The 288,358-nt window shown below is 44.2% G+C and overlaps 3 long non-coding RNA genes across 4 annotated transcripts; 2 read left to right on the top strand and 1 right to left on the bottom strand.

The window, feature by feature from the left end:
- Positions 1-110,021: 110,021 nt before the first annotated feature.
- On the bottom strand, positions 110,022-124,220 carry LOC128341113 (uncharacterized). The gene is made up of 3 exons (XR_008314213.1): positions 124,142-124,220; positions 115,966-116,088; positions 110,022-110,112 (listed from the first exon to the last, which is right to left on the bottom strand). It is a non-coding gene; the product is annotated as an uncharacterized LOC128341113 (long non-coding RNA).
- A 40,972-nt stretch (positions 124,221-165,192) lies between these two features.
- Positions 165,193-170,673, top strand: LOC128341114 (uncharacterized). Its single transcript, XR_008314215.1, has 2 exons — positions 165,193-165,315; positions 168,505-170,673. It is a non-coding gene; the product is annotated as an uncharacterized LOC128341114 (long non-coding RNA).
- An 18,312-nt stretch (positions 170,674-188,985) lies between these two features.
- Positions 188,986-280,956, top strand: LOC128341111 (uncharacterized). 2 transcript variants are annotated; one of them, XR_008314210.1, is made up of 4 exons: positions 188,986-189,136; positions 257,046-257,183; positions 257,597-257,691; positions 280,763-280,956. It is a non-coding gene; the product is annotated as an uncharacterized LOC128341111 (long non-coding RNA). The 2 variants fall into 2 exon arrangements; XR_008314211.1 differs by lacking the exon at positions 280,763-280,956 and adding an exon at positions 260,641-260,740.
- Positions 280,957-288,358: the final 7,402 nt, after the last annotated feature.

Raw genomic sequence — 288,358 nt, 5'->3', positions numbered from 1 at the left:
CCCCACTCTGAGCCAGTAGTGGAACTGAGTTAGTTCAGCTTTTCAGAAGCATCAGTTCTTTTCACATTTTACTGGTGTCTTTGTTAGTTAGTATGTCAGCCATTGTCCCCCCCCCCCCGCGCTTTCCTTCTAGTGCACTGCAGACAATGTACTTAACAAACAGTGAGCTACCAAACTTAGTTTGGTGCCCCTTTCAGATAGGTACCTCAGGCAATTGCCTGGCTCACCTATCCCTAAGGCCAGCCTTGTTCAAGCTCAATCTGGAGACTCCTGAACAGGCAAAAGGCCCAAGGAATTCCAAGGGAAGTAAAATGTATCTCAGTAAGATCAGAAGAAATGATCAAGGGTTTTTCACACATTCCTAGGTTGGTCAGCTCACACATGCATAACATATCCAGCTTGACTGGCACCTGTGAATAAATAATCACAGATCAAACACAAACACAGAAACCTAAGATGAAGTTCCCCCCTCCCCAAGTTTTTACCTGTTAAGTATAGTGGGGGAGGGCGGTGTCAACTTAGATTCCGTCTTCTTTCATTCGGGTAAATACGGGTATAACTTGTATTTAACCTATATATTAATGCTATCATCTTACATTCAGAGTTGCCTTCTATTCATCTGAGAAAGGACAGACTGAATCAGGATGAAGCAAGTAATTCAGACTGTATATTTTGAGGTGTAAAGATAAAGCATGCTGTTGAGTTGGTGTCAACTCCTGGCGACCACAGAGTCCTGTGGTTCTCTTTGGTATTATTATTATTATTATTATTATTATTATTATTATTATTATTAATTTGATTTCTATACCGCCCTTCCAAATATGGCTCAGGGTGGTTACACAGAGAAATAATAAATAAATAAGATGGACTCCTGTCCCCAAAGGGCTCACAATCTAAAAGAACACAAGATAGACACCAGCAACAGTCACTGGAGGTACTGTACTGGGGGTGCATAGGGCCAGTTACTCTCCCCCTGCTAAATAAAGAGAATCACCACATTAAAAGGTGCCTCTTTGCCAGGTTAGCAGGGGTTGCCCATTTAGCAGGGGTCGAATTCAGTTAGAATTCAGGAGGAGTTTTCATTGCCCTGTCCCACACAGTATGTGGCAGAATGAATTTAAGGAGAGGCAACTTTTGGACAGTTGCCTGAAATTTCCTCCTCTCCCTGCCTGCAGCATACACTGATCTCTTTCCCTAGGGATGGAGCAGAAGGCGGTGATGGGGATTATGGGAATTGTAGGCCTGCTGATCCTAGGCCCACCCAATCTGTTTTTGAACTACAACTCCCATAATCCCCAGCCACAGTGGCCAACAGTCAGGGGTTAAGGGAATTGTAGGCCAACATCTGCAGGAGGGCCGAAATTGAGCAGCCCTGCATTACTAGATTATGCCATATAGACATACTGCTACCCTTAGACTCATGAGCCTGTGCATATAGCACCATTGTGGAGACAGCATTATCGCAGCTCAACTGTGGAAGACCAGGTCAGTAACTGCTACAGAAGTGAAGCAAGGGCACCACAGCAACCAACCATTCCACATCTACAACAGACTCCCTTGCTTAATTGGTCCTTGAGGTGGCATTGACATTTTTCAAAATTAAAATGTCAAAGGCAGGATGCCTCAAGGCAGGATGCCTCTGAGTACCAGTTGCAGGGGACTAGCAGCAGAAGAGAGGGCATACCCTCAACTCCTGCCTGTAGGCTTCCAGCAGCATCTGGTGGGCCACTGTGTGAAACAGGATGCTGGACTAGATGGGCGTTCTTATGTTCTTGTGTTTTAATGTAATTGATAACATTAACAGGCGCCACCAGGGCTAGAACCCTGGTTCAAAGCATTGGTACAACTATGATAATCACCAATTTAAAAAACTGGCCAAGGGACATAGTGGACTGGGTTTTTTGCACTAGCCTGGGAACAGGGGTTCTGATAAGAGCATTGAATTCCTCTTTTCACTCTTATATTCCAGTATGGATGGTGGAGCAGTTGGACTGCTGCCTACCAAGCCAATATATAATACCTGGGAGACATTGCCTATGAGTGCGTCCTTGCCCATCGGTGAAGTGGCTGGATCTTTTGCATTAGTTATTCAAGAAAAGAAGACTATCCAATGGCCTCATATATGTATTAGTTTGGCCCACCTAAAAAACAACAACCAAAATCTGTATGTGGATTATCGAGAGAGCTATTGTCCTGACTTATGATACTTTGGCTTTAGGTGATGAAGAATGTTGAATTAACAGTCAACCTCCGGTTTCAACTGAAGTCAAATGCTAACGATACAGTTAGCTGGATTTCTGGGGATCACCCTTATCTACGTTCGTCTAATGTTGCAATCCTGCACACATTCATTTGGCAGTGGGTTCCTTTGAACTCAGTAGGAATGACTTTTAAGTAAACATACATTGGTTCAAGCTGAAACTCATAGTAGGGAGATTTTGCAGCAAGGATTTTGAACCAAAACCGATCATATCAGTATGCCCAAATATTTTCATTTCAATATTAAAGTGACAGTGCTTTTTCTTTTTTCAGTTTGGGCATAATGATTTGAACTCTTCGGGGATTTTTTTTTTTAAATGATATTATTTTTCACAGAAAAATAAACACAATGAGATGTGCTGCAGTGCTTTTCAACATAATTAGAATTTTGTTCCTCAGCCAGCAGATTCCATGCTGAAAGTTGCCTTCCTCATCCTGCCAGGCTACAACACTGAATACAATGCATGTTGGAAATAATTGCAGTTGAGTGTTGTGGAGCATGAAGATGTTCAAAGCACAGCCGTTGAGAAGTCAAACTGCCATTTTACACTAGGACTTGTCCGAACAGTGAATTCTTTAATGAGAGCAGAATATTCACACATCTATGAGGGGGAAAGACCCCACAAAAACTGAGGGGCTTGCATAAGTTACTGTAACCAAGCTGTAACGTTTGGTGCATACATTACTGAACATATGACTTTGTTCAAGTAATTACACTGCCATTCAATAAAAATGAATAATTACCTTGGCAATAAATGTCATTTATATGCTTTTTCGTGTAGCACATCGAAATAAATTGGATTCATAAATTTGATTCCTTCTAATAACTTTTTCCCCCTCTCCAGTTTTTAAGACAACAATTTTTAGAAGCTAATATAGTAAACCAGCTGACACCATGAGGGGATAAATTTTACATCATGTTCTTCACAACTGCCAGAAGTAAAGGCCTGACATTGTAAATGGAGTTATATAAATTAAAAAAACAATGAGTTCTGAACAATTTTGTGACTTGAATCTAAGTATTTGGGGTTGTCTAATGCATATAGTTGTGTTGCAAACATACAACTATATAATAATATTCATGAGATTCAGTATAGTTTTCCGTTTTTATTAAAATTACTATAAAGCTTTTTATAGGATTAAGAAGAAAGCAGAGGTTTTAAAATGTTGGCCTTCTTCCACATTCACATGTTGATCCTTTAGTGAGGAGGGGATTTTTCAACCACCCACTGTGTGTAAGTTTTGGTTGATGGAAACGGAAATTGCTCTTCATAGTTTTAACAAAAAGATCATGAAGTTCTCCTGTGCTTCCTCTCCTACTGGGAATCCACCAAATATGTCTACGATATAAAGCCTGACTTGGTATTTTAATGCTTCGGGTAAGATACTGATTTCCCAGTATCTGTAAACATGCAGAGAGCAAGTGAACATTCAGAACATAAGAAGAACCCTGAGTATTGATCAGGCTGAAGGATCATCTAGTCCAACATCTGTCTTCCACAGTAGCCAAGAGCTAATGCAGGCTTTACACTTTATAGGGATATATGAGCAGATCTGGTAACTGAAGTGGTTCATTGTCACAGGTTTGTCATTATTAAACACACATCTTTGATGTGGGATAAGTTTGGTTAAGGAAAACATTGTTGAGCTCATTGTCACAACTGGAGAAAGGGCCTGGATAGGGCAAGGGGAGGAAGCAGCAAAAAGCTTACTTCCCCAGCAGACAATGCTGTCCACGTTGCTGGGTGGCCAGATCGGCCACTCAGATGATTGCTGGCTTTTGCTGGTAGCAGGGAGGGAACAGGGAGGTTTGGGGGCTGGGAGGCCACCAGAGCATCCATAATACACCGAGTGAGGGAAGCTACTTGTGTGTAGGTGCTGTGCACAGAGGTGCACCTAGGTAATTTTGGAACCTGGACCTAAAGGCCTTTTGGGGGGCACCTACTGCTCCTGCTGCTGCCAATAGATAAGCTGCAATGCATTATTTTTTACACCAGAACATGCTCTGGGGAAGCTGAAAACTCTTTTTATTTTTATTTTTTAGAAGATATTCTGAATAAGATACTTCCCACTGACTTGCAGAGAAATACCACATTTTGCATGGACAACCCTGCCACTGAAATCAGTGGACTGCTCAGCATTAGTATTCCCCTGCTCAATATGCAGGGGACTGGACCTCCATCCGGAAGTCCAGTCCAAAGAGCACCATTGGCTGTGCAAAGCCGTGCGGCACTGACACATGAGCTTTTAGGCTGCTTTTTGGGTGCCCTTGTGCCCCAAACCCGGGCTACGCATCGGGCTCCCTAAGCAGGCTTGCCGCCATGCTGCTGAGCCGCACAGCTCCTGTGGGTACACAAGCTCACTGAAAACCAGGCTCAGCTTCCTTAGCCTGGTTTTCAGTGAGTGTGTGAATAGTTTCTGTGTATTCTGTCCTAAGAGTTTCCCCCACTTTTGAAGGTTTGGCTGGCACTCATATCTGTGGTATGATAAAAGCAAAGTGCATAAAGACTTTCTTAATCACTATGTAAGGAGGAGTCTGATGGGAGTGTGGGCAAAATATAAAAAATGGTTGGAGTGTAAAACACCATTATGGGTATCCCCGATTGAGGCTTTGGCACGTAAAGAGACAAATATGCAACCTGAATGGGATACCTATAGGGATTTGTTGTGTTTTCAAGAGAAGGGCTGTAAATTAAAAAAATTAAATAAAGTACAAAATTTGGTTAGTAATTGGTTTCAGTATCATCAGCTAAATGAAATTTATAAAAAGGATCTTAAAGTTGGATTCGTGGATCAAATGTCGAGATTCGAGAAGGAGTTGTGTGAAAATGATGAAAGATTAGTCTCTAAGATGTATAAGTTGTTGCTTTTGGAGGAGACAAGAGATGAAGTGGTTAAAACAACTATGATAAAATGGGCTCAAGATGTGGGTCATAATATAGATATGGCTGCTTGGGAAAAATTATGAAAAACTGATTTAAAGTTTACTGCATCTTATACTTTAAAAGAAAATTATTATAAGATGATTATAGGTGGTATCTGACACCAAAAAAAATTAGCATTAATGTATAAAAATGTTTCAAACAAATGTTGGAAATGTGGACAATGTGAAGGAACTTTTTTCCATATGTGGTGGGCATGCGGGAAGGCAAAGGCTTTTTGGGATATGATATATAATGAGTTGAAGAAAATTTTAAAAATGATGTTTCCTAAGAGGCCAGAATCCTTCCCGCTGGGAATGACCCAAGAAGAGTTTTCCAGAATAAATTTAACATTTTTCTATGTATGCAACCACGGCGTCTAGGATAGTAAATGCGCAGAAATGGAAAGACACTAAAATGCCCTCAAAAGAAGACTGGTTGATAAAAATTTTGGAATATGCTGAGATGGCAAAGCTTACAGCACTTATAAGGGATGAACATTTGGAATCTTTCAAAGAAGATTGGGAACCATTTTTACTTTACTTAAAGAACTATTTTTCTAATATGGGCTTTTCAGCAGGGTTTGAAATATAGTAATAACAGCAGGTTGGGTTGAGTAAAATCGAGTAGTAATGTGGAGTATCTATGTTTTGAATTATTATAGCAATGGTTTATATGTATATTTAATGTGAACCGCGCAGATAGGTTAGTCAATATTTACTTAACTGTAAGCTATTGTAAAAGCCAATAAAAATTAAAAGGAAAAAAGAGTTTCCCCCACTTTTTCTCAGATATCCAATGATGAATCGATGGTTTAGGAGGAAGTACTCTGCCCTCGGAGAAGTTGCTCTCAAGCAGACAAAGAATGTCCATACTTTAAGAGATTATCATAGTGTCTTAAGCCTAGATGGTCTCATCAAGTTTAGCCACTCTTGCAGTTGACCAAACATATGGAATTCATGACATGAAAGCAGGTGACTGAACATGCCTTCAGTACATGGCATGCCTTACAAACACAAACATTGTGTGAAAAAGCAACCTGTCCTCACAAGGTAAGTATAACATCTGCATTAGCTCTTAGCTAGTGGCCATCATCATATCTTGAGCCAATTAATTCCATACAAGTTGTGTGAAGATGTATGTTCTTTTGTCACTTCTGAATCTACTGCCAGTCAATTTTACTGGATAATTCTGAATTCTAGTAGAGAGGAAACCTTCTTTCCTTGTCGAGGAGGTCTCCAACAACCTAAATCATTTTCATGGGCCTTTCCTGCACCTTTTCAAGCTGTACAACACCAGTTGTGGTGACTAGAACTTTACAGAATAGTTTAAGTCACACACACACTCTCTCTCTCTCTCTACAAGGACCAAGCTGAACTCTCTCCCTCACCCCTGCTGGGGTGCTGTGCAGGGTGTGTATTGTGTAACCCATTGCAGCCAGGCACTTGAGTTGAGACTTGGCTAGGTGTTTTACAGGATGCTTCTCATGGCCTATGAACTGACTGCCCAGCTCTTTCTGCTCTTGAAAGCAGCCAATATGCAAGGAGGAGGGAGGGGGACAGGGAGCCATCTTATTTATTTATTATTTATCTGTGCAAACCACCCTGAGCCACTTTTGGAAGGGTGGTATAGAAATCTAAATACATACATACATACTCGGCATGCAGAAGGTCCCAGGTTCAATTCCTGGCTTCTCCAGGTAAGGTTGGGAAAGACTCCTGCCTGAAACCTTTGAGAGCTGCTGCCGGTTGATGCAGACAGTTCTGAACTAGATAGACCAATTGTGTGACTCAGTACAAGGCAGCTTCCTGTTAGGGATGTGCACAAAACTAGTTTGCCCAGTTCGGTTCGAATTTGAACCAGGTTCGAACCAGGAGGGGGGGTTCGGTTTTGGTTTTGCTCAAACCTCCCCCTGGTTCGGTTCGAATTTGAACCGTTTCAAACCGATTCAAACCGGTTCAAACCATGGAGGTGTTTGGCACCCTCACTCTGGGCCACCGCAGCACCCCCCAAGTGCAGTTATGAGGCTGCTGAAACCTCCATTCTTCCCTATGGAGAAAAACCTTAAAGCCACTTGTGGGGTCCTGGGGTGGCCCAGAGTGAGTGGTAGTCTAGTGCAAAGAGGGTGCCAACCACCCCCATGGGTTGCTAACCCATAGGGTACTGGGTTTTGTTGTTTCTGAAGTGTTCTGAGTGTAGATTCTTGGGTAGCATATAAGGTTTTCAATGACAAACTATGAATCCACTCTCATTGCTAACCTTAAAGAAACATAAACTTCAAAAATCACTTAAAAATCAGCCCTTTGCCCAGTTCCTTTCAAATAATTCTGATAGCTTCCTAGTGCCCCTTGGGCACTACCATCCACCACACTCTGCTCTAGGCCACCCCTTTGCCCCCGATGTAAAGCTATACATTTGCTGACACCTCCATGCTTCTTTATGGAGAAAAACCTTAAAGATGCGTAAACCTCAAAAATCACTTTAAAATCAGCCCTTTGCCCAATTCCTTTCAAATAATTCTGATAGCTTCCTTGCTCACCCTAGGAACTACCACCCACCACACTCCGCTCTACAACACCCCTTCCCCCCCGACATGAAGCTATACATTTGCTGCAATCCTAATTATTCCCTATGAGGAATTCAAAAATAATCTAACAATTCACCAATATTCAGATGAGTGTCCGATTGCCTTGGGGTTTTGTAGGTGGTAGGAACCCCTGTCTGTCTACCACCCACCCCGCTTTTGTGCCCCTAGGTGCTCCGCAATAGGGGATATGGACTGGTTCTTGTCCCATTATACTCTATGAGAAAAATAATTAAAAATATTTCAAATATTCATAAAAAATCGTAGAACTGTCTGATTTCTTCAAGGTTTGGGTGGTTGTTGGCACCCATGGGTGCTCCACAAAAAGTTATAATGGCCTCATTCGAGTCCCATTATACCCTATGAGGAAAAAATAAAAATAATTTTCAAAAGTTCATAAAAAATTGTACAAGTGTCCGATTGCTTTGGGGTTTGGGTGGCAGGTACCCCTGGGTGCCGGCTACCTTCCTAACAATTTTTGGATGTCCAAACTGGTTCAAACTGGTTCAAACCAGTTCAAATTAAACCACCCCCTGGTTCAGTTCGAATTCGAACCTGCAGCTCCAACCTGATGGCTGTTTTTGTTTGAATTCGAACCTTCAAACCACCCTGGTTCGAATTTGAACCGGTTCAAATTTGAACCGGTTCGCACAGCCCTACTTCCTGTGTTCCTATAACCTGTGAAAAATGTAGGCAGGCTTTTGCTTAAGATAATGTTCCTGGCTGCAAAGGAGCAGGAAGAGATCTACAACATAATGTCTGAATCAGTTTCTGAAGCCCATCAATAGTAGCCATTGAGTTTGAACGTAGGATCATTGTACCTTTTGCAAGGTCCACTTTCCTTCTGTAGTGTGCAATTCAAGACAGCCTCAAGGTTATTCAGGACTCTTGAGCAATGTTATAGCACTGGCCCCACTCAAAATGCATGGACTGCTATTACTTCAGATAGTTATATTACTCAGGATACAGTCTAATGGTCAAAGGCAACTTGTATTCCATTTCAAAACAGGACATTGCTCTAAGTGTCAGATATGCTACATAAAGATGAAAAATGACACATTTCTGGGCTGAAGCAAATGCGAATATTGGCACGGACCGGAATTACTCTGGGGCTGAGCAAGTGATCATTATGCCAGTGGTGAGCTAGGGAAATGCATGAGCCATTGCAGTTTTCAAATCAGACTGGCATTTTCAAATCCTGTAATCAGCACTTATAGTTTTGATTTGTTCATTAATTTGTACCCCGTCTTTCTGCACCAAAAGGCACTCAAGGCAGCTTACACTCAAAATAATGTGTTATGTATACACACAGAGAGAAGCTATTCACACACGCAGCACAAACCGTTCTAAGGGAGTCCAGCCCAGTTTGTGCTGCATGTGTGTACCACCAGGAGTCGCACAGCTCCTGGCGGCGGTGCAGCAGTGAGCCCTCTTATGGAGCCCGCTGCTTAGCCCAGGTTTTGGGTGTGAGGGCACCCCAAAGTGGGCTAACTGATCATGTTTTGGTGCCGCACAGCTTCATGTGGTACCGACTCATGAGTAGCCTCCATGATTTGGGTGCCACAACTGAGAAAGTCCTGTTCCTTTGGTCACTTGCTGCACCTCATACAGTGGTGGAAGATCAAGAGGTTCCATAGAGGAGAGGAGATCATGGATATTTATGTACAGAAGGAGACAGTTCTTGAGAGACCCTGATCCCAGGCCATTTAGGTCTGTGAAGGTTACATAGGAACATAAGAAGCTGCCGTATACTGAGTCAGACCATAGGTCCACCTAGCTCAGTATTGTCTACACAGACTGGTACCGGTTAAAGCCATCATCTTGAACTGAACCCAGAAACAGACTGACAGCCAAGGGACTTGGCAAAGAATGGGTGTGATCTGATCTGATCTGATCTCCTGGCCTCATATATAATCCTGCTAGGTGTGTTGTGAATCAGTTGAAAATTCCAGATTCTCATCAGGGACAACCCTATGGAAAGAGCATTGCAATAATCCAAACTGAAGTGATTAGAACAGCCCCTAATTACTTGGAAAACTTTGGCTGATTTATGTTCATATTAGACTGGGCCATAGCAACCAGCCAAGAAATTCCATGAATCTCTTCTAATTATGCGAAGTATTCATATCCTATAGAATGACTTTATAAGCTAATTTATAAAACTATATACTTGGTTTTACTGCAGAGTACTTTCCTGTGGTCTTGGTGTCTTTAGATGTGTGCAAAAGTAATTACTGACTTCATTCTCTCTGGTTTCTATAGGAACTTAGTCATTGTCTTTAGGTGTTTATGATGGGAATGAAACTGTCCCTGAAATGTATTCTAAACAAATCTCTCAGACAAAACTTAAATAGAAAAATTAATTTTCATTGATGATCAGGCTTCCTGGGTGCTTTTGCATTTATTGTCTGTGGGATTATTTCTCACCAAACTGCAGTTACATGTTATGTGTTATGACCTCTTCATCTTCTAGAGTACACAAGGTCATGCCTCTGGGAAGAGAACCCACATGTCCTACTTTTTTAAATGACAACAATGGCCATGAGAGAGAAATAATGATCATCATCATTTAAGGAGCACAGGTGTGTAACCACATGTGATGTCTACACACGTGCACTCTATACCACATACAGTTTTTTCCCCTTGAGGACACTTCTGGTTATTGTGGGGTATAAAAAGTAAACACAACAAATGCTGCTAAATTATACTGGTCCCAATCCAGTAAAATTAGTTGAGGCTAATTCCTATTGAAAGCAATGGTTGGCACGAGGAGGCAAATTACTCAAAATAATCCCATTGGCATTAAAGGGACAAGTTAGGCTACTTTGGGAGTACTTTGAGTAATTTTCCTCAAATCATGTCAAGAGTTAATTGTGATGCATTTGTTCCATTGGTTTCATTCAGTGGGACCCAGTCACGTCTAAATGTAGCTGGATCGAAGCACAGCTTTTTGGCTATTTAACTTTCACTATATTCAAGCACAGATGTTTGAGCCTTGCTGTGAGTTTTGCTCTTTTAGTTAAATCTCTTTGACACCCTCCCACCCCACTTACTAGGAATTGAAATAGCGCCCTTGAGGATAATGTATATCGATAGAGACAAGCATGTGAATTCAAAACTGTTTTCTCTCCACATGACATGCCACATTAAAAATATTCCCAAATCAGAAAAACTACATTAGGGGGGAAAGGGTTATTAGCCTCATTTGTAAAAGAAGCCACTGGGGAAGTGAAGACAGAACAGTCACTGAAAGGAATGAGAAGATGGTCCTTGAAGGGAAAGAAGGGACTCTGGAGAGGAGAGATAACTACTTGCTGTCACACACAGTATCTTTAAAAATGGGCAATCACTTCCGAAGTTGGCTTTGGAAAGTAACCTCTTTTCAGTCAACAAAACAGTGATCCTTAAAAGTGTGGCTCAGGCAAAGTAAATCACTATTAATGTTCCATTAGTATCAATGGGAGTTTAAGCATGTGTTTAGCTTTCTCCCACTGAAATCAATGGCTGACATTGCTAAGAGAGCAAGGATGCAATGGCAGCTGTAAGAGGCTGCTCTTAATGCAGCCAGATAGCTTCCTTGCTGGGCCCTCATGCATTGGATGGAGTAATTTTCAGTGATCTTCTCTGCCTCTGTAAGTGTTCTGTGCTAGGGATGGGCCTGGAAGCGCTCCTCTGCATTTCAGAGGCGGTGGGGCTGCTCCCTTAAGGCGGGGGAGGGTGCACGTACCCCTCCTACCACATTTTCCCCACTGGTGCTCCGTTGTAGCAAAGCCACTAGCCTGCGCTCCATTTCCAAAGCCATTTCCCCTGCCGTTGCTCCATTGTAGCACAGCCCCTTGGGGCAGCAGCGTACTTCCCTGCCGCCCCATTGCCGTCTTCAGCCGGAAGTGGCTGGAAGTACTGAGCACGCATGCACCTGTTGCGTGTGTGCCTGTCTGCCATGCACACACACACATGCGACAGGTGCACATGCGCACACGTGACGGGCACACGTGCGTCCTGTACATCCGGCCGCTTCTGGCTGAAGACGGCAACGGGGCAGCAGGGAGGTACGCTGGCAGGGGAAATGCAGCGGGAGGGAAAAGTGCACCATCCCCCACCCTTAAGGGAGCAGCCCTGCCACCTCCGAAAGCCAAAATCATCCCGGTGGCGGAAATATTTCGAAGGCGTCCATAATGGCCTCCAAAACGCTTTGGGCACATCTTTACTCTGTGCCTTCTGAAAAAATGTCCCTGAGGGTGATGTGACCATCAGGGACATGTTTTTGCAAGGCACAGAGGACTTCCAGAGGTAAAGAAAATTGCTGGAAATTGCTCCTTGCAGATGCAGCAACAGTGGGGAAGCTCTCTGCAGCATGGACATATCTTCCTGCCACATCCACGTCGTCTTTGTCAGGATGTCAGCCAATAGGAGTAAAAGAGATTACCTTCAGCAGTATTTGGACAGTACTTATTGTTTTTTATGACTGTAAGGAACAGATGCAACTTAGAGCATGGTCCAACCAATGTGAATTAATTTAACACCCTGTTTTAAGTACACCTTGAACTCTCCGTCATTGAAATTTGAGATTTACTTAATTTTGTCTGGTCTATGCTCGACACCTTTTTGTTTATCTTTCCCAATTACTTAATTTTGGAGCAATTAAAAATTGGATGTCTAACAAGAGGCTGTTCAATGAAGGGTTAAGTACAAAAGGACATTGCATCTCTAAGTTAGAAGCAAAAATGGTATTTATGGCCCTGACTATGAAAAATAATAACCAGTCAGGGGTATTTGGGCCACATTATCCATCAGAAGGGGGAAACTCTGCAGATGTTTTCACCAGGGTTTTCTATACCCAAGGAAAAGTACTCTCTGTGTAATCTAAAAATGTTTTTCAAAATCAACATTAAGAAGCAATAAAATGAGGAGAAAGGTGTTTAATCATACTAATCACTCACAAGAGAGAGATGAGCAGACTCATACCAAGCAAGGCACAATATTCTTTAAACCACATGATATGGCTTCATAATCTGACAGCGATTCTCACTATTGAACTAAGTTTCCATGGCTCATGGTGGACAGCTTTGGATACAGTCCTAGGGTAGGAGAAACAGGACCCCAAATCTTGTCTGCCTCTTTAGAATAAGACAACAATCCTATGCAAACACAACGTTGTTGAACTAGCACGCTCTTGTGCAAATGCTGAAAATTCTACCAATGCAGTTGCATGGCACTATGGCCATAATTTCCAATTGCCATTGTGTTATGCAACTGTGTTTGCACATTTTTTGGCATTTGTGCAAGAGCACTCTAGTGTAACTACATTGATTGGGCTGGCAGTGACTGTATTTTTGCTTCTGCCCCACCTTGCTTCAGGTGTGTGCGATCTATGGGGCTGACTCTGCTGCTTTAAAGCTCAGGCTGGGCCAGGGGCGTGAGCCTCTTGGCGAGAGCACAAGGGCTATCATCCTTGTGGCTCTCAGCCGTGGGGCGAGCTGCCTGGGGCCCTGAAGACCTTTTCCTTCCGCCCTGAAGATCTGTCTTCCCACAGTCAAGAAGCTAGCAGGAGATCACGCAGGTCTGGTCCTGGTTTTTTATTATGCCAAGAAGCCGTGGTGGTTTAGTCTGGGGAGATGTGCCTGGGAGAGTGAAAAAGTGGGTCTGGAGTGGGGGCGGCAATATCACGGGTAGCGCGCAGAGGGAGGTATGGCAGTGGGAGTTCGGCAGGCCGTTACAGGGGAAATCGGTCCAGGCAATTGAGGCCTGTTCCTTTTTCCGGCCCTTCTCCCAACCCTCTGACCCTAGGGAGCTCTGGGAACACTCTTTCGAGGATTAGGGTGCTGCTGCTGAATGCCAGGTCAGTTAACACAAAAACACCTCTTATCCACGATCTGATTGTGGATGAGCGTGCTGACCTGGTATGCGTGACGGAGACCTGGTTGGATGCGCTGGGCGGGGTTGGTCTCTCTCAGCTTTGTCCTCCAGGTTTCCAGATCGTGCAGCAGCCCCGCCTCGAGGGTCGGGGAGGAGGCGTTGCAGTCATCTTTCGAGAGACTCTCCCCGTTTCCAGGTGCCCGGTCAGGCAATCTCAGAATTTCGAGTGTTGGTCCTTGAGGGTGGGCCTCCGAGATAGGCTGGGGATTCTGCTGGTGTACCGACCACCCCGCTGCACTTCAGTCTCCCTACCTGAGCTGGTCGGGGTGCTCTTGGAGGTGGCTTTGGGTTCCCCCAGGCTTACTGTTTTGGGGGATTTCAATGTCCACGCTGAGGCCCCCCAGTGGGTGCGGCTCAAGATTTCATGGCCTCCATGGCAACCATGGGCCTGTCTCAATTGGTATCGGGCCCTACCCACATGGCGGGACACACTCTGGATCTGGTTTTTGCTGACCGGGAAATAAATGATCTGGAGGTGGGGGAGTTGAAGATCACTCCTTTGTCATGGACAGATCATCATCTGGTGGGGTTTAGTTTGACTGCTCCATCTGCCCTCTGCAGGGGTGGTGGGCCAAATAAGATGGTCCGCCCCCGGAGGCTTATGGATCCACTTGGATTTCAGACGGCCCACGGGGAGTTTCCAGTGTCCAGAGCTGGTGACCCTGTCGAGGCCTTGGTTGATCTCTGGAATGGAGGGATGGCCCGGGCTGTTGACACGGTTGCTCCTAAATGCCATCTCCCGCTTGGTGGAGCCCGTTCGGCTCCTTGGTTTTCCTCGGAGCTTAGGGCGATGAAGCAACTCGGGCGACGGCTGGAACGACGCTGGAGGAAGAGTCATCACGAATCCGACTGAACACAGGCTAGAGCCCATTTTAAGGACTATGCCGTGGCGGTGGGGGCGGCGAGAAAATGCTTTTTCTCCGCCTCCATTGCGTCTGCTCAGTGCAGACAAACAGAGCTATTTCGTGTGGTGAAAACCTTGCTCCACACATCCCCCCAGACAATGGGGGAGGAGCCATCTACAGCTCTTTGTGATTGGTTTGCCTGTCGCTTTTCAGATAAAGTCGCTTGCATCCGTGCTGACCTGGACTCCAGAGTTTTGGCAGTTCCGGCAGACATGCCTTTGGTACCATCTGGTCCCATTGTGTTGGATTCTTTTCGGTTGGTGCGGCCTGAGGATGTGGACAAGATCCTGGGCAGTGTGCGGGCCACTTCGTGCGCTCTTGACCCTTGCCCTTCATGGCTAATAAAAGCTGCCAGGGAGGGGACAGGCAGATGGCTGGAGGTGATCGTTCATGCTTCATTAAGGGAGGGCAGGATGCCATCATGCCTTAAGGAGGCGGTGGTAAGACCTCTATTAAAAAAGCCCTCCCTTGATCCCTCCAACCTGGACAACTATAGACCTGTGTCTAACCTCCCCTTTTTGGGCAAGGTGATAGAGCGTGTGGTGGCGTCCCAGCTGCAGAGGGTCTTGCATGATACAGATTATCTGGACCCTTTTCAATCTGGCTTCCGTCCTGGGTATGGGACTGAGACTGCTTTGGTCGCTCTAGTGGATGACCTACACCGGGAACTAGACAGGGGGAGTACATCCCTGTTGGTTCTGCTGGACCTCTTGGCGGCGTTCGATACCATCGACCATGGTATCCTTCTGGGCCGCCTCTCGGGTATGGGAATCGGAGGCACTGCATTGCGGTGGTTTCGGTCCTTTCTTGAGGGGAGGGTTCAGAAGGTGGTGCTGGGGGACTACTGCTCGGCCCCGTGGCCGTTGGCCTGTGGGGTCCCGCAGGGATCGGTCTTGTCCCCCATGCTGTTTAACATCTACATGAAGCCGCTGGGAGAGGTCATCCGGAGATTTGGACTGAGTTGTCAGCAATATGCGGATGACACTCAGCTCTATCTCTCCTTGTCATCTGATCCTAGGGAGGCAGTGGATGTCCTTAATCGGGGGCTGGAGGCCGTGATGGGTTGGATGTGGGCTAACAAACTGAAATTGAATCCGGATAAGACGGAGGTACTGTTGGTCAGTAGGAGAGCCAATTGGGATGAGGAGATTTTACCGGTTCTGGATGGGGTTGCACTCCCCTTGAAGGAGCAAGTACGCAGCTTGGGGGTACTACTGGACCCGGCTCTGCTTTTGGAAGCTCAGGTAGAGGCGGTGGCCAGGGGTGCCTTTGCACGGCTTCGGCTGGTGTGCCAGCTGCGTCCCTTTCTTGAGAAGGCAGATCTGGCCACGGTTACCCACTCCTTAGTCACGTCGCGGCTGGATTACTGTAATGCGCTCTACGTGGGGCTGCCCTTGAAGAATATCCGGAAACTGCAGCTAGTGCAAAACGCGGCAGCGAGGGTTTTATCCAGAGCTGCCCGTTGGGAACATATCATCCCCATTTTGAAAGAGCTGCACTGGCTGCCGGTTCGTTTCCGGGTCCAATTCAAGGTGCTGGTTTTGACCTTTAAAGCCCTAAACGGTTTGGGCCCGGGGTATTTGAGGGACCGCCTGCTCCCAAGGGTTGCTGCCCGCTTGACAAGGACATCTGAGGGGGCCCTGCTCCGGGTGCTGACAATGAGGGAGGCCCGGCTGTCGTGCACTCGGGACAGGGCCTTCTCTGTTGCTGCCCCCAGACTTTGGAATGCTCTCCCAGTGGCCATTCATTCCTCGGACTCCATCATGGCTTTTAGAAAGCTTTTAAAGACTTGGCTTTTTCCCCAGGCTTTTACATGATCGTTTTCTACTGCGGCTTCTGTGTGTTTTTATTTGTTGTATTGTTTTTATGCCTGTTTTTATATGTTTTTATACTTTTAACATGATGTTTTTATTGTCTTTTTATTGTATGTTTTAAACTTTTGTAAACCACCTTGGGGTTATCTTTTTAACGAAAGGTGGTATATAAATGCAAAAATAAATAAATAAAATAAAATAAATAAATTTTCTTTCAAATGCCATCAGCAGTGTGGGGGGTGCAGAAACTACATGTGGGACACTGTAATGTATGTGAACCAATTATCCACTCTTTCTAGGGAACACTGGAATCTCTGTCAATACAGGCTAGTGGAATATAACACACCATTTTCATTACCCTCACCCAGCTATGATTCCCTTGCCAAACTAGGATGCTTTGGGAGAAACCATAACAGTTAAACAGATATAGAAATCGAATTAATAATAATAATAATAATAATAATAATAATAATAATAATAATATCATCCCCCAGTGAGGTACTACCTTGGCATGGTTGTGGGGCTTGTGTGCTCTGAGGAGGGTGAGAGCTATGCCAGAGGTCCAACCATACTGCACAGGTCTCACCAGAGGAGCCAGACGAAGAGTGCCTCTCCCATCAACAATATGGTGAGATGTAGTTTTAATAAATCTGTACTGGATTGGTTGTTGCCCAGGTCAACAAGGACCACATCAGGTGCTGGAGTCCCTGGAAATCTGGTGGCAAGTGGGCTACAGGACTCAGGATCTTCAGTTGAGCAACCAGGGCTGGAGACTGCAGGGTTACTGTAAGAAACGTCGCTTAACCAGAAAAAATATACCAAAAATGCCAACAAGGAAATAATGATCTGCTATTACAAGTCTAGTCCAACTAGAAGAGGTTATTTTAAAAGAATGTACCAAATTTGGAAAGAGAAGCATCCAGATACAGAAATAACAGAACAAAGGCTAGCAGACCAGAGAAGATTCATAATAAGAAATAAAGTATTCACAGAAGTTGAGCTGGAAGAACTGCAAAGAGCAACACAGGCTCAAAATATGGAAGAAGAATTACCACCAACTGAAGAAGATCAGGCGCAGGTGGAGGAGGTGTTGGAAAAGGAGGATACCACCGTTGCTGAACTGTTTCAAAATCAAAACCAGGCAACCTCCCCTTTGCCTTCACCTCAAAAACCAGAATACCATTTAACAGAAAAGCAACAAGAACTAAAGCAAAAAATAACTGAGCACATGAACCAAACAACCACCATGGTTTGACTTCCAGCTCTAAAAACAGTTGCCAAAAAACAGCCTATATTCTGTGACGATATCTATAACAATTGACAATAAAATTCAGCCATCCCAGGTCCTTGGGAAGGACTCGATGTCTGGATAAAACAAACCAGTCAATAACACCTGTCTGACTGTGTAAACAAGAGAGAATTAATAATATTAATATAAACTGATCCATCTGACCAGGTTACTTGCAAGCTGACTTCAGATTTACATGTGGTAGCAACATAGGCAAATGGCATGTTATGAGGGCACCTGCTGTGAAGCTAAGCTGGTCTAGGTGTGGAGAGGGTGTGATGGGTGACTGCAGGAATGGAGCCAACCGAGCGGCAGCCTGGGTCTGGTCCTGCCCGGCAGCCCCGCTAATGATGTCCTGTGCACGTGACTTCATGAGCACGGGGCATGGCTGAGCCCCAAGAGAATCCCCTCCCCATTCATGAGCGAGCACTATGGCTTCCTCATCCTTTTCAGGCAGTGTTTGCTGCCTGAGAGGATCTATTTTCCTTTCTCTTCCTCCAGAGAGGGAGAGAAAGGTAGAATAGATGCTTTCTCTCCAGAGAGGGAGAGAAAGGGAGAATAGATGCAAGCGCTGCCTGAAACGACACGGAAGTGCTTGTTCGGGCTCTTCAGAGCTTTATGCGTGATATCTGGAAGGAGAGAAAGGGAAATGGATGCTTTCAGGCAGCAAACGCTGCCTGAAAAGGGCGGGGAAGTGCTCGCTCAGGGCTCTTAGTAGCCTGGGCTAGGGGTTTGCAAACAGGTTCGAACCATTGGGGGTCAAACTGAACCACCCCCTGTTTGGTCTGACCCCAGACTGAACACCCCTTGATGTCTGGAGAATTAGTGAGCTTGAAATTGTTAAAAAAAACAACCCACAACCTTTACTCCCCTCAGGGGAGTTCCTGGAGGTGGCAGGGGGTTCATGGAGGTTCCCTCTGCCCCTGCTGGCCATGCAGAGGCCATGTGCGCAGGCGAGTGGGCTCCATAATGCCTGCTGTGCCTCCGGGTGAAGGCCAGAAACCGGCCAAAAAGTGACCAAACCAGCTGAGGGGGGCATGAGGAAGTCCAGCAGAGGGAGGGGGAACCTCTGCAACCCCCCGCCTCCAGGAACGCCCCCCTAGGGGAGTAAAGGGTGTTTTTAAAAAGCAATTTCAAGCTCGTGAACCCCCCTGGACGGAACCAAACTGGGGGGGGGGGCGGTTCTGGACTGAACTGCCAGCTGGTTCCGTGCACATCCCTAGCCTGGGTGTGGGGAGTTAACTTTGGGCTCTTTTGGAGCCCAAGCCATGCCCCACTGGAAGCTTCAGCGGCCCCTACCCCTACAGCTTAGACGGATGTAATTTTTTAAAAACATAATTCGTCTTAAGAGCTAATTTAGGCAGCAGAATTGGTTCAGAATCTGGTCACCAAAGGATTTCCTAGTGCTAGCTGGAAAGAGCTTGTGGCAGTGACACTCTAATCCCTGCAAGTTACAGCAGATTACTGGAAGACTGATACAAATATACATCCCAATGCAGAGCCACCTTCACACATGAGGATCCATTTGTTGGCTATGGAATGGCAAAGCACTGCACACCAGGGATGTGCATGAATAGAATTTTCAGATTTTGTATGAATTTGAATCGAAACTGGCTGATTTGATTTGATTTTGAATTGAACTGGCCCAAAACAGGCTGATTTGATTAGAATCTGAATCAATTTGACCTATTTTGGCACCTTTTTTGACCAATCAGGGCACCTGAATTGTTTAAAATAGATGCCAAAATGTCCCTAAACTGTCATTGAATCATTTCAAATTGATCCAAATTCAAATTTGGCTGATTCAATATACATTTGAATTGAATTGCCCTTTTTAGGGGTGATTCAATTTGAATTCAAATAGTTTGAATTGGCCAGATTAGAGTTGAATAGATTTGAATTCAAATCGATTCACACATCCCTCCTGCATATGCATGGGGGGCATTTGCTACCCACTGCTGACAATATGAAGGCCGTTGTTTTTCAGGAGTTTCCTTATTACCTGAACAGCTTCTATAGCTTTGTGCTGGCTCCTCTCACCAAGACATACTTTCAAACATAACTGGTTTATTAGTATTCTTATCACATTTTTGCAAGATTGGTTATAACAAGGAAAAGGAAATTTGTAGACTTCCCCCCTTGGGATGATCTGTTGGTTAACAAATGGGACCTGGTCTTTATGGTAACATTGACTAACTTTATTTGAATGTTAGAAGGTAGGCAGTGGGATGATAATTTTATGTTGAATTGGAGCCTTTTTATTAATTTCTGAAACATTAAGATACAAGATAACATTCAAACTTTTCTTTCATTTGGTATAATTTAATGTAGTTAAAATATAATTGTTTTTCTTTCCTTTTTTTGATGTATGAAATATATTTATGTTCTTGGCTAATGATAGGTATTTGTTTGCTTATATATGTTAAAAAGTAAAAAGAATGGACAGATCACATTTTAAATCAGATTCTGTTTTCCAGCCAATATCCAAACAAATGAAGATATCCAGCAAAGCACTGGTACTGCTGACACTGTGCTGGTGCTATGGGGAGAGGAGAATTTCGTTGATTTCCCCTTCACTCTGAAGCTCATTGTGTCTCTCAAAATATGTCCCTGAGTTCAGCATGGCCCTCGGGGACACATTTTTGGGAGCCACAATCAGCTTCAGAGAGAAGGGGAGAACAATGAAAATGGGTTCTCATCTGTAGCACCAATGCAGTGTAGCTGCACTAGTGCTTTGTCAGTCTGGATGTCTGCTGTGGTGTAAAGAAAGATGTAGCCTCCACAGGTGTATCTCTGAAATGCATTCAGAGTTTCTTTGCAGTTCCATAGGCACTTCTCTGAAATCCATTCTCTCTGTAGAATAAATAACCATGGGGAAATGTTTGCTTGTTTCATGACACCAAGGAGAATCTAGTGCAGAGCATAAATATACCACCCACAATGGTCATCCTTAATTGTCATCTGCAGTGGATTCTTTCTTTAAAAAATATTTAATAACATTGTCAAAGCCAGGAGCAAAATACTGAAGGAAATCAAACTTTGAAATTTCAGTAGAAAATGCCCATAATTTAAGCATACTGCTTTATTGTTCCTAATCTCTCCTCATCTCATACCACTCAGGTTAGTTGGAGAGAACAGAAACAATTGTGCAACATTTTCTGGAACTTTTGGTTGAGTCAAAACAACCACACTAGGAAACTTTGATTTTCTCCCTCTTGAATTTATGCATAGCTAAACAGCCTTTCAGATATAAATATAATTTTTGTTTCATCTAATGTTTCTGTCAAAGTTCTTTGAAAAGGTAGCCTTGATGAAACTAAAGGAAAAAGAAGGGGAGGGGGACTTCACAATCTCATACAAATAGTTGCAAGCTGTGTGATGCCTGCTTTTTATCTACATGGTGCCTGAAGATCAGAAGATTACTCCTGATTAGTGAGTAAGTTGTTAAATCATAAAATATTGCATTGAAGTTTCACACTGTATTAATTGTACCTCCAAAAACTTCCTTGTCTTTCAAGTACCTTTTTATTTGGAAGTCAGAAAAATAATTTCATTACTGAGGCTATCTGCCAGCTTTAATTCATGGGGAGGGGGAGAGTGTAGTGGGGGCTTGAAATTTCCCCTAAACACCCCTCCTCTTGCATGCCTTATTCACTGCCTATTCTCCAATTGTTATAATCCACCCCCCCGCTCAAACTGCTGAGCCTTATTCCTAGGAAGAGTGTGCTCAAGTCAGTCAAGTCACATTATAAGCATGATGAAGCCACAGTGATACATAGCCAATCTGATTTGACTGTGTGATGACATCACAAAGCCAACTGAGAATGAGGGCAATGCTTCTTGAACCAGAAGGGCGCTGGATTCAAACCCCCTCTTAAATTACCCTAATGTTCATAGTATTTACAATGGAACTTGAAGGTGACATGGACTACAGTCTTAAGAACATTTACTGGGGAGTAAGTTCCATTGAGCTCAGTGCAGCTTATTCCTGAGTAGGATCAGACTACTAATCCTCAGAACAGGATTTCCGAATCAGTGCACAACAATAATGTTGCGAGAGTGGGGGGGATTAACTTAAGCAAACATGCTAACAAACGTATAAATGAAAGCAAGGTGATAAATAAAGACCCAGTTCAGTCACGAGTACTAAACAGATTCATGAGTGTTTTTATAGCTGTTCTGTAATTATGAAAGTTTATTCTGTAGGCAAAATGATTATTTGTCTCCAGGATGTTACAGCCTGATTTGGAGAGAAAGAAAAAGATAAACAACTCCCACCTGTTTTTCCAGAGAAATTCTCTGCCATAGACAAATTCTTTGCCCTGAAAAATAATCTTCCCTCCTGAACACTTAATGTGAATTAAAAGATTAAATAATAATTACTGCAAAACTAATACATCAAACCAATAGCAGGAAGGTGTAAAATAATTGAACTAGTGCAAACTGGATTAAAAATAGGCTAAGTCAAACGAGGGTCACTTTTTTGTGAAAGCTTTTGTCAGCTGCAAAATGAACCACACTTTCAATAAATTGTGGGGGAAAGCATGTAGAATGGAACAGAAGTACTTACCCATTCAGAAAGAAAGCAAGAATCCTTCCCTTGGTGCCTGTTCTGAAATGACTTTATGATGTCACAGAGCCATATATGATTGACTGATTGTCACATCACTGTGGCATCCTCACATTCATTACTTGATCTCTGATTGACTGAAATCACTTCCCAGGAAGAAATTTCACTGAAAAATGTCTATGAATAATCTACTAATTGCCAGCACCAAACAGCACGCACCATTTGATGCTGTCACTGAACATGTTTAAGGACATAGATTCAGCATGGCCTTAGAAGCAATACAGGTGAAAGAACCCCCCCCCAATAATAATAATAATAATAATAATAATAATAATAATAATAAAGATTGTTGGGACCATAAAATTGAAAAAGTTGTAGAAAACAAAGATGCAAAAATATGATGGGACTTCCGACTACAAACAGACAAACATCTGTCACACAATACACCAGATATAACTGTAGTCAAGAAGAAAGAAAAACAAAATAATCGACAGCAATAGCAGGGGATAGCAGAATAGAAGAAAAAGAAATAGAAAAAATCACAAAATACAAAGATCTACAAATTGAAACTGAAAGGCTGTGGCAGAAGAAGACCAAAATAATCCCAGTGGTAATTGGCTCCTGGGTGCAATTCCAAAACAACTTGAAGAGCACCTCAACACCATAGGGGCCACAGAAATCACCATCAGCCAATTACAAAAAGTAACTTTACTCACAACAGCCTATATTCTGCGACAATATCTATAATAAAAGCAACAACATTGACAATAAAATCCAGCCATCCCAGGTCCTTGGGAAGGACTCGATGTCTGGATAAAACAAAGCACTCAATAACCCCTGTCTGACTGTGTAAATAAATAAATTAATAGTAATAGTAATAGTAGTAGTAGTAGTAGTAGTAAGAAGAAGAAGAAGAAGAAGAAGAAGAAGTGTGAAGAATTCAGAGTCCAGATAAGTCCTTAGACTGTTTGGGATCATAATGACTATTATCTTAAAAATATTTACATATTGACCTTTTGCACCAGTAACCCTAATAACCTCTAGGGGCATTGGAAGTAGAGATAGATAGTTAGGGTCTCCTTCCCTTTCCTGTTTATTTCTGCCTCTATGGCCCCTCTGTGGGTAGACTGCACTCAGGAACTTGCAGGGAGTGACTTCCTTCTTCTTCCTCTTCCCAGAATGCTTCTAGCTCTCTCTCTGACCACCATGTAGCCAGGGGTTAGATAAAGGTCTTTCCTCTCATTATGTACTTCTGAATAAAGTAGATTAGTTTAACTTTACATGAATCTCCATGCTTATCATTTACAAGCTGTTGCCCCTGAGATTCTGTTAACTTCTGCTGTAATGGGAGTGAGTTAGCTCCTGAAAAGCTCTGCTATATAAGTAATTACCCCCAACAGTCCGATTGCTGGCTAAGCCTCCTTGTGGCTTGTGAACCCCTCTCTCCTCCCTGGCACTTCTGTCCCTGGCTGTATGGTTGCTGCAGTTCCTAGTGGAGCACTCTTCCTTTCCCATTTCCTACCCACCCTCCAGCCCAGCCAGGGCACTCTCGGGTACTGTCAGGGACATGGGCACTGGGGTGGGGGCAGAAGGCCAGTGCTCACAGCACCAACACGATTCCTGCCACATTGTCCAAAGAACCAGCAGAGCATGGCTTTGGACAAGCTGAGTGGACCATATAGCCAAGCATGAGCTGTCTGTGGCAGAGCCCCCAGGATGATGTGACAAGGAGCTTGTAAGACAGGTAAGAGATACTAATAAGTATTATTCTTTATTAGATTTCTGTATTGCCCTTCAAAAAATAGCTCAGGGTGGTTTACACGGAGAATAATAAATAAATAAAATAAATCACATTGTAACAATTATATACTACATCTTATGCAAAATAAAAATGGCAGGTGCCCTTTCAAAGAAATGTGTTATGCGATAGACACACACACACACCTCTTTATCCTGGATCCGGTATCCTCAAATTTGCGTATCTGCAATCAGATAAAAGACGCCCAACCTCAGCATATGCGGGGGGGAAACAACAACACGTTGACCTCACATATCCGTGGATCAAGGGTGCCTGGAAATTACAGCGGAGGTCATTTCTGGCCACCATTTTGTTCGTTGGAGCCACAAGATGGCTCAGTTTTAGTAAAAGGGAAAAAATCAATTTTTTTTGGCTGATTTTTGGCCATTTGGGGGGCAAAATTGTACACAACATGACTCAGGGGGAGCAGCAAAGCAGGATAAGGAACTCTCCCCCCTCAGTTTCCTCCGGATAGCTGATTTTCTGCCAACTGGGAACCTAATCCCCATGTCCCATAGCCCCAATGCCTCGATATTCACCGTTTCCATATCCATGGCTGCAGCCGGGAATAGAACCCCCATGAATATTGAGGCCCACCTGTAGAGAGATAGAGATAGAGATAGAGATAGGTCCATGTTATTTAAGAGGGCACCTACTTTGTCATGAACCTTCCTGCCTTTTACGATCTTCTGGAGGGGTCGGACGGTTGCCACCAGCAGTTCTCATGGCGACTCAGGCATGGGTTTTCTCTGTGGCTGCCCCAGGGCTTTGGAATATGTTCCCTGCTGAAATAAGAGCATCTCCTTCTCTGTTTGTTTTCAGCAAGAGCCTCAAGACTTGCCTGTTCTCACAAACTAGAATTTTAATAATTTGTTTTATAGTGTTTTTATTGTGTTTTAACTTGTGATTTTTAATATTAAAATTTGTACACCGCCTAGAGTTTTACATATCAGGCAGTAAAAAAAATATGATGAATAAATAATACATAAATAGTTTTGTTTTAAAAGGATCATGGAAAAGGTAATGAAAACCCCACATTCTGAAAATGATGGAAGCAGCAGAAGGCTGCTGCAAACAAAGAGAAAAAGTGTGTTCCCCTTCCTAAATGGTTGGTAGCATCTGAACTGACCCACTGATTATTTGGTGGGGAAGAAGGAAGGGGAAGGGAATGAATTCAGGGCCAAAATACGCTACAGTTTGGCCCTAAGTATAGCTGCGAGTGAGGATTGGCACCCATGCATGGGCAGGGGTGTTTAACCCCTTCCTGCCATACTTCTCACCCCGCCCTGCAAAGCAGTCTTTAGCTCTGAGAGGGAAGCTCCTATTAGTACCAAGAAAGCTTTCCTCCCAGGGATAATAGCAGCTTTGGAAAAGCCATTTTTGTTGGAACCATGATGCTAGGAGAAAGAGTTCAATACCCCTTTCCCCATGCCATAACCCTGATCATGGCTTCTATTTAACTTTAAGCACTCATGCACACGTGTGCACATGGACAAACTACATCTTAAACATGATATGGAGTTTAGCCCCCTAAAGTATATTGGATCAGGAAGAGAAATTGCCTGCAAAGCATCTAGTTGCATGCAGGTCAGCTAGGGAAGTGTATTAGAAGCTGCTTCCATATAGATAAAGCAATGCCCATAGCTGGAGCCAAACATGCATAAAGGATATTCACATGAGCAGCCTAACCCCGCCTGGGGCAGCCCAGCCTGGGTTAGGCTGCTCATGTAGAGTGCTAGGATCACTCCCAATCCCAGTGCTTCCACCCAGCCCAACTTGACTTTCAACTCTGGTCTTTAGCCAGAGTTAAGGGCACAAGCACACCCTTCACCCCAGTGCTGGGGGCATGTGGTTGCACAGAGTTGGGTGCCTAGAGTGCCCAGCTGCTGGGGGAATCCTCCAAGGCACCTCGCGCATCACACAGTGCCTTTGGGGGTTCCTCGAGGCTGAGCATCCTTCCCCCGACCTCCCTGCCGCTGCACTGTTTGCCACTGAGGTGCTCATCTTGGAGCACAGCGTGGAGAGTGGGGAGGCAGCAGGAAGGCCACGAGAAGGCAGGAGTGGTCCTGCCTTCCTCCCGTCCCTCCCAGGCTCTGAGCACAGAGGTCATGTGCACGACCTCGCAGAGTTGGTTAGAAACATAGGAAGCTGCCATATACAGAGACAGACCATTGGCCCATCTATCTTAGTATTGTCTACACAGACTGTCAGTGGCTTCTCCAAGGTTACAGGCAGGGCAGGAGTCTCTCTCAGCCCTATCTTGGAGATGCCAGGATGGGAATCTGGAACTTTCTGCATACAAGCAGGCAGATGCTCTTCCCAGAGCAGCCCCATCCCCGAAGGGGGATATCTTACAGTGCTCACATTTAGCCCCCCATTTAAATGCAAACCAGGGCAGACCCTGCTTAGCAAAGGGGCCAATTCATACTTGCTACCACAAGACCAGCTCTCTTCCCATGTTCTCACAATCCCCTTGATACCACTGAATGGGAAACTGGAGAGTAACATTGTGCATGATTTCCAGTCATAAGCTCCTGGAAACCTTCGGATGGCACCATGCCAGCTTGGCGTTTAATGGACATCTACAACCACAAGCCAAATCTTAAATTAGCATATTTAACAAAGATTTCTTTTACTTGGAAATTGGGAACGTCTGCACTGCACTAATGTCCAGCTCCCCATTTAATCAGCATTGTGATGACCATGATTACCAGCTCATCATAGACTTGCCCTTGGTGACATGGGTGTGCATGTTACACAAAACCTAACCAAGAGGAGGCGTGCTTAGAGCAATTTGATACTTCCCTGCAAGAACATAATAAATGAGCCCATTCTCACGATTGGAGATGGGTTTGGACAGGGCGAGGGGAGGAAGCCGTGAAAAGCTTACCTCTCCCACAGACGATCCTGTTCAAGTTGCTGGGTGACAGGATCGGCCGCCCAGACGATTGCCGGCTTCTACTGGTAGCAGGGAGAGAGCAGAGAGGTTTGGGGACCGGGAGGCCCCCGGAGCTTCCATAATGCTCCACACAAGTACATGGTGCATTATGGGAAGACTCGATGCTGGTTGGGAGGCTACCTGTGTGTAGGTGCCACATAAAACCATGCAGAACCAACACACGAGCCCGCTTTTGGGGCTCCCTTGTGCCCCAGATCCAGGCTAAGCAGCCAGGAGCTGCTGCTGGGAGCTGTGTGGCTCCCAGCAGTACACACACACACACACAGAAAATTGGGCTGGGCTTCCCTGGCCTGGTTTTCAGTGCATGTGTGAACAGCTTCCATATAGTCTTTACACAACTCTGATTTACAAAATGAATCCCCCAGAGAATATACTGGATGAGAGTCATAATAATGAGAGTCATAAATGCATCTTCTGTTAAACTGTCCTGGATCTCACTTTTTACAGGGGAAACGTGCCAACAATAAGCAAATAAGAACATGTGAAATAAAGAACATGTGAAATGAATTAAAGACTTTTTAAAAAGCCCATCCCCCCCCCAATTTCTTACGTAATTATGTAATGTTACTTAAAGGGTGGTTAAAGTTTTTTGTTGTAAGTTGTTAAAACAAAAAAACATTAACTACCCTTTAAGTAATATTATGTAATTAAGTAAGGGGGGGATTTGGCTTTTAAAAAGTCTTTAACTCATTTCACATGTTCTTTAATCCCACACACACACACTTTGTTGTTTTTAATGGCATGTCAGAAGTAAATTAAATTTGCATTTGTGCAGGCCCAGGGGTCCCTCACAGTCAAAGGAAACCAAATGAGTATTTGATAACCTTGCTTGCTTACTGAATGCCAGACAACTGAGAAACACATTAGCCAGATGCCATGATGAATATTCCCTCTAGAAATAGGCAAGATCATGCGCTAGGTTATAGACAGTTAGATATTAGAAGTGGTAGTATTGTGTGAACCAGCCTATCTCTCTCTCTCTCTCTCTCTCTGTCTGTCTGTCTACCTACCTATCCATTCATTCATTCATTCATTCATTACATTTTTATTCCACTCCCCCCCCCAAGAAATTCAAGGTGGCATATATGATCTCCCTTTTTAGCCTACTTTCCAGTAGGCTTATGAGATCACCCGGCTTTCTGTGTTGTGTGTTCGTGTGTCTGTCCATGTGTTCCCCCTTATTAACTTCGCAACGCCAGGAACAATATGAACCAAATCAGGTACAGTTGTAGGGACATATAGGGACAACTCAACGGCGTAGTTTGTGATGATGTCATCCATCCCAACCCAAGATGGTGGATACGTGAACTTTTGAGGCACAGGTGGGCTAACTTGTGAGCCTAACTGATTTGAACCAAATTTACTACAGCTGTGGGGACACATAGGGACACCTCAATGGCGTAGTTTGTGATTATATCATCCACTCAATCCAACATGGTGGTTACGTGAATGTCTGAGGTGCAAGCTGGCTAATTGGTGGACTGTCTAACCCATTTGAACCAAATTGGGTACAGTTGCAACCTCAATGACATTGTTTGTGATGATGTCATCCACACCGATTCAAGATGGCGGACGCATAAACTTTGGAGGTGCAAGTGGGCTAACTTGTGAACTGCTTAACTGATTTGAACCAAATTTGCTACAGGTATAGGGACACATAGGGTCACTTCAACGGTGTAGATTGTGACAACGTCATCCAACCCAATTCAATATGGCGGACATGTAAACTTTTGAGGTGCAAGTGCACTAACTTGTGGACAGTCTAAGCGATTTGAACCAAATTTGGTATAGTTGTAGTGAGTGACACTCCGACACACTTCCTTTCACACTGTTTAAGCACATATGCAGTGGAAAGAGAAATCATGACAGTTGACCAGGCCTTATGTGAAATCAGTAAAACACCTTCACAGAGCCTGTGTGTAAACAGGGTGTGTATGGTCTGACTGGAGAAGAGCTGGTCTTGTGGTAGCAAGCATGACCTGTCCCTTTATCTAAGCAGAGTCTGCCCTGGTTCCTTATGAATGGGAGACTACATGTGTGACCACTATAATTTATTTTAATTTATAATCTGCTTTGGGAAGAGCATCTAGCTTCAAAGTTCCCTACCTGGCATCTCCAAGATAGGGCTGAGAGAGAATCCTGCTAGGGATGTGGAAATTGATTCGGGTACAAATCAATTTGTACCCGAATCTAGCTAGTTCAGGTGATTTGGAGATAGAACAAATTGCCCCTGTGGCCCATTGGCTAGATTGGGGTCCAAATCAAATCATGTCAGATTCGATTCGAATCGATTCGAGATTCAGATTCCTCCTATTATTTTCCCGAGATTCCCAGCTGTCTTTTCTTTTTTAAAAGCGGGTGATTCACAAATATAAGCAAGTTTCTGTGTATGGACCTGCAGAATGAGACATACCCAGAGATTGGCAGTTGGAGAACCTCCTCACATCTACCAGCCAGGGCTGTACATTCAGGCCTCCTGTGCAACAGAGGCACAGCTTATGTTATTAGAAAGCACAGCCTCTATTCAGGCACCAGGTCTTTCCTCTCCCACCTATCTAACAGGTGATAATATGTTGAGGGAGGTTGTATTCTCGATTCTCCAGATTGATGAGAATGAATTCAATAATAAAGAATTTAAATAAATAACATTTGGGTAAAGGTGATCCTGCTGGAGTCCATTGATGTTTTATTTTCTCTTCTACAGTGGTTAATTTTGTGGTTTTCTTTTCCAGCAATAGTTGTTTCCATATTTAAAAATGGTTCTCATTTGGATCCATCTAATTATAGGCCTTGTTGCCCGTGGTTGGTAAGCTATAAGCTCTTTATCTATTGGATAAGCTTGAGGCATGGATCTCAAAGAACCAGATTCTTGGGACTGAGCAAGCAGGTTTTAGAACAGGCCGCTCTTGATCACTGTATGATCTTGTATTATCTAGCAAAGAAATATTCTAGTGGCCCTAAAGGCAAACTTTTTGTTGCCTTTATAGATTTAAAATCTGCGTTTGATTCCATTTCCAGACACTTATTATGGTCCAAACTTGAAAAAAAACTACAATAGAGAAGAGGCTGTTATTTCTGATGATGCAGCTTTATTCCATATCTTCGTTACGGGTTAGGTATGCCACTAATGGGGCTCTAACTGATTTAAATCCTTCTACTCATGGAGTCAGTCAGGGTCGTGTCTTGGCCCCTACATTGTTTAATTTCTTTATTAACGATTTGGCCCAATGTCTAGAAAAGGTGGATTCACATGCACCAAAGCTGTCTGATAAACGAGTGCTGGTGTTGTTATATGCGGAAGACGCAGCAGTATTATCTCAGACTAGACTAGGTTTGCAAAGATTGCTGTATGCTTTTGCCTGCTATTGCAACGATAACAAGTTAGTTATCAATTATAAAAAATCAAAGGTCCTGGTTTTTTCTAAATCCAGGAAATTATATAAATGGGTAGTAAATCAGAACTGTATTGAGCAGGTTTATAAATATAAATATTTAGGCATTTTTCCCCAATATAATCTTAACTGGAATACTCCATATAGCCCATAAAACTCTTAGTGCCTTTTTGCACTTCTACTATTCTAAAGGAGGCCAGTATATACCTATGGCACTCCAGGTATTTCGGGCTAAGATTGTGGTTCAGTTACTTTTTGGAGCCTCACTATGGATGCAGGGGGTATCAATTGAATTGGAGAGAGTACAGTCTATATTCTTAAGAGCAATCTTTGCAGTGCCTAGGTGTGTGTCATATTCTGCTCTTTGCCTGAAATGTGGGTCTTTCGCTATAGCCTGTAAAGCTTAGGAATTTACTTTTGCTAGATGGATTAAACTCTGTTTAGAGATTCGTGAATTTTCTTTCTTTTGTTATTTATGGTTGGACTCTTATCCAAAGTCAAACCCCTGGCTATCTTATGTAAACAACAAAATAATGCAATTGGGACTTTCTCCTTCTGAACTACTTACTCTGGAGAATAATAAGGTGAAGGAAATACTATTTCTACGGTTGCATGTCATTGAACAGGACCTGCTCTCCCCAACATTTTGGGATCCTCCACCCCCCCATGGGAGATAAAGGTGCAAATTACCTAACAACACTTCCCTTTTCCAAGTTTCAGGTTGCGTTTGCTTGGGCTCGCTTAAATGTGCTGCCCTCTTCTCTTTTGGAAAGGAGGTTCACTAAGGATTCTTCAGCTACGTTTTTTGGCCCCTGTGGCTCTGGCCTCCTGGAAACTGTTACCCATGTTCTGTTATATTGTTCTTTGTATCAAGGTGTCAGAGAAGAACTTATTTCCCCCGTTAGTTAGATTTCCTGGAAGGTGTGAGCTTTTTTATACACAATATTGCCTTGCAGATACAAGCTGTGAGATCACAAAAGTGGTGGCCAATTTTTTTTATATTGCTATGAGATTAAGGTCTCAATTTTAGGACCTGTTTTACTGTTTTTAAAGTAATCTATTCTGGATGCTTGTATACTGTTTTATTGTGTGTTTTTATCAGTTACTATTTGTGTATATTAGTTATATTTGTTATTCTGATATTTATCTCTTGCCTGGCCAATGGCTGTAATAAAAATTGATTGATTGATTGATTGGTTTTCTTGTCAACTGAGTCAAATTTACTTTCTCCACTGAGCAGTTTATGTTTTCCTGTTCCTCCCTTTCAGAAGCGAAGTTGCAATTCATTCTTTTATTTCTCTGATCTCCATGCACTTCCACAGCATCCTGTTTTTGTGATCGCTGAAAAATACTTTGAACCTCTAATGGGGAGTCAGAAGTGGGAAAAGCTGTAGTCTCTATTTCTTTTCTGTTTTGACAAAGTGATCATCTTGGTAGGTTTCAAGTTGAGAGCAGCTGATGCAGGAAGCTCATTCTGAATCTTGTTCTTCATCTCCTCCAAATGTGCATGGATGAAAATCTTTCATTTTCCTGAAAGGTATGCTTCGTTCCCCAAATGTCCCCTAGGGACAATTTTACTGATGCTTGCCTTGCAGTGAAAGGCGTCATTTTTTCCTTGGCAATTTAAACAGGTGCCAATAGCAGCATATATCTTCGAAGACTGCTCACAATGTTAGTTCTATTCCTTTCAACATAACATCGAACTGAATAATGGCCCAGGGTTCCTAGTTGTTTAAAGGCACTTGGATGTCATCCATACTTTACAGATCCAATTCAGCAAAATTTTGTCACAACTAAATCCTGTTGAAATCAAGATGATACCCAGTTACTCATGACTACACCTCTGTCATTGCTTAGTCATGATTAATATTTGCACAGTGTGTTTGTCACAAGAAACACTGGCTGCCATACAGTGCAAGGGACATCAGCCCAGTTCTGTTGCATATATACAAGTCTCACAACTTATGCGAAGTGTGTAAAGGAAGTTACACAAGGGCAAGTCCATTGTTTCCAATGGGCTTACTCTTGTGTAACATTTGTTCAATTTGCATAAGTTCTACAACTTGCATGCATGCAATGCTACTGGGCTGCCATACCCTTGTGTGGTATGTCAGCCACAACTTTTATATCCCGCTCTTCCTCCAAGGAGCCCAGAGCGGTGTACTACATACTTGAGTTTCTCCTCACAACAACCCTGTGAAGTAGGCTAGGCTGAGAGAAAAGTGACTGGCCCAGAGTCACCCAGCTAGTTTCATGGCTGAATGGGGATTTGAACTCGGGTCTCCCCGGTCCTAGTCCGGCACTCTAACCACTGCACCACGCTGGACTGTGGGTTCAACTGTCTCCAGTCTCCTGGCACACTCCCAGATGATTGTGATTTGAAGTCTGGGAGACTGCAAAGGGGGCGTTGCTGGCCGTGTGGTCTTCCTCCGACCCATGAAGGAAAGCCTTACCAGCCAATGGGATTCTGGCAATGGGAGGAGCTTCCTCCCTCAACTCCAGTTTGGGTGAGAGTAAACCTCTTGCCCAAACTAGATAACATGCTGCAGCCTCCAGACCCTCAATTAGGGAACTGAACCTTGCAACCAAGGGTTCAATCGGAGGTTTGGGGAGGAACTGGAACTGTCATTGGATCTGGGAGTCATGGTTTTGACAATTCATACATCACAGAAGGCCAACCTGAGGTGAGTTTTCCTCAAGTCTCCTGTGATGTTCGATGGCAGCCAAAGTGTGGTGCAACCACATGATCAAGAACCTGACTTGAACATATAGCTATATGGGCAGAGTCCACTGCTTACTGGAATGGTGACTCCCCTTGACTCCCCTTTACACAAACAGAAGGTGAAGCTGCAGGGGAAGCCCTTCCATGAGGTGGTTGCCTCAGGCTAAAGATTATTGGGGTGTCAGCAAGAGGCTCTCCTTACCCCAGATTAGGAGATAAAGGAGAAGAGGTGGAGGAGGGTGTGTGCAAGGGGGCGGCACTTGATACCCTGACCCAGGCACACCGAGCTCTTGAGCTGCCACTGGGAAACCAAATCTTGTTGCTCTCTTTCATACGGAGTTTGCTGAAAGATGTGATTTGGGGAACTGTAGGAATTAAGCTACCTAATGTTGCACCAAGCAGTAAACCCTCATTTCAGCTTCATACTCAGTGTGGCAGCCAGGTTAGTCTCTAGATCATCTTGGAGAGACCATATGACTAAAGAGCTACACTGGTTACCGATAAGTTTCCAGGAAAAATACAAGGTGCTAGTTATAACCTATAAAGCCCTAAACAGCTTGGGCCCTGGGTATTTAAGAGAACATCTTCTTCACCATGAGCCCCATCACCCACTGAGATCATCCAGGGAGGTCCGTCTGCAGTTGCTACCAGCTCATCTGGTGGCTACACAGGACAGGCCTTCTCTGTTGCTGCTCTGAGACTCTGGAATGTTCCCCCGGCTGAAATAAGAGCCTCCCCATCTCAGCGAACTTAAAAAATGTCTCTAAAGACTTCTTGTTTCACCTAAGCTTTTTAACTAGATTGTGGTTTTAAATTGTTTTTAAGGTTTTCATTTTTAATCTGTTTTATGTTGTAAACCGCCCAGAGATGGAAGTTCGGGGCAGTCTGAACTTCCGTCTTTGAAAAATAAACTTGAAAAATAAGCAAATAATATTAAATACTCACACAGACTGAATCCAATCAGTTTAATGGAACACACCCACCCCCTCAGCTGTTTTCTCATTCACACTCAATGTGCAGTTCGCACATCCAATAGCAGTCCACCATGTGAACATCTCCATTTTCTTCCTTTCTACTTTGGGCCTTGGCAGCGTGATGTAGATTGATTTGCACTGCTCCTTTGGCCAGTCCCTTGTTCCCCATTTGCCTGTTGACAGATTTTATGAAGGACACTAAGTGCACAGTTGCCAGCCTCTTTTATGAGTTCATCTGTAACACTGCACCATGTGTGTCTTTCCCGTTGTGAGCTTGTTTACTGCCGTTTCAGTCTCTGCCAGAAAAAAGGTGAAGGTTATTTTATGGTTGTGCAGATGATTGCCTCACACTTGGTACTGTCTATAATGTCCCTTGATCCCCCTTATAGCTTTCTGAAATATACTTTTCCTGTGGTTCTTGATGTCTTCCTGTGCTGTTAGCACTTTGCCATCTGCTGCTCTTACATTTCTGCAGTGGAGAATGAGGTCTTTCTGTACATTGCTTTTTAAGCCCCTTTGCATTCAAATCCATTCTCCACTTCTCTCTCTCCCCCCGCCCCCCGCCCCACACACACACTTTGGGGAATTATAATTGTTCACACTCTTGGGATGGCATCATCTCTTAATGGTGATGAACAAGATCTATGATGCAAGAGCTGAGTTCAAGTCAACAAGCACCTATTAATAAACACCGTTGGTGAGACAGTGTGATGGATAAGGCAGTGAAACCTCTCTGCCTACGATGACAGAATCGTTGATGGCACCATTGTGCAGCCACTAGTTCTTACAATTTGAAGGTGGCTAAAAAAATTTCAAGCAAAAAAAGGATGTTGCATATTGGATTCTGCACAGGCATCTGATTAGATGGAAATGAAGGATCACAGACTTTAACAGCAGGAAGAGCAGCCAAGCTTCAGCGGAAGTTGATTTGGTAAAATATACCCATCATATTTATATCTTGCCTTTCCTCTAATGAAATTAGGGTAGTGCACACATCCCCCTGCCCCACCTCCCACCCATGATGTTATCTTTACAACAATCCTGTAAAGTAGGTTAGGCTGAAGACAGTGGGTGTCATCCTGATTAAATTTTCTTGAAGAAGTCCTATTGAAATGTAACAGTCTTTTAGACCAGGGATTCTCAGCGTTGGGTCCCCAGATGTTATTGGACTTCAACTCCCATAATCCCCAGCCCCAGTAATCTTTGGTTGGGGATTATGGGAGTTAAAGTCCAATAACATCTGGGGACCCAACGTTGAGAATCCCTGCTTTAGACTATTCTCTGAGTAGTACTATTGAGAAATTTAGTCAGGATGTCAGCTACTACCTAGATCACCTGCAAGCTTCCTAGTTGAGTGGGGATTTGAACCTGGGTTTCTCCCAACCAGGTACTGTCTACTATAATGTATTGCATAACACTGTAGCTTTTGAGATGACTTGGTCAGTATGGGTTCCAGTGCAATGCACACACAGTCTGGCAATTTTTAAGAGGAACTCTTCTGGAAGCATTTCCTTCTCACACAAGGCTTAACATTATACTTGCTATGCTCCCATCAGTTTATAAATGTGAATGTAAATACCTACATTGACCAAAATGTTAATTCACATTTTTAAAAAAGAGTGCTTTCCCTTCGACATTAACAATAATAGGAACTTCATGTAAATCTTGCCATAATTCAGTATTTCCCACAGTAGCAATAGCAATAGCAATAGCTATTTATATTATAGCTGGAAGCTCTCTAAGCGGTTTACAATGATTTAGCATATTGCCCCCCAACATTCTGGGTACTCATTTTACCAACCTCAGAAGGATGGAAGGCTGAGTCAACCTTGAGCCCCTGGTCAGGATCGAACTTGTAACCTTCTGGTTACAGGGCGGCAGTTTTACCACTGCGCCACCAGGGGCTCATTAGTAGTAGTCCTATTTCTCTTTTTGGCATGAGAAATCTAAAAGTTCAAGACGTTAGCTGCAAAGCTATATATGCACAAAGCAAGTCTTATCCAGTTGGAGGCAACTGGTAAGGTATCTATCATACATACATCTTTAGCTTGCCTACGTCAGGCCTCATGGTTTGGTCTGTGATGTCTGTTCTTGCTTGTACAGCAATAGCCAACAGCATAGATCTTTCTTATTCTGTTTCTCTCTTGTCTACTCTATTCATTTATAGTAGACTGGCCTGCCAAGGCAACAGGCTATGGTGGTAAGCAGAGGCTTTGTCAGAACTGAGCCATAGGCAGCTCTCAGAGGGGACCAGGAACCAGGGATTGTGCCAGGGAGTCAAAGACAAAGGACAGTGTCAAAACACCAGAGAGTCAGGAAAACCATTTTTGGTCAACCAGGAGCCCATCAGGAAGACTTTTTTGGTAACCTTTCCTGCCTAGGCAAGCCCCTTAGAGCTAGACCAGAGCCTCAGAATACCTCTCTCCAAACGGCAATACTTTGCCATTTGGATCAAGGGGCAATGGCATATAAACTATAAAAGACAGTTAAAATGAGGCAAAACATAACTAATCTGTTTTAAAGAGATTTTAAGGATTTTGAGATGGATGAGTACTGTGAGCAAGTCTGACTCTCACTTAACTGCACATGAGATTTTAGCCTTACACACACACACACACACACACTCCATCCCAGGCATCCTCACATCTCAAAATGCATATTTAAGATCACTTAAAGTAGATTAGTTATGCCTTGCCACAATAAACATATTTTATTGTTTATGGTCAGACTAGATAAAAAGCAGTAAAACAGTCTTTTGTTCTCTTTCAATGTATTCTTGAAGGCAGAGTGGGGACTTTCATATGAAAAGTCTTCATGACCACATCATACACAGTAGGGATGTGTACAAACCATGGTTTGAACTGCAGTTCAAGCACATTTTGGGAGTGGGGCCCGGGAGCTGAAAAGAGAGGAGAGCGGGTACCTGTTCTCGGCTGCCACATGCAGCTTCCTGTTGGGATGGCAATCATCTCCATGTGGCGTCAGCATGTACGTGGCATCCACACATGCATGGGTGCAATTTGCATGGTCAGCATGGTGTTGCTGACCACGCAATTGTGCATGCTGATGCTGTGCAGGGCTTCTAGGGATGCATACTGTCTCAGCAGAAAGCTGCCTAGGGCAGTGGAGAGCAGGTAAGGACCTGCTCTTTTTCTTAAAGCTCTCAGGCTCCACTCCCAAAATGTGCTCAAACCGTGGTTCATGAACATCCCTAATTACACAGCTGTACTTCACTTACACTGGTGTGGGGTTTTGTCCCATTACCAAGCCAATTACCATATTGAGAAGCTTAAAAATAATATGGATCTTACCAGGAATTGCCGATAGGTGGAACTATTCAGAACATTAGAATCATTATGGTGCTCTCTTATGTTAGAACCTGCCCTTGGGTAATGAAACAACTACCAGGGACTGGGAGTTGTTCTAGATGGACTGATATGGTAGAAAGGTTTACAGTTTTTGAGTGATTTGCATAAGCACTTTCACCTCTTAATGACTGCAATATCCATTGGTGGCTTCATGTGTAAATGAGCATCACAGAACAAACACCACAGACAGAGTTTTTGTGTCATCTCACGTCACCACAGACAAAATGCTTCTCAAAGGAGTCAGTTCATTCTACAGTGAGCCATTACATTTTCAGTAATTAAGCAATGAGTGATTAAGTGAAGCATATGCATGCGTGAATCAGCATTTGCTATTTATTACTTAGATATTTATTACATTTTTATACCGATCCATCCAAAGGCTCTGGGCGGTGCACAGCAAGTAAAAGTCACATTTTTCACACTTACTATGAATATGAGGAATTTAGCACACCACCTTATGAAGACAAACCTCAGAATTCACCAAAATTCACCCCTCTGCCCAATCACTCTGAAATTGGGGACAGGTGGTAGCCTCCACCCATTAGGCACTATCTACCAGTCCACCCCACTCCTTTGGGGTAGATCCACTTTCTGCCCCCAATCTGCCCCAAAGACACCAAAACTTCAAATATTCCGCCAAAAATCAGGCCTCTGCCCAATCCCCCTGAAATTGGGGTGGTAGCCTCCACCCATTAGGCACTACCACCCCACCCCACTCTTTTGGGGCAGATCCACTTTCTGCCCCCAAACTGCCCCAAAGTCACTAAAACTTCAAAAATTCTCAAAAAACCAGCCCTTTGTCCAATCCCCCTGAAATTGGGGTGGTAGCCTCCACCCATTAGGCACTATCACCCCACCCCACTATTCTGCCGCAGTCCCCACTTTCTGCCCCAATCTGCCCCAAAGACATGAAAACTTCAGAAATTCCCCAAAAATCAGCCCTTTGCCCAATCCCCCTGAAGTTGGGGTGGTAGCCTGCACCCATTAGGCACTACCACCCCACCCCACTCTTTTTGCCCAGATCCCATGCTATGCCCCTGAACTGCCCCAAAGTCACTAAAACTTCAAAAAATCCCCCCAAATCAACCATGAACCAAATCACCCAAATTTTTCATGCCCGAAATTCGGGTGATTTGGCTCGGCCCCAAAAAATATTGGGGGACATCAGGGGTGATTCAGTTCGGCCCCGAATCACCTGAAATTGCTCATTTCAGGCACAGATCGTTCTGTGCCCAAAATTTTTTTCACATCCCTAATCTCTGCTAGGCCTTCTACAACCACCTCCCTGCCAGATAGTATTAGCCATATCAGGCAAGGGTCAAGAGAACAGGTGGTAGGCTACACTGCTCCAAGCAGCTTGTCCACATCCTCACGAGTCACAAACTGAAACTGATCCAGCCTAACCACATAAGAGGAATCGCTGGACACCTCCGATTCAGACACTGCAGTAACTGTGGGGTCTAAATCCAAGTCAGCCCGAATATGAGATATTTTATGCACAAAAAATCATTAAACATGTCACAGCAGGTAATAGATGGTTCCAAATTCTGATCTGAGGGCAGAGGAGCACCCACTAGCCCTCTCACAATCCTCAGGAACTTCGCTGGATATGAATTTGCAATTGCAATATGGGCTGAAAAGAATTGCTTCTTTGCTGCCCTTATTGCCAGAGCATAGATCTTCATCATTGGATTAAAATCCACCCTATCATCATAAGTATGGACAGAAAGATTGGGGAAAGTCCATTATCTTGCTGCTTGTTAGCCATCTTGAGTGTAAGGCATGTTTAAGGTTTATTGTGCCTTAGTCTGTGGTCCTGAATCTCTCTCTCTCTCTCTCTCTCTCTCTCTCTCTCTCTCTCTCTCTCTCTCTCTCTCTCACACACACACACACACACACACACACACACACAGAGAGAGAGAGAGAGAGAGAGAGAGAGAGAGAGAGAGAGAGAGAGAGAGAGAGAGATTTAACTAACAGAGATGCAGACCACAATCTAGCAAACTTATGGACACCGAATGTCCATTTGAAACCAAGTGTGTTGAATGACCATAACATCTCACACAGTCTTCACACATGCCCAATTTTGTCCCTTCTTAAATATTCCATGACTCCGAGCATCTTCCTTGATCCCCAACCACACTTTCTCCAGGTCACCTCTCCCCAGTGTTCCCAAAAACACTTTCACAAATCAAAATCTTCCCTCTGCAGCCTGGACTACCCTCTGTTGCTTCATCCATGAAATGTCCACCAGTTGACCATATTTTCCCTCCTCATCACATGCGGTATTCCTCATGTCAGCCTTTTGCCATGAAGGTCCAACTGTTTCTAATTTCACCTGGGATAGAAGTGAGGTAGTTAGAATCCAGGCAGTCAGGGCTGGATTATTATTCAAGAGGCCTCCCTTCCTGTTCCCAGCTGGTTTTCCATTTCTCCTTTCTTTTTTAATTCTCCCATAAAGGAAGAGCTAAGAGGAAGAGGTTGGCACAGAGCAATGATTATATTAAACTGCCTGTCCCTGCCTCTCTTTCCTAGCATAAATGGCATGCACACCAGCGTGCCACTGGGCATACATTACTCTCCATCTCCCTTCTCTGTCATAAGAAGGGGCCATGCAACAGGTACAGGGGCCTCATTTCAAATCTCAGTATGTGACGAGGGAGGGGAGAGTCCCAGTGAAGTCTGGATACCCCTGCTTGGATAGATTTAAGTATAAATTTAGGACAGATTTAGGATTAAAGCAATGCATTTTAACAGCATTTGTGGTGAGGGGTTGTTTTGGGTTGTTTTTTTGGTACTTCATAATAACTATAGTAATGTTCTTTGTTTGGTACCTTTTGGCATGCAAACTCGCAGGCCTATTTATTTGTTGATAAGTATACTCTGGGTGTACCAATAGGTTGACCAAAAATGTATTTCCTGCTGAAGAATATCTGGTCTAGATTAAACACAGAGGGGGAGGCAGGGGACTATCTTCTGCCTTACTGAAGTGGCCAGGAGAAGATCCAGAACAAGAAACAGAACTTGCCAACTTGTGATTTTAAAAATACCTGATCAGTGGGTGGAGACTTGGACGAGAGAGTGGGCAGACCCACTGGTCAGTGGGTCGAGCCTGAGCCTGAAGTGTTAGGTCTGAGTGCAGAGCCTGGGCATTTTTGCTGGATTAAGAGGCAGAACCTAGTCAGGAGAAAAAATCTATTGGTTTTCAGCAAGGCAGGGGGAAGGGCCTGGCAGACCATGGGTGGAGTCAATGAGTTTGAGTAGTCAGCTCAATCTAATTGGTCTGTTCAACAAAACACCTAATACTAATATGGTTGGAGAGGGAATTCTACAGAGATGAGGCTGAACTCCATTGTATCCTGGTTAGGCTTCCACAGCATGCAATGTCTCACTTTATTTTTCATCTTCAGTAACCTGGATTTGCAACAGTTAACACATAAAAGTCACCAATAGGTTCCTCAATATTATATAACAGGAGAGTCATTTGTTCTGTATCATGAAATTAATTCTTTTGAAAAAGGGAACAGGAGACAAGTAGTTTGAGGGGTTGTAAGAAATGGTTAAATGCTAATTTGATGGCAACAGAGCAACTCCAGTCATTCTCAGATGAAACTTCCTTTTTCAACTGTTTTCAAGTCTGTCTTTGGGGCTGAACTGGCATTCATGACTCTCTTGAAGTATCTGCATCTGGAATTTGACAGTGAATGTGCTGATATTTTTGGACCTTGCAGCAGCATTTAACACCATAGATCACATGACCACACGATTCTTTTAGAGCAGCTGAAGTCTGGGTATCTGAACTGGTACATCTGACCTGGTACTCAAAGGGTTCATATATTTTCCATTTAACTATATTCAGAATGTGATCATTGGAAAGGATAGCTCTGAAGCGTGTCTCAAGGTCATCATGGGTTGGATGTGAGCTAACAAACTGAGACTGAATCCGGACAAGACGGAGGTAATGTTGGTCAGTAGAACAGCCAATTGGGAGAGGAGATTCTACCGGTTCTGGATGGGGTTGCACTCCCCTTGAAGGAGCAAGTACGCAGCTTGGGGGTATTACTGGACTCGGCTCTGCTCTTAGTTAGTCCCTGCTAACTGAGCAAAGTTGCACATTTTTAATGTGGTGATTCTCTTTACTGAGCAGGGGAGAGCAACTGGCCCTCAGAACAGCATCGTTGCAGTGGCTGTTGCTGCTGTCTGTCTTACTTTTCTTTTTAGATTGTGAGCTCTGGGGAAAGATATCCATCTTGATTGATTTTTATTTCTCTTTGTAAACTGCTTTCGGAACTTTTGTTGAAAAGTGGTATATAAATATTCTTTGTTGTTGTTCTTGGAAGCTCAGGTGAAGGCGGTGGTCGGGGTGCATTTGCATGGCTTCGGCTAGTGCGCCAGCTGCGTCCCTTCCTCGAGAAGTTAGTTCAGGCCACAGTTACCTATGCCTTAGTCACGTCACGGCTGCATTACTGTAATGCGCTTATGTGGAGCTGCTCTTGAAGAATATTCAGAAAGTGCAGCTAGTGCAAAATGTGGCAGCTAGGATTTTATCTGGAGCTCCTCCCCCGCCCCCCCCCCCCCCGGGATCATATCACACCCATTTTGAAAGAGCTGAACTGGCTACCAGTTTGTTTCCAGGTCCAATTCAAGGTGCTGGTTTTGTCCTTTAAAACCCTTAACGGTTTGGGCCCGCTTGGCTAGGTCATCTGAGAGGGCTCTGCTCCGGGTGCCGACAATGATGGAGGCTTGGATGTCGTGCACGTGGGACAGGTCCTTCTCTGTTGCTGCTCCCAGACTCTGGAATGTTCTCACAGTGGCTATTCACTCAGTCTCCATCACAGTTTTTAGAAAGCATTTTAAATCTTGGCTTTTTACCCAGGCTTTTATATGACTGTCTCTACTGCTGCTTATTTGTATTTTTTATGGTCATGTTATGCTTGTATTGTAAGTCTTTTTATTTGTTTGTTTGTTTGTTTGTTTGTTCAATTTTTAGACCGCCCTTACAAAATAGCTCAGGGTGGTTCACAAACATCAAAGACCCTTTAAAGCAATTTACGAGCACTGGAAGGCCAGGCCAAACAGCTAGGTCTTTAGGGCTCTCCTAAATTCCAATAAAGAATTCAAATTACGGATGTCTGCAGGGAGTGCATTCCATAGTCCAGGAGCGGTTACAGAGAAGGCCCACCTCTGGGCTGCCACCAGACAAGCTGGTGGCAACTGGAGCCGGACCTCTTCAGATGATCTTAGCGTGCGGTGGGGATCAGACCGAAGAAGGCACTCTCTAAGGTAACCTGGACCTAAGCCGTTCAGGGCTTTAAAGGTAATCACCAGCACGTTGTATTTTGCTCGGAAACATTGGCAGCCAGTGCAGCTGTTTATATTTTAGCTTAATATTCTAATTGTGTATTTTTATAGTCTTTTAAACTTTGTGTGAACCACCTTGGGATTGTTTTAATGAAAGGCGGTATATAAATTTAACAATAATATAAAGATAAATAAAATAAAATAAAATAAAGGTTCAGTGTTATCACTGTTGCTGTTTAACATATTGATGAAGCCTCTGGGGAAGATCATCCAAAGTTTTAGAGTTAGATTATTTATTATTATTATTATTATTATTTACATTTATATCCCGCTCTTCCTCCAAAGAGCCCAGAGCAGTGTACTACATACTGAAGTTTCTCCTCACAACAACCCTGTGAAGTAGGTTAGGCTGAGAGAGAAGTGACTGGCCCAGAGTCACCCAGCTAGTATCATGGCTGAATGGGGATTTGAACTCGGGTCTCCCTGGTCCTAGTCCAGCACGCTAGACACTACACCACGCTGAGCTGAGATGATGACACACAATGAGCCCATTCTCATGACATGAGCTGCTTGAGTAGGAGAGAGTTAAACCAAGCAGCTCCTGTCATCTGGGTGATAGGCGGGGGGGGGGGCTCCCAACCCAGTTGCTCCAGACCCAGCACATATCTGCTACCAAGACACAGACAGAAAGAAAATGGAGTCCATCCTACCTCACTTTGTCGTCATCTGTAGCACCACAGCTCTTGGAATGGCTGCTGGGAGTGGTGGTGACCGAGTCTGGTGTACAGTGTGGCCAGGCAGAGTAGTGCTGCTGCACTGCCTGTGTGATGCATTGTGGGTTGCAGGAGGACTTCCTCCTCTCAATCCTGCTTTAGGAGTCCGCTCCTGCATTGGGCGTGTGGGTGTGTGAGTGGTTCTGATAGTCTGGGGGAAGTTAGGTAGGATTCAGCCTTCCCCCCCTCCTCCCTGATCCCACTTTGGTTGTATGAACGACCTTAATGTTTCATTAATTATGCATCTGGGAGTGGCCATATCAGTTTTATGAACTAGTTCTGGAAGCTGTGGGCAAGCAGATGAGGTCTAATGAACTGAAGTTTAATCCAGGTGATGCCGGTGGGTAACTCCAAGTCTCTTGAGAGAGTTGTGATGCCAACTTTAGGAGGAAGTAATACTAACCAAATGTGAGCAGGTTTTGCATCTGGGGGTAGGAGTGTGCAGAACCAGTTCTGTTTGAACTTGTTTTGAATAGAACCAGCCCAGTTCGACCAGTTCAGACTTGAACTGGACCAGACCCCCCCCCCAAAGGGCTGCCAATCTAAGTTTGAGCCAAACCAGCCCCAATTCTAATGGAGCCAGGGCTTCCCCAAACTCTCAGGACTGGGCCCAGCGCTCTAGTGCAGCCCATTTCCGTTCTCCATGCATGTGTGCAGGCCATTTGTATCATGCAAATGGTCATCATGCAATGGCTTAGCAAATGCACGGAGGTCACACAAATGGGCTGTGCTGGAATGCTGGACCCAGTTGGGAGAGTTGGAAGGAGCTATGCCACCACCACACTGACTCCAACTATAAAGTGCGCTCTCACCACCCCATAACCCCCCCCAGGAGTTTTTAAAATGTAGGCAGGGTTCCCCCCCTTTGCTTGTAAAGGGGAATCTTCGCCAGATTCCCCTTTACAAACATGCCTCCTCGAGTCAATCCAACAGGTTCCAAACCAGTTCAACATTGTTTGACTCTTGGACCAAACTGGGTTCCTATTTGACTCAAACCAGTTCATGGTCCGATGGTCCGGTTAGATTTTGGCTCAAATTCGAACCGAACTGCTGGAATTGGTTCCATGCACACTCCTACCTGGGGGTGCTCCTGTTCCGTGTCTTGTTCCTAGATAAGCAGGAAGTGGCAATGTTCAGGAGTATCTTTAATCAGTAATCCATGTTGCTCAGGCTCCACCCCATTTTTGAAAATTGCACCTGCTATTTACTATGTGATACAAACTGGCCAGCCATAAGGAGATCTAACACTAACAAATGAAGTCTGTTCAGGTTACAAACCACAAAGGCAAATGAAGCCCACCAACCTTCAATTGTGTGCCAGGCAGAAAAACCAAGAAGTTTATTGGAACATAGGAAACTGCCATATACTGAGTCAGACCATTGGTCTATCTAGCTCAGTATTGTCTCCACAGACTAGCAGTGGCTTCTCCAAGGTTGCAGGCAGGAATCTCTCTCAGCCCTATTTTGGAAATGCTAGGGAAGGAACGTGGGACCTAGATGCTCTTCCAAGAGCGGCTCCATCCCCTGAGGGAATATCTTACAGTGCTCACACTTCTAGTCTCCCTTTCATATGCAACCAGGGCAGACCCTGCTTAGCTAAGGGGACAAGTCATGCTTACTCCCACAAGACCAGCTCTCTTCCTAAATAATGAATATCTGATGGGCCACCATACCTTGGTGATGGGCAGCATAAAGCTTGGAGGGCAATCATAAGTTGTGATGGCCTGTCACAAATGAATGTATTCTGAATTTCTGGAAATATACTTTGAGTGATTGCAAAGCCAACTGTGTCTTACTAGAGTTCTCCTTAGTAACACTAAACACTCAAAAGGTCTGGGATATACATATATGTGTCTTTTAGGAAAGGGAAAGGGTATGCAGGAGGGGTCCACTAAACTGTGTGGGGTCACAGAAATATCATTCCAAGGACAAGGGCCAGAATGTCTCATTTGCAAGCCCGTCAGCCCTGTTGTCGAGCAAGAAGTTAACCTACAGAAGGTACTATCGAGAGATCTGTTAATGAATATTGCTTTGAGACCTGCAACTTGCAGTCAAATTATGTGGCAAGCAACCTGTCCAACTTAAATCTGGCAGATGCAAAGAGAATGAAGCAAATGAACTAGGGAATTGTGTTTATATCACCTATAAAGCAGTGATTACCTACGTTCATAGGGCACCCAGAGTGTTATATTCATACCATATGCTACTTCCTATACTCCTTCTGCTGGAGTATGAAACCAATTTGAATAGTAAAACCTTGGAGGAAATTTGAAACACGTCCTAATCCAACTGAGTTCCTTCCATCAGCTCAATAGGGATGAAATACTTACGGTCACTCAGATTGCTGTTGCCCTCAATAGTTTGCACACTTAACAATTATCCTCTATATGAGTTCTTGTGTTTTATGGTAATACAATCACATTTAAAACTTAAAAATGCTAATAAAACCTGCAGTTTTCACATAACACTCACTGCTAAAATAACTCTGAGACATGGGTAGTCCTACAGTGCTCAGGCTTGGACTCTGGTGAGTCTCCAGACCAAAAGAACATAGTAAGAAAGGAAGGTGTGGACATAAGCTTTGGTTTCAAACACTGGGGCTGCTTTTCTAAAATAATCCCTTAAACTGGGTTTAGGGGCATTTGACTGTAAGCTAAGCCTAGCACAGATCCCTTCTAAATTTGGTCTTGTGAACTGACTCTCAGGAACCCTTCCTCACAACTATAGACTATCCTTCTTTTAGGAAGCTGGGAAGAAAGTAATTTAACATTACATAAGACCAGACCAGCTGGATCAGACCCAAGGCCTATCTCGTCCAGCATCCTGTTTCTCACAGTGGCCCACCAGATGCCTCTGAGAAGCCCACAAGCAAGAGGTGAGGGCACACCCTCTCTCTTGCTGTTGCTCCCCTACAACAGGAATCAGGGCTAGGTAATTAAAGTGGGCAGTGACAAACTCAGTTTATGTGCCCTCTGGAAAAAGTTTTGAAAGATTTTTCTTACTCGGAAGCAAACAAAAACCCTCCACCAAAAAATAAAAGGACAGGAAATTCTCATCAGGTGCAAGTTTACTACTCAAAAGTCAAGCTAAAGCTTATCGGATTGGCAAAGGATTACTTCACTTTCAGCCGTGTTAAGTCATTTAGTGACACGGTGCTGAAATAAGATAAGACTGGGAGTAATTATGTACTTATTTAACAGACAAAACAGCCGAACACTGCAAAGAAGGCAGACTTCCAGCCATCTGCTGCTGGCCCTTTAAAGGTCACCTGGATCACCTAAAATGCACTTGTGAGTTGTGATTGGTAAACCTAATTAAGAATGCAGTGCAGAGGCTGGCAAAGATGCCAATAGCACTAATACCCGAGACGACACATATGTGCCAAACATACATTTTCCGAATGTATTTCTGCTCTTAAACAAAAACAAAAATCAACATTTCATTCTAAGAGCCAAAATGGATGGCTATTAACATCCCAAATTACACTGATTTGTTATCAGTGAGCTGGGATTAGATGCCAATAAACAAGCCCAATAGAAATTTAGTGTTAACAAAATAAAATGCAAGATGTTTAAAGATGTCACTTGTGATAAATTGCGAAATGTTCACAATATCACAGCATTTAGACGGATTCTTTTTGCTTTATTTTACTGACACGTATACAAAAGGAAAGGTCTTCCAACTCATTCATTTTGCTTTGTTCTATACTTTATTGGCACATAGATTTAATCTGGTCCATAAATCCATCTTTCCAAGCCTCCTGGTCAAAGTTCTGCATGCAAAGTTCTGCTTGTTAACATACCAATTTTAATAGCAAATTCTCTCTCTCTCTCTCTCTCTCTCTCTCTCTCTCTCACTCACACACACACACACCCATAGGCTCTGTAATGTAGCATGCTGCCTCTGTTGCTTTCGGTTTCTCTCCCAGAATTACTGCTTCCTTTATTTGTATCCACAGGTGTTTACAGCTTCATGCCTGTCGTTCATGCTTTATGTGTTTGATGGCAAACCCTGTTACACCCTCACAAAATGATATAGAGAGACATGACAGAGGTGTATAAAATTATGCATGGAGAAGAGACAGTGGACAGAGACAAATTTTTCTCCATCTTTCACAACACTAGAAGCAGGGGTCATCCCATGAAACTGAAGGTCAGGAAATTTAGGACCAACAAAGTAGTGTGCCGTTGAGTTGGTGTTGACTGCTGGTAGCCACAGAGGCCTGTGGTTTTCTTTGGTAGAATACAGGAGGGGTTTACCATTGCCTCCTCTTGTGCAGTATGAGATGATGCCTTGCAGCATTTTCCTATAATGCTGCTACCCGATATAGGAGTTTCCCATAGCCTGGGAAACATACCAGCAGGCATTCAAACCAGCAACCTCATGCTTGCTAGGGAAGTCATTTTCCCACTGCACCATTAGGTGGCTGCTAGGAACAACAAAAGGAAGTACTTATTCACATAGAGCTTAAGCAATCTATGGAATTCTCCGCCATGGATTCTGGTGATGGCCACTAGCTTGGATGGCTTTGAAAGCGGCTTGCACAAATGTATGGAGGACAGGTCTGTCAATGGCTACTAGTCTGGTGGCTATAGGACACCTCCAGCCTCAGAGGTACAATGCCTCTTAATGAAAGTTGCAGGGGAGCAACAGCAGGAGAAAGGTTATGCACTCACCTCTTGCCTGTGGGCATCTCAGAGACATATGGTGGGCCACTGTGTGATACAGGATGCTGGACTAGATGGAGTTTGAGCCTGATCCAGCAGGATACTCTTATGTTCTTAAAACAGAATCATGTGTGAAGCATGCTGCCACTCTAAAATGAAAGTTAACGAGCCATTATCTGTCCATAAGACATGTTCCTTGACCCAGAAGCTCTGTCCTCTAATACCACCTCTAAGAAGACTGGCTGTGATTACTCAAGATTGAGAAGAAAACACTCTTAACAAGCTAACTTTTTAATTACTTTATATATTTAAGGCTGAGCTGTCAGCACTGGGAAAAGCTTCAAAATAAGGCTCATACTTTCTTTCTTAACCAATAATCAGGTGAGGATCCCTTGCCTTTTACAGGTTGTTGAAGGGAGAAATGTGTTAATATTGTCCCCAGACCCCAGCCCAAGAAGACACAGACAACCATTAATGGGTAAACTGGCCATAGCTTTATTGATTATATAACAAAGAGCAAGCAAACTAGGTTGGGAAGCCCACCTCCCCAAGACAGTGCCGGGCCTAGCAACGGCCAGGTTTGGACACCCTAGTCCTCCCCTGCGCCTTGCTTGGGCAACACACCCTGGCTCAGGAAGGCATCAGGCACCCACCTGATACCTCCCCCTCACTGCCAACCCCCCAGAGGGGGTCTGGATTCTTCTAGGCCTTTGCCCACCCCAGACCGTGCAGCCCAAGGGTTTGGAAAGTCCTGAAGCCGGTTCATGGCGAATCATCATCCCTGGGCCACGCAAACCACAAGGGAGCAATTGACCAATCCCCAGTCAACCATCCAAGGGTGCTCACTGATTTTAAACGTCCACTACTTTTAACCTCAGACCCGCACTGTCCCTGCCATACAGGGAGGTCAGCCTAGCTTGGCCTTCCTGCCCCACCACTCTCCAACACTTCCCTAAGCCCCTTCTGAATATTAGATAGATATAAATCAGAACCCGTGACTGATAAATGCACCCCATCCGGATGAAATAAGTGGGGAAAGGAGGCCGATAGGCCCGGCTGCAGCAACACATACCCCCCAGTATTGACTATGAGCTTCCCAATGGCAGAAGATGCCTTACGACAGGCACGCTCAATCCCTCTCATGGACTGCACCCCCTGCCAAACTCTGCGCTGCAGCCATTCCACCCACACAATACGCATACCTGGGAAATTATTCCTCAGGGACATAATATCAGAAGAGGCCTGCTGGGTTATGGAGAGCCCACTTTGCTTGCCCAGGTCGTTTCCCCCTAAATGTAACACCAGAAAATCGGGACAGGAATACCTATCTACATAATCAACTAATGCCAGGAGCAACTGCCCCCAAAGCATGCCTAGTAACCCCAACCAGGCAACTGTGGCTCGAGGCCCCAAACCAAGTTGGGTGCCAAACTGGGAGATGCTGGCCCTCTTGTATGCCAAAAAAATCAGCGAATGGCCACAGAGAAGCACTCGTACTGGAGCCGCCACCCCGCCAGCACCTGTCAAAAGAACAGAAACAGATAACAACGGCCACTGCCGGACTTTCAGCGCACGTAGTGCAAAAACGCCTTGGATCGCCATCACCTGATCCTCATCACTTCCACGGTGTGCAGGCCAATGTGACTAGCACTAGAGGCCGCCCCAATTCGAAAAGAATGCAGACTAAGCCCTTGGGCCGACACCCCCGACAAGGCCATAGCCTTCAGGACCGCCCACAGCTGGTACTGGGTAAGGGGGTCTCCGCCCTCGTGAACTAATAAGCACCCAGATGAATCGTGTCAGCCAGATACATACTGCCGAAGTGCAACCACCAGGCATAATTGTGGGTCAGAAGCTGAGTGCAAATGAATCACCTGACCCCTTCCCATCTGGTCCATCTTAGAAGCACGTAGAATCAAGGAGACACCTTGAGCCACGAAAGACAAATCTGCAAACTGCAAGCAGTGCCCAGCAGGCGACTGACTGCTGCGGGGCAATACCTCACTAGGCCTGAAAACCCCAAAGAAAGAGACCAGGGAGGCCGCCCTTATCAATACTGCCTCCCCTGGAGACTGGCAACAAGCCGGCAATTGGTGAATCAAGGCTGACAGAGCGGCCAGGGTCAAGAGCATCCTCTTGTTGGGGCACCTAGGCCTCCCCCTAGACCACCCCTCCAGCATCCGTTTAAACCGGGGGTCCCCCATTGCTTCTGGCACGCCCCTAACCTGGGCCTCGAAGGCCAAAGCAGATGTATAACCGCCCATAGTAGAGACAGCCTTACCAGCCCCATAAAGAGACACTAAGAACGGCATCAAATGGTCTACAGGCACTGGCCATTCCTCAGCAAGGCCCTCCCTTTTCCTGAATGCAGCAAAAGCAGCAATCTTCGCCCTGTAACTGATCCTGGTACCAGGCGCCAAGGAGGCCTCGATAGCCTGCTGAGCCTCTACGCGCCAAGCCTCCAAAGGGCCTCTGGCATGGGCTCCTCATAGCTTCTGGCACTAGTTCCCAAAACCTGTCCAACTGAAAGCAAGACAGGGCATCAGTGATGTTATTCTGAAGCCCGGGGACATGCCTAGCCACAAACCAAATATTGACATGATGAGCACCCAAAGCTCTAAGTGGGGCGCCTCCCAGGGCAAGGAAGGATCCAACGTAGCAAGCATTCTAAAATTTTCATCATATCTAACCCATGCATTTCCAGAGAAATCCGACACCGCCCTATGGATGATGTCCAAATACTTAACCAAGGCCAAGCCCCTAGCGGGCTGCACCTTCAGGACCACTCCCATATAAATGGTATAGCCAGAAAGCCAGTTATTCCATGATTTCTCAACCGGCTTTCTCTTTGTCACCTCATGGTCCTTGCATGATTCGCCCTCTTTATGCTTCACCTCAGGCTCCCTAAACAGTAGTGAGAACATGTCCACAAATTCCCCTTTCAAAATCTTTTCTCTCGTGGCCAGCAGGAGATGGTCCCCAAGCGGTAGACCCAGGGCTCCGTAAGGAGTATGTTGAGGTGATGGCAAGACCCCCCTCGGGTAGAAACCAGCTGAAGGCTCAGCACTTACCACAGGTGCCCCAGCAGGTGGCACAGATCCTTGCCACACTTGTTCAGCCGTCCCCTGCATACTGGCTAGTGCCCCAGGCACCCCCCCAACTGGTGGCCCGGGTACCCAGGGTTGTGTGTAAGTGACCCACCAAGGGGCAATGCTCCATCCCCTGGCAGCTGGTATCGGCCAGGGCAAGAGTGGCCACTGGCCGGTACAGCTGTGTGGTGCAGGTGTATCGAGCTCACCCATTGGAAGAGACGCCATAGACTCAAACGTCAAAGAACCCACCGCTCCTTGCTGGAATGCACCCACCAGGTTAGGAGTATCAGGAATTGCCACAGGTACAGCTGGTACAGATGGCATCGCTCCTTGCTCCATGACTGCCAACTGATCAGACAAAGACTTTAATAATTGCGCCCTAGCAGCCCCCCTCATGCACTTATGGGGCTTGCTAGGCACCCCAGACGGGCCTGCACCCTTGTCTGAAGGCACTGCCTTGGCCCGCTCTAAGGCCTCCATCCTTTGAATCAGACCCTTGATAAGAGTCATCTCATCATCATCATCATCATCATCATCCGAAGAGGAAGGCTGAGGTGCAGGCCGCTTGTGAGGCCTAACTGGCTGCCCCCTCTGATTTTCCTTTGGCCTTCCTGTGAGGCATTGCAGCCCTTATAAGCCCAGGCCTTGTTCCAGATGCCAAACACAATACCCTGAATAAGGGAGGGCACCCACCAACACACAAGCAGCAGGAATCCCTAAAGGCCCCCAAGTGCCAACGTGCACCCCCAGGCCCACAGGAAACACACTCCCCTTAGCACCCCACGAGGGGAAGAGCTACCGCCGCAGCCCTAGGCCACCGACCCAGCCACCCAGCTGCTGTTCCCAGTCGGCCTACCAGCCCCAGCTGCCCTACAGAAGGCCTCTGAGGAGGTCCGTGCCCTCGAGACTCACTCCCGCAACCCTGGGCTGCTGACCCAACCACCCAGCTGCCAATCCCTACGTGGCCCACAGGCCCAAACCTTCCCAGGGGCCGCTCCCAGGCCGCCCTGGTCCCACCGAAAATGCAGCCGTGGCTCTGTGCTGCCAACCACCACCCAGCTACCAAACCCTGAATGCACCAAGGCCCACATGCTGGGCCTACATAAGAGAGGAGCTCTGATACCAAGCTCCTCTCTCACTGGAATCCCAAGCTGGACTGAAGAAATGGGGGCGGGGAGATGCCAAAGCCTTCTTGGGCCTCATGCAGGGCTGGGACAAATCCCCTCCCATTGCACGGGGCCGAGGGAGGGACATTTCTGCCACAGTGCTTCAATGGTAGGAAAGCTGGTCTTGTGGTAGCTAGGAGTGTGCACGTTTCGATCCGGCACAATTCAAAAGACCGCTGGACCGGTCGGGCGGTCCAGTGGTCCAGCTGGGCGGGGGACTGTTGCTTTAAGCGGGGGGCTGGTAGTACTTACCCCGCCTCCACCGTTCTTCCCCCTCCGGCGCTGGTCAGTTGAAAAATCTTCTTGGGGCGGCAGAGGTCCTCTCTGCCGCCCCTGCCCACGTCGTTGTTTGGAAAGCCTAGAACAGAGACGAGCGCTAGCGGCGCGCATGTGCCCTGCGTGGTGTGTGCTCGTCTCTGACGCTGCCGCGCGCGCCATGATGTATGCGGCGCGCGCGGCAGTATCAGAGACGAGCGCACGCCACGCAGGGCACATGCGCGCCGCTAGCGCTCGTCTCTGTTCTAGGCTTTCCAAACAACGACGGGGGCAGGGGCGGCAGAGAGGACTTCTGCCGCCCCAAGAAGATTTTTCAACTGACCAGCGCTGGAGGGGGAAGAACGGCGGGAGGGGGGGTAAGTACTACCACCACCCCCCGCTTAAAGCAACAGTCCCCCCCCCCGTGCCAGACCGGGGGTGCACCGGACCGTGCACACCCCTAGTGGTAGCAAGCATGAATTGTCCCCTTTGCTAAGCAGGGTCAGTCCAGGTTTGCATTTTGAATGGGAGACATGTGAGTACTGTAAGATATTCCACTTAGGGGATGGGGCCACTCTGGGAAGAGCATCAGCATGCTTGCATGCAGCAGGTTCCAAGTTCCCTCCCTGGCATCTCCAAGATAGGGCTGAAAGAGACTCCTGCCTGCACCCTTGGAGAAGCCGCTGCCAGTCTGTGAAAACAATATTTCTGAGCTAGATAGACCTCAGTATAAGGCAGCTTTCTACGTTCCTGTGTCCTGTGTCCCTAAGCATCTGTTCCTCTTCCACACATGCATCTTCCTCATCCCTTATGGCAAATGGAAGAGTGGTGGCAAGATCACTGAAGCAGTATGTGGAAACACACACAAGAGAGGCATACAGAGAGAGCACACACCTCTCTCTCCCTGCATTCAGCAGCATATAAATTTGTGTTGATGTGGGAGGTGGGATTAAGCTGACTTCTTTGCAGTTCAAAGTGTCTTACAACATATTAACTCTGATAAGTGAGCAAAGAGGCACCTTATCAAGTGGTGACTCTCTTATATTTAGCAGGCAGGAGAGCAACTGGACCAAACCAATTTCAGCACAGAATCCCTTCAGTGGCTGTTGCTATTGTTAGCTTCTGTTTCCTTTTAGACTGTGAGCTCTTTGTGGGGAATGGGAAACCATTTTATTTATTTGTATATGTAAGCTGGTTTGGGAACTTTTGTTGTTGTTGTTGAAAAGCAGTACAGGAAGCCCTTGTTATTTGCAGGGGTTCTGTTCTCACCCATAATCATGAGTACAGAAACCACAAATGATGATACCTTAACTCTATAGGAATCCAAGGGCTAGGTTTCTGAATAATTTTGGGGGGGCCAAAAATCACAAAAACTAAGGGAGGGAAGCCAAAATAAAAGTACAGCACAGTATCTTACTTTCCAGCTCTCCAGCTTTCCAGCAATGCCTTTCCCCCATCTCCAAATTGGCTGATTTTTGCAGGGGGTTTTTTTGGTACACATGAGCCACAAAATGGTTGCCTCCAGAAGGGAATGCCTCTCGAAATGGCACCTGAAGTCACCTCTGGTGGCTCAGGAACCATGGATAGGTGAAGATCACCTATGTTTAGTACTGTGGATAGTGAAACTGGATCTCTAAGACCCATCCACAGATACACTGGTTGCTGAAAGATTAGGGCCACCTGTACATAAATATTCATAATAATAAGATTATGTATCAATAATAACACACTAAGTAAATGAATCAATTAACAAGTCATGATTTAATTGTTTTTAAAGCACACGTGATTCTCAGAGGAAACAGCTGACGACTAAGGAATAGGAGGAATCTTGGAGAGAATTCTTTTTTTGAGATTTTCTTTTTTATTTATAAATATAAACCCAGATGTCTAGAGACCACTGAATTCTTATTTTATATGATGGGCTGCAAGTCCATCCTGAAAACACACATGTTCGTATACCATCCTGAATCTCATTAAGCATATTTTCAGGCCATGTAAAACATGTGCAGATAAATACATGATTGCAGTACTCATAAAAAAAAAGAAGCTTCTGTTGATACCTTGATTGGTTTACATGTGCTTGGTACAGACGTATGATATAGCATTGCATAACGTGAATTGTTAGAATGGACATATGTTTAATTGAATAATGGCAAGAGATTCTCTGGGCTGCCTTGAGCAGCTTGGTCTTTTCCAAACTTCATTCATCACTAGTAAAAGGGGATATATAGCAAAGCACTGTCCAACCTAATTGTGAGGATGAGCAAATCAAAAGGTGCAATTCAGAGGAGATTAGATGTTCCTGAGTACCATTTCAATAAACGGAGCATGTCATCACATCAGGCATGTGAAGCACACTTACCAGGGAGTAAGTCACATTCAACACAGTGGATGTTTTTAGTTAATACATTTAGGATCACACAGCACTTTGATTCTGTTTTCAGCAAGACTGATACAAAGACACATGTCCATCACTCACATCCGTTGCTCAATAATAACAACACACTGCCTGGATCTCATCACTCAAACTGTGAATGGCCTCCATTGATCAGTCTTAGCTGTGCAGTGATTTGAAAGCTGTGTTTGTGACATTTTGTTTGTGATAACCATTTCACACATGGAGGCCATCAGTCGTTTGATATTGCAGACATGGATGTGTGAATTCACCTAGATGATATGATTCTGTGCAGACTTACTTCAGAGTAAATCCTATTAATCTGAGAGTAAACCTGCTTAGGATCACATTGCACATGTTTTAATTAATCTTCCTCCTCCTCAATTCTAGTGCAAGCTGTTAGAAAGGTATATCACACTTACAGAGGTGCTCTTACCCCTGGACTTCAGGGCCGAAGTCCAGGCCCTCCACAGTCCCTGGACAAATCCTCTATAGTCTCTCCCGGGTGATGTGGTCGCTTGGCTGAGCATGATGATGCTTAATTTTCAGGGGACAGGGGCCTCCAAAGCAGTGCTCACTCTATTTTTTTCCCATCTCTGTGAGGAATGAGTTTTGTTCTGGGCGGCAGTATCAAGGTATTGTGTGTGCACATGCATTCAGAGTGGGGCCTTCCTAATTCAACCTGAACGGGATCTAAAATTAACAGAGTGGATATCAAAATACTTGTGAGCACATGCACATGTGTTTGCCACTGCTCCAAAGGCCTTTAGGTCTAGGCTCCAAAATTACCTATGTGCACTTTTGACCACACATCCTGTGGCAGCTTCACTGGTTACCAGTCTGCTTCCTGGCAGGATTCATGGTGCTGGTCTTGACCTTGAAAGTCCTACAAGGGTGGGGAGTGGAGTACTGTCAGACTGCATTCACCCATATGAACCTGCCTGAGCCCTCCGTTCAGCATCTCACACCCTGCTTATGGCTCTGCCACTAACAGAGAATCAGTTGGCAGGGACTAGACACAGGGCCTTTTCAGTTGTGGCCCCTTGGCTTTGGAACAACTTCACTGTGCTCCCTCCTTCCATGTTTTTTTTAAAAAACAATCGACACATCTTTTTGGAGAAGTTTTAAAATGTTTTTTAATGTATGACCCCCAGCACAGTACTTCCAATGACTGTTCCTGGTGTCTATCTTATGCTTCTTTTAGATTGTGAGCCCTTTGGGGACAGGAAGCCATCTTTCTTTCTTATTTATTTATTATCTATGTAAACCACTTTGAAAACCTTTGTTGAAAAGCGTTATATAAATATGTATTGTTATCTGCGGCTTATATCTGGTAGGGTTTTTTTTAGTTCTTAGGGTTTTTTTTACTTATAACCTTTAATTTGAAACTTTTAAAATTTGTGTAACTTCTAAATGTGGTTTTAGCTTGGTCTTTTAACTTGTTTAATTTTATACAATTTTAATTGTTTTACATTGTATCTATGTTATTAATGTTGTGAGCCTGCCCAAGCAGTAATATACTGAAGGGGTGGGGTATACATATTCTAAATACAGAAATACCTAAAGTTTGTGGATTTTTTAAAAAGTAGTTCTGTATGGATTTCTGAAAGAAGATCCATGGCACATATATAGAGCAGTGGGAGTCACCTGAAAGTGCCCTCTCAAAGTTCAGTCCATGTCCTTCCGTTCCAGGGTTGAACCCTGGGGTGGGAAAAGGGTTCTAAACATTTGCAGTGGAAGCTGGATATTCATGGTGTTAATTGGTGAGCCCCTGAGAATATTATCAAGCCACCTCCCCTCCCAATCCCTGGAGCTTCCTTGAATAGTGAAAAAGTCAAATAAATGGATAAATGTGTAAATGCTATGCTCATGTGATAGCAGATTGTTTCATCTGTATAGCCAATGACCATTACAAGAAATGCATACAAAACAAAATAGTCCAAGGAAACCAAAAAGCTTAAAATTATGGAGAATACATCTATCTATCTATCTATCTATCTATCTATCTATCTATCTATCTATCTATCTATCTATCTATCCATCCATCCATGGGACTCTTTCAAAAATGGGAAGACAGCCTGTTTGAGGCATGTGAGGAGGGCAAGACTGACAGCTGAGCCAGCATCCTTTTTGCGGGTCTGCATGTCTGTCATTTCAGTTGTGAAGTTAGTCTTCCCCAGTGGGCGAGGGATATGCAGAGAGTTCTCTTCCTCTGTTGAGTCTGTTTTCACCCTCTTTCATTCAAAGGTCCACAGCAGACTAACCAAGCAGTCTTAATATCTAGGGGGGGGGGTTGAAGGGAAAAAAGGCGGGACCCCTCTCCCCTTCAGTGTTCCCTCTAACAGGGATTCCCAGATGTTGTTGACTACAACTCCCATAATCCCCAAGCAAAAGCCATTGCAGCTGGGGGATTCTGGGAGTTGTAGTCAATAACATCTGGGAATCCTTGTTAGAAGGAATACTGCCCCCCTTGCCTCCCATTGGCTCTTCTTGGGGAGACAACCTGTAATGCTCAGCACCACACATAGATTTTACATGATTTCTGCTGCTGCCATAAAACCTGATTTGATGGTTTATTGTGCCAGACATGAGCCCAGTAAATGCCAGTTCTGTTTTATGATACCAATGAGAAGGGAGAAAATGCTTGTAAAGATGTGCCTAATGATAGCACCTCGTGAGAAATGTTTATGTTCCAGCCATAAAATGACTGTTTTTAATCTTTTACTGCTCTCTTGGGCTTCATTGCATTGCAAAGAATCCACATGTCTATCTAGTGAAGGCTTCATATCTTTTACCCTTATGTTTGTCTCTTAATAGAGTGTTTCATTTAAAAGCATGTTGCAATTGGGGCTCTTCCTTCTTATTGCCTTCCAACAATGCTGAATACACCACTGTTGTGTATAAATCAATAAATATTCCCAACACTCTGACACAGTCTAGAATGCAAAGATAGCAAACACTAACTCTACCAATGAAGGGCAGGAGCAATTCAGATAAAAAGCATGCTGCAGGATCTGCCTTGGTTTGCATTTGGATGGGTGACTACATGTGAGCATGGTATAACATTCCTCTTAGGGGATGTGGGCATAACCTAGTGGAAGAGCATCCGCACGCTTGCATGCAGAAGGTCCCAGGTTCCACTCCCTGGCATATTCAGGTAGAGCTGAGGGAGAATCCTGCCTGAAACCTCGGAGAACTGCTGCCAGTCAGTGTAGACCAGACTTCTCCAAACTGTGGCCCTCCAGATGTTGCTGAACTACAACTCCCAGCACCCCTAGGCACAATTTTTTGTGGCTGGGTATGCTGGAAGTTGTAGTTCAGCAACATCTGGAGGGCCACAGTTTGGGGAAGCCTGGTGTAGACCATATTCGGCTAGATGAACCAATAGCCTGACTCAGCTATGTTCCTATGAGTTACCAGGGGCAGCTATGTTCCTATGAGTTACCAGGGGCAGTAAGCCCTACCCCAAGAGTTCTGCATTGCCACAGAGAGGGAAAACTCTGTCCTTTGCTAATGAGGCTCTTGCAAGGGAATGCAATATATCTATTGCATTCCAGAGCATATGCATTGGACCCATTGGGAGCCCTGGCAATTTACAAACTCACGCACTTGCTTTACCTCTCATAATGGCATATTCAGGTAGAGCTGAGGGAGAATCCTGCCTGAAACCTCGGAGAGCTGCTGCCAGTCAGTGTAGACCAGACTTCTCCAAACTGTGGCCCTCCAGATGTTGCTGAACTGATATGATATGGGCATTTTGCTAGTATGTATATGTTGATGGATATTTTATTTATCATCATCATCATAATCGTCATCATCATCATCATCAATAAATATATTTCTCTATGGCGTACCCATCGTTAATCCCATGCGCGGCAGCTCTCACGAGATTTGGCAAGCGAGGGGAGGGGGAGAGGAAGGTGAGAGAAAGCAGCGGCACTGTGCAGGGAGAGGAACTTGTGACAAGGACAGCTGCCGGGAGGAGAGAGGAAGCGAGATCCAGGTCGCCTGTTGGGGGAGAACAAACTGGGGCTGAAGGGAGGGGGGAGAACTACCCTGTTTCCCCGAAAATAAGACATACCCATAAAATAAGCCGTAGCAGGATTTCTAAGCAGTTGTGCAATATAAGCCATACCCCGAAAATAAGACATAGTGGTGATCTCTCCTGGCTCAGTAGTAGGCTGCTTGCTGAAGCTTTCCCCCTATCCCCCTGGTGTGTGTGTGGGGGTGAGAGAGACCCACAGACAGGGGCGTAACGATACCGGTAGGGGTGGCAGGCTGCAAGCTGAGGCATACGGTAGAGGGAAGTACGGTAAAAAATCTCCTCAGAAAATCTCCTCCTCAATCTCCCCTCCTCCTGGCGCGGTGGTGCGGGAGGCGGCAAGAGTACGCCGGGAAGCAACGCCGGGCCTCGGCGTCGCTCTGCGCACTGGCGGGCAGGAGTGCGCAGAGCGACGCAGAGGCCTGCCGTCTGGCCTGGCGTTGCTTCTGGGCGTACTCTCGCTGCCTCCCGCCACCGCCGCGCTTACTCTCGCCGCTGCCCGCCACTGCCAGGAGGAGGGGAGATTTTTGAGGGGGAGATTTTCTGAGGAGATTTTTACCGTACTTCCCTCTACCGTATGCCTCAGCTTGCAGCCTGCCACCCCTACCGGTATCGTTACACCCCTGTCTGTGGGTCTCTCTCACCCCACACACACACCAGTAAAGCTGCTGCTCCCCAACACTGACCAGCAACAGTCTGTGGGTCTTATATGGATCATATGAGAGTTATGCAGGGCCGGACTGGGGGCACCGAGAGGGCGCCGGAATGTATGTGGGGAGGGCGCCAGAATGTTTATGGGGAGGGCACCAGGTTTTGAGCAGAATAGGTAATTAAGGGTGAAAGTTGGGGCGCAGGGGCACCGCATGGGTAGGGCGCACCGGGAATATGCCCTGTTGACCTATGGGCCAGTCCAAGCCTGGAGTTATGACGATGTTCCAGAAGAAGATGACTTAACTATAATTGAATAAATGTAGATTATTGTACCACACTTAATAAAAAATAAGACATCCCCTGAAAATAAGCCATAGTGTGTCTCCTTGAGGAAAAATAAATATAAGACAGTGTCTTATTTTCGGGGAAACACGGTAGGAGCGCAGATGCTTCGCACCAGGTAAGAGTGTTCTATTGCTTCAGGGTTTGGATGGTTATTGGCACCCATGGGTGCTCCACAATAGGGAATAATGGGCTGGTTCGAGTCCCATTATACCCTATGGGGGGGAATTCCCCCCAAAAATTCATTAAAAAATCGTACGAGTGTCCAATCGCTTTGGAGTTTGGGTGGTAGGTACCCATGGGTGTCAGCTACCACCCCACCCACTTTTCGTGGTTTGAACCAGTTTGAACTAGTTCAAAACGAACCACCCCCAGTTTGGTTCGAATTTGAACCTGCAGCTCGAATCTGATGGCTGGTTCGGTTCGAATTCAAACCATAGAACTGAACCGGTTCAAATTCAAACTGGTTTGCACATCCTTAGCGCCAGGTCAGCTAGCTGTTGTTGTTGTTGTTGTTCTTAAATGTATATCCCAATTTCCCACCAATTTGGAAATAGCAAATAGAAGAAATAGTAAAATGCAATTAAAACTGAAAACCGCCCTGTACAAAAATGCACTCAAACAACCACCACCCACTGGCAGCAGCGTTCACATACTTCGAAACCATGTCCTATGTTCTGCCTGTTTGTGAAATGGACCAAAGCGTGGGGCTATGCAGATAGGAGCAAGCTAAAAAAATGTGGAACATCACTTGTTCCCCTGACTGTCTCTGATTACACCCTGTATCCCTTTCCTTTATAAATAAATACCTGCCATTCATTATTATGGTGAACAATTGAGTGCCACTTTTGGGACACTGTTGCAGTGGGACCAAATGTGGTGGTCTCCTGCCCCACAAAAGAATATCTGTACAATATATCTTTGCTTCCTCTGCATTGCATATTATATATTGTTCAGGAGTCTATCCTAGGGTGCACAGGTGCTGCCTACTCTACAGTCCTTTCAGAGTAGCTTGCATGATTCTGTTATACAAGTTCCTTTGAAATATATGGAGGTGGTTGATGGATTGCATCTCACATATTTTCCCCGCCTATTTGGCTATATTGATTCATACTAGAACTTATACCTTAGTTTGAAAAGATGGTGGAATGAGTTGAAAGAATTATATGTCAAATTATTTGAAGTAAATCCTTTGATCAACATCAAAATCAAGATGGAACTTTTGGATGTAGTCAGTGACTACATGTCAGTGGCTCTTTTGAAGAAGTAGGAGAGAAAGATCTAAAAATGAGTACATAATTGCTTTGTAAAAAAAAACCTGAATGGGAGAAATGTGATGGTGTGATGGTATTTAATTTCTTTCTACTTAACTGCCATAGGCCTACTGGCTCTTTTAACCTTCCTGACCTAACACCATCTTTACACTTAAAGATTTCCCTGAAAGAGGACTTCTCTCTAGTTCCATTCTCATCATAATGTCTGGAAAGGTGCAAAGTTCAAATGAGGGCCAGTTGTAATGTAGTGAATAAAGTGTTAGAGAGGACTGGGTACAAATCCTTGCTGTGCCATGAAACTTACAGAACAACCTCATATCTGTCACTCCCATTTAGGGCAGCTTCACATGACACACCCAAAGCCAAACTGCTGGTACCCAGAGAATGAGTTGGAAATTCAGCACATTTTGAGTTATCCAAACTTAACGATGTCCGGTTGCTGAACAGCGTTTCCCTCCACCACCTGATTTCTGTAACTCAAATTTGAAGGGAAGTGCTATTCAGACATTGGTGGCTTACATAGGAACATAGGAAGCTGCCCAACTGAGTCAGACCATTGGTCCATCTAGCTCAGTATTGTCTACACCAGGCCTGCTCAGCTTTGGCCCTCCTGCACGTTAGCCTACAACTACCATAATCCCTGGCTGTTGGCCACTATGACTGGGGATTATGGGAGTTGTATTCCAAAAACAGCTGGGGGGCCAAAGTTGAGCAGGCCTAGTCTCCTATCTTGGAGATGCCAGGGAGGGAACATGGAGCCTCAGATGCTCTTCCCAGAGCAGCCCCATCCCCTAAGGGTGCTCACAAATGTGTCTCCCATTCAAATGCAAACCAGGGTGGACCCTGCTGAGCAAAGGGGACAAGACATACTTGCTACCACAAGATCAGATCTCCTTCCTCCACAAGATCAGCTTAGACAACACGAAATGTATGGAACTTTCAGCTGAGAACATGCACTCCCACTGGGAGCACACACTCTCTGGGAACCAGTGGCTCAGCTCTCTGTGTGAAGCCGCCCTTAGTCTAACCTACATAATGAGGTTGCAATCAAACAGGATAGCCCCCATATTTGCCATTCTGAGCTCCTCTTAGGAGGAGGGGAAATTCATGTGATGTATATGATAAATTAAACAATTCAACATAATTATCAACAAACCAGACAGTTGTGGGCAGAGGCAAATGGATCCATAAACTAAGATTGTTGGTAACATCACACATCGGCTTCCAATCCAGTGGATGGGAAGTGGTTGTGCATAGATGGAGCATCTAGCTCCCTTCAATGGCTGAGGCTCTGGTGCTGTTCCCTTGCATTAGATTATAATCTGAGCAAGATGTATTTCTCTGTATTCCCAACTCTGACTCTGTCAATGAAATTTCATTGCTCTAGTGGCAGAGCAAGTAACTTTCATGGCTGGAAGCAGAGTAGCCACCAAATATAACACAGAATAATTTTGAAGCAAATCTGGACAGTTGTGCTCATGTGAAACATCTGCAGGGATTTCAAAATACATTAAAATAATTTCTTGTTTAGGGAGTGGAGACCTGAAGGAGAGGAGAGCTGGTCTTGTGGTAGCAAGCATGACTTGTCCCCTTAGCTAAGCAGGGTCTGCCCTGGTTGCATTTGAATGGGTGACTAGAAGTGTGAGCTCTGTAAGATATTCCCCTTAGGGGATGGAGCTGCTCTGGGAAGAGCAGAAGGTTCCAAGTTCCCTCCCTGGCTTCTCCAAGATCGGGCTGAGAGAGATTCCTGCCTGCAACCTTGGAGAGGTCTCCAAAACTTGAAATTTAACCAATTTTCTGAATTTTGAATTGTCTTTGTTGATCAGATCCTGGTTATCTATTCTGGTTAAATGAGGCTTAACCACAGCAGTTTGGCCAGGCTTGCCTGGGAAATCTGCATTCTCACAACCAGCTCCACAGGGCTCAGCAATCTTGGTCAACTCTTTAACCAGGATTGCTGTGATTGTGAGAATGCAGCAAAAATAAGTTTTAATTTATTTTAACAAAAATTAATTTAAAGTTTTGTTAGAAAAGACCATCTGCTAATATGCACTCACTAAGGCACAGCGGGAAATGACTTGCCTAGCAAGCATGAGGTTGCTGGTTAGACTCCCCGCTGGTATGTTTCCCAGACAATGGGAAGTATCTATATCAGGCAGCAGTGATATAGGAAGATGCTGAAAGGCATAATCTCATATTGTGTGGGAGAAGGCAATGGTAAACCCCTCCTGTATTCTACCAAAGAACAAATACAGGGCTCTGTTGGCTCCAGGAGTCGACACCGACTGGAGGGCACTTTTAAGGTCATTCATATGACCAGCCCTACAGGGGTAGGACAGGGCTACTCCAGGTAGGTCTGGTTGTGTGAAGCACCAGGATTACTCCCAATCCCACTGCTCCTCCCCTGGGGTAGCCCTGCTTTTTAACCCAAGCTAAAAGTGAGGTAGGACAATGAGTGTGTGCCTCCTACCTCACTGCCTGGTCGTGTGGGTGCTCATGCTGCTGGCGGCTGCTCCTGGGCTGCCAGCAACCATCTTGGCCATAGAGCCTGGGGGAAGGAGTGACCCAGCAGCAAGAAGATTTCCCAGTGCACCACACTGCTCACGTGGTGCACTGGCAGTCCAGCTTCCTACACACACACACACCCCGGTCTCTTGCTCCCTGCGCCAATCACCACCGTGCCGCTCATCTGGGTGCACTCTGTTCAGGCTCTGGTCAGGGAAAGGGAGGTAGGCTCCCCACCTTCCCACCAGCCCTCTCCACTTGGTCATGTGAACAAATGTACTATCAGTTAGATCTGATGCATTTACAGGGTTGCTATGTATTATATGTATATCTTGCCTTTCCTACAAGGAACTCAAACAGAGTTCTGCCTTGTGAAGTAAGCTTAAGAGTGACTAGCTCAAGGTCATGCTGATGATGCAGATGATACCTGGAGCAGAAACTGAAACCCTGAATTTCCCACATCCAAACCCAACATCCAGGCACTGAGATCCTGGCTCCCTGAACTAGAATAAAACTCCAAGGAAATATTTTGTCAGTTGAAGCACAAATAATTAAAAGACATTGGCATTTATTTCCCTTTCTGAGTAATTATTAATTCCAGAGCAGAAGTCAGTTGGTGACTTTACTGATGCCTGCTATTCAGTGGTGCATGGTTCTCAGCAGCCATGGTATCAATAAAAATAAACTATACTGTTTCTTAAACACTAATCAAAAGCAGATTAGTCTGATTTACTGAAATATTAATCCACAAAATCAATTTACTTCGTGCTCTTCACACTTTGGGGTTTTTCAAGTAGTCATTGATGTCCTGCAAGCTTAATTTTGCTAATCAAAGCACAGTAAACAGAACAATAAACACTACAGAAGAACATGAAAACTATTAATATAGCTAATCTGGATTTGCCTTTTAGTATGGTTATCAAATCCAATCATTAATTAGCATTAACATTCAAAAAGTGCCATTGAATCCCATGTCTTCATGACACAATTTAGAGGTGACCATAATATTGATCTAGGAAGCATCTAAATGTCTGCTTGGGTTTAACTTTGGTTCATGTTGGAAGAGATGGTATTCATATTTCACATGCTAACAAAATATGGCCACAATCCATGCTACCTTGGTATACATGGTTGAGAAATGGCCTGTTTCCTAGACTAGCTCTGGCATAGGAGAAGAGAGTGGGTAGCAAGCATGAATTGCCCTCTGTGTTAAGCAGGTTTCACCTTGGTTTGCATTTGAATGTGCGACCACATCTGAGCATTGTCTGCTGCAAGATAGCCTCCTTAGGGGATGGGGCTGAAGCTCAGTGGTAAAGCATTTGCTTTGCATGCAGAAGGTCCCAGGTTCCACTCCCTGGCCTCTTCAGGTAGGTCTGGGTGAAACTCCTGCCTGAAATCCTGGAGAGAAACAAGGGCAGGCACAGGAATACAACAATGCAAAAACAGAAGGAGAAAAAACCACCCATGACTAGAACAAATGAGGGGCTGCAAAAGAACAAAATGAGGCAGGCAGGGCTCTAAGCTGACTGTCCTTGACTGGCTAGCATCAAAGGAATCGCTAAATTAAAGCCATGAAATTCATAAAGAGCTAAAAAAACCTGCAGAACTGGGGTGAATCACTTCAATATTGTGAACGTCTATAAAGCTCAAAGAGTGAAAAAAACTAAAACATAAGATAATGAAAACCCTAACATGAAGCAATATATATAACATAACCAGTTACTGAGGAAATATATAAACAGAATAACAGCAAACAGTTAGAAACTAATAGCAGCCAGTACTGAGGGGGAAAAGAAGAACAATATCCGAGTGTGGCTGCCATGTAATAAAAATACTTTCAGTAGCACTGTCTCAGTTGCATCCGTGCAGCGGTTAAAAAGTACAAGCTCCAGAAATGAGTCCTGCTGTGGGCGTTGCCTCAGTAGAATGCACATTCCCCCTGTTGTGGTCAAGGAAGCAAGAGACTAGGCTAGATGAAGGGACCAGAGGCGTAACTAGGGAAAACGGTGCCCAGGGCAAGCACTGAAATGGCGCCCCCCACCGTGCCCCCCCACCGCCCCCCCCAACATACTACATTATACTTAGGTTTTTCCTCACAAGCGCCCGCCGCCAAGCCAGGCCACTGACTGGCCGCCAGGCGTCAGCAAAGCAATGGGGGGGCACAGGCGGCGCGGAAGGGACCGCTCGTGGGGAAGGGGGCACCGACGTGCTCCCTTGACTGCTGCAGCGCTGCTGCACTGAGCAGGAAACATTTGTATTAACAAAAATTTTTTAAAAAAAATTAAAAAATTGGTCATGGCGGCGCCCCCCACGTGACCAGAAAAGATGGCGCCCGGGGCACGTGCCCCCCTGCCCCCCTATAGTTACGCCTCTGGAAGGGACCGAACAGAACTTTTCAAAGATCAACCTCGGGAGAAAACACGTAGAGTCATCTGGTCCATCAACTATACCCCCCCCCCCAAAGCTTTTAAGATTCAAGGGATTATTCGGAAACACTGGCATATAGTCGATGACATTCCGGGCTGTGAATGTCCACCCATCACTGCTTTCCACAGGACTATGAATATTAGAAATATACTCATTAGATCAGATTGCTTAGAGACTCAGACACAGACGCAGGTCACCACAGGTTTCCATCCATGTGGTGGATGTTTGGTATGCCATCTAGCTGTCCACACCAAAGATGTTCATCATCCCATTACTGGCACATCCATGTCACTCAAGGTATTTGCAACCTTTGATGCTAGCCAGTCAGGGACAGTCAGCTTAGAGCCCTGCCTGCCTCATTTTGTTCTTTTGCAGCCCCTCATTTGTTTTGGTCAATAGTATCGCCACAAGATTGTTTTGGCCGTTATCATTTATGTTCCAGTATCAGTTGTCATCTACGATTTCTGGTTATAGGTATCATTCTTCCCACCATTGTTTGATTGGTTATTAGTGCATATTTTTAGCTGTTAAAATGAAATAAATGATCTCTTAATACATTTTTTGTTCTAGTCACGGGTGGGTTTTTCTCCTTCTGTATTTGCATTGAAATCCTGAAGAGCCACCAACAGCCAGTATAGTCAGTCCAGAGTTGCCAGAACCTAAGGGGTATACTCATGGGTCAAAGGGGCTGTAAGCCAGAATTTGGCTTTTTTAAAGCCAAATCTGGCCACCTAGGTCAGTACTGAGCTAGCTAGCCCCAAGCTAGCTAGACCCAAGGATCATGACATACTGAGGCCCTAAGCTATGTCAAGCTTGAAAGGTCCCCTAGCATTACCAAATGGATCAGAAGTCCTGCCCCACAATGAGTCACGCATGCCCCCTCACAACCCTGGTCATGGTTACAGCAGTATCCATCTCTCTGAAGAGGTAAATGCTGACTGTAACTGTGAAGGCAGGGGTTGGTCTAAACGGGGCCCTGGTCTAATAAAATTTCCATATGACTTACAGTTATTTCAACACAGAGTTATGATATGGTAAATATTTGTTTAGCTGTATTTTTTGTCTTATAAAATGATAATATCTGTTTTAGAGGTCCCCCCCCTTTATTTTTCAACCAGTTGTGGAGAAATGAGGTCATTTTTTTCTGGTATTCAGAGGCCCCTCATCATGTGAGGCCCTAAGCTGCAGTTTAATGAGCTTATGCCTAAATCTGGCACTGGATGGACCAATGGTCTGATTTGGTTTAAGGCAGCTTCCTATGTTCCTATGATCTTTGATGGAGGACACCAGCCCTTCACTGGGGAGAGTGGGCAGTCTGGCTTTTACAAACATTTGAAATATAAGTTGCAGCTGCCTGACATCAAGCAAAACAGCGCCAGAAGACATCAGCACCACTATGGCTGTGTACAAAGAGCAGAGGCACCACTGTCCCAAAGGGCAGCTGTGCAAGCTTCATTCTCACAGTTTCTCCCACTGTGGCGAATGAGACAAACTGTAGGGATGCAGTTTGCTCAACCACCAGCAGTGGGGACAGAAGTGCTGCTGATTTCATGTACATAGAAGGGCCTCTGCTGATATCTTCCAGCAGCTCATGTTATGTTTCACGTCTTCCATGTCATCTTAGCCATTGTTGATATACTACTTTCCAACAAATTATTCCTCAAGATAGCAATAGATGACAAAATGATTCTCTGTCCCAAAGTTGCTCACAGTCTAAAATGGCTCAAGACAAACTTCCACTCTGGGTGGCAAGGGGACAGGTAAGTGTACCTCAAAAAAAGGTCCTTCTCTGTAGTAGCACCCAGGCTATGGAACTCACTGTCCTGGGAAATCCAGGTGGTACCCACTTTGTCTTTTGCAAGTTTCTTATGATCTTTATTTTTTGCCTACTTCCCTTAAGAAAAGTAAGCTTATGAGATCACCTGGCTCTGTGTGTGTGTGTGTGTGTGTGTGTGTGTGTGTGTGTGTGTGTGTGTGTGTGTGCGTGTGAACCCTCCTATCAACTTTGCAATGCCTGACCCAGTATGAACCAAATTGGGTACAGTTGTAGGGCCACATAAAGACACCTCAACGGCATAGATTATGATGATGTCATCCATCCCGATCCAAGGTGGTGGACATGTACTCCTTTGAGGTGCAAGTGGGCTAACTTGTGAACTGCCTAACTAATTTGAACCAAATTTGCTACAGTTGTAGCAAAAACATAGGGGCACCTCAACGGCATAATTTGTGATGTTGTCATCAACCCCAATTCAAGATGGCAGATGCATGAACATTTGTGGTGCAAGTGGGCTAACTTGCGAACTACCTAACCGATTTGAACCAAATTTGAAACACGTGTAGGGACACATAGGGATGGCACAAGGGCATAGTTTGTAATGATTTCATCCACACTGAGTCAAGATGGTGGATGCTTGAACAGTTGAGGCACAAGTGGGCTAAACTGTGGACTGCCTGACCTATTTGAACCAAATTTGGTGCCGTTTTAGTGAGTGACACTTAGGGACACCTCAATGGTGTAGTATGTTGTGATGTCATCCACCCCAATTCAAGATAATGGACATGTGAATGTTTAAAGCTGAAATGGGCTAACATGTGAGCATGGGAATTAAGAATATAGTGAAAGGAAAGTAGGTAGATTAGTTCTTACCAATACAACTTGTTTTTAAATCTTGGCAAGCTGATTTGTTGTTTTTTGGATTGTTTATCACTACTCTTTCATTTTGTGTGAATGTGTGTAAAATTGTATTGCTTTTAAATTTTTTTAATGATATGCAATAGCATTAGGAGCATAGGAAACTGCCTTGTACCAAGTCAGACCATTGGTCTATTGATCTCATTATTGTCTGCACTGACTGGCAGGGACTTTCCAAGGTTTCAGGCAAGAGTCTTTTCCAACCCTACCTGGAGATGCCTGGGATAGAATTTGGGGTCTTCTGCATGCAAATCAGATGCTCTACCACTGAGCTATGGCCCCATTGCATCCCCATTAATTTTGTAAACTGCCTTGGTAGCTTGTATAAGTTGAAGGTGAAAATACAGATTAGTCAATCACTAAATAAATAATTAAATAAACAGAAATAATCTTAACCAAGTAAGCTTTCCCTTTCCCTTTCTCAGAGTGGGGACAATATGTATCAATCTCAAATGCGGGGACAGTATGTGAGACTCAGCATTTCTTCAAACACAAACAACCATGTATGAACTGCTTTGTCTGCTAGCTGCATGAGAAGACAAATAAGGCTGGTCCACCTCAGAACACTGCTAATCAGGATTTGAAGTTCTAAGAGTCAAGCGGTGTCCACTAGCACTGCATTCCCTACTTAAACAAAAAAGACCTCTTGGAGAATGCTGTATGACTTTACAGAACTCTGCACAGAAACCACACTATGATTTATTCCTGTTTTGTATCAGCAGGAAACCACTGCCTCCCTCCCTCCCTCTCTCTCTCTCTCTCTCTCTAAGGTTGTTTCTCCCTAAAGAAGATGGGTTGTAAGAAACGTTTTGCATTAATTGTGTGTGATATCTGCAACAGCATTTCCCAGAAATGCAGTAATGAAAATAAGTATTTGTATAGCCTGCTATTTTATTCCCATCCCAAAGTTGATAGCAATTAACTAGAATCTTGCTTTTGCTCTCCCTGGACTCTGGCTCAATAAAAATGACAGCAGTGTGTGTGTGTGTGTTTTAAAGTGCATTCTTTTTTCCTGAATATAATAAATTCGCCTACATTGTTCAGAAACTGTCTATTAATCTTTTAATAGAAATCCCATTGATTTTAAAAGTTCAGCCAAGCACTTAAACGAAGCACTTAACTCAATGGGTCCAGTCAATGAGACACTGGGTGCAACCCACATACTGCTGAAGACAATGGGGGAAATGCCATTGATTGCAGACTACACTTTTATCTGAATCCTAAATGCTCTTGAAGTAAATAGTGTTCTGCTAGTGGAAGCATTTGGGATGTCTGCTTTATCCTGTTTACTGCAGCAATTTCCAATTGGATCCCAATAATTTGGTGCAAGAGTATTTTGAATTTGATAGAAGTGAATGAAAGAGAATCATCTTCATCCACGAATTCCTTGTGGGTGAAAGTGCAGATACAACTTCCTCACTCACTCGCCTTTCTCCAGAGGGGTCAGCTCTCTGCAGGTAAACAGATGCACAAGCACTGCCTGCTTCCTCCATTGTAATAGATGGAGAAGTCATCTGTTCTGGAACAATAGGCCACTGTCACACATAACGCCAAAGTGGAGGCGAATGAGCCAGAGGTTTGATTTCATGGTGGTAAGAAAGCGTGAAACTATGGCTTCGTCACAAAAGTGACCTGAGGATTCTGACTCCAAACTGTAATCTGAACCTTTGGTTTGTTGTAGGTTTCACTGTTGAAACCTCAGGTTTGAAGGTGGCATCACATTGTCCAAATCCTGCTGCCATCAGAACCTGGGTTCTGTGCTATGGCTGCTCCGGAAACCATAGAGAGGGTGGCTCAGACCAGCCCAGAAATGTGTCAGCTTTCTGCTTGCCCTACTTCTTGCTGGCCACCTCTCCAATCAGCTGCACTGCCCTCCGCAGTCCCCACACTCCTACTGCCTTTGCCCGCAGGGACACCGCATTGCCACATCCCCAAGCTTCAATGCATGCAAGGGCAGAGGTGGAAGCATATCAGTTTCCACTGAGTCTTATGGTCCCTCTTTGTCGACCCACACAAACAAGAGGGGATGACAAGATGGGCACAGTGGGGAAAGTCTGAAGCAATCAAGGGCTGCAGAAGTGTTATCATAAGCACATGGAGTCATGGTGAAGTTTAAAAGAAAGCCTCTGGAATTCTTGAGCAGTTCTGTTCTATTTCTTTTTTGTACATGTTTGATGGGGAAGGGCCCCCCAGCTCCTTCCCCTGGGGTGCAAGCATACAATATCAACCATACATCATGAGAATAACCATCCTGGGTTACACTTACATATTGGTTACATTAACTGGGCAATAAAGCCAGGTATCACGATTAAACCTTGGCAGGTAGTCATCCCATCCTCCCAATGACCACTCACTCATGAGAGTGACAAGCCATGGAGGCATGCATGTGCACTGGGCCGCCCAGCCCAGCTGCTAGATCCAAGCAAGCCCCAGGGGACAGTATCCCAGTAACACCTTTCCTGGTCCCAGTAACTGGCAAAAAGCAGGAGTCAAAGCACTCCCTCTGACAGTCTGGTCATCCCCGAACACATATGCATGGGTTTCTTTTTGCCCAGCACGGCCACCCAGCTTGGCGGGGATTGCTGAAACAGTGGTTCCCCTGACCTGGGATTCCCCACGGCATCTGATCTACATATGCCGTGGTGTCAGTCCCAGCCTGGGAATTTTGAATGTGTACTAGGAGCCATCCCCAATGTTACCCAACTCTGACCATTCAGAACTACCTGGACACATGGAGCAGCCTAGACTCCTTGGGAGTCTGTAAAGATTGAATAGAGGAGAGGAAGGCACAGAATATGAGTTCTAGTGTTAAACAGAAATACCGGGGGGGGGCACATTGGTGGAGCCCCCTATAGTTGGATGGCCTACCTCATGAGAGTGCAGTCTGACGAATTACAACAGAGTGTAGTCCAATAGACCCAAAGTTCATGGAGCCTCTGGTCCTCCCCAGTGGATTGAGTCTCCCTCATGAGAGGGCTAATCCACTGCCAGCAAGCTGACACAGGGACAGGAGTGTGTTGGGGCTTGTTGGACTGCTTTGCCTGTGACTGTCATTGCAATAACATCCTGCATCACAGTGGACCAAACCTCAGGATCCTTTGACCACTCTCATATACACGTTCCCTCCTAGGAAGTCATCATGTCCCCTTCCAGGAGTAACATGAAACTGGTGTCCTCTCGGCATCCCCCAATACCAGTTGTTCTGCTTCTGTGAGACTGTATGGCTGCCAGGCCCTTGCAAGTGGTGTGATGAAGGGGTTTAAATTCCCTTTCCCTCCCAAGGGAAACTGATGCTGAAATGGGTGACTGATGCAGAAGAAGCCCAGTTGCACTGGGCATGCCCCTTGAAGACTGAGGCCAATAGTTGCCACTCTACTGATGTCCTGACACCTTGCCCGCAGTCTGGCAATGCAAGTGCTATGGAGCTTGCTGGGATGTGGCCTCAATGGACCAGGAAGAGGGAGGGGCCCTTCTGCCCACAAGCCGTGGGCTGCGAGACTGCGGCTCAGCGATCATGTGCAGGATGATTCACAGGCTCACAGATTAACTACTGGTTCATCTACCTGAGGTTTCATGCTAAGTCCGAATGTGTCCATAGTGTTAAAGATACAATGTGGCAGAAGGCTATATAGAAAGAGGCTGTTGAGACTGCCGTTTAAGTGACAGGACACATGATTTGCATGCAGAAGGTCACAGGTCCAATCCCTGACATCTCCAAGTAGGGCTAGGAAAGACCCCTGTCTGAAATCCTAGCTGCCAGTATATGTAGACTGTACTGAGACAGAAGGACCAACAGTCTCACAGTCTTGCAAAACTTCCTGTGCTAAGGGAACGTCAAGGTTAGTGACTGGGTCTTGAACTATTATATTCCATCAATTGCCGTGATAAAATATTTTGGAATCAGCAGTGCTGCAGTCTTCAAGTGCCTTAATTGCAGTTCAAGTGTAGTCAATAAAACCACTCTAGAACAAGGAATGGTTCACACAGACATGTTCGTCATGCATTTGTCTGAAGCATCAAGTGACTATTTGCATGTGTGGATGGAGGACCCATTACAGATTAATCAGAACAGATTTTATATTGCCTCATGTGAACTCAAACACAATACTTTTCAATGGAGACAGTTTGCATATTAAGCTGAGAGTTCTTGAATGATGAGACATTAAGTAACAAGACATTAAATGATGAATATGCATGTCCGAATCAGGGCTAAATAATTGGGTAATCACAACCATTTGAGTAGATAAATTCCATTTCGCCATAGATGCATCTGCTCTACAAACCCAGATTTTATCTTACATGGAGAAAAATCACTGAACCAGAGATGAGATGAGGAAACTGGAGATGATTTGCTTCATTTAGACCACTCCCTCTTTATTAAGGAAACATTCACCTATTTTTGCTTTCTGCTTGATTCATAATAAACGCAAGCTTGAAACATGCAGGTCATTCAAGACAGCAGCGGACAAATCTGTTTGACAGGTATAGTCCAAAAGGGACAATGGAGGTCTACATGTATTAGGTTTGGCAGTTTACAAATCAATTACTTCTGTTAGATAGCTTGACATCCTGACCAATTGGAAAACAGATTATATCAGATTACGGCACTTTTAATTAGCTGCTTGTGATAGACAGGGCTGGAAGAGAGAAGAAAAAATCAATTGGAATCTGCCAGACCTGGTCAGCTGGATACAGGGTGCCTCTATTGAATTAATCCATGTCTCCTCAAAGGTGTACTTAGGTTGTCGGGCTGGAAAACAGGTGAGCCTTTCCAAACCTGAGTGCCTTTCCTTTGCTTAGGCAAGCTGATATGTTGGGTTCATTTTAAAAACTGATATCTGCCAAACTCAGCCACTCACTGGAACGATGACCTATGAATGAAAGACTCAAAAATAAATGTGCTACATCAAAGGACTCCAATTGTTATATTTGTTTCTTGGTGGGGTTTTTTTTGTTTGTTTTGTAAGGTCTTTGTTGATGGTGTTCAAATTGTCCTCCATGGGAACCTTGCAGTCCTTGAAAGCATCTTAGTGGTTCCACAGAGAAAAGTTGAATTTAAAAAGGTTAATATAAAAAGTCATCTGGCCTACCATTCTTTTTTTACTTCTCTAGCTTCAGTCACACAAAAGATTGGCTGTGTGTTCTTTCGAGGGTCAGACAGAAGATTTTGCTCGGAACTCTCCCTTTGCTTAAAAGTAGGAACTGAAGATGGAAAAGAGCACCCGCTCACCTTCTTTGCTCCTGCCTGTTTTGTCATCCAGGCAATGATAATTGCACAACCAGGTAGTGATGGTTAGCACTCACTACACCTTAGAAGTTTCCAGAGTGAGAGTAAGCAGCACTGCCCTCACTCTGATTTGCCTTCATGACAATGCCATGGCAACACAGAGCGAAGGGCAGGAGGCAATGCTTTCTGCCTTTTGTTCTAGCACCTTCTGAAGTAAAATCAGTGGCACTTGCCAGGAAATAGGAGTGCAATTGCTACCACTGGTAAATTTAAACTATGCTTTGCCCTATTTATATACCTGCCCTGCTTAATTGCTTAAATGGCCTCCTATCTTCCTGTCCTATGAATAAAGTATGTGGTGGGGATTTAAACTGAGCCCTGCATCCAGTTCTTTCACTTCATACAGGGGAATGTCATAGGAACATAGGAACATAGGAAGCTGCCATATACTCAGTCAGACCATTGGTCTATCTAGCTCAGTATTGCCTTCACAGACTGGCAGCAGCTTCTCCAAGGTTGCAGGCAGGAATCTCTCTCAGCCCTATCTCGGAGATGCCACCAGGGAGGGAACTTGGAACCTTCTGCTCTTCCCAGAGTGGCTCCATCCCCTGAGAGGAATATCTTACAGTGCTCACACTTCTAATCTCCCATTCATATGCAACCAGGGTGGACCCTGCTTAGCTAAGGGGACAAGTCATGCTTGCTACCACAAGACCAGCTCTCCTCCATCTCTGGCATCTACAGGTAGGGTTGAGAAAGGCCTCAGAGAGCCTCAGAGCCCTGCTGGCAGTCAGAGTAGACAGTACTGAGCTAGATGGAGCAATGGTCTGGCTTGGTGTGAGGCAGCTTCCTACATAACCTATGAAACTATTCTCATGACCAGCAGGAACCAGGCTAAGGGAGCCCAGCTAAGGATGTTTCTCAGCTTATGAGAACCAACAGGCTCGAGGGTCAGCCCAGCAGCGGCTCCACGGCAATAAGCCCACTTGTGTAGCCACCCTCTTAAATGAAGTTAATGGAGAAAGTGTTCTATTAACCTCATTTTTTTGGTCGTGTGTCCGCTGTGGCTGCTTGCATCTGCAGCGGACACACTTGGAGGGAGGGAGGGGGATCCTAGGAATGCACCATGCACTTGCGCGGTGCATTATTGGGGGTCTGGGGGTGGGGTGCCGCACGGCACTGCTTACCTTCACCTGACCCCTAGAGCTGCCGGGCGAGACACAGCAAGGTGTGGGAGTGCCAGAGTCCAGCCGCCAGCTCATCTGGGTGGCTGATCTGCTTGCCTAGCGATGAGTACATGATCGTCTGCGGGGAGAGCGGGTCAAAGCACATCTAAAATCAAGCACATTTTCCGTCTAATAACAGTTGTATTCCAACTGACCTTAACTATCACAGGCTCCTCCTCCCTATCTGCAAATGGAATTCCCACTGCCCAACCACCATGATGCTTCTGCTCTGTTACCTCCAATTGGTAAAGCACTGTATGGGTGGGGCTTGCCACATATATCCTTAGCCTTTTATATAGATAGGTAGATATTGTCACCTGGATCTATAGTGATCTGCCATGTTAATAGTTTTGATCAATTATAAAAATGGAAATGAGTGTATGTCCTAGAATGCCTCAAAGAATTATCAGCATAGCATAGAGGTGCCATGACTGATGTGAAGGAGCTCACTGGCAGAGGTAGAAAGGGTTCCTTCAGGGATGGCCCATCTATTAGGCACACCTAGGTAGTAACCTAGGGGACCAGGTTCTGGGGGACACTGCTGTGACCACTGGTTACGTGCTCCTTTGCTCCCAGCCTTGCCACTCATTCACATGCCAGCTCACAGCCACCACCACCACTTCCTGTCTGCCCTCTTGCTCAGCTATCCACCATGTTCACCTTGTTCAGTGCCACCAGCCTGGGCCTTTGCTAGACCTCAAAGTGCCCTGGTGTGCAATAATGACATGGGCGCAAGGAGTGAGGGCTTCATTTGGGGTACCAAAAATTCTTGGGCCAGCCAGCTTTAGAAAACTTGAAGTGACGCTGCTCATCTCTCCTTCTCATCCCCAATTGAAACTGGTTTTTCAATGAGCATATCTAGCATTTGAAAGCTTTTAGGGATTTCTTGAGTGCTTGATATTCACTCAAGCACTAAAACACCAGTTTAGGGGCTGATTCCTTCTTTCCTGCCGTTTCCTTTCCCAATCCAAAAAAAGGGGCCTGGCCTCTTTTAGCAGGAAGTGGAGGGAAGTGCTCCCATTAACACAGGAGAGACCCACAAATAACACAGGAGAAGCTTGCATTGGTTACAAATGACACATGGGGAAACATGTCTTGTCAGAGATCATTGGTCATGTAGGCAAGTTCCATGATCCCTGGTGGTATAAGAATCTCTGTGTGTCATTTGCTGTGGAATAGAGGCCCTAAGTAGTTTCTTGGGGAGCCATCCACCCAGAAGCATAGCTATAATTGAACAAGGGGGGACAAATGGACCTGGATCCTTGAGGGAGGGGACTCACCAGCTGGATGACATTTTGCTCATGCACCTTCTGACAAAAAAGATGTTGGGGAGAGGGGCTCATCTTCACTTTTAGTCCCAGAGTCAGTCCACCTTCGCAACTGCCCTGCTTCCACCATCCATTTTGTCCTTCCCCAAAAGAAGGCTTTTTTTTTTTGAGTAACTAAACATTGGCCCCATTCTCATGTAATGTCAAACCTGAGTTTAATGGGGCAGAGGTTGGAATTTGTGTACATCCGAATGTGTGAAACCACAGTTTCACAGCAAAAGTGACCCGTGCTTTCTCTTGCCAAACTCTAATTTGAACCATTGGTTTATAGTAAGTTTCGCTGCTCCATCCTGAGGTTTAAAGGTGGCAGCATTACATCTGAATGCAGATGCCACCAAAACCAGGGTTTCATGCTTTTTCTGGAATTGAAATCATAGAGAGGGTGCTCAGGAATGCAGCCACTCCATGCCTGCCACGCTTCCCACTGGCCGCCTCTCTGAGCACTTGCCCTGCCCTTTGTCTCTTTACTTCTCAAGCCATTGCCCAGAAACAGGTACACCTCCTTGCCCCATCCCAGGCTTCTAAGCCTGTCAAAGGGAAAATTCACACTGGGGGATGCCCACTTCCCACTGTGTCTCTTGTTGCCCCTTGTTAGCAATCAGAAGAAAAAGGGGATGGGATGGCAAGATGGGCACTATGTGTTTTGGTCGATAAAGAAGGATGTTCACAAGCACATGAAGTCATGGTGGCACCACACACCGGGGAACCCAAACAGATCACTGAAAAGATAACATATGGCAGGGCAGCAATACCCAGGGTTGGGTTCAAAAGGCAGACCCACTCAGGAATTCTTGAATGGCTGTGCTCTATTTTTTGTACAATAATGGGGAACGGGGGCCCAGCCCCTTCCCCTTGGGTTAACGTGTGTGGTCCCTAGCCTTACTCATGAGAAGAACCATCCAGCAGGAGCAGCTGTGCCTCCAGTCACATAAGAGATTCCTCATGTGTGGTGATGACAGATGCTGCTCTGAGGTGGGACTGCTCTTTTGTGACAGTGAAAGGCCATGGAGAGATGCATCCACAACTCATAAGAAGAACCCTCCTGAGGTACAAAGAGATTGGACAGAATCATTAATAATGTGTTATGATACCCCTTTTCCCAAGGACCACTCTCTCATGAGAGTGAAAGGCCATGCTTGACACATGCAAGCCGTGGGGATGGATACCCCAGCAACACCTTTCCCTGTCTTGGTGACTGCCACTGAGAAGCAGTCCAAGCAGTCCCTCTGCCAGTCCAGTCATCCATGTTTGGTTTTGCCTGGTATGTCACCCCACTTTCCTTGGATTGCTGACAATCAGGGCTCCCATCTCCCATGATTCCCCACAGCAGCCGATCTTCATAAACCGCAATGCTGGTTCAAACCTGGGAGATTTGAATGAGAGTAAAAATCTATCCCCAGTCACAGTGTTTCCCTAGTCTTCCCATGCAGTACCACCCAGACACACAGAGGAGCCACTATTCCTTGGGAGTATGAAAGGGTTGCCTAGAGAGGTCATGGTCTACAAGTCCTATTCTTTACCAGAGAGAATGGGGGCCCCATACAAGTGGTCCTCCCTTGATTTGGAGGGCCTACATCACAAGAGCACAGTCCAACAAAGCTCACTGAGCCTCTGGTCCTCCGCAGTGGACTGGCCCTCTCATGAAAGGGCTCTGCTTTGCCAGGGTCTGCAATCGCAAGAGCATCCTTTGTCACAGTGGACCAGATCCCAGGATCCTTTGCCCTCCCTCATATGCATATCCCCTCCTAAGAAGTCATCATGACCCCTTTCCAGAATAACAGAAGAATAGTGCCCCCCTGCATCCCCCCGGTGCCAGTAATTGTTCTTGTGTGAGACCAATTTACTGCTGGGCTCTTACAAGGGGGACGGTGCAATTGCTGTCAGGAGAAGGGCTTAAATGTAATTTTAAGGGATGTAAATGCCCTTTCCCTGCTGAAAGCCGTTTGTCCATTCATCCCAAAAAGGCATGATTGCACTTGGCACGCCCCCTTAAAGATCGTGGCCAATGGCTGGCATCCTGCAGATGTTCTGATGCCTTGCCCACAGTCTGGTGATGTGAGCACTATGGAGCTTGCTGGGATGCGTCCTCAGTGGACCAGGAAGATGGTGCGGCTCCCCTACCCTGTAACGAGAGGTTGCTGGGCTATAGTTGGACAAACGTCTGCTTTGCGATTCACCGTTACAAAAATCAACCACAGATTCATCTACCCATGGTTTGCCATTATGTGCAAAAGCGGCCATTGAATTAAACATTAAACAGAGCAGACATCACACAAAAATAGCTATAGTAATAGTGTCAAATAAAAACTGTTCTACATTATCCTCAGTTGAGAGACATAATGAACACAGCAAGAGGACGTGCACTTGATGCTACACCAAAAGCTCTGCCCTCTTTCTGCTAAACAGCTTGTCAACACTATTAATGCTGATCAGACATGAGACAAATTAGACAAATCCATAGAGCACAGGTCTATCTATCAGTGGTTACTAGTCTGATGACTATAGGCCACTTCCGGCCTCAGTGGCAAGATGCCTCTAAATGCCAGTTGCAGGGGAGCGACAGCCAGAGAGATGGCATGTCCTCACTTCTTTCCTGTGAGCTTTTCTGGGGCATCGGGTGGGCCACTGTGTGAAACCAGATGCTGGACTAGATAGGCCTTGGGCCTGATCCATCAGGGCTGTTCTTATGTTCTTATGATTGTCTGGTGTTGAGTCAGAATGGGGAAAAGGACAATTAAGCCAGGTGGCCCTTTTTCCTAATAAAAGAGCTGACCCTAGTGTTCTGTTTGGTGTGAAGTTTGGAGAGCTTGGAGTGCTGAGTGAGAGGTTCCTAACCTGCAAAAGGCCTTTGATATACTATGTCCAAGAGCAAAAGCATTCTGCTTAAAATCTCCCTTTCTGGATTGCAGCAATCAAGTTAAATTTTTTATAAAAATTATACCAATATCAGTGGCAGCTGACGTCCTCTACGTGACTGAGGCAGGGTAGCAAATGCTACCGCCTTGCTTGCACATGAGCTTGTGCACATTCCTTTGCCTCCTCTGCTGTCTCCTCCTCTTTTAAAGAAATTGAATTTTTATTAAAAATGTTTACGTATTTTTTAAATTAAAAGCGGGCGGGGGACCAATAAAGTGATTTCTCATAGGACTGTGCAACATGAAGAATATCAGATCAATGTTGATCTGATAAAGATTTGAAAATATATGTATATCAGAGAGGCTGATAGTGCCTTCCCAACACTATCAGTATCAGACCAGCATTGACCTTACCAATAATGCTATCAAAACCATGGCTGTATCCCTTAGACCGCAGGGATCCTCGATGTTGGGCCCCCAGATGTTCTTGGACTTCAACTCCCATCAGAGGCGTATCTAGGGAAAATAGTGCCTAGGGCAAACACTGAAATTGCGCCCCCTGTCCAAGCATCTGACACCCATCTTTCAGATAACTTTACCATAATATCAGCTGAAAAATACAAGTCAGGCTCGTTAATCTTTTAATATTTCAAAAACTATTTTAGCAGTGGACTTAGCCAGACCAAAAAATGCTGGAAAACTACAAATGTCAGTTGCTGGGGCTCATGAAATACCCAAATACTATGTGGAGGTGTACTTGGAAAACTAAACAGAAGTGCCTGTCTAATTCTCTACTATGTATTGTAGCATCACCATTACATAAGTTTTAAAAATAAATGGACAATTTGACTTTTCCCAGATACTCTGTAAATAATTAAAGGATATGCAGAGTAAACTGTGTCACTGCTTGGAATATATTCTAATCTTTCAGAAAGACAGTTAAAATGAGAGAAAGAGAGCAAGAAACTCCCAGTAGGTCTTAATACTAAGGATTTCACACTGATTCAAAGACAAATTCACCATTAATAGCCATATTAGCAAGACATCACATTTAACTCACTTATCACAAGAAGCAAAGTAAGAGCAAATGAATACAATCCTAGCTCATAAGCATCAGCTCAGTATTCACAAGCCCTGATTCTCTGTACATAGTGCCAATCTGAATATGTGTACAGTGACTTATATTATATATTATTATTTGTTTACCTGTAGCCCCTTCGGGGGCCTTCCTAAAGGCTGGGGGGGGGTTGCAAAGGTTCCTCCTCCCACCACGGGCCTCTAGGGCCTCGCAGGGACCATTTGAGCATGTGCAGTGGCAATTTTTAAAAATCTTTTTTAAAAATGGCCATTGAAAACAAAATGGCCACCACGCATGCTCAAATGGCCTCTGCAAGGCCTGGCATGACCTAGGGCCTCACAGAGGCCATTTGAGCATGCACGGTGGCCATTTTGTTTTTGGCAGCCATTTTTTTTTAAAAAAATTACAAAATGGTGCCCCCTTCAAGTGGCGCCCGGGGCACGTGCCCTGCCTGCCCTACCCCTAGATACACCCCTGACTCCCATAATCCCCAGCCAAAGGCCACTGGGCCTGGGGATTATGGGAGTTGGTCCAAGAACATCTGGGGGCCCAACATTGAGGAATCCTGCCTTAGAGGAACTACAACCCCTAGAGGAACTACAATGCCCCACAGGCATTTTTAAAAAGGCAAGTGCCAAATACGGCATTTACCTTTTTAAAATGGCCTTCCCCCACAGCTTTGAACACAGAATAGCCTTTGGTACCAGCAAAGCAGCAGCAGCAGCAACAGAGGACTGCTGGCCTGCAGAAGCAGCACCCACAGCAGCAATGGAACCAGCGGGCCTGGGGGAGCAGTGATTGGCAGCAGCAGTGATGAAAGTACTGCAGGCCTCTGATGGAGGTTCAGGCTCCAAAGAGCCTGGAAGAGTGGCCATCAGTTAGCTGGTGGAGCAGAGTGGCCAGTTACAGCAATGGGGTGGTAGTAACCCAGAGCAGCAGTGCAGGTAAATGAAGTGGAATCAGCAGGTGCTGGTGCCACAAAGGAGAAAAAGGAGGAGAAGGGCTGCTTCAGAGTAGTTCTGTGTCCAGTGGTGGCTGGGCCACTGCCAGGCAATGAGCTGCCTGGATGGTGGTGGGTGCTGGTGGCAGGGGGTGGTGGGGAGCACATGCTGCCCCACAGGTAACTCAGTAATCTACCACTCTAGTGACCACCTCACTTGCCCTCCTGGAAAGATTGCACCTGACCAGGATTGACTGGGTTCCCAAAATAAAAAGATTATTCATTAATTGAAGATGTTTGCTTAAGCGTAGGCTGGTTTGTCTGCGGGTACCACCAACCCGTCTGGTGGCTACTCGGGAACGGGCCTTCTCCGTTGCTACCCCTGGACTTTGGAATGCTCTCCCTATTGAGATAAGAGACTCCGCATCTCTGGCAGCTTTTTAAAAGGTTGAAGACGCATTTATTCACCTTGGTTTTTAATTAGATCTATGGCTCTAAAAATAATAATTTAATACTGAGTTTAAAATGTTTTAAATTTTTTAATGTTTTAAATGATTTTAATTGTTAAGTGATTTGATGTTTTAAATTATTTTTAATTATTTTTAATTGGAAACCGCCCAGAGATGCAAGTTTTGGGTGGTATAGAAATATGTTAAATAAATAAATAAATAAATAATCAGCTGCAATTCTCAAACCCACTAAAATGATTTTGAGTGTGGTACAGGCAACCTCCACAACTGACTTCCCACACTTCAGAACAGTACTACAGAAGAAACATATGAACGCCAAAGTAACTCCCCCTGAAAATGCAAGTTTGCTTTTCTCCTGAAAAATAGTACGATTCTCCAGATGTTTGAAATGTGAATCTCTGCAATTTTCTTTCACACTGGTGTAGAGCTCCCCACCAGACATGATCCTAGTTAATATCCATGCTAAATTTAACATTTACAACCCCTATTTTGCATCAGATTGAAAACAGAAGATTAGATTTTCAAAAATTCCACAGAGGTCCAAGATTATAAAAACAGGGACATAATTTAATTATTAGTAGACTCTATTCTTCCCAACATCACCCAAATGGATGAAACATATGTTTTTCTAAATGGTAGGTTTTAGTTATAAGTTCAGATATGATTCATTTCCTTTATTTCTGTTATTATTTATTGTTAATGTTATAGTTAATGTTAACTCTTAATGCATCACTGATTAAAAAACCAAGAAATTCCAGTAAGAACTAATATGCCTATTTTCCTTTCACTATAACCTTACTTGATAATTACCATCTTCACAAGTTAGCCCACTTCTGCCTCAAATAATCACACATCCGCCATCTTGAACTGAGCCAGATGACAAAACACAACTACATCACAAACTACAACATTGAGGTATCCCTATGTGTCCCTACAATTGTACCAAATTTGGTTCACAAGTTAGCCCACTTCCAACTCAAATGTTCATGTGTCTACCATCTTGAATTAAGGTGGATGACATAATCATAAACTATGCCATTAAGGTGTCCCTACAACTGTACTAAATTTCGTTCAGATTGGTTCCCATTTGCATCTCAGATGCTCACACATCCTTTATCTTGAATTGGGGTGGTTGACATCATCACAAACGACACGGTTGAGTTGTCCCTACATATTCCAATCACTGTACCAAATTTGGCTCAAATCAATTCGGCAGGTCACAAGTCAGTCAAGGCATTGCAAAGTTGACAGGGGACACACACACTCACACAGACACACACACGCAGCTGGGTGATCTCATAAGCTTACAGAGTAGGCTAAAAATGGTGTCACACCTATGCCTTTTTCACATGCATGCTAGTGGCACTGGAGTTGCATCTGTATCAAAAACAGCATGAAGAGGGCTTACAGTGAAAGACTTTCCCTCTCTGTCAGCACCCTTCCTCTGAAGTAGTTGCCTATGAGGTGAGAAAAAAACCACACAGGGTCAGAGCCACCATTGGGAGAACGGGTTCAAAGAACCCAGGCCGCCACCAATCAGGGGCTGCATGGCATTGGGCAGCATGGGCCAGAGAGACTCTCCCTGCCTTAAAGGCAGGGAGAGCCACTCCTGGTCTCACTGCAAATGCAGCAGGGCCAATCGCTCTCCCTCCCAAACAGGGCCATGTGGCCCCATTTAGGAGAGAGATCGGCCTGTGCTGCATTGGCAGCACGGTCAGAATGGCTCTCCCTGCCTTTAAGGCACGGAGAGTCACTCCAGCGCACATTGTCCAACGCAGCATGGGCCAGTCTCCCTTCCAAATGGGGCCGCACGGACCCGTTTGGGAGGGAGACCACACACCCCGCATCTGATGTCAGATGTGGGGGTGTGGCCACCACACCACCAGCCTCGCTATGTTCCTGAACCCACACACTTGTCCTTGCACACACAATTGCTTAGGATTCTAGAGCTAAGCTGAAAGTTCTCAGTTGAGAACTTTGGAGTTGAATTGGGGAGACAAAAGGAGTCTGAAAACCTCCAGGTTTTTGTTTTGCTATTGCCTGTTTTGAAGTGATGATGGCAGTGATTATGCTCTTCTAGCAGCCACAGATTGAGTTCTTCTTTCCATCCCGCATCCTGAAATCCCCATCATAGCAATTTACATCATCATGTAAAGGCCTGTGCAGCCTAAAAAATGTTGGGTCTGATCTGACTCTACAGAAAAATTGTTGGAACGGCTGACATGGCCCCTCAAAATTGTCGGGTTGGAAATCTGATATTCCTGTTGCTGAGAGGCGGCTTGATGGTCATGGTTATTTAACTTGGGTCCAACAGGAATGTCAGAACTCCAGTGGAGTTCAGACACAACAGCAGAGAACTCAGTAAGAGAGTCCCACTGTTGGGGCTACCTGCTGTTGTGTTTGAACTCATCATTTTTATTTATTTATGTATTTACAATATTTATATCCTGCCCCTCTAGTGCAATACTGCTTGGGGCAGTACGTAACAGTGAAACAATAAAAATTATAAAATTAAACAAAACTGTAAAAGTACTTCCAGTGACTGTTGCTGGTGTCTGTCTTATGTTTCTTTTTAAATTGTGAGCCCTTTGGGGACAGGGATCCATTTTGATTATCTTATTTATTTGTTATTTCTCTGTGTGAACCACCCTGAGCCATTTTTGGAAGGGTGGTATAGAAATCAAATAAATAAATAAATAAATAAATAAATAAATAAATAAATAAAACAGGTAAAACACTAGAAGACAGTATAAAATAAATCAATTAAAGGAGACCTAATTAAAAATTTAAACATCTACCAGGCTGTACAAAAATAATTAAAAATCCTCTCTAAACAAATGTTTTAAGTAGACCTTAAGGGAAAAAAAATAAACCCATGCTAAATATCATTCTTATGGTGCTCAACAGTGGGCATATTGGGTTTGACATACCTGTCGGACCAATCTGCTAGGGGTGTCCACAAAACCGACTGGCCCAGTTCGGTTTGAGTCCGAACTGGACCTGAACTGGACCAGGCTAGTTCAGTCTGGCACCCCCTCAACCCCCTCCCCGGTTTGGTGCTGTATGAAGGGGTTCGTGATTAAGTTGTTTTTAGTTACTTACTCTCTCTGGGGGTTGCTAGCACAGCCACGGGGGGCCTCCGGTGGTGCCTCCTCCACCTGCCGACCTCCAAAATTGCCTCCCTCACCCAGTTAGGGTGCTCCTTGGCCCACTCCAGGTGCTCTTCAGACCGTTCTGGGCCTCATCCTCGTCACTACAGCCATTTTGGAGGTCGCCTGCATGCTTAATGGGCCTCTGCATAGCCTGGGTCATGACACCCCTGAGCAGCCGGGGGTGTTTGGTCTGGTGCTGAACCGAACTAGGGGGTGTTTGGTCTGGTGCCAGACCATTGAACTGAACAGGCGAAGTGAACAGGTTCAAGTTTGAACTCGTTCGACCTCGAACCTGTTTGCACACTCCTATGACATGCCTGCACAATCCTATCATGTATTGTCATCCTAAGGGGTTTCTGTGGGGGAAATGATTGCTAGCTACAAGAACATGGCTGCCAGGAAGATAATCTGTACCACTGCCTGTGTGTTTCCCCTCACCACCAGTGTTCCATCTAACAGGGATTTCCAAATGTTGTTGACTCCCAGAACTCCCAGAATCCCCAGCCAAAGGCAACTGCAGTTGGGGATGCTGGGTGTTGTAGTGAACAACACCTGGGAATCCCTGTTAGAGGGAACAGTGCTCACCCCACCAAAAATGGCCTCAAAATAGCCCTCAATCAACCTGTGATTGATTGATTTGATTTATATCCCATCCCACAGTCTCGAAATGGCTTATGGCATTTTCCTAAAAGGTATCAAAGGGCATATCATGCTGCCCTTGGCCTCATGGGATTGTATCCCAGGAAAACAGTACAGAAGCTGCCAGGTGAAGGGGGATCTGAGAGATCTTCCTTTGAGCTCCCTCTTCTCCCCTGAGGTTATCTGTGAGTTAGTGAGCAGCTTATTCTGTGTTTCCTTTTCCTTAGTGGATATGATACTATCTGAGAAGAAAGAACCAGAAGTTGGATATTCAAATTGAAATGCTGATTATCACACTGGTACACATTTTGGACTTCCAGCATCTCAGTGTGTGAATTTATGTTTTGTCTGGTCTTGCTTTGACTTTCATTGATTAGGAGGGTATAGAAGCAGAACTTCTTTGTCACTTCACTGGAAGCTGTCTGGATGGCTACAAAGTGTACCATAAATCAATTCCACTTGGGGGGAGTGCTTGCCACAAAGTCAATAGCAGTGCATGAAAGCACATACAGTGAAATGGGAATAGGAAGATAAAAAAAGCAATACTCTTCCTTTATCAACACACCCCCAGTCCTCAAATTTATTAAACTGGGGCTTCAGTTTATCAAATGTGAAGCTCTTCAATATTTCACGTAAGGATAAATCCTTTGTATTCTGCATGATCTCAACATCAGTTCTGGATGTGATGTCATTTAATTAAAAAAAATCAATCTGAATTTGGACTTATTGACAGCTTATGAAAGCTTTGCTTTGCTCTAGAGATGTTGCCAAAGTGCATATTTCCTGGTTGGGAAATACAAAACATGTAGGTTTGTATATTCACCTCACCTCAAAAACAGAGGCTAGCATACCATGTAATGGAACACAGGAGGCTTGAGCACTGCCTGCACCCCTGCTCACATGTAAGCCCCACCAATGGCTCCATCATACATGCAGTTGTTACATGGTGCCCATTGGAAATAATGGGTCTCGTATCATAGCTGCGTGAAGCACAGACCCATTAGCGGGGCTTACACACAGACAGTGATACAGGCGGTGCTCAAACTGCCTGCATTCCCTTGCATGGTATCTGGCCAAGGTGAATATCACAACTTGATAGTTCTTTGGTTCAGATTTTAATCCATACTTATGAAGAATTCCACTTCTGTATCCTCCCTACCCAAATATTCTTCCTCATACCCAGCCAGCCACCATTTATTTATTTACTTTATAAATTTTCTATCTCACTCTTCCTCCAAGGAGCCCAGAGCGATGTACTACATACTTAAGTTTCTCCTCACAACAATCCTGTGAAGAAGGTTAAGCTGACAGAGAGAAATGACTGGCCCAGAGTCACCCAGCAAGTAACATGGCTGAATGGGGATTTGAACTCGGGTCTCTCCGGTCCTAGTCTGGCACTCTAGCCACTACACCATGCTCACTCTTGTTAATTTGCATTAACATTTGGGGGAAACTACATTTCCCAAATCAACTTGCATTTGGCAAACTGCATAGCAGCACAGCAGGTGCCAGCAGGAGGAAGGGATGAGACCTTCTTCCCTTCTTCCCTCTGTCCTGCCTCCCATTACCACTGGAGCAGCAGCAGCAGCTAGATAAGTGGCAGGGATGGAAAGGAGGAGGGGGCTTGGAGGTTGTTGATGGATTAAAGCTTGTAGGGGATTGGTGGTGGTGGTGGTGGTGTGTGTGTGTGTGTGTGTGTGTGTGTGTGTGTGTGTGTGTGTGTGTGTTGGAGGTTCATCATAACCCCAGTTAGGCATCAAAATTGATTTCAATGGGGTAGTATTAATCTGTTTCCCAATTTGGGGGATATAATAGAAACAGAATAAAACCAATTGAATTGATGTTCAGAAGCAACACCAGATAAATATGAGGGGGGAGGGCAGAAGGGGTAAGGTGTGTGTATGCGTGGGTGAGCTGTGTCCCACATATTAGATTCCTGAAGCGGAAATGAGGGGCACATGGGGGGCAAAGGAGGCCTTGCCCCACTCCTGGAGCCACCCTGGCTAATGTTCTAAAAGACCTGATACAATAAACAGGTCTTTGCCTGTGTTGAAAGGACATCAAAGTAGGTGCCTGGCAAGCTTCCCTGGGAAGCGACTTCCAGAGGTGAGCTAAGAAAGCGTGGACAAAAGCTCCTCCCTGTGAGCCTCCTAATGGTCCCGTCCTGCAGCTGAGAAGGTCCTTGCACTGAAGATACCAAACTTCAGATTTTAGGCCCTGTATTTTAGGCCCTGACTATATTTCCTTGTTTTTTCCCGATTCTGGTTGCATGAGAAGTTTGTGTTCTGTGATTTAGAAGTCACCTCTATTTTCCAATTCCACTTCTTCGAAGTTTCAAAGCTAACTCCAGTCATCAACATTTTCCTAGCACAAACCTCTGGTGCAAAGATACAAGTTAATTACAAGATCCTCTCATCTACAGAAAAAAATAAGACTGAAAAATAATGAATAGTGAATGCTCCAGGTAACGGCAAAGGCAATGATAAAAACACCACCTGCCTCTTTAGCATTGCAAAACTAAGACTTCTGCATATCAGATGCTGTTTTGATGTTTTCATTTGCTTGTAAGCTGATTACATTTTTTAAAAAATTGATATGTACCATCCCCAGTTTTTGCCCCACTGATTTCTACTTGCCTTCTGGGAAATTGTGACAGTCCAAGGTCATAATCTACAGGGAATTTTCTCCTATGCAACACCCACTGCATGAAGAAGAGCTGTGACCCTCTTCATTTAGCAAGTCCATTCTAGAAGAGGTTCTTAGAAAGTCTTGCTCAGAAATGTATATTTACCTGTCTCTCCATTTACAGCCATGTCTACTACAGATTTGTTATGTTTACATGAGTCAAAAAGCCTTCTGCACAGAACAAATGTGTGTAGTATCAACACATGGAGCGCGAAATGGGATCTCTTCCAGCAGCTGATCCTTGACTTCTGTATATTGCTCAATACTTGTGAACAAAGTCAGGGCTGGTGTCGGGTCAGCATCACTGGGCTGTTTCCAAGGGACCAAGGCCCTCAGAAGAGCCTGCTGCTGATCTCTTAGACTTGTGCCTATAGCCAGGACTGATGGGAGGTGGGGGAAATTACCGGGGCCCGGCAGTCTGTAAGGGGCCCCGGGGCCTGCCTATGTTGCATATATTTTAGTCTTGCCTCCTGCTGCCACCCATCTCCCCCGCCACTGCCAATCTTTAAAATAATTCTAGCCTCCATGTACATGGCCGGGGGTTGGGGTCAGCTGATCACCCTCTATGGTGGTGCCAGCAGGTGGAGCAGGAGTGGCTGGTAAGTCTGTCCATGTGGCCCAGCAGCCCTTGAGAACGGCGAGGCACTCCAGCATGTCTGTGCAGTTTGAGTAGAGTGTCGATGCTTGATTCAAACTGTGCAGGCATGCTGGAACACCTTCCAGTTCTCAAGGGCTGCTGGGCCACATGGGCAAGCTTAGTGACTGCTCCCGCTCTGCCTGCAGTCACCACCACAGAGGGTGCTCAGCTCACCCCCACCTCCGGCTGCGCACATGGCTGCTAGAATTATTTTTAAAATTGGTGGTTCAGCTTTTTGGCGGCAGTAGCAGGGGGACCTTGTAGCAGGGGGGCCCAAAACCTTTTTTTTTAATGGGACCCAAATCCACTCTTGGCAGCCCTGCCTATAGCCCCTGTGTGATGGTAGCAGAGTGATTGTCTTGGGGAGCAACTAGGTAGGAGGAGGCCCATGGGCCATACACAACACATGGTCCTCCACAAACCCCCTGAAACCTGGAGTTGGCCTTAAGCAGAGTCAGTGCAGGAATACACTGTATGTGCATAAACTCTGGTTGATCTTTACCTCCCATTTTTGCAGAGCTAACTTGCTCATGCACAATGTATCATTCATATATATATATTCATTTAACTTATATACCACCCATACTTTCATCTCTGGGCAGTTAAAATGACATAAAAACCATTAAAACAAATATAAAATGTTTTAAAAGTTTAAAAATTTAAAACAGCAAATTAAAACCTACAAATTTAAAATTTAAAGCTTGGGTGAAGAAATGCATCTTCAGATATTTTTAAAAAATAGTCAGAGATGGGGAGGATCGTATCTCAGCAGGGAGCGCATTCCACAGTCTCAGGGCAGCAATCGAGCTGGCGGTAACTGGAGACGGACCTCCTCAAGTGATCTCAATGGGCGGTGGGACACATAAAGAAGAAGACGTTCTCTTAAATATCCAGGGCCTAAACCATTTAGGGCTTTATAAATCACAACTAGCACTTTGTATTCTGCCCGGAAACCTATAGGCAGCCAGTGTAGCTCCATCAACAAGGGAGTAATGTTGTCTCTCCGAGATAACCCAGAGACCAACCTGGCTGCCACATTCTGAACCAACTGAAGTTTCCGGACTACGTACAAAGGCAGCCCCACGTAGAGCGCATTACAGAAGTCCAGTCTGGAGGTTACCAACAAATGTACCACTGTTTTGAGGTCATTGATCTTGAGAAACGGGCGCAGCTGGCGTATCAGCCGAAGCTGATAGAAAGCACCCCTGGCCACTGACTCAACCTGAGAAACCAGGGAGAGGTATGAATCCACAAGTACTCCCAGACTGCGAACCTATTCCTTTTGGGGAAGTGTGACCCCATCTAGAACAGATAGGTCAAAATAGTCTCTGGAGTCCCGACCCCGCACAATAAGTACCTCTGTATTATCTGGATTCAGCTTCAGTTTATTATCCCTCATCCAGCCCATTACTGCTTCCAGGCAGGCATTCAGGGAGGATATGCTATCTCCTGAAGAAGTTGACACGGAGAAATAGATCTGGGTGTCATCAGCATACTGATAAGACCCTGCTCCAAATTCCCTGATGATCCCCTAGGTTTGATTATTTGAAACCCAGCGGTTTCATGTAGATGTTGAAACGCATTGGAGAGAGTACGGAGCCTTGAGGGACACCACACCTAAGCTCAGATTTTGAAGAGCAACACTCTTCAATTGACACCGTCTGGAATCTTTCCGAGAGGTAGGAGCGGAACCACTGTAAAACAGTGCCTCCCACCCCCAACACCCTCAGATGTTCCAGAAGGATACTATGGTCGATAGTATCGAAAGCCACCGAGAGGTCCCAAAGGACCAACACTTCCTCTGTCAATTGCCAACTGAAGATCATCCATCAGGCCGACCAAGGCAGTCTCCACCCCATAGCCCACTCGAAAGCCAGTTTGAAATGGGTCTAGATAATCAGTTTCCTCCAAGACCGCCTGGAGCTGAGAAGCTGCCACCCTCTCAATTACCTTGCCCAGCCATGGGAGGTTGGAGACAGGCCTATATAAAAGCTCTTGTTAGAGCTTTTATATGCTCTAGTTCACAAAACCTATGTACAGCAGGGGTGGGTAGCCTTAAGGTTTCCAGAAATGACCTTTTTTTTTTTTTTTTGACTGGGGCCTTGGAGCTACCCGCATGAAACAGAAGCTTGAGGAGATGAAGTCAGTCACAAAATGGCACCTTAAGAGAGGTGGAGCCAGTCACAAATGGCAGATTGTACCAAAACTGAAAGAATACAGGATTTGAACATCACCCCCTTCTGAATTCCCAGATAATTTTGCTGCAGAAAAGGAGGAGAGCAAGAGAGGTGCTTTATGGGAGACAAAACTGGAGAGAAATTTATGAGACAGAAAGTAAAAGCAATCTTGAGCCCCTGAAGAGAGAAAGACTAAAAGTGGTGCGGCCATGCCCCACTCAGCCAGTCAATCAAAGTTTCTGTATTGGTTGGAAGGGAAAGGAGAAAGAAGCAAGCCCAAACACCTGGAGAGCTACCTCAGATAAGTCCGAGAGCTATCAATAGCTCTCAAGCTACCTAATACCTGTCCCTGGTGTAGAAGCAGGGATTCTCAATGTTGGGTCCCCAGATGTTATTGGACTACAACTTTCATAATTCCCAGCCCCAGTGGCCTTTGGTTGGGGATTATGGGAGTTGAAGTCCAGTAACATCTGGGGACCCAACATTGAGACTCCCTGGTGTAGAGGGTCGAGACAGAAGCAGGTCCTCCCACTATACATTGACCATATAGACATTCATTCTGTTCATATTTTGTAAACAGAATCAATATATGAAATGACATCCACTGGTCATATATTGTGGCCTTCCAGGTTCTTGACCCCTCCCCCTGTTTTTGCAGTACCAGGCAAGCATCAGAAGCAGAAGTATTGAGGTTGGTTGCGGTATTTGACTGGGGTACTGCATTTGGCTCGAGGGGAATTGGAACCTACATATGTCTGCATTAGGAATTAACCAACAGTTAGTTCTGGGAGAACTACCATGCGATTGCCTTGTTTTCGCCCTCATTTGCAATCTTTCCTTCCTTCATACAATAGTAGACTGATCCTCTGGTTTCTGCATGGTGGGGAGTGGCAGGGGCGTGCATGTCTTCTCCCACCCAGCACACCAGCATTCTGGTACCTAATCATATGGTTCACCCAAACCTCCCTCTCCAGATAGTTCTAATAGTAGCTTACAGTGCATAAGGGGCAATTTGAACAACCACCCTTCACATGATTCGACGACAGCATACTGGGAGGTGTGCGTACCCATTCTTGTGCCACATACAATTAAAGAGAGAGCAATCAAAGTATTGTCTGAACTGCCCCTTTCTTTCTCTCCCTGCCTCCAGAGGCCTCTCCCTCTCTCCTCGCCCACACTTTCTTGCATGCATCTAGAAGGCTGCACTAGTAGCCTCCCTGGGACACTCGGCCATTCTAAGTTCAGGAGACAGGAAGAGAGGAAAGCAGAGATAACTTGCTAGCTATCTATGTCCCACCACCAGACCAGGTCAATTTCAGGGAAGAGAAAGGGGCAGCAGGGAAGGGAGGATGAGCTGGCTGCTACTGGTGGTTGGGTCATCCACTGACATTGAATGGCAGAAGGCAGGGTGGACTGGAGAAGTATTCCACATAATCCATAATTGATTTATGGAATTTACTGCCATGGGATGTGGTGATGGTCACTAGCTTAGATAGCTCTGAGCAGGGTTTAGATGAATTTACAGAGAACAGGTCTATCAATGGTTAGTAGCCATGATGGCTATATGGAACTTCTATATTCAGGGGCACTATTCATATCAGAAGAACAGGGAAGGGCTGTTGCATTCAGGGCCTGTTTTGCATGTTTCCCAGAGGCATCTGTTTGGCCATCTTGAGCACTTGATAGGCTTTTGATTTGATCCAGCAGGGCTCTCCTTTCATTCTTGAGGACCTTAGCACAATGAAATAATACAAGCCCAAACAAAGATTTTGAGGAATATAGGCTTGCCTTGTATTGCATTCAGGCATTTTGAACAGGGGAAGTTCCTATTCCATACTGCCTCAATTCAGTTTTTGCCTCCATTACTACCAACAACTAGGGATGTGCACAAAACCAGCCAGGTGGTCCCCCCATTCCTGGCCATCCTTGGCCACCTCTGCCCCACCACCCCACCACCTGTTGCCACTGCCGCAGCCATGGCTTGCACTTGTAAGCATTAAATTACTCCCCTTCCGCCCCCATTAGGTTTAGGGATACTTCCTGCCCCTTTATTGGTAAAAGGGAATCCTCACTGAGCCAGAGGCCAGTCTGGTTTGACCCCAAATCTGTCAAACTGGAGTGGTATGACATCGAATCCAGCTCAAATGGAGCCGGCTTGCACACCCCTACAAACAGCATGCTGGACCTTGCTCACAGCATTGGCCTTGAAAAAATTCTCTTGATTCTGCAGATGACTTTTCCTCAGCATCCTTTTTCTAAACATATGTTGTGATAGAACAACTTGCAATTTCATTATATGAGTGCCAAACGTTACTTTAGAATTAGCCTTAAATATATAGACAGCATCTTCTCCTGCAATGCCCCTCAAAGCAGACATCAATGTTCATATTTGGTTTTTAAGTAGGAAAGAAAACCACAAGAGAGAAAGAAAGCGAGAGACACCGTTTGCCAATTATAGGACTGGACCACAGAGAGGCAACACTCAATAGCTCAAGCTTTAGAAAAGTGTTGACCTTGAAACAGTCAATATGTGCATTTCCATGGATATTTAACAGAATACCTCTTCAACAGAGTAATTAACTGTGCAAACTATTAACAGCGCTAAATCGTAAAGTCTGAGAATCCTCTACACGGCTTCAGTTAAAATGCTCTGCTAGTCTCCAAATGTTAACATGTGGCAACTTGGCCCAATTTCCCAGTAAATTTCACCTTTTGATTTGGAAACTCAGAATCTCACTGGGGACAATATTTTCAGCTTTCACAATGACTGAAGTGGAAGAGCATGAAGACCAATCTAATCCAATGATATAAATATCTCCCTCACTGACTGCAACACAACATTAAAGAGATTAACCACCTGCGTTGCTTACTAAGAGAGCATTCCAGGGGGAAATAGGCCATTCCAATGAAAGTAAAATGTTCAGTAGTAATGTTTTAATGGGCTGCTAGGGGTGTGCACAGAATCACGCTGGGTGGTTTCAGTTCAAATTCAAACTGAATTGAAACCAAACCACCAGTCTGCAAAATGGTTAGTTAGAACTGGCTGACAGTTTGGTTTGTACACTTGAACAGGGTCAAACTGGTTTGGCCCTCTTTGGCCCAGTTCAGGATATTTGTAAAGAGGAATCTGGTAAGGATTCCCCTTTACAAGCAAAGTGGGCAACTAACACTAAAGAGAGGTTGAAAGGGTGGGAAGGAGGGCAGTCAAGGAGGTACCTTACCCACAGTGGCAGCTCTGTGGTGGCAGTAGCTCCTCTAAGCCCCACCGGCACACACACCCCAGCAGCACAGGCCAGCAGGGGCCCAGTTCCAGCCTCCACACATGTGTGGAGGCCGGAACCGGACTATAGCCAGCCCATGCTTGGGTGAGGGGAGCCCCGGCATGTCCTAGAGGAGCCACCGCTGGTCCACCACCACCAAGGAGCCTCCGCCACTGTGGTTAAGGTGCCCCCTTATATTATTAAATCCCAGAGAATGCAGCCCATAGGGGTGTGCAGAACCAGTTTGAATCGAACTCTGCTTTATTTGAACCAGCCTAGTTCGACATGTTTGAACTGTATTGACCTCCCCAAAAGGGGGCTCGTCCGAGTTCAAACTGAACCAGGCTGAGTTCAAATCAAACTGGTTTGGCCTGGTTCAACCCAGTTTGGGATGCTTGTAAAGGGGAATCTAGTAAGGTACCCCCACCCCACCCCGCGCCAGAGGCACAGTCAAACTAGGCTGGTTCAAATTGAACCAGGTTTGATTTGAATTGATTCTACACACCCCTATCGGCTGCAATCACTGGGACTGAATAATGGCTCCTTCTAGAGTTTGAGGGAGTTGTGTGTCTCCTTCTGATATTGCCACCTCTTTTGTGGGGAACAAAAGGTATCTTCATGCTTTCCCAAACAACATGCTTTCACTAGCCTCCATGTTGTTCCCAGTGCATTTGTCCCACATTGTGTCTTTCTTGTTCCTTAATTATTCCTATATTAATATTGGCATGTGTCTCCTAGCATTCATTGGCTGGAGCAAATAAACTGATTAGAACTCCCCCTTCTCCTTGTAACTGCAGAAGCGGGAAGTTTTCCACAGTGAAAAGACAGTGAAGATCTGTGCTGGGGTGGCATGGTAATAGGAACATAGGAAGTTGCCTTATACTGAGTCAGATCATTGGTTCATTTAGCTTGTACTGTCTGCACTGAGTGGCAGCAACTCTCCAAGGTTTCAGGCAGGAATTCTTTCACAGCCCTGCCTGGAGATGCCAGAGACTGAACATGGTAGCTTCTGCATGCAAAGCAAATGCTCAGTCCAATCAGTATAGCCTCAAGAGATATCATGACAGTCCAACCAGCTTGGCCTCGAGCTATCACGGCATTAGGAGTGAAGTGCCAAAACTGGTTATTTAAGGGGCTTGGCCATTGTGTCTTCCCAGTTGGAGTTTGGGTGGGATCATGAATATGTTTATTTTATTTGTTTACTCTCCTCTGCTAGTTGCCCTTTATAGGACCTGTGAAGGCATTTTAACCTCTCTGGATTGGCTTTTGAATGGGGAAATGTTTGCCCTTGTCAGGGCTTGGGGTTGTTTATATTCCTAGTCACAGCTGGTGGGGTAGCTGGATTTCAGCAGATGTCAGATGGGTGTCAGGGTTTTTCGGGTGGGTCTCAGGGGCTCCCCCTGGGGCAGATTTAGAAGGGGTCTTGGCTGAAGACTGAGTCCGTGCCTGTTAGGGAGGCTGAGGCAAAGTACAGCCAATTCGTTGGTATTTGCCTGAGCTTCTTTATTGGTATGCTTGCAAGAGGAAATGCTTGGACAGGTCCTGTAACTTGCACTCAGACAGGAAATGAGGACAAACCAGGAAGGAAGCAATTCCTATTCATTCCCCATGGATTATAGATATCGTTGGGTTTTCCATCCAGCATACCTGTTCAAAGCCTTATTATATAATAGGGCCATTCTCACGATCGATGGAAACCGGGCTAAGGATCGTGAGAAACACTGGGCTCATGGGCAAGCCCGGTAGTTCAAAGGTGGCTAGCCTGCTTAAATACCACTCCCCCTAAATTAAATACCCCACACCGCCTAATGGAACAAGACCTCTGTTAACCTTGTGTTTTTTTGGTCGTGTCTCTACTGCAGCTGCTTGCACACTCGGGTGGTGGGGAGAGGGGAGGGGGTACCCCAGCATTGCACCACACACTTGTGTGGTGAATTCCTGGGGCTTCAGGGGCCGGGGCGCCATGCAGCAGCACTCCACTTCCCCTGACCCACAGAGGTCCCAAGCGAGTCTCGGCTGCCCAGCAACAAGCTACTTGCTCATCTGCAGGGAGAGCAGGTCAAGCCTGATCACCCCACAGAACCCCATAAGGCTCTACACACATGATCGTGCGTAGAGCCTCATTGTTGTTTCATACAGTTGTGACCTGGTGTTCACTGTGCCATTTCCTCACAATTAATGTGCCATGCCTTTCTTGGCCTCAGTGCAATCCCTGCAATTGATTTCAGAGAAATCAGATGTGCAAAAAGTGTCCAAAAAGCCATCGGTGGAAATGACAGTGGAAACGGCTAATTTACTGAAGATGCTTGGTGGTTCCTGAGATTCACCTGCAGTTGTTAGAAATTATTTTATCTCAAGGCTTGCTTTTGGCCTGATACATGGGCCATGGTAAATTGTGTCCACAAAAGATTTGGTTTAAAAATATCTACCCTGGCTACCAGTAGGTTTCTGGGCAAAATACAAAGTGCTGATTATTACCTATAAAGCCCTTAACAGCTTGGACCCTAAGAGAATGCCTTCTTCATTATGAACCCCGACACCTATTAAGATTTTCAGGGGAGGTCCGTCTGAGGGTGCCGCCAGCTCATCGGGTGGCGACTCAAAGGTTTGCCTTCTCTGTGGTTGCCCCAGGACTATGGAATGCTCTTCCTGCTCCTCCATTCCTGTTGGCTTTTAGGGAACAACACATCTCTTTAGCCAAGCTTTTTAACTAAAAGGTGTGTTTTTATGAATATTTTAACCTGATTTTTATGTGTTTTAACTGTTAAATCCTTGGTTTGTTTTATTCTTGGTTTGTTTAAAGCTGTAAAGAGACTTCAGTAGTGGGTGGTATACAAATGTATTCAAAAAAATGAAGGAAGGAAGGAAGGAAGGAAGGAAGGAAGGAAGGAAGGAAGGAAGGAAGGAAGGACAAATAATAGGGTAGGATTTGAACACTTTCCAAAGGCCCTCAGCTGACATCAAGTGTTATCAGAAAATAACAGAATGTTTTGATATTTCCAGTTGGACCTCTTCAAATCATAAATGGTGGCTGACATATGGTGCAAGGGAACATCTGTCCAATACTGTTACATGCATGCGCTCAGCCATGCAAGTGACATCACGAAAGAGTACGCCCATTTGAGATAATTGACTTACTCTTGTGTAACACCATTTGTGCAGTTGTGCAACTTGTGTGCATGCACTGTACAGGGCTGATGCACCCTTGCACAATATGTCAGACATTATTTGTAAATGTCAACACTCACCAAGTGCTTGACAAACATATTCGTGTATCTCTGAGATGACTTATGTAAATAAATAATTTAAAAAAAACAAAACTGTGGCTGAAATCCTGCACTAAGTTACTCAATACTAAATTACTACTCTGTTACTCAAAGTAGCTACTTTACTAAGGAGTTACTCTAAAGGACTACCTACTTTCAATAGGACTGCTCAGGAGTAATTTTGTCTAGTTGTCAGCCTGTTAATCTAGGCAGCCCCAATTAGGAATGTGCAAACTGGTTCGGTTCGAGAGTTCGGGGTTGAACCAAACCACCCCAGTTCGGCTTGACTGAACCTCCCCGGCTGTACGGGGTTCATGTGTGGTTATTGGAGGGGAAAAAAAATTTTAGTACTTACCCCCTCTGGGTTGTTTTTTTTTTAGGCCACGGGGAGGGCGATTCATGGAGGTCCCCCTCCCCTACCATCCTTCATTTTGCCAAAAAACCGCCCAATCCGGGCGTTCTTTGGCCCATTCCAGGCTTTCCCCCCATTGCGGTGGCCATTTTGCAGGCTGCTGCACATGCACAATGTGCCCCTGAGTGGCCGGGTTGTGACCCAGGCCATGTAGAGGCCCATTGCACATGCGTAGCAACCTCCAAAATGGCCTTCACAAGGGAGGAAGGCCCAGAACAGGCCAAAGATCGCCCAAACCAGGAACATTTTTACATAAGGCAGGCCGGTTGTGCAAGGTGGAAACTACGTAGATACACACACACACCGTGGCCTTGGAGAAGCCCCCCAGAGGGAGTAAGTACTAACAATTAAAAAAAAAACCATTCATGAACCTCGCCCCCCCCCCAAACCAAACCGAGGGTGGATTTCGATGGGGGCAAAACTGAACTGGTCCGGTCCAGTTCATTTCCAGCTTGGACTTTAACCAAACCGGGCCAGCCAGTTTTGTGCATCCCTATCCCCCATTCCTACCAAAACAACAATGTGCAATAACCTTTCTTAAACACGGAAGTTCATATGCACATATTTCCAGGCTGCAGCATGAAAAACAGAATGTTAATTGCAGGAGTAGATGGAGCTCAGTTCTATATTTATGTAACAGGTTTTTGTTGTTGTTGTTTATTTTAAATACATCAGCAAATCATAAGATGTATGCATATACCAGTCCCAACATGCCACACAACAAGGGCAGGCAGAGAAGCAAGCTGCCAGAGACAATCTTTGCAGCACATAATACTTTTCCTTTGGCTGTCGGATAAGAGGCTGATCATTTCCTGATGGGAAATTTGTTCTTCTGTGGTAATCTTGTCACAGTGGAGCAATGCTCCTCGAGGGCTTGCTCAGGAGGACTCAGGATGCCAAAGTCAGAAAGGTGTGTGACCTTTCAAATTATCACAGCCAGACAAGCAAAAGGCGATGGAATGGGTAGCCACGTGAAACTCTGGGACCCTTGGGTGGTAATATGTGTGCACAAAATGGTCTGCAGTGCTATTAAAATCCTTTTCCATTTCTGAAGGTCAAAAGAGGAATGCATTTGTGTCACTGTTTATCTGTATTAAAACAAACAGGCTCAAAGTACACAAGAAAGCAACAAGAGCACCAGAGGAGCAGGTATGAAGGCAAAGTGCAGCTTGCCTTTCCAAGTGAAAAGGAGCACAGCATGATGGGTAATGCTATGCTCCAACTTTGAAGTCCCTCCTTGACAGGATACTTGTGCAGAGATGTCAGAAGAGGAGAACTGGTCTTGTGGTAGCAAGCATGACTTGTCCCCTTAGCTAAGCAGGGTCTAGCCTGGTTGCATAAGAATGGGAGACCACATGTGTGAGCACTGTAAGATATCCCCCTTAGGGGATGGAGTCGCTCTGGGAAGAGCAGAAGGTTCCAAGTTCCTTCCTTGGCATCTCCAAGATAGGGCTGAAAGAGATTCCTGCCTGCAACCTTGGAGAAGCTGCTGCCAGTCTGTGTAGACTATACTGAGCTAGATGACCCTATAGTCTGACTCGGTACATGGCAGCTTCCTGTGTTCCTGTGTCCAGAACAAATGCTTGCCAAAAGCACTTTGGATGTATAGGGTACAATTATTTCATTTACTTGTTTTAATTACTTTGAACTTCCCCTGACCCCCCCCCCCCCGTTCAGCTAACAAGGCTCCCAAAGAAGCCTACATAAAAAACCAATATAGTCAGCAAAAACAATATCAGTCAAACAATCAGAATAGAAAAGACATCCTTAATGCATACAATATCATTAAAATCTGGTGATTTTTAAAATATATATATTTTAAATACACCTGTTTAAAACCGTTATAACAATGCACCACTCCTAAAACAGTGAACTTGTCTTAACGCCATTCAATACAGGCCTGGCCAATTTAGCCTGTCTTGGATATGCCATAGCTGAGTGGCAGAGCATCTGCTTTGCTTGCATGCAGAAGGTATCAGGTTCAATCTCTGGCATCTCTAGGCAGAGCTGGGAAGTACTCCTGCAGGAAACCTTGGAGAGCTGCTGACAGTCGGTATGGACAATACTGAGCAAGATGGTCCAATGATCTGATTTGATATAAGGCAGCTTTCTATCTCCCTATGTAATGTGTTATCACCATGCCAAACAAGCACTGCCCAGTGTGGTGTAGTAGTTAGAGTGTTGGACTAGGACTGGGGAGGCCCAATTTCAAATCCCCACTCAGCCATGAAACTCACTGAGGCTATTCTCATGACCTCTCAAAAGCAGGCTAAAGGAGCGCAGCCTGCTTTGGGAAGGTCGTGTGCTGCAATGGGAGCCATGCTATTTTAGGAGCAAACCTCCTAAAATAGCCCTCCCATTAAATGAGTTTAGTGGAGCGAGCGTTCCTCTAACCCCATTTTTCTGATTGTGAATTGCCATGGCTCCACAGTGCAGCGACTCACGAGGAGACCCCCGACCAAGAGGCTGCAGCAAGCCTCCAAGCCTCAGGGGTCTCCCCAGAATGTCCCACACACTTGCGCGGGGCATCCTGGGAGTTCCGGGGACTGGGTGACCCCTGATCCCTGCCATCCCTACAGGCTCCGGGATGGAGCCAGTAATCATATGGGTGGCCAATCCGGCCAACTAGTGCAAGCTCCCTGCTCGTCTGCGGGGAGAGCGGATGGTGTGTAGAGCCTCACTGAATAACTCTGGGCCAGCCGCTTAACTTTTGGCCTAATTCTTGTACATAACCATACCTTACAACATTTCATGGATAAGAAGAAAAACATGTGAGGAACATCCACCCTATTCTCATACTGTGCAAGCCCTCCACCTACACTATTCAGACTTTGTCTTGTACATGTTCACAGGTGTCTGTACACATGTACATGTTTTTGTGTGAAGGAGTGTATATGGGTTAATTTAAAAAACTGAGTACAAACTCCCTCAAGAGTGGGTACATTTTGGAAGTGTGCTACTGCATGTGTGTTGAACACAATGTGTGTATAGATCTGTACATGAATACACTGTACACAGATTGATGTGAGTTGAATATAATGTGTGAATGGGACTTATTATACATTGCTGAAAGCTCTACTCTACCCACAACATTACTCTGCCATTGCTTACCCTGCTGCCCTAGTTTAAAGCCAGTGCAGTGGACTAGGACCGGGAGGACCTGAGTTCAAATCCCCATTCAGCCATGAAACTCACTGGGTGACTCTGGGCCAGTCACGTATCTCTCAGCCTAACCTTCCTCACAGGGTTGTTGTGAGGATAAACATGAGGAGATCTCTTTGGAGGAAGAGTGGGATATAAACTAAATAAATAAATAAATAAATAAATAAAGAAAGAAAGAAAGAAAGAAAGAAAGAAAGAAAGGCAAAGTCAGGAGGTTGGTTCTCACGGCTGTTAAAACCAGGGTAAAAGCTTGACAATGTGTTTTGCATGATCATGAGAATTACACAAATCCCTCCAGTGCAGGCTTTTCCTAGCAGGAAAACCCACATTTAACTGAGGGTGAAGGAGAGGAGAGCTCTCCTACCTTGATTCTCTGCTTGTGAGAAATCATGTTGTTTTTCTATCCAGTCATCGCACAGGGCACACCCTCCCCCGGCATGCGGATTATAGACAGCTCTGGCTACAGCAGTTGCCATCCATAGATGCGACACTCTACAAAACAGAGGCGAGTCTCATGATTGGTGAGACTCGCCGAAATGGGTTTGCGGGGAGAGCGCAGACAATTCCCAGACAGCCCAAGGCAGCTGGATCGGCCGCTCATATGACTGCCGGCTCCGTCATGCAGCCGGTAGGGGCTGCAGGGATCGGGGGCCACGCGGCCCCTGGAAGTTCCAGGATGCCTTGTGCGACTGTGCGGAGCATCCTGGAGAGAACCCCAGGGTCAGGAGGCTTGTTTCAGACTCCCGGAAGGGGTCTCCTCGTGTGTTGCCACAGTGTGGAGCCACGCTGCAGCAATACACGGTAGAAAAGACGGGGATAGCGGAGTGCTCGTTCCGCTAACCTCAGCTAAGGGGAGGGGGAATTAGGAGGGTTTGCTGCCGGGAGCCACCCAGCTCCCGTGGCAGCAGACGATCAGCAAAAAGCGGGCTAGGCTCCCTTAGCCCGCTTTTTGCGGATCGTGAGAATCTCCTCACAGTCTATGATCCTGAAGCTGGAGGAACCTCAGCGGGGTTTCCCTTCTTGCATCTGCTTCCTGCTTCTTTGTGACCAATCAGAGGGCAGATGCTGACATCATGAGGCTTTCCCATTTTGCTTGCAGTACAAGGCATGCTGGGGAGGCAGAGGGGCCTTTGGAGGGTTTTCCATCAAGGGTAGGGCTTGCAGCAACGGACACTGCAGTTGCCTTTTCATCTCTTTCCTGGACTTATGGACCCAAATGGAAGTTCTGTCCATGTGTTGCTAATGGGATAGGAGCTTAAAGAAGGGCAGGAAAACATTCCTATGTTTTCAGTAAAAGAATCATACATTTTAAGAGTCATTCAGGTGAAGTTTTTTGTGAAAGAATTCTATAAACCTTTTGAATTGTAGTAGTGAGGGGGCGGGCGGGGCGGGGGGGCAAACGGCATCTATAATCCTAAAATTGTCTCATCCTGGAACAAAGAAAACATTTCAAAGGGCTAGTACAGATTGAACTCAACAATTTTGTACTTTTAACTTCGAAGTACTGAACTCAAAGCCTGTGGCTAGCAATCTTGTAATCCATCTGATCTTTCAAACTGATGTTGACTGCAATTATTATTTAGATATAGTCTCCATTCCTTTTGGAACACTTCTTACTGAAGTGTGCATTTTATCTTTCCAAAGTAAAATATCCTATTACAAAACAGTAGTGCCGGTATAGTTAAGGTAAATTGTAGGACACATTCAATCCTTATACACCCTGAACTTTCTAGTGGTCATAAAACCCAAATCATTCACCCCAGCTGCCTGTAATTGGGCACGGTCAGAGCACCTAGATGGAAATTGCTATCACCCCTCCAAATTTCATGAAGATTGGTTGGGAAATGACTGAGACACAGTGATTTGAAAATTGACCCCTAAGTAGCTGATTTCATTTGTTGATGACTTCTGCTTGCCGAGGGCAACCTAACTTTTATAATATAGTACTTTGTGTCTTTATTTCTGTGCTGTCTACGGACAGAAATAAGTAGTTGTCTGATTGTACTCCCATCCATAGGACCTGAGGAAGAGAAATGCACTTTGTACATGCTCAGAGGCTCTGCCCTCAGTTAACAACATTTAAAATGTGCAGCCGTATAGACAGCAGGGAAAGAAAGAGACAGATATCAATAAATTCATTCATTCATTTTTAATTTCTATACCGCCCTTCCAAAAAATGGCTCAGGGTGGTTTACACAGAGAAATAACAAACAAATAATAATAATAAATAATAAATATGCCACTACTTTATTAAAACAACATGAAATTAGCAACTTGTGTGGAGGAGGTACCTATAATTCCTCTCTAAATTTTGTACACCACCTAGAGATGTACATATCAGGTGGTATAGATATAAACAAACAAACAAACAAACAAATAAGCTAATGCACATTGGCATTGATAGCTATCTGCAATAAATCCTGGCACTAGTCCTCTGAATGGGATGTATGCATCTTGAATTGCTTATCTATTTTTCTTCTGGGGAAAAGAAAATTTGAAGTAGGTTTTCAGTATGAATGAAGTAGAAACGGTGTTGACTCTTTAGTGCATGGCATTGTAGGGCTGTTGTAAAACACTACTGCACTAATGCCGAGATAATGCCCTTGCCCCCTCACCCAATGAATCTCCGTTTTATTTTAACTTTTAATTTACTTTGAGCACCATTTGCAAATTTTTGAAAATATAGTGGAGAACATTGTTTTGTGTACTGTGGCTTGTAGAAATGAATCAAGCAGAAATTCATCAGGTGCAGCTCTAGGAAGAGATGAGGATGTTGCAATTGCCGGATTTCTGCCTGGATGCATCCCTTCTAATACCAAGCTGCAAGACCAAAGCTAAGTGTGAGTGCATAGAGCCTATTGTTTAAATTCATCGTAATATATGAGACTGTACAAAGTTTTTTTTCTGGTTATAGGATGTGGAAGTGAAGGTGACCACCTTAATGGGCAATTTCCATGCTTTTTAGAGCAAGAGTAAAAATGGTAAGCACCTTGCGTCTCATCTTAAACTGAAGGTTTTTTTTTTTTAAAGCTATTTTAATTCTTATTTGGCTGTTATAGATACAATATTTTGGTAAAGGACATTTTGAAAGGCCCTTCCTTCCTTCCTTTTCAATTTTTAACAAGTTTATTCCACACACAAACCCTGTTGCTGGCCCAGGAACATATAAACCGGGCCATTCAAATAAATACATGGTACTGATTTTCTGGGGATTGTTTCACTTCAGCCTCCAGATAGAATTAGAACAGTCCCCTATGAGTGCACCACAATTGTGTGAGGAGACATTTGTGTGAGGTAGGCTCAGCTGTGCCCGGAGACAGCCAGCAGCTATTTTCATGGCAATGGCAGCACGTTTGTCAGATGCCATGATCATGGGAGTAGCTGCAGCTATGACCATTTATAACCTAGTGTATAGTTATGGATTTCAATATACGTGTGTGCACATTTGTAACTGAGGAGCTGAAGCTGCTCTCAGGTGGGGAGAACACACTCTGTCAACCAAACCCCAGTGCAAAGTAAGGATGCTACCTACAATTATAATGGAAAAGAGTGGTCTCATCAAAACTGGGATCCAGATAATGCCACATGCTAAGAAAGCCGGATAACAATGTTTTGTTTATTTTGCTAGAAACTGAAGGCCTGTCCAATTATTTTCTTGAAAACTTGCCAATTGCAGGCAGGGTCTCTCAGTCTTTCTGGCAATCATCTGTCACAATGTCTATCATATGAACCAGTTCAGGATTAAATTCTGTATCCCTTTAACATCCCAGTGAACAGTTTGTCTGCCTGAGCTCCTGTTGTGATGGATGATACTACCTGACAGCTGCCAGAAAGCATACCTCACCAGATACCTTGAAGAAATGTACAAAGTAATGCAGGCCATATGAGAGTACAGGTAAGTGAATACCATCCTGTTCGTGATTTTTGTTTGTTGTAATGATGGTGCTGGGAAACTTCCTGGAAAATTTCATTCCTTGGTTCACACTTGAGTTCATCAAGTGTGAACCAAGGAACGAAATTTTCCATTCGCATGTGACACAAAACTTGAGGTGAAGTGGCCTCTGGTTTCAATTTCTGAATGTCCAAAATGCTGGCAACTACAGTTATAAAAGAAACTGGACCTGCAGTTTCCTCCTTGGACAGGGGTGAAGTCTGCCACCTGGAAATGTGGTTCCGCGCAGGGGGGGGGGGGAATATAATAGGGCAAAGGGAGACAGTTGTCTGGGGACCCACTGCCTTGGGGGGGCCCCCAGAGGCAACTCACATGACTGACTCCCCCAGCTGCGCATCCACCCAGGCTTCCTTCAGTTGTATTCATCTTCCAAAACTGATGTGAGTGTTAAGACCTGGAGCTACCAGAACCGCATGTCTTTCTCTAGTACCATTAAATGACTTGCATCGTCCACAATTTGCAATTGAGGTGAGTGTTAAGACCTGGAGCTACCAGAACTTTACACATTTACAAAACCATTTAAAAAAGAATCTAGGATGATGTTCTATTGTGACACATGGTGTGTGTGTGTGTATATATATATAAAAATTTTGCTATGCTTTTTGTTACCACTATTCAGCCTCATTTAAGATTTCTTTACTTCATGAGCTGAACACTTTGGGGGGGGGGCACATTTTAAAATCTTGTCCCTGCCCACTCCAACCTTGCTATGCCTTTGGTTCCACGGTGCCAGCGTTACCTCTGAATGCTGACACTAAAGTCAGCTTTGCAACCAGAGTTGAGGGAGGAAGCTTCTCCCTTGCTCTAGCTGCTATTGGCTGCTGGGGCTGTCCTTCAGTAAAGCAGGAAGCCCCAGCAGCCAGTTCCCTCTCCTCTCTGCAGCCTCTTGAACATCCAGATTTGAATGGGAGAGCAGGGGGAGCAGGGGAGAATATGCCCAATCTTTCCCAGGCAAACTGTTGCAGCTGTAGCTCTCAGAATAAGGCAAAGCAAGACTCTTCAGCCCTTGCAGAAGATAATTTTTTAAATGTGTCGGGCATATCATATGTCATAATATATGTTCATTTCTGAACACCAGAGGCTTTACTTCTTGTCTTGATTTTTTGTGTCAAACACTCAACACACTAAAGCTTTTCAGAAGATTTTACCACAGGAAGATAGTAGGGGTGGGTAACGTTGTTGTGGGAGGCTCTACTCTAATGTATGGACATTCATTGTACACTCTAATTACAATGTATACAGTTACAGGCATGGGGGGCTCCCCTCCACCCATTCAGGAATCTTGGAAAATCAGGGTTCCCAAACACATGCATTAAATGCATGGTACAAATGCCTGAAAAGGTCTGCTGCAAAGGCTTGTAAGTGCATGGAAAGTGTACACAAAGTGCATGGAAAGGACAAGAAAATGGGATTACACATACACATGACACCAGACTCACTCATTGTGGCATGCTATGTTTATATTATTAATATTGCTGGATGCAGCTGCAGATAACGACTTCTCTTTAGATGCCTGGCCAGAATCTTCATATTGATTCCTATGAGTTAATAAAAACAAACACCACTCCATAGTATGCACATCATCCATGCTCTGCTTGTCAGTCACACCTAGCCATTTGGTCATCCTGAGAGAATGAGATTAATGGCTGTATATGTGAGAGCTATCTCTCCTTTTCTTCTGACTATTGCTGTGTAGGGGTGTGCACGACCTGGTTTGGGTGCCTGCAGCTGAACCAGTTCAGTGGAGAGGTGAGCGGTTCCTTTAAGAAGCAGGTAAGCAGGCCCTTACCTGCTCCGCTGCCACCCTACCACCTTTAAGGGTGCGGTGCTCGCTCGACCAAAGGCCATGTGCAGCTGCAGTGCTGTTCCCTGCAGCATGCACGCAGCACTGGCACGCACATGGCCAATCATGTGTGTAAGGTGAGATTTTGAATATATCTCTTTTGCCACTATGACCTCCTGATCCTAACATCTAGATCAGGAAGAAGGTATGAGTCCTTCATGCATTTTTTACATTTTGTATTTTGCCTGTAAAACTCTGTTCTTTGATCTTTACTCCAATGAACTACATCTTTTAATCTTTTTGCTATAATACTGGACTGTGCTGGGTGGGTTTCATAATATTATGTTCACCCTATCTGCACCCACTCCGACAAACACACTTTGCAAATGCTCTGGGACTTCAGGGGTTTTCCCTTAGGCTTTCAGGAATACTCACCTGAATATTCCTTTGAGTGTTTTGGGAGTTTAGGGTGTCTTAGGCATCCAACCTGCTTGTAAATGGTTGGTGGTAGCTAGTGTTCTCTCTAACAGGAATTCCCAGATGTTGTTGAATACAACTCCCATAATACCCAGCAAAAGGCAACATCTGGGAATCCCTTTTAGAGGGAACAAATGTGGCAGCAGCAAAAACCCTTTAGGGAGTAGCTGCAGGGTGCAGAGGCCTGAACAACTAAAATTTTGTATGCCAAATACTCACAGTGACATCTCCACAGCAAGTTTTTATCTTGTCCATCATAGCATCATAGAAGAACTCATGACATAGATTAGCTTCTAATTATGAGACTCCTCACCAGTGTTCCCTCTAACAGGGATTCACAGATGTTGTTGACTACAACTCCCATAATCCCCAAGCAAAAACTATTGCAGCTGGGGATTCCAGGATTTGTAGTCAGCAACATCTGGGAATCAATTAGAGGGAACACTACTCCTCACCCCAGATTCATACAATTTGTTACCACTGACAGAGGCAGGGAAAATCACAATATTTAGAGGCATGCATAAGGAAATTGTAATGTGTAGACCAGGGATTCTCAACGTGTGGGTCCCCAGATGTAATTGGACTTCAACTCCAATAATAATAATAATAATAATAATAATAATAATAATAATAATAATAATAGACAATAAAATTCAGCCATCCCAGGTCCTTGGGAAGGACTCGATGTCTGGATAAAACAAACCAGTCAATAACACCTGTCTGTGTGAACAAGAAATAATAATAATAATTCGATTTCTATACCGCCCTTCCAAAAATGACTCAGGGCGGTTTACATAGAGAAATAATAAATAAATAAGATGGATCCCTGTCCCCAAAGGGCTCACAATCTAAAAGAAACATAAGATAGACACCAGCAACAATAACTGGAAGTACTGTGCTGGGGGTGGATAGGGCCAGTTACTCTCCCCCTGCTAAATAAAGAGAATCACCATGGTAAAAGGTGCCTCTTTGCCAAGTTAGCAGGGGGTTCCCAACCAATTCCCAACCAAAGGCCACTGGGGTTGGGGATTATGGGAGTTGAAGTCCAGTAACATCTGGGGACCCACACGTTGAGAATCCCTGGTGTAGACGAATTCTAAAGGACTTATGCTAGGCAAGTGTGGTGGAGTTAGGTAGGTATCTCTATCTTCAGGAGTCAGCCACTTAATACCATGGTAGTATTGCCTCCTTATGCAAGTTTGAAGGCGAAAGGAATTTATCTCAACAAAGGCCACAGAGTAGGGCCTCATCAGGAGGAAGATGCCATGGATACTGTTCAATCTTTAAGCCGGCCACCTCCAGTTGTATTGGCAATTATCCTTCATCTAGATTTTTTCTTCCAGGTAAGAAGTTTAAGGTCAGTGCTGAAGTGTCAAACTGGCAAATTTATGTGCACGGGTTTGGTTGGTGCCAAATTCATTCAAAGTAGGGGGTAAAGTGAGGTGATTTAAACAGCATTATGGACAGCAGGGGGAAGCTGAGCCATCCCCCTGTCAAATCTTTCTCTCCCAAACTGTTTTTCTCTCAGTGTCATCTGAACTTGAAATTAATCTTAATCTTCAATTATTGTAATCTTAAATTATTGTTAATCCCCACTGTAACAATAATGGGAGGAGAGCAGGGGTGCAGGCAGAGGGTAGGTTTGAGGAGCAACTCCTCACATTTTTGGGAAGTTTGTGTCTTGTGAGGATGTGGACAAGCTGCTTGGAGCGATGCAGCCTACCACCTGTTCTCTTGACCCTTGCCCGATGTGGCTAATACTATCCGGCAGGGAGGTTGTTGTAGAAGGCCTGGTAGAGATCACAAATGCTTCTCTGAGGGAAGGCAGGATGCCTCCTTGTCTTAAGGAGGCAATTATTAGACCACTTCTGAAGAAGCCTGCCCAGGATTCCTCAGAGTTGAGCAACTATAGGCCTGTCACCAACCTCCCATGGCTGGACAAGGTAATTGAGAGGGTGGTGGCCTCCAAACTCCAGGCAGTCTTGGATAAAACTGATTATCTAGACCGATTTCAGACCGGCTTTCAGGTGGGCTACGGGGTGGAGACTGCTTTGGTCAGCCTGATGGATGATCTCCAATTGGGAATTGACAGAGGAAGTAAGACTCTGTTGGTCCTTTTGGACCTCTCAGCAGCTTTCGATACTATCGACCATAGTATCCTTCTGGAACATCTGAGGAGTTGGGGATGGGAGGCACTGCTTTGCGGTGGTTCCACTCTTACCTCTCAGGCAGATTGCAGATGGTGTCTCTCAGGGACTGTTGTTCTTCAAAAACTGAACTTCGGTATGGTGTCCCTCAGGGCTCCATATAGTCTCCAATGTTGTTTAACATCTACATGTAACCGCCGGGAGAGATCATCAGAAGATTTGGTGCAGGGTGTTATCAGTATGCTGATCACAAATCTATTTCTCCATGTCAATGTCATCAGGAGAAGGCATAAGCTCCCTAAATGCCTGCCTGGAAGCAGTGATGGCCTGGATGAGAGGTAACAAGCGGAGACTGAATCCAGGTAAGACGGAGGTACTTATTGTGCGGGGTCGGAACTCGGGAGATGATTTTGATCTGCCTGTTCTGGATTGGGTCACACTTCCCCAGAAGAAACAGGTATGCAGTCTGGGGGTGCTTCTGGACACAAAACTTTCCCTGGTGTCCCAGGTTGAGGTGCCTTTTATCCGCTTTGGCTTATACGCCAGCTGCGTCCATTTCTTGAGATAAATGACCTCAGAACAGTAGCACATCTGCTGGTCACCTCCAGACTACCACTGCAATGTGCTCTATGTGAGGCTGCCTTTGTATGTAGTCTGGAAACTGCAGTTAGTCCAGAATGCGGCGGCCAGGTTGGTCTCTGGGTCATCTCGGAGAGACCATATCACTCCTATCTTAAAACATCTACACTGGCTGCCGGTATGTTTCTGGGCTATAACCTAAAAAGTTATAACCTATAAAGCCCTAAACAGCTTTTATTGTTTGTAAACCACCCAGAGAACTTGTGTTTGGGGTGGTATAGAAATGTATTAATTAATTAATTAATTAATTAATTAAATAAAGTAAAGAGGAGAGTTACTTTTGAGGAGGGGTATCAGTTATTAGGTTTAACAGGAGGAATTGGGGAGAATGAGGTGAAGAAACGTCTCAAATATTTAGGCGGGACCTGCACCCCTGGTAGAGAAATTGTTTTATGGGTGAGGGAGTATGGGCAGCTGAAGAATTTAGTATCCCCCCTCATGGTGTGTGGGGGGGTTAAATTTGTCCTCACCTCACTTTATTTATGTATTTGATTTATGCCAAAGGTGGCATACAAAGGAGGTACTTTTCACATGCCCTTTCATCCCCATGAAAAACACTCCCTTTGGATGCTTTTTGCACCCAGTCACAAAAGGTTTCAACAGTGTTCACAAGGTGGCAAGCCTCAGGGATGAAATGGTGAGAATTCCCATTGCTGAGGCTACTGGACTGAAGCCTCCTTGCCTTGATCCAATGATGCAGAGTGGAACAGTTGCAGCAAAATGTTATTAAGTGCATCCCATGTCCAGATAAACATGTAAATATGTGTCCCATTAGAAGTACTGCAGTACAGATCAAAGTACAACTACTCATATGTAACTATGCAAGAATAGATCAGGGTGTGGGTCTTACTGAGCAGTACTGAAGGGAATGAAACCACTGTCACAGTACAGAAAGCACATGGTTCAGGTGCCATGGCAAAATGGTGTCCTTCTACCTGCTCAGTTCCAAATGGATGGAATAAGAAGGCTTTATTTGTCCTCCCTGATTTTGCAAGGTAACCAGATCTAGCTGGCTACACATGGTAGTACTGGTTACCATAGTGTTGTCGCATTATCACATTTACTATCTGATCCTTGATGGTGAGATCATGTAGTGGAAAAGAAATAAATCTAAAATGGCAGCACAGCAGCAGTACATTGGGGCTGCTAAAATGCATGATGTCAGTAGCCACCTAATGGCACAGCAGGGAATTAGCTTGCCTAGGGAGCAAGAAGTTGCTGGTTCAAATGACTTTAAATGACTAAAGGTTGCTTTAAATGACTAAAGGTTGTTGCACAGAGGCTGTTTTAATTGGAGTGGAATCTTTGAGTATGTGAGTGGAAAGAGATGCATTTGACTTGGCTGACTATGCATCTCTTTTTTGGAAGGGCGGTATAGAAATCAAATGAATGAATGAATGAATCTCTTTCCTTCGACTGAGATCTACCACTGTGCCACTGTCAAAGTCTCAGGTTTGCACCACTTATCTCCCTTCCTTGTCCCTTCCGTCTGCCTTCCTAAGGCCTCAGACATAGAGGAGAATGAATTTCTTAGCATTTCGTCCTGGTCCTCCTTCTCCAGCTGGGTTCCTCCTTGGCCTCTTCCCCCTCCCCTTCCAATATACAGTACCCTCACTCTGCCTAATGCCTAACTTGTCCTTTTAATTTCAATGGAACTAGGCGCAGCAGGGAAATGACTTGATTAACAATCCATAGGTTGCCGGTTCGAATCCTCGCTGGTATGTTTCCCAGACTATGGGAAACACCTGTATCGGGCAGCAGCGATATAGGAAGATGCTGAAAGGCATCAACTCATACTGCATGGGAGATGGCAATGGTAAACCCCTCCTGTGTTCTGGCAAAGAATACCACATGGCTCTGTGGTCACCAGGAGCCGACACTGACTCACCAGCATAACTTTACCTTTACTTTAAAATGCATGAAAATATGTGAAAGGGGTGTTCTTTTTAAAAGGGCTGTTTTACACCCTTTAAGAGCCTACTTTTCACTTTGAAAACCATTGTGGAGATTCAATACAATTGTACTTGCAAGGAAAGATAGTGCATACAATACTCATTCTACTAAGAATCTATTGTTTCTCTTCTGAACTACAAGGTTTTTTGTTTCAATACTGATGACAGACACACACCATGTTTCTACAAATACAGGCTCAGATTTGAAAGGACATTTTCCCCCCACCACCATGGTTGCATCCTCATCTCCTGCCAGAGTCTATGAGCACTGAAGCAACATTTGATTCATACTCATACACATATGCAAAAATGCTTGCAGTATTTGAATCACAGGCAGCAAAAAAAAGAGCAAATTTTAAATTACCTGGTGAGACAATGTTGTGACAGCTTTGGCTTAATGCCACCATAGTGACTGGCATTTCAGAAATGCACATAATCACAGTTTACAAGAACTTCACAGGCAAAATGTAGGGGATATGAAAACATATCAATTAAAACCTAATTTATAGCTTTCCAGAAAAGAGTTAATGAATGCTGTTAGTGCTGCCAGAATAGCTAAAATAGACATGCTTCCTCTGAGGCCTAAGCCAGATATATTTAATTCTTCCCACATTCTCTTTGCTTGTTCCTGTAGTGTGTGTATGTGTATGGAGTGCTCCTGGATCCAAAACTCTCTCTAGTTTCTCAGGTTGAGGCAGTGGCCAGGAGAGCTTTTTATCAGCTTCAGCTGATACGCCCATTTCTGGAGGTAAATGATTTTAAAATCGTGGTGCATGTGCTGGTAACCTCCAGGCTGGAGTACTATAATGTACTCTACAGGGGCTCCCTTTGTATGTAGTCCGGAAACTACAATTGGTACAGAACTGCATTGGCTGCCAAGAGGTTTCTGAGCGAAATACAAAGTGCTGGTTATTACCTATAAAGTCCTCAATGGCTTGGGTCCAGGGTAATTAATTAAGAGAGCACCTTCTCTGTCATGAACCCTGTCGCCTACTAAAATCATCTGGAGAGGTCCGCTTACGGTTGTCACCAGCTAATTTAGTGGCAACTCAGGACTGGGCCTTCTCTGTGGCTGCCCCGGAGCTTTGGAATATGATCCCTGTTGAAATAAGAGCATCTCTTTCTCTGTTTGCTTTTAGGAAGACCCTCAAGATGTCTTTCAGCTTTTCAGTTAAAAGCTTTATCAGGCTTTTAACTGAAATTAATTTTAAATGGTTTCATTTGTTTTTATTTTATGAGATTGTTTTTATTTTGTGAAATTTTAACTATTTTTCACTCTGTTTTATATTTGTGTAGGATTCGTATAATCCCACAAATAATAGGCATTTTCTCTTACATCTTTAGATGCTGCTGAAGGAATTCTTCTGTGTTAATTTTGCATTGGTTTATATTTGTTTTCATTGCTTTTGTATCATTATGTTCATGATGTACACTCCCTAGAGGCTGATGGTGAAAGAAGGTCTATAAATTAAAACATAAATTAATGAAATGATAAATAAATACAGGGAATACAATTGGATGGTTGTTTAGGCTGTGAATGTGCATGATTGTGGTCATCTATGTATACCAACTGCTCTCCTCTACCATTCCTTCAGGAGCATAGCTATCATGGGGTGGGGTGGCGGGGACAAGTGTCCCTGGGACCCTTAGGGAGGGGTGGGCCACTAGCTGGGTAAGAGCTCACACTTGGCTTTCCCCCTCATATCTCCCTGGCTTCCTAGAACACTGCTGGCTCTGAAATGAATTGATGTGTTGTGAACCCACCAATGTAAGTGATTTAAGCATGCAGCCCTGGTAACTACTCTGAACGCCAACCACGTTCAAGACACACAGGTGTAGCCCATTTGAGCTTCATGCAGCAGGCCCCTTGGAAGGAGCACTTCAAAGCATCCCACAAGCCATGTTGCCTCCTGAGTCTTCCACTGGATTACACAGTCAGCAATTCCAGGGTCCCCTACTGGTGCATAATTAGCATCAGCAGAGGTTAATTACAGTTCCCCATAAAGATTCATTACAATCAGGAGGAGTGTAAAACCCATTTCAGCTGTTTAATTATTCTACAAAATATAATTACACAGTCCATGTAGTAGTCACTGTACAAAGAGTTAGAAGAAGCTTTGAAATCACCATTTCAAAAAGCTTGTTCTGTCTCACAAATAGGGCTTCTATGTATCATTTTGGGATTTTGTTTTGTTTTGTTTTGTTTTTTTAAAGTAGCCCTAAGGAACAGGTCATTAAAAATAAATCAGACCATTTAAAAAATTGGCAGACAGCCTTGCTCAAAAAGTCTGTGTCCTGAAATCTCTTTTGGAAAAACACAATTGGATGGCTTTATTCTTAATTTTCTTTTTTTAAAGTTATGCCTGATATTGATACCTGATATTGAAAATGAACAACAGCATTACACAGCTCCATTTATATGCTTTTTGTTAAACCTTCCATCAAGAGGTCATTCAGATTACACTCAATAGCTTAGAACTTCTTTCCATCTTGGCTTACATTTAATCTGTTTTTCTTCCATCTGGTCTTGGTACTTGTCACCATAATGTGCCTTATAATGAGTTTTGACAACTACTTTGAATGTGGGAGAAAAAGGGTTGGTGAAAAAGCTGGCACATCTGTATATTCTCCAAAAGCTACTTCTAGAGGGTGGTGGTGTGTATTATTTTGGAGAGGGAAAATTGTGGTTCACAGCTAACAATCCAAAGCAGCCAAATGGCATTAATAGGTCAGAGCACTTATTTTGATTCCCCACCCCCACCCCCACTTTGTCTTTTTAAAAACAACGTCACCTGAAAAATATGTTTAAACAACCAGGAAACCTCAGATTGCCACTACCACTTAACATTTTGTGGGTGCAAACTGTGCACTGAACAGAGGACACAGGAGAGAGGTGAGAAAGTATTCAGACTAGTTTTAAATGTTTGTTTGTTTAGATATTTATCCCACATGTCAACCTGAATTCCCCAAGTAGTTTTGAATACTGATAAAAAGAAATGAATGCATACAATCTTCTACTGTAGCCATCAGTATATCTGATAGAGGTTGCCTGGCTAGCTGAGATCCACTACCTGCTGCCACCTAAACTGGTCCAGTTACCACATTATTAGCTGTCTGTCTCAACTGGGCTCAGAATGGACCCTGGCTGCTCATACCTCACTTCCTTTTCTATATGAAGCAGCCAAAGGGTTGTTAATGGATAGCTTATCGGGCAGCAGTGATATAAGAAGATGCTGAAAGGCATCATCTCATACTGCACGGGAGGTGGCAATGGTAAACCCCTCCTGTATTCTACCAAAGAAAACCACGGGCCTCTGTGGGTGCCAGGAGTCAGAACTGACCTAACAGCACACTTTACACTTCACTTGAAAGCTAAATGAATTCCCCTTTTAGGACTGAGTGTGTGGGGGTGCGGTGCGTTGGGGGTTGACTCCTTTGTAACTTACAGAAACAAGTCTGAAGGTCAGTGTTCCATCCCAGGATGAGTCGCTTTGTCACAGTAGAACGGTGATTATTCTCACGTGCAAAGGGAGCACTGAGTTCAGAAGTCAGTGCTTCAATTTAGTGACCTGAGAGAACAAGTAAAGTAGGCAGTCATCAGTGCACTGCCCTCTTAATGGCTTCCCCCTTGGAAATCCACGCTATAGTTAGTTAAGGAGATAACAGATAAGCTGCTGACTCATAATGTCTCTAGATGGAATATCTGCTTTCTTCCTGTTTGCATTAGGCTTCTGTTTTGAAAGCACCATTAAATGGCTATATAACTTCATTTGTTCATATGAAGTAAAGCTGCACACTAAATGGCCTGGAACGATAAAGATGAGATGGCCTGATTATGCAGCATGCAACTTTGCCTTGGAGACATAAAGGCCTCCATTGTTTATGGTGACTTAATTAATATTATGATTAAAAAAGAGAGATGCACCATGCCCCTGATGCTTAATGTACTGGAAAGAGGTACAAGACCCTCTGACACTTTGTGTATTACAGAGAAGCAATGCTATAAGCTCACATGATAACATGTCACTGAGACAGCACCCAAGTGGGAAGCAAGGTATTCTTTTCACATGCTTTCTTTGCAAGATGGCAATTAATCCTTAAATTAGATCCTGAGGAAAGTCATCTTGGAGATTAAGTTTGTCAAAGGCCGTTGTTGGGTGCATGTGCCTTATTAGCAGACAGTTGGAAGATCTGCTAATCCCCAAAAGAAATTCTTGGGAACCACATGGAGTACTGAATTTAGCAATGCCATGTGAATATCCATGATTTTCTGCTTCCAGTTCAAACTTACATCTCTGGGCAGTTTACAGTTAAAAATATTTAAATCATTAGAACAATTAAGATCATTTAAACATTAAAATCATCAACATTAAAATCATTTAAAACCAACATTAAAAATTTAAACCATTAAACCAAAGCCTGGGTGAATTATAGTGTCTCCAGTGTTTGTTTGTTTTTAAGTTGCCAGAGATGGGGAGGCTCTTATTTCAACAGGGAGTGCATTCCAAAGTCCAGGGGCAGCAACAGAGAAGGCCCGTTCCCAAGTAGCCACCAAATAAGTTAGCGGCAACTGGAGACAAACCTCTCTGGATTAGACTCAATGGGCGATGGGGCTCATAATGAAGAAGACGTTCTCTTAAATACCCATGGCCTAAGCTGTTGTGGGCTTTATAGGTAATAACCAGCACCTTGTATTTTGCCCAGAAATGTATCAGCAGCCAGTATAGCTCTTTCAACACTGGAATAATATGGTCTCTCCGAGATGACCCAGGGACCAACCTGGCCACCACATTCTGGACCCACTGCAGTTTCCAGACTATGTACAAAGGCAGCCTCACATAGAGCTCATTGCAGTAATCCAGCCTGCGAGAGGTTACCAGCATATGTACCACCGTTTTGAGGTCATTCATCTCAAGAAACGGACACAGCTGGCATATCAGCTGAAGCTCATAAAAAGCACTTCTGGCCACCACCTCAACCTGGGACACCAGGGAGAGGTTCAGATCGAGAAACACGCCCAACCTGCGTATCTGTTCCTTCCAGGGGAGCATGACCCCATCCAGAACTGGCAGATCAAAATCATCTCCCAAGTTCCAACACCACACAATAAGTACCTCCATCTTATCTGGATTCAGCCTCAGTTTGTTATCCCTCATCCAGCCCATTACTGCCTCCAGGCAGGCATTTAGGGAGGTTATGCCTTCTCAGGATGATGTTGACATGGAGAAATCGATTTGGGTGTCATCAGCATATTGATAACACCCTGCACCAAATCTCCTGATGATCTTTCCCAGCGGTTCCATGTAGATGTTAAACAACATCGGAGACAATATGGTGTCCTGAGGGACACCATAGGAAAGTTCAGATTTGGAGGAACAACATTCTCCAAGGGAATCTGGAATCTGCCCATGAGGTAGGAGCAGAACCACTGTAAAGCAGTGCCTCCCACGCCCAATCCCCTCAGATGTTCCAGAAGGATACTATGGTCATATATTCCCCATAATGGTTAAGTGTCCCTAATAGGCAACAGGTTTGAGAATATTACCATCAGAGCAACATAAACCAACAAAACCAAAACTGGAAACTTGAAGTCTATACTGTGTGTCTATACTTTTGAATGGTGCAATTGTCACACCACAATGCAAGGAGATTGTGAAAAGAAATCAAACCATTATTGCTTCACAGCTCAGCAGACACTTTTACAAGCATGTTGCTCTCTGACTAGGCCAACACTAGGACACTTATGGGGTTTCTCCCTCCCTTTTCCCAGAGTTCTACTAGGCTTTCCTTTTTAAAGTGATAATACCATATTAACAATTAATACCAACAAAGCCTTAACCAAACTGGATTGCATTTCAATTCCTTTCACACAGTTAAGCCAACTGTGCTTAGTAATAGAGAAGCAGCAATTGAAATTTGTATTTGTATTGGAAAAACTGCAGGGTGTCCCAAACAGGGCAAATTGAGTTTATTTGGATCATTGACTTAAAACAAGAAGAATAAGACAATTTAAACCAAATTTGAATTTCATGTTTCCTGAACACCACACATACTAACTGATAGAGATGTGCACAAAACCGGTTTTCCCGGTTCAGTTTGTGTTCGATCTGGACTTGAACAGAACTGGGCATGTTTGGTTGTGTGCAACTGAACAACCCTCCCGCCAGCTTGGTTAGATTTCAAGTTGGTTCGGAGGTTCTAACATTAAAACTTTTAAAAAAAAAGACTCACCAGTGGGTCTGGGGGCCTAAATGGATGCTGGTACAATCACAGGGGGTCTCCGCATTCTCCCTCTCCTCCCACCTGCCTCCCTCTGATCCCCTAAGGGCCGTTTTGGCCCATTTGGGTGCCATTCTGGCCCCTTTCCCAGCAGCAGTGGCCATTTTGGAGTCACATACGCCCCAGCCATTTGCATGGTCGGGTCATGACCCAGGCCATGCAAATGGACAGGGCGTATGTGTGGCGGCCTCCAAAATAGCTGCCACCACTGGAGAAAGGGCCGGAATGCCCCCCAAATGGGCTGAAACAGCCCTTAGAGGACTGGGGGGGGGAAACCAATGTGGGGGAGAGGGAGACTGTGGAGAACCACCCCCCCCCAGCCGTGCCAACCTTTTCCCCTGAGCCCGCCGGACTCACTGGTGTGTCGTTCTAAAAAAAAAAAAAATTAATTGACTTAGAACCCCTGGACCAGCTCAGTGGTAAACTGGCTCGACCTTGAGCCAGTTCGCACATCCCTACTAACTGATTGTTGACTAATTACTGACTGGTAATTAATAACTATTAAAACATATTGGTTTCAGCTAAACAACCAACCTCTTTTCTACAAACTTGTAGCATAATAGAAAATCCTGTGACTGCAACCACAGCCTTGCAGTCCAAGCTTTGCCATTACAGAATTCCATCTACTTAGAGACAAGATTTCTATTTGGCTATGCACCCAACATACATTTATAGAGAAAAATCAATTTTCTGGAGCCTGTTATTCTGGATTTTAGATTTTCTGGATAGTGTTTGTGCAACTGGATGTTCAGCCATTTTGCTTCCTCAGTCTGCTTTTCATCATTGAGTTGAGCATATGCTGTGTGACTTTGTGCAGAAAAATCACTGTGTTGTGTGTCCCAAGAAGTTTTATGTGGTAGTGTAAAAACTATTTTTGTTGTCTGTCGCCTTCTAAAAGCTGTGTGTTTTGTGTTGTGAAAACTTATTTTAGCGTACTTTAGTAACTTTTGTGACCATATTCTTTTTGCCTTGATTTTCCAGACAATTGCCTAATCTGGAGACACCTTTCCTCACAATTAGTAAAGAAAAGCAAGGTTTCTCTGTATTTGAAAGCCATTGAATAAAGTGAAACTTACTACTTCTGCAAAAAACATACCTAGAATTGGGCTGTAAATGTCCAGAACTTTCCAGAAGAAAGGGTTACTTAGATACTGGGTAGAACACTATATCTCCAGGTTGTTATTATTTTTTTATGATACAATTGCTTTAAAAAAATCTGAATTAATTCCAAAAATGGTGTGTGTGTGTGTGTGTGTCTATATATATCTATATATCTATAGATATCTATATCTATATCTATATATACACACACATTACCCTGTCCCAGTCTGCAATGTTCCCTCAAATGCAGATATTTCCTCCAATACAGGAAGGAGGAAATATCTATGGAAATAATGGGGCAAGCTGTGCACATCCTTAATTGAATTTAAACGCATTGTTCAACCTTCTATCCATTTTTCTTTCATAATTTAGTCACCACATCTCTCCTGCCCCCAGCTTTTGCCTTATGAAGTTGATGGCATCTCCATGTCCGCTTCAGCTAAAGAAGTCCAGGACACTAATTGCTTTCAGTTGAGTGTCTTGGTTGATGGTGGAGAAGCTGAAACCCAATTTATTCAGTAATTGCTATGTTCATGAAAACCAGCATCAAAGCCTTGATACGTTTCAGTGTTGTCTCCTGGGAAGGCTCATGTCTCATTCTTATGCTGATCTAGCTCAGAAGAGTCAGAGGACTACATTATATTTGCTCTTGCAATTACAAGGTTTCTTATTCCATTGTGCACATTCCTCTGAACTAAGATTAGCTTAACTGAGCTCCCTTTGAAAACTTGCCTACCCATCAAACGCATCAGGCCTAATGCTTTCGGTAGCCACACAAAATCAATGAACAGCACCATTTTCTGCTTCCTGCGATGATCAATAGGATTCGCATAATGGGCGGAAAATTTTTAATCATGACAGCCCAGCATCTAGTGGGCATAAATCTTCCCTGCATTATAGCCTCTCCCATTTCCCACTAGTGTGAATGTGCAGGTATTGAATAATATTTATCTAACAGATACATTATGAAAAGCAATACAATTAGAACTTCACACTTCAGTGATGATAGGTTGAATCCCAGAGGCCTGTTTCCTAGACAATGCCTTAGCTTCCATATTTCCAATTTAAAAATGCAGTGGAAGAAGTGAGGGCGTGGCAGTGGAAAGATCTATGCTGAAACTTTGATGGATTTGAAATAGAATCAACTTGAAAAAGCACTCAAAAAATAGACACTTAAGCAGGCTGTAAAAAGGGGTCGAAAAATAATGTTTCAGCTATTTCAACTCCACATAAATAATCAGGTGATGGGAATAAAATCTACAATAACGTTGAAAGGTTAATGCAGAAGGATGCCAAAATAGGACCATATTCCTCAATTCTAAATGCTTTACTTAAAATATGGCTAAAACTTCAGTCCTGCAATCATTTCAGAGTGCTCTAGGAGCTGCACCATTTTGCTAGCCTACTTTCCTTAAGGAAAGTAAATTTATGAGATCACCAGGCATTGTGTGTGTGTATGTATGTATGTGTCCATCCCCCCATCAACTTCACAATGCCTGGACCAATTTGAACCAAATTTGTTACAGGTGTAGGGGAACATAGGGACATATCAAAGGTGTAGTTTGTAATGATGTCACCCATCCCTATTCAAGATGGCAGATGTGTGAACATTTGAGGCATAAGTGTGTTAACATGTGGCCCCTAAGTTGTCCCTCCTAACCGATTTGGACCAAATTTGGTGCAGCTGTAGTGAATGACAGAAAGGGACACCTCAATGGCCTAGTTTGTGATGATGTCATTAACTGCAGTTCAAGATGCATGAATGTTTGAGGAACAAGTTGTCTAACTTGTGATCTACCTAACCGATTTTGAACCAAATTTAGTCCAGTTGTAGAGATAGTGAAAGTAGACAGATTAGTTCTGCTTGTTCATTATATGAATGCCATGGCATCCTAGCATAATAGCCACTGAATTCATATCAGCTCAGGTTTGTTTACCTGTACAGAAGGTTAACTGGAAGTTGGTGTATTGAAAGAGCGATAAAACCTTCAAGAACAGGAGCTCTATACTCACCTTTGCTATGTGTAACCTGCATCCTGCCCGTTATTACTACTGAATGGAAGAGAAAAATACTGTGGTACAAGGATGACACAAGAGAGAAAGCAAGGGGATGTGATGGAACCCTTCATGAAATTAGAGATGAGAGAACTTGTCTCCTTTCTTCCATGTCACATTCACTTTTCCACTCTGCTGACTTTCACAGATCATCCACAATATTCCTTTCCTCCTCAGCCAATATACCAATCTTCCCCAAGAGATGGGGGGAGGGGGCAAGCATATGGGCAGAGATAGAGGACTGATACTCTTTTAGGGTGGGCTGTGAGCATGAGCCACTAATTCTGCCCACTCCCCAGGTTTTTATTTCTGATAGGTCAGTAGGGAGGCTTGGATGCACTTGACAGAAACTGTAGGTGAGCAGCAGGAGGAGATTTCTCCTTGCAGGAGTAGCTGCTGTCTGCATGATTGCTCATCCTCTCTTTCTGCTCACTGAGTATTCAAAAGGGGACCAGTTCTCCCCACTACGCCACCCAAAGAGAAAGGGCAATTGAGCAGGGAGAGCCTTCAACAGGGAGAATATAGTCTTTGAATGGGAGACTGATTGGAATCAGCAGCTGCTGCTCTTTATAACCATCACTTGCCCATTTTTCCCAGACACACTGCCCTCCTCTTGCTAACCTGCACTCTCCCTCTCAGTGACATTGCAGAAAGGATTCTGCTGAGGCACCCAGAGGGAGACTGTAGGAGAATAAGAGGAGAAGGCTTATGGAAGCCTCCCTGGCACCTGAGATCTCAGAGAGCATCCAGAGATGTGCAAGGTTGCTAAGGCAACACAACCAGGTCTTGCAGGGCTGGATCTCAGGGAGGTATGCAAGAACAGAGATAGTGGAAACTCTTGCAAGAGTAAAGGCTGGACGGGTACTGTAAAAAAAAGAAAAAGGTAAAAGTGTGCCATCAAGTCAATTTCGACTCCTGGTGACCACAGAGCCCTGTGGTAGTCTTTGGTAGAATATAGGAGGGGTTTACCATTGCCTCCTCCTGCACAGTATCAGATGATGCCTTTCAGCATCTTCCTATATTGCTGCTGTCCAATACAGATGTTTCCCATAGTCTGGGAAACATACCAGCAGGGATTCGAACCGGCAACCTATGGATTGTTAATCAAGTCATTTCCCTGCTGCGCCTAGTTCCATTGAAATTAAAAGGACAAGTTAGGCATTAGGCAGAGTGAGGGTACTGTATATTAGAAGGGGAGGGGGAAGAGGCCAAGGAGGAACCCAGCTGGAGAAGGAGGACCAGGATGAAATGCTAAGAAATTCATTCTCCTCTATGTCTGAGGCCTTAGGAAGGCAGACGGAAGGGACAAGGAAGGGAGATAAGTGGTGCAAACCTGAGACTTTGACAGTGGCATAGTGGTAGATCTCAGTCGAAGGAGAGAGCTGCATAGTTAACCAAGTCAAATGCATCTCTTTCCACTCACTTACTCAAAGATACCACTCCAATTAAAACAGCCTCTGTGCAACAACCTTTAGTCATTTAAAGCAAAGCAAACTGTTATCCATAACATTTTAAATTTATCTTTTATAACTGGTGAATTATACTGATTTGGTGTTTCACTTTCACCTTTTCTTATAGTCTGCTTAATTGGATGAGAAAAAGTGCCAGCCAATCCTAATGTGGAAAAATAAAAGGTCAATACAATAATGAGTGATATTAAATTGGAGAATATATTCGGCTCTCAAATCTTTGGTGAAAACTACTTAACTATTTAGGAAATCATACGATCTTAGTCCATGCTTGTAATAAAAGCTGATCTACAACTAGGGAACATTACTAAAGCCACCTTAACTCAGAAAATCACAGGACTTCTTTCACTGGGTGTGTGTGTGTGCCGCTATTAAACTTGCTTCACAATTGTGGTCCCTTTAACAGAATAATAATAATTCTAAAGTGGTTTGAGTAGAATAGCTGTACATACAGGTGCAGTGCAGCAAGATAATTTCAGGGTCTGGACCTAATAGCTTTATGGGGGCATCCTGCTGCTGATATTTGTTCATGCCTTCCCTGTTACTGTGTCTCCAAGCTGGAGAAAACGTCATCTGATTAACTTCATCTGGTTTAGGGATGTGCTTGAAGCATTCCGACACCTCTGTTTCCAAGTGCCAAAATGATTCGGGCTGCCCCAGCTGAATCTTTTCAGCTGGGGGCGAGCAGGCACTTTAAAGGGAGGAAGGCAGGTCTTACCCGCTTCTCTGTTACACCTTCACTGCCCCCACTGTAGTCCCTGAGTGGTGCTGTTTGTACTAAGCAGCCAGGTTCTCTGTCTGTCCAGCTGCATTTGCTTAGAAACAGGAAGTTCCCTGTTCCCAGCAGGAAATGGTATCCACACTGGGAACAGGGAACTTCCTGTTTCTAAGCAAATACAGCAAAACAGCCTGGCTGCTTAGTACAAACAGTGCCACTCTGGGGTGGCTGGAGGGCAGCGAAGGTGTAACGGAGGGGCAAGTAAGACCTGCCTTTCTCCTTTTATAGTGCTCGCTCTTCGCTGCCCCGGATGTTCACAAAACACTTCATGCACATCCCAAATCCAATTAACACCCCCTTGACAGTAATGTGCATGACTTCAATTGTGAAGTGCACAATGAAAAGTGTGTGTGTGTGTGTGTGTATTAAGGAAGGACTTTAATGGCTCCTGAATAGTTACCTATGAGTATCCTTCGTGCATGCAATGTGGATATGAAGCAAATATGCAGACTTCAATATATGCCTATTCAAGGTAAGACATATGCCTTCCCTGATAGTTTTCTTGAGTTGTCTTTCACTTGTCTTAAAAAAAAGCTCAAAGTACTCCTATTATATAATAAGGTTGTTCTCACAACCAATACCGGGGATATAACAAACCCAAACCCAAGCCCAGCCCACCTAAGAGGAGTCTCTAATTGAGCTACACTTCTCTGAGCCTTGTGGACTGACTGGGTTTAAAATTAATTAAAAGGAAAAGAAGAATCTCTGGTAGATTGTATCACTGCCACCAAGTGTTCCTTAGTTAACAAAGTTACCTTGGACTGGAATGGGAATGCAAAAAGTTCCAGTCCGCCTTCTACTTTGCTAGTAGGCAAACATGGTTCCATTTAGACAGTATATGTTTAAGTGGGGAAGTAGCAGGCTTTGCTATCCTGTTTGAGGGCATGTGGAGTAGAGGCTCCAAAGACAGTCAAAATGAACAGAAGAAATGAATGTGTGTAATGAATCCGCATAGGGATTCATTGAGGAAAAGTTATTATACACCAAAGAATCCAAACACTTAAAAAAATATTGACCACATATTTTGCTCCATAACTCCATTTATACAAGGGTTAGAGCTTAGCTTTATTATTATTATTATTAATGAAAGCTAGGAATCTGAGGAAATTGTTAGGAGGAATCTGAATCTCGAATCAATTCAAATCAAATCCGGTGCAATTCACTTTGGACCCAAATCTAGCCAATGGACCACAGGGGCAATTTGTTCTGATGTCAAATCACCCAAATCAGCTAGATTCAGCTACAAATTGATTTGTACTCAAATCGATTTGCACATCCCTAGTAAGGATAGCCTTATCATGTTACGAAAAATTTATGAGGAAAATAACTGTTTTTACAATAAACTGTGAAGATTAGTAACACACACAAAACCAGCCAGTGCTGTAAATACAATAAATTTTGTAAGACTTGCCTCATTCATGGCTCAAGGCTATTGCTAGCCCTACCCAGGTTTTTAAGGTGACATAAACAGGGATGTGAGAAACAACTCAAAATCAAGCCAGTTCATACTCGAAGTGGTTCGGTTTGAAGGCTTTATCTTGGACCGAACTGTCTCAAGTTCAGTCCAAGTTCGAGCCAAACCACTCGGGCCAGTTTCAGGGCCAGTTCAAGGGGGTGGGGTGGGGGCTTCCCTAATATTATTTAGTAAAATCAAAGTGCTTACTTCCTCCGGCAGTGGCCCATGGGGGTGCTGTGGTGGCCACGGGAGACAGCAGTGCTCCCCCTAACACCACAAGCCTCCCCCTGAGTCTCCTGGGTCTGGTTTGGCCCATTTCACCAATTGCGTGCTCACACAAATGGCCTGATTGCATGCACAGAGGCCCAAAACATGGCCACCACATGCACACAGAAGGCCAAGCAGGTCCTGCAACAGGGTGAACTGTGCCGGGAGACTCGGGGGGAGGCCAGCGGGGGTAGGGGTAGGGCTGCTGTCTCCCACAGCCACCACAGCACTCCCATGGGAAACTGCCAGTGGGAATAAGTAATTTGATTTTACTATATAACATTTAGGGAACACCATGGCAACCTGCCACCTGATCTACCTTGCTGCCACCAAGCCCATTAACTTAGATTTAAGTTACCTGATCTACCTCAAAAGCAGCTGCATTGCATTGATTTGTTTTGTCTATACCTTCCTTTTCTGACCAGCCTATTCGCTTGATTTGCTATTCCCTGTGTCAATTAATTCCCCACCTGTCTTAGAAACCATCCCCACATTGTGTTGCCAACCTAGCAACTACTGATACAACAAGGGCACTTTCAGGAAGTCATCATCCCAAAACTCTATGGTTACCCCATTCATTTCAATGGTAATTATTGAATGCTTTGCTTTTTTTGTGTTGGTATTCATGCAAGCGAGCTTAGTCTCTCAAATTCCCCACATTAATGATTTGGTTTACTAGCATTACAACTAGAGATGTATTTTATGGATTCCCCAACAAGATTCTGTATTTTGATTGCTTTTCAATAAATGTTTAATATTTTGCATTAGGGGCTTGTTGTCCACATTTGTGGACTAGGACCGGGGAGACTAGAGTTCAAATCCCCATTCAGCCATGAAACTAGCTGGGTGACTCTGGGCCAGTCACTTCTCTCTCAGCCTAACCTACTTCACAGGGTTGTTGTGAAAGAGAAACTCAAGTATGTAGTACACCGCTCTGGGCTCCTTGGAGGAAGAGCGGGATATAAATGTAAAAAAAATAATAATAATAATCATTCTCCATGTCTGCACATAGGTTGGCCCTTGCTGCGGAGGTCCCATATTACACACAAGTCTTGCCCCACATTTTGTAACAAGGTTTCCTTGTGTCACCTACATTTCCACAGTGCTCTGGTTATTGTATTTCATTACCAGCTAACACCCATTAATTTGAGGAGTAGCATGTGTGTGTTCTGGTAGAAGTGTGTTGTGGGGAACTATGTTTCCCTTCCCTGCAGTCAATTTCTTTCTTTCATCCCCACTCAATTTGGCTATTCCTCTCTTCTTCCCACTGCCATCCAGCCCTTTCCTCCAATCCTGTTTGCTCTAGCTCCTTTCTTTTCTTCCTCCTGTAATGTTCTGCCTGCCTTTGGCTCTCTGTGTTGCAACCCCTTGTGTCAGCTCACTGCATTGTAGCAGGTTCTTAAGCCTTTGAGGCTCTACTTAAGCTCTGCCCTATGGGATCACCGATTTGCTTTCCCCTGAAGCAGGAAGTATAAAAGCCTTTCCGGCTGAGGCAGGCCTTACCTCAGTATTAAGTTTCCCTTGTTCTGTCCCGTCCCCCCCTTCTACTCCTGACTGGCTGCTCACTGGCTTATCCCAGACTCTTGACTAATTGGTTGACCTTCTGGCTGTTTACTTGACTTGCTCTTTGGTGTGCCTCTGGCTGTTGGCTTCTGTGCTCTGGGTTACTTAGCTAGCTAAATCTCTGGTGTTCCTGGCTCCTGTTTGACCTTCTGGCTTCTGACTGTCTGCTCTGGTGTGGCCTCTGATGTGGTTCTGGCTCTCTCAGTCCTGGACCTAGACTTGTGCCTCCTAGCAACCACTGCCCATGGCTCAGCTCCTAACACTACCTTACACTAGCTCCTTTCTTTCCATATACCTTGCATATACCTCCTTCTCCACGAGGAGCCTTTTATCTTGGCTCAAGCAGTATCTCTAGGATGCTCTACGCAATGTGTGTGCCTCACGTATCTTGCTCAGTGAGGTTCAAATCAGAAGTGCCAGGAAGTGCCTGCTTAGTACTTTGTATTTGGGCCTTTTCACAATAAATAGCAGCTGGATTGACCCCATGGATTGGGACTGTGGTGCAGAAAAGAGACTTTGACCCCATTTCCCACCACAATACCAGTCTAAGTCCCCACTGGCATAGCTGTTTGTCGGGGGGGGGGGGAACTCTTGTGCCCTTTGACAAATAATTGCCACAGAGGGGCCCAATCCAGACTAGAACTGGGGCCCAATCCAGATTAGAACAGTTAAAGACCCTCTCCTGCTGCGCTCCAGTCCTCAGGAGCCCAGTCTGAATGCTATTTACTGTAAAAGAATACAGAACACCAAGCACCAAAGCATTAAGCATATACTTTCTGTAATCTTTAGTTCAACCCTGAAATGCAGTAGCTGGAGTGGTTTCCTTGGTCATGATAGATATTTAGTTTGTGAGCCTGAGGGTGAGACTCTGTTGCCCTTCATTCAATGTTTCATAAAGTATGGTTAATTTTTTTAGGTGCTTAAAAATCAGTGTGATGATAGAACATGATAAAGAGAGAGATTTTTGTATTTGTTTCCCACATAGTCTCTGATGCAGATACTGTCCCAGGCGGCCCAGACCTTCTTCACCTCAGAAATGGAACTACATTAGGCAGTCCATTCAGCCACTCTCTGTCCTGCTTTTCGTTTGATTGTTAAGAAACACATTAGATAAATGGAGCACTGTGGGGAGAAAGGGGTACTGTGTTACTTCTCAAGCTCTCAGCTTGACTCTAGACTAGGAAACAGAAAGCTTTAGGGCCTCATAAATCATTCGATTAAATCCTAATGTCACAATTTCAAAAGGGCTTTTTCTCCCCCCGACCACCACATGAGCAAAAGTGCTTCCCAGCTCCAAAGTTAGCTTGCTTTTCTCAAACAGTTCATTTAACATTAGATGGATTTAGACAGGATGACAAACACAACTCTATACATCCGTGAAAGGCATGATTTTAGGGGTACATTACCTACAGTCTATGTAAGAGGTGAAACTTGAAACTTATGGGAAATATCCCTGATAAATTTTGCTGATTTTATCAGGAGTTATTTTTCAATCCCTCAAATTCCTACTGGTTTGTTGTTGTTTTTTTGGTGTGTGTGTGTGTGTGTGTGTGTGTGTGTGTGTGTTTGCCTGCTGCAAAGTTACCTTGAAATTTTTGCTTTAGGTAGCAATAGTAGATACACACCTTGTTTGTCATTTTTGTTTCAGTGCCATCTCTGGCCTTTCAGAAGGACTTTGCAGTGCCAGAGAAATCTGTGACACAGGCCACGATTTAGAAAACTAATTTAGACAAATCCACAAATACTTGTCTATACCCAGGGAGAAGTTTTATCTTTTCTCGGGAACTGCAAAGTGTTCAAACCACCACCAAGGACCAAACTACACATTAGGGCCATATACATGAGCAGCAGAAGGGGGCTAACAGGCATGTAGCCCAGGTTTGCAGGCACGTGTGAACTCACACAACTCTTGCAAACCCAGCTCAGTCAAAACAGGTGACATCTCACTTATCTACTCAGGTCTTAACCCAGATTGGAGGGGTAAAGAAGCCCCCATACCTTGGTCTTCTGCTCATATGTGAAGATTGCTGTAAAATCCCAGACCATGAGGATGTGCATGAACCATGGATGAGGACCAAACCAGTTTGGTGCCACAGAAAGGGAGTGGAGAGTGGGAGCTTTTAAAAATGAGGAGAGCAGGTCCTTACCTGATCTCTGCTTCTGTATGCAGCTTCCTGCATTCATTCCAAGAACCTGCACACAGTGCCAGCACACACAGCATCCATGCATGTGCAGGCATTATTTGCATTGTCAGCAACACCATGCTGACTACGTGAATTGTGCCCATGGGTGCGCAGATGCATGCACCTGCCCTCCTCCTTTTAAAGCTTCCACTCTCCCCTCCCCTCCCTGCGGTGCTGAACCAGCTGGTGGCCATCTTTATCACAGAGTCCTGTGTCTAGAGGGGCCCATCAGATGAGATGTGCTGCTGTAGTGAGGGCTGCCTGTCTGCTTTATGTGCAATGCATTGTGGGATATCCTGGAGGACCCAGCTACATTTACTCCATACATTTTCATGCACCAGCCTAATAATCTTGGGGGGGGGGAGTCTAAGAGAGGCTCTTCTTGTGTGTGAAGGTCAAGGTTGGAACTCTTCCCTCCCCAAAACCTGTTAGCAAGCTTGCGGGGTGGGTGGGGGGAGATTTCTTTATTTGCGTCAGCTACAGCAGAAGTACACAGGTAAGGGAGTACTGCTAATTAATATTGTCTGGAGACACAGAGTTAAAGTTCCAAATGAATTAGTTTATTTAGGAAATTCAACAGGGAGATAGATAAGACCTATCATGCTTCATGGCTAGCTACATACAGGAAGAGGGAAGGGAGAAGAAACAAGTCTGTTTCTCAGGTGATAGAATGAAACCTGAGACTTTTCAGTCTAATCAGGGGAATCAGAGAAGAAAAAGAATGATCCGAGGTGGAAGTGTGCAAACCGGTTTGGCTCGAACCCCAGTCCAACTCGAACCGCCCCCCCCCAAAGGGGGTGCTGGTCCAAGTTCAAACTAGACCAGCCCCAGTTCAAACAGAATCAGCCCGAACCAGTTTGGGGCAATGCTTGCAAAGAGGAATCCATTGAGGATTCCCCATTATGAGCAAAGGGGAATTCCCAAAGGGCAGGAGGATAGGGTAACTTACTTTCCTGCCGGCAGGACAGCAGTGGTGGCTGCAGGGACAGTGGTGGTAGGGTTCCTCTAAATCCCCTGCCAGCCTCCCCAATAGCAGCCTGCATGGCTGCAGCCTGGTTTGGTAATTGCAGAGCATGCAGCAGGCCTCCACATGCATGGAGGCCATTAGAATAGATCGCTCAGTGCTCTTACACAAGAGCAGTGTGTGCTCCTGGTGTAATGAATGCTCTTGCAGGAGCACCTGATGCTCTTGCACAAGAGCACTGGGCAATCTATTCTAATGGCCTCCACGCCCACGCAGAGGCCCATGTCCAGTTACTGAACTGGGCCACAGCCGCCCAGGCTGCTATTAGGGAGGTCAGCAGGCAATTTAGAGGAGCCCTACTGGTGCCGACCCTGCTGCAGATGCTTATGGGAAGGTAACACACACACCCCACCCTTTTGGAATCCCCCTTCGCTTGTAAAGGACAATCCTCAGCAGATTCCTCTTTACAAGTATTGCCCCAAACCAGTTTAGCCAGTGTAGCAGTTGAACCGGACTGGGCCAATTTGACTGGAAATGGGCCAGGCCAGTTCGGTTCAAATTTGGCTTGAATTCTAACCAAACTGGTCATACCAGTTCCGTACAAATCCCTAGGTAGAGAGGAAATGCCATTACTGGCTATCTCTATCCTTAATGCCCCAGTGATCAATAGGTTTGCTGGTGCTAGGAGTCAGTGCCTGGAGGCAGTAATGAGCTGGATGAGGGATAATAAACTGAGAATGAATCCAGATAAGACGGAACTCTAGAGATGATTTTGATCTTCCTGTTCTAGATGCAATCACACTTCCCCCAAAGGAACAGGTACTCAGCCTGGGAGTGCTTCTGCATCCACCACTCAGGTTGAGGGGGTGGCCAAAGGTTCTATCAGCTTTGGAGGATACACCAGCTACATACATTTCTTGAGATAAATGACCTTAGAACAGTGGTACATATGCTGGTAACCTCCAGACCTGACTTCTGCAATACACTCTGGGGCTATTTTCATGACCAACAAAAATTGGGCTAGCAGAGGCTAGCCCAATTTTTGTTGGTCATCAGAACCACCAGGCTCGCAGCCGAGCCCGGTGGTTCTGGAGCAGCTAACCCGCTCGAGAACCCCTGGCAAAAAGCAGGTTTGCGGAGCGAGTGCTCCTGCAAACCTGCTTTTTGCGATCATGAGTAGCCATGGCGTGCCTTCGCGCCACGCCTATGCACAAGCAGACCCCCGGCCGGGAGGTTTAAAATCAGCCTCCTGGCTTGGGGGTCTCCCCAGTATGCCCTGCGCGCTTGCGCAGGGTATACTGGGGCTTGGGGGGCCACATGGCCCCCACTCCTCCCACCCCCCACCAGCTCTGTCTCGGAGCAGGCCATTGTGTGGGCGGCTGATCCAGCCACCCAGGGCTCCCTGCCCGCTCAGCGCCCTAAACTGGGTCTCACTGATCGTGAGACCTGCTCCAGTATGTGAGGCTGCATTTGTACATAGTCCAGAAACTATAGTTGGTACAGAATGCAGCAGCCAGGTTGGTCTCTGGGTCATGTCAGAGAGACCACATTACTCCTACGTTGAAAGAGCTACACTGGCTGCTGATAAGTTTCCAGGCAAAATACAAAATGCTGGTTATAACCTATAAAGCCCTAAACGGCTTAGGCCCTGGGTATTTAAGAGAATGTCTTCTTCATTATGAGCCCTGTCACCTACTGAGATCATCTGGAGAGGTTCTTCTTCAGTTGCCACTGGCTCGTCTGGTGGCCACATGGGGATGGGCCTTCTTGTTTGCTGCCCCAATTCTGTGAAATACACTCCCTACTGAAAAACAAGTCTCCCCATCTCTGACAACTTTAAAAAACCACCTGAAGACTTACCTGACTCCGGTTTTAAATGGTTTTAAGGTTTTTATTTCCTATGTTTTAACCTGTTTTATGTCACTGTAGACCACTCAAGTTTGGGGCGGTGCACAAATTTAATAGATAGATAGATAGATAGATGCCATCAGGGGTTGTATCTCCAACAAAGCCACCTCCAGATGATCATGTGAAAGGATTTATTATGTTACACATGTTGTTTGACCCTCTTTGCTTAAATTAAACAGAAGTCACAAGGGGCCTCAGCAGGATCAGCACCACAGCACAGAGAAGAGATATTTAACCCTTTCCCTTCACACTATAATTATCATGAAAATTATCCTCTCCACCTCCCACAATTGTTATTCTTCCCCAGATGATACTTCTCCAACCAGTCTAACCAGTGCTATGGATGTGTGCATTTTGTGAGCACTGTCAATGCACACATTCTTCCCTCTCCAAGCATGCTGGGGCACCTTTCTTTATTTCCTTGGGAGGGACACTGTTTCTCCAAACCATTGCTCTACTTGTGCTGCAAATACTAGTTTGAAAACATGCACACATCCTTATTGCAAGTGGTTGGGATAGTCAAAGCCAACCCAGACCTTTGGCCTGCCCTACACATACAGCAGACTGAGGTGATAGAACCCTGAGGTAGTGAAGTGGACTGTACTACTTTAGACTTCAGGTGGGAGGTTGACATTTTGGAATGATTTCCCAGATTTTTTGATATATTTTTTTTAATCCCTTGAAGTTAAAAGAAACCTACCTGGTTTTCAGGGTTTTTTTAATTGTTGTGATTGTTTAATTACTGTTTTATAATGTTTTAATTAATTGTTTTATACTGTTTTATAATTTTTGTTTTAATTGTAAACCGCCCTGAGCCATTTTGGAAGGGCGATATCGTATCAAATCAAATCAATCAAATACTTTAAAAAGAAAATTAGAGAGAAGGGAGCTAGCCCAGTTTTGTTCTCTGCTGTGCCAGTTTTCTGCTTGCAGGATGTTTTGGGATCCTCCTCCAGGGAACATCATCCTTTCTACTCTGAAAGTGGTACCACTCTGAAGTGGTATAGTTTATGCTACCATCTCAAGAGTCTATTCCAGGGGTCCTCAAACTGTGGCCCTCCAGATGTTGCTGAACTACAATTCCCATCACCCCGACTACAACTTATTGTGGCTGGGATGATGGGAATTGTAGTTCAGCAACATCTGGAGGGCCACAGTTTGAGGACCCCTGGTCTATTCCTTATGGCTTGATCTAGACATGCAGTAAAATGACATGACAGAATCTTGAGGTAATAAGGATAGACTGCACCACTTCATACAGGCAGAGGGTGTCATCTTTCAGTGCTGTACTGCAAAACTCAGCAAGTTTAAAAAAACCCACCTAGCAACAGAGGAGAAAGATTCTAGATCAAACCTCTCCTTACTGTACTGGTTTTCTGCTTAACCAGAACACTTACAAAAAATCTAAAGTGCTATAGTCTATTATATCACCTCAGAACTCTGACACCTCATTCCCTCTTCATTCTGTTGCATATGCAGAATTAAGCTTACTTCCAACTAAAGCCCTGCACAGGCTTTCTCCTGCTTGTAGACACTATACCAAAATATAGCGTTGACAAGAGTGTGGCTGTAAGCCCCATCCCCACGCTGAAACAGTCTTTAACCCCGCATCACCCACTGTCCCTGGTTACAGCATTAGACTGAAGAAACAAATGCTGGACTCATGGAGATATTTTTCCTGTGATGAGAATGCTAGGGTGCCCCAGCATTTGAATCACGGAGAGAACCCCTCCACTTGTTCAGCATTTGTCTCTTCAGTCTAATGTTGTAGTCATGGACAGTGGGGTGGGGGACAGGTAGGGGGGCATGCTTCTAGGAATGCTGTAGCTGTGTACAACAGCCTCACTTCAATAACATTTGAACAGGGCTTTTGTTTTGTCTGTAGACAAATTCCCATGATACATTCAATGCACATAAAAGCCTCATCCAGACATTATTAACATAGCCTGTACTGACAGGAAGGTGTGCAATCACACTCACAGCCTTCACCCCTCCAGACAAAGGCTGTAAGTGTGACTGACCCACCCAGCAGGGGAAACTGATTGTTGAGACTTTGGCTTCATTTTTGGAGGCTGTAAATGAGTAGAGCCCATTTGTCCATGAGGGCTCTGATGCCTGCGTGCCCACACAAGTGATGTAGCTGCAAGCCCAGCAGTGATCGGGGGTGGAGGGAGCAAGGCAGGGCCTCCAGGCATCCCACAATGCACTGTCTGAGCAGTCCAGTGCATTGGGGAAGCTCTGTGCTGTCTGGTTGCTCTATATACCCCAACTCTTTTATAAAGATGGCTGCCAGCAGTCTGGAAGCAGCTGCCAGCAACATGGAGCCCCAGATGACCAGAGTGAGGCAGGAGGTGCATGCTTGTCGTCCTACCTCAGTTTAAAGCTGGGTAGCCGATCAGGGCTACCTAGGGGAGTGATCCCAGGGCCCTAGACAACTAGCCCTACCTGGGCTAGCCCTAGCCTACCCAGGTAGGGTTGGCCATGAGAATGGGCTCACAGAGTAATAGACTTCCTATCTGTACCCTGCATTAAGGATGCGCATGATCCAGTTTGGCACTCCTTTTCTGGAGCGCCAAACCATTTTGAAAGTCTGGCATTTGAGCTGGTTCAGAGGTGGAGGGATCCTTTAAGGGGCAGGGAGGGTGCCCTTACCTGCCCCACTGCTTTCCCCCTGCCGGCGCTCTCTCCAAAAGCAGATGCGGGGCTGAAGCATACCTCCTTGCAGCCCTGGTGTACATCATGATGCAAATGGCCAACATGCGCATTGCAAGGACATACACTGCAGCCCTCCACCAATGCTTTTGGGGAGAGTGCCAGTGTGGGGAAAGCGGGGGGGGGCAGGTAAGGGCACCCTCCCTGCCCCTTAAAGGACCCACCTGCGTCCTAGGAGTGCACAAATCAGTCCGCACACATCCCTACCCTGCGTTTGAGAGGGCTGTTCCCAGGTTCAAATTTAAAATGAACACATGTTCAATAATTCACCTAACATACAATGTCGTGTCTGAATAGCTGTAAACACTCCCCTCTTCTTCCCTTCTTTCACTCCCCCCCATATCTGAATAGGTCTACGGTCCTAAATGTATCCTCATATTGTTTTTACTGGAGCAATACCACTGGAGCAGAGACTAACACAGCAGAGTTGCATCTGTAGTTTAAACTGGTGCATCAACCCGTGTAAAGAAGTGATTACAAAAAGCTTGTTCCTTCAGTAACCTCAGCTCAGCACTAACGCCCAGAGAACATGTTTTCCCTTCAAAAGATATGACTAGTAGATACCAGATAACATAGAGCTGCTGCTAGCCTTGGATCAGACATTCATAAAACTCATAATCTTGTAACAAGGACAAGAAATTGCCTGGGTGTTAAGGGAAACAAGTTGGAGCTTAATTCATGAGAATAAAAAACTATACTGAAATGTCTCATGCATAGTTTGTTATCACTACACAGAGAAACGCAAAGGTCTTAATCAAACAATTATCTCACCACTATATGAGCTGCTTTTTAAATTCAAATGTCAAAAAGCCACTCTTGCACTATGTAACAAGGCAATCCACATATTCTGTGCATGATATTAACTATCATATACAAGGAGGCACTAAAAAAAAACCAGAAGGAAAAAAAAAACCCACCTCCCAGAAAAATATCACTTGTCTTAAATTTGCCTTTCAATGCACATTCTCAGATCTTTTGCCTTGGGAGGGATGTTGAAATTAACTTTCAAATGTCACTTTGAAATTTTAGTGCTCAACCAAATCATATGGTTGTCTCAGTATGTGGTACCCTTGGCTTGAATTCAAGGCAGTAACTTCTATATGAAGAGGGTCATAAGACCATGTTCTAACTTTACTCACTATAGGAAAACATTGGTTGCATATTAAAATATGTTCCACTAGCCATTTTACTGATGCCATCTGCTCCACATTAGCTCACAACTAGAGAAGTACGAACTTGCTAATTCCACATGATGTTATTTGAATGTTCATTATGCTAATCACAACAGGGTTACTCATGGTTCAGAATACTTGCAGTAGTAGGCAAAGAACAGAACCGCTGTGAGTAACGAGGTTCTCCTGTATGTGCAAAGGCCGTTGTTCCCTTTTTATTATTGTAAACCACTTTCTGCAGCAAATTGTGAAAAAAGTGGGATATACATTTCTAAAATAAATAAATAAATAAATATCTTTCCTTCTTTTGAAGAACTTAGGGTGGCATACAGAGTTCTTCCTCTTTCATGTTACACAGGACTCACAGCAGCCCTGTAAAATCGTTTAGGCTGACTAGCATCAATAGGAGATTTTTCTAGGGTAAATAGCTGGATTGGGCTTCCCATGGATCAAAACCATGGTGGGTTTTGATCCATGGGTAGAATTAAACTCTACCTACCCTCTGCCTTGGTCCCAGTGTATAGGGATCCAATCTGGCTGCTATTCCTTGAAGAAAAACTAAGCCTGTCAGGGCTAATACTATTTTGAATAATGTATAGTTTGGCCCTTAATACTGCAGATCACACTGGCTAAGATTGCTTTTATTATTATTAATTTCATACCTTCTTTATATATAACTTGCTAAGGCATACCCATGGCTAATCTCATGTGTGGCAGCTCTTGCGCGAGTTCGGAGAGCTGCTGGATAGAATAGTGACAGGGATGGGCGGGGGGGAGAAAATGGTGGTGGCAGCTAGCCAGACAGTGGGCCCAGGAGTTAACGGCAGTGCAGCTGGGCAGAGAAGGCAGGAGCAGCTGGCGGGCGGGCGGGTAGGAAATGGCGGCAGGTAGAGGGAGGAAGGAAACTACAGTGGAGGCAGGTGGGCACTGGAGGCAGGCGGGCGGGGTGAGGGAAGAAGGAAGGAAATGGCAGCAGAGGTGGGCAGCCAGGTAGGAAAACAACGACGCTGAGGGGAGAGAAGACGGGGGTGGGTGGAACTGGAGGGGGAGAAGGTGGGGCAGGTGAGTGAAAATGGCAACGGTGGTGGGGGAGGGGAGGAAGGAAACAGCGGTGGGGGCAGGCAGCCGGGCGGAGAAAACTAGAGGCACAGATGCTCTGTGCCTGGCCTGGCTAGTTTAAATTAAAATGTTTATTGCATATCCAGATGTGAAGCTGCTTGTACCGTGCTGCATCTTCTAACCCAGTTTTATCTGCTGTGTCTGGCAGTGATTATCCAAGGCTCTTCAATTGAGTGTTTTCTTGTGCTGGCTGGATTTAGACCCAGAGCTTCTCCTTGCATCTTCCCGCAAGCATCCTTCATTCAACTATTTAGGCTCTGCTTTGGATTCCATCACTATGTAGGTGAGAAACATTGCAGCCAGAATGAGAGTCTTTCCATGAGTAGCCCCTGGACTGTGAAACACTCACCTTCTGCTATCTGTAATCCTCCCCTTTGGTGACTTTACAGAAGAGGTGTAAAACTTGCTCTTTGGTGTAGCACTGTCATCTTTTGTTGGTGGTGGCTATTTGTTGTATTTTTTTTTTTTTTGGTTTTACTGGCCTTATTTTGTTTAATGTTGTTGTGCATCACCTTGAACTCAGATAAGGCACTGTAAGTTGTCTTATAAATGAGATTAATAAATGAAATACACAGACCTTGGGATGCCTCTTGCAGGCTCACAGCTCTGCCTTCTACCACAAAACCCCCAGAATGTAAATGGATTTTTATTGGTCAGAACCTCAATGGTTAACTTGCCAAAGAAAAGGTTCACACAGGCCATCACAAAAACAAACAAACAAAAAAGAGCTCCAGATAATTTAAACAAAAAAGAAAAAAAGAAAAGGAGGGAAAAAACATGTCAAGGGCATAAAAGTGTTAAGCAGAGCCTGGGGATGCTTACTCATTAGTGGTATCATGTTTTCACAGCTCTAGCTGAACATCTATAAATAGACTATGAGGAACATTTTAACATAATGGGATTCATGTTTAATGTGGGGAATGACTTTTTATCCCTCGGGACTTCAATTAAAATATTGGGGGGGGGGGGGTGGATTAAAGATGCATCTCAGGAAGATCCTGTGAAAAGTATAATATTCAAACTAACTCCAAGTCCCTGACAAGAATGCTTTCTCATGCAGACAGGCACTCCAAGAAGAGAAGGCGCTGCTGATAATTGTTACAACAGTATGGTGATAAAATTACAAAATATGGGCAGGCATATTAGGAATGCATAAAGAACAGTGTCATTTCTAAAAGAGACAGGCATTCCCCCCCCCCCGCCCCATTTCTCCCCTGAAAATAAATTAGCGGCTGACTGAAGCAAGCTGCTGACATGTTTTCATTATTAACTAGTGTCCTGCCATTAACAGACTTGGGCTGTACAAGTGCGTTTTCTCCATGCAAGCAGTATGAGAAAAATGCCCAAGAAATGAGAGCCACATAGAGGGCTATAGGCCACCTCCAGCCTCAAAGGCAGGATGCCTCTGAGAACCAGTTGCAGGGGAGTAACAGCAGGAGAGAGGGCATGTTCTCAACTCCTGCCTGTAGGCTTCCAGTGGCATCTGGTGGGCCACTGAGTGAAATAGGATGCTGGACTAGATGGGCCTTGGGCCTCATCCAACAGGGCTGTTCTTACATTCTTATAATGCAGCTGTGCTGCACAAGGCGTAGGAAGTGCAAAATACAGTGATAATGAAAGAAGGGGGGATCCAAAACAATACAATCTAATATGAAAGGATTCTGACTAGGGATGTGCAAATTGATTCGGATACAATTCAATTTGTACCCGAATCTAGCTGATTCGGGTGATTCGGAGACAAAACAAATCACCTCTGTGGTCCACTGGCTAGATTTGCATACAAATCGGATCGCACCTGATTCAATTTGAATCGATTGGACTTTCGGACCCCTCCTATTAATTCCCCCAGACTGCCAGCTTTCTTTCTTTTCTTTTTTTAAAAGCTAAGCTCGAGTCCTTATAGAAGTGGGGTTATGGAGCAAAATGTGTGGTCACTATTTTTCAAGTGTTTGGATTCTTTGGTGTATAATAACTTTCACTCAATTAATCCTTATGAGGATTCATTACACACCTTCATTTCTTGTATTCATTTTGACTCATTTTGACAGCACCAACTGTCAACTGCCATGTGCCAACTACACCCCACTCCCACCCTCAAGGCAGTGTGGAACTACTCAGTTTAAGTTAAGTGACTAATGAGTAGAAGCTACCACCCAAATTGCAGAGGAATTGGGCAAAGGGCTGATTTTTGGTGAATTGTTGAATTCCCAATTGCCCCATAAGGTATAATGGAGGTGTATTGCTTCACATCGGGGGGGAAAGGGGTGGCCTAGAGTGGTGTGGGGTTGGTGGTTGTGCCCAAGGGGGGCAAGGAAGCTACCAGATTTTTTTCAAAGGATTTGGGCAGAGGGCTAATTTTTGGTGATTTGCTGAAGTTTACGCATCTTTAAGGTTTTTCTCCATAGGGAATCATGTAGGTTTCAGCAGCCCCATAACTGAAATTTTGGGGGGGGCACTTGGTGGCCCAGAGTGAGTGGCAGTGTAGTGAACAGAGGATTCCAGCCACCCCCATGGGAAACCCATGGAGTACAGGGTTCTGTTTCTGAGGTGTTCTGAGTGTGGATTCTCTGATAGCAAATGAGAGTAGATTCATGGTTTGTACTGAAAATCTCATTTGCTACCAGAGAATCTACACTCAGAACTCCATCAATTCACCAAAAATCAGTCCTATGCCCAATCCCTCTGCAATTTGGGTGGTAGCCTCCACCCATTAGATACTACCACCCCACCCTTTTGGCCCTGGGACCCATTTTTTGATCTGAATTGATTCGGATTCAGATTAATTTGGATCCAAATTTAATCTGGGGTGATTCGGAGGGGTCAGATTTGGACCCAAAAACAAATCGGGGGTGTTTCGATTTGTGTCCAAATCAAAACACCAAAAATCCAAGTTGCATACCCCTAATTCTGACATTTCAAGCCTCAGATCTTCCTTCATGACTGGTCCTTCCATGGCTCCTCCATTGCCTCAAGCAGCAGACTGGAAGTGCTAGAAGACACCCTGCAGCACCACTTCAAATGCTGCCTCACTCAGGCTCCCCCTTGTCTCCCTTGCAGTCTCCTAATTTCACCCAAACCCACCATTTCCCCTTCTGTCCTTCTTACTGTAACCTTCTGTGAAGGTTACAGAACTGCTACTCTGGCTCACTTGAGCAGACTTCTACTGCTCCCTGCTACAGGAAGTGAGTTGCTTCCTATTGCTCCATTCCCCACCCTTGACAGTCAGGGAGAGCAGGGAAATCAGAGGGGTGAGCAGCAGAAGTTCTTGTTGCTTCAACACCAGGGAGGGTGGGCTGAAGGGGTTTGTGGGGTGGTGGTGGGGAGAAGGGAACAGTTCAGGGCTTGAGAGAGCAGGAAAGCTGCATCATTGTATGTAGCTTGGGAATGCTCCTGGATCCAAAACTCTCTCTAATGGTTTCTCAGATTGATTAGTTTCAGCTAATAATCTCTAGGCTTGACTACGGTAATGCACTATATGGGCCTTCTCAGTTGTTGCTCTGAGACTTTGGAATGCGCTGACATAAGACTCTCCCCATCCCTAGTGGTTTTTAAAAGAGTTCTGGAGAGTCATCTTTTTAACCAGGCCTTTTAACCTTTTAACTTTTAAAATTTTAAATACTGTAAATTGTTTTTAGGCTGTTTTTCTGCATTTTAAATTTATTTTAATGTTTTGTGTTTTTGTATTGTTTTATTATTGTGAACTGCCCCGAGACTTTGGTTTGGGGCGGTATAGAAATGTATAAAATGAAATGAAATGAAATGAAATAAATAAATATATGTGGAGCTGCCTTTGTACATAGTCCAGAAACTACAACTGGTATAGAATGGGTCAGCTAGTTTAGTCTGAAAGAATTGCACTGACTGCCAATATGTTTCCGAGTAAAATACAAAGTGGTGGACATTACCTATAAAGCCTTGAATGGCTTAGGTCCAGGGTACTTAAAAGAGTGCAGTCCCTGAGTGCATCTTTTGTCATGAACCCTACTGCCTATTAAGATCATCTGGTGAGGTCTGGTTATGCTTGCTGCCAGCTCATCTGGTGGTGATGACTCGAGGCCGGGCTTTCTCTGTGGCTGCCCGGGGCTTTGAAATGCACTCCCGGTCAAAGTAAGAACTTCTACATCTCTGCTTGCATTTAAAAAGACCCTTAAGACACACCTGTCTTCTCAGGCTTTGAACTAAAACTACTTTTAAACTGTTTAATTGTTTTACTCCCTGAAATTGTTTTAATTGTTTTTTTTCTGTGTATTGTTTTTAATTGTTTTTATTATGTGAAAGTTTTAATTGTTGTAATTTGGATTATGTACACTGCCTAGAGATATATTTATATCAGGCGATATATAAATAAATAAATAAATAAATTTAATTAGTTTTTACATGATTTTAAGGCTTTGTTTGGTCAAATTGTGAACTGCCCTGCAATTTTATATAGGGTGGTATAAAAATACAATAGATAAATAATCTAACATGTGGGACACAGCTCTCCCACACTTGTCCCATCTGTGCCCCCTTTATTTTTTATTTTTTATTTTTTTGCTGGTGCCACCACTGCTAATACTATTCCTGATCCTGACAGGGAATGACATTCCTGAGCATGTTCAGAAGCACAATTTTCAGCATAAAATCAGTCAGGCATCTGTCTGTGACCCCTCCCTGCCCTCAGTTTTGCCCTTCCCCTTCACAAACATAAGGTGTGTGTGTTTTCCCAGTTAAGAAGCGGGGAGGGGGGGAGAGCAAGTAATAGCAAAGGCAGTAAACAAATTCTATTTTGAGTTGCCCCAGACTTGAAGGAATCTGGAAGTAACGCATACGGAGTTGCATGTGTGCGAACTAGAGAGAGAGAAATAGAGAGAGAGGTGTGCCTGGAATGGAATTTATGTTCCATTCTGAGTTTGGAACAGAATACAAAATGCCCAGAACATTCTGTCAGAACTAGCTCAGAACATTTTGAGTGTTCTGAGCATTCCAAGCACCATTTTGGAGAGCTGTTTTTCCCTTGCTGACTGGTTTTGGCAATGGCTTCCAATTGGCTTGTGAACTCAGTTCAGTTCAGTCTAGTTTATTACGATCATTGATGTACAGTCCAAACCCTGATAAAAGGATCCTTAAAAGTGAATATTGATACAGATGTATATATACATACATATAGGAACTATTACATAAAATTGAAATAAAATTGGATAGGATGAAACAAGCTTATAAAAAACCGGAATTAACCATATATAAAACTCATCAGAGTTATGTTGGTATCTAATAACAAGAGGAGAAATGTATCCAAAACACAAATCACAATAGAAGGAACAATACAAAAGTAAATGGCTCAACATAGCCATTCCCACGAGGACACAGTCTCTCCAAATAAGGGACTCTCCTAAACCTACTTTTTAATACTACAGAGGGCAGCACATCTAGCTGAGCTAATCTCAGGGTTCTTCTATGTGATGGAGCTTGCAATCTCCTTGCTTCTTGGCTGGCTTGTTATCATACAAATCAAACAAGTTGATTTGTATAACAAGCCAACCAAGAAGCAAAGAGATCATGAGCCAGTCAGAAGCCAGTGCCAAAACCAGTCAGCAAGGGGAAAACAGCCCTCCAAAATGGCACTCAGAACACTTGAAACGTCTAGGCTTCAAACAGGTCCTTCATTTGAAGGGTATTTTGTTTTGAGCTTGAAGAACTTGAAACGGACTTGAAACATTCTGCACATCCTTAGTGGGGAGGTCACATTTTAAGCCCCACCACTTCATCTTTGTCAGTATCACTGCTGAAAAGCCATACAATCTCAAACCTTTACTGCAGGCCATTGCTTGTTCCTGTTTCTTTCCTGTCCAATTAGAGGCCTGTGTTATATTTCTTAGCTCCCTTTGCTGCCTTCTTAGGTCCTTGTATGGACCATTCCTAGGCTCTTTGACCTCTCATTTCCTGGGCCTTTTTCCTTACTCTCTCCGGAATAGCTCAGTCAATATAACCAGCTTGTCCTCCTATCTGTAACTTTAGGACAGCTCAGCCAATCACTTCAAGATAAGTTTCATCTGGAGCAGCCACTTGGGAAGTAATCAGTAGTCTATAGCACTTTGTCCAACACTAAAGCTTTTAGTGCTTTCTCGTGATTTCTTGCAAAAGACAACATTTTAAAATCCTTGATATTATGAAGATGGTTTTATCTTTGCTTTATTTTATTAGCGTGATCTACGTTTCCTTGTTTGGAACTGGGCTTTCAAATGACTGCTGTAATGTAGCACTGCTTTTAACTTCTCATAGAGAAAGATGTCACCAATAAAATGTGGAAATGACTTCAGACAGATACATATCATTATGGAGGAAGAGTTTTACGATGCACTAAAAAGCTCCATAGAACTTTCATTCATTAGCTCAGCAGAGCTGGGAGGTCCTGGACAAGAAAAAAAGAAAATCCCATTCACAGATGCAACTCTATGAATAAATATAAAAAGATCATGCTGACAAGCTGGGCACAGCATTAATTTATAACAGGGCTGGGCAAGTGGTTGACATAGGCCACATCAGACTTTTGCCTCACATTTAGTCCTCACCTCAATTTTACCAGTGGGGATTTTGTGTTCAGTTGCAATGTGCATTGCAAATTTTGCCCCTTTTCGAGCCATTTTGACAAAATGGTGGGCTGACACCAGGAGCATGCACCATTATTGACTGGTAGATTAAATAAACCAGTTTCTGGAAGGCCCCTGAATAACAAACTGTTTTAAAATTGTCTATGCACATATTTATATAGCAGGCAATTACACCAGCAAAGGATGCATTATTGTTTGCAGAGTCGGGGGGGGGGGCATGTTCTCAAATATATAGACTTCTGTCCTTTGAAAATGTTTCTGCTTAAAACACAACAAAAGAACTATCTTATTTAACTTCAGATTAGAAGTGAATTGAGATTAGGGTTGTGCATGAGCCAAATTATCAGTCTAATCTCCATAATGATCCAGGCCATTCTTGTATCATGCAAATAATGCAGGGTATGGTCTGGATCTCATCAAGTTGATAATCAGTATCACCTCAATGCAATGGGATGGGGTTGGTTTATCTTTTAATGAAGATTCAGCTTCTATGAAGCAATCAGCTGCCTTGCATTTAGCCACAGTGAAGCGTTTCAAACTGATGCCTTCCCTTTTCTGGTACACCCTAGAATGTACAAAGCAAGCATGCAATGTCATGCCATTGTGTTCACCTGGCCGTGCCCTGTAACTTGAAAAACTGCTGCTGCAGCTGATCACAAGCCAGTCAATTACCTCGTGGAAGCCAATTCTTCATTAAAAGGTAAGCCCTCCAAACTCTCATATTATTCTGAGCAATACGGATACTATTTGGTATTGTATCAAGTTCCCTGATAGCAAATACATTTTGCATCAGAATCATTCCCAGTGAAAAAGGCCTCAATAGGGCTTGCATCTCTTCGAACCCAGTTATGGGACTGATGCAATGAACAGCCTTATCTTATATGGGTTATTAAAAAAACCTCCTCTGATCCCCCCCTTTGTTATATTTAAAGCCTGGGTCATCTGCATAGCTAAGACTATTCTGCAGTACATGGGGTACATCACTGAGATCCTGCCTCAGCTTTCAAACATCTTCAGCTCATCATTGCTTAGAAGGAGGTAGAGCTCAGGTAATAATGCTCCAAGGACATGATTCTTTCATAGACAACCATTAATTCTGGTTCACTTGGGATAAGAGAGGAAGCAGTTGTTGCTTTCACTGTTACTTCCCCACCTGACTGAGCCAATTCTCTGTTGCTTGTCATTGAGACTATTCACACGTGCATGCAAATCTGGGCTAAGGGAGCCTAGCCCGGTTTTGAATGAACATGTGAACTGCCAGGATTGGGCCAATGCCAGCAGCACCATGGCAGCAAACTTGCCTATGAGGCATCCTTTGAAAACAGGGTTAGGAGAGTGAGCACTCTCCTAGCCCTGTTTCCTGCTTGTGGCTGGCAGATTGGGGGGGGGGGGGGAGAGGAGGATCCCCGTAATTGCACAGTGTATTATGGGAGTTCCAGGGGCGGGGAGGCATGGGGCGGTGCGTCCCAGCACCCCAACCCTTGGAGCTGCCGATAGCAGCTGGTGCTTGTGTGGGCGGATGCTCGGGTAGACATCCAAGCAATCATCTGCAGGGAGGTAAGCGCTTTCAGGCATCCTCACCACGAAATGGGTAGCCCTTTCTCACTGGTTGTGAGAAAGGGCTCATTAAGTGATTTGTTGCCTTCTGTTCCAGATTGTTACACTCCCACAACTCAGAGGTTTATGAAGAGTTAAATCCTTTTGATAAGGACTCCAAACCTTGGGTCTCTAGATGTTGTTGGACTACAACTCCCATCATGAACAAACAGCCAAAGACCATTGTGGCTGGGATGGTGGAGAAATACCTTTGGGAACCCATCGTGATGGAGACCCACCATTGGGAACCCATGCCTTATGGGGTGGGACAGGCCAGTGGATTGGGATGCTACAAAAGGGAAGTTATTTATTTATTGTTCCGTTTGTATACCACTTTTCATAATACATCTCAAGGCAGTTTACAATGTATCTTAACTAAGCAATCACGACAACAGTCCCCTTTCCCCAGCCTTGTCAGCTCACCCATAGTATCTGTTTCTCACATATAATCAAAGGGTTTCATGAGGAACAAACAGACACACAAACTTACAGACAAATATGACAGTATTCTAAAATGTGCCAGCTGATAGCATTGTTGGGAAAAGTAACAGCTCACAAAGAGAAAAGCTTATAAATCCTAGTGTTGCTTCAATATGGTCCCTCTAATTCTGCTGCCCTATCACAGGGAGTGATTTTAGGAGGAATTTTAGGGTTGGAACTTAGCAGCTGTGGCACACCTCCCCAGAGCCCCCAGCCCATGACTACCAAGAGGAGAGACAGTACAGCCAAATTGGCAGTGGCAGTGAATTTCGCCCCTTTCACACCCCCTCTGTTCTGAGCCCAAAGTTCTCCGTTTTGTCTCAGCTCTAATAAATCCTTCCCTAGGCTCTAATCCAGAGAACCACATGACTGATTCCAGCAGGGCCTTTTACATCTCTTTCAACAGCAGCCCTCTGCACTGCATGGTAATGCACGGTTGTAAACTTCAGGGAGTTCAAAAAGCTGATTCTGATGCAGCAGGGATGGGCTGCTACTCCAGGGGAAGGAAAAGTCAGAAACCTTGCTGGGGAATGATAAGCCACTCGGGGCACTTAAAAGAGCCCTCTGAATTGTAGCCCTTTCGGGTTTTAGCCACAGGCCCGACTTTAAATGGTCATGTGGGAAGCAGCCTTTAGCATTTACAATTTTTCAGCGCACCTTCTATTACAAGCAGGCACCAATTTCAGTGTGTAAGCAAGCAAAGCACCCCAGGTAATTAGCAAACTGAGCTGAAGAAGAACCGTATTTAGCTCAGTAGCTTTTAAACAGAGTTATTTTCATTTGTTTACTGAATGTCTCTTGCCACTGAAGGCTAATGAACTAGTAATGGATCTGTCAGAAATCTGTGAAGAGACAAAGACCTCTAAATGTTGCCATTTTCATCTATGAAAGCTGCTATTATAGATGCCAAACACCTGATATACATAAATATGACAGCAGATAGGGACTTGGTATTCAATGGTGGTAGAGAGGCAGCCGTGCAATTTATACGCTAAAGGGAATGCAAGCGGGGAGAGTGTCATGAAGGCAGGGGTGGGGAGCCCAGAACTTGCAGGAGGTTGAAAGATACAGCAATCCAGCCTTCCTCACTATCATCTTCCACTTGCTGATTTTTACTCCCTGCATTTGTTGTTCTGCTTTGCGCAATCTGGATTATTCTTCAAAATAACTTGTGTCAAGGTAGCACAAACACCTGTGAGTTGCTTTGCATGCCGGGAACTGAATTCATGAGTGACTTGCACAGAATGCTGCCACATGAAATGTTGAAGAGAGCTTAGAAGGTCCTGTGTACATAAAAACAGCTGAGGCACTTCAAGAGAAGTGAAGCAAAATACTATATGTTTAGTAAAAACTGTATCCTGCTTTTTTTTAAAGAAAAAAACTCAAAGCAGCTAACAACATATTAAAATAATAACACTTCAAGCAGAATAATAATGAAACAAAAGAAAAAACACACGGCAACAGTGAAGGAGAGAAGATAAAGAAAATGCTATATTTCATGCAGTAAAACTAGGCATCGACACAAGCAGGCAACAAAATCAAAGTTGTCATAAGTCTTGTAAAACTGCTACCACAATTCTCCCAACAAGACATTTCAAGGTGAACTTGGAGGTTCCTTCTTGGGTGAAATATCCAAGGGATTGCCAAGGAAGCGAAAAGAGTTCCCACCCAATACAACTAGTGAGCTTTCTCAGAGGTTCCCACGCCCTCACTCTATGCATCCCTAATTGCACAGCTGATGTTTGTGAAATAACTGAAGGTACAGTTTTCAAATCAATTCAACAGGTAGTTTTCAAATTGCAGTAACTCTATGGCAGGACAAGCTCCAGCTATTAATTGTTGCCTACTGTGAGGCTATTAAGGGCATAGGAGTCATGACAGGCAATAAAGGTTGCAGTCTCTCCCAGTTAGTATTAGCATGTACTCTGGTGACATCATGTTTTTAGCTGACTAATTACCACATGACATTCTACTGCTTGGCTACATGATAGTATAAATCCTTCACTAGTTGTGTCTTAGCACATTTCATTCCTTTAGTTACTTACTGGTCCATGCTGCTCTTGGCATTTTTGAAATGTGCAAAATCACATTTGGCTTCATAGAGATGTTCATTTATTTCATCCCCCCCACCTTCCTTCAAGGAGGGTGGCATACATGGTCCCACCTATGAAATCTTCACAACCACCCTGTAATGTAAGTTAGCCTGAAAGACAATGCCCACATTCACACGTAAGAAGAAAACATGGGTGCAATGGACTCGTGCCCCTGGCCCTGCAGAGAGAGGAAGACTGCAGAGAGGAGGGGGGATTTGCTGTGCAAGTGGGGAAACTGGTTGTGTGAGCTTCCTTCTGGCATGAAGGACAGCCCTGGCAGCCAATCACAGCTGGAGTGAGGGAGGAGCTTCCTCCCTCAACTCCGATTGCAGCTTGCTGTAACTCCAATTCTGCCTTTGGACATATAGGGCAGTATAGAAATCGAATAAAATAACAACAACAACAATAATAATAATAATAATAATAATAATAATAATAATAATAATGGATGATACACTGGAACATCTGCAAAAAATACAAGCTACCTGTAGCCAAGAATTGGTGGGACCATAAAATTGAAAAAGTTGAAGAAAATGAAGATGTAAAAATATTATGGGACTTCCGACTACAAACAGACAAACATCTGCCACACAATACACCAGATATAACTGTAGTCGAGAAGAAAGAAAAACAAGTCAAAATAATCGACATAGCAATACCAGGGGATAGCAGCATAGAAGAAAAAGAAATAGAAAAAATCACCAAATACAAAGATCTACAAATGGAAATTGAAAGGCTGTGGCAGAAGAAGACCAAAATAATCCCAGTGGTAATTGGCGCCCTGGGTGCAGTTCCAAAAGACCTTGAAGAGCACCTCAACACCATAGGGGCCACAGAAATTACCATCAGCCAATTACAAAAAGCAGCTTTACTGGGAACAGCCTATATTTTGCAACGATATCTATAATAACCAACAGTATTGGTGATAAAATTCAGCCATCCCAGGTCCTTGGGAAGGACTTGATGTCTGGATAAAACAAACCAGTCAATAACACCTGTCTGACTGTGTAAACAAGAAATAATAATGCAGAATGCAAACCTCAGGTAGGAGCAGCAAAACTCACTACAACCTGAGGGTTCAAATTGGAGTTTGAGAAGGCAAACCTCGGGTTGCTTTTCTGACAGAACCATGATTTCATGCATCCAGATGTACAAGAAATTCAACCCCAGGCTCCTTTACCTCTGGTTTCCCATTACATGCGAATGCGGCCATTGAGTGGTCCCAGTGAGTTTCATGAATGAGTAGGAGCTAGGGTCTCTTCAGTCTGGAACTTTTGCTTTCATCATCCTATTCAGTACACTACACCAGTTCTCCTTATTACTGCTTCACTCCAGCATGTATTCATCTACACAGTGTTGAGAAAGTTCTTCCATATGCACTGTCGGGATGCCATGTTATCTGGTTGCTTGGATGGCCCTGTGGAGGCTGGAGCAGGGTGTGGCATCTCTCTGTGGCTTTTGTTCCCTTTTCATTCCTGGTGGGGATGAGAAGGGCCCAGGCTGGTTGGATCCCAGTGGGGTTGAGAGGGCAAGGCAGGGAGAGCTGCAGGAAAGAACTCTAGAGAGACAGCAAGGTTGGGTTGGCAGGAAACAGGAAGCAAGTTCTGGAAGGGGGTGGGGCTGGAAGTAGGCTTTAAGCCCCATTAGCTCTGCACTGGGGTATTTAAAGACAAGGCAACTGATGATGAGGGGCTGCTTCTGAGTATGGGAGCCAGGAGTTCACCAGGAGATGGAACTGGCTGAATGCAGCAAGCCAGGAGGAGGACGACTCAGGTGACAAGCTAATCTCCTTCCCTGGCTGTTCCTGAGGCTGACCTTTTGGGGGTTGCTCCAGTCATTCTGGAGTTCAGGAAGGGCTAGGAGCCCCACCTCATCCCCTGGGAGTCTGACATGCACAATGTACTGACATGGGAGCAAAAGGAAATCTGGTCAGTGATCAGATGGCTAAGATACGGATGTCATCCTTGGAGGGTGGTGGGTGGAAACATATCTGCCCCAATAATAGGGCCTTTTTAAGACTCTGAGAGACCCAGGGGCAGAATTTGTGCCCCCCTCACTTTCTTCTCTCTAGCTGACATACTGTGCAACATTATGCAACACAGTAGATATATTTAATGTCGCATGACTCCATTTGCACGATTTTTGTGCCTGTGCAACTGAACCACAGTCACATTCTACCTTGTGTGTGACTTTGCAGAGTATGTCAGACACTTGCATCCTGCATCGATTTAATCACCTCAAATACTGAAATAACTCTTGATCTTGGGGTTATATTTTAACTGACTATTTCCATGGCCTTGAATGAAAAGGATTAATCTGACCATTTCAAATATTGAACCATACTTTGGGTCCCCCCTGCCATGTATCAGATCCAAGGTGATTGCTCCCTTGCCCCCCCCCCTCCAAGGCCCTGCTGAACAGTGGTTCAGCACACATGCAATTATTACTCAGGACTATTCATATTTCTGGCCTTTTCGCTGGTACTGTACATGAGTGACTTTTGTTATAAAGCAAATAAATAGTTTTAGTTGACTTTTTTAAAAAAAGGTAAATATTGGGTATGCATTTTAAATGCACAATTCTCTTTGCATTCAGATGGTGACTGGTGGACTTGTGTAGATCACATTGCCAGTTTTATCCCACATATGTTATGAGATATAAAAAGTAGCTGCAACAAATGCTCTTAAAATGTTGCTTTTGGGTCATTTAATCTCTAGAGGACCTTTGATCCTTGCTCTAACTTTTGCCTCACTACTAAAATCTGTTAGCCCCCTACTATCTACTTGAATCTGAAATGACGCCACCAGAGTGAGAAAGAAATTTCCATTATGCTTCAGAACAGGTCAGTTTTATCTGTTGGAACGTAGATGTTGAAATCACATTGCTCAGTTTTACCTATGTGATGTTTGCAAGAAGGATGGTAAGACAGGATAAAAAATCACCATGTCAGTGGGACTATAAGATATAATTTCTTCTCCGCAAGATGGATGGTGGGTTTATTTTGGCATGGAGTTCTTGCCGTACAGCCTTTTGACAATGCATAACATCGATTGCAAGTGCTGTAGATGTTTTAGAAAAATATGATGCTTTTTAAGTTGCTGCTTCTAACTGATTGCTAGAAGAGCACCACTTTGAAAAGCAGCGAGATATAGGGTCAATGACAAACCGGTTTTAGATAGACCTTCCCCACCTTTATGGATAGGGAGTTGTCAGAATGATAGCACTGGAGAAGGAGACATAGCATCTTCAAGTCATTCTGCAACTAGGACTTTTCATATAATCTATGAACATAGGGGGGAAATGACCACTGAGTGTAGGGAAAATATGTTAGCCTAACTCTTTATAATTAGTTTAGCTGTGGCTGGATACTAATCCCCCACTTCACACATAAGTGTGATCCAAATCATCAGATTATGGGCAAAGATCCTGATTGACTGAAACCATAGCCCTGTTCAGACACTGAGGTTGTGCAAATGACCATTGGTTGGGTGGCAGGGAGGCAGGGATGGATCTACTTCCTCCCCAGCTTATTGGCAATGTTGCTCCATGCAGCACAGATCACTGGAGTCTGGGACTTGTTTTCTGGGCTTCCAGGATTTCCACAATGCACCCCATGATGAGCACGGCGCACTGGGGGATTCCCCTAGGAATCGGGTGCTCAAGGCACTCAGCTCTGTGTATGCTTGGGCTGCGTGCAGCTAATCATACTCACGACCTGGCTCTCATGCCCTTAACCCTGGCTAAAGGCTGGGGTTAAAAAATGGGTTAGGCAGGGTGGAAGCACCGGGATCAGAAGTAATCCCTGTGTGCCACACAAGCAGCTGAACCCAGGCTGGGCTGCCCTAGCCTGGGTTAGGCTGCTCATGAGACTAGCCCTATTGTTTTGCACTTCAGACATGTCCATGCTTTTGTGAATGACTGTCCATGTGTTCATTTTGAAAGCAAACCTGGATGAAGACCCCCTCAAATGCAGGGAAAGATAGGAAGTGCACTACTGTGCATGCATTGAACATAATATGTGAATAACTGCAGGTGCGTACAATATACACAGTTTGTATATTGTTGAAGGAAGTTTATTACTTCCATGTAATATCTGTGTTGAGCATAATACATGAATAGGGATTATGTTGCAGCCCCCTTCAGATGTTATAAAAAGTGAGGATGCTCTATGCAAGTACAGCATCCCTGAGAGTATACTCTGAAGAACCTCCACATTCAGGCACTCAGAAGCCCCATTTCTCCACTATCCTCAGTTACAGCATTTGTCTGCAGAGACAAATGCTGCACTTGTGATCAGATTCTCCCTATGATCAGAATGCCCAATCTGCTAGTCTGCCCAGCCTTCCTGATAATGGGGAGCATCTGACAGTGAGTACAATGTTTGCCTCTGCAGACAAATGCTGTAATCATGAAGAGCAAGGAGGCAGGGCTTCTGAGTGCATCAGCATAAGGGCAGGGCTTTAGAAAGTGCTCTTGGGGACACTATTCTCACATACAGGATCTTCACTTCTTATATCATCTGAATAGGGCTTATGTATGAATGTGAACTATGGAATATTACACTCCCTTCCTGCTCTGAGCAGTGGGGGATGGCGTTGCCCCACAGTGTTAGGGGAGGAAGATGTGGTATGCTGGTCATTAGTACTTGGAGGATGTATATTGAGACTGAGGGCTGTCCTGCACTTTTTAGGCAAATGGACAGGTCCTCTTTAGGCATATCTGTGGCCCACCTACCCAGCCACCCACCAAGTTTTTGACAGGATGCGTCTAGCCCATTACCTGTGAGGATCTGTAACTCAGTGGCAGAACCCAGGCTTTACACACAGGGGATTCCAGGTCCAACCCCTAGCATCTCCATGTACGGCTCAGAAAGGTCTCAAACCTGTCTCGAAATCTGGAGAGCCACTGCCATACAATGCAGACGATACTAAGCCAGATGGACCAATGGTCTGACTTGGTGGCTTCCTATGTGCCTCTTGGAGCCAATCAGTTTTTTGTTGTTGTTGCCTTCCAGAAATGAAATATGGTAAAGAAATATTTTTCATATACTCTACTCTGTCCAGCTGGTGACTAAGCCAAATAGGTTACACTGGCAGGTTAGGTACAATGGAGACAGAGGTGCACCTAGGAAATTGTGGAGCCTGGACCTAAAGGCCTTTGGAGCCCCCACTCCTGCCTGCAAGTTGAGCATCATCATCTAAAGGCCTTTGGAGGGGTCCCCTCCCAGGCCTTTAACATATCCCCATCCCACATTGGGGCTATTCTGACGAACTGCAAAAATCAGGCTAGGCTCTCCTAGCCCGATTTTTGCAGATTGTCAGAACCACTGGGCTCGGCTGCGAGCCCGGTGGTTCTAGAGCGGGTAACCTGCTCAAGAACCCCTGCCCCCAAACCATGTTTGTGGAGCGAGCGTTCTGCAAACCTGGTTTTCCGGATTGTGAGTAGCCACCTCCTGACTCCGGGGGTCTCCCCAGTATGGCCTGCACGCTCACACAGGGCATACTGGGGCTTCCAGAGGCCGCGTGGCCCCAAAGCTCCCCAGGCCCCGCTGGCTCCGTCACGGAGCCGGCAATCGTGTGGGTGGCCGATCCGGCCACCCAGGGCTCCCTCCACACTCGTCTGTGGGAAGAGCGGGCCTAGCCCACTCTCCCCACAGTTTGGGGAAAAGTGGGTATCACAGATCATGAGACCCGCCTCATTGTGTTTGTGTCTTCTTTTAGGGTTTGTGTGTCTCTAGTGCAAGATGTCTTTGCTGCTGCAAAAACCTGAGAACCTGAACTTTAATGTCCTTTTATTTTGACAATGAAACTTACCAGAGCACATGGTAGAGAGAAATACAAAGGCAAATGGGTAGATATCATACAATGCTGTAGAAGCAAAAAAAGAGCTTGTGTCATTCACACAAGCAAAAACTGTTTGGGACTGGGTTTGTTCTACCCAGGTTTGGAAGCTGTGTGTGCTCCCAATTTTCAGTTGTGTGCATACAGATAATTAGATAAGAGGAGGGAAAAGTGATTGTGTGGAAGCAAGATAGGAGGAAAACCTGGACAGCTTTCCCTCCTACCTTGCTTCTACACAATGAGTCGGGTCTCACAATCAGTGAGACCCGGTTTGGGAAGCTAAGCGGGGAGAGCAGGCTAAGCCCGCTCTTCCCGCAGACGAGCAGGGCGGGAGCCCTGGGCATCTGGATCGTCCGCCCACATGGCTGCTGACTCCATGACGGAGCCGGTGGGAGCTGGGCAGTTTGGGGGCCATGCAGCCCCGGAAAGCTCCAGTATGCCCTGCGCGAGCATGCAGGGCATACTGGAGAGACCCCCAAGCCAGGAGGCTGCTTTTCATCCTCCCTCCAGGGGTCTACTCATGAGTAGCTGTGGCGTGGAGCAAACCGGCTCAGCAAACCCGGTTTAAGGGGCAGGCTACTGGAGCGGGTTACCTGCTCGAGCACCACCAGGCTCGCAGCCGAGCCCGGTGGTTCTCACGATAGTAGAAAATCAGGCTAGCGGAGGCTAGCCCGATTTTCTACAATTGTGTGAATAGCCTCAATGACTTCTCCCTCCTCCTACCTAATTGTTTGCACCCACACAATTGAAAACTGGGAGCACACACAGCTCCCAAACCTGGGCAGAACACAGTTTTCTGTGAGTGACCTCCTGGAACATCCAAGGAGCTCAGTCAAGCTGAGGCCCCCTAAACTGTTAACCCAGTCTTTTCCATACGATCAAAATCAAGCATTTCCTTCCAGAATGACAGCATGCTTTCTAGCTGACGGAGACATACGAGCTCAAGGAGCCCAATGCACTGGAAAATTATCTGTCTCCGCCTGCAAGCTGCATCTGCTTCCCAGCTCTGGAGAGTGGCTGTTGTTTCAGCAAATATATGACAAGGACAAAGATGGACAGAGACAATTAACTGAGTTTCTCATGGGCTTTGTGTAATGTACAAGCCAATGATTTGAAACCAAGCCCCCAAAAGCTCCAAATATATAGCAGGCTAAGTGGCTTGATTTGATTTCTTACCTACAGTAAGGCATTAAGCAGCTCAAGTCAGTGTTGCCCGCAGCGTAATGTTAGCTGTATTCAATGATTGCTTGAGTCAGGAGGGTTTCTTAATGCCAGCCAGTTTTAAGAGCACCATGTTCCCGGGGGTGAGGGTGGGGGAGAACACAGACACATTAAGAAGCCACTTACTCCCAAACTAGCTTGGTGTGTTGTGTGTGTTATCAGATCTGTGCATTTCATCTCATTATTGTTGAAAGATGAGGTCACTTAGAGAGGTTATTTTCAGGTCACAGATATGGAACCTGTGCTATATTCTGTAGGCTAAGGTTGCTCTGTTAATGACATGCCAAGCTAAATACAGCTCACCAACCATGGATTGTGGCCTTCCTGATCCCTGCCCCTGCCAGTTTTGCAGCAAAAATCAAGCAGCAGTACCTGACTATTAGAATGAATTGGCCTAGAGATTCCCAAGATATGAGATTCTGCTGGGGACAGTGATCTTGATGTCTGTAGAACTGTGGTTGTTATCATTGTGTATAGTTTAATTTATTGTCTGCACACACTACCGCATACACATAAACTACCTACCCCGCAAAAGCTTTGGCTGAGTAACAGTATTAAATAGCAAATGCAAAGTATCCTGTTAAAGGCATAATGGATATTTTTTACTAAGTCTCACTTTAACAGTTCTCTATCAGGCTGCACTTACAGAGGTCATTCATACAATCAAAAGCTGTGTCCTACTCAGGTTTGGGAGCTTTGTGTGCTCCCAAGTTTTGGTTGTGCAGAAGCAAGGTTAGAGAAAAACCTGGGTGGATGTGATTGTGCAGAAGCAAGGTAGGAGGAAAAGCTACCCAGGTTTTCCTCCTATCTTGCTTCCACACAACCAAAAATTGAGAGCACACACAGCTCCCAAATCTGGGTAGAACACAGTGGACCGGGTCTCACGAGTGGGGAGGGAGCCCTGGGCGACAGGATTGGCCGCCCACACGATTGCCGGCTCCGAGACAGAACTGGTGGGGGCTGGGGAGCTCGGGGGCCGCGCAGCCCCTGGAAACCCCAGTATGCCCTATGCCCATACTGGGGAGACCCATAGAGCCGGGAGGCAGCTTTTCGCCTCCTGGTCGGGGGTCTACTCACAAGTAGCCATGGCGCAGAGCCACGCCACAGCTACTCATGAACAGATAGCCCAGGTTGGAGGAGCGGGTTAGCCGCTCCAGAACCACCGAGCTCGGCTGCGAGCCCAGTGGTTCTGACAATCAGCAAAAATCGGGCTAGCAGAGGCTAGCCCGATTTTTGCTGATCATCAGAATAGCCCCAGTGTCTGAATGTGTGAATGACCTCACAATGCTCTAAAAATGCTTCAGGTTAGGCTGAATTTCCAACAGCATGGAGTTCCAGAGCAGCAATTATATGCTAAGCTGTATGAACACGACACACATAAGTGACATTATTAAGAAGGCACTCTTGATAAACCATAGAAATCACAGTAGGCTTTCTGACAAATCATTTAGTGTTTTATATATATCAAGGCTATCACCTTTGAATTGCAACTCAAAACAAAAGTCACTGGAAATAACCCTGATCCCCTGTCTTCCCTTCCTACTGGAGATGGACTATTGTGTATGCCTCTGGACTAGAATAACTAGCAAACCTTCCTCAGAAATTTCATTGACCTTAACAAACCTCTTTTGGACTCCTCACAATTTTTCAAATGTTTTGCGTGAGTGAGATCCTTCACACACCTATGTACTTCAAGTGGAACTTTTGGTGGCCACTTTACTCTGGACAATAATCAAGAGAAGCCCCATGGACCACAGTACAGCAGTATGGAGGTATGAATGATGGTTGCCAGGTAGGGTTGCCAAATTTGTTGGGGGGAATCCCTTAACACAACTGTCAAAGTGGTGTGTGTGCAAATGTAAAACCTCACCTTTTTTCACTGCGATTGGAAAGAGTACTTGACAGTGCCAATAGAGGGCTCTCTCTGTGTCCGTGTAAGGTAAAGGTAAAGTTGTGCCGTCAAGTTGGTGTCAACTCCTGGCGACCACAGAGCCCTCTGGTTGTCTTTGGTAGAATACAGGAGGGGATTACCATTTCCATCTCCCGTGCAGTATGAAATGATGCCTTTCAGCATCTTCCTATATCACTGCTGCCCAATATAGGTGTTTCCAATAGTCTGGGAAACATACCAGCGGGGATTTGAACCAGCAACCTCTTGCTCCCTAGGCAAATGACTTCCCAATGCGCCATTACTTCACAGCTAAACCCAGAGGCCAACTACCACCCTCGCTAACTCTGGAGATGACCCAGAAAGAAGGAGAAGCGGGTTCCTGAGCCATTACTGAGGTTACTGAGTTACTAGAGCCAGCCAACCCTGGCCAGTTGGCAGTACTTGTGGCAGAGAAGTACTGCCCCTCTAGACAATTACCGGCCACTGCCAATTGGCAGCAGCCACAGCTGGCAGATGATCAGAAAAAATGGGGTTAGGAAAGCGCTCGCTCTTCTAACCTCATTTTAGAGGGAGGCTCCATAGGTGGGTTTGCTGCCATGTTGCTGCCAGAATTGGGCCGATTCCAGCGATACACACATGCGTGCAAAACTGGGCTAGGCTTCCTTAACCCAGTTGTGCACACATGTGTGAAGAGTTTCTGAAACAGATCTTAGACTTGGTCTAGGTTAGGGTTTGAATAGGATTCCAGTAATAAGCAGCTGGTGTTTGTTTTCTGAACATGTGTTCTCAGGACCCCCAAATTCATTCATGCACACACTCTCTCCCTCCCTCCCTCCCTCCCTCTCTCCTTTCTCAGTTCCGGAGCATTTTTTCAAGATTTGGATAAAAATCTGACCTTGACAGGTTGGTTTTTTCCAAGTCTTGTTTTGCATGCCCTTTACAGATTTTTGCTGAGGGAATAGAAAAGGGTTAGGTAAAACAACTTGTTTAGTCATAACTCATTTTACGGAACATAGCACACAACAGAAGGAAGATACCGCTTATACAAATTTGAGCTATTTTTTATTTAGAACATTTGAACATTGCATGGTAATAATTGTGGATCGTTACATATGATGACCACCCATTAATCTTATTTCATACATACACACAGTAAACAGGCATGTGTGAAGTATGATGATCTACATGTGATTCTTATGCTTCACTCCTTCACCATTATCTGAACAGCTCATCAACCCACCAACCAAGCCAAATATTCCCAGAAGCTATATAAGAGATAACTTATTAGAGATTCAACATCCCTCAGGTTTTAATGCTGAATTCAATGGAACCGGTCCAGAGAAAATTGGTTGCACTTATCTCTAACATGTCCTGCTGATTTTGATAGGAATTAAATGTGACTCAGAGTCCCTTAAATGCAGTGTCTGTTCTGTGAATCTGTTCATTTTTACATGGTAAGGCTGCTGTATAAATGCTTTTCCTTTTCCACATTCAATTTTTGGAACTATGGTTGAGTTATTTGGGCCTGAGAGGGTACCCTTCATGGAATAGGAAGCAACATCCAGACACTTACTCAACAGTACAACTCAGGAGTTACTCTATAGGATTACATAATTTCAGTAAGACTACTCAGGAGTTATTTAGTCTGGATGCTGCCCAGAATATGTGGGAGACAGAATAAGCAATGACATGTAGATGTGAATCAGATCACATGTACATGTATTTCCTTATTCTGTATTGTATTATGGTATCTGTTGCTGTATATGGTTTGGTCTTGCAGGCAAAACAACAAAAAAAAGATATTAGGATAGATTGTTTTGCTGGTTATCCTCTCTGTTGTTGGATTGCTTTTGTAATTGCAGTCCTTCCATGATTCAAGGTGAGGAGGTCACCCAAGGCATGGGCATGAGGAGGCCATTCACACAATCAAAAACTGTGTTCTACCAAGGTTTGGGAGCTCTCTGTGCTAGGGATGTGCAAAACGTTTTGGGCACAGAACGATCTGTGCCCGAAACGACCAATTTTGGGTGATTCGGAGCCAAACCGAATCACCCATGATGAGACCCGATAATTTTCGGACCTGAAACGAATCACCCCTGTTTTGGGTCCGAATTTTTTGGGTGTTTTGGGTCTCCTTTTTGTGCCCTATAAAAGTGCCAGCCTTGTCTTCTTCTTCCCCCTCCGTTTTCAGTTTGATGTCTCTTTGAATTTCCCGCCTTTTTGCCTCCATTGATTTCAATGCAGAAATTGCTTTCCTTTTACTTTAATTGAAAAGGTCCTGGGGCCAAAAGAGTGGGGTGGGGTGGTAGTGCCTAATGGGTAGAGGTTATCACCCCAATTGCAGAGGGATTGGGCAAAGGGCTGATTTTTGGTGAATTTCTGAGGTTTTAGTGTCTTTGGGGCAGAAAGGGGGCATAACGTGGGATCTGGGCCAAAAGAGTGGGGTGGGGTGGTAGTGCCTAATGGGTAGAGGTTATCACCCCAATTTCAGAGGGATTGGGCAGAGGGCTGATTTTTGCTGAATTTCTGAAGTTTACACGTCTTTAAGGTTTCCCCCCATTAAGTATAATGGAGGGTGTATCGCTTCACTTCGGGGGGAAAGGGGTGGCCTAGAGTGGTGTGCGGTTGGTGGTAGTGCCAGGTAGGGGCAAGGAAGCTACCTGAATTTTTTCAAAGGATTTGGGCAGAGGGCTGATGTTTGGTTAATTGTTGAAGTTTACGCGTCTTTAAGGTTTTTCCTCATAATAAGTTATAATGGAGCTTTCAGCAGCCCCATAAGTAAACTTGGGGGGTGCTGGGGTGGCCCAGAGCGAGTGGTGGTGTAGTGCACATAGGGTGCCAACCACCCCCATGGGTTTCTAACCCATGGCGTACAGGGTTCTGTTGTTTCTGAGGTATTCTGAGTGTGGATTCTATGATAGCAAATGAGATTTTCAATGACACACCATGAATCCACTCTAATTTGCTATCATCTATATATATATATTTCTCCTGGGTGTGCCCAGGAGAAATGCGTCCCGGCAGCCCAGCTGATTGGCTGGGCTGCGGGGGCGCCTGATTGGTCCTGGCTGCACACCCAGGAGAACCAGCGGACCAGGAGTGTGGGTGGCCATGGTGGCCGCGGAGCCGAAGCGGTGGGCCCGGCCGGGTGAGGTGGCGGCGGGCCTGGGTGGAGCCGAGCCGGTGGCTGGCGGGCCTGGACTGGCCGTGGAGGCCCGGCTGTGGAGGCAAGGCAGTGGGCCAGGTGGCAGCGGCGGGCCGGCTCGGCCGTGGGGAGGCCAAAGGCGGTGGCGGGCCCGGCCCGGCCACAGGGAGGCCAGAGGCGGTGGCGGCGGGCCCAGCCTGGCCACGGGGAGGCCAGAGGTGGCGGCGGGCCCAGCCCGGCCGCGGGGAGGCCAGAAGCGGCGGTGGTGGGCCTGCTTGAGGCACAGATGCTCTGTTCCCGGGCCCACTAGTAGAATCTAAACCTTAAAGACATGAACTTCAACAATTAACCAAAAATCAGCCCTCTGCCCAAATCCTTTGAAAAAATTCAGGTAGCTTCCTTGCCCCTACCCGGCACTACCACCAACCCCACACCGCTCTAGGCCACCCCTTTCCCCCCGACGTGAAGCGATACACCCCCCATTCTACCTAATGGGGGGAAACCTTAAAAACGTGTAAACTTCAGAAATTCACCAAAAATCAGCCCTCTGCCCAATCACTCTGCAATTGGGGTGGTAGCCTCCACCTATTAGGCACTACCACCCCACCCCACTCTTTTGGCCCAGATCCCACTTTCTGCCCCCGATCTGCCCCAAAGACACTAAAACTTCAAAAAATCACCAAAAATCAGCCCTTTGCCCAATCCCCCTGAAATTTGGGTGGTAGCCTCCACCTCCACTACCACTAAATTTGTGGTAGCCTCCACCTCCACTACCACCCCACCCCACTCTTTTGGCCCCAGGTCCCGTTTTTCTTACCTGAATCGATTTGGATTCGGATTCGGGTAAATCCGAATCTGAACCGAATCGGGGGTGATTCGGGTGAGGAAAATTTGGGCACAGAACAGAACAGGGGTGTTTCAGTTTGAGTCTGAACCAAAACACCAAAAACACCGAATTGCACACCCCTACTCTGTGCTCCCAATTTTCAGTTTTGTTTTCATCCAACAAGGCAGGATGAAGACCTGGGTAGCTTTACCTCCTACTTTGCTTCCACACACTCACTTCTACCCAGCTTTTCCTTTTACCTTGCTTCCACACAACCAAAAATTGGGAGCTCCCAAAGCTCCCAAACCCAGGTAGAACACAGTTTTTGATTGTGTGAATGACCTCTATATCAGAAAACAGCCATGGGCATAGGCCCACATTTACAATGTGTTCTCCTTCCTGGCTCCACTGCATGATTCACTTCTCCACAGAAGAGAGAGGAGGTTGGTGGGGGAGGTAAGAAAGCATCTCACCTCATCTTGCTGGGAAAAGAGGAAGATGGGGGTTTTTTAGGGCTTTTGTGATCAACATCACTCATTTGCAAAAGAATACTGCATTTTTTTTAAAAAGGGAAATAGATATCATAGCAACAGTATGCAGAGGGAAAGTAGAGGCAGCAGAGATCTGAACAGAAAAGGAAGCAGCTTGACTGGGTGACCAGTGCAATGACCTATTAGAGCAGCTTCTGTATAAAGCAATCCCAATGCAATGCAGCAGTTCAGGGTCATTTTGTTACTTTTATTTCTATCCTACCTGTTGATTTATAGTACAATATTCAATGTGGTTATCAGAATGTATCCAAAATCACTGAATATATAAAACTATCACAGATAAGTCCAAAGCAATGACATCTAAAACCTTTCACTGGCAGCAGTAAAATCACAGCACCAGTAGGGATGTGCGAACCAGCTTGAGGTCAAACTGGTTTGCCATCGAACCAGATCCAGTTTGGTTTGACCTCGAGCCAAACCGCCCCCCCCCCCACCAGCCAGCTCAGAGCCAGTTTTGGGCTTCTAAGTTTAAAAATAATAATAAAACAGACTCACCGTCCAGGTTGGATCCGGCAAAGAAGAGGGAACAAAGTGATACACTCCATGGGGGAATGGGAGGAAAAGGTACAAATACACAACGGTGTCAGAAGAATCCCATGGGGAGATTCATACTTGTGGCTCACTAACCATTTTGCAGATGAGCATTACTTTTCATTCTAACTTTTTGAAGATTGTGATAGATTCTCTAGATTGGGATGATGGAAAGTACAGGATTTCAAAATTCTGAACATTGTATTTTTAAGGAGTGAAGAAAGTTGTATGATAGACTGAGAGAATGCAAACATGAAAAACAAATTTCATATTTTAAGAGAGTTCCTGGTCACCAAATTTCACAAAAAGAGTTGTTGTTGTTGTTGTTGTTGTTGTTGTTGTTAATTCAATTTTTATACCGCAAGTGGTTTGCAGGTGCTTCTTGTTCTCTCTACTACTATGATAAATAAGATCCCTCAAAGTGATGCAATTTCATGATGACATCATTTAAGGAGAATTCTGGGTGAACATTCATGGAAACTGGCAGGAGCCTATGGCCGCATTCTCACATAACTTGAAACCAGAGGTGTAGGGGTCTCCGGTTTCCATTTGTGTACATCCAAATGTGGAGAACTACAGTTAAGACAAAAAATGGACCTGTGGTTTCCCTTCCCAGAGTCTGATTTGTACCTTCAGTTTGTAGTGAAATTCACCTCCTGGATGTTCCGTTTAGCAGTGCCAGCATTGCATCTGAACGTGGCGCTGCAACCAGAGTTTGAGGGAGGAAGCTCCTCCCTCACTCTGGCTGCTATTGACTGCTGGGTCTGTCCTTCAGTCAAGAAAGAAGTCCCGGCAACCAGTTCCTTCTCCGCTCTGAAGTCTCACTGACTGAAGTGAGGGAGCTCTCCATGATATCTGAATTGGGATGGGAGAGTGGGGGAAGGGGGAGTGGAACTGTGGGTCCATTGGACACACAGTTGCACATTACATGTGGATGCAGACACTGCCTCTTTGGCACCACTACTGCCAAAAAGGCAGTGAAAAAAGTTAAAAGAAAGAAAGAAAAAAGGACAGACTAATACACAGCCAAGTGCTAAACAAAGAGGTTATTCACAAAAAAAAACAAAAAAAAAAACTGTGTTCTACCTGAGTTTGGGAGCTGGGTGTGCTTCCAATTTTTGGTTGTGTGGAAGCAAAATAGGAAGAAAACCCGGGTAGAAGTGATTGAGTGGAAGCAAGGTAGGAGGATAACCTGCGTAGTTTTTCCTCCTACCTTGATTCCACACAGTCACTCCCCCTTCCTCCTACCTAATTGTTCGCACCCACACAGCCAAAAATTGGGAGCACACACAGCCCCCAAACCTGGGCAGGACACAGTTTTTGATTGTGTGAATGACCTCAATGTTTTTCAATTGAATTAATAACTATTCCGTATTACTGCTGTCACTGTCTGAGTTCATTACATTTTCTCCTTCTGAGCCTTGAATAAAACTACCTATCTGGGCAACCTAGAGCCATTGTAGGGAACATCAGAAGATATTGCAATCATATTAGCAGACCTTTAATTATTCAAAACTCTTTCTGATAAAATGGTGCTGCAGGACAATGAAAGCAAGAGCTAATTCCCAACAGATTAGATTAGATTTTTCCCCCTTTTCTGTCTGTAATTATTTCTATCAGATAAGTTATTTGCTATGCAAGCTTACCTTCAAAAGCACGTTTGTTAAAAAGAGAAAGGGGAAGCAATCCTTTGTAGGCCCTACACATGATTAAACAGCTTTGACAGAGCATAATGAATAATAATCCTGAAGACCTGTCAAATGGAATTTTAAACATTTTGGCCTGTGGATCAGAAGAACATCTGGTATCAAAAACCCATCACAATTTTTGTAAGGAGAAAAAGATAAGGGGTGGCATCGAGATTTTGCAAATACCTCCTGAATTAATTGTGTGTGTGTGTGTGTGTGTGTAGCATGTGTTTTTATGTGTTTGTGCATGCTTGTGTATGCACGCGCATGTGCATGTGCACACACTACACAGCAATTTGACCAGAGCCTGCATGAAGAGCCATGATTTTTTTAAAAATGACAAACAAAAAAATTGAAACAAGTGCATTTCAATAATGCACTTTAGTATTCTTGCTGCTAGTATCATATCACAACAGATACAGCTAAAGGCTATTCACACACGCAGGCAGGCGGGAGAGGGGAGGCAGGGTCCAAGTCACCTTCCCCCTAGATGACCAAGGAAATGCTGCTGGGAGCACTACCAGATGATCCTTGCTCCTCCAATCAATGCAGATCTCTGGAGGCCAGGACGATGCATTCCAGCCTCTGGATATCCAACAATGCAACATATGATGAGCATGGTGCATTGGGGGATACCCCCATGAGACAGACCTCTAGGCACCCGTCTCTGTGTATGCTCATGCTACATGCAGCAAGCATACACATGGCCCCAGTGAGAGCAGTGCCGGCATTAGGCTCGCTCCTGGTGGTGCACATGGGGAGCCAAACCCAGGCTGGGCTGCCCTATCCTGTGTTTGGCTGCTTGTGTTCATAGCCTTCTAGTGTTAAGCAACACTATACAACATTAAGCTAGAACAAGCCAACCCCGCACAGAGCATCTGTGTCCTCTTTGGAGCCAGTGGTTACCTCTCCCCCCCACCTTCTGCCCCAGTCTCCACTTCCAGGCCCAGCCGCCTCTCCTCCCCACCGCCACTTCTGCCCCCCCCATTTCTCTCCCCCCCTCCGGGCCTTGCCTCCGCGGCTGGGCTGGGCTCGCCACTACCTCTGGCCTCTGCAGCCAGGCCTGCTGCTCCCATGACGACCAATCCTCCTGGGTGCACCTCAGCCAATCAGGCCCGTCCACCGCCCAGCCAATCAGCTGGGTGCTGGGACGCACATTCCAAGGAGCACACGGGAGAATTATATATATAGATATTAACAATGATTTTACTCTGGAGCAGCTGACAAATGTGCTGGTTAACATATTTGGGATCAGAGTGCTGAATAGTCATTGCCAGCAGTGGAGATCATGGAGTGACAAAATTATTACATGGAAGAGGTGACATTAAAGGAACCAATGCCATCATATGCATTGGTTTTTATACACGTTTATTTGGATATTAATGCCTTTGTCAGCATTGATTTTATTTGCCAAGAAAATCCAGGACATTTGATTCCCAGACTATTTTATTTGTGTTTGTTGATGATCAGGCTGGATGAGGGATAACAAATTGAGCCTGAATCCAGACAAGATGGAGGTACCTATTGTGCAGGGTTGGAATTCGGGAGACTGTTTTGATCTGCTAGTTCTGGATGGGGTCACACTTTCCCAGAAGGAACAGGTGCACAGTCTGGGGGTGCTTCTGGTTCCAAACCTGTCCCTGCTGTCCCAGGTTGAGCAGTGATCATTGATGCTCTCTATCAGCTTTGGCTGATATGCCAGCTGCATCCGTTTCTTGAGATACATGGCCTCAGAACTGTGGTACATCTGCTGGTAACCTCCACACTTGACTACTGTAATGCGCTCTATGTGGGGCTGCCTTTGTATGTAATCCAGAAACTGCAATTGTTCCAGAATGCGAGAACCATGGTGGTCTCTGGGTCACCTCAGAGAGACCATATTACTCCTGTATCAAAAGAACTATACTGGCTGCCAAAATGTTTTCAGGCAAAATACAAAATGCTGGTTATAACCTATAAAGCCCTAAATGGCTTAGGCCCTGGGTATTTAAGAGAATGTCTTCTTCATTATGAGCCTCGTCACCCATTGAGATCATCCAGAGAGGTTCGTCTCTAATTGCCACCTGCTCATCTGGTGGCTACTCAGGGACAGGCCTTCCCCGTTGCTGCCCCGAGGCTTTGGAATGTACTTTCTGTTGAAATAAGAGTCTTCCCATCTCTGACAACTTTTAAAAGGTCAGTCAAGACACATCTGTTCACACAGGCTTTTAATTAGATTTACAGTTTTAATAGTTAACGCATTTAACATATTTTAGATTTTTAATTGTTTTAATGTTTTAATTTTGCTTTAATTGTATTTTTAATGTAAATTGCTGGGAGACGTGAGTTCGGGGTGGCATAGAAAATTGTTTAAATAAATAAATAAATGTATGATTCATTTGAAATTGTTTTGGGGTGTGTGTGTGTGTGTAAGACACTGAGCTTCAGAAGGAAAGACCATTCAACAGAAGCAGGCCTGCAAGAAATCTGAACAAGAAGTATGTTAACAAGGAAAAAATAATAACAATTTTTATCAATGTGAACATGTGTGTAGAACTTTATGCTTTAATCTATCCATCTATTTATCGATCTATCTATTAAACTTCTATACTGCTCAAACGTTTGTCTCTGGGCGGTTATCATAAAAACAGTTAAAACACATATAAAAGTTAAAACAATGCAACAATGTAAAAACAGCCTTAAAATTAAAAACAGACCATTTTAAAAATCTGGGAAAGCTTGGGTGAAAAGATGGGATTTCAGGTGTTGTTGTTTTTTTAAATTGCCAGAGATGGGCAGGATCATATCTCAGTAGGGAGCATATTCCACAATCTCAGGGCAGCAACCGAGAAGGCCTGTCTCTGTGTAGCCACCAGACGAGTTGGTGGTAACTGGAGACGAACTTCCTCAGATGACCTCAATGGGCGGTGTGGATCATAGTGAAGAAGATGCTCTCTTAAATACCCAGGGCCTAAGCCGTTTAAGGCTTTATAAGTTACAACTAGCACTTTGTATTTTGCCCAGAAACCTATTGGCAGCCAGTGAAGCTCCATCAGCAGAGGAGTAATGTGGTCTCTCCGAGATGATCCAGAGACCAGCCTGGCTGCTGCATTCTGAACCAACTGGAGTTTCTGGACTAAGTACAAAGGCAGCCCCACGTAGAGCGCATTACAGAAGTCCAGTCTGGAGATTACCAACAAATGTACCACTGTTTTGAGGTCATTGATCTCGGGAAATGGGCGCAGCTGGCGTATCAATCGAAACTGATAGAAAGCACCTCCGGCCCCCGCTCAACCTGAGAAATCAAGGAGAGGTGTGAATCCAAAAGCACTCCCAGACTGTGAACCTGTTCCTTTTTGGGGAAGTGTGACCCCATCTAGAACAGGTAGATCAAGATCATCTCTGGATCTTTTATCCTCCAATGATCAAAATAATGAAAACAAATTAATACGATTCAGATATGGTGGAATAGGCTGAAATAAGCCTATCCATCTGTATACGAAGCAAACATTTTTGCTTTATTCCTTGGCCATGGTAATACTGAAATTACCCCATAGGCATTACATACATGAGATAAAAGAAATGTTAGCACAGTTACAATAATTTGTATAGCATAAATGCAAGTTTTCAACATAATTAAGAATCTAAGGTACCTGACTTCAAGAACACTAATGCAGCTGATATGCAGAGGCGTAACTATAGGGGGGGCAGGGGGGGGCATGTGCCCCGGGCGCCATCTTTTCTGGTCACGTGGGGGGCGCCGTCATGACCAATTTTTTTTTTAAAAATTGTTAATACAAATGTTTCCTGCTCGGTGCAGCAGTGCTGCAGCAGTCAAGGGAGCGCGTCGGTGCCCCCTTCCCCACGAGCGGTCCCTTACACGCCACCTGCGCCCCCCCCGCATTGCTTTGCTGGCACCTGGCGGCCAGTCAGTGGCCTGGCTTGGCAGCGGCGGCGGGCGCTTGTGAGGAAAAACCTAAGTATAATGTAGTATGTTGGGGGGGCGGGGGGCACGGTGGGGGGGGCGACATTTCAGTGCTTGCCCCGGGCGCCGTTTTCACTAGTTACGCCTCTGCTGATATGAGGAGGTAATAACTGACATCTATAAAACATGTTGCAAAGAATGTATCTCCATGTTAGCTCATCTCTCGCCTCTCCTTAACATCTAGTCCAATTTGTCCAGATGTCATTGTGATGTTATTGTATTTCCCTACCCCTGCTATTCACAGTCCAGGATGTGCTTTTGTACTAAGTATCTCAGGATAAAAGATTGGGCTGAATGAGGTTCAGTTGGTCCCCAGAATCCTAAAATCACCCTCAAAACTATTTGCTGAAAAGTAAGGAGTGCGGTGTTACCACAGAGCCTATCTTGCTGAAACTCCAAGTGAGAATTATCTACTTCCCTGTTTCTGGAAACTGTGCACATTATGACAATGTATAAAGAATAGAATGGTTGGGTGGGGGTGGATCTTTTTCTGGAAAATTGCTGAGACATATGGTCAAATCCATGATCCTTTCTTTTTTTCAGAGAGTCTAAGTTACCTAGTGGATCATCTAGTCTAATATCCTACCCCAAGAAGACAGTATTCCCAATAAATATCTGCTCAAATATGGAAATGTCCAAGGAAAGCAGATCAACAGCCTTAAGAACATACATACAGCCCTGCTGGGTTAAACCAAAAGGTGGATGTAGTTCATCATTCTGTGTCCAACTGTGACCAGCCAGCCAGATGCTTCTGGGATTCCCACAAGCAGGACATTAAGGCAACATGCCATTCTACTACTGCTGAAGTTCTCTTTCAGTTAGAAACTTTTTCCCCTCTAGTATTTTTTTTAATTGAAAAATGTTCATGTATGCTACAAAAAAAGATGGAGAAAGAACTTCAATATAAGTGATAAGCACCACCTGACCTCAGTGGGCAGGATGAACCATTGTTATCCTTTTCTCTCTGAGTCTTTTAATATCTTTTTTTTTTTAAATGTATTCTGCCCTTCAATTTTAAAAAGAAAATTCTCAGAGTGACTTAGGTTGATTAAAAGCAAATCAACAGGAGAAAACATGAAAAACATTGAATTGTGAAAAAACAGGGACCAGTAATAAAAGCATCTAAGAAGCATGCTATAAAGTGGATTCAACTGATGTTATAAAAAGCCTGAGAAAACAAAAAGATTTTCTTTTGGTGCCAAAAGGTTTTGACAGCTGAGCCTCCCTGGAGAGAGTTTTCAAGACAGGCCAAGAAGGCCACTAACATTTCTTTTTTCTAGGTGAGATACACCCAGGTCTTCCACTTGTCTTTATAGAATCTGCCTTCTGAATTCTTAATTATCTTTATGCATCTCAGCTGAATAAAGTTGTATTGGCTTTCAGTTCCAAATAAGGACTGTCTTAAGATAAAGAACAATCAGTATCTAGTCAATGTCCTAATACTGCATCCATGCAGCAAAAGGATGCCTTGCCACATAAGTAGCATCCATGCTTTGGAATTTTGGTTGGTGTTTCATGTATGGGGAGGGGTGATTTTCACTAGAAGCACTCTGACTTTGAGCAATCTGGAAACATGTCCCTGAAGGCTACAGAACCCTCAAGGACATGCTTCCAATTTGCTCAGAGTGTTCTGGGGAAGGGGAGATCAGCAAAAATGACCCCCATGTCTAACCATATGGTGAAATAGTGCTTATAAAATGTAGCTATGCTGAGTCTTTACCACAATTGGTGGTGTGTGTGTGTGTGTGCGCGCGCAAAAATATCTGATGATTCAAACCTCTTCCAGTTCAAATGTTCTCCCAGCTGGCATCCTCTCCTCAGCATCCATTAAAGTTTTTTAGAAAACAAGTAAAAATGTGACACTTCGCCTGTATGAGAGTATAATTTTTACTGCTGTTTTGTGAACAATAAAGCTGTGACTTATAGAATCCACCTTTAAAGTCAAGAGAACAAGAACAAACTCTGGGTAAAGCTGATTTCCATTTGTATGTACATTTCAAATGTGAAATGTTTCAGTTACACCTAATTGAAAATGTTCATTGGCTCTAGCTTCTAAGTGGGGAAAGATGCTTACCTGGAAATGCAGATTTGCAATAGTTCTATGGTGTATTCTTCTTGCATTTCATTGTGATTGTTGTGCTGAAGGAAAAACAAAAAAGATATGCCAATATGTCATCCCTTGGATACATTTGACTTCTCAAGCTGAACTGAATAATGACAGGAAGCCAGAGGAGAAAAAGATGGGAGGAAAGCTGATGGAGTGAAAAGGTGAACTGTGTAAAAGGTGAGCCGCTTGAGGTTTGTTTAGTAAAACAAAACAAAAAAGCCAGGATCAAGGGAACCGTAACAGAAGTTATTTAGATTTTGCATATGCCAGTGTGTGCTGAGATCATATGGGAGATTTAATTTATAACCTTTTTTATTTGCTGACTGATTAAAAAATCTTGTTGATAATTCCTCTTCTTTGTTATCCAATCAGTTAATGAATTATTATATTTAAATACTTTTGCATAATGTCAACCTTGTATAATGTCTTTTTAAGATAAGAGTTGTTCGATAACTTGGAATTCAATATACAAAGACTAACCTTCACTGTTAGAATGAAAGACTTCTTTACATATTAAACTAACATATCAAAACAATGTCAAGAAACAAACCTGTGTATTTACTCACAGTTCAAACAATTAAAAAAGTATCCCTCACTTATTCAAATTGACTCATGCGAGTTAATCAACTGAAAGCTTATTTGATTAATCTTGGTTAAACTGATTAAAGTCTGCAGCTCTTTTTTAGTGATATGCCAAGACCCTAGCTTGTTAGTTTGAGTTCCCCTCTACTCTGCTGGGGTACAGGAGTGTTATTTTTTAAATTAAGTATCATCCAGTCAGTGTCGACTCTTAGCGACCACATAGATAGAATTTCTCCAGGATGATCTGTCTTCAACGTGGCCTTTAAGGGTTCTCAGTATGCATTCATTGCTGTTGTAATCGAGTCCATCCACCTTGCTGCTGGTTGTCCTCTTCTTCTCTTTCCTTCAACTTTTCACAGCATTATGGCACAATAATGGTGGTACAAAAACTGTATACATTAAGCAACAACTCTAGCATTATTCACATACTGAGGCACTTCACACGATTAGTGTGAAGCACCTTACCAGGCTCTGCAGGGAGAGAGGGCTTAGTCCTCCCCTCAAATGATCAAGCCTGCAGCCCTGGGTGACCGGATCAGCCGCTGACATGACTACCAGTTCTGTCATGGAACCTGTGGGGGCTGTGGGGATTGGGAGCTGCACGGCCCCCAGAAGTCCCAGGATACCCTGCGTGAGCACGTGGGGCATTCTGGGGGCACCCCTGAGACAGTGAGGCTGCTTGTAGCTCCTGATCGCAGGTCTACTCATGTGTCGCCATGCGCCATGGCAGCACATGAGCAAAAAACCAAGGTTAATGGGCACTCACTCCGTTAACCTCATTTAAGGGGAGGGGGGTTTAGGCAGGCTAGCCGCCTTGGAACCACCGGGCTGGCCCGCAAGCCTGGTGGTTCCGATGATCACTGGAAAGTGAGCTAGGCTCTCTTAGCCCACTTTCCAGTGATCGTGGGAATAGGCTTATTATGTCAAATGCATGTAAGGCAGTACACTTCAGTCCTTTGTACACTCATACAGTCTACTATGTGCAGTGTACACAGGTACAGATCTGTATGCAGGTACAGTTATTCACATGTTATGCTGAATGCAGGTAGAATAGTACACTTCCTATCTGTACCCTGCATTTGAAAAACCAGTACCCAGATTCATGTTTCAAATGAATCCAGAGACACATATATCAGGCAGTATATAAATGTGATAAACAAACAAATGATCACAGGCACAGTCCTTCACACAAAGACATGTGCATGCGTACATACAACTGTATGTGTTTAAAGTATAATGTCTGAAACAGACTTGAATCAATCTTCTGAAGAGATGATACTGAGCTAGATGGACCTATGGTCTGACTCCGTATATGGCAGCTTCCTATCTTCCTGTGCTTCCTATGGCCTGCTGATTATGTAAATAGCATGTGCAGGGGGCATCTACATTAACTCCCCTACTAATGGGCAGAATCTCGCCATAAATACTGATGTGCCACTTATTTTAATGGGAGCATTAAAAAATGGCACATCTGTATTTATGGCTAGATTCTGCCCATTAGTAGGGGAATTAATGTAGATGGCCCCTGCACATGCTATTTACAAAAGTAAAAGCAGGCCTGCTGTGGTCAAAGGTGTGATTAAAGTCACATATAGTATGGCCCCTAAAAAAACTAATATAACTAACAAAAACATCCTAAAATGCAAGTAGAGATATCTCTGCTATTGAAATCAGTGAGATGCTTTTGCTTGACTGAATCCATGCAATATTTGCAGCATTGGACTAGGCTGCTTGTGTGGAGCACTGGGGTCCGTGCAGATCCCAGGACTCCTGTCCTGCCTAACCCCACTCCCAAGCCTGTTCTTAGCCAAGGTTAAGGAAACAAGCATTAAAGGAGCCCGAGGAGACACAAAGATGGGCACCTAGAGGGCCTATCTGATGGGGGAATCACCCAAGGCTCTGTGCTCATTGGAGGATATCTGGAGACCATGAAAATGAGTCCCGGTCTCTGTTGATCCGTGCTGCTCCTGACAGCATGGGTCATGGGGTCGTGTGGGTGTTTGGCTCATGTGCTGAAGCAAATAACATTGATCATCTGGGAAAGGTAGGTTGAATCCTGTCTCCCCTCCCACCCACCCAACCGCCCGCCCACCCACCCATGCAGTCGTGTGAATAGCTCCATTAAATGCATAGTAATATTTCACAATTATTTGATTAACAATGTAAAGTAATCTATTTAGTAATCTTTTGTTGTATGGACATTTATCCAAGTGGGGATCCTGTAGAGAGTGTTGGGGTGGAGTCAGAAAGAAAAAAAGGAGCAAAAGGAGAAAGAGAAAAAATTGATTTGCTTCTGAATAGTTAAAACAGCATCATCTTTCTTATAATATTTCTTCATGTTTACAAGGAAAGCAGTTATAAAACATCTGGCGATGAGATTTTGAAGCAGATATGTATGTGAGCCTGCATAGCTTGTGAAAGTGCCTGGATCTTCCTCTCATTGCATTACTGGGTCTAAATTGTTGAACTGCTGCGTTCTACTATTGCTGCTGCTGATTGTTTCTCCAGCTTTCTTACCTGCACAACCCCTGAAGGTACATTTTCCCTTTCCTACCAACTTGGAAGGGGGTGCCATCTTATGAAGTTGCTCTTCACACTTCAGATGACTGTTTCAGCTCTACTTTGAATGTGATTGCTGAATGTTACTAGTTCTCTTCTAGATCCTAACTGCCTGATGAATCCATTGATCGATATGTCACAGCACTGTGTGCCTTAAGTGTAACCTGTGACTTTGCTAACTTTACTGATGAAATGATTAGGGATCCGATTGTTATGAAAACAAACTGCATGAAAAACTGATGCTGGAAGGGAAAGCTTACTTTCAATAAAGCTAGAGAGGCAGGGGCGTAGCTGGGGGAGAGGGGGCCCGTGTTCATCCCTCTCTCTGGCGGCCCCCCAGAGTGAGGGAGATAATGAAGGAAATAGGGAGGGGTGGAGCTGGAGGGCCCTTGGGAGCTGGGGGCCAGTGTTCTTTGAACCCTTTCGCTCAGTTATAGCTACGCCCCTGTATAGAGGGTGGAAAGTGCTGTTCACTATGCCAAATTGCTTTCTTTGGTAACCAAAACCAACCTCCAAGAACTTAGTTTTTTGAGTAAGCATATGAATTAGTGCATATGGATTATAGCATATGGTTTGATCTTACAAATCTCAGTATGGTTTATTTATCTTCTTGTCACTCCATAACTGATTCACATTATATGACAAAGAGGGAGCAGATGAACCACTTCCTGACAGCATTTTAAGTGTGACAGAGTCTGCTTCTGCACATTGTCAAGTAAAATATAATGGCCATGGAGTGTATATGATGGCTGATTCTGGTTCTCCATACACTATCATTTCTATTCTGATTTACAAGAAACTCCTTACTACATCAGATCTGCACCTTCAGACATCCCTCCATACACTATCATTTCTAATCTGATTTACAAGAAACTCCTTACTACATCAGATCTGCACCTTCAGACATCCATCCATGGGGATATGCAGGTTCCCCTACTACCACAAATGGATACTTCACTGCTATCCTGGAATACAAAGGACATACTGCAGAAGGGAAAGTGTACATGCCACAAAAAGGAGTCTTAATATTGGGCTGGAAATATCAGCTCTAATACGAATAGTGTGAGACCGAAATAGCATAGAACCTGTATTACAAATGATGGAGCATTCATATGATGGGATTATTGTTGATTTCTTGGAGCTGTTGCTGATACCCCTGGCACTGCCATCCATTTCAAACATAAAATTCATTGTGCCAACCACTTAAAGAGGAGCTTTTAAGACTACAGCATGCTGGCATCATAGAGCCTGTAGATTCATCAGAATGGGTCTCTCCCATTGTTCTTGAGCAGAAATAGAATGTGTGAAGACTTAAGAGATGTGAACTCTAATATGGTAGTGGATTGTCATCCATTACCCAATATCAATGAAATGATGCTTACTCTGAAAGAGGCCTCAGTGTTCAGAACTTTGGACTTGTCTTCGGCCTATCATCAAATTCCTGTTCTGAAATGTTCTCGCAAATGCACAGCCGTCATTACCCCGAGGGCATTTTTCAATTCAAAAGATTGCCCTTTGGATTAGCCTCGGCATTTTCGGTATTTCAACAAATGATGCATGCAGTCTTTGGGACTATGGATGGAATCACTTACTTTCAGAATGACATTTTAGTGTATGGCAAAACTATTGAGAAGCATGATGCTAAACTGACAGAAGTCTTAAGAAAACTCTGACAACACAGACTTAACTATCTCTGCAGAGAAATGTCAGTTTTGCACACACAGTGACATACTTGGGATATATAATATCTCAGAGTGGTGTACTTCCCAGAACAGAGTTGGTGAAAGCTATTTGGGAAGCACCAGAGCCACACAACAAGGATGTACTTCACTAACTTTTAGGATTCTCTGAGTATTACTCTAAATTTGTTAGACAATGTGCCTCGAAAGTTGCTACATTATATTTTTAATAATAATAATAAAAGAACATAGCATTGAATTGGGATGCGTCCTGCAAGGCTAGTTTTCAGAATATCAAAGCGGCCATTGCTGAAAGCCCTGCTCTCACTTATTTTAACACTAACAGGCACACTATTGTAACCACTGATGCTTCAGAATATAGTTTGGGTGCTGTCTTAACCCAGAAAAAGGGGACAGGGAAGTTACAGTTGCCTTTGCTTCTAGAGTGCTTATTGCATCAGAGAAGATGTATTCTGTCTTTGAAAAAGAAGCTCTAGCATGTTTCTCAGTGGTGAGGCACTTCAGGACCTACTTGTGGGGCAGAAAATTCACTTTACAGTCAGACCATAAACCCCTATCTGCTTTATTTACTGCTCAGGGATCAAGTTGAGTAATCCCAAGAATAGCCAAATGGATCACCAGACTTATGGACTTTGATTTCCAGGTAGAATATCTGCCAGGTCTTCAGAATACAACTGCAGATTGTTTATCTCAGCTTCCACGCCAAGAGGAAATCACAGAAGAAGAGGATGGAGGAGTAGTAATTGTGCAAATAGCTTCATTCACTCATGGAATGATCACATCTTTTGAATTGAAAGCAGCCCTCAGTGCTGATCAAGTGCTTACTGAACTTAAACCCTACATAACTAATGAATGGCCTTGCAAAAACAAGGTACTTGAACATCTTCAACCATACATGCACATAGCAAGTGAGCTGCCCCTTCTCAATGAGCTGGTGCTGAGGACTGATCATTTGGTGGTGCTAACCTCTAGCTCCTTACAAGCAAAAATGATCAAAATGGCTCATGAAGGTCACCTGGGCACGAATTTGATTAAAAGATGAATCAGAGAAAGTTTCTTTTGGCCAAGTATGGACAAACACATTGAAACTGTAATCAGGAACTGTATGGCTTGTGCTGTATCTGACAAATTGCAGAAGATATTTATTATTCCCTTGACTCCAGTAGAGTATCCAAATGGTTCCTGGGGGGAAAATTGCACTGGATATAATAGGAATCTTTGATAACCAACCCACAAAGCAAAGATTTGACATTGTGATTTTGATGGTGGGTTACTATTCCCGGTGGCCAAAAGTTTCCTTTGCTGACAACATTAATAAAAACAAGGTGATCCAGTTCTTGGCTGCAATTTTTGCAAGATAAAGTCTTTCTAAAGAACTAGTGACTGACAATGGGATACAGCTTACCTCTTTTGAGATGGAGCAATACTTGCATAACACATAAGACTATTTCCTTGTACCATCCTGGAGTAGGGATGTGGAAACCAGCGCAAGCTGATGCACCATTGGCCAACTTGAGGGCTCGCCCCCGGCTCAGCCCCTGGTTCAGCTCAAGCTCAAGCCTAAGGCACCCCACCCACCCCCAGGCTGGTTCATGGGTTCTAACAAAATAATAAGAATTTTAAATATTTAAATTTTTAAAATCTGCATAACACCCCCCCTCCACACACACACACAGAGCTGTAGAAGAGTTATGTAGATGGCCAGTGCACATAAACAGCAAAGAGGCCCAGAATGGTCCCAAAACAGACTAAAACAGCCTGAACTGGACTGATTGGAGACCGGGGGAGGCTGGAGGGGAAGAGGGAACCACCAGAAGACACACACACCCCCATGGCCATGGCAGTGCCTCCCAGAGGCAGTGAGTTTCTAAACAAATTTTTTTTTTCATTTGAACCCTCAGATCAGCTCGAATTCAAGCCAAACTTGGGGAGGGGTGTGTTTGGGTGGAGGGAACTGAACGTGCCCGGTTCCATTTGAGTCCATTTCAGACTCAAACTGAACCAGGAATACCAGTTTCATGCACACCCCTATACTGGAGGGAATGGCTTAGTAGAAAGAATAAACAGATTCATGAAGGAAAGTTTACAACTGGCTACTACTCAACAATGACCCTGGGAAGAGGCAATCTGTGAAACTCTATTTGCTTAGCATCCTCAGTCTACTACAGGAAAATCACCATTTGAACTGCTGAGAGGATGTGAAGCTACCACCAAATTTACCCAATTGCAGCAACTGATAGGGCTTTCCATGCCATCTTACTCTGTGGATGCAGAGATTCGTGACAGGGTAAGGGAGAAGCAACAAAAATATAAATGGTATGTGGATTGGAAACAGGGTGCGAAACAGTGAACATTTCAGACGGGGGGCTTTGTTTGAGTCCCGTTGCCTTATAACGTGAGAAAGGTATGTTCTCAATATTCTGGACCAAAACAAATAATCAAAATCCGAGAAGATTCTGTCATATTGGATGATAGAACAAAATGGAACCATTCAATACTTTCCATCATGCATACTATGAGACAAGAGGGAGGGGAGTCTGATCTCAAGAGAGGAACTGGAGAGGAATTTGATCTTGCCTCCAGTTTTTGACCTCAGAGATGAGGCTGATGAAAATAATGGACAATCCTAGGTACCAGAAGAAAAATCACAAAGAGCTCCTTGCCAGAGAATCCAAGACTTAGGAGAAGTGTGTGTGACAGGAGACCACCTGTCTCCTGTCAGTTCAAGACTTTGTCACTAAAGGTTAAATTATACAATTACTACGGACTAATAAAAGACACACAGAATGTTATGGATTATCTGTAGGGGATATTGCAGGAATGATTATGGTCTGTTTACAATGTAATGTTTTGAAATTTAATGGGAAATTCTACTATCATGAGAGAGATTTGGCTATGGGTAATCGTTTGGTCCCCTTCCTGGCTATTAGTTATATGAACAATTTGGAAAGTAGGTATATTACCCAGGATGTAATTTTATATATCAATGACGTAATAATTATTACAAAAACTAAACAACATGTTGATGAGATATTTAATTATAATAAATGAAGGAGGGAGTATAAGCTTGACCAGGGAGGAACCAGATAATCAAGGGTGGTTACCTTTCCTAGAGATAGAAATTTGTCTTGGGATGGGCAACATGGAGACTACATGGTATAGGAAACCAGGTAAAAAAGATTTAATCATAAACAGCACATCTGCACACCCACAAACAACTAAAACACAAATGGTTTAAAACATTGCTAAAAGGGCAGCTGAAGTTTCTTCTCAGGAATACAAAGGGCAAGCCATAGAAAGAGCCAAACATCTGGCAGAGGTTAATGTGTATAAATTCCCCTTAAGAAGATCAGAGGGAACTAAATATGTAGAAGGATTGCACATTCTGAAAATCCCTTTTATTTCAGATAATTGTATTAAGCAGTGCCAGAAAGGTTTAAGGAAACATGGGATCAAGGCAAATGTGGTATGTCAAACAGCCAATACTTTAAAGCAACAGTTAGGAAGATCAAGATTATATGACAAAAGGTGTGAAACCAAAGCTTGTCCAGCTTGTGAAAATGGGGAAGGGAGTTGATTACTAAATCACTTGTGTGGAGTGTAAGGAATGCTATATAGGAGAAACTGGAAGACATTTAGTCACCAGATTTAAAGAATATTTAGCATACTCGAAATACATAAATAGGGAAAGACCTTGGTCAACACATATGAAAAATAAACACTATGGAGTAACAATGCCACTTAAAGTGTGTGTTCTGGAGTCAGAACTTTGCATGCTCAAAATAAAGATTAGAGAAGCGTTATAGTTAGACATACTGAGACCTGTGGTGAATGGCAGGGAAGAACTTAAAGAAACTCTAAAGTACATTGGTACATTAAAGGGTGTATAAAGGAATTTGTTCTCTAACCCTCCTCCCTCCCCTTCCTTGTTTCTTCTCTTGTTAATGATAAGCAGGCATAACTGTGTGTTATCTGTCTCTTGATTTGATTGGGGAGACTTTCAAATATAAGAATGCATTTAAACAGTGGAACACTGAGGCTGATGTGTTTATGTCAAAAGGTTTGTTTTAAGTTTTTCTTATGTTTTAATCTCATTTTATGCAATAAAGGAGGTCTGGAGAGGAGCATAAATTAATTCAGTTTTGGTGGTTATCAAGGGGAGGGATGTGTTGTATTCAATCTAGTTATCTCTTGTGTTTTGTTGTTTGAATGTGTGTCCCAGTGGGGATCCTGTGGAGAGTGTGGGGGTGGGGGGAGTCAGGGAAAAAAGGAGGGAAAGAGGAAGGAGAAAAAATGGAGTTGCTTCTGAATAAAGCCTTAGTTAAAGCAGCGTAATATTTCTTTGTGTTTACAAGAGAAGCAGTTACAAAACAATTGAAGAGATCTAAGTTCAGCCCGTAATTTCTTGCATTCTGCCAAAATATCCCACAAGCACCAACTCTCTGATTAAAGTCCTGTGTTTTAGCTGATGTTCAAAGACAAGCAAAGGCTGATGTCAAGATTCTGAAGGCCAAAACATGACAAACTTCTTTAAAGTGCGAGGACTTTGGACTATCTATCAGATTTTGCAGCTCAAGTCTTCTTGACAGTCTTTTGATTTGTTTGGTCATATTACATTCTCACGAGGCATTCTGCCAAAGTTACAAAATGGTCTCCTGGGACCACAACCAGAGAAACTGTCACTGTAATACAAAGGGGAAATCCTGGTTAAAGAGTGCACCTCTGCAACACATCACCAGAGAAGAGGATTAAATTAAAAACAACCCCACAGAACTAAAAGTAACCCTTCAAAACAGTTTATTCTAGCCATCATGTATGGCTGTGGCCTAATTTTCACTGAAGTGGAAAACCTGTGTCTGAGCTGAACAACTTCACACTGAAATGTGTGGGGGGTGGGGTGGGGGGGGTGGGGGTGGGGTCCCCATGTATGAAAGATTCCTTCCATACCAAAAACTGTCAGGAAGAAAGGTCCTAACTTAGGCTTCTTCCATTCTCTAGGCACATGGAATGTTGATATGGAGGTGCATTAAATCATGAAAGTCTTAACTTGCAAACTGAAGTGGTACAAGCCTGACAGATTTACTGCCTCTGTAAGAGTAGGCCAGTTTCCTTCCTCAAATAGTGGGCAGGTCTGAATTCCTCAGGAGTTTTAACAGTATGATATTGCCAAAGAATTCCATTTCTTACCATACCCAACCTTCATGATTTAAGAGGGCAGTGGACAAGTTGAACATGTGGATGGATATGTCCTGCATCCTAACATCTTTTGGTATTTGTAGCTTCCATCATTAGAGCTTTTAAAATCTCAATTTATACTACTAGCCTTTGTAAATAGTTTCCAGTAAAATCCAGTTATGCCAGATATTTTGGTCGGGTGTGAGGAGTCTGTGGTGATGATGGGGAATCTGTTTACTCATTTTGGATGTCCAGTCAAAATCTGCAAGATGCGTGGTGCAAAAAGCTTGGAGGCCTCCAGACCAGTGCTGCCCTGGAACCCAAGTTCTGGATGATGTTGTCAAGTATGTCAGCACCTGGAAGCTGCTAAACCAAGGTGCACTTGGAGATCTACACTAATTTCTGTACACCCAAGAATCGGTCTATTTCCCCTAATTTTATTGTGTGGGAGTTCATCAATCCCTAGCCTTTACATATTTAGGATGCAGGCTTTCTCAAGTGAGAGGTACTATGAGGATTTTTAAAGTTTGTTTTAATAATTTCTTTGAACACCTTCAAGTATACTTTCATTATATCCCCCTTAATCTCCAAGAAATGTGAGGACTCCTTGGCTCCTTAATGGCCTCATCCCACAAGCTGCTGTCTTGAAAGCCTTGAGGCTACCTCTCTAATGAGCTATGTATGAGTTTGCTTTTAATGACTGTTTAGAAACTGACACTAATGCAGAACACAACAAACTCTCTACAGGAGGATGTCGTTGAATAGGAATGTATTACACATTCGCATTTCGTAGTTTGCTCTGATTTTCATAGTTACAATAGAGCCTTATAGTTTTTTGAAGGCATCTGTGTAAGGTTCAAAGTTTTAGAGGCCTCAGTTATAAGAACATAAGAACAGCCCTGCTGGATCAGGCCCAAGGCCCATCAAGTCCAGCATCCTGTTTCACACAGTGGCCCACCAGATGCCACTGGAAGCCTACAGGCAGGAGTTGAGGGCATGCCCTCTCTCCTGCTGTTACTTCCCTGCAACTGGTGCTCAGAGGCATCCTGCCTTGGAGGCTGAAGGTGGCCTATAACCCTCCAACTAGTAGCTGTTGATAGACCTCTCCTCCATGAAGTTATCCAAACCCCTCTTAAAGCCATCCAGATTGTTGGCTGTCACCACATCTTGTGGCAGAGAATTCCATAAGTTGATTATGCATTGTGTGAAAAAGTACTTCCATTTGTTGGTCCTAGATTTCCTGGCAATCAATTTCATGGGATGACCCCTGGTTCTAGTGTTATGTGAGAGGGAGAAGAATTTCTCTCTATCCACTTTCTCCACACCATGTATGATTTTACAGACCTCTATCAGGTCTCTCCGAGTCATCTTTTTTCTAAACTAAATAGCTCCAGGTGTTGTAGCCTTGCCTCTTAAGGAAGGTGCTCGAGGCCCCTGATCATCTTGGTTGCCCTCTTCTGTACCTTTTCCAGTTCTACAATGTCCTTTGTAAGATGTGGTGACCAGAATTGTATGCAGTATTCCAGGTGTGGCCACACCATTGTTTTGTATAAGGGCATTATAGTATTAGCAGTTTTATTTTCAGTCCCCTTCCTAATGATCCCTAGCATGGAATTGGCCTTTTTCACTGCTGCCGCACATTGAGTCAACACTTTCAATGAGCCATCCACCACGACCCCAAGATCCCTTTCCTGGTCAGTCACCAACAACTCAGATACCATCAATGTATACTTGAAGTTGGGGGCTTTCGTCCCAATGTGTATCACTTTACACTTGCAAAAATTGAACCTCATTTGCCACTTTGTCACCCACTCACCCAGTTTGGAAAGATCCTTTTGGAGCTCCTCACAATCCATTTTGGATTTCACTACCCGAAAGAGTTTAGTATCATCTGCAAATTTGGCCACCTCGCTGCTTACCCCTGCTTCTAGTTCATTTATTAATAAATGTAAAAGCACCGGTCCCAGAACAGATCCCTGGGGAGACCCCACTTCTTACTTCCCTCCACTGGGAAAACTCTCTGTTTATACCTACCCTCTGTTTCCTGTCCTTCAACCAGTTAGCAATCCACACATGTACTTGTCCCCTTATCCCATGACTGCCAGGTTTCCTCAGGAGTCTTTGATGAGGAACTTTGTTGAAAGCTTTTAGGAAGTCCAGGTATACTATGTCAACTGGATCACCTTGATCCACACAATTGTTGTCACTCTATAAGAACTCCAAAAGTTTTGTGAGGCAAGATTTACCTTTGCAAAAGCCATGCTGGTTCTCTCCCAGCAGGGCCTGTAATTCTATGTGCTTTACAATTATCACTATCAAGCCCTAAATGTCTTCAGAGGACTTTGGTATCAAGCTCTCAATGCCTTCATACCTTAGAGGTATGATGAAGAATGTCCTCCTGTCTATAATGTTTCTGTTGCAGGTCTGTACAAATGAGGATGTGCAGAGAGAGGAGTGGCTTCATAATAAAGTGAACTGAGATGATTGACTCCGGTGGCATATTATCAGGGGGTGGCAAGGACTGCTCCCCTGCCTCTTCCCTGCCACCACCTCTGCACTTGGCTCCCACCCTTTCTGCCCTGGCCTCATCTATGCCATGTCCAGCCTTGCCACTCAGTGGTAGTGTGGGAGCTGCTGTTCCACCTCAGTGCACTATATTTTAATCAATCTTCATTATGGTCTCAGACCAGCACAAGGTAAAAGGAACATTCGACAGGTGATATTAAAAGAGATAATAGTGATAGAGTCTATGCCTATTAGCATAAAGATTGCAAGGTTACTATGAAATTACCATAAGTTTAAAAATGTTGAATGTCTATAAAAAGTGATAAAGGACCTATAAAATTGCTAAAACATAAGCTTGTGACTATTGAGTCACGGAAGGGCTAAAATCTATGAGAAGCTGTTGAAAGATCCAATTGGGTGGACCATTTGATGTGGCAGGCTCTTCCTGCTGGTAGTATGTGAGGTTGGTAAAGAGATTCTGCATGGAACTGCCAAGCAAAAGGTTTTATGCATAGGATGACTGGAAAATGGTCACTGTCGAATTGAGGTGTGACTACAAGGTGCTACAATTACATATTCAATTACACTTTTTTTGGTCCTGGCCCAGAAGGTAAATTCTGCAGGGTGGTTGGTTTCAATGGGGCAATTAAGAATGTGGAGACTAAGTCTGTTAGAAGCTAGCATAATTTGATTTCTTGTCCTTCAAACAGAATGCTAAGGGGAGTAGGTCTGCTTCAGGATTGGGCAGGCAGCATTGTTGGCGTGCGTATAAGGTGCCATTGTAGGGACTTATCTTGGCATTAAAATCCCCTCCTACCACAATATAGGCATTGGTGAAGGAGGATAGGAGGTCAGTCAGGTAGTGTTCCAGTTCATGCCACAGTTTCTTGACCAGAGATTTCCATCTCTGGGGGGATAGATAGATATTGATTGCTAGCAAAATGCAGTGTCTGAAGTGGATTGCCACCACCATAGCATGTTGCTTGAATGGAGGAAGACTTGTGGATGATGCAAGTGGTGGAAACTAATGCTCCCAATCCACCCTTGGGTCTGCCCCTGCCCATGCTGGCTTCTGCTTCCAGTGAGTATGAGCCGTTAAGTGCTAGGTCCACAGATGTCCAGGTTTCCTGCACCATTATGATGCCATGCAAACAAATGTGGTTTATGAACTCCCTAGAGCTGGAGTTCCAGCTCGCCACATTCCAGGTCAGGAGGGAGAACTTATGCTGGTCTTTTGGATGTCAATCTGTATTGGTATCGGCAGGGGCCAGTGCAGGGATTCCCAGTGGGGCAGTAATGGGTTGGATTCAGGGAGCCACACAGTTGAGGAAGGTAGTTTCTCGGGTGGGTTCTGCTGCAGCTAGTTCCAGTTGTACTTCTGACGATGCAACAGGCAGAGACCAGAGATCGTTATCATCATGATTCTGGCATGAAGATGGTGGAAGCACGGAATCTTGAGTTCTCAGCTCAGGTGCCGTCAAACCTCTCTCCAAGCATACAAACTCCACAGAAAAAGCAGGCAGCTCCTGCATCTCAGCCAAACAAACTGAAGAAATTTGAGTGATGTCATCAAGATGAGAATCACTGGCAAACAACATTCCAGGGCCCATAGTAGACAAGGTAGTGTCCCTGGAGGTTGTGTGTGGTAACAGCTGCTTTTGGGATGATGAATATGATGTAGAGGCCCTTTCCTCTGTGATACCAGTGTCTGTATGTAGGATCTGAAGCTCTTCAGCACCAATAAGAGGTTGGCATAGTGATGTTATGAACTGGGGCTGGGGTAGCTCAGGGGCCCCTTCCTTTGGGGTTTCTGTGTCTATGCTGAGCGTTTGAGGCTCTTCAGCACCAGGAGGGAGCATAGATAGAGCTGTCTTGGGTTGGGGCTGGGAAAGCTCTCTATCCCTGCTCCTTGAATTAGCTGGTGTTGGGGGTGGGGGGTGGCTGGGTTCAGTGATGACCAAATCACTGTCTTCTTGTTCTGTGTCAAAATCAGAAAAATGAACTGATAGTTTCCTCCTGGGTCTGGGAGAGGTTACAGGATGGTGCCCAGCAAGAAGGTCATCAGGTCATGCTCCAGGGGATGTATTAGGGCTTTGGTAGTTTAACTAATGTGGCCCTCAGATGAAGACTGATGATGGAGGGTGTCATTGTCACTGTCTGTGGATTCAAGTTCTTGGGGTGGGGGAAGGAGTGTCAGTGGCTGTGGCTGTTTTTTAATCACTGTGAATAAATTCCCCAACCTAAAGCTCTATGATCAACACATTTTCCAGGCCTTAAAGAGTTAGACTGTGGAGGTAGCTGAGATCAGCAGGGTCATTTGCATGCTGTTTGCTAAGGCTGGATCTCATTTCCTTGGCAACTTTATCATCAAGGTCATTTTCAGCAGGAATGTTTTGGCTTTTGGTCTTTGCTGCAGTTAGAGGCCAAATGATGTTGTCTTTAAACACTCTATTGGGTCTAATGTTAAAGTCATAGAGAAAGTGTCCCCAATACGAAGGAGGTGGTGTGGGAGGGTGGGATGTCTGAAGATGAGCAGAAATCTCTTTAAACCTGGACAGCTTGGCAGAAATTAGATCAGGTCCAGGTCTTCAGATCTGAGATGGCAGTTTAACAGTTGTCTTAGAGAGTTAGTAATCAATTTACAATTAGCCCATCTCCTGACATTAATCAGGTTCATTTCTATTTGTAGTAGCAACTAGGAAATTTGAAGCACACAAATTGATTTAGATGAATAGGTTGTTTTGGGCAGTCTAGCGTGTGTCCTGTTATTTGGCAGAGGTCCCAATGGGAACTGAAGAGGGAGCTGCCTGGATATTGCCGGGGGCTGTGTTCAGAGGTTTAATTTTATATTTATGTAGCACTAATACTCATAGGCATGCCCAAGCTTATCTACTTTCATAGAGATTGTGTTTAAATGCCCTAACATTTGTATGACCATTTTTCTCAAGTAAACATGCATCTCCTAAATATTTTGGTAAGAGTTTATAAGAGTATATGCAGGGATGTTTGCCTCGCTTAGGTCCACTTTCTCACTTTCTCCTTTCTCTTTCTTTTCCCTTTCTCTTTCTTCTTTAGGAGAGGAGAGCTGGTCTTGTGGTAGTAAGCATGGCTTGTCCCCTTAGCTAAGCAGGGTCCACCCTGGTTGCAAATGAAAGGAAGACTAGAAGTGTGAGCACTGTAAGATATTCCCCTCAGGGGATGGAGCCACTCTGGGAAGAGCAGAAGGTTCCAAGTTCCCTCCCTGGATTCTTCAAGATAGGGCTGAGAGAGATTCCTGCCTGCTGCCCTGGAGAAGCCACTGCCTGTCTGTGAAGACAATACTGAGATAGATGGACCAATGGTCTGACTCAGTATATGGCAGCTTCCTATGTTCCTATGTTCCCTGCTCCAGGGGGCTAAGCCAGAATTCTTAGATAGCAAAGGAGATGCCTGGTATAATGCAATCTCCCAGACTTCTTGGGTGGGTGGGAGGGAGGGTTCCCCATTCACAGGGCCATAAATCTGTTCTTGGTAAGTAGTATAAAGGTTGTACTGTGGCTTTATTGGGGGGAAGGTAGGAATCAATCCTCATTTGCTTCCCCACCTTCCTGATTGGTTGTTAGGGCTGTTTGTATTTTTTTTCCTCTTCTTGCTTTTATTTGCCATGGTTGAGGTTTGTGTAGTTTTTGCTAGAGAATTTCAGCTCCAATTAAGAGAAGTTCAGATTTAAGGCAGGAACTCATGAATAGTGCTGCTAGCTAGTTGCCATATTGGCCACTCCCACCTGTGCACCATATTTGAAAAAGAGGAGAGGAACAGAGTGGAAGAGGAAGTGTGGAGAGCATGAGAGGAAAGCAATTAGTAGAAGCTTTAGATACAAATCTCCTCTTCTCTCCAGTTCTGTCCATCTCCTCTTCAAATCCAGTGACTTGAATAAGAAAGCACATAGCAGGAAACCGCGGGTGGATGAACCCGAGATTAATTTTTGTAACCCTGAATCGCATCACAGACATTCATCAACTGTAGCCTGGCACCCTCCATTATACGTATTAATGTATAATAATACATTATATATATTTGTGTAGCACAAATGCATTAAAGGCATTCCTGAACATGCCTTTAATATAACATTATATAATAATATAAATAACAGAACTTGTACACTGTGACCCGCTCCTCACCAGTCAACCGTTCCATACTCCCAAGGAGTAGTGGCTGCTCCATGTATCTAGGTGATACAAGGTGGGCAGACTAGGGAAACAATGGGATTGGGAAATAGATCTTTACATAATATCTATCCTTCCATTCCTCCCCCTTTCTCTACTGGTTTCCAGAGGGGGGAACAAGAGAGGCAGTGGAAAATGGGCATCCCCCAATGCGACTTTCCCCTTTGACAGGCTTAGAAGCTGGTGATGAGAAAAGGTGGTCTCTATGTTACCGAGCAATGGCTTGAGGAGCATGGAAGTGGGGCACGTGCTCAGAGAGGCAGCCATCGAGAAGCATGGGCAGTCATGGAGCAGGTCCATTCCTGGGCAGGTCTGGGCCACCTTCTATTATTTCAGTTCCAGAAACAGCACAATACCATAGTTATGGCAGTGTGTGCATTCGGATGTAGCACTTCCGCCTTCAAACCACAGGATGGAGCAGTGAAACTCACTACAAATTGAATGTTTAATGGGAGTGAGGCAAGGGAAATCACAGGTTGGTTTTGCAGTGAAACTGGTTTTGCAGTTTCACGCATTTGGACGTACAAGAATTCCTACCTCTGCCCCATTCAACTCTGGTTTTGCGTTCTGTGAGAATGGGGCCAAAGAATCAAAGTGGCATTTCATGCTGCAGCCAATCGATAAGGCAGGTGTGGCAGCAGAGGTGAGTAGTAGCAATGGTGCTCCACCTCAAGTCTGTCTTAAGCTGCCCCTCCAGAAAAATATTAGCAATAGTGACTCTATGACTATGTAATATGATGAAGAGACTGAGCTACGAATCATGACTTCTCTGGGTTGAAGCTAGCCTGTATCATGAGCTCACTAGGTGGCCTTAGTCAAGCTACTCTGTCTCAGCTCTCTCCTGAGAGATACTTATTTACTTCATAAGATTGTTGTGAAGATTACATTGAGATGATAATACATGTGAAGTATTTGCACATCCAAAGATGCTATATAAATACTAAGTATTATTATTATTAAATTATCTCCCACTAAAATGGACTCATCTTACAATACTGTGGAGATCCACACTAGCTCTGCAATACTTGTTTCTTTGGGATAGCAGCCAGTGTCTAGAATTAAGCTGCATATGAACAAGGAGGTTGAGATTTGAATGATGTAATATGGGGGTGCTGTGTTTGAATTATGTGTTTAAGACTGCAGTCCTGTGCACACATATTTAGTAGTAATCCCTGTTTAGTTAAGTTCAGTTAAGTTCAGTGGGGCTTCCTTCCAAGCAGACATTCATTGGATTGTGTTGCATATCTTATTTTAAGACTTGCTGCTGACATTAATTAAATGCAAATTTCAAAATGTTTTGACCCATAACACTTATTGTTTTCGGTCTACCAATCTGGATCTCTCAGTTCTTTTGACATCTGGGCCTTTATAGTAGAGCAGTCTGTAGCCCATATGTAAATACTTCTGTTTGACATTGCAACAGTCTGCCAGATCGGCTGTCTGTTGTACACTATTGTGTCCATCCTTGGTTGCTGCTATAGTATGGGAATATGTTCAGAACATGGTGATGATAGTATCCATGCATGGTGAGATAATCTCACTGAAATTACAGCATTGTGCTACCATGCATCAGGCATACAGGTTCAGCATGGGCAACACAGGTTGTGTTTTTCCATGCTATTTCATATTCTGGATATTCTAAGCTGAACCACCAATAAAATTCCTTTCAGGTGGGATGGAGTGTAAAGCCAGGAGGAGGACTGAGTGGCAGTGGGAAGCATCTATACCTATTTTATATTTTTAGGATGCTGTAAATATTTGGATGTGCTTGGGGAGGGGATACTCTTGGAAACACCATAGCTCAGTGTAAGCATGTATGGCTTACATGCAGAAAGTCCTTGGTTCTATCCCAGGTATCTTCAAGAAGGGCTGAGACAGACCAATATCAGAAACCCCAGAGAGCCATTGACAGTCAGTGTAGACAATACTGACCTACATGGACCAATGGTCTGACCAGGTGCGTAACAATGATAGGGCAAGGGGAGACAGTTGTCTGGGGGCCCCACTGCCTGGAGGGGCACCCCAGAGACACCTCATGTGACTCCCCATTGCCCCCTGCCCAGCCCCATAGCCTCTCAGCCACTTGCCCTCTTCGCCGTCTCTCCTGCTTGTTCTGCTGGCCCGCAATCGAAGCAGCAGGCAAGCTGCAAAGAGCTCCTTTTCTCCCGCCTCTCAGCTGATCGGCGGGTGGGCGGGGCTTCCACGGAGGCCTCCGTGTAGGCCGCAGTGAAGCCTGAACTCGAGTAGGGCCCGAGCAAGCCAGGAAGGAGGAGGCAGCCAGAGTGTTCTCTGCAGCAGAAGATCCCTTGCTGCACTGCTTAACCCAGACCAGCATTTGCCAGGTAGAGTGTGAACTCCTTTTTGTGGTTACCTTTCCCACCCCATCCCACCCCATATATAGGGATCTGCTTGCCATAGGGCTTGGATATGGGGGGGGGGAGGAGGGACCGAGAAGTCTCTGAATATTTATTTTGAAACAGCTTGGAAAATTTGCTGACTTAAAAAAAAACTATCTAAAAAGTCCTATAAGTGGCTTGTTTCATGGCAGAAAATTGCAAAAACTTCTGGAACAGTATTTTATTAATTTTATTTATTCATTCATTCATTCATAAATGCACTTATGTTCAAGTTGTTTTGCAACCCAGAAGGTCTGAGTGAGAACTGTGAAGCATGTGTGGTGCTTTTATTTTATTTTTCTTGTGTGTGAACTGCTCCCCAATAACTTGCAGGGACTTCAGGGTCAATCTGGCCAACATGTGAATGCAGCACCTCCATTCCAGAGGAGATGTGTCTTAAAGGGCTTTAAAAGCCTCCTGTGAAAAACCTCCTGCAATCAAACTTGACTGAATTTGTTCAGAATTCTGAGAAAACAAACATAGGTTCACCCTGCATGGTTGAAAGTCTCCTTTGCTAATCTGCAGCGAGGGGCCCATTTTAATAATTCATCTTTCTAGTGTGTTCTAGGCATTAAAAGTAATACAAATGTATAGTACTCAATGTATATCACTATATATTGTGATGTGTGTGTGTGTATTCAGTGAAATGTATTTGCAGGCAGCATACTTATTTTGGAATATCAGACTTAAATCCTTGGGGGCCTGGGGTGTGCGGAGGCCCTGGACTTTGGGGGGGGGGCCCATTTTAAAATCTTGTCTCTGGGCCCACTCCAACCTTGCTACGCCCCTGGGTCTGACTCAGTATAAGGCAGCTTTCAATGACACAGCTTGGGGAGACATGGTGAGTCTAATGACTAAAACAATTTTGTTAAGGACATATTAGACCAACTTTATTGCACAGAGTGACGAAGGAACTTTAGAACATGGGAAGCCGCATGGAGAAATGGAAAAAAACACATACCAAACTACATTTAGCTTCCTTATTCATTCCTTGAATGTTTCACCCAAGCTGAAATTAGCAATTTGCCTCAAAAAATTGCTTTAGGAGAAATTTGCTGGAAAATAAGGTATCTGAAGTGCAGATCAGGAAGGAAGGAAGAAACCAAAGTGCTATCAAATACTTGAGAAGTGTTCCGGTTTCTGATGATGGCTTCTTGTAAAGAGTCAATTCTTGGCTGTCAGAGGTGATCAAATTCTGCCATATAGAGTTCCTCTTAAAACTCTGACAGCCACAAATCTCCAAATTGCCAATGAAAAGGATAGGCAATATGACAAGTTCAGAAATGTTAAAGGAATTGTCAAGAAGGTTTCTTTAAAAAATAAAAATTTGGAAGTTGTCAGTTAACACCTATCTCTAATGTGTTCAAAAAAACTCTATAACCTTCAGAAACAAGTTTTGCTTTTCCCTTCAGATACAACTCCAGGAACACCTCTTTCTAACTCCATCTCATGCTCACGAATGGTGAATGTATGGAACTGCAATATCTGAAGCATGTTAACATAAATTTTGTTGAGTTCCTATGATTTCTATGCTTGGACATCCTATGCCAAAGCTATATTTTTCAAAATGTACCCCTAATAACTTTTGTGTTAACAATTTGGTACAAGCCAATTTACAACACATGGGAGAGGATTCTAGGGTATTAGCTGATGGTGCTCTCCCGCCCTCATCTGAAAGTTGTCAAGGTACAAGCAACACCCCTTTATTTATGTATTTATGTATTTATTTATTTATTCATTCATTCAATTTTCTAGGCCGCCCTTACAGAATAACTCAGGGCGGCTTTAGAACTAATGTGGTGGCTGTCTAACACAAACCAAATTTACAGCACATAGAAGTGGGGTTCTGGGAGTCTCCTGATACAGATATATTTTCTGCATTTGCCATCTTGAAACAAGATGGTGAACACTCAATGTACTTTAGTATTGTTCAAAAATTTGTCTAAAGATGCACATGGGAGAAGCAGGAGCATGCCTGCTTGATCATGCGCATAGGCTTTTCCCAGTCAATCATGGATCCTGATTATTCACGAGTCTTGCATCCATGTAGACACAGCCCATATGCGTATATGTGTGTAAGCTCTTCCAGACCTCCTGCCGAACATGAATATAAGGTAGAGCTAGTGGCTGTGAGGGGGCATAACTCTGCCCCACTGTACTCACATTCGGAGAATATCTGAACTGTACTTAGAGCTCAGCAGGACACTTGTGGAAACCCTCTAGAGTCTGACAGCAGCCAGTAGTAGCTTTTGCCCAAGCTGTTTTCTGCTGCTGAGAGCCTCCGGATCATGAGGGCCTTGGGTGAGGAGCACTCTGCTCAATATTCTAATAGGACATCAAGGAAGCCTCTATTTCAAGCAAGTGGCCTGCTGAATTGCAGTGCACCAACAATATGTGGGGATGAGAATAACTAAATGTGTTCAGATGGTGTGGACATGATGATGAGAACATGATGACAGAAGATGAGGAGAACTTCACTTTGTGTACCAAGTGTGTTCAGGGAAGTTTCTAACAGCTACAGATGGTACAATACAGATGGCCCAATTAAGGCCAACAAGATATGGGAAAAGCAAACCAGGAAGTGAGGGGCTCTGTATGGCAAGTCATTCCATATGGTGCAAACAGCATCAGCTAATTGTGGTTGCAGGGGCAATAGTGCTGGTGTTAAGCACTAGCACACACTAAGAGAACCACTCGTGCCAGAGGCCCAGACAAGAATCTAATTTGCCTCTTTTGTATATAAAGCCAAAAAACTTCCTTAGTGTATAATAAAAGTGTGAGAATGGTCTTGCTAGATCAAACCAAGCTCTGACTAGCCAAGAATTCTATTGTTAAGAAATGACCAGCCAGATACCCTCAGGAAGCTCAGCAGCAAGCTCAGCATGATGGTTAGGACAAACCCCTCACATTCCTTCCCAACATCTGGCACTCAGAGACACTGTCTCTGAACAAGGATTGTGAGAACTCCAATCAGTATGCGTACATCTTGAAACATTCCCATGCCTTTTGTTCAGAAATTTGAACGTGCAATGCCAATTCACTTTGATTAAGCTTGGGTTGGGAGAATACTGCAGCTTTTAAAAAACCCACCAATTTGGCATACCTTTGACTTAATTCTGAAAAGTTCAGTTATTCTTCTTTTGCCTTTGATTTTCAATCACAAATGGAATGGAATTTTTTTGAATAAAACACTTCCTAAGCTCTATACTAGTTACTAGTTACTCAGCAGAAAGTTCAGACAAGCCGCCCTCACATCAGACTGAACCCGAATTCTATCAATTGCCTATTAGGAGGAAAATAGGAATGACCTATTGTCTCTTTTGCTCATTTGAGCAGCTTGTGAGTCCCCTTTTACATGACCTGTGTATCTAGAAAGTTCCACAGTTTCCCAGCTTTACTGGGAAATATATATATATTTTTATAAGAAAGTTTGCTCACAACATCAATCCAATATCTAGTTAGCAGAGGAACAAATGTGATCTAATATTGTAGGACAGCGCGCTAACTGATTCCTCAAAGGAGTCATTCCTGATTTATGTAGGTGTAAGAGGAAGAAGGAGAAGCTCAGACCTTGGTTAAACAGCAAAAAGATACTATGCAGAAGCCCAATCTTGTGCATGTTTACTTGGAAGTAATTCCCATTTAGTTCAATGGGGACTTACTCCCGAGTAAGTATACATGGGATTGCAGCTTTAAAGGCTGGGGGAAGTGGCAAGCAATGGACATCCTTTTCTATAAAAGTCAATTCTTGAAATTCTGTTTCGGAATGCATTATATACTAGCATGCCTGGAAAACAAACCCAGGATGGGGCTAGAGAAAGAGTCAATTCTCAATGACCTAGCTCAACAAGACAGGGGAAAGGGTTCACACCCACCACAATGGTGTCATCAGGTGCACTCTTTGACTTCATCCTATGTAAGTAAATGGCTACCATTCATTCCTGTAGGTCAGGGATTCCAGACCTTTTGTAGACAAGTGTACTCCTTCTGTTGTAAACCTTCAGCTCAAGCACCCCACAGATAATGGACCGGGTCTCATGATCAGTGAGACCCAGTTTAGGGCACTGAGCAGGCAGGGAGCCCTGGGCGGCCGGATCAGCCACCCGCACGATGGCCGGCCCCAAGACAGAGCCAGCGGGGGGTGGGGGGAGCGGGGGCCACACGGCCCCCACAAGCCCCAGTATGCCCTGCGTGAGTGCGCAGGGCATACTGGGGAGACCCCTGAGCCGGGAGGCTGCTTTTAAGCCTCCCAGCCAGGGGTCTACTCATGAGTAGGCACGGCGCGAAGGCACACCGTGGCTACTCATGATCACAAAAAGCAGGTTTGCAGGAGCACTCACTCCGCAAACCTGCTTTTTGCCAGGGGTTCTCAAGCGGGTTAGCCGCTCCAGAGCCACCAGGCTCAGCTGCGAGCCCGGTGGTTCTGACAACCATCAAAAATCGGGCTAGCCTCTGCTAGCCCGATTTTTGTTGGTCATGAGAACAGCCCCAATGTGTGTGTGTGTGTGTGTGTGTGTGTGTGTGTGTGTGTTAGAGAGAGCGAGAGAGAGAGCACAAGCAAGCACGCGAGAGAAAGAGAGAGCACGTGCACGAGAGAGAGAGAGCACGCGTGCGAGAGAGAGCATGCACACACATAAATTTAAATGTTACAGTTATGAGACAGGCTGCTCTAGTCACTGGCTTACATCCAGACTAAGTTACTCATGAGTCTTCCCAGTAAAATTAATTGATTGCTTAAGTGCCATTAAGTTGACTCTTAGCGACCACATAGATAGAAACTTTCCAGGATGGTTTGTCTTCAGCTTGGCCTTGAAAGTCTTGAAAGTCTCTCAGTGGTGCATTCATTGCTGTTCCATTAATTTTAATAGGATTGCTTAAGAGTAGCTTAATCCGGATGTCAGCCAGTAACTAGAGAAGCCATTCTCATAACTGTAACACTTTAAATTTGTGTGTGCGTATGTATACACAATATACATAAATGCACAAATTTAAGTGTTGCTGTTAGGAAGACAGAATACTCCAGTCACTGGCTCGCATCCATGCTAAGCTACTCATATGCCATTTTATTGAAATTATAGGCCTATTCATTTCAATGGGAGCATTCAGAGTTAATTTTCTGAAGTCTGTCCATCAGGCTGTGGGGAGGGGTATGCTGAGCTTGAATGTGTAACCAGCCAATCAGGAGCAGAGGAGAAGGGTCTTCACCCTCCTTCTTCCCCTTCTGCAGTGGACACATCACTGAGGATTTGTCAGTTTCAAGCCGGTGATCCTCAGATGGGGAACAAATAGCGTGGCTGCAGCATGAGGAGGCAGAAGGGCTCTGAGTACCCCCTTAGAGCAGTTCAAGTACCCCACATTGAGAACCCCTGCTGTAGGAGAAAGATATGGGTTGCACATGAAGATGCTGTTGACGGAGATGTTCTTTAAGAACTCCCCCCTACTCCGACACTGGGTAGCCCCGTCTTTATTGACAAAGAACTGGGCCACAATTAGTGGATGTTCTCTGAGGAGTGAATAACATTTCGCTGTGTTTGGAGGTGCAGTGCACCCTTATGGGTCCCTACAATCTAAAATCTTCCCTCTGTAGCCACCTTGCCCAGTGGGCATTTTTGCTGACCTCTAACATAATGCAACTCCTTCTGAGATTCCCTGTGAAAAGATGTTGATGGCTCAGTTTATGTGCTTTCTTCCAGCTGATTATAGGAAAGATTGCTGGGACTGTTTACGGCCACATCCAGTACCGTTCACCATCCGTGTAGGGGTTACCCTTTCTTATTTGACCAGCTCTGCTTCTTGGAATTCTAATATTCACCAGCAAAGTCTCAGCCTGACCTCCATAAAAGTCATTTCTTTTTCCTAGAGGTCTTTTTAAAAAAAAAAAAAAAAATCCTCCTAATATGTTTTAAAGGGAGGAAAATGATTCACCTTGTAAAAAGCAAACATCTGTCAGCCTCAGCTTCAGGTATAAGCTTATCACAACCTCAGTGATTTTCTATAAGCGCCAGAGCTCTGACAGATAAGGGGCATGGGGCTGCGTTCTTGGTATGCTGCAAACATCATTTCCCCTGCAGTAAAAATAGACACACTAAACCCGACATGCCAGAGCTGCTAAGGCCATTAAAGCTCGACCATTTGAATGCATAAGACCATTAGTGTTGATTTTGTCTCTGTCATGAAGGTAAATAATGTATTTTTTATAATAACTGATCTATCTTTTGTGTACACTGGCTCTGAAGGGTCCATCAGAATCCAGTGAAGACAAATATAGCAAGTACTGCCTTGGGGGTTCATAGGCCCTGGAGATGGGAACTGACTGATCAACCAAATGCCACCTTCAGCTGCTCACGAGTTCATTTGCTCATTGTGGTGCTGCTGCCATATATCATCTCCTGCTTGATTGACAGTTTGGTGGAATGAAAGAGTGAGCAACCAACACATGGACATTCCTCTCCTCATCACACTGGCTCAAATGAGAGGAGTAAGCAACCAGTTTTTGCATGTACAGAGAACTGGCAGGGGAGGGGTGCCATAAGAATGACTCTGCTGTCTCAGACTGAATGTGCATCTGGTTCAGCATGTTGTTTTCAACAGTAGCCATCCAGGTCTCAATGGGATAAAATAAAAGGGCATAAAACTGATGGTTTTCTCCTGTTGGTTAGCCTCTGGTATTCAGAGACACACTTGTATCTTATCATGAGGTTCTTTATAGCTACAACAGCTATTAGTATTTATAGACTTTCTAAATGTGAAAGAATAAGAGCAGTGGAATTTTGAACAGCTCTTTATTTAACCCTTTCTGGAGTCATGATTTTTTATGCATGACTAGAACTTCCTACTCCCAAGTAGTCCTATTGGTTACATTGGATGTTCCCCAACTTTTTCAGGCCACAGTACCCACAACAATTTAACATTTCACTCCAGGGGAGTGCAGCAGTGACCCCCACATCCCAAGCATGGTGTCCTGTGTGTCTGCATGACTCAGAATGTGAGCTTTTAGTAAATAAAAATAAACATTTCTAAGGCTACACTAATGAGGATCCATACTTCAACAGTTCAGTTGTCAGCATTTCAGCTGAAAGGATATGCTGTGGGTGACCTAAAGCCAAACTGCTAGCTCATTAAGTGCATTCTACAGCCAGTCATCCACAATCATCACATTTTTTGCTTGGTTTCTTGTCAGCTGTCCTGGGCACAAATTTCCAGGGCACACACAATACCAATGCATTTTGTCCATCTAATCCCAACACAGTTCACAACACTTCCCTTTGTGAATGTGGTTGCATGTCAGGGGATGTGTTTGGCTTCCTGTGCTTCATAGTACCTACACAAGCCACCCCCTTGCTCAGGACAGCATCTGCCAGCCATATACTGGGGAGGAGGGGGGAGCTATCCCTCACCACAATTCTCAGAGGACAGGTTCAGATGAACATTGCCCTGCATACGCAAGAACATCAGGTCTGTGGCAAGTATAAACTTTCTCTGATGCAGTCTTTGTTGTAGTCCTCCAGTTTGCTTCCCTAGGCAAACGTCTCCTGTTAGTGGGTAGGATTTTTCTGCATCACAGCACCACCATAATTTCAAAATGTACATCTTTGACTTCCTTGGAATGTGTTGCCATAAAGGACAGCATCTTGAATATCTAACAGCTGCTGGTCAGACCCAGGAATGTAGCTTGCGGCAGCTTCATCACAAATATGGCCCAGATACCTGTAATGGTTACCAGCTTGGCAATCACTCTTATCTCTGGATTTGTGGCTTTATCATTGAACCATAAATTACTTGTAATATTCTCAAACCATCACGGTTCCACTGGGTCCCCAAATGTACTGCCCACAATCCCCGAAGAGCTGGCTGATTGGCATGAAACACAACAGCCAGCACTAGATGGATAAGATATACTTTCAGTTCTGTTAGGTCAAGGTGATCATAGGAAAATCAGAACATAGGAAGCTGTACAGAATCAGACCGTACATTCACCTAGAGCAGCACTGTCTACTTTGACTGGCAGTGGCTCTCCAGCACTTCAGAGAGTATTTGGATTCCTTCCTTGGGGTTCACGGTGGACCCCTCCCTCCCTCCCTCCCACTCAGATTACAGGGGAGGAAGTCTTCACTCATGCTGAGAGAACTTGGAAACTGTAAGTTAAGAACATAAGAACAGCCCTGCTGGATTAGGCCCAAGGTCCATCTAGTCCAGCATCCTGTTTCACACAGTTGCCCACCAGATGCCCCTGGAAGCCAGAGGCAGGAGTTGAGGGTGTGCCCTCTCTCCTGCCATTACTCCCCTGCAACTGGTACTCAGAGGCATCCTGCCTTGGAGGCTGGAGGTGGCCTATAGCCCTCCAACTAGTAACCATTGATAGACCTCTCCTCCATGAAGTTATCCAAACCCTTCTTAAAGCTATCCAGGTTGTTGGATGTCACCACATCCTGTGGCAGAGAGTTCCACAAGTGGATAATGTGTTGTGTGAAAAAGTACTTCCGTTTGTTGGTCCTAGACCTCCTGGCAATCAATTTCATGGAGTGACCCCTGGTTCTAGTATTGTGTGAGGGGGGAAAGAATTTCTCTCTCTACACTTTCTCCACACCATGCATGATATTATAGACCTCTATCATGTCTCCCAGAGTCATCTTTTTTCTAAACTAAAAAGCCCCAGGTGTTGTAGTCTTGCCTCATGAGGAAGGTGCTCTAGGCCCCTGATCATCTTGGTTGCCCTCTTCTGTACCTTTTCCAGTTCTACAATGTCCTTTGTAAGATGTGGTGACCAGAAGTGTATGCAGTACTCCAAGTGTGGTCGCACTATAGTTTTGTATAAGGGCATTATAGTATTAGCAGTTTTATTTTCAATCCCCTTCTTAATGATCCCTAGCATGGAATTGGCCTTTTTCACAGCTGCCTCACATTGAGTCGACACTTTCAGTGAGCTGTCCATCACGACCCCAAGATCCCTCTCCAGGTCAGTCACCGACAGCTTAGATCCCATCAGCATATACTTGAAGTTGGGGTTTTTCATCCCAATGTGCATCACCTTACACTTGCTAACATTGAACCTCATTTGCCATTTTGTTGCCAACTCCCCCAGTCTGGAGAGATCCTTTTGGAGCTCCTCACAATCCATTTTGGATTTCACTACCTGGAAGAGTTTGGTATCATCTGCAAATTTGGCCACCTCGCTGCTTACCTCTGCTTCTAGATTATTTATGAATAAATTAAAAAGCACCAGTCCTGTTGTGGACGATCATAACCCATCATAACCAGGGGTACCAACTCAGAAGTATGTGAAATATAGGCCCGGAATACAGGCCTGTATCTGATTTCGTTTTATAACAAGAAATGAAATCAAACCTGAACTCTGGCATGCTGTTCCCTGCTCTGCGAAGAGAGGAGGAACCTGGCATTGTGTTGTTAAAATGGGATATGCAAGGGAACAATGGAGCCAGGTCTGAATGCTGAATGCTGCAATCCATATGCTAATACCACTGGCCACCAAGGTGTCTGTGGCGGGTTTGCCAGACCTGGAGTTCCTCCTTCCATTGTCAGTGATGGCCCTGCAATGTCCAAGTGATTAGCACAATTGCTGTAGCCAAATGGATACTGAGAAAATACTTGTAGGCTTTAAGTATTTTCTCACTGATGATTCTGTCCTAGCCAAATTGTATTGAATGTTTACAGAGTTTACAAGTTTACAGAGATGAAATCCAAAGATATCTCTGGACTAGCTGATATCCTGAATAATTAAGATTTTGTTGAGAAGGTGGCAGGAAGTTATCACCTGTTTGGACATACAGGAAAAGAGGAGAATTTTGAATAGATCCTATTCAAGGATCAAAGAGAAATTGACTATAAGAATGAGGCTTTTGAGACAGAGAGTTAGCATTCTTATGCCTACAACAAGATCTGCTCACACGCTTTCCCAGAGTTTGCTGCACAGTCGCAGGGGCTAAGCAGGAACTCTGCCCGTGCTCAGAGGCTATGCCTCTCACTGCTCAGTGAGAAGTCAAGGCTCCCCATCCATGGAGCTCTCAGCTATGATCTGAAACAATTGCACAACTCCTGTCTCCGCCAGCGCCTCACTGCTTCAGCTGAAGTGATTCGTCTCTCTCCAGCCTCTGATCATGGTAATATGCTGCTCGGAACCCCCTTATCCCTTCCTCTTTTATTGCTCCCTTCTCCCCCCCCACCTTTTCCCCTTCTACTAATCTCTGATCTCCCCCCAAACCTTATCAGCCCGCAGCCTTCCCCCCCTTTTTCTTTTCTGCCTATATTTGAAAGGTATTAGACCTAGGAAGATTTAATTGCACGCACATAAGCTAATTAGGCACACTGGGTGGAAAATATTGATACTGGCTAGATGTTCTGTTTTAATACTGTTAGCAATTCTGCTTTGCTAGGTTGTTGTTAAGCTTTTTATGTTCAATAAAGCCCATTGAACCCTTTCAGGAGTGGTTTGATCTCCTTTCCTCTTGCGCCCAGATCACACATGGGTCACCATATAAAGAACTTGATGACATTGTGGGCCAGACCTAATTTTGTATACTAGCTAATGAGCATATTTGGTGTATAAATCAGGCCTGGTCTGCAACAGTCCCAGAACAGATCCCTGGGGGACCCCACTTCTTACTTCCCTCCATTGGGAAAACTCTCCATTTATACCTACCCTCTGTTTCCTGTCTTTCAACCAGTTAGCAATCCACACATGTACTTGTCCCCTTATCCCATGACTGCTAAGTTTCCTCAGGAGTCTTTGATGAGGAACTTTGTCGAAAGCTTTTAGGAAGTCCAGGTAGACTATGTCAACTGGATCACCTTGATCCACACACTTGTTGACACTCTCAAAGAACTCCAAAAGGTGGATGAGGCAAGATTTACCTTTGTGGAAGCCATGCTGGCTCACTCCCAGCAGGGCCTGTTCATCTAGCTGCTTTACAATTTTATCCTTGAGGGTGCTTTCCATCAATTTGCCTGGAATGGACGTTAGCCTAACTGGCCTGTCATATCCTGGAACGTCCCTGGATCCCTTTTGGAAAATCAGTGTTACATTTGCTACTCTCCAGTCCTCTGGTACAGAGCCCGATTGCAGGGATAAGTTATATATTTTAGCAAGGAGGTTGGCAATTTCACATTTGAGTTCTTTGAGGACTCTTAGATGGATGCCATCCAGCCCTGGTGATTTGTTAGCTTTCAGTTTTTCCAGAGGGTTTAGAACATCATCTCTTGTCACTTCTATCTGACTCAGCTCTCTAGCCTCCATTCCTAAAAAGCCTGGTTCAGGAACAGGTATATGCTCAGTATCCTCTGCCGTGAAGACAGACTCAAAGAACTCATTCAGCTTCTCTGCAACCTCCATATCCTCCTTAATAGTCCCTTTCACTCCCTCAATGTCTAATGGTCCAACCGCCTCCCTGGCAGGTTTCCTGCTTCTGATGTATTTAAAGAAGTTTTTGTTATTCCCCTCGATACTTTTGGCTAAATGTTCCTCAAACTCTCTTTTTGCCTCCCTTATTGTCACCTTGCATTTCTTTTGCCACAGTTTGTGTCCTTTCTGTTCTCTTCATTTGGACATGCCTTCCAATTTTGGAAGGAATTATTCTTCCCTTTTATGGCTTCCTTGATGGTACCCGTTAGCCATGCTGGCATCCTCCTGGACTTATTGGTACCTTTCCTCCTTTTGGGTATACAATCTAACTGGGCTAGATTGTAAGTTAATGTGCTTACTGTAACTTCTGCACCATAAAAAAAACAGTAAGGTCATTCACACTACCCAACATGATGGGGGTGGGGAGGGCTGTCAGGAAGGAAGACTCCTACCTACCTTTCTACATACAATCAAAGTTTTGTAGAAGGCTCTGCCTCACAACATTGGGGGATTCCCTCACTGCTGGGCACTCTTGCCACCTGGCTTTGTACATGCTGGGGCTGCAGGCAGCTCAAACATGCACGTGACCAGGGACTGGGGCAGAAGGGTATATTCCAGCTCTTCTGCCCCAGTAAAAGCCTGGGCAACGAACTCAGGCTACCTGGTGGGGCACTTCTGGGACTGGGCCCATTCTGGGTGCTCACACATGATGTCCTACTGTGCAAGCTGTGCAAACCCAGGTAGGGCTGCTCATGTGAACAGCCTCCTTGTATAGTCTTGTATATTCAGCTGAATTTACAGAAGTAGGTTCCATGCACCAGCATGTTGCCTTGGTCTTTCAGCTAGACATTGGGCATGCATTGAGTCAGAAGCTCAACAGGTGCAGCTTCCCTAACCAATACCAAGGGATTCACCTGATGGATTTCTGCCAGATGCAGAAGACAATGTGTTTGTTGTCACCTAGTTACTCCACGACAAATTTCAAGTGGATTGGACACATTGTTTAGGTTTTTCAACCAACAAAATGTCCAGGGCTTATCATGGTAGAATGCTATTTTGACTAATCACCTAATCAAGGAGGCTGCCACTGTGCAAATTAGATGAGGAAACAAGATGAAGAAGATCTGTTAACTCAGGAAGGGAAGGGGGAGGGATGGGAAGAAAGAAAGAGGGGACAAGTGAGAGAAAAAGGAGGAAGGGGAAGAGAGAAAGAAGGAAGGGTGAAGGACGGTCTCAGGCCGGTCAGCAACCTGAGGGGAATGAGCAGCCATGATGGCAGTGGCAAGGGCCCAGTCAAACACCACCACTGCTGCAGCTCAGAGTTACCAAGGCCATTGGTGGAGGGAGTCAGGCAGGCGAGGGATGGGCCCAGGCCTGTCAGCATCCTGAGGGGAATGAATGCCCATGGTGGCAGCAGCGAGGAAGGGCCCGGACAACCTCTGCTGCTGCTCCTGCCGGGAGGAGGAGGAGGAGTGGGGCTCAGGTGAGGGTGGAGGGGTCTCTGGAGTCAGGGGCTGCAGCTTGGCCAATTAGCGCAAGCAACGCTGCAGATGCATCCAAGAGGTGTGAGGGGGGTGGAAGAGGAAGAGCAGGAGTGCGGTTCAGGTGAGGGTGGAGAGGTCTCTGTGAGGAAGCTGTGGTGGCGGGTGAGGGGAGCAATCAAGTACTAGCGTGCATATGCTCTGTGCAGGTTAAGCTAGTTGGTTTTTTTAATTAAACACATGCATATGTAAAAAGTAGACAGACAGGCTAGGTTATATTCTGTGCATGGAGCTGCTGTAGCTGCTTAGGATCAGGGTGAGTCTGTGGCTTTTGTCATGGTAATACCGGTGGAGTGTCATCTATTTCCAGCTATGTGCTAACTATAGATTGCAGACTATTTGATAATATTTGGGCATGAGCCAGCAAGATTAAATGGTGTTTTTTTTAAAGTTATATTGAGAATTCAGCACAATATTTAATTTTCTCTGACTAAAATTAGCAGAACTTTGAAATATGTAACTTTGGTTGGCCACTGTTTCTCTTCTACTATGAGCAGACGCTGGGGGCCCAATCCAGTCGATCCCTTCCATGTATCACTACGTGTGCACAATTGTTCTGCAAGCAGAACTCTCCACTTATGAAAGGGCTGCTGATGGGGAGAAAAGCAGTGGCAGCAAAATTTAGCATGTGGAGCAGTACCAATGGGAGGAAATTGTAAGGATGTGAAAGCTAGCTGGATTGTTAGGGTGTGATTTTTATTATCAAAATATAATGTTGTTTAAAAAATAGATTTTAGGAGAAATGTGTTCTGAATTTTTCAGCAAACACAACCATGCTGTGAACCTCTCTGTATATCCATAGATAAAACTAGTTGGTTGCTAGCTCATATTTTTTCGTATTCTTTGAACATGTTCCATCTACAGACCATGGAGAATATTATTTATTGACTCTTACCGACAATGGGAGGATAAATAGGTCCTTGGATTTACCTAAGAAGTATGTAGGCAAGCAATAAAATGATGCTGAATTGATTTCCTCTTTTCAGTATGGGATTTCTTTCTATAAATGGGAGCTGGAGCACTGAGGCATCAGGTGATAATTCTTTTATTGCTTCCCTAATTTTGGACATATGGGCAATTTTTGTGTTCCTGATTGTACCAGGTACATATACAGCCTTACAGGAAAAGTTATATAGAAAGGCACTAGAGTAATCAGGTCTCACTTTAAAGATCTCTAGCTTGTCTATAAGGGTTTGTAAAATGTTGTCCACTCGGAATTGCTACAATTCAGTTCTACTGGCATTGGCATGCTAATTCTATAGTATCAGGGTATTTGGACATTCACTGGAAATCTATACTGTGCTTGTTTTTCTCAGAGCACAACACTGTGGATTGAAAAAGAGAAAGGAGTTGAGGTGGATGAATAACTGCCGTTGTCATCAAAAGCCTACATTTATTGTTACTCAGAACAATGCTATCTACACCTACCGTTCTAGCTACATCCACTCATTGGAATGGTTCATCTATAATAATATTTGAATAGCTCTTAATATTCTGTTCTAGCTGGACAGCTATTCCTGCACAGATCTAACTTACCAAGAAAATTACTAATAAGATTTTAAACCAAGTCTGAGACTAGATGGTTTAGGTATTCCCTGATTTTTTAGAAACACTCAGTATGGTAGATTTCTTAGAAAATAATTTGTAAAATGAGAGGCAGTCAAATTATATTTTGGTAACACAAATTTTAAGATAAACACTGTTTAAAATCCTTTACCTTAATATAAGATGACATGTCAGCAATGCAATGCGCATATTAACTCCAGCTCTCAACAAAAAGACCCTTTATTGCACAAAAAGTAAAACTAAAAATTCATATACATAAAAGACAATTCAGTGTAACACACCATTCTCAGTTAAGCACACAAATAAGCACAGATAAAAACCTCCTACATCCCCCAGTTGTTAAATTCCTTGGATGTGATAACATTCTGTTCCATGACTGGCAGAGAGATAATGAGTGAGGCGGGCGGGGTGTGTGTGTGTGTGTGTGTGTGTGTGTGTGTGTGTGTGTGTGTGTGTAAAGGTGAATCACCTGATTCTTCTCAGAGCCTAATAAACTTTATGGCTTCAGCCAATCCCTCCCGAGCATTAACGTTAGGTCTCAATTTCTCTATAAATAGCACTTCCTTTAGTTCCCTTCTTTGTAGGTTCCTTTCAATCTCCCAAATAGATATTTTAGTAGGCATCATTGACCTTCATGCTTTATCCTCATATGCAATGACCAAGGTTTCAATCTCTGGGCACAATGCCTCATATCTGCTAGATGTTCTTTATATCTACCTTTCAATGATCTACCGGATTCCCCAGTATAGAATGAGGTGCTTTACCATTAACCTTGTTTGAGAGAGAATACGAGATTTAAAGTTTGGATGTGCACCTTGAATACAAGAAGCTCTTTTCTGTTGGGTCAGGACATTGGTTAATCTAGGTTGGTATTGTCTAGGCAACCTTAGCTCTCCGACTGTTGTTGAACCACAACTCCCATCATCCCCAACCACAATAAATTGTTGCTGTGGATGATGGCAGTTGTGGTTCAATGACAGGTGGAGAGCCTAAATTGCCTACTCCAGTCTATACTGACAGGCAGCAGTTCTTCGGGGTTTCAGAGGTCTTTCCCAACTCTGTCTGGAGATATCAGGGATCGAACCTAGGATTTTCTGCATGCAAAATAAGTGTTCTACCATTGAGATATGTCCCTCCACCTTATTGTCCCCTAAGCACCCAGCCATACTTGTTAGACTGGGTAAATACTGGTAGTGCATTCTTCTGGGTGAACTGAGGACTCTAATTAAGAAGAAGAAGATTAGAGGAGGTGAGCTTTGACTCTACTATCAAGCCTGCTTTGTGGATGACTGGGAGTCTTATAGCTGCCTCCTCCCCACCCTTGGTCTGCTGGCCAGGACAACTCAGACCAGAACAGTCCTGCTGCCTGACTGGGAACCTCCGTTCCTCCAAGTGCCTGGCCTTTACCACCTGCAGGCACTGACTGATTACATCAGCCCTGCCCAGAGTCCTTTGTGAGAGGAAGGACTCTGGAGGCTTTTTAAGGAAGGGGGCCGCAGCAGGCAGTGCAACCAGCCTGCAGGCAGGCACCTTTGGTGCTGGCCTTCAGTGTAGGACTGAGGGACACTATATTCAGTTTGGCTGCTTGAGGAGTTGCAGCAGTAGGTGCGCCAGCTTTTTTATTGAGATTGGGTTGAAGTAGTTGTAATGTGTTTGGGTTTGTCTGGAGATGGGGAGACAGGGGGCACCTTCATTGAATGTGGGGCAGCTATTCTGGTAGTGGTAGGGAATAGAAGAAGTAAAATTGACAGGTCAGCAGGCCGTTCCAAGGGAAGGGTAGTCAGAAATTTAATAGCTGTCTCCCCCTCCGGCTGTCCTGCCAGCTCTGTGACCTCAGGGAACACTGCCACCCACCCACATAGCCTTACCTTGCTCCTCTGCAATGCCAGGTTTGTCCAAAATAAACCCGAACTCATCCATGATTTGATTATGGATGAAGGGGCCGACCTGGTATGTATTACTGAGACTTGGTTGAGGGAGTCTAGTGGCCCAGTTTGGTCCCAGCTTCTTCCGCCTGGGTATTCTGTAGAGGTGCAGGTGAGGGGACGTGGGTGGGGAGGTGGAGTGGCTGTGGTCTATAAGGATAACATCTCCCTTACCAGGGTCCCTGTTAGGGTATCAGACCATATTGAATGTGTGTACTTAAGTTTGTGGTCCAGGAATAGATTGGGACTTCTGTTGGTGTACCGATTGCCCCGCTGCCCAACGGAATCCCTTACTGAGCTCACAGACTTGGTTGCAGAACTCACGTTAAAGTCTCCCAGACTTTTGGTGCTGGGGGACTTCAATGTTCATTTTGGGACCAATTTGTCCAGGGCAGCTCAGGAGTTCATAACGGCCATGACAACTATGGGCCTATCTCAAGTGGTCTCTGGACCGATGCACATTGCAGGTCACATGCTTGATTGGGTCTTTTACTCTGATCAGGGTGGTGTTCCGTGGGTGGGGACTCCTGTGATTTCCCCATTGTCATGGACAGACCACCATCTGGTTAAGGTTAAGCATACAACCACTTTCCACGTCTGCAGGGGTGAGGGGCCTTTTAGAATGGTCTGCCTGAAGAGGTTATTGGACCCAATAGGATTCCAAGAAGCCTTGGAGGAATTGAATGTTGGCTTTCCTGATTCTGTTGATGCCCTGGTGGAGAACTGGAACGACATGCTCACCAGGGCAGTAGACACGATTGATTCTAAGCGTCCCCTCCGACCCACTTCAAACACTGGCCTCTTGGTATACGGAAGATCTACAGGGGCAGAAGTGGCAAGGGAGGTGACTGGAGCACATGTGGAGAAAGACTCAACTCAAATCCGACAGATTACGACATAGAGCACATTTAAAGATCTATGCTCAGGCAATACGTGCAGCAAAGAAGCAGTTCTTTTCTGCCCATATTGCATCTGCGAGTTCACATCCGGCAGAGTTGTTCAGGGTTGTGAGGGGGCTAGTATGCGACCCCACTTCCTTGAATCAGAAATTAGAGCCATCAGTTACCCACTGTGATGTGTTTAAAGAATTCTTTGCAGATAAAATCTACCAGATTCGGATCGACTTAGATGGAAACTCCACAATTAATTCGAAGTCTGAATTGGAGGTGTCCCGCAACTCCTCTTATGTGGTTCGACTGGATCGGTTTCAGTTTGTGACTCATGAGGATGTGGACAAGGTGCTTGGAGCGGTGAGGCCTACCACTTGTTCTCTTGACCCTTGCCCCACATGGCTTGTTCTATCAAGCAGGGAGGCTGTTGTAGGAGGCCTGGTAGAAATCATAAATGCTTCTCTGAGGGAGGGCAGGATACCTCCTTGTCTTACGGAAGCAATTATTAGACCTCTTCTAAAGAAGCCTGCATTAGATCCCTCAGAGTTGAGCAATTATAGGCCTGTTTCCAACCTCCCATGGCTGGGCAAGGTAATTGAGAGGGTGGTAGCCTCTCCGGTCCAGGCGGTCTTGGAGGAAACTGATTATCTAGACCCATTTCAAACTGGTTTTCGGGTGGGCTATGCGGTGGAGACTTCCTTGGTCGGCCTGATGGATGATCTCCAATTGGGAATTGACAGAGGAAGAGTGACTCTGTTGGTCCTTTTGGACCTCTCAGTGGCGTTCGATACTATCAACCATAGTATCCTTCTGGAACATCTGAGAGGGTTGGGGGTGGGAGGCACTGTTTTACAGTGGTTCCATTCCCACCTCTCTGACAGATTCCAGGTGGTGTCGATTGGAGACTGTTGCTCTTCAAAATCTGAGCTTAAGTATGGTGTCCCTCAGGGCTCCATACTCTCTCCAATGTTCTTTAATGTCTACATGAAACTGCTAGAAGAGAACATCAGGGGATTTGGAAAGGGGTATTATCAGTATGCTGATGACACCCAGATCTACTTCTCCATGTCAACTTCTTCAGGAGATGGCATATCCTCCCTATATGACTGCCTGTAAGCAGTAATTGCTGGATGAGGGAGAATATACTGAGACTGAATCCAGATAAGACGCAAGTACATATTGTGCAGGGTCAGAACTCCAGAGACGATTTTGATCTGCCTGTTCTAGATGGGGCCACACTTCCCCAAAAGGAACAGGTTCACAGTCTGGGAGTACTTCTGGATCCACACCTTTCCCTGGTGTCTCAGGTTGAGGCCGTGGCCAGAGGGGCTCTCTATCAGCTTTGGCTGATATGCTAGCTGCATCTGTTTCTTGAGATGAATGCACTAGGGATGTGCACAAAACCAGTTTGCCCGGTTTGGTTCGAATTCAAACCAAATTCGAACCAGTTTTGGTTTGGCTCGAATCCCCCCCTGGTTCAGTTTGAATTTGAACCAATTCAAAACTCCAGAAGTGGGTGGGGTGGTAGCTGGTACCCAAGAGTACCTGCCACCCAAATCCCAAAGCAATCGGAGACTCGTACTTTTTTTTAATGAATTTTTTTAAAAAAAACTTTTCTCATAGGGTATAATGGGACTTGAACCATACCATTATTCCCTATTGTGGAGCACCCATAGGTGCTATAAACCACCCAAACCCTGAAGCAATCAGACACTCCTACAATTTTTAATGAATATTTGAATTTTATTTTTTATTTTTTCTCATAGGGTATAATGGGACATGAACCAGCCCATTATACTCTATTGTGGAGCACCTCGGGGCACAAAAGTGGGGTGGGTGGTAGTCACTCAGGTGTGCCTACCACCCACAAAACCCCAAGGCAATCAGACACTCCTCCAATTATTGGTGAATTTTAAAATTATTTTTGAATTCCTCACAGGGAATAATTCTGATAGCTTTCTTGCCCCCCTTGGGCACTACCACCCACCACAGTCCACTCTAGGACATCCCCCGCCCCCGACATGAAGCTATACATTTGCTGCAATCCTCATTATTCCCTATGAGGAATTCAAAGATACTTTTAAAATTCACCAATAATCAGAGGAGTGTCTGATTGCCTTGAGGTTTTGTGAGTGGTAGGCACCCCTGGGTGCCTACCACCAACCCCAGTTTTGTGCTCCTAGGTGCTCCACAATATAATGGGCTGGTTCATGTCCCATTATACCCTATGAGAAAAATAATTAAAAATAAAAAATATTTAAAATATTCATTAAAAATCGTAGGAGTGTCTGATTGCTTTGGGGTTTGGGTGGTTGTTGGCACCCATGAGTGCTCCACAATAGGAAATAATGGGCTGGTTCAAGTCCCATTATACTCTATGAGAGAAAAATAAAAATCTATTTCAAAAATTAATTTAAAAAATCATACGAGTGTCCAATTGCTTTGGGGTTTGGTGGTAGGTACCCCTGGATGCCAGCTACTACCTCACCTACTTTTGGAGGTTCAAAAAAGTTCAAACCAGTTCAAATTGAACCACCCCCAGTTTGGTTCGAATTTGAACCTGCAGCGTCAACCTGATGGCTGGTTTGGTTCGAAATCGAACCATCGAATCACCCTGTTTTGAATTCAAATGGGTTTGAGTTTGAACCAGTTCGCACATCCCTATGAACAACCCCACAACAGTGGTACATATGTTTGTAACCTCCAGACTTGACTTTTGCAATACGCTCTATGTGGGGCTGCCTTTGTACATAGTCCAGAAACTGCAGTTGGTACAGAATGCGGTGGCCAGGTTGGTCTCTGGGACATCTTGGAGAGACCACATCACTCCTTTTCTGATAGAGCTACACTGGCTGCCAGTAGGTTTCTGGGCAAAATACAAAGTGCTAGTTGTAACTTATAAAGCCCTAAACTGATTAGGCACTGGGTATTTAAGAGAGCGTCTTCTTCACTACAAGCCCCACCGCCCATTGAGGTCACCTGGAGAGGTCCGTTTCCAGTTGCTGCCAGCTTAGCTGGTGGCCACATGGGGATGGGCCTTCTCAGTTGCTACCCTGAGACTGTAGAATGTGCTCCCTACTGAGATACAATCCTCCCCATCTCTGACAATTTTCAAAAAGCATTTGAAAACCCACCTCTTCACCCAAGCTTTTTCAGCTTTTAAAAAGGTTTAGGTTTTAACCGAAAACCCAGCCCTGTCCATTTGGGGGGTGGGGGTTGCTATATATATATAGCAACCCCCACCTTCTCTGAAGCCTCAGCAGGGTCTCCGGAGGTCCCCCCTCCCCCTGCCAGCCTCCATTATGCAGCAAATTGCCCTGTTTGGGGGGTCATTGGCCCATTCCCGGCCTCACCCCTGTCGCAGTGGCCATTTTGGATGCTGCCACGCATACCCAATGGGCCTCTGTATAGCCTGGGTCATGACCTGGCCATGCAGAGGCCCACTGGCCAAAATGGGCCGCACAGAGGCCCATTGGTCAGAGGCCAAAATAGCTGCTGTAACAGGGGTGACTGTGAAACACATTGCAGACATTCATCCAACCGCAGCCTGGCAACCTCTGTTTTCAGGGCAGGGGAGCCCCTCCCTCTTCCCTGTCTGCCAAGGCCTCATCCCAGCAAGGTTGAGAGTGAAGTGACTGGCCCAGAGTCACCCAGCAAGTCTCATGGCTGAATGGGGTTTTGAACTCGGGTCTCCCTGGTCCTAGTCCAGCACCCTAATCACTACACCACGCTGGAGGCAAGGGCAGCTGCAAGCAAGGGCAGGGACACTCCTGCTCTTGTCCAGTGACTTGCAGGGGACAGGAAGGAGCACAAAAATCCCCATGCACTTCATTCTCAGCTTGACCTACTTCACACAGTTGTTTTGAGGAGGAACTTGAGTATGTAGTACATTGCTCTCAGCTCCTTGGAGGAAGAGCAGGATATCTATATTATTAATTCTCCAAGATGGGCCATGCGTGGGGATGTGGTAGAAAGGAGGCGATTGGCTGACAGAGGAGGAGAGAGTTCCGGAGCAGCAGGGTGTTTTGTGTGGTGGCTGGAAAGCTGGAAAGCAGTTTGACAGTTGGCTCAGGGGCGGGGGGCACCGTGAAGCAGCAGGGAGCTCGGAGGCTGGGGGCAGCTTCAGGAGCTGGACAGTTGGCTCTGGGGGCTGCGGGCGACAGGCAGTTGGCTGAGCTGTGCCGTGAAGCAGCAGGGAGCAGGGAGCTTGGAGGCTGTCAGGTGAGCAGGCGACAGTCCCTGGCAGTGGCAGGGTAAGCAAGGACTGCAAGACAGATTTAGAAAGATGGTGGACAGAAAGCATGAGCAAGAGACTTGTGGAGGGGGAGAGAGCAGTTGAGAGAGTTGTGGAGGGAGAGCGGGCAAGAGAGTTGCAGGGGCAAGAGCGGTCGAGAGAGTTGCGGGGGCCGGCGAGAGAGAGAGAGTTGTGGGGGTGGGATGTCACAGGCTCAGTGCAAGACCGCACAGATGCTCTGCGCAGGGTCAGCTAGTAAAATGTAAAATGAATGAATAGTATGACATATGTGTCTGTGCAACTATTCCCCTTAGGGGATGAGGCTGCTATAGGAAGAAGAGTTTGAGCTCCCTGCCTGGCATCTCCAGGTTGGGCTGAGCGGGAATCCTCCCTGAGAGCCTTGGGAAGCCGCTGCCAGTATGTGTAGACAGTACTAAGCTGGATGGACCAATGGTCTGACTCAGTGGAAGGCAGCTTCCTATGTTCATATTTTCCCTTGGGCTCATTTGCAAGGTGCCTGTCACTTTAAGAAAGTTGGAGCAAGTGCTCAGAGCTGTTGCTGGATGGGCTTTTGCCAAGTGTTAAACTGCTTGCTTTGCAGCCCGCTCTGGTACGCAAGCTCTATGGTAGTTCTGTATAAATGGAGGAGAGGCAGCCTTCAGCAGCATTCCATGGCTTCACATGAGTACTGGGAGGGGGTAGGCAACCTCCCCTGCTTGCTAAACCTGGTTTTAGAGGAGGGGCTGGGAACTGGGTGACCCTCTTTTGACAGAGCCCTGTTTGAGAGCTTGCTGAGGTTTCACATGGGAGTGCTAACCCCACCTTCACACCTCAAGCCCTGTTTTTGCTGGTCGTGAGAATAGCCTTAGTGCCTATCTTGCCATCCCCTTACTTTCCTGATTTCCAGGAGGGGAGAACAAGGGACAGAGTGGGAAGAGGGCATGCCCTTATGTGACCTCCCCATTTGTCAGGCTGACAAACTTGGGATGAGTCATGGTGGCGTTCTTGTTGCCAACTGCTTTATTGGGTCAGAAACATGAGGCAGGGCAAGTGCTCAGAGAAGTGGCCAGCGAAAAGTGCCCCAGGCATGATCCTGGGTGGGTCTGGGTCACCCTTTCTATGATTATGGTTCCAGAAACTGCATGAAACTGGAGTTATGGTGGCATCCATGTTCGGACGTAACACTGCTGCCACAAAGCCTCAAGTTGGGACAGCGAAACTCACTACAAACTGAAGGCTCAAATTGTAGTTTGGTGAAGCAAACTGCAGGTCGCTTTTGCCATGAAACTGCGGTTCATTCAGACATACACAAATTCTAACCTCTACCTCATTATGTGAGAATGTGGCCAGTCTGTGATGCCCAAAGCATCTGCTTCTTCCTTTCTCTTAGGAAACTTCCTTTTCCTCCTGCCCATATAGTGGACATTGACAAGAGGAAGTCAAAACAAGAAATATCACATCTTTCAGCCATGCTGACGTCTGGGAAAAGTTGGGTATAAATCCTGAAAACAAACAAAAAGTTTACATAGAAATAATCTCTGCCTCCTGTCACCATCACTTTGGATATGGTAGATATAAAGTTATTCAGACAGAGCTGCCATTGGTCATAGTGAGGTGACAGATTTTGGATACCACTGAAGAACCACACATGCTCAGTTATTTAGTTTAGGATTACCAGGAGGGAGTATAATTTGAATTCTTCTCCTTCTCCTAACCACCACTACTACTACCACCACTACCACTACTACAAATATGTATATACCAATTTCCAACAAAAGTTCTCAAAGAGGTTTACATAGAAAATGAATAAATAAGATGGCCCCCTGTCCCCAAAGGGCTCACAGTCTAAAAAGAAACAAAAGGTAGGCACCAGCAACAGCCACTGGAGGGATGCTGTGCTGGGCTTGGATAGGATTCTCTGTGTCAGGCACTAAAATGCCTTGAGCTGTCTGTTTCCAAAACAAAAGAAAGCAGAGAGGTGGAGCAAAAAGCTTACAGATAATATACTACCTTCCTTCTGTGAATTAAATTGATCCAAATGAACATCAAGAACCAGGGGTGGGCTATTTGTTTCTTCATTTCAAGAAATTGTGCAATGCCATGTTATCAAGTATTAGATATGCTGAGTGTTGTCTTATAAACAAATGCTGATTTATAGCCTGATTCTGGAGGCATTATTAGTATCATAGCTGTTTCCCCCCTAAAACCTAGAAATTGGAATAATGATCAAATTAAGTATGATTTACTTGCTTCTTTTGCATTTCTTTTATTTGCCATATGATTTGGTTAAAGAAATATAGGAAGAAGGATTAAGAATCATCCTAAACAGGAATTTATGGGTTGATGGAGTATCTCATTTGATCATTATTATTGCACTTTCTCTGCTGTATGAGTTTATATCTGTAGACACACACACACACACACACACACACACACACACACACACACACACACAGAGAGAGAGAGAGAGAGAGAGAGAGAGAGAGAGAGAGATTAATTTAGCACTACAAGTCTACTGAATTTAAACTTAAAACTCACGCTTATTTCTGAGTCAGTGACTGCCAGCACGACATTTATGAAACTTGGGACATTACAAAGTCAAGCTCAGGTGCACATGTATAATTAATGTGTTTATCAAATCAAAATTGGTCACTCTGCTATCTTGGAAAACTGAAATGTAGAGGGGTCACAGGACTCCTATTCTTCCCACAAAGTACTTCAGATTGTCTTTGTGAATAATTGTGAACTCATGACATTTCTATCCTCCAGGGAATTTGGAGTGGCACACGAGCATCATAATAACCTTGTGAAGGGGGTTAGATGGAAGAGTTCTCATGACAATAAAAACTGGGTAAGGGTACAGTGTGCTGTCGAATCGGTGTCGACTCCTGGCGACCACACAGCCCTGTGGTTGTCCTTGGTTGAATACAGGAGGGGTTTACCATTGCCATCTCCCACGTAGTATGAGATGATGCCTTTCAGTATCTTCCTATATCGCTGCTGCCCAATATAGGTGTTTCCCATAGTCTAGGAAACATATCAGCGGGGATTTGAACCGGCAACTTCTGGCTTGGTAACCAAGTCATTTCCCTGCCACGCCATAAAACTGGGTAGGAGAGGGCAAATCCAGCTCTCTTTTTTGGCTGCAATAAGTGCAGCTCCAACTGCCGACAACCCTTGACCATCTTTACCACAGAGACCTGTGGCTTGCAGAGCCAGGCAGAGGGGATCCTGTCTCTCCACTGCTCCCAAGTTGCACTGTGGGATGCTGGAGGACCCAACTCAGCTTTTTTCCCCCCTTGCAGAGTGCACAGCAGCCTGCTCATGTGAGGGTTGGGTAAGTAAACCTAACCAGATGATCATGCTTTCCCCCCAGCCAAGCCCTGAATGGTTGTGTGAAAGAATCCAGAGAGTTACACAGCACAATGCGAGTTTGAGCTGAGATGAGTGTGTGGGCGGGTGCTTGGCCGTGGGCATGTACTGGAGCAACAGTGGAAAGGAGTCTTGTAATAACTGACAACTTTCTTCTCAGTAGTGCTGCTGCAACTATACTCTGAAAATTGGGCTGTTTTGACAGCAGACTTTAGGTATGCTGACAGTCTATTTTAGACACTTTTTGGATCATTAGCACCCATTTTCATTCTGAAACTGGTAGCCTTACTATCAGTCTTAAACTTTGCCAGTCCTTGAACAAACTGGCATGCAAACTGCACTGGAGGTTTTCCAAGAGGCTGTCTTTTAACCACATCCTCCAATCTTTTTAATCTACCCTGAGTTTTAAAGTTTGATAACACGTGATGTACTTTTGTCTATGTGCAATTTCACATTGGCACATGCATGTCACTCATGGTATTACATTAGCATCTGTGCGCACTGTCTTAGAGCACTGCAGCTCACTGCTCGAAACCCTCCTTAGCACAAAGAAGAGTGTGGAACTGGCTCCATGCATTAGCTAAGTAATTCTAGAGACATAAAAACCAGGGTGTTGCTTGCTGATTGAATCCTATGGTCACTGAAAAGATCAAACATAATATGCATTTGAAACAATTTTTTTTAAAAAATGAATGTGCTGCTTCTTCATATAAATTATCATCCTTGCACAAACATAGAGATCCAGCGGAGATCCAGCCTGCAGAGCCCTGGGCAGCTGGATCGGCCAGTTCCATCATGGAGCCAGCGGGGACTGCAGGGATTGGGGGCTTCACGGCCCCTGGAAGTTCCAGAATGCCCCGCACGAGTGTGAGGGACCCCCAGGACTGGGAGGCTCGTTTCAGCCTCCTAGTGGAGGTCTCCTTGTATTGTCGCGGTGCGGAGCTGTGCCGCGACAACACACGATCAAAAAGACGAGGTTAACGGAGCGCTCACTCCGTTAACCTTGGCTAAGGGGAGGGGTACTTTCGGAGGTTTGCTGCCAGGAGCTGGGCGGCTCCCGTTGCAGCAGACGATTGGCAAAAAGCGGGCTAGGCTCCCTTAGCCCGCTTTTTGCGGATCGTGAGAATCTCCTCACTGAATGTTTGGAGAGTTGGTCTTGTGATAATGAACATGAATTGTCCCCTTTGCTAAGCAGGTTTCATCTTGGTTTGCATTTGGGTGGGTGACTACTAGGCCTGTGCATGTTCATAAAATTCAGGTTCAACCTGATCCAAATTTGACAATTTCAGATTCTGATTCCATGGGCTCTGGCGATGTCAGATATCAGATCGGATTCGGAATTCAAATATGAATCCTGACTTAAATCCAGATGTTCCTCATAGCAGTCAATGGGGAAATTTAAAAAACCACTGACTGGTCCTAGAGCAGCATGCCCCTCCTCCATTATATTTCCAGAATAGATGGGTATAAAGTGATGAAATCTAGCACACATGAAGTCCACATTGGAAGGACTCTGTATTGTTCTTTTCAAGGCCATGGTTAACTCCTCTGATTTGGTGTGTGGGGGTGGGGGGTGGGGTGGGGATTAAAAACTTTTAAAAGGGCTAAAACTGGCTTGTTTCAAGCCAGAACTTTACAAATGGTTCTGGATGTGAAGCCCTCTCTAGGACAATCATTCCACCCCTGTGTGGAGGAAAGTGGATATATAATACAGCAAAAGGGGAATGGTGTTATCCCTTTTCATCAAGGCAAATTCCTCCACATGCAGGTTGAATGATGGTCCAAGGAAGGTCTTCAGTTTCAGAAGCTTTTGTAAAGTTCTGGCTTGAGACAAGCCAGATTTCACCTTTTTTAAAAAGCCATTTTTAACAAAAAATCTCAAAAGTTCACCAAAAATCAGGGAATTAACCACTTCTCTTCAAATTCACTACAGGGAGCTCTAACCTACATCCCAACATGTGTGGCTAGTTTCAGTACTCTTGGACCAACCAATAATTTTTGGTGGTTTTCTTTTTAAAAAAAAATTTCTCCATTCTCCTCTATGGGGAAAATGGTGTCCCTTTTTAACTTCCAAAATTCTATAGTATTTCCAAAATTAATTTTTATATTTCAGAATTAATTCCTACTTTACCAATCCAATTTTCAAGGGCAGGGGAGATGGGTTGGGATTTTAATGACTTTTACTGATTTGGGGCAATTTGAGACAAAATCCAAATCTTCAAATCTGAATTTGCACAGGCCTAGTGACTACACACAAGCACTGTCTGCTGAAAGATATTCCCCTTAGATGATGGAGCCATTGCTCAGTTGTAGTACATGTGCTAACATGCAGAAGGTCTCAAGGTCACTCCCTAGTATCTCCAGGTAGGACTCAAACTGCCAGAAACCTTGGACAGCTGCTGCCAATCAGTGTAGATAATATTGAGCTAGATGGTCCAATGGTCTGACTTGGTATAAGGTGGTTTCCTTTGTTCCCATGTTCCTATGAATTTCCCACATACTTTCTAGGAGGATGTGGGAACTAAAATCACTGAGAAACATAACAAGGATCATATTTAGCATGGTAAGCCCAAAACAAAACAACTCCCTCCAATGAACTTTATACTTTCCCCATCTGCTTTCCCTTAAGTGGTGGCCAAGTGGAACAATGGAAGAAGCTTGAGTGTTTGGTATTATGTTGGACTCCTACAGACTGGCTATAAAAGAAACAAAGGATATTTATTAATGCTGCAACATAATGTAATTTATTATTGATCTGCCCCCATGACTTGTTTAGCAGCTGATGCTTCTAGAGAATGAAAAATCTAAGAAATTGCAGCAATATTGATTATTCCAATAGCTGCAGCTATTGGAATAATCACCTTTATCTATCTGTCGGTCACTCTATTCATTGGTTTTTCATGGACATCCATATTCCCCACAAATGGGAATGTCACCAGAGCCTCTGGGAAATAGTTCCATTTGAAAATGGGGTCATGGGTGGGGAAAAAGCAGCAGCAGCGTGAGAGAATGGTAGAATCACAATAGCAATAGCACTTACATTTATATACCGCTCTATAGCCGGAGCTCTCTAAGTGGCTTACAATGATTTAGCATATTGCCCCCAACATTCTGGGTACTCATTTTACCGACCTCGGAAGGATGGAAGGCTGAGTCAACCTTGAGCCCCTGGTCAGGATCGAACTTGCAACCTTCTGGTTACAGGGCAGCAGTTTTACCACTGTGCCACCAGGGGCTCTTTCTTCTCCTTCCTTCCCTCTGTGCCAATGAGCTTCCTCCCAGAAACCCTTGTGATGATGCAGGGGTTTCTGGGAGGAAATCTCATTCACCTATGGGGAGAGGGCGAGAAGGTTGCCACTGAAGGACTCCTCGTTATTGTCAGCCCACACCACCTTCCCCAAAAATGTGGTGACGGTGGCAGCACCAGTCAGCTTGATGTCAATACTTAGGAAAAACCGATCATTAAACCATCTGCCTCTGAACACTTAGAAAAGAAGCAAGCAGTAGGAGTTCTTTTTAACAGGTATACTGGGGACCCCACATCAGTGATCCCCCTATAGTTGAGTGGGCAATCCCATGAGAGCACAGTCTGATGGAGACCAGGAGCTCATAGAGACTCTGGTCCTCCTCAGTGGACCGGCCCTCTCATGAGGGCCAATCCCCAGTCGGCAAGCCAACACAAGGGCAGGAGTGTGTTTGGGGTTCCTGCTTTGATTGAATCTGCCACCACAAAGCATCCTTTGTCACAGTGGATCAGACCCCAAGATCCTGCCCTCATATACATATACCCTCCTAGGAAGCCATAATGGTCCCTTCCCAGAGTAACAGAATAATGTGCCCCTCTCCACCATCCCCATTACCAGTTATTGTGCTTTTATGAGATTCTTTTGGCCACGGGGCTCTTGCAAGGGCAGTAGCAAAAATGTTGTGAGGGAATGGGTTTAAATGCCCTTTTGCTGCCAAGGGTGGGCAGTCCATGCTGAAAAGGAATGATTGCACTAGGCACACCCCCTTGAAGAGTGTGGCCAATGGCTGCTGCCCTTCTGAGATACTGCTGCCTTGCCAGCAGTCTGGCAACACAAGCTCTACAGAGTGTTCAGGGATACAGCCTTGGTAGACCAGGGAGAGGGAGGGGCTCCTCTGTCTTGAAACCAGAGGTTGTCTGGGCTGGGTTGGAAGATTGTCTGTGGGACGATTCCCAGTTTCAAGATTTAACCTCTGGTTTGTCAACCTGAGGTCTGGTGTTACGTGCAAAGGCGGCCATGGTGTCGAGATCACAAGAAGTAATCATTACACTCTATTCTAAACTGATTAGACTTAACTTGCAATGTTTGCTGATATCCTGATTACATTACTCCATGGAAGTCCTACTGAAATTAAGTAGTCCTCTGTTTGTTGGTAATTTATATACCACCAATGATTAGATAAGGCAATTTAAAAAGAGATGAAAACAATTTCTATCTATCTATTTATCTATCTTTCACCAAGACATACCTGTGGCTAATCCCATGCATGGTAGCTCTCACGAGAGTTCACAACTAAGCTGCCAGGAGGGGGAGAGAACGCGGTAGCGGTGGGGAGGAGAGAAAGTGGGGGCAGCTGGAGGAGAGAAAGCAGTGGTGGTGGGAGGCAAGAAAACGGTGGTGGTGGGGAGCGAGAAAGTGGCAGCTGCCAAGGGAGAGAAAGCAGCAATAGTGGGGGGGGGGGGAGAAAGTGGTGGCAGTGTGGGGGGGGGTTGAAAGCTGTGGCGGCCAGAGGGAGAGAAAGTGGCAGCAGTAGGGGGGAGGAGAAAGTGGTGGTGGCCGGGAGGGGGTGACTGAGAATGCGGGGATTGTTGAGGATGAGGGGGGGAGAAAAAAGGGAGAACTAGAGGCACTGATGCTCTGCGCCTGGGCCAGGTAGTTGAGAGTAATTCCTGAGTAGTACTTTTAAGTAATTTAGTGTGGACATCAGCCATTGTGTCTAATTCTGGGCACTGCATTTTAAGAACACTGAGAAGCTGGTTCAGAGGGGGGCAAAAAGGATGGTGAAGGGTCTGGAAACCAAGTCCAGTGAGGAATGGTTGAAGGAGCCAGGCAGAATAAGGCTGGAGAAGAGGAGAGATATGTTAAGCCTTCATTTGAGGTCAGCTGTCACATAGAAGAAGGAGTGGAGTTTTTTCTCCGTTGCTTCTGAGGGCAGTATTAGAACCAATGTGCTGGAAATACAAGGAAGCAGTTTTCGGCTTGCTGCTAGGAAGATTTTCCTAACTGTAAGTGCTGTTGGATGGTGGAACAGTGTGCCTTGTGACAGTGGTGGGCTCTCCTTCTCTTGAGCTCTTCAAACAGAGGCTGGAAAACCATCTGCCGGGGTGCTGTAGCAGATCCTTGCACTGATCAGGAGGGTGGACTAGAAGACCTCCGAGGTCCTTTCCAACTCTGAAGTCATTTGATGTTGTGAACTGTGCCAGGACACTACCAGCACACGGGCAGCTATGCAGATCTTTTAAAATGGATGTGATAAACTCTGACCAGTCCCCAACAACTATCTGGCTGCTATATTCTACGCCAATTGGAGTTTGTGAACCATTTTCAAAGTTAGCCCCATGCATACTGCATTACTCTAATCGAATCTAGATGTCACTGGCTAGGTTATCTGAGGGGGAACAGCTGATAAGCCAGTGGAAAACTGTTGGGGGTTGTTAATTTTACCCCCAGTAGGTAAACAGCAGAGCACTAAGGAAGAGAGCACACACTCCAGTTACAGAGTAGGTAGCAGAGGATGGTTAGTTGTTGTAGCTATTTAGAGAAAACACATGAAGATTCTTGTAGAACGAAATACTGAGTATTTATTGGTTAAGTACACTTGGATAGGAAAGACCTAATCCTACTCTAAAGGACTACATAATGAATAGATAAGGAGAGAGAGAGATGTTTCCATCTACTCTCTAAGAGGAGAGAAAGGATTGTGAGTCAGCACAGGAAGTGCTGAAAAGTCAGATCAGAGGTCATAGAGTAGGGACAGATAGGGAGATCCTTACTCACTGTCTCTATTCCCAGTGCCCCTCGTGGTCATTAGGATAGTTGGCACAAAAGGTCGATGTCCTGGAACTCCATCCATCCAGGTCGATGTCCTGGAACAAAAACAATTCCTACTACAGCTGCAACCTGGGTATTTGGGATATGGTCTGGATCCAGGAGCATCACAAAGTGACACGTTTGCTTCCTAAAGGAGAAAGCAAGCCCATCCAGAAGCTGCTGAAAATGAAATCAGCAAAGATGCTGAACCACCTCCCAACAACAGCTCTGAGGAGGCATGTGATTGCTGTGCAGCAGACACCAGTGTTTGTTTAACTGCTGGCTTGATCCATCAAGCAATATCCAAGGGCTGGCCAACCTGAGGCTCTCCAGCTGTTGTTGGACTACAACTCCCATCATACCCAGCCACAGTTTATTGAGGCTGGGGAAGATGGGTTGTAGTCCAACAGCAGATGGAGAGCCTCAGTGGCCACCCCTGCAGTATTATTTTGGCCATGATGCTGTTCAGAAGACATACAGAAACCGTTCTCAAAACTTAGAATCAGGAGAGCTATTCATCCAATAATTCTGTTTAATCTATGCTTCTGAACATTGCCGAATGCTGAAATCCAATGCCAGCAGTACATGAGCCCTGCAATGTTTCCAGAAAAGGATGGCCAAAATTATAATTGAGAATGGACAAATACAAATGGCAAACTCTTAGTGCTCAGTTGCACAGCAGTGGCTTCTGTACAAAACCTAAGACAGAAAGGTCACCAAGACACATGTTAGCTGGGCTCATATGATTGAATTCATTTCCTCTCTGATCTTGAATCTCTCTTGGAAGGCCAGCTTCCATGTTATATTGCTTTAGGTGTACAACTAAGGTTTCATTTTCATTGAGATAGTAATCCGGTGTCTGGGCCAATGCCAGCACCAGATAAAACATATTGGGAGTGCATTTTGGTGTGTGTGTGTGTGTGTGAGAGAGAGAGAGAGAGAGAGAACATGTGTGAACTTGTCACATGTTAGATATCTGAAAGAAAAATAACAGTGTCCCTCACATTAATGCTCCCATTCTAAACATCTAAACATAAGTGAAAATAAGCCCATGGGGAACGACTCTTTGAGGCTATTCACAGGATCCCTGCTGGGGCAGGGAGGGCAGCAGGTGGGAGAAAGGCTAGGAGTTTCCCCTAAGTTCCCCCCAGATGCTCCTTTGCATGCTTCAGCATGCCACCATATGCCCAGATGTTCCAGGCTGCTCCATGCAGCATGGATCATTCAAGGCTGGGACTCGTTTTCCCGGCCTGCAGATATCCCTCAATGCACTGGATATTCCAAATGCACTGCACCAAGCTCAGTGCCTGGGGGAGTCCCACAAAGATTTGGGTGTTCTAGGCACCCAACTCTACTTGCTTGGGCTTGGGCAAGCAACCTAAGCACACACACAACCCCGGCGCTGGGCTTAAGGGTGCACTTGCACCTTAACTTCAGCTAAAGGCCGGGGTACAAAGTAGGGTTAGGCAGGTGGGCAGTGCCGGGATCTGCGTGGATGCTGGCGCTGCACACAAGCAGCCAAGCCTGGGTTAGGCTGCCAGTGAGAACAGCCTTTATATGTTTTTTGATGTGATTGATCGATAATAGAGAAAAGTACTTTGAGTATATAAAAAGTGTCTTTCCTTCAAGTTACCACAATGGTCCAACAATGGGAGGAGGTGGCAGAGGGGACAGCTAAGTTTCTGGAGGTATTCTTGTTGCCCTTCATCCCCCGTGGTCCACCCCCCGGGCAGTACTGCATCAAATTGAAGGAGGGAGATCACATGACTTGCCTCTCCTTCCATACAAAATGTTCCCGGTGTTGGAAGTGAAGGACTTTGCACTGTCTCTTGTCTCAGACAGTGGAGGACAGACTAGTGAGTCAGAGGGCTAGAGGGTCAAGACACTGCTCATCCCTTCTCTACTGCTCTGACACTATCCCTTTGGAATGTAGATTGCTACTCTTAGGGACTAACTTACTTCTTTCCTGTTTTGCACTTCCTCCTTCCTTTCTCCCCCTTCTCTTCCTGTTCCTTCTTCCTTGCAACATGCAAGCTCCTCTTCCCTGCACATGTGTGCAGAGATGCAGAATCCATCTGCATCCAGCTAGCTAGATAGATTAGAGATCCTAACTCCTCACTTTCCTATCAAGAATGGAGTTCCTTAATAAATGCCTTATATATTGATTTGAAACTATGAATTGGCTCCAAGTTACTTTACTCTCAGCATACACGCATGCCTAACTAAATCCGCTGTGTTGTGCCTCTGTGCACTCTGCTATAATGAGAAAGGGATTCTCTCACCACAGAGAATTTCCAACAGTTTGGCCATAGGGGAAATGGGGAACTCAAATCACCCCATTGTTCCCATGAGTAAGTCTTATGGACAGAAAAGTGGGTTGTACCAAAGTGGGAAGTACCATGTAGTGAGAAGTCTGCAGAAAGATGGACTAATCAAGCTGATGTATTGCCCGACAAATGAAATGCTTGCAGACATACTCACTAAGCCACTACCAAGACCCTGCTTTGAAAAGCTGAGAGAGAAAATGAATCTTTTGAGCTGAGTCACGAGACATCGAGAGGGGGTGTTGGAAGTTAAAGGACTTTGCACTGTCTCTTGTCTCAGACAGTGGAGGACAGACTAGTAAGTCAGAGGGCTAGAGGGTCAAGACATTGGTCATCCCTTCTCCACTGCTCTGACACTATCCCTTTGAAATGTAGATTGCTACTCTTAGGGATTAACTTCCTTCCTCTCCTCTCTTCCCTACCTGCCCTTCTACCTTGCAACATGGCAAGCCTCTCTCCCTGCACCATATGAGCAGAGAAGATGCAGAATCCATCTGCATCCAGCTAGCTAGCTAGATTAGAGATCCTAACTCCTCACTTTCCTATCTAGAATGGAGTTCTCTAATAAATACCATTTATATTGATTTGAAACTATGAATTGGCTCCAAGTTACATAACTCTCAGCATACACATATGCCTAACTAAATTCCGCTGTGTTGTCCCTCTGTGCACTCTGCTATAATGAAAAAGGGTTTCTCCTACCAGAGAGAATTCCCAACACCCGGCACATAGCAGATAAGAATTTAGAGAGCACATTTCAACACTATTTTTTCTGTGGAGAGGGATAATTTTTGTGCCATGTTTCTGGTTATTTATGTGTATTTTTTGAGATTAAAAAGTCTACAAAACATCATGTTAGTCCCTACCAGGAATCTGAAGTGGTTCAGCCCAGCCACAGGCTTACCACCTAAGTGAGAACTACGTCCCTGAAGTGTACATCCTAAAGAGTTTGCAAACATGTGTATCACACAGGTACACTGGTCAGATTGTCAGGATTGACTGTGGCTCCCAGTAGTGTACACTCAGGGTAACATGTAAAGTGACCTTGAAAATCTGTTACCTCTCTTTTCTCCAAACATGTTCAAAAGTCAAATTTCCAGCTTTAAAAACTTCCTCTATCTTTATGGATACTTCCCCTCTATATCTAGCGCCTGATCTTAAAAAACAAAACTTCCAACACTCCTTGAATAAGTGGCTTATCTCTATTCACTGCCTTCATGCCTTGACAAAAACCTTGTCAATAAAATAACATGCAGAAATAAAGGGAAGCTGGAAAATAGCAGTATGTTGGATATCTAAAATATGATTGGATTGCAGAGCTCACTGTTCTGACTAAAATTTGTACAGCACAGAGACCTTTTATAAGACTTCCCTTTGAGCAAACCCATTAGCCTAACCTAAATTAGCCTGTTCTTTATAAGATATTAAATGTGCTACAAAGTCTAAAATGTTTGTAATGCTATATAATCACAGCACCTGTTAAAAAGCCCATTGCAGCTGTACTTCCCACAGCTTACAGGCTATTAGACAAGTTACACAGTATCTTCGTTTTTATAAGCTAATTTCACCTTTAAAAGAGGGAGGGGGGAAAACTAATTTCAGTCTTGTCCCAATGGGAATATACCAGTGTTGAACTTCCTTTCTTATTCCTTTCAGAAGAAACAGGGAGGAACAGAAGGAGGAGGGAACTTTTAAGTGTACCATTTGAGACTTGTAAAATGGCAACATATAGAAAGGCTACAATATAGCTATAGAAACTGCAGATGGTATTGAAGTATCAGTCAGCATTAAATACATAAACTGGAATTCTTGTAGAATCATTTTTCTTTTTTATTGCTGTTTGGGTAGGCTGTGGAGAAATCTGATTGCAAAAAATGAGGGCCAAAAATAAATGTGCAAAAAAGTAAAGCTCTTTGATGAACAAATCATAGGCTAATTCCATGCTAGGGATCATTAGGAAAGGGATTGAAAGTAAAACTGTCAGTATAATAATGCCCCTATATGGTGCAACTGCCCTTGGATTAATGTGTACATTTCTGGTCATTGCACCTTAATAATGATTATAGAACTAGAAAAGGTACAGAAAAGGGCAACAAAATGATCAGGAGGCTGCAGTAACTCACCGAGGAAAGCCTACAATATTTGGTCCTTTTTAGTTTAGAAAGGTGGGGTGGGGGGACATGAGAGAGGTGTATAAAATTGTACATGGTATGAATCAGGTGGACAGAGAGAATTTTTCTCCCTCTCTCATATTAGAACCTGTAGTCATCCATTGATGCATCGCTAAATGCTGGGAAATGCAGCAGACTAAAGAAAGTACTCTATGCAATGTGTAGTCAAACTATGGAATTTACTGCTATCGGATGTGGTGATGGCCACCAGCCTAGATGGTTTCCAAAGGGATTAGACAAATTCATAGAGTATAGGACTATAGGGGAATGCACAATCCAAAAAACAGTGATTTGGTCCAAATTCGGACAAATTTGAACCGAACCGCATTGCGCCAAACTGGTTAGATCGAACCGACTGGCTCCTCTGGTCTTTTCAATTGAACTGGTTTGGTGGTTTCAGCAGAAAATAGTGTTTGTGCATGCTCGGAGGCCAGAACCAAGCTGCTGCTGAGTGGGCAGCTTGGTAAAAAGAGGCAGGAGCACATGCACTTTCATTATGGGCTGTGCCGGGAGGGATGAGTGGCAACACAGGCAGCAAGCTTGGCAGTAAGAGGGCCTTTTAACTATCTTTCTCACCACCACCGCAGCCACCCGTTTGGTGTGGAACTGGTTTGCCAGAACCAGGCCTAGTTTGGTTCATTTGTAGACCAAACCACCCCCGGATCGGTCCACGATCAAACCTTTGAACCAACCCGGTTCAAGGAGAACTGGTTCCACGCTGAACCATTGGCACATACCCATGTAGGGCTATCGATGACTGCTAGCCTGGATAGCTGCATATTTCCATCAGGATCAGAGGGGGCATGACCTTGAAAATGTCAGGGGCTGTCTGGCTGCAATCCCAGCCAATGTGATGGTATCATAACGCTGGGACCTTGGTATCCAGTTATGTGCACTGCTATGCAGTAATCACGTGTGTTCGCTGTATCAGTGATCAGAAATCACGATAAAGTGTTACCTTAAATGCACTCTGTTGTCTTGTTCCTGCTTTTTCATGACTCAGTGTTCACTGGAAAAAGTCAAAGCTAGTTTCATTGGTGTATTTTTCTCCTGACTTCAAAAGTGCCAGCTGCCTGAGCAATAGACTGTGATTAGGCAATGACACTAATAAAGCTGATTCTTTGTTATATCTGGCATTTATTGCATTAAAGACACTTTTTTAAAAAAGTAATTCCCTTTGATGGAGACTGTAGCTGTGAAAATCTTTCCTAAGAGCGTGCCAGAGTTGCTGATGTGAATAAATTCAGAATGACAGTCATTCCAAATTTCCACTTCAGCATTTGCAGTATGATTAAAGGTTTGGGCTTCTAAAACTAGAAAGTTCATGGCTAATGTAACCCTATCAGGGCCACTTTTTCACACAAACCAAAGGACCACAAATCTACATGCATGGCACAAATCAAGTGCTGGAAAGTTCTGGAATAATTATTTTAGCAGCTGGCAGACAAAGATGGCAATGCTATTTACTGTTCTGATTTTTTTTTTAAACCACCTTGAAGATTAATATTTGTAGTCAAAGCAAATTATCCAAATGAAATGTACTTGCAATGTTCAGTAGGATTCATTGGCTGACATTCTAGGTAAGAAGTGCTGATACAATAGTAGAAGTTCCAGTGCAGAACTAGCATCTCCAAGATAGGGCTGAGAGAGAATCTTGCCTGCAACCTTGGAGAAGCCACTGCCAGTCTGTGCAGACAATCCTGAGCTAGATGGACCAATGGTCTGACTCAGTATACGGCAGCTTCCTATGTTCTGAAGAGTTCCAGATTAATGCTACACTGGTTCTGGGGTGTGTGTGTGTGTGGTGGAGGAGGGATTTTTCAGCAACATTCCCTCACCCAGGTAGTCCTCTGTGTCACTCAAAAATATGTCTCTGAAAGCTGCACATCCCACAGCTGCAAATCCCACTGTGGTGGGTGCCATAGAACACTTCCTGGGGAGGGTGGGGTATTGAAATGGAGCTGAGTTAGCTGAACTTTTCAGAAGCACCAGTGCTTCTTCTGCTGCAGCAATCCTTCATTAGTCAGGATGCCGCCAATATTTTGGCTTCCTGCTTTCAGAGGCTTTGCCACCTATTTCCCATATGTTGTCAGTGTCGATACTGTAGCCTTTCTGATCATAGCAGATGCCAGTCAGGGTGCAGCTTAGTTTCGGTCATGTATATGATGGTGTTCATCTGAATGTACTGGTGAAGCAGTCACAAGAGGCTCAAAACAAGCCCAAACCAGGCCCAAACCAGCCGGGGCTACTCAAGACGAGGCTGGTGGGGGAGAAGAGAGCCACCCCACCCTCTTATGATCATTGCCACTAGCTACACTTTTAAGGTACTTTTCTTACTCCTCTCCTGCCCGCTCTACATTTAGGGAAGCCCCCCTTTACTGGTAAAGGGGAAAACTCACTGGGTTCCCCTTTACCAGTAGAGTTCTGTGCTGGCTCAGTTCAAACTGGGCCTAGTTCAGTTCGAACTTGGACCGGCCTTGGCCAGTCCAGTTCAACCCCGAAACCTTTGAGCCAAGCCTGTTCGACGTTGTGCCGGGCTAAAACCAAGGCAGCTTGCACACCCCTAGACAGACACCCCTTTCAGACATAACGGCAAACTGCGGTTCCAACGGACCCACAGTTTGCCTCAATTCCCCTGGTGCGCAAGCAGACAATAGCAATCTGTTGTCTGGGAGCTGGCAAAGGGGGAGGAACTGGCTGTGGGGCTTCCTCCTTTGTATGAAGGGAAGCCCAGGCAGCCAATACAGTCAGAGAGAGGGAGAAACTTCCTACCTTTTATGCTGGTCACAGCGGCAGCATCTGGACAACACTTCCAACCTGAGGTCTTGATGGTGAAACTCACTACAGACATAAGGTACAAATTAAGGTTTGGGGGCTAAAACCGACCCACACTTTGGTGATGAAACTAGAGTTTCCTGCATTTGGACTACCACAATTTTAAACCTCTGGCATGTTTGCCTCTGGTTTGCCATTATGTCTGAAGGCAGCCATCATCTGATAAAAATTGTCTGATTTTTTTTTCTTGAAGGAACCCTGAAATTCTCTGTTGAATTTCACTTTTTCAAAAATGTCAGCACCTTGACTGACATTGTCCACTTGTGCAGTCTCCAGCATCTCCAGCATCCCCTTGTGCCTTTTTTATGTTTATGTATTGTGAATTGTTTAATCTTAAGCTCTGATAGATTGCTGTCTGAAGAGCCAGTTAAAAATGTCTTAAATAAACAATATATAAACATATATATATAATATATTAAATATATGATTGAATAGCTTTATTGCGACCATTGATCAGATGTACATACAAACAAATAATACTACATTTTGATAAGAATTCAATCATACAAAGTACACCAACACAGAAGCAGCTCCCTCGCAGCTCAGGTGGAAGAGGAATGCTGCAAGTCCATCTCCTCCTCTACTAGAGGAGGAGCAGAGGAGTCGAGGAGGAGAAAAGAGGCCTTGAAGAATACATAAAGGACAGTGAAGAAGATGCACTTCAAATGGTCAGTAACGAGAAACTATTCAACACCAATAAAACAAAGCAGGCCTACAAGAAAGAACAAGTCAAGAAGCGAGCAGAAAAATGGAAAAATAAGCCACTGCATGGTCAATATTTGCACAATATAAGTGGAAAATCAGACATCACCAAGACCTGGCAATGGCTTAAGAATGGCAACTTGAAGAAAGAAACAGAGGGCTTAATACTGGCTGCACAAGAACAGGCACTAAGAACAAATGCAATAAGAGCAAAAGTACAAAAGTCAACAACAAACAGCAAGTGCCACCTTTGTAAAGAAGCAGATGAAACCGCGGCCCACCTAATCAGCTGTTGTAAAATGATAGCACAGACTGACTACAAAGAATGGCATGGCAAGGTAGCAGGGAAGGTACACTGTAACATCTGCAAAAAATACAAGCTACCTATAGCCAAACATTGGTGGGACCATAAAATTGAAAAAGTTGTAGAAAATGAAGATGCCAAAATATTATGGGACTTCTGACTACAAATAGACAAACATCTGCCACACAATACACCAGATATAACTGTACAGGTAGTCAAGAAGAAAGAAAAACAAGTCAAAATAATCAACATAGCAATACCAGGGGAAGGCAGAATAGAAGAAAAAGAAACAGAAAAAATCACCAAATACAAAGATCTACAAATTGAAATTGAAAGGCTGTGGCAGAAAAAGACCAAAACAATCCCAGTGGTAATTGGAGCCCTAGGTGCAATTCCAAAACACCTTGAAGAGCACCTCAGCACCATAAGGGCCACAGAAATCACCATCAGCCAATTACAAAAAGCAGCTTTACTGGGAACAGCCTATATTCTGTGACCATATCTATAATAACAGCAACAATATTGATAATAAAATCCAGCCATCCCAGGTCCTTGGGAAGGACTCGATGTCTGTATAAAACAAACCGGTCAATAACACCTGTCTGACTGTGTGGTGAAGAAGAAGAAGAAGAAGAAGAAGAAGAAGAAGAAGAAGAAGAAGGAGAAGAAGAAGAGGAGGAGGAGCACATGGTGGACAGATTCAACCTCACCTGTGCCACAAGGGCAAATCTGACTGACTGAATGTTCAAAAACCTTCCAGATAGAACTGCTGATGGTAAAGCATCATATCTTGCTCTGAGAAATACCCTGTGATGGCTTGGTAGGGAACACAATAGTAGGTAATAGCAGGTTCTTGGTTAAAGTCACCAAGGCTCCCTCTTATGGTCTCTGAAATGGAACTTAAATCATTCTGGTCTTCAGTGTCCAAGATCCTCCATTTGAAGATCTCCTTGGCTTGATTGTAATCTAATAATGACAAATATTCAATAGAAAAGCCAAGTGATGACAATTTGCCCTATAGCACTTGTGTCCAGGTGAATATATTTTTAGACTGTGAGCCCTTTGAGGACTAGGATCCATCTTACTTATTTATTATTTCTGCGTGTAAACCTCCCTGAGCCATTTAGAAGGGCGGTATAGAAATTGGATGGATAGATAGATAGATAGATCATATATAAGAATATATAAGTGTGTGTGTGTAATATACTCTAAACATATTATATACATAATATATAAACAGACAATGTGTGAAAAAATGTCCTGATCAATCAGGTTGTGCACATTCTCTGTGCCGTCTAAGCTTCTAAACAGTTCCCAAAAAGGGACAAGTCTCTCAAAGGCATACTGGCAAGCCCCACCCCAGTGCTAATTTGCCAAAAAGCTTCACATCACCACATTCTCCTCACTTATGGCATTTGTCTGAGGAGAGCTCCGGGGACTAAACATATGCAAATCCTCCTCTCAACTCACTTTAGTTCATAGATGACTAGATAGATGGATGGATGTTGCTGACAAACAGTCATGTGGTGCACTGCTATTTAAGGAACAGACACCGTGTTCTAGGTTCCAGTGTGGTTTAGGGTTATATTATTATTGTTGTTGTTGTTTACACAGTCAGACAGGTGTTATTGACTGGTTTGTTTTATCCAGACATCAAATCCAGACATCGAATCCTTCCCAAGGACCTGGGATGGCTGAATTTTATTATCAATATTGTTCTTGTTGTTATTATATATAACAGAATATAGGCTGTTCCCAGTAAAGTTGCTTTTTGTAATTGGGTGCTGGTGATTTCTGTGGCCCCTATGGTGTGGAGATGCTCTATTATTATTCATAATTATAATAATCATAATAATACCATAGGGGTCACAGCATCACCATGGGGGCCACAACACCATAGGGGTCACAGAATAATAATAATTAATCAATTATTATCAATTAATTATTAATTAATTATTAATTAGTATTAAATATTAATAATTAATATTAAATATTATTAATAATAATACCATAGGGGTCACAGCATCACCATAGGGGTCACAACACCATAGGGGTCACAGAAATCACCATCAGCCAATTACAAAAAGCAGCTTTACTGGGAACAGCCTATATTCTGCGACGATATCTATAACAACGATATCTATAACAATTGACAATAAAATTCAGCCATCCCAGGTCCTTGGGAAGGACTCGATGTCTGGATAAAACAAACCAGTCAATAACAGCTGTCTGACTGTGTAAACAAGAAATAATTTGATTTCTATACCGCCCTTCCAAAAATGGCTCAGGGCGGTTTACACACAGAAATGACAAACAAATAAAATGATAAACAAATTTAAAAACACCCTGAGAAATTTCACATCTTCTTTAAACTTGTTTGGAATTTGCGAATACTCTCAGTAGTGTCTCCTTGGGAGGAACCCAGAAATTTGTTTTCAGTTTCACTTTGTGTGAAACTTCAGTGTCAGCTCTCATGTGTACTATATGGAAGCAGTTCTCCTCTATTGTTAATATGGCTATCAAATATAACAACTAGCAAATAAAATGATTCATGACAGCACCCATTCCTTGAGCAGGTTTGTGTGTGTTTTCCTGATGCTCTTTTGCCTTGGAAATTATGAAATATTTCCTTGTTTGTCTTGTCTGCTTAGTTTTCTTCCAGTTATCCCTCATATAGGATGCATACAAATTATACTGTATGCATGAAAGAAAAACAAAATAAAAAAAGACAAGTGATGTGGATCAAAATGAGTAATGGGACAACATTTTATGCGACCAGTTTAAATGGGTTAGTGGGTTTTTTTTCCCTCCTGCATCATTTGCCTTCAGATAATATGTTTTATTATATTCATTTTGTGACACAGTTGGAACTCAATTGTATCAAAAACAAAAATACAGTAGACTTACAGGATTTGTTAAAATGTGAATGTCTGATTTACACAAGGCAAACAAATTCTTCTAACCATAAATGAGTCTGACAACCAATGTTATTTTATATGTACAATTATATAGAGCTCCCCCACCCCTGGTATTATTTCCATAAATGGAGGTTTTGGTAATGAGACAAAAAACCTCGGCTTCAATTAGCTGCCTGTGCAAGAGTTTAGACTGACTTATATGGCTGAATTAAAGCAAAGGGTTAGGCCCATAATTTCCTGGCAGGAAATTAATAAGGGGCAAAATTAGAGCATGCCTACAGATGATTTAAACATTTTATCCTGGATTGTCTGTGTCATACTGTCAACCTCTTTTCCTCCTTTTTCCTTGCTGTGTAGTTAATAACTGAAACCATTAGAAGCTAGTGGTGGTGCATTCTAACTCATCCTTAAGACACAGACATACTCCCTATCATCTTTTAAGGGGCAAAGGGGGGAAAAACAACATCCATAGCCACATGAAGACATATCCCAAAAGGAAGAAAACAGACCCACAGCAGGACTCAGGAGAGTCAGCGAAATTGAACCTTCCAATTGCACAGGATTTTGCGGGTTCTTTGTGGTCAGAAACAAGAGGAGAATAAGTGAACAGGCTCACTTCGGCAACTCCTCTCCGTTTCAAACATTCAGAAAGTGGGAAAGCAATCGGAACATACAGGAAATATGCATCCAATGTGTTGGGGGATCCTTTGAGATTTGATATAGTGTTCTATTAGACCTTTGGGTGCTATCTCCTTTCGAAACTCTTAAAAGCAGCAAGCACCAGGGGGAATTTCAAGGGAAATGGAGGAAGAGCTCTATGACAAAGCACAGATACCCAATGTTCAGGTTTCTGCTCTACTTCCATTTATAGTTCTGCCTGAATGAAAATTCTGGAGTGGTTTCTCTCTTGGGGGGACATTATAGTAGTGATTCTAATTTTGTCATCATCCAATTAGCTCATTCAGAGCAATCTTGCTGAAATCATAATGGTGTTATTCCAGAATAAATAAGCTGTCTTGAGCTTTAAATATACTTGGGTTGTCATCTCTTAGGTGCAGAAGTTTCACCTGGCAATAATATTAGTTCTAAAATAATCTAAATAATAGTGATCCTTCAAATAAATAAAATAAAATAAAATAAAATAAAATAAAATAAAATAAAGACCAAGGGAAATCTAAAGGGCACATGCATATGCATATGAAGTTTGATTTAGAAGCCCCAGCTTATCGGACATGTTGGGATATGAAACAATGCTGGCACATTTCTGCATGTACACTTTCACTAAGAAGTTAAAATACATAAAAACACAGAGAAATTAAAGCTAGGGATGTGCCAAGTCCCATCCCCACAAAAAGCAAAAACAAAGCACTCTCCTTATTGAATTTTTTAAGCTCCCCCCCCTTCAAATGTTTTTGCCTGAGCAGGAACTCACACCACTGGTTAGAGATATACAGCTCAAAGTAACCTCTTGAGCCCTGAATCAGGGCCAGCTCCAGATTTCAGGGAACCTCAGAAAACATCCTTCCATGGGCCCTGAGAGAGTGGCTCTGCCATCGCCACACAAAGGCCATATTCACAAAGATGGTCTCAGGGATCGGCAGTGCTTCTTTTGAGGGCCATGTATGCTTAGCAGCTGTCCAGCAATGCTGGCTCCTGAAGCTGGCTCTATTCTGAGCAACATATAGAAAAGCATTTCTGCTCCGTGTCCCAAATGCGGTCCCTGGGATCTCTTGTTAAGAAGGATTTCCGATTACAGGGTTCCATTTCCCCTCCCCATTGGGATCAAAAAGGCAGGCAGTTGTATTTGAGACAATGAAAGATAGAGCCAAAGTCCAATAAAGAAATTGTATTAAGGGAAATTGAAAACAAGCAATAAGTGGGGTATTCCCACATGGCATTGCACACACATGTCAACGTGTGTCAAAACATTGATTTCCCAAAGTTTTACCCTTTTTGCTAATAAAAAAAACCATTAATCATTATTAAACTAATGTGGATTCTTATCTAGGAAATACATACAGACTCTCTGATTTTAATACACAGTGTCTAGATTCTCTGGTGTTAACTTAAACTGAAGTGGAGGAACCAGACAGGTAACAGAACTTGTGGTACCAGGGAGACATTGGGTGCCGGACCAAGAGAGGGTTGGGAAAGACTGGATACCTTGTACTCTGAAAGGGGCTCGTATTTCGTCCCTAGGTGGGGATATGTATATGAAGACAGGCAAAAGATTCTGGGAGCCCTTTCTCATGATCAGTGAGAAGGGCTTAGCAGCAGGTGGTGGAGAAGGCAGCAGAAGCTTGCCTTCCCCACAGATGATCCGGCTGCTGGGCTGGGAAGATCAGGGCATGTGATCCTGCACGCCCTGATCTTCCCAGCTTTGCTGTTTCCCCTGTCAGCATGGAGGTGTGAGGGTTGGGACATGTTGTCCCGGCCCCCAGAACTCCCACAAGTGTGTGGTGCATTGTGAGGATCTCTGGCAATCCCCTGGAACCTGTTTCTGTGTCGGTGCCACGCAGCACTAACTCATGAAGACTTAGCCCACCATTGCACCCTAAACCCTACCTAAGCAATGGGCTTCCTAAGCGGGTTTGCTGCCATGCCACTTCTGGGAGCCATGTTCCTTAGCCCACTCTTAGCTGAGCGCGAGAATAGCCTCTGGGTGTGGGTCAGTTTGGTGGTTCGCTATGACCAAGGATGCCCTTAGGCAACCAGACCTTGGCCAAGATGTCAGGGAAAGCCCAAAACAAACTCAGCCTCATGCCAGCTTGCCAGCTGAAGGATCAGAATTCTCATGAGATGGTTAATCCATGGGAGAAGGGCCATCATGAAGCACTCCCAACTCTCCAGTGGACTCCCCTTCTCATGAGATGTATTATTCCAGGTCCAAGTTTTATTTTATTGATAATAAAATAAATATTTTATTTATTTATTTATTTATTTATTTAAAATATTTCTATACTGTCCAAAAGTTGTGTGTGGCTCCTGGCCCTTTTGATGTGCGGCCCCTTTTGATGTGTGGCTCCTGGCCCTTTTGGATAAATATAAAACTCACATCTTGTACCTTCCCCTCTCCACTCAACCCGTTCCAAGGAGTCCAGGCCACTCTGTGTATCTGAATGGCTTCAGGTAGGCAGATCAGGAAAGATTGGGGATGGATTCTATGTTTTCAGGTGGATCAGGCCTGGCTAGACCCAACATTGTGAGGATGCAAATTAGCCACATCTGGGAATTCTGGGATAACTTCCCTAAGAGTTGAGATGGTTCCTGGCACACCAGGTGAATGCCATCAATGGAACTAATCATGGAATTTGACTAAACCAAAGAAAGGGCTTTTAAAGGGGATATTTAAAGTTTCAGCCCACGGTGCCCACCAGGACTGGAATGGATATTACTTAGGGACCCATTGTAGGCCTTGGGTAAAACTCTTAACTGTGCTGAATGGTAAAAGTCCTCTAGTGACATGAGTCTCTCTAGGGACACAAAGCTTAATGAGTGAGTGAGCTACTCAGAGTGGGGGCTAACAGCAGATTGTATAATATGTATTGTATAATCAACATAATAGTCATGATTATACTGCTTATAAGCTTGGCTGAGAACAAGTATGCTTTCACTTCCCTGACAAAACCAGTTGAAAAACAGAATAAAATTTGAAACCATCACATAACACCCAAGTCATTTATTTTTTATTTATGTATGTATTTATTCAATTAATAATAATAATAATAATAATAATAATAATTATTATTATTATTATTATTATTATTATTATTAATAATAATAATAATAATAATTCAATTTCTATACCTTATATATATAAGGGGGCAATTTCTATAACTTATATCAATCCAGCTTAATTTTGATATATTTGTGGAGGGCTGCTCTCTTCATGCTATGATATTCTGAATTGGCTGTCACTACTTCTTGGTAATCTTCCAGTGATAACAGCCTCCAAACATTCTGGCCTACACAGGGGCGAGAATGTAACATGTGTGGGGTTTCTCCCTTTCTCTTTTGGCTGGGTGGACCAATGAAACACTTCAGTAAAACTATTTAGCTCCTGTCTGTGCCTGATAGGATTCACCATTGTCCATGGTGAGGGATGAACCTTTGTCTGCCCTGCTGTGGTGTCCTAGATTTGTGGGATAATGTTGGCATTTCCAGTGCTGTCAAGTGTGCCACAGCATCCCGATGCAATCCTTGCTGCTTGTATTTTTATGGTTTACGATGTATTTATTAAAGTGTTTGTATAAATTATGCTGATCAGTTGTGCCAAAGTGGGTATGTAGCCTCTGGGCCCACTCACTACCTGTACCTCCATGTTGTGGTTCTCTGCGTTCACTGTCATTCTGCATATAATAAAGTGCAGGCACAAAAAAAAAATTAAAAAGAGCCCCTGGTGGCGCAGTGGTAAAAACTGCCGCCCTGTAACCAGAAGGTTACAAGTTCGATCCTGACCAGGGGCTCAAGGTTGACTCAGCCTTCCATCCTTCCGAGGTCGGTAAAATGAGTACCCAGAATGTTGGGGGCAATATGCTAAATCATTGTAAACCGCTTAGAGAGCTCCGGCTATAAAGTGGTATATAAATGTAAGTGCTATTGCTATTGCTATACCGCCCTTCCAAAAATAGCTCAGGGCGGTTTACAAAGAGAAATAAAACAAATAAGATGGTTCCCTGTCCCCAAAGGGCTAACATTCTAAAAAGAAACATAAGACACACACCAGCAACAGTCACTGGAAGTACTGTGCTGGGGGTGGATAGGGCCAGTTACTCTCCCCCTGCTAAATAAAGAGAATCACCACGGTAAAAGGTGCCTCTTTGCCCAGTTAGCAGGGGAATTAATTAATTAATTAATTAATTAATTAACACATTTGTATACTGCCCAAAATGCAAGTCTCTGGGTGGTTTACAACAAAACCTAATTTAATCTATGCCTAAGAATCTAGTCCTACACATTCACACAGTTATTCATACATGGGGTAGGAAAAGGGGTGGGGTGGGGATAATAAAAACTCCTGGAGACATGGGACAGATAGTATGATGTACTGTATCTCCAGACATACCTGCTGGATGAACAGGATGGCATGAAGTCATGAACCTAGGGCCAGGTCTGGAAAGCAAGAGAGAGAGGGGTCAGTGTAGCCCCCTCATATAGGGCAAAAACCATGTTTGTCCAGGGAATTCCTGCTCTCTGAGTGCCAGGACACAGGATGAGGGAGTTGGGTAAGGGATATGTAATTTATGTGCAAACCTTGGCACCAAGTAGTTGGGAAGTCCATGTGAATGGGCCATCTGGAAAGATGGATCTTGAATGGTTATCTTTTGTTTAGGCTGGGACTGAACAATGCTAGACGGTCTGAGCTGATGGCTCTGAACGGCTTTCTGAGGAATGCAGGAAGGACTGCAATCAAATGTGATATTTAGCAAACAGAGACTGGCTATGGGGATTCTGATTCATCAGTCTCAGAAGGGTTTAGGAGATTTTGATACGGAAAGTCTATCCTGGGTTACCAGGGCCACACAGCATGATCTTCAAAGGGTGCCAAACCTGTGGCCAAGTTCTTGCATACATGACTTTTCCCGATCTCTCCCTTGCCAGTGTGTACATGCATTTCTCCTGAAGTTCAAAATACAGGTCCTCCATGCCAGCATGGAGGGATGCAAGGAGGGGTATGAAGGGATGCAAGGAGGGATGGCAGCTTCCTGTAACATTCTTAATTATTCCATTCATGCATACTTTCAAGAACACCCAGAAAGAGATTCTGAACAGCACTCTCAAAGTTATGGTCCTCCCTTCCTCTCACTGCAGTTCTAACCTGACTCTCCCCAAGGCAGCATATGTGGTTCTCTCTCCTCCGATTTTAGTCTTACAACAATCTGTCAAATAGGTTAGGTTGAGAGGTGGTGAGAGATCCGGTACTGACTACATGACTGATTGGGGATTTGAACCAGAATCTTCCCAGTCCTAGGGCAATATTCTAACCACTACACCACACTGGCTTCCTCCAGAACAGCATTTCCTGGTGTGCTCTGGGACACTGGCTGGTGTGCCTCATTGACTCACTGTGTTTAAAACTCCCCCCATTGGTGCTGATTGATCCATAATGCACTAGGAAGGATGCTTCCCTCCTGCTTCATAACAGAGTGAGTCATCACCTCCCTGATGCATTATGGGGCAAGTCCACTCCAACAGTGAAAAGTTTGAAGCTTCTGCTTTGGGGCTGACTCATTCCCTTGGGACTATTTGTGATCAGGAGCAACACGTGCTGCTGGGCTAGAGGAGGAAGAAAAATGAAATGAAATTTTAGTATTGTGCCCAATTTTTTTTTATGTAAGAGTGCCTCAGGATGAAAAAAAAAGGTTGGGAATCATTGCTCTAGAAGCCCATTAGGATTCTTGTGTTATGAGACCTTTCTTTGGACTGGTATATCTTGATTTTTAATTGGCTGTTTCATTGTATGCCTTCTAGATGTTTACTTCACCTTCATAAAATATTTCTAGTAGCTACCCCTTGGGAGCTTCCTCAAATTGCTTCCATACCTCTGGCCCATTTATTTTCCCCATAATGAATCTGAGTGTGCTCCCACTAAGTGTACATTTTCTTCTCAGGCACATTTCAGCAAAACTGTGCGTTCCTATTGCTAGATTCCATTATTTTTATGCTTTTATAGATGTGTTGCCTAAATAATCAATTCCTGTGCATTGATCCTGGTATGCAGAAAATAATACAGCATGTTCCAATAACAGAGCTTTGTACACAGTTTACAGAAATGGAAAAATCTATTCTTAACCGATTTCCCCATCCTGCCCCTCCCCTTCATCCAGAGCCTGAGGTGATCTCTCAATCTGAGTAACATTTCAGTCCTAGATATGTTAACTTGCAAAGAAGCCCCTTTGATTTCCTCCGAGTAAGTATGCTTAGGCTTATGGCCTCAGCCAATGTTTAGAAGGGGCTGCATCTCACTTAACAGGCATGTTTCACTTAAGATCATTCCATCTGACACTTCTTACATGTTCCCCAATACTCCTACGCCCTTCAGTGAATCACTCCACACCCGGGGCAATTTAAGAATGACTGGCACATTTGTTGGAGAGCTGGTTTTCAATTACATTCCAAATGCTGCCATAGATTGAAAACATGGATTCTCTGGACAAATGGTTCAAAGCTAATTTGTTCAAAATAGATTCCTTTTTGCACAAATACTATTTGAATGCCCCTTAGCTATTTAGTGTTTTCATAATGAGTAGAATTACACCACTGGGGCACTTTTTAAGTACATTTTCTCCTAAGCAAATCAATAACGCTCTTTTAAAGAATTCAATAAGCACCACCCATGACTTATGAAGGTGACTACTCCAATACAAGTCAGTGCTTTATGAAGCACTTTCAAACTTCAGGTATTTTTATTTTGCAGCAGAACATAATAATTGCCAGCTGTCATTTGGAAAAATAATAATATGATTTTGTTGTCATGCTTTCTGAGCATTTCTTTTCACCTTTAATGGAAGAGACACTGAGTAGCTATAAATTATCTGTTAAGAGCAAATCTGGTGTGTCCCCCACTCAATGTATATCTTAATTAGGAACATAAGCATCATTTAGTTTCTATCCAGATAGAAGATCAAAATGAGATGGACTAATTTCAAAATGTTAGCATGCCAAAAAGAAAGCAATTTTGAAAAAGGAAAGAAAAAAAGAAAACCATATAGTAAATCAATCAGGATTATCTTAAGGTACAGATCACATGACTTCATGAAAGCAGGTGAAAAATTTAAGGAAATGTGACCTGTCTTTGGATATTAAATCTCATCAGAAAAGGAGATAGATAGATAGATAGATAGATAGATAGATAGATAGATAGATAGACACACAAACATACATAGGGTATACATACACATATACATATACTGAGACACTCACTGACTCACTCATTGATATGAAACTCCCAGACCAAACCATGAAAGATAGAAACATGCCATTTTCACAGGTAGGTTCCAGATCTCACCCAGACTGCCAGGGAGAGAGAGAGAGAAAGATCCTGGAAAGATTCTTTTATGTTCCAGAAAATACAGAAAGGCATTGGAAAAGTGTGGATAAGGGTTAGAGTTAGAACAAGTTTTGGCAGTTTTCTTAGATACTTTTAGACATAGACATTCTGGACAGGAGCCATGCTTGCCAACTGCAAAGCCTGTCTACCTACCTGTCTATGTATCTACTAGTAAAATGGCTTGCATGATGCAAGCATATCAACATCTTGTGTTGCTGTGCCTTTTGTGTTTTACTAGCTCCATTAGGCTTCATGACCCATGTTGCCCAGAGTTTTCTCACATTTCCTGAGGCATTAATGCATTTTTCCAGGGTTTGGGATCTTTTTAGGAGTCTGGGCAAGATCTGGAACCTACCTGCATAAATGTAATGTTTCTGTCTTTTTGGCCGCAGAACTGGAGTTGCATGAACCGCAGAACCAGAGTTACATGGGGCAGAGGTTGCCCTACTGTTATGTCCGAATGCATGCAATTGCAGTCCCGCTCCTTCATTGACCCAAGGTTCCACTCTGCAGACTCCAGTTTGAACCCTTGGTTTGTAATGCATGTCACTGCTCATAACCGGGGTTCCCTCCATCCGGCATGTCATCTGAATGCAGCACTGAAAGCTGCATTTGGTGAAAAGAGAGTTGAGGGAGGAAGTTCTTCCCTCTCTTCAAGCATGATTGGCTGTGTGGGCTGTCCTTCAAGCCAGAAGGAAGCCAACACAGCCAGTACTCTCTCCTCTCTTAAGTCTCCCTGAATCTCCATTTTGTCTGAATGTGGACAGGAGAGTGGCAGTTGACCATGGGTCCACTGGGCCTGCAGTTCCATGTTATGGGTGAATGCAGCCTTTATCTTTCTTTCTACCTACTTATCTGGGAGCTTTATGTCAGTCTGTGAGTGAGGCGCAAGAAGTTTTATATTACACACACACACACACACCAGCAGGGTGGATTTACTACCCAAAATCAAATTCCAATGTTGTTGGAGGTAGGAAGTGTCCTAAAAGAAATCGTGTGTGGTGGCAAAAGAAAAGATGTTTCACAAATCCCGAACACCCAAAGCTTGAACACACACTAACCATACAGGCGGAAAGTTTGTTTTGAGTACAAAACAAAACAAATACCCCAATGGCAAATTCAAGAGCTTTCTGGGGTGTATCCTCCAGCTGCTCCCCCCTCCCCATTTCAGAATGAAAACTGTCAGTGGCTTTCCTTTGGAGACATTGTTTACTAGTGTGACAATGTCTTAAATGGACTATGCTGTAGCACCACTTCTGTGTGGATTCTACAAAGGACAATGTGCCTGAAGCAAGATTTTACCTCAGCTGTATGCTTGAATATGTGTTAGCATTTATTTATTTATTGTTAGATTTTTATACCATCTTTCATTAAAATTATCTCATGTCATTTTACAAAACATTTAAAACAATATAAAACTAGAAAACAGTTACACAACAAAAATATTAAACTGGAATATAAGAATATAAATCTAATTAAAAGTAGAATCTAATTTATATTATGCTAATATACAAATATACAATATTATTTATTTATTTATTTATTTATTTATTTATTTATTTATTTATCTATTTATTTAGTTATTCAGCATATTTGTATACTGCCCCAAATGCAAGTCTCTAGGTGGTTTAAAACAAACAAACACACAAACAAACAAACAAAAACAAATAAAAAGGTTAAAACATTACAACAATTTAAAATTTTAAAAATTCAAACTATTAAAAATAATCAAACTATTAAAACAGTATCTAATTAAAAGCCTGGGTGAACAAATGTGTCTTGACTGCCTTTTAAAAAGTTGTAAGAGATGGGGAGGCTCTTATTTCCGCATGGAGCGAGTTCCAAAGCCTCGGGGCAGCAATGGAGAAGGCCTGTCCCCGAGTAGCCACCAGACAACTGGTGGCAACTGTAGATGAACCTAATATACAAATCTAATGAAAGGCGGTATATAAATTTAACAATAAATAAATAAATAATATACAAATCTAATTTTTATTATACTTGGCAGGAACATGTGAATTCTCCTTGAAAAAGGCTTTCTGAATGCTTTGTTTTTTCCAATACTAAAAGCTGATCGGTCTGTCTGGACTAGAGATGGAATTCCCCTCCCCCATTGATCTCAGATTGGTTCAATAACTAAATTAAGCTGTGGCAAATGGCAATCTCTGACAATCTGAAAACATTCTTTCCCCAAGAACTACCAGGACCATTCTCCCTGGTGTTTGTAGTAAGACTGTCAGACAGAGGGGAAATCAGATATCTCAGCTTTCCCCTTCCATGGCCAGAAAACCACAAACACTGCTGCCTGAGACATATTAAGTGTTGTTAAAAATGAAGAGCAAGGGCACTGGGGGAGCTGGGTTGATGTGAAGGAAGGGTTTGAGGTGGGGGAGGGTAAACCAGGGAATCATCTCCAGCTTGGATTTAATCTCAACCAGAGAAGAACTGGGTGTTTGCAATGCTTCCTCTTCTCTGAGGTGAACATTATGACCACCGAAAGCTCACTTCTAGGCTCTAGGCCAGCAAACCTCACTGGCATCTCTAGTTTGAACTGACTGCTGTTCTTGCTGGTATAACGTTATGTGAATGCTCACTCCACCCTGCAATAGCTTTGTGAGCTGCAGATAAACAAACAGATTGCTACAGAGATCCCATATGTATTTTATAACATGCCTGTAAAAGTGACTCTACATAGGCTGCTAGAAGCTTCCCATCACTGTGGGGAGTACACATGCAACAATCCGAGCTTTTCAAATGCCCTGGGGCCCCCTTGTGCTTATTTTAGTAAATGTGTCTTCCCATGCCCTTTTGAAAACTAGCTCACAAAATAGTCCTTTGGTAAAACTGGACTGAGCCACTTTAGACTATAGATGGAAGGATACTTGACTGAATGTGCCTCAAAAACAAATCAATTAAAACAAGATCTAGATGTCAAGAGTTCTAGCCTTGCATTTCTCCCTGATATGCTGGTTGTATATTCAAATATTGTTCTTCACATAGAAGCATTCAACTATATTACACCCCTTCCCCTGAAGCTCAAAGTGAGACAGACCAAAATTTGTAACTCCTGACCACTTCATCTGCTGGGGCCTTAGAAATAATCACAGAATCATGTTGGCCTATGCAACAACAACAACAAAAAAATATCCAGCTGCAGATGGTCTAAGGAGCATGGTTCCATCTGCTCTTTATAGTCTCATTCAGCCCCATCACAACCATCCAAGAAGAATGACTAGGTGGTGCCATAGGGCCTTCCTGACACTCAGACTGTATTGCTCCTTAATCTCTCTTCCTGAATGCTGAACTTGTGGCTGAGACAGGAGAGAGACGTGGATTCACTTTCTCTCATCTTTAGCGGAAGAAAACCATGCTTTGTCAGCAGTTGGCTGGACCCATGCAACCGCAGGTTCCTTTCATCAATGAGAGCCCCTGCTATACTTTGCTTCGTCACCCTTGCTGCTACTTGCCATCATCCCAAGGAAGAGTTGGGACCAGAGGGAGAAGATGAGCAAGTAAGCAAGCTGAGTGGGTGTGGAAGTTATTGCTCCTCCTCAGCACTGTCCCCTCACTTGCCCTCCCACTCAGGGCCCAATCACTACTGTGCTCTGCAAAAAATGCAAAAAATACTCAGAAAACATATTTTAGATACAAAACACAAAATACTTGAGAAAATGTATTTTGGATACAAAATACTTGGCAAATAACCAATAAAAATACAAAATAGAATTTTAAAATATATCTTAAAATAAAAAATGCAATGCCTGAAAAAAGGAAACAATTGTGAGATGTTTGTTATCCAAACTTGTTTCGATTTCCTTTAAGCAATACAAGTTTTCAAAGATTAAAGCCAAAATGCCTTAAAACCTCTTTGGAGCATGTAGCCAGAGCAGGCATATAGGGAGACAGAACGGAGCACGCTTCCAGCCAGATCAAGTTTAAAACAATCAAAAGCTAGTCTATTTAAGTAGATATAAAAAGTAGGACAGTTCACAGGCAACCAAAGCAAAATGGTAAAAATGCGCAGGCAAGATACCTTTCTTCCTATCTGCTGTTAGACAGGAGGCTTGGTAGCTCTTAGGTTTCAAATTGCTGTTCAGAAAACAAAAGCTTGCATTCTGGTGAAGTCTGCACATTCCCAGGAGCCATGCAGCCTAGTCTCAGCTAACAAAGCTAAACCAACACCAAAGTAGCATGTTGGAAACAGCAATCTCAAGAATCCCTCCCCTCACCTAACATGAGGTTAACTATCCCCTCTTGGAGATAGGCAAAACAATCAAAAGCTTAATGTTTTTCCCGCAAGGTCAAGTTTTCCGAACAATAGGACAACTCCAACAATAAATCCCCAAAAGCAGTGGGCATGGGCCCAGGCCAAAATTGGCTTTTGGAATTGATCGAAGTTCTGATATGAGACTGGAATGTGTTTTTAAGCCAAACAAAGGCCCATTCTGTCAGTCACCCCCCCCCACACACACCTGTTCCAGTGGGGAAAGTGTTCTGCTGCTCCACACTGCTGAAAATGGGGCAACACACAACATCAAAAAAGTCAGGGTGACATAAACATCACCAGTGGGTTTTGGGGAATACTAGACTCTAAATTCATCATGTAGCCTACATAGCCTATGGTGCATACTAGGAATAGCACAACAAAGTACAAAACACCCACAGAAATAAGATCCCCAAACACTTCCCATAAAACGAACACACAAAAAGCATAGCAAAGCAAATCTAGCATGACAGATATAAGCATTTCTCTTATATCTTATAGGCACCTCAGAGGCAAGATGCCTCCAAATACCAGTTGCAGGGGAGCAACAGCAAGGGAGCAAGAGCTGAGGGCATGCCCTCAGCTCTTGCCTGTAGGCTTCCCAGAGGAATCTGGTGGGCCACAGTGTGAAACAGGATATTGGACTGGATGGGCAGTGGACCCTACACATAGGAAACATAGGACCTTTTCCCAGCCACACAAACATAAGGATTCTCAGTTTCTCTCACCTCTTTGCAATTAGGAAGTAAATGAAAATCTCCCACTCTCTTCCCCACCACAATCCTACAAAAGAATACAGTACCCAGGATGGAACAGCCCCAATCCCCCCAATGCCTAACAAACAGGGTAGCTGCTGGCTGGGAATCGGGCTTTAATTCCCAGCCAGCACAGAGCCCAAAGTGTTTGCAGAGAGTTTTTAAGAAGATACAATAATTATTTACCTCTTGCCCTCCTAACTGTGCTTTGCTGATTGTTGTACTGTACTGTAGACCAGAGAAGGACAATGTGTAGACAAATCTCAATTAATCCACATGTCTGCAAACCCTCCCACCTTCCAAGGGGTTGAGGTTGGGGGTGGAATTTGTATCCCAGTGTGGTTGATCACTTAACACTGAAAGACATTAGCCTGGTCATTTTAAACTGGTCAAGCACTATCACTTGCTTTTCTTCTTGTTATACTACTTCTAATCAGAGAATCCTAGAGTGAAAGGGTGTGCCTCCTAAGAACTTGCTTGCTGAGTTGCTACAAAGACAACACAGGACTGACTGGGTTGTTCAACTGACTGACGAACTTGAGCATATGAGTTTGCTGATGCTAATGGGCTGTTTGTTTGCACTAAAAAGGCAGCTCCTGAAGCAAAATATATACCAAAGCAATGATTGGCTGATGTATTTTGGTTTCAGCAATGTATTTCAAAAATACAAAATACCTGAACAAATGTATTTTAGATACAAAATACAAAATACTGTTCTGAAAAGTATTTTAGATATAAAATACAAAAGTATTGAAGATATGCATTTTAAAATACATGTATTTTAGATACTGTCCATCTTTGGCTCTGCAGTGAAGAATAGCAGCAGCAGTGAAGAATAGCAGCAGCATCCACTTACCAACTCACTTGCCTTCTTCCTAGGCTGAAGTGAGAGACTCCAACCCCAGTTCTCCACAACACAGGGAATGGGGTGTTGTTTGAAGCAATGGGTGCTCTCATTTGGTACTGTAGATGGGGTAGGCACACCACAAGAGGGGATTGTTTGGGCACAAGTTCTGTTTGCTCCCTGACCCACATATTTTAAGGGAGACCACAAAGGGTGTCTTGCCCAAGGACCACCACCTCCCCCAAATATGGAGCCAATATTGTGCTTTCTAGTAAGCCAGACAAGTACCTGTTCCTTGTTTAGGAGTGTGTGTGTGGGGTGTTTTCTCTTTTAAAATTTTTCTATCAGAGCTATTTCTTCTTGAAAGTCATTTCTTCTTGAAAGAATATGGTGTCCAAACAATCCCCTCCTGTGTGCCTACCCCATCTACAGCACCAGATGAGGACACACATCTCTTCCAGGATGCCAAGTACAAAGCATGATAATATGACTGATAGCATTAGAAGGGAAATTACTATTTAAAAATCAGATAACGTTGATTATAAAAATGCACAAATCAGTTAGATGGCACTCACCATATTTTCTAATGTGGATTTGTGTTGAATTTCTTTAGCTACTTCATTACATTCTGCATGCCATTCAAATGCAATATCTTTGAGAAGTATTTGTTTTAGCAGCTTTGCACCCCACCCAACATCTCTTTCTTTTTACACACGAGCTGATCTGTACCTTGGCATTTGGAACTATTACAGGACAAAGAGCACAAGTGCTCATATTTTTGTACAATTAAGACTTTCTTTTCTCCCACAGCATGCATAGAATCAAATTCCATTCTACTGCTTCAATGCCTACTTTGGAAGAATCACAACATAGCAATCAAATTACAGTCTTCAACTTGTCACGAGGATGGATTCGATTTGCAGTCCCAATCACTATTCTCGTTACAATTATCATCACAAGAATGAATTCATAATGCACCGCTTCTTATTCATTACAGCCATTGTCACAACGAAATGTAGAGGGGGGATTCGGATGCCTGGCACATCATCTGTGGCACAACAGTGCTATACATCAGACCCCTCTTGGCCTTCAGGGTGATCTGTCATCCCAAGCCAAAGGCTATTTATTCCTCCCTGCTTTTCCATAAGAGCCAGTTCATATACTCTTGGAGCATGTGTCTTAAAGCCAGTTTATACATACTGAAGAATCACATGGTAGAGCCCTCTCGCCACCTCAGACTGCACCACTCAAACTGCATCACCTCAAACTGCAACTGATGGATCACATGCATTTCCATGTCAAACAATGCTTGCATATCTAAAAAAAGTACCTCAGGGAGAAGACTAATCTAGAGCTTTTCTTTATCCATCTTCATAGAGTTTGATTCAGGCTCCTTCCTATTCAAATTCAATCCTCAGGGACTTTGTTCTGCTGCAATGCTTTCAATGGGTTCTTTGTGGACAAAATCTCCTGTATTCGGGCCGACCTGTACTCCACAGTTTCTGCAGAGTCTATTAAGGTAGTGTCCAGCAATCCCTCTTGCAGTATTAGATTGGATCAGTTTCAATATGTGATGCCTGATGATGTGGAGAAGCTGCTTGGGGCGGTGCAGCCTACCACTTGCTCTCTGGGTCTTTGCCCAACTTGGCTTCTTCTATCTAGCAGGGAGATTGTTGGGGATAGCTTAGTTACTATCATTAACTCATTGCTGAGAGGGAGTAGGATGCTTCCTTGTTTGAAGGAAGCAATGATTAGACCATTTCTTAAGAAGCCTTCCCTAGATCCCTCAGTGATGGATAGTAATAGGCTGGTCTCCAATCTCCCATGGTTGGCAAGGTGATTGAGAGAGTGGTGGCTAATCAGCTCCAGGTGGTTTTGGAGGAAACTGATAATCTAGACCCATTTCAAACTGGCTTTAGAGTGGGCTATGGGGTTGAGTCTGCCTCGGTCGGCCTGATGGATGACCTTTACCAGGGAATCGACAAAGGGAGTGTAACTGTTTGTTCTTTTGGATCTCTCGGCAGTGTTCGATACCATTAACCATGGTATCCTCCTGGATCGCCTGGGGGAATTTGGGATAGGAGGCACTGCTCTGCAATGGTTCTGCTCCTATCTCTCAGGTAGATTCCAGATGGTAGAGCTTGGTGATAGTTGCTCTTCAAAATGGGAGCTATTATAGGGAGTTCCTCAGGTCTCCATTCTGTCACAAATGCTTTTTAACATCTACATGAAACCACTGGGTAAGGTCATCAGGAGATTTGGTGCAGGGTGTTATCAGTATGCTGATGACACCCAAATCTATTCCTCCTCCTCCTCCTCCAGAAATGGCATTCACTCCCTAAATGCCTGCCTATAGGCAGTAATGGGCTGGATGAGGGATAACAAATTGAAACTGAATGCAAGCAAGATGGAGGTGCTCATTGTTGGGGATCCAAATTTAAGGGATGAATTAGATCTTCCTGTGCTGGTTGGGGTTACACTCCCCCAGAAGGAACAGGTACACCGCTTGGGAGTGCTCTTGGATCCAGGCCTCACTATGGTATCTCAGGTGGAGGCTATGGCCTGGAGTGCTTTCTATCAGCTTCGGCTAATTCGGCAGCTGATCTCAATGATCTCAAAACAGTGGTGCATCAGCTGGTAACCTCCTGGCTCGACTACTGCAATGTGTTCTACATGGGTCTGCCTTTGTACGTAGTTCAGAAACTTCAGTTCGTTCAAAATGCGGCAGCCAGATTGGTCTCTGGGGTAATCCGGAGAGACCATATTATGACTGTCTTAAAACAGCTACACTGGCTGCCGAAATGTTTCCTGGTGAAATACAAATTGCTGGTTATTACTTTTAAAGCTCTGAACAGCTTGGGTCTGGGCTACCTTAGAGAGCGCCTTCTTCAGTATGATCCCCATCGCTCGTTGAGGTCATCTGGAGAGGTCCGTCTCCAGTAACCACCAGTACATCTGGTGGCAAATGAGAACTGGGCCTATTTTTAGCTGCTCCTGGTCTATGGAATGCACTCCCAGCAGCTATCCGCAGTTTAGGCTTGCTGTCAGCCCTAAAACCTTTTTGTTTGGCCTGGCCTTCCAAGGTTTGTAAAGTGTTGTTTTTTTTAAAAAGTATTCTAATTGTTTTTAAATGATTTTAATTGTTTTTGAATTGTTTTTATATTGTGTTTAGCACTGTGTTTTGAATTGTGTGTTTTTATGTCTTTTTAAAAGTTGCAGTACACCACCCAGAGCCTCTGGATGGGGCGGTTTATAAATGTAATAGATAGATAGATAGATAGATAATGTATCTTTTCCATGCAGGCAGGGTTGTTGGATATGCATAGGTTTTTTTAAAAAAGTATGAGAGTTTTAAAATATATGAGCCTGACATGGTACAGTGGGATAAATGTACTGTACCATTGTACAACCCTAACAGAACTATAGCATTGTCATATCATTACCCTGAACAGATAGATCTACATGGCCAGGAACATTACTGGAGGTTTTTTCTCTGGCATCAGTTCTATTGGATTGGCCCCTCGAATGGCTGCCATGCCTGCACATCAGTCAGACTTAGCTGATTGGTGATGTTGGAGTCGGAGCATGGGATGAGATGGAGGCAGCAGTGGGAGTGTTAATGGTGTGTAAACTGCCTTCCTCATTGTCCATCCCAGCAACTCAGTGAACTGTGTGTGGCTGCTCAACTACGACCTGATTGCGACCCAGGGGTGGGGCAAGGAATGGGCCAGAGTCCCACCTTGTCCTGCCAGCAGGACACCACTGCCAGGTCTGGCATGGAGAATGGTTGTGCTTCTAAATTTGAGGCTACACCACTGATTTCTAGAGAGAGTGGTGGCGGCGGGGTGGGGGGAGGGCTCAGATTCAGTTGAATATCTGACACGTGCTTGGAAGAAAGTACTGCTTTTTAGCTCTGCTAATTGGGCAATGAGGCATAGGAACAGTTTGCAGTTACTCAGTGGTGTGGGAAAGGCACCCTGTATGTGTTCAGAGGTATTTTTCTTATATCTTATTTTGCATTCTTTAAAGGAGGTATTTGGCCATGAACAGCCCATTTAGGGTGTTGCTAAATGGGCATAGCTACAGGACATGGGGGTGCAAGACCAAGACCAAGAAAGAGATTGGCCGCATTTGCATGTAAAAGTAAACTGGAAGTAAAGGGACCTCCGGTTTGGGAAACTGTACATCCGAATGAGGGCAACCACGGTTTCATTTTTTAAAAAAAAATGAACCCGGAGTCTCCCTCCCCAAACCGTGTTTTGTACCTTCAGTTGGTAGTGAGGTCGGCCACTTGGGCCTCCAGTTCTGCAGTGCCAGCATTATGTCCAAATACTGGCACCACGGTCTCCCCCTTCTGCAACCACAGTTGATGGAGGAAGCTCCTCCCTCACTCTGGCTTCTATTGGCTGCCAAGGCTGTCCTTCATTAAAGAAGGAACCCCTGGAAGCCAGTTCCCACTCATCAGTGAGACTGCAGAGAAGGAGCTCTCTATTTCATCTGAATGTGGATGGGAGAGTGGGAGTGGGGGTGGTGTGTGGGTCAGTTCTGCATTACATCTGAAGGCAGCTTCTATTTCATCACTGGGACCAGAGAACCACCTAAAGACAAAGGGGGGAAATCCTACTTTTTGTCACTTACTATTTGGATTACATTTAATGAAAATGCCAGCAAACACTCTACAAAGCAGGTGGAATTTTAAGATGCTGGAAGTGCATTTACATTTCTAAAGGCACCCGCATTTTTCATTCCCCACCCCTTTCAACTCCTGAAACAACTCTTTTTTCCCCTTAGTACTTGAAACTGCCTTTCATGTGCTGATCTGTTAAAAGCCTTACTCAGTGCCTGCTTCTTCTAGTTCACTTTAGCCAACTCTTATTTGAGGGAGGAAGAATTCAAAGGCAAGATTTTAAGGATCAGATACAGGAACTGCTCATTTATAAAGCAAGTCTTCTATCTTTGAAGTCTCAGGAGGCTCTCACAACTGTACCGGGTTTTTAATGCTCTTGGCATGGTCAAATATGTTGTGAAATGGGATTAGCGGCATCTATCCATCTATGTACTTATTCTTCTATACTGATTCTCCAGTCTCTCCCCCTTTCTCTCCCTAGGCCATTTCACACATTACGTAGAGGCCTCCTCAATTTGCCGTTGAGTGTACACGAAAGCCAATGTAGGGATAAATGTATGCATGTAGAGGGTGGGATGACACATTTCTCCCATTATCTGTTTGAATCCATTAAAACCTCTGTAGGGTCCTGCACATGTTTGTTCTTTGAACCCTGAATCCATGGCCAATAAGTGAAGCCTCACCTATACACAGGTAATATACCATCACTTGCCAGTTTTTTTGGCAGCCTTCCCATCACTGAAGAGACCCACCATTTTAAAACTGAACTGTCACTTAGCCATCAGTGGGAACTGCTGCAGTACAAACAACTCTGGCTACCCGTGATGTGCACATATGTATCACTTCTTCAGTTTGGGGGCATGATAAAATGACTGGATGTCAAATACCAAACAGGGAATCTTCCTAGAGATAAACACCAGTTCTTTTGTTAAAAATGAGACCATATAGCACCTAAAACATTTAGAATGCCTGAAAGGATGATGAAAATTACTCAAAGTAGTCCCACTGAAATTAAAAGGACAAGTTAGGCAATGAAGGAGTGACTCTCCTTCAGAGATTAGTAAGGTGCTTTATTTGTAAAGACTGAAATGTCAGTAAAGCAAACTCAAGAGGATTTGATTTCCAGAACCAAGTATTTTAGTATCAAAGCAATGTATGTGCAATCGCTATTGTCATAAACTGTATGGCACATTTTCTAAGTCCCTCACCCCACTCACCCCACTTCGTCAAGAATAAAAAATACCTGTTTGCCGCAAATAACCCATAGGAACTGTCAAAGATATTTCTTCTTTTTGACTTCTCCGTTCTGCCTCCATTCAGTATCCTTAATGGACAGCATGTCAAGAAGCCTTGATGAATGTGGTGATTGTACATGCAATGAGACTTTAAGGCTGTGATTCAAAACACCCACCTGTCTATATCTTTGAGAAATGGTATGAATGCATATATCCTTGAATGCAAGTTATTTACTAGTAGGGGACCACCATAAATTAGGAAGCATTTCCCAAGCTGCTTTACCATCACCATCTTATTTTTGTATGTTAGTTTATTTGTTTGTTTCAGTGGGCTGCTATGCCTGACATGGCAAACTTTAAGATTTGCATCATCAGCTTTGAATAACTGTAGGCCTGTGGCGGGGTAAGATATTTGATAAGAATGAAGAAAAGGGCTTACAAAAAACCTTTGGGCAAAGGCAAGCCAAGGTTCTTTGTGTAATTGCCATCTTTCTCTGGCATGGCTTGTTTGCTGGGTGCAGGGGTATAGAGAGCTCACCAGCAGCTGCGGGACAGGCTATTGCCAGTGGCCCCCTCCCCTCTATTGCTTTGTGCACATGCGTGAGAGCATGCCGGCCATGCCCCTGCATATGATGTCATATTCAAGGGGCATGGCTACTATTGGCAAGATGGACCATGATGTCCTTCTGTCGCTTCCAGTTGGTGCTTTGTTCATGCGCTGTATGCATGCGTGCTTCCTCTGCTTGGAGCAAGGCTGAGAAAGAAGTACCCAGCCAAAGCGTGAACAAAGCGTCAGCTGGGAGCAGCAGAGGGAACAGGTGGCCCACCTTGCCGATAGTGGCTATGGCACTGGGGAGTGCAGAGGGCAGGCATGCTCTGGCAGCCCCACTAAGTGCAGGGGGAAGTGAGGGAGCCTGTGGCGTCTCACAGGTGCTCAGCAGTGGCCAGAGGACACTTGTCCCCACCCCCCCGTGCTCCACTGTAGCCACGCATCTGGCTGGGTGAAAGCTAGGAATTCAGCAGGTGAATCGTGAAAATGTAGTGGTGGACAAACTTTTACCTCTGGCATTTCTGGCAGCTCTGCAGGTGCTAAAGACACAGTAACCCGCCATAAGAAATGATGGCAGCCTTAACTGCTCATCAGGCTGTTATTCACTCTGGAACTGTTGCATCCTCTTGGCCGATGCGTCCATCTGCATTCTGATTCATTTGGCACAGAGCAACACAGGCATCTTGAATATTGTTGGCCAAATACAGATTTTAAGTAGTCACCATAATCAAGCTGCACTGAAACTACTGACCATTTTTAGCGAACATTTTCAGCAGTGCACATACAAAAAGGCTCCCCTTGGTTCTTTTTGACAACAAAAAAATACATTTATTTTGTTTAGATAGCCCTCTTTTAATTTCTCATTTGTCCTCATTGGCCCTCATTGATATAAACATGTAACCAAATATGATTGGTTGTGTGAACCCACATGGTTTTTTGCGTTGATAGCTGGTCAGGCATATCCATCTGACAGTATCCTTTTTCATGATCCCTGATTCATGGGGTCACTCAAGTGACTATTTTAGGAATGAGGAAGACAAAGCAACCAGGGAAGGCAATGGCACTGAACAATATAAAAATGGGGAATGTACACAGAATCTATGACCCCCCTTCTTATTCACACAATGGCAAACCATTCCCCCCACTGCACTCCCAGACAATCTGATCTAGAGTCTGGGTAGGATGGGGGGAACTGGCAGCCAATTGGAGAAGGAAGAGGGAGGAGCTTCCTACCCTCAACTCTGGTTTCAGACAAGCTGCAGCCTCCGGACAACATGATGCTGCTTTCTGATTGGAGGTTTTGGCGGTGAAACTGAAGTGCAACCAAGGGTTCAAATTCAGGTTGGGGTCAGGAACCTCAGGTCATTTTTCCTTCAGAACCACAGGTTCCCGCAGTTGGACAATGGCAAACCTGAACCTCTGGCATGGCTGCCTCTGGTTTGTCATTATGTGTGAAGGTAGCCTCTGTGTTTGTAGGGCAGGGGTGGAATGCTATCTTTCTGAAATGTCTAGTTTCTGCCAATCAGATCTGTTTCTGGTAAAACAGCTGCAATCTCATGATAATCACCAGAATAAATGTGTTTTACAAAATAATCAGAGAGCTATGGAATCTTTCATAGCTCTTTTATTCAATTTGAACCCAAGACCTTCTGACTAGATGGCTCTGTAGAGTCAACTCATTTTGAGAGTTAAACATGTTTCTTGGTAGGCTTTAGTGAATTTTTATGTGTAGAGGGTGAATGGATAAATTTAGATCCTAAAATATCCACACCTAGGTTCCGCATGTGGGTATTTGACCCTGGTGCCAGAACCAATACTGGAATAGCAGCAGCAACCTCCACTATGGCATAAAAAATTTCCCCTAAGGACACGTACATGATCTTGATAGGAAGATCAGGAAATTTTCCTCAGAAAGAGGATTGCAGGCAGCTCTTCTTGAACGTATTTGCCGATACACAAAGAACTGGCTACATCTACAAAGAGCTGATTTGGTGGCGGATTGTATTGCAACACAATACTACTATTAGTAGTACTACCACTACTACTAGTAGTAATGCAGTAGTGATGCAGAACCATAAAATCCAGCAATACATGGTTCATTGATTATATTAGACCACCAAAAGCCTTCACTCTCTCAAAGCACTACCATGCTCAAAAAACAAGTTCATAGCATGTCAACTCATATTTAAAAATAGCATATTTAATAAGCTTTTAGTGTCACCTAAATGTATACTTGGAGTGTAATGTAATTGTTTCATAAGGGAAGTCAAGCTAGCAGCAGATGAAATTTAGTGAGCCTGTTCTCATGACACAATGTCTCCCATGTTGTCTGGCAGGCTGGGAGCTCCCGGCTGCTACCAGAGGGCTTCCGGCTTCTCCAGACAAGGGTAGCATGACTTTTTAAGCCTGTGTTTTACTGATGTGAAGTGGACCCGTGGCACTGCATCATGGGTTTTGTTTTCTTTGAGCTATATAAACACTTAGGAACAAAGAAGATTATTTTATTCTGAGACAGACCATTCATCCATCTTGCTCAGTATTGTATCATCATCATCATCATCATCATTACTATTACTATTACACTATCCAGGTACATGATGCTCTAGAAAGAGTGATAGGACAGGTTGCTACCCTGAGGAGCTTACTATCTAGATATCAGCATGGGGAAAACAATAGAAGAAAGGAAGGGAAACAGACAGAGCTAGATGTGGAAATATGCAAATGTTTTATGTTCTTGAACATAGTTACAGTAGAGAATGGGGACTAAGGTGTTGTGTTAAAGGCTTTGTGGAAAAAGTGAGTTTCAAGAAGGCATTTGAATGAAGTAAGAGAAGAGGCACCATGCTGATGTTCCAGGAGATAGCTCCAGGCGTTAGGGGTAGCTACAGGGAAAGGGTGGAGTTCTCTGAGGGAACAAATGACCTCCAGATGGCTGACCGTGGCAGAGCTGAAGGAGTGAAAGACAGCAAAGTAACAGGATAGGGGTTCTTCTGAGAGAAAGGAAATGAAATCAGGGGTGCCATGACTGGTGTGATGTCAAATACAAATTATTTTAACAGAATGCTGGGCAGAAGTGACAGTTCACCAAGAGGGATGACCATCACAAATACAAGAGAATCCCATTATTTGTGCAGGTTCTGTTCCGTAGGGGGGCCTGTGGATTGTGAATTCATAAATAATGGGGCATTGGGTCTATAGGAATTGTGGGGTTAAGTTCTTGGACTGCTCAAAATGGCCCCAAATCAGCAGAAAATCACAGTTTTTGTCCCTGTTTCCCTCCCCAAATCATGCCTCAAAGTACCCTACCCATGCTGCAGAGTGATCCAGGGCAGCAGAAATCAGCCAAAAATTACAATTTCTGCCCTGTTTTTTTCAACTAAATGAGCCATAAAATGGCTCCCAAACACAAAATGGCAGCTGGAAAAGACCTATGAGGTCATTTCCAGCCACCCTGACCTGTGGATACGTGGTTTTAACCCTCCCCCTCCTCCCCCACATATACCGAGGTCAGGCTAATTACCCAACCACAGATACACGAAACAGCAAGTGCTGGACCCGTGATTAACAAGGTCCTCCTTTAATCACAAATTGGTATTAAATAATATGTCTGCTACCGCTTTAGGCCAGAGAGCATTGGTGGAAATGGAAGGTGAAGCTGGGCTCCATTCCCTATAAGCAGGCCCAAGTGGGGGGCTGGGAGGTGATGAAATTTGCAGGAGGAGGGGTCAGCAAGGTAAGCAAAAAAGCAGGCTGCAGACTCAGCTGCTTATAGTGCTTGAGGCCAGAGAGCAATTTTAATTGGGAATGCCTAGTAAAGTCTACATGCAGAGCGTGTGCTCTGTCAATGAGCTCTAGCTCCTCCCCAGGATTCTTGCTCTGAAGAATTTTTGGTGCATTATTCTGAGCTTGTACTTTGTCCATTATCATGTGTCACTAGCACAGATCACTGTTTTCTGCATACGATTTAATTTTTAAGGCGTCATCCCAGCCCCTGAAAGGGTCATGGACTGTTCTGGGCCATTCCTGGCTGCAAGGAGTTTGATAAAGTATAATACTGGACAGATTTAAGTCCTAACACATTTTTCTCAAGTATCTCCAGCACAACCTGCTGCTTTTTCCCCACTCAGTTTGACTTTTAGAGGGTTTTTTCTGGCTTTTCCGTTCTGGTTTTTGCTGGGAATGGGTTAATTCTGCTTTATGAATGTATGGATTTCATCCTAAGCTATTGTCTGCATATGTGTTTGACACATCCCACTGTTTTTGCCAAAGAAATTATTTATGAAATGCCAGTTGGTGGGGTTACCAGGCTGCTCTGAGCCGTTCTAAGCAATTCCTGGCTGTAAAAGGGTTGCTTATAATATTGTAAAGCATTCAGTTCTAAAACATTGTTCTTAAGTGTCTCTAACACATCCCACAGATTTGGGATCCAGTTTGTTTTTTAAGGGATTATTCTGCCTATTCTGTCCCAGCTTTTACACCTTTCAATTTTTTAATATATTTTGCAAAGCAGGGAATTCCATAACTTTGGTGACATCAATAAGACTGGCCTGTCTTACACTCACGGCATTTCTTTTGGGATAGACCACCTGGACCATGTTCTTGAAGAAGGATCTTAATGTGTGCGTAGGTTCATAGGTAAAAAGCAGTCCTTCAGGGCATCTATTGTTAAATAAAATGTGAATATTGTCAGAATTCTCTCCCCATCAACTGACACACCTTTTTCATGCTTGAAGTGTTGGCTCTGCATATGTAGTTGGTTGTAAAGTGAAGATTTCTGTCTTATTGTATGAAGACAATTGGCCTTGGAATATATGAAATACCATTCTGCAACTAGCATTCATACCATTAGTAACGAAGCATATGCATTACAGAGCAGTGTTGTAGACATAATTATGATTATTAAAAGCTATAAATGTACATGGCAAGTGTCTAATGAATTGATGTCCTGGCCCTGTTCTGCTTTGTTTATTACTTACTCCCTAACCAACAAGAAGCCTGTTACTGAATAATGTACATTTTGTTTAGCTTTCTGAAAGGAGCACAACTTGAATTCTTTTTTTCTTCTCCATGCCTCTTGGTACAACTTTTCACTAGGCATGCTGCCAGTTACCAAAAGAAAAAGGTGAAATTAAAATATCTCTGAATTACTGAAAAAAGTCAAGTGCTGAATTAAACATACGCTGTTTCTTTTCTAGATGAGTTATTGCTCATTGGTGCAGAAAACTTTGAATTTAATATTATTTTAGCAATTTGAAAACTGAATTAAAGATTCATTTGTTGTATCAGGTATCTGACTTCAGGCTAACATGTTAATCTCTATGTTTGCCATTCAACAGAGATGGAGATGAAGGTGAAGATTAAGTATTGCAGAACAAAGACTCCATCTTTTGTTACGCATGGCTGCTTATGAGACACTGCAGAGCTGAGTAATGCTTGATTAAAGAGCAGAAGGTTGCCGGTTCGAATCCCCACAGGTACTATATCAGGCAGCAGCAATATAGGAAGATGCTGAAAGGCATCATCTCTTGCTGCGCAGGAGGAAGCAATGGTAAGCCCCTCCTGTATTCTACCGAGAAAACCACAGGGCTCTGTGGGTGCCAGGAGTCAACACTGATTTCGACAGCACACTTTACCTTACCTTATTTGTGGGCAAAGTAGACCAAATTCTGTATATTAAACATCCCTGTTCATCTGTAATCAATGTTACTTAAAGTATAGCTTTTTAATTTTACCAGCAATATGTAGTCTAAGTCTCCATGGTTAAGATCTTTAAGATCAGGTGATCTTAAAGAATGAGTTTAGAAGGCAGCTTGGTATTTTATTTCTAGTCCCATTTATCTGAGAGGAGTCGAAACTGACTTGATGGCACACTTTACTTTACTTTAAGGGCTATCTGACATATAAAGGATTTTCTAACCAGCTACTCCTTCTAGGGAGACACTTGTGCCTACCAAGATTAGATTTGCCCATCACTATCGCAACGTGAGTACATATTTCTATCTACCTCTTTGAAGTTATGTAATTTTGGGCTGAGTATCCCACAAATTTTCAATCAACCTTTTTGTGAGCAGGGGATATTTGGTGATTTCATGGGAGGGGGTGGGAGGGGGGGTTCTGTGGTGATTTACTTTTTTATGCATGCCAGTGGGGAGCCACCATTTTTTTTCTCTGGGATCTTTCTATATTGTGTTGAGCATAATTCCCTTGATCATTCATTGGCGGGGGGCGGGGGGCATGGAATGACAACTGGTGTTTCTCTGAGAAGATCAGTGACACTTGGAAGTGCTGCTGCTACCACAGCATTTTCCAGTTAATGGGAAAAGGTTAAGTTAAGAAAAAGTTAAGAAAAAGGTTAACTTAAGAAAAAGTTAAGCCTTGCTATGCTCCTTCCACCATGAAGTATTTGCTGTATTTTTGTTTGAGCCCTACAAAACTTCAGTGTACTTTTTTCTGCCCCAGAATCTGGCAAGGGATAACCCAAAAGACACCATTTCAGATCTTACATTCTTCCTCAATTCCAGCAGTCTTTAACTGTGGAGCATGCTTTCATGTATGAGCAGTAGATTAAGGTTTGGGGCAGAACACATGGTTTTTTTAAAATCATCTTGAAGAAGGAAAGAAGAATCAGTTGAAAGCTTAATGAAAGGAGCAAGGCTAGCAGAGTTCACAAGGGTTTTATTTTTCTTAATTTCGCATACAGCTGTCATGAGATATTGGTTAACAACTTCAAAAGTTCAAATGTGTTCATGTGTGCAAGTGTTTGTGAGAAAGAATGTATGTGCAAACTAAATTTCACATAATGTATCTGGGGTGAGACAACATATTCACTTGATTTTTGTATACAAGTCAATTCATGTACAAGTGTACTGTATGTTCATAAGAAGGATCAGATCAAAGGATCGCATCAAAGGTTCATCAAGCCCAGCACCCTGTGGCATTAAAGCCAGAAACAGGACACACAGGCAAATAGCTCTCTCCTGTTGTTGCTTGCCAGAAACTGGTCTGGAGAGGCACTTGAAGATAACGTATCACCATCATAACTAGTTGTCATTGACAAGCTTGTTCTCCATTAATTTCTCTAAGCCCCTTTGAAAAGCATCTAGGATAGTGCCATCATCATATATTGTGGCAGTAAATTCCATGGATTGATGATGCTCTCTGTGAAGACGTACTTCATTTGGTCTGTCCTGAAACTCAACCAGCCAGTTTCCTTGGGTAAATAAAGGTTCTAGAGTTGAGGGGGGTGGGGAGATGTTCAACACCAAGCACGATTTTATAAACAAAACAAAAAGCAGCTTCAGAATACAGGATTTATTCCAACACATTTTGGTTAATATAGTTCTCAAGGAATATTTTCACTGGACTGCCTGGAAGAGATACTTTCTTGCCAGGATCCTAGGCAAGAGGGTCTGCCTAGAGTTCTGGCAGGAAAGTATCTCTTCCAGGCAGTCCAGTGAAAATATTCTTTGAGAATGATATTAATCAAAACATGCTGGAATAAATCCTGTATTCTGTAACTGCTTTTTGTTTTATTGTTGTGGCTATTCTCCGCTGACATTGGTCTACCATATTGTTTTATAATTTAATAAACCTCTACCATGTTATAGCCACCTAATGGTGCAGCGGGGAAATGACTTGACTAGCAAGCCAAAGGTTGCCGGTTCAAATCCCTGCTGGCGATTCAGGCAGCAGCGATATAGGAAGATGCTGAAAGGCATCATCTCACACTGTGCGGGAGATGGCAATGGTAACCCCCTCCTGTATTCTACCAAACACAACCACAGGGCTCTGTGGACGCCAGGAGTCAACACCGACTCGACGGCACTTACCTTACCTAAACTAAAATGTGTTGCAGGTGCTTCATCATTTTTCCAGCTCCATTTTGAGATGCAATGACTAGAACAGTCCAGAATATTCCAGATATGGCTGTAGTATAGATTTGTATAAGAGCATTAGGTAATTGGCAACTTTATTTTTGATCCCTTTCCTAATGACCCTTATCATGGAATTCACCTTTTTCACAGTTGTCATGCATTCGAACCCTATTCAGACATTACATTGCACATGTGTACAAGTGTCTGCAGACATGTCCATGTTTTGGGTTGCATCACTTTAAGTGCATTCATTTAATATGTGGACCCTTATCATGAGCCCTTATTATAGCAGATAGCAAGAACAGATGATAAACGGTAGGAATCCAAGGCAGCCAGTTAGTTGCTGCTGACACAATAAAACAACCCCCAACAAAACCTGAAGGAAAAGAGAGGCTTGAAATGCACCCCTAACAATATACAGTTGTAATGAATCTGCTCATGCAATGGAGTTGGGCTGGTAATGAAGTGAGGGTTATGTATTCTGAGCAGCACTGCTGTGAGAGACACAAAAACCAAAGCATGTGTCAGTTTCAAAGAATGGTGTGCTCAGCACTTTAAATACAGAAAAGTTTCAAAATTAAGCTTTCTACAAAGGCACCAAACATCTTTATTTCTGTGGGAGTGGTTTTTGTTTTTGTTTTGTTTTTAAAAAAATAAATCTGAATAGAGAATAAGAAGAAGCTGAGTTAAGATTTCACCATTGTTCATAATGAAATAGTAGAATAAGTGAGCTGCCTTTATGAATTTCTTCATTAGGAATAGGAGCATGCATAGAGGGGAAGATGTTATACAAAATGTTCATAGAAAAAATTGCCTATGTTAATTGGAGCAGGTGGCTCATTATTATTATTATTATTATTATTATTACATTTGACTGGCATGATTTCTTGAGGCTATTTAAATTCCAGCCTGATAAATTCATAAATCTGGAGCAACCATTGTTTAAAGCTATTTTTGTGAAACTCTGACAAAAAAACCTCCAGACAAAAACACACAACTGCTTTTAAAGAAAAAAATTAAAGCTTTTCAGCTAACACCAATTCCCCCTTTTCTTCAGATCATCTGGTTCAAGAAAAAGTCTTCTGCATTCTCATCAGCATTTAAAATTTAAAAAACTAAAATCGTGGCAGGAGAATATTATTTTATTTCATTTTTCACGAGTCAAAATATAAAATGAGGTTGCACTGTGCTTTGTGGCCTTGCATTTGTAAACATTTTTTAAAATAAAAGTATGCATTTATTCTTTGTATAAAGTTATGACAAAGCACTGCCTGGAAACAATAACCAAGAAACAGGAGAATGTGTCCTTTGAGATATTGTTTGTTTTGTCATATGCAGCTTCATTGTTTGTTTGTCTAGAAGAAGAAAAACATGACACATTTTTACTGAGTCGACAATTTATTAAGTTTTTGTAAGTTAGCTTCATCTCCAGTAGTGGTGGTAGTGATGATGATGATGATGATATGTCAATATTAGGCATGTGCCCGAAATGTTTCGGAGGCCATTATGAAGGCCTCCGAAACATTTCGGCACTGGGGGCGTTTCGGCATTTTGTTGCCGACGGGGGGGTAGCACTTTAAGGGCAGGGGAGGGTGTACTCACCCCTCCCACCACATTTTCCCCTCCGGCGCGCTGTCATTTGGAAGCCCCTCGGGGCGGCAGCGTTCCTCCCTGCCGCCCCGTTTGCCCCGTCGGCCGGAAGTGGCCGGAAGTCGCGAGCGCGCGTGCGCCCGTTGTGCATGCGCGCGCACATGGCAGAAAGGCGTGCACGCACGCACGACGGGCGCACACACGCTCACGACTTCTGGCCACTTCCGGCCGACGGGGCAAACGGGGCGGCAGGGAGGAACGCTGCCGCCCCGAGGGGCTTCCAAATGACAGCGCGCTGGCGGGGGAAATGCGGCGGGAGGGGTGAGTACACCCTCCCCCGCCCTTAAAGCACTACCCCCCATCGGCAACAACGATCTTCATGCACATCCCTAGATATGGCTGGGTCTGCAGAAACCTGCTCACTCATCTGCCCTTTTTCTTTGGCCCAGGGGAAGAAAACAATGGTGGTGATGAGAAGGAGGAAAAGCAGCTGCCACTCTTTTCTCAGTCACCATCTTGTCATCTTCTCAGGTAGCAAAGGAATAAGCAGCAGTGGTGAGGAGGAGCAACAACAACAACAGAACCTGGTAGCAATCACAGCAAGGAAGAGGAGAGCCCAATGAGGGTCTCTTCTTTTATTTCTATTTCCCCCCGTAATATTTCCACCTCACTTATCATATATAAATATTTGTTGTTGTTGTTGTTGTTGTTGTAGTATTCCTCTCTGAATTGGAGATGCCCAAAATGGCTAACAAAGGATCAATATAAGGAAAAAAAACAAAACAATTGTGTGCCAGTTTGGACAGTATCTTCTCAGCCTACACAGTTAGGAAGGGAATGTTCTGAGACCACACCTATTGTGACATCCCCCACAGATGCCATGACAGCCTCACGGCATGGAGTTGGGGCTGCATCCATGGGGCTGTTCGGCGGGGGGGGGCTGTTATCCAAATGGCTCCTCTACATGTCCCCCAAATACTTTTAGAAGCAAATATTTGGAGTGTGTGTAGAGGGACCATTTGGATGAACAGATCTCCCGTGTGATAAAGGAATATGTTGAGAGGGCATTGGGACATTCACAGAGGACATCATGACATGCATGGTCTCAGAGTGTTCCCTTCCTAATTAAGGACAGAATCGTCTGTACCAGTCCACTGTCTTGCCTGAGGGGCTTTCAGTACTTGTGGGTAGTACTGTACATAAACAACCCTCTGTCTCAAATTTCTATAATATTTATGGTTTAAGTCAATATTCAAATTGACTTAATATTCAAGCTGCCCAGGACAGAAGTTTGGGGTGGCATACAAATTTGACAGACAAACAAAAAATAAACAAATACATTCTTAACTTATTCTTTGCAAATAAAAGAGTTGGTTTTGCCCTGTCTTTTACACATATCTTATTCAGGGTTTTCTTTTCCGTTTGGAAAATATGAGCCAATCATACTGATATGCATATTTAAATCCATTTAGGTCCAAACATTATTAAGTCTCCTAAAGGTGCATGTGTGGACATGTGTTCATGCGCACACAAAAGGTTGCGGTACTTAAAAACATAAGAATAGCTCTGCTGGATCAGGCCCAAGGCCCATCTAGTCCAGTATTATATTTCACACAGTGGCCCACCAGATGCCGCTGAAAGCCTACAGGCAGGAGTTGAGGGCATGCCCTCTCCCTTGCTGTTAGTCCCCTGAAAATGGTATACCGAGGCATCCTGCCTTTGAGGCTGGAGGTGGCCCATAACCCTCAGACCAGTAGCCCTTCATAGACCTCTCCTCCATGAAGTTATCCAAACCCCTCTTAAAGCCATCCAGGTTGTGGGCTGTCACCACATCTTGTGGCACAGAATTCCACAAGTTGATTATGCAGTGTTTGAAAAAGTACTTCCATTTGTTGGTCCTAAATTTCCTGGCAATCAATTTCATGGGATGACCCCTGATTCTAGTGTTATGTGAGAGGGAGAAGACTTTTTTTGATCCACTTACTCCACACCATGTATGATTTTATAGACTTCTATCATGTCTCCCCGCAGTCGTCTTTTTTCTAAACTAAAATGCCCCAGATGTTGTAGATTTGCCTCATAAGGAAGGTGTTACAGGCCCCTGATCATCTTGGTTGCCCTCTTCTGCACCTTTTCCAGTTCTACAATGTCCTTTTTTAGATGTGGTGACCAGAATTGTACGCAGTACTCAATTGTAGCTGAACCATAGTTTTGTATAAGGGCATTATAATATTAGCAGTTTTATTTTCAATCCCCTTCCTAATGATCCCTAGCATGGAATTCATGTTTTTCACAGCTGCCACACATTGAGTTGACACTTTCAACAAAATGTCCACCATGACCCCAAGATCTCTCTCTTGGTCAGTCAACAACAACTCAGATCCCATCAGTGTATACTTGAAGTTGGGGTTTTTCATCCCAATGTGCATCACTTTCCACTTGCCACCACTGAACTGCATTTGCTATTTTGTCACCCACTCATCCAGTTAGGAGAGATCTTTTTGGAGTTCCTAACAATCTGTTTTGGATTTCACTACCCCAAATAGTTTGGTGTCATCTGAAAATTTGGCCACCTCGTTACTTACCCCTACTTCTAGATCACTGATGAATAATTTAAAAAACACCGGTCCCAGTACAGATCCCTGAGGGACCCCACTTCTTACTTCCCTCCATTGTGAAAACTCTCCATTTATACCTACCCTGTTTCCTGACCTTCAATCAGTTACAAATCCACACATGTACCTGTCCCTTTATCCCATGGCTGCTCAGTTTTTTTCAAGAGTCCTTGATGAGGAATTTTGTCAAAAGCTTTTTGGAAGTCCAGCTAGGCTATGTTACTCCGATCACCTTTATCCACACACTTGTGGACCCTCTCAAAGAACTCTAAAAGGTTAGTGAGGCAAGATTTACACCTTTGCAGAAGCCATTCTGGTTCTCTCCCAGCAGGGCCTGTTCCTCTATGTGGTTTACAATTTTATCTTTGAGAATGTTTTCCATCAATTTTCCTGGAACGGGCATTAAGTTAACCGGCTTGTAATTTCCTGGATCGCCCCGGATCCCTTTTTAAGAATCAGTGTTACACTGGCTACTTTCCAGTCCTCTGGTACAGGGCCCGATTGCATGGATAAGTTACATATTTTAGCAAGGAAGTCAGCAATTTCACATTTGAGTTCTTTGAGGACTCTTGGATGGATGCCATCCGGCCGTGGTGATTTATTAGTTTTCAGTTTTTCTAGACAGTTTAGAACATCATCTCTTGTCACTTCTATCTGACTCAGTTCTTTAGCCTCCATCCCTAAAAAGCCTGGTTCAGGAACAGGTATATGCTCATTATCCTCTGCCGTGAAGACGGATGCAAAGAACTCATTTAGCTTCCCTGCAACCTTCATATCCTCCTTAATAATCCCTTTCACCCCCTCATTGTCTAATGGTCCATAAGGGTGTGCATTTTGGAATTTTCTTGTTTCGATTTGTATCTGAATCGAAACACCCCCATTTTGTTTTGTACCCAAATTTTCTGAATCCGAATCAGCCCTGTTTTGTTTTGTAGCCAAATTTTCCGAATCCGAATTGATTTGGATTTTTAAAAAGGGTCCTAGGGCAAAAAGAGTGGGTGGTGGTGGTAGTGTCCAATGGGTGGAAGCTACCACCCAAATTTCAAAGGAATTAGGCAAAGGGCTGACTTTTTGTGAATTTTTTAAGTTTACACATCTTTAAGAATTTTCCCATAGGGATTCCAGCAAATGTATCGCTTCAAATCAAGGGGAAAGGGATGATCCAGAGCAGAGTGTGGTGGGTGGTAGTGCCCAATGGGGGCAAGGAAACTTCCAGAATTATCTCAAAAGAATTAGGAAGATAGGAAACTGCCATATACTGAGTCAGACCATTGGTCTATCTAGCTCAGTATTGTCTTCACAGACTGGCAGCGGCTTCTTCAAGGTTGCAGGCAGGAATCTCTCTCAGCCCTATCTTGGAGAAGCCAGGGAGGGAACTTGAAACCTTCTGCTCTTCATCCCCTGAGGGGAATATCTTGCAGTGCTCACACATCAAGTCTCCCATTCATATGCAACCAGGGCAGATCCTGCTTAGCTAGGGAGACAAGTCATGCTCAGCCACAAGACCAGTTCTCCTCTCCATTGGGCAAAGGGCTGATCTTTTGTGAATTGTTGAAGTTTACATGTCTTTTAAGATTTCTCCCATAGGGAATAATGGAGGTTTCAGCAGCCCCATAATTCCACTTGGGGGGCACTGGGGTTTCCCAGAGTGAGGGGTTGTGTAGTTCCCATAGGGTGCCAACCACCTCCATACCCACAAGCCCTTGGACTACTGGGTTTTGTGTTTCTGAGGTGTTCATTGTAGATTCTCTGGTAGCATATGAGATTTTTAGTGAAAAACAAGAATCCACTCTCATATGCTACCAGAGAATCTACACTCAGAACACCACAGAAACAACAGAACCCAGCACCCCATGGGTTAGCAACCCTTCCCCTGGCCAATGTGGGGTCAGTAAAGAGTGGCAAGAAGCAAAAGAGCCAATGGGGAACAAGGAGGGAATTGTCAGTAGGTCAGCCCATGATTTAGGTCACTGATCAGAAGGCTGGAAGGGTGGGAAATTCAAAGAGATGTCAAACACAAAATGGAGACTGACTCAGAGATCACAACAAAATGGAGGTCCGAAACAACAAAACGTTTTGTAGACGAAACAGGGACGTTTTGTTTTGTATACAAAACTTTTGGATCTGGAAAATGGGTGTTTTGTTTTGTCTACAAAACACCCGAAACAGGCTGTTTTGGGTACAAAACGTTTTGTATCCTAAACGTTTCGCACATCCCTAATGGTCCAACCACCTCCCTTGCAGGTTTCCTGATTCTGATGTATTTAAAGAAATTTTTGTTATTCCCTTTACCTAAACGTTCCTAAACTCTCATTTCACCTCCCTTATTGTCACCTTTCATTACTTTTGCCAGAGTTTGTGTTCCTCTCTATTCTCTTCATTTGGACAGGCCTTCTAATTTCAGAAGGAAGTCTACTTCTCCTTTATGGCTTCCTTGAGTTTACCTGTTATTCATGCTAGCATCCTCCTGGACTTAATGGTATCTTTCCTCCTTTTTGGTATACATTCTAACTGAGCTTCTAGTATTGTGGTTTTGAGTAAACTCCATGCATTCCAGAGCAAAGTGACTCTTATTATTCCTTTCAGTTTTCTTTTCGCCGTACTCCTCATTTTGGAGAAGTTTCCTCTTCTGAAATTCAAGTGTATGTTTTAGACTTCCTTGGAGATTCTCTCCCCACATGTATGCTGAATTTGATCACACTGTGGTCCCTGTTCCCTAAAGGGTCAATGATACTGACATCATGCACCAGATCCTGAGTGCCACTCAGGATTAAGTCCACGATCATGTTCTCTGTGGTTGGTTCCATGACCAGTTGTTCTAGGGCACAGTCATTCAGCGTATCCAGCAATTTGACCTCTTTGTCATTACCTGACTGAATTTTCCCAGTCTGTGTGTGGGTAATTGAAGTTACCCATTATTACTGCCCTGCCTCTCCTTGATGCCTCCCTGATTTCCTTCTGCATCTCCCAGTTACTGTCAGCATTTTGATCCAGAGGGTGATTGCACATCCCCAGTAGCACATTTCCTTTCAGGCCTTGTATTATTACCTACAGGGTTTCTGTGGAGGACTCTGGTCCTCCTAGGTTTTCTAGCTTGTTAGATTCTATTCCCTTCTAGGGATGTGCAAAACGTTTCGGGCACAGATCGATCTGTGCCCGAAACGAGCAATTTTGGGTGATTCGGGGCCGAACCGAATCACCCCAATGACCCCCGATATTTTTCGTGCCCAAGCTAAATCACCCCTGATTCACGCCCGAAAAATTCGGGTGATTTGGGATGACGTCTCTTTGAATTTCCCGCCTTTTTGCCTCCATTGATTTGAATGCAAAAAGGTCTGATGTGACTTCAGCTCGAATTTTGGGTACCAGGGACAAAATAGTGGGGTGGGGTGGTAGTGTCCAATGGGTGGAGGCTACCACCCCAATTGCAGGGGAATTGGGCAAAGGGCTGATTTTTGGGGAATTTTTGAAGTTTTAGTGTCTTTGGGGCAGATCGGGGGCATAGCGTGGGATCTGGGCAAAAAGAGTGGGGTGTTCTGGTAGTGCCTAATGGGAGGAGGCTACCACCCCAAATTCAGAGTGATTGGACAGAGGGCTGATTTTTTGGGAATTGTTGAAGTTTTCGCGTCTTTAAAGTTTTTCTCCATAAAGAAGCATGGAGGTGTCAGCAAATGTATAGCTTCACGTCGGGGGCAAAGGGGTGGCCTAGAGCAGTGTGGGGTTGGTGGTAGTGCCAGGTAGGGGCAAGGAAGCTACCTGAATTTTTTCAAAGGATTTGGGCAGAGGGCTGATTTTTGGGGAATTGTTCAAGTTTACGCGTATTTAAGGTTTTGCCTCATAAGGTATAATAATGGAGCTTTCAGCAGCCCCATAACTGCACTTGGGGGGTGCTGGGGTGGCCCAGAGTGAGTGGTGGTGTAGTGCACATAGGGTGCCAACCACCCCCATGGGTTTCTAACCCATGGGGTACAGGGTTCTGTTGTTTCTGAGGTATTCTGAGTGTGGATTCTATGATAGCAAATGAGATTTTCAATGAAACACCATGAATCCACTCTAATTTGCTATCATAGAATCCACACTCAGGATACCTCAGAAACAACAGGGTAGCCCATATTCGGGCACAGAACAGAACGGAGGTGATTCAGTTCGGGTCCCAAACCGAATCACCGAAAACCCAAATTGCACACCCCTATTCCCTTCTTTAACATACAGTGCTACTCCACCTCCAAGGCTCTCCTCCTTCTCCTTTCTATAGAGTTTATATCCAGGCATAACAGTGTCCGACTGGTTCACCGTTCCACCATGTTTCTATTATTCTCACTATATCTATTTCTTCATTAGCAACCACACATTCCAGCTCACCCATCTTGGCTTGGAGGCTTCTGGCATTGGCATATAAGCACCTATATGCCAAATCTCTTAGCTGGTGTATGCTATCTTTCTTTTGGCTCTTTGATCTCTTTGACTAGCTAGCACAGCCTTCTGTCTGCTCTATGTGGTTCTGCTCTGTCCCCTTCAGTTTTATCTGAATCTTTTACACCCTCCCACCTTAAGAGATGGTGTTTGCCAAACCGGATACTGCCCAGCTCCTGTCAGCTATTCCTCAGGCGTCATTTTGATAGCTGCTCTGTGACATTTTTTATTTTAAGCACCAGCAGTCTTGTTCCATCTTGGTTCAAGTGCAATAGCAATAGCAATAGCAATAGCAATAGCACTTACATTTATATACCGCTCTATAGCTGGAAGCTCTCTAAGCGGTTTACAATGATTTAGCATATTGCCCCCAGCATTCTGGGTACTCATTTTACCGACCTCGGAAGGATGGAAGGCTGAGTCAACCTTGAGCCCCTGGTCAGGATCGAACTTGTAACCTTCTGGTTACAGGGCAGCAGTTTTACCACTGCGCCACCAGGGGCTCCTTTGCAGCCCATTTCTTTTGTACAGGCTTTGCTTGCTCCCAAATGTATCCCATTTCCTAACAAATCTAAACCCCTCCTCCCAGCACCAGCCCCCTCAGCTCTGCCTGTCTTGCTGAATCTGCTCGTGGAACAGGTAGCACTTCTAAGAATGTTACCTTGGGGGTCTTGGACTTCAATATGCTACCTATCAGCCAAAATTGGCTTTCAGGACCTCCTGACTACATTTCTCCACATCATTGGTGCTGATGCATCACGACAGCTGTCTCTTCCCCAGCACTGCCTAATAGCCTTTCTAGACGCAATGTGATGTCCGCAACCTTTGCACCAGGCAGGCAAGTCACCATGCAGTCAACATGTGGGTCACAAACCCATCTCTCTATACCTCTAATTATTGAATCACCCACTACAAGGAGGCCCCCATCCCCAGGAGAAGTATCCCCTGTGCTAGAGGATATAGGCTCATCATCCATGGGAGGGGTCCCTTCTAAAGGAGCATTTTCCTCTTCCTCAGACTGATATCCTCCCTCCCCTTGACCTTTATTCTCCCCAAAAGCAGAGGAGCTATCAGTCCTGGAGTGGGATGCCTATATCACGTCCCTGAATGCCTCGTCTGCATGCCTCTCTGTCTTTCTGAGCTTCTCCAGATCCACCACCTTGATCTTGAGGGAATGAACTTGTTCCCTGAGAGCCAGGACCTCCTTGCACCGAGTACACACCCATGACTTCTGCCCATGGAGCAAATAGTCATACATGTGGCACTCTCTTACATGTCTTACATGTGCAATACACTGGGAAGTGCCCCTTCCCCTGCTGACTTTCGATCTTCATAACTGGTTTTGTTGTCTGTTTACAGTATTTAGAGATTGTTTGATGATTGTTTAAGTGCCATCAAGTCAGTGTAGACTGTTTGCGACCACATAGATTGATTCTCTCCAGGATGATCTGTCTTCAGCTTGGCCTTTAAGGTCTCTCATTGGTGCCTTCAACTTTTCCCAGCATTATAGACTTCTCAAGGGAGCTGGGACTTTGCATAATGTTTCCGAAGTATGATAGTTTGAGCCTGGTCATTTGTGCCTCAAGTGAAAATTTTGGATTGATTTGTTCTATGATCCATTTGTTTGTTTTCCTGGCTGTCCATGGTATCCTCAAAAGTCTTCTCCAGCACCAAAGTTCAAAAGCATCAAAGCTTTTTCTAGCTTGCTTCTTCAAAGTCCAGCTTTCGCATCCATAGAGTGTCATAGGAGAAACCACTGTCCGAAAGATTCTAATCTTTGACGGTATACACACATCATGGCATCAAAATATCCTTTCCAAGGCCTTCACTGCTACCCTACCAAGTGCTAGTCTGCGGCGTATTTCTTGACTGCTGGATCTTTACTGTTGACAGTTGATCCTAACAGGCAGAAGCTATCCACCACTTCAGTGTCTTCATTGTCAATTCTGAGGCTGGTTGCTATTAGTTTAGTCTTCTTTACATTTAATTGTAGTCCCATTTTTTCACTGTGCTCCTTGACTTTCATTACTAGAGCTTGCAGATCATCCGCATTCTCAGCTATCAGAGTGGTGTCATCAGCGTAGCGCAGGTTATTGATGTTTCTTCCTCCAACTTTAAAACCACGCTCCTCTTCTTCCACTCCAGCTTCTCTCAGTATATGTTTAGCAGAGATAGTTTAGAGATAGTTTATTAGAAAGTTAGGTCTAAGCTGTATTGGTCAGCTATTTAACTGTTCAAACTTCCTGTCTCAAGAATATGAAGGAGGGAGTAGTACTTACCTTATCTTCCCACTGGTCTTGTGATCAAGGGGACTTGTTTCAGGCTCCCCTGCACACTTCCCTGCTAAACTCAATGCAAAACTCCAATGCCCTGTTTGCTACCCCTGTTCGCTAAGTTCTCAGGCCTTCACCTCTTATATAGAGAGTAAGCTTCAAACTGAGACACAGGAATGTAACACACAGGAATGTGCCCTCCCACTCTCCCACTCACTGCAGCCCTAGCTGACTCCTCCCTCTGCCCCCCTCCAGGCAGGGAGAAACAACAGCTAAATGCCACAGAGCCCCCAATGCAAGCCCTGGCAAAGGCTGGCCCTGGCAAATGCTAGCCCTGACAAGAAACAAACACAAACAATAGAACTTCTCTCTTAAAGAGAAAGCAGCCCCTCAAAATCTCCCCTCATCCTGTTAGTTAGTTTGAAGGGGAAAGGTTTGATATTGTTTTGTTTAGAAAAGCTTGCTTACCTCCTGAAACCACTTCTGCTCTTCTGATTTTGAGAAAAAATCTTCAAGGAAACATGTAGAATAAAATGATCTTTAAGAGTTCAAGATATGTGCCCTAACTCTGGGGCAAAGGATTTGAAATGGACTGTATATTTAAAATAGCCAACTTATCCAAAGAGCCTTCTATAATACAAGATAAAGCGGGGAGGGGGGGCGCAAGAGTGAGGTTAAGATCAAAACAGATATAGAAACAGAATACAGAAATCACATCTAACAATAAAAGGTGAATCAAATGTTGGCTATTTTTCTTATTTTTCTCCTGTAAAGGACTAATTAATTGTATTAAAGGCAGTAAATTCAGCTGTGAATGTTTGAGAATCTAATGACTTCCGGAGATTCAGAATGAATTCAGCAATAAAAGCTAATTAGAAGGGAAATGCATGCGTGAAATATCCCTGGTGTGTAAAGAAAGAGTGTAAAGACCATTAATTGAAATTAAAATTTAACAGTAGCCTAATGCTGCATGGCATAAAATTCCATCTGTTGGGTAGAGCCACTAAACAAGAAATACATAGGGAATACTCTGCACTCGTCAGCTTTTGAACAAGTCAATGAATATAATTTCAGTATCAAAATCATGCAACACAATGAGAGTGTTGATGTTCACAGGAGTCAGTTTTGTTGTGATACTTCCTGCACTAATTTACCATTAGTGGTAGTAAGGAAAACTTACGTTGAAAAGATGGATTTATTTTTCTGTTTTTCTCAGTGTGGTCTAGACCATAAAACTGGACCACTCACACTGGTGTTTTAGGTAAAAGATCCCAGAGTTGTCACTGCAGGGGAATTCACAGGTCAGTGGAGGTGTTGTATAAACATCTAACATTGATCCATTCAGCCATTTTGTGATGACAGAACTGGTCCCAGAGGCTGGGACCAAGGAACACAGAGCATAAACATTCAATGCTTAGCAGCAGTTCTCTATACCTTGAGATGACAGGAACTTCCTGCTTACTTGTTTCAAATAATTTAGACTTGTTCTAAGTCAAAATGCAAATGCTGTTATTTTGTGCAATGTCTCCCACAACCATGCTTAGAATTACTGAACCTGGTGCAAATTTGGAGAACCTTAGGAAGGTTGCTGTCTGTGTAATTTGGTGAAGACATTTTTGTTGCAAGAAGCCTTTTATTTGAAACTTGTATATTATTATTATTTCTTGCTTACACAGTCAGACAGGTGTTATTGATTGGTTTGTTTTATCCAGACATCGAGTACTTCCCAAGGACCTGGGATGGCTGAATTTTAACATCAATGTTGTTGCTGTTATTATAGATATCGTTGCAGAATATAGGCTGTTCCCAGTAAAGTTGCTTCTTGTAATTGGCTGATGGTGATTTCTGTGCCCCCTATGGTGTTGAGGTGCTCTTCAAGGTCTTTTGCAACTGCACCCAGGGCACCAATTATTTTGGACTTTTTCTGCCACAGCCTTTCAATTTCAGTCTGTAGATCTCTGTATTTTGTGATTATTTCTATTTCTTTTTCTTCTATTCTGCTATCCCCTGGTATTGCTATGTTGATTATTTTAACTTGCTTTTCTTTCTTCTCGAATACAGTTATATCTGGTGTATTGTGTGGCAGATGTTTGTCTGTTTGTAGTCAGAAGTCCCATAATATTTTGGCATCTTCATTTTCTACCACTTTTTCAATTTTATGGTCCCACCAATGTTTGGCTACAGGTAGCTTGTATTTTTTGCAGATGTTCCAGTGTATCATCCCTGCTACCTTGTCATGCCTTTGTTTGTAGTCAGTCTGTGCGATCTTTTTACAACAGCTGATTAGGTGGTCCACTGTTTCATCTGCTTCTTTGCAAAGGCGGAACTTGCTGTTTGTTGTGGATTTTTTTGACTTTTGCTCTTATTGCATTTGTTCTTAGTGCCTGTTCTTGTGCGGCTAATATTAAACCCTCTATTTCTTTCTTCAAGTTGCCATTCTTAAGCCATTGCCAGGTCTTGATGATGTCTGATTTTCCACTTATATTGTGCAAATATTGACCATGCAGGGGCTTATTTTTCCATTTTTCTGCTCGGTTCTTGACTTGTTCTTTCTTGTAGGCCTGCTTTGTTTCATGGGTGTTGAATAGTTTCTCGTTATTGACCATTTTAAGTGCATCTTCTTCACTGTCCTTTGTGTATTCTTCAAGGCCTCTTTTCTCCTCCTCTACTGTTTGATGGACTTGCAGCATTCCTCTTCCACCTGAGCTGCAAGGGAAGTATAGCCTATCTACATATTGCAGGGGTGCAGAGCATGATTGATGGTCATTATTTTCCTGGTCTTATGATCTAGCGTCTCTAGCTCTGCCTGGGTCCAGTCTATTATTCCTGCAGTGTATCTGATAACAGGTATAGCCAAGCTGATTATGGCTTGTATGGTGTTCCCGCCATTGAGTTTGGACTTGGATTTTTCTAACTCTCCTGATGTATTCACTTCCAATTTTTCTTTTAACTTCAGTGTGTGCAATGTTATCTGCCTGGAGAATGCCAAAGTATTTGTAATGTTCTTTGTCTTCCAGGTTCTTGATCTTGCTTCCATTGGGCAGTTCTATTCCTTCTGTTTTTTGTTATATTTCCTCTGTTCATTATTAATGCAGCACACTTGTCTAGTCCAAACTCCATTGCTATATCTCTACTGAATATACGGACAGTGTTTAGCAGTGATTCGATTTCTGAATGGAAATTTCCATACTGCTTCAGATCATCCATGTAGAGCAGATGGTTTATTTTACTTGATGTTTTAGATGTTTGGTATCCAAGGCCCATTTTATTTAGTATTTGTGAAAGTGGAGTCATGGCAATTACAAACAACAGAGGGGATAGTGAGTCCCCTTGGAAAATACCTCTTCTAATGCTAACCTGGGTCCAATTCAAGGTGCAGGTTTTGACCTTTAAATCCCTAAACGGTTTGGGTCCGGGGTATTTGAGGGACCGCCTGCTCCCAAGGGTTGCTGCCCGCTTGACGAGGACATCTGAGGGGGCCCTGCTCCGCGTGCCGACAATGAGAGAAGCCCGGCTGTCGTGCACTCAGGACAGGTCCTTCTCTGTTGCTGCCCCCAGACTCTGGAATGCTCTCCCAGTGGCCATTCGTTCCTCGGACTCCATCACGGCTTTTAGAAAGCTTGTAAAGACTTGGCTTTTTACCCAGGCTTTTACATAATCGTTTTTACTGCTGCTTCTGGGTGTTTTTATTTGTTGTATTGTTTTATGCCTGTTTTTATATGTTTTTATACTTTTAGCATGATGTTTTTATTGTGTTTTTATTGTATGTATTTAACTTTTGTAAACTGCCTTGGGGCTATCTTTTAACGAAAGGTGGTATAAAAATGCAAAAATAAATAAATAAATAAATAAAATGAAATAACCTGTCCAAGTGTCTCACCATTGATTGTTAACTGTGTACTCCACATGCTCATTGCTTTTTTATTAAATATCTGAATGTTTTTGCTGACACCAGTTGGTTTTAAACATTTTAGTATCCATGTGTGAGGCAGAGGCGTAACTAGGGAAAACGGCACCCGGGGCAAGCACTGAAATGGCGCCCCCCCAACATACTACATTATACTTAGGTTTTTCCTCATAAGCGCCCGCCGCCGCCGCGCCAGGCCACTGACTGGCCGCCAGGCGCCAGCAAAGCAATGGGGGGGGGGGGAGCGGGCAGCGCGCAAGGGACCGCTCGTGGGGGAGGGGGCGCCGACATGCTCCCTTGACTGCTGCAGCGCTGCTGCACTGAGCAGGAAACATTTGTATTAACAAAAAAAATTTTAAAAAAAATTTAAAAAAATTTTGTCATGGCGGCGCCCCCCACGTGACCAGAAAAGATGGCGCCCGGGGCACGTGCCCCCCCTGCCCCCCCTATAGTTACGCCTCTGGTGTGAGGCAATGAGTTGAAGGCTTTCTTGTAGTCAATCCATGCAACACTTAGATTGGTTTTGCTTCTCTTGCAATTTTCTATAATCATTTTGTCAATCAGCAGCTGGTCTTTTGTGCCTCTGGTGTTCGGGCAATTTCCTTTCTGTTCAACTGGAAGCTGTTTGTTAGTTAATAAGTGTTGCATCACTTCATCTGCTATTATTCCAGTTAATAATTTGAACATGGGTGGCAGGCAGGTTATCGGTCTATAATTACTTGGAACTGCACCTTTTGCTGGGTCTTTCATGATGAGATGAGTTTTCCCAGTTGTTAGCCATTGTTCAATATCACCTCCTTGCAAAATGTTATTGAACTGTTTTGACAGTTGTTTATGAAGGCTTGTTAGGTGTTTAAGCCAAAAGCCATGCAGTTCATCGTCGCCTGGTGCAATCCAATTTTTAATTTTCTTTGCTCTTTCACTTATTAATTCTGGTGTTATTATTAGATCTTGCATTTGTTGGTTACATTTTTCGACCTCTTTCACCCAGCCTGCTTTTTTATTATAGTCTATTGGATTGTCCCATAATTTCCCCCAGAATTGCACTGTTTCTTCTTTATTTGGTGTTTCTACGTTTCTTGCAGTTTCTCCTTCTATGCTTTGGTAGAAATGTCTCTGATTCAACTGGAATTGAAGATTCTGCCTGTGTTGTGTAATTCTGGTTTCATATCTGCTAATCTTCTTTGACACTGCTGTTATTTGCTGCTTTATTATTTCCAGGACTTCTCTAATTTTCCTTGAATCTATTTAGTATTTTTGGATCAGATACTGTTTGGTGTTTTCATTCTTCATCTTCTTGTCTTTCATATCTTTCAATTTACTAGCATCTGATCTAAGCCTGGTGATTTTATTTCCTAATCTCATCTTCCATTTAGGTGATGTACTGCTTTCTTTTTTTTACAGGTCCACTGATCTTATATCCAAGCTCTTGTGTTGTTATTGTTGCTGCACTGTACATTAGTTGGTTTGTTTCTTGCAAGTTGTTGGTCGTTATTTCTGCAAGTGCAGCATTGACATCTTTTAATGCCTGAGCAAGTTGTTTTTTGGCAACTGTTTTTAGAGCTGGAGGTCGAACCCTGGTGGTTGTTTGGTTCATGTGCTCAGTTATTTTTTGCTTTAGTTCTTGTTGCTTTTCTGTTAAACGACATTTGGGTTTTTGAGGTGAAGGCAAAGGGGAGGTTGCCTGGTTTTGATTTTGAAACAGTTCAGCAACAGTGGCATCCTCTATTTCCAATACCTCCTCCACCTGCGCCTGAGCAACTGCTTTAGTTGGTGGTAATTCTTCTTCGATATCTTGAGCCTGTGTTGCTCTTTGCAGTTCTTCCAGCTCAACTCCTGTGAATACTTTATTTCTTGTTATGAATCTTCTCTGGTCTGCTCGCCTTTGTTCTGTTATTAATGTATCTGGATGCTTCTCTTTCCAAATTTGGTACATTCTTTTAAAATAACCTCTTCTAGTTGGACTTGACGTGTAATAGCAGATCATTATTTCCTTGTTGGCATTTTTCGTATTTTTTTCCTGTTAAGCAATGTTTCTTCCAGTAACCTTGCAGTTTCCATCCCTGGTTGCTCAACTGAAGATCCCGAGTCCCGTTGCCCACTTGCCACCAGATGTCCAGGGACTATAGCACCTGGCGCAGTCCTTGTTGACCCGGGCGACGACCGATCCGGTATAGATTTATTAAAGTTACATCTCACCATATTGTTGATTGGAGAGGTACTGTTTGTCTGGCTCTTCTGGTGAGACCTGTCCAGTATGGTTGGACCTCTGGCATAGCTCTCACCTTCTCAGAGCACGCAAGCCCCACAACCACACCAAGGTAGTGCCTCACTGGTTGTTGTTGTTGTTGTTGTTGTTATTGATTATTATTTCTTGTTTATGCAGTCAGACATTATTATTATTATTATTATTATTATTATTATTATTATTATTATTATATTTCTATACTGCCTTTCCAAAAATGGCTCAGGGCAGTTTACACAGAGAAATAATAAATAAGATGGATCCCTGTCCCCAAAGGGCTCACAATCTAAAAAGAAACATGAGATAGACACCAGCAACAGTCACTGGAAATACAGTGCTGGGGGTGGATAGGGCCAGTTACTCTCCCCCTGCTGTATAATGGGGTATATTTTTGTTGATTGTTCATTTTTATTTGGATTTTAATTAAGTGATGATGCTGATGAAGTTTGGAATCAGAAGAAAGTCTGGAAACCAACTTTTACCATTTATCAGTGTCCAAAGCCTACTTTTGCCTGGAGTTCGAGCATTCATAGAGCTGGGCAGCAAGAGTGCCCGGCAGCAGGGAAGAGCACCTGCCAGTGAGCTCTTCAAACTGCCTGCTTTATCTCCCCAATCCTGTGGCCCTCCTTCCTCGCTTTGCTTTCACATGGTGCATTGTGGGATGTGGGAGGATGCAGTCTGCTTTCCACCCTCCCCTCATCACTTCTGGAGCCATCGTGCACCACTCATGTGGGCCCATGGTTCTGGGATGGAATGGTGCTCATAGTGTGGGGGAAGGCAGGACAGGTCCTGCCTTCCCCCCAGCCCTCCCCAGGTTGGGTAAGCTTTGGTTGTGTGTACAACCTTTCTATATTATATAAATGTTGTCCTTGGTACAGGAGTACATAAAAAGTCATTAAAAGTACACTATATGTGTGGAAGTGGGGATGGGGCTCAAGGTTGCATCTTTCCCTCTGTCTCTAGCTTCTCTTAAAAGCAAGCACACTCACACTATCATACATGCATGGACATATACTTTAAAATACATATCCTACACATTTGAATGCACACATGCATACACACTACGAGGTCATTCCCACAACCGAAAACTGGGTAGGACAAGTGTCCTACACAGGTTTGGTAGCTGTGTATGTTCCCAATTTTCAGTTGTGTGGATGCAAACAACTAGGGAGGAGGAGGAAGAAGTGATTGCATGGAATCAAGGTAGGCGGAAAAGCTGGGTAGGATGGCGCTGTCCTACCCAGCTGTCCTACCCAGCATTTGACCAAGATAGGAGGAAAGCTGTCCTACCCACAATCACATATCCCTCTTACCTAGTTGTTTGCACCCACATAGCCAGAAATTGGGAGCACACACAGTTCCCAAACCTGGGTTGGACACATGCCCTACCCAGGTTTCAGTTGTGTGAATGACTTCTATATGTGGCAAATCTACACACAACAGGGTAGAGAAAAGGAGTCCCCTTTGCCTTCCACTCACTCCTGCACATGTGGGAATCTCCCCAAACTGCCCGCTTTATTTCCCAACTCCTGCTGCCACCTAATTGCTCAGCAGGGAAATGACTTGACTAGCAAGTCAGAGGTGCCAGTTCAAATCCCCAATGTATGTTTTCCAAGACTATGGGAAACACCTATATCACGCAGCACTGATATAGGAAGATGCTGAAAGGCATCATCTCATACTGTGTGGGAGAGGGCAATGGGAAACCCCTCCTGTATTCTACCAAAGACAACCACAGGGCTCTGTGGTTGCCAGGAGTTGACACCGACTCGACGGCACACTTTACCTTTACCTGCTGCCCTCCTTCCTCCCTTATCTTTCAAGTGGGGCAGTGGCAAGGAAGATAAGAAAAATAGACTCTTTGGTATCCCATGCCAATGGGAGGAATACATTGACTGAGTGCATCAAGCCAAATTCAAGCTCCCACATATAAGCAGTCATCCAAACAGAGGCATTGTTGGAAGTCAGCCAGTAGGGCATCAGCCCAAGGGCTAGGAACTAACCTCTGAGGCCCAAGTGCTCACTTGTACTAATTGGGCAAAGAGGCCCTTTTGAAACTGAGGTTCTCTATTTAGGAGGGAGACAGTGGTTTCGTCTATTCCTTCCCACATAACATCTTCCCCAGTGGCTGTTGCTGGTGTCTCCCTTGTGTTGCTTTTTAAATTGTGATCCCCTTTGGGTCAAGGAACTATCTTCTCATTCATTTTACTATGTAAAAAGCTTTGAGTACTGCTTCTGTTGAAAAGTGACATGGTGATGGTGGTGGTGGTGGTGGTGGTGGTGGTGGTGGTGGTGGTGGTGGTGATGATAGCCAAAATTCTGCAAAATTGCCTTCACCAAGTCTGGCAGCAGCTTCTCTTTGGCCAGTTAGCAGGGAGAGATGGAAGAGCAGGGGTGCACCTCTTGACCCTTCTCAGCCCCCCCAATTAATGTGTTGAGATATTCACTCATGGCATAGGTTTGTAAACAGGAAATTGTCAGAGAACATTCTCTCTCTCTCTCTCTCTCTCTCTCTCTCTCCCTTGCACACACACACATACACACGTATGTTACATCCTACCTTCCCCAGTGATTTAAGGCAGACAACAATACTCGTAGATATCCTCCAGTAGGACTCCAGGATTAAACAAGTTAGGGCACAGAAAGTTGTAACATAATGCATAGCCTAGTTAAAAATATATATCCAGCTGTCTTTGGGTCCAAATTACTTTCTCTTTGCTGCTGACAAATTTCACAAAGCAATGCCTAGCAAAGTGTATCTGACACGGTAACAATTGATGCAGTGCTTTTAAGATTGCCGGAGCCTCTGGAAAATAATATGAAAAACATCTGCATGAAAAGTGGGACAATGCAGGGTGCAAGAGACACCCTGTGAGCAGGCTTTTAGTCAGGACAACAGAAGCCTTTCTCATTGAGATTTCATTCTTGACCTGGCTCACCTCCCATATAATGACAAAAATGCCTCCCTTTTACTGCTGCGAAGGTTTCCAGGGTTCACAACTCATTTTCCTACCACTTGCCTGAAAAGGCCCCTTTGAAAATGGTGAATAATGACTTGCATCCCACAACACTGCCATTCTCCTGTTCAAGTTTCAGCGTTTTAACTGTATATAGCTGCATGCGCCTATCTGTGTTTTCTTTGGCTCTGACGTGCTCCCTGGCACAAGGCGATTTCATTCACTGCATCTTCCTCCAGTTTTTACTTTTCAAAGCTCCCAATGTATTGTACAGTTCAGAGCATTTCTATGAAGTGCAAGCCAGGCAATTTCCCCAATGTACCACTGCTCAGTGCCTCAGGCACAAATGTTCAGACTTCAGTATACAAAGCAGAGACACCCAAGTATCCATCCATTACAAGTGAAGGGAAGCTTCAGTTTCTTAGCAACTCACAAAACTAGGACACTTTTTTAAAAAAATTCAGAGACCTAAGCCCTTCTATGGGACTCGTTCCCAACTACCAGCATGCCTGCATGTCAAGCTTCTGAGCTCTCTGTTTTTCACTCACCACTAAATCAAAAGTGTGGGAAGAGATAAAAGCAGAGACATTTTCTTCCATGGAAAGACCATCAATTCAGCCAAGTAGTTTGCACAGACTCACCTACATCTGCAGTATGGGTGAAGGTAGGTGGAGCACATGTGGACCAGGTGACCAAGTGATTTAGCCACAAACCTGTGTATGCCAGCACCTCAGTTTCTCACATACGTTTGTGTCTTCATCATGCTGATGAAGACATAAATCTATGTTAGGGCTGTATTGTAATCTCAGAGACGGCGCTGCCAGTCTGTGTAGACAAGACTGAACTAGATGAACCAATGGTCTGACTTAGTAGAAGGCAGCTTCCTGTGAGGGAGGAGAGCTGGTCTTGTGGTAGCAAGCAGAAATCATCCACTTTGCTAAGCAGGGTCCAGCCTGGTTTGCATTTAAATAAGAGACTACTCTTCTGTTCTGGGAAGAGCACCTATACGCTTGCACATAGAAGGTTCCAAGTTCCCTCCCTGGCATCTCCAAGATAGGGCTGAGAGAGACTCCTGTCTGCAACCTTGGAGAAGCCACTGCCAGTCTGTGTAGACAATATTGAACCCAATGGTCTGAATTGGTATAAGGCAGCTTCCTATGTTTCTATGTTCCACTTCAGGTTGCAGGCTGGAAAGAATTTTCCACAGAAAATGATGCCCTCCACAGAGTGAAATCTCCACTTCAGGTCCAACAAGACTTTATTCTTGATGTATGGATGCCAAAAACAGAAGCCATGCATTCATCTTCCCTACTGTGGCTTTGAGGAGAACTTACCCTTGATGACATGATGACAGTCTGCATTCTTGCTCCACATCACTGGGTAATGCTCATAAAGAATTGCATCATTACATCAGGACCATGGGAAATTTCTCTTTGGTCTTACAGCAGGAAGGAGGAGCAAAAGGATCCTGTGATTAGGGATGTATGAACCAGTTTGAGGTTGAGCCAGTTTGCCATTGAACCGAGCCAGTTTGAGGACTTGCCTTGAGCTGGACCGGGACCAGTTTGACTCAAGGTCAAGCTGAACCCTGGTTCGGGGTTCTAAAAGGTGTTCTTTAAAATTAAAAAAAATTAAACATTTACCAAGTCTGGCGGTCTCCCGGGGTGCTGCCACAGTTTCCAGAGGTTCCCCTTCTGCTTGCCAGCTTCCCTCCCAGTCACCAGTTTGGCCCATTCCCAGGCCTTCAGCCCTTTCTGAGGTGGTGGTGGCCATTTTGGAGGCTGCCACATGTGTGCCTTGCCATTTACATGGCTGGTTCATGACCCAGGCCACCCAAATGGCCAGGGCATATGCGTGGCAGCCTTCAAAATGGCCACCACCACCTCAGAAAGGGCCCAAACCATCCGAAAATGGGCTGAACCAGCCCATAGAAGACTGGGGGCAGGCCAGTGGGGGGAGGGGTAACCTGTGGAGATACCAACCCCATGGCTATGGCAACACCCCCTGGAGGCCACCAGACATGATGGTAAGATATATATCCAGTGCCTGGCACTGGCAGGCACATTGGCACTGAGGGGAAGCAGAAGCAGTTGGTGCAAAAGTTGGTGCAAAACATTTACTTACATGAGCAGACAGATAAAGCTCTGAATCAGGATGTTTCCCCTTACCCTTCTTAATAGGGTTTCATTTTACAGATTACAAGGTACAGCCAACCACAGAGTCTTAAAAGTCACTACAAAACTTGACACATTTCATAATCAGTTGAAACTGAGTGTGGGACGAATGATCAGAACTGAAAAGAATCATAAGCCAAATTACAGGCCAAAGGACAAACCAACATTGAAGAGTCTTTTCATTAGGGATGCACAAAACGTTTTGGGTACAGAACAATCTGTACCCCAATCTGCCTGTTTCGGCCGATTTATGCACAAAACAAATCGCCCATCTGCAAGTCCCGAAAGATTCAGCTCCAAAACAAATTGCCCGAATTTTGGAGCCAAAGGTTTTGTTGTTTTGAGCTGCCATTTTGTGGCGAGCTCCATGTAGTCTCCATTTTGTGTTTGACATCTATTTGAATTTCCCGCCCTTCCAAGCTTCAGATCAGTGAACGAAAGCATGGGCTGATCTGCTGATGATTCCCTCCTGGTTCCAGTTTGCCTCTTTTGGCTCTTGCCACTCCTGAATGACCCCACATTGGCCAGGGAAAGGGTCAAAGAAGGGGCAATGGTGGGGGAAGTTCAAGGACAGATTTTCAATTAGTTTTAAAGAGGCAGCAGCCACCATTCTGCCTTCCTGCCTCATGGGAAAAGAGAGCGAGAGAGCGAGCTTTGCTTTGCCTTGCCTACTGCCTTCTGCCTTGCCAGCCTGAGCCCAGCCTGCCTTGCCACCCAGCCTGCCTCCTCTATTGGCTGCTGCATGGAAGCCTGGTAATGAATTATCTGCTGAATTGCTTTTTTGTTCTGGAGAAGAAGAGAATTCTTTATTCACCTCCTTCCTGCTGCTGAGACAATCACTGCCTCCCTGTGTCTGCTGTGTCTGTGCCAGCCACCAGCCCAGCCCCTGTGGCCACTGGCCACCTGGCCAGTCACATTTTCCAGGCTTTTGCCCCAGCACCCCCCCCCCCCAAATCTGAAGACTGAGGGAGAAGAAGAAAGAGTAGACTCAGATAACAGACCACAGAAGTGGACAACTGGACATACAATGTGGGTGAAGCCCTAGACTGAGTGAGTGTACCCCATTGAGTGAACGAGTGTACCCCATTTTCATTCACTCTCACACACACACCCCTCTAGAATTCTTTATTCTTGGGGATTTTTCCAGTTTGGAAGGAGGTTTTGAGTTGCAATTGAATTTAAAAAGTTGTTTGTTGTTTAGTTTAGAAGAAGTTTAAACAGTGGTTCTGTGTGGGAGGGATCCCCGTTAGCTAATACTAGTAGGTGGTTAGAAGGGTAGCATAGCCTCATGGTTTTAAAAAACCCAATTCTGTCATTTTTCCCATTGCAAAGGTGGTTTGTTTTTTGTTTTTGTTTTTTTGCATTTTTAAAAAACAGAAGCCTGTCCTCTAGCACGATGTGCCCATAATATATCAGTATTAATATTCTCTGCCCAGCAGCCTACAGGCTCTGAGTGGGCAGGAAGGCACAGACTCTAACCTCCTCCCTGCACCTATTTACCCCCCCCCCAACTGCAGCATTCTGAGGCCATGGCAAAAATTAACCCTAAACCCACTAACCCTTTTGCAGAGCACACACGGACAGGTATACTATGCTTCCCTACTACATAATCTCAAGTCTAGGGGCATATATATATTATGCAATTCAAAGGCCTTGGATGGTTTGTTGTTGTGCCTGTATTTTGGGGACCTCATGGATGGGCACAGGACAGGTTCTCTCTCTCTCTCTCTCTCTCTCTCTCTCTCTCTCTCTCTCTCTCTCTCTCTCTCTCTCTCTCTGGACTTCTTTGCAATGAAGATTGGGTCATATGGTGACTTCTAGCATCAGCATCATTTTTATTCAAACTAGATTGCTTACATCTACAGTAGGTTGTGCTGATGCCACAGACTCCGATCTGTTGCAGAAATGTCCCCCCCCCAAAAAAGTGCCAAAAAATTGTGTACCATTGTTGTCATCATTATTCTTTTACTTGTGTAGGTGGGAGGGGGCCAAAACCTCACCATTTCACTGGCAGAATATTGTTTTGCACCCTTCCTTACTTAACCCGCTTTTATGGCCAGGTGCCACAGATGTAGCTGTGTCTGTTGCTTGTGGATGAAAAATGCTTGGGGGAGGGAGGGCAGGACACATTTGAGGCTGTGGTTGGCCCTGGTCTGCTGCATCTGTGATATCACACTTAATTGCTTGCTTGTTGCTGGCTGCTGCTGTCACCCTGCATTGGGAGGGGGCACATGGGGGCAGTGCATTTCATTGTTGTTGTTTCACACTGTTGTGTGTAGATCAATTGCATTTCTATTTGGGCGGGGGGGGGACACAGTGGATGTGCTTGACCTTTGGAAACCTTGTTCTTTGCAAAGCTCTGCTGTTGTTAATGTGTGCTGCATCCACCCAATGGGACAATGGAGACAGACAGTGCCCATTTCTGCCTGTGGGTGCCTCCTAGGAGTGCCACAGTGGGTTGAATGGTAGTGCCCCAATGGATGCCTGCTACCAACCAGATTCTAAAGGAACTGGGGAAAGGGGTGGTTTTTAAAGAATTTTTGAAGTTTGTACATCTTTGGGGCAGATTCAGGGCAGAAAAGGGGCTTCAAGGCAGAAGAGTGGGTCAGGTGGTAGTGCCGCAATAGGTGCCTGCTACCATCCAAATTTCAAAGGAATTTAAGATTTCCTCCCATAGGGCATAATGGGGGCTTCAGCAGCACAATAACTCCACTTGGGAGCATTGGGTTGGCCCAAAGCGAGTGGTGGTGTAGTGCACATAGGGTGCCAACCACCCCCCACCCCCACATGTCCACAGAGTACTGGGTTTCATTGTTTCTGAGGTATTCTGAGTGTAGATTCCCTGGTAGCAAATGAGAGTGGATTCATTGTTTGCCATTATTCCCTATGAGGGAAAAAGCTTTAAATCATGCAGACGTCACAAATTCTTTAAAAATAGCAGGGAGAGAGTAACTGGCGCTATCCACCCCCAGCACAGTAACTCCAGTGACTGTTGCTGGTGTCTATCTTGTGTGGGTTTTTTTAGAAAGTGAGCCTTTTGGGGACAGGGAGCCATCTTATTTATTTATTATTTCTCTGTGTAAACAGCCCTGAGCCATTTTTGGAAGGGCGGTATAGAAATCGAATTATTATTATTATTATTATTATTATTATTATTATTAATCCCTTTGCCCAATTCCTTTGAAATATGGGTGGTAGCTAGCACCCATTGGGGCACTACCACCTGACCCACTCTTCTGCCCCCAAAACTCCCTTTCTGCCCCAAATCTGCCCCAAAGACTGCACAAGAACAGGCACTAAGAACAAATGCAATAAGAGCAAAAGTAGAAAAATCCACAACAAACAGCAAGTGCTGCCTTTGTAAAGAAGCAGTGGACCACCTAATCAGCTGTTGTAAAAAGATAGCAATAGCACTTAGCAATAGCACTTACATTTATATACCGCTCTATAGCCGGAGCTCTCTAAGCGGTTTACAATGATGTAGCATATTGCCCCCAACATTCTGGGTACTCAGAATGTTGATCACACAGACTGACTACAAACAAAGGCATGACAAGGTAGCAGGGATGATACACTGGAACATCTGCAAAAAATACAAGCTACCTGTAGCCAAACATTGGTGGGACCATAAAATTGAAAAAGTTGAAGAAAATGAAGATGTAAAAATAGTATGGGACTTCCGACTACAAACAGACAAACATCTGCCACACAATACACCAGATATAAATGTAGTTGAAAAGAAAGAAAAACAAGTTAAAATAATCGACATAGCAATACCAGGGGATAGCAGAATAGAAGAAAAAGAAATAGAAAAAAATCACAAAATACAAAGATCTACAAATGGAAATTGAAAGGCTGTGGCAGAAAAAGACCAAAATAATCCCAGTGGTAACTGGCGCCCTAGGGGCAGTTCCAAAAGACCTTGAAGAGCACCTCAACACCATAGGGGCCACAGAAATCACCATCAGCCAATTACAAAAAGCAACTTTACTGGGAACAGCCTATATTTTGTGACGATATCTATAACAACAGCAACAACATTGACAATAAAATTCAGCCATCCCAGGTCCTTGGGAAGTACTCAATGGCTGGATAAAACAAACCAGTCAATAACACCTGTCTGACTGTGTAAATAAATAATAATCTCTTTGCCCAATTCCTTTGAAATATGGGTGGTAGCTAGCACCCATTGAGGCACTACTGCCTGACCCACTCTTCTGCCCCCAAAACTCCCTTTCTGCCCCAAATCTGCCCCAAAGACACGCCAACTTCAAACATTCTTTAAAAATCAGCCCTTTGCCCAATATCTTTGAAATCTGGGTGGCAGTTTCCTTGCCCTGGGCCACCCGAGTGCTACCCCCGCTCTGGGGAGTTATAATTAAGGCTGCTGAAATTCCCATTATTCACCTATGGGAAAACGCTTAAAGACACGTAAAATTCAAAAATCATTTAAAAATCAGCCCTTTGCCCAATTCCTTTGAAATATGGGTGGTAGCTTCCTTGCACCCATTGGGAATTACCATCTACCACACCCCACTCTGGGCCGCACCGGTGCCTCACATTGCTATAAGGTTCCTGGAGTCCCCATTATTCCCTATGGAAAAAAATCTTCTTTTTATTTCTAACATTGGAAGAATTTTAAACTTCTAACATTCTTTTAAAATCACCACTTTGCCCAATTTCCTTAAAATTTGAGTGGTAGATTCCACCCATTTGGCAGTACTACCCCCCCCCCTTTGGCCTCGGGACCCTTTAAAAATCCTGAATCGATTCAGATTTGGATTCAGATAATTCAGGTACAAATCAAATCTGGGGTGATTTGGGGTGTGTGTGTGTGTGTGTCTGTGTGTGTGTGTGTGTGTGTGTGTGTGAGAGAGAGAGAGAGAGAGAGAGAGAGAGAGATTTGGACCCAAAACAAATCAGGGGTGTTTTGATTTGGGTACAAATCAAAACAAAAAAATCAATTTGTGCACATCCCTACTTTTCATAAATGTAAAAATATCAAACCCTAATCTGCCTGACTGCATTTGAAGCTCTAGAACCAAATCCAGCACAGCATAAACAGCCCAAGCAGACTCTAGAAATGTTGTGTTCTCTGTGTGTGGAGATTATTAAAGAACTTGAGTTAGTCTAAAAATCATTGAAATACTTGGCTGCACAAGTGACAACTCGCCGAAATCTAATTCCTACTGTAAATATATATTTATACTTTTAGATATATGCTTATCATGAATGTGTTTTTTCTCTTCATTTAATTTGTTTTCACCATGTTGTATGCAATTTACAAACATTTTAATAAGATATTAGAGAGTGACACTTCAAGGAAATGTGAATTACAATTGAAATGCAAATTAGTATATTTACTACTGGAATATCTGCCTTCAGATAAGCTATATCATAGGAGTGATATGACAGATCTTAAAATGGTGGAGTTTTAACCAACTTATTTTCCCCAGCATATGACAATGTACACATTTGCATTGAAACCATGTTTGTCTGTACTTCAGTCATCAGAAAGTACATTTTATCCATATTCACATAACTCATAGAAGATGTCAGGGCATATTTCAAGAGTCCCACTTGTGAATGAAGAGGTGTGTATAAATTAGAGGTACACATTGAAACAAAAATCTACATAAATGCAATCAGTATTAGTGAAGTACATGAAACGGATTTTGCATTTTGCTTGGCACTCAAAACAGAATGCAGATGGCCAAAACATTTTGTTGATTCAGTGACCAAACCAGTTGTTTCAACAAAACAAAAAGTGAAACGTTTCTAATATTTCAGCCATGGGGAAAAATGAGGGAACTTGAAACACCTCATTGTTCCCCATGGGTTTTGCTCATTGCTCCTAGGGACAACAAAGTGGGTTGGGTGTCCTGTGGGATCCTATGTGGGGTTTAGGGGAAAGGTCTGTCCAAGAAGGACAAATTGGATCATATAGAGGCATTGGAAGGTTTTAAAGTTTGTTCTAAAGGTGATTTTGTTGATGCCCTGGTTGAGACCTGGAATGGGGAACTTACCAGGACAGGAGACACAATCACCCCTAGGCATCTTCTTCATTCTGCATTGAAATCGGCCCCCTGGTATACAGAACAGTTATGGAAGCTTAAGGGGGAAGACTGGTGTGCAAATGCAGGAGAACTAGACTTGAATCTGACAAGATACAGCACAAAGCCTCTTTAAAGGCTTATACTGTGGCAGTACATGCAGCAAAGGAGCAATTCTATTCTTCACTTATTGCACCCGCAATTTCACAACCAGCGGAATTGTTCAGAATTGTGAGGAGATTGACTCAGGTTACCTCCTCTCTGGACTTGAATTTGAAGTCTTCATCATCCGCTGTGCCTTTAATAACTTTTCGGCAGATAAAATCTCTCGGATTCAGACCAACTTGGACTCTACTATTACTGCAGAGCAAATGTCCAATGGGTGTCCAGTAACAACTCTTGTCTGATTAGAATGGATCAGTTACAATTTGTGACTCCTGGATGAGGTACTTGGAGGTGTTTGGCCTTCCACTTGTCCTCTGGATCCATGCCCAACATGGTTTATATCATCTAGTAGGCAGATGGCCTAATTGACATCATAAATGCCT

Source organism: Hemicordylus capensis, chromosome 1, assembly GCF_027244095.1.
Source record: "Hemicordylus capensis ecotype Gifberg chromosome 1, rHemCap1.1.pri, whole genome shotgun sequence".
In the NCBI taxonomy this organism is placed as follows: Eukaryota; Metazoa; Chordata; class Lepidosauria; order Squamata; family Cordylidae; genus Hemicordylus; species Hemicordylus capensis.
The sequence above is the reverse complement of the archived record's forward strand: the minus strand, read 5'-3'. Positions and strand labels throughout refer to the sequence as shown.